This window comes from Balaenoptera musculus, chromosome 6 (genome assembly GCF_009873245.2).
Source record: "Balaenoptera musculus isolate JJ_BM4_2016_0621 chromosome 6, mBalMus1.pri.v3, whole genome shotgun sequence".
NCBI classification, from domain to species: Eukaryota; Metazoa; Chordata; class Mammalia; order Artiodactyla; family Balaenopteridae; genus Balaenoptera; species Balaenoptera musculus.
The window spans coordinates 41,987,574-42,275,931 of NC_045790.1; positions in this window are offsets into that span (position 1 = coordinate 41,987,574).

Genomic DNA, 288,358 nt, shown 5'->3' on the forward strand with positions numbered 1-288,358 from the left:
GCCAGTAGTGGAATTGCACTTGGCTCAGTAAAAAATGTTAAAGGGAATTAAAATGTATCACTTTCTTCCTTATGAAGAGAACTGAGAAATCTTAAGGGAAGGTGTGGGTTTAGGAGTGAAATTTTAGATTGCACTTTACATTTCACAGGGGGATTTTGTATATGCTTGTTCTGTTTAGGACTTTAAGTTGGTATTAACCCTAGGATCAAGGATTACCTGATTCTTGATATTGACCCATTTCTACATGGGCCCCGAAGGAAAGATATGCACATAAGAAAGAAATCAAGACAAATGAATATTATTCCTCAAAGCTTTTGACCTCAAACCACAAGCTGAATTCTAAGGAGCTAGACTGAACCATGAGTAGAAGTCTGTGTGTATGACTTACATTATTTGGCATTTATGCGAGACTTTTTGTTGGCATCTTGTCACAATTCCATGATATTTTCTATACTATAGAGGATGGAGCTGTAGATTCTGTATTTCAGACTTCTTGACAGTTTAGCTTTTACCAAGAAGGAATATTGCTGGCTCAGGCAGCCTATCCTGAACATTTATTTTTTGGGTGGCCAAGGGAGGTTCAAGTCCATCTTCCTTTTCTGTACTTGGAAGAATGTATTTGACTTTCAAAATGTCAAGTGGTATGTATGTGATAGGGCTGTAATCTTAGAGGAAAGAGAGAATTCAGTCTTAGCCTTCTTATTTTTCTTAATTTGGGTATGTCTGGGCCTCATTGTCTTTTTCTGTAAAATGGAAGGGTCAAGACAGTTGGCTTAGAATGTACTCAGGTTACTCTGGGAGGCTTGAACTCTCCCAGAAGTTCTTATATAGTGAGAAAAAGATACTTGGTATAGACATCTTCTTATTTTAATAGGGAGACTCCATACTTTGAGTGCTCAGATCCTGATTAGAAGCTGAATTAATCTTATAAATTTATGGGCATTAATCTTATAAATCCTTGGGAAGTGCCACCTGCTGAGATTGAGCCTGAATTGACTTCCTGGTCTTGATCACTTCAGACAAGCATTCCTCATTGCAGGAAGAGTTGGCAAGAAAAGGGGGAACCATGAGTTCCCCATCACTACTCCATCATGTCAGACATACGTATTCTCATTTATTCATTTCCACAATGCTAGAAAGTGATTGCTGTTATTTCCAACTCATAGATAGTGTAGATAATATAAGTAACCTACCCCAAATCTGGTCTTTATGAGTTGGAAAACACTTACCTTTAAGTTTTCTGGTTTTAAATCCAACTTTCTGTCTACCATACTCCAGCCAATTTGTCTATTTATCGGTATCTACATGCAAAGAAGAAGTCACTCTCTACTCATCACCTTCTGCATTTGCTCCTAAGTGTTACTGATTTGATTATACACTTAAACTGCCTCACCTCTCAGACACTGTGTTCTTTTATTCACAAAATGGGGATAATTACTGCTGGCTCCTGGACACTTCACAAGAATAGTTTCAGGTTTAATTAGAAAATGAGCAATAGTTTTAGAAACCTCAGTGCATCCTTGGTTATTAATGGACTGAACTATTTTCAGCCAATTAATAAGACAGTCTTTTTCTATTCCAATTTAAATCTTCAATCATGTCTCTAATTGTAAACTTGCATCACTCCCTTTTCAGGAAACCTATGTAGACTCTTCTCTTTTTCTTATATAAACTTATTCTTTGCAAGAAAACTGAACTCAATGATTTCTACCTTTATTTGAATTTCTCAGTGAGCTAGATCCTCCAGAATAGTCTCTATTTCTTGTAGAAGTATATGACTGTTGAATTTACCCATTAAAAGGAGTTTAGATGTTAGTAAGAAAACACATGGAGAAGTAAAATCGACTTCTTTATGCCCTTGAAATTAGGTTTGTTTCTACAAATAACCATCAATACTTTTTTTCCCATTTACCATATAAAAGAAAAGCATTCAGTAACAAACACAAAGATTCTATATCCATGCTTCCCCCCAATTATAATTTTCCAAGTTATGATAAGGAGATAGCAGAGTATGGTTCCTATAAGTAAATCTGTTATTTGATTCAAGTTAAGCTTATTTTCCCTTCAGTCCACAGCTAGGATTGCAATTAGTCACTTCTAGCATATACAAGAACACCTGACAGTTTTGTTAGTACAGCACATTTTACCCTGCCTGTTATGGCAACAGACTCAACAGTAAAAAAAAAAAAAAAAAAAAAAAAAATCTGAAAAGGAGAATAACTGTTTTGTCCAAGATCACATAGCTAGGAAGTATTGTGACAGAGCAAGGACTAGATTGTAGGTATATATGACAAGCCCAAGTTCTGTCCATTACACCACACAATTTACAGGGAATTAATTGAGGGGGGGGGGATGATCAATAATAGCCCTAAATGAAATTACTCTAAATGTAATCTTGTTCAGAGTTGTGTAATCAGAAGATTACACAAGGAGATTTACAACAATTTAGCCTGGTCCTCTTTTGTCATAATCAAGAAACACAGACTGAGGTTAGTGGACTTACCTCAAGTTCAATAACACTTTATTGGAGTGGGTTCATGCATAGATGGACCCTCAGGGTCCGTGACAATCTCTGGAGAATCTTTGTGGTGTTCTGATTTCAAAGCATGAGAATGCCTTATGTCTTCCCACATACAGCAATGCCAGTGAAACTGCAAGAAGGGATACTTTAAAATGAGCCTTTTAAATTTCATTCTTTAGTATGTGTATGAGCAGAATGCAAATGGTGTCAATTTCATTATCTTTTGCACAAAATGTTCCCCTCTCAGGGCCAAATCAGGGGTAGGAAATATGGAACTGTGCCCCAAGTACCTCAAGGGCAGCTGGCCACTTCTGTTTCTAGATCCCAAACACCTGCATTTCTCAAAAGCTGGGGCTGTTTCAGAAGAGACGTTTGGAAGTCATCAATATACTGCTTACTTACTGTGGATTTGAGAACCTTGAAATGTCAAGTTTTAGCTTGAGGCCAAGTTGGATTTGTGAGCCCTCATACTGATGGGTGATGAGATCATTTACATTGGATTATACCTCTGGTGTGTGAGCAATTCAGTAAATGATGAATACAGTGGGAATTACTGCAGTATATCTGCTGGACACTTTTATAAAATAGCTCTCTCATCTCACCTCCTAGGTGTGCAATCTTCAATCAGGAAACGTATTTGAAGCAGGAAATCAGTTCTCAAGCCTAGGGCTGTATCATCTGCTCCTGTCTCCTTTGCAGGGTGTAATTTTGTCCACTGCCACGTTGCAAAGTAGACAGCTATAGGACAGTGATTCCTAGCTAGAAAATAATGCACTCTGAAAAATGTCTCCAAAGTTGTGGCCGACCATTTGCTGACTATTGTTAGAAAATTACGATTAACATGTTGAGAGAGAGAGGGAGAGAGAAAGTCATTTCTTTATAAATACGTAGAGAAGCCAGGCACTGAGCTAGATTCTGGGAATTTAGTCACTTGTAATATGAACATGTCCTTGATTCTCACTGAGCTTTCAAACTAGCTGTGATATAGGCAGTTTTAATGTGATAAGTTCTGCAACAAATTAAATAAAGGGTGTTAAAGTAATGAATAGTAAAATAACTTAAGTCAAGATACCTTTGCAACTTGTTCCTGAAGAAGCTACATTTAAATGGACCATTGAATCAGTCAGCTGAATACTGGGGTAGTAATATTGAATGTTTCTAAAGAAAATGCATGTGTGTAGGATTAGGGTTGAAATAAAACCAGAACTGCAAGGAAAATCCAAACAGGACAGTCATATTGTGTCCTGTGCTTTTACCATTGCTTGCTGTGTAATATAGATAGCTTGGGTGGCTTCTACTGGTTGTTAATTAATTCATTTATCTCTTCATGCATTCAACAATCCTGTATTCAGTGCTTGATATGTTTCTAGCACTATGATGGTCACTTGCCCTATGAGCTGAAAGCTGGATTTCATCTAAATTCTTGATACTTCAGAGTCAACCGTTGAATCAACTAGGAGTTTGTTTTGATGCTAGTAATAAAAATGTGATTACAGTGGCTTAAACACATAAGGGTTTATTCTTTTTTGTAGAAGTCTAGATGTAGCTTGCTTGGAGAAATAAAAGTTTTCTGTAGTTTCCAGTACTCTTGTAAAAAGCCCTAGCCTCCCTAGTCACAGGTATTGATACAATATGAAGGCAGAAAATGCTTGCTTTCATGTTCCTTAGAAACATTTTACTCTTTACTTACCATGAGAATTAGATTTGTAGCCATTTATCTAGTTAATTGCTCTGATCTGAGAGAACCGAATGGTTCCAGCCTGGACTAGGTCCCTAAGTTAAGAGCCAAGATGTTAGGAAGACTGGAGCAGTACCTCCTTAGGCATTTCCATTTTAAAAAGAGATGAAACTCAGAACTTGGAGACATCTTTCTCTCTTAAAAGTCACAGAAGATACCCAGTGGTTTATCTGGCCCCTGGAAAGATACATTTACCTTCCAAGAAGGTTAGGGTAAGAACTCAGGACCCTTGCCATCCCATTTCAAAGGGATTATCATCCTATCAGCAAAATTTTTCTCCTCTCCTTTCTGGATGAGTAATGGCGGTCTCTTTCCTGAATATAACTGGAGAACATCTATTATCTGTTCCTGCTCTATGGAGTATCTAACTATCAACATTGGACATTTGACCTGACTTTCACCTGGTCACTCCAGGGTTTAAGGCCTGGGCAAGAGGAGGTAGAGTGATAGACTTAGTTACCGCAAGGTAATTAATAAGAAATCAGTCTGATCCACAGCACCTCATGTTCACATTCAAGATAAAATTAATAAACATGAATATTAAAAACTCAACATCAGTTCACAGGTATGATACTATCAGGAAGCCATTAAGAATCCAGGGTTCTTCAATCATTTCTTAGCTTGTGATTCCTATTCTCAAAATCATGATATGGCTTCTGGAGCTCCAACTATAACAGTCATATTTCCAGGCAAGAAATAAGAGAGAGGGCAGAGGGACAAAATGATATTTCTGGAAATCCTTCCCTGAAACTACTCAGATTTAATTCATCATCCCCATCTGCAAAGGAGGCTAAGGAATATAGTACTATTTTCACTTTGACACAATTTAGGGGATCTGTTAATAAAGGAAAAGGTAAACATGGATAGCATTAGTTTCTCTTTCAACCATATACTTCAAGAAAGAAGAAAACTGATGGAAAATTATGATTCTTTTAGTCCAGACACTTCATTTTCTTGGGGATTCTAAGGCCACAGGTAGGTACAGTGACTTGATTAAGGACATAGATAATTCATAACAATGAATGATTGCCATCTCAGCTGATTCCTTCTGCAACAATCTTCTTGCTTTACCTGCAGGCCTCCATATTTTCAAGTATTGGATAGTTTGGCAGAAAAGGTAGTGTTTCCACAGGACTACCTGTGAGCATGTAATTCAATATGCCAAAACACATCACAGGAAATAAAAAATAGGGGAGTTGGTAAGTATTTCTGATTTTTCACTGTTTCCAGAAAAGTTAGTATCCCTAACGTAGTTTTTTTCTGGATCTCTTGTTATTACAGCATTGGTAAAAGTGTTAAGAAGGACATTTTGACATCTTTGAAGCATGTGTTTGGCCAGGTTGCAGCTAAAGTCACAAAGTTCCACTTAATAGGTCTTTCTGCGCTATAGTTATTAATTCTTTTATTCAGTGAGCATTTTGCTGGGGACTACTCAGTGCCAGGCATTGTATTAGACATCTACTTTAACTAGGTAACTTGTAGCTCTTGTTAACAAGGGTGATGACAGATGCTCATGAACACTTTGTTCTTCAGACAAGTAGGGTTATTTATTTACCTGTTTCAACCATCTCCACAAAGTTGTCTTACTAAGTTATGAATGAAATCTCAATTCTTATTTGCAATATGCATCCATGGGCCAGGTACCCCTAATATTATCCTGGCATTGCTATTCCAGCATTTGAATTAGATCTTGGTAAAGTGTTCATGTGATGATCATGCTAGATATTTAAAAGTGTCTTTTGTTCCTCAACAAAAATAGAGAAAAGAAAGACAGAAAAGAGAGAGAAGGACACAGATATAGAGAACAAACTAGAGGTTCCCAGTGGGGAGAGGGAAGGAGAGATAGGGGTATGGGATTAAGAGACACAAACTACTATGTATAAAAGAAATAAGTGACAGGGTTATATTGTACAGTACAGGGAAATATAGCCATTATTTTGTGATAACTTTAAATAGAGTATAATCTATAAAAATTTGGAATCACTATGTTATATACCTGAATAATATTATAAATTGACTATATTTCAATTAAAAAAAAGAAAAGAAGGAGAAGGAGGAAGGAGAGAAGGGGAGAATATCTTTCTCATGAGATATTATTGCGAATTAATATGGGGCTTTTTGAAAATTGGAAATAAGATTTAGAAAATGTTTATTAGAATATGTAGCAAGTAGTAGACCCTCAATAAATGCTAACAATTATTCTAACACTTTCTAACCCTCCCTGTCTTCCCTCCCACCCTTCCTTTCTTCCCTATTTCTGTCCTTTTTTCTTTTTTTCCACTCTTCTTCCTTTAAAGAAATACCGCAAATGTAGTTTTATTTCCTCTTTCATCTCTTAATGGCGTTATAGATGTATAGTGTCAAAATCTTAGCTGAAAGGGCATATGTAAGGACAGGGAAGATTTGTACATTACAGAGTCAAACTTGGTAAAACAATGTCAAAATGTAGAATGAGACTCCTCTTTCTTCAGCTTCCTATAGCTGTTCTCAGTTCTTTCTTCCATTACCCTACTCAACCTCTTTTTTCTTCTCTCTGTCCCTTTTCATTTCTCTTAGTTGCACCAACTATTTCTTTCAAAGGCATGTCGTTTATCATTGCCTTATTGGCAGTAAAGATGTTAACAAAGGAAGCAGTAAAAGTTGTGTAGTTTGTATGTATTACATTGAAAATCTTTGTTCTGTCTGCCAAGGCTGAACAACCCTAACTGATCTTAATCTGGAAATCAAATTGCCTTCCATTCCTACTGCTTGTCAGTTGTCTTTGGCATGGTTTGTAGTCCCACTGAAGTCTTTAGCCAAATAAAAGTCACTTCAGGCAGACAATTGTCTATTATCTTTGTCTCTTTCAGACCCTACCTTGTGTCTTTGCTTACCACTGCATAGTCTGAAGATTAGTCAGATCTTTATGGCAAAGAATAATAGGATTTTGAGCTCTCTTGGAAGGATGACCAGAAAACAAATTAGGGATTTGGCAGTATCCTTAGTTTGCCCTGCCCTTTCCTGTTTTTGCCATTTGACTTTAGCTAAGGCATCTTAACCGTTCTGTCTTCACCTTTCCTCATCAGTAGGGAGTAGATAACAAAGGCTCACAGGGTTGTTAAAAGGAATGTTATCAACTTATTTTTGATAAGTGTTTTAAGTCAAGAGAATTGAGTTCACTGACTTTTACAGTTGCTCTGGGATAAAAATGCATTACTCCCAGTGATACATTTAAGCTACTAGGATGCATATTTCAAATGATTCTCCTTCTGAGGAACCTGATTCTTTTAAAACAGGCTACTTTCATATGTATTCTTTGTGTAAGGGCATTTTTAAATGGTTAATAGCTATACCTTCTCTCTCTGCAAAATTTGAATTTGATAATGAAGATAGGCCTCGTGCTTTGCTGTTTGTGGCAGAGACCTGCTTAGACGGGAATAAATGCCCTCAGGTCTGAATTCTGCTTTCCCTGGCAAAGGTGCCCATGTTCAGGTAGAAATATCTTGGGAAAAAATGGAGGAAATATGTTCCTTTCTTTGTCTGTATGAGCAAAGGGGAGGTGGAGAGTCAAATAGAAACATAGACTATATTGCCAAAGAGTGTTTTTATTAAAAGAAAAATAAGGTGGTAGTTTGCCTCTCTATCTTAGAGTGTTAGATAACTCTTTTACACTGAGTTCAGTTAGTAACTTCAAAATCCTTATCATATATTATGCAACAACGCTTTACACTTAAACAGTCTAAGGTAAAGATCTTTACACTGGTGGGAGAAAAGGAGTTGGGGAGGAAGTATTCAAATTTAAATTCAGTTTATATATATATATATATATGATTAATTTAACTTTCCATCCTCTTCTTTCTACTCATAAGTACTTCTTGGCTCTTTAATCTGAACTAAATGTATTGAAATGTTTGGCGAGATAATAATGATATAATTTGACAAGCCAAGGCCTTCCCTGTGATGCCCCTCAGGCTTACTAAATTAATGGGAAAGTGTCCCCTGAAGCCAATAACTTTGTCTCAATTCCTGGGGCCTTTCGTAGATCTTTTCCAGCAACCCTGGAAAAAAGAAATTCACTTAACCTTTTTTTTAAGGCTCTCAGGGCCAACAGTATATTTAAGGAGATGCCTCTAAGTAATAACTCTCCCATCATAATATTACAATCATGCATTAGAGGGTGATTTCTCTAATGATGTATTACTCAAAATGTGGTGCCAGCCAGGATATCAGCAAGGGAGATCATAAAATTTTATTTAACCTTTTGTTCATTTAAAGGCTCCAATACTCTCTAATTTATTTATTATACATGGGAAGTGGGGAATGACAATAACCTCAAAAGCTATGAGAGCTGCATGCTATTTTATTCACTGTGTTCAGAAAATATACCTCACCAATGGTTCAAGGAAAAGATTTAAAACCCCCAATTAAAAATGCTTGTCTTGTAAGACTCACAAGAGCAAAAGTAATGAATAGAGACCATGTAGAATGTATCTGAGATGCAAACAAAGCCTACTGGTCTGCAGATAAGAGAAGAAAAACTCAATAATACTATTTTTAGTCTTTTTTTTTAAATTTTTTTAATTTTTGGCTGTGTTGGGTCTTCGTTTCTGTGCGAGGACTTTCTCTAGCTGTGGCGAGCAGGGGCCACTCTTCATCGCGGTGCGCGGGCCTCTCACCGTCGCGGCCTCTCTTGTTGCGGAGCACAGGCTCCAGACGCGCAGGCTCAGTAGTTGTGGCACACGGGCCCAGTTGCTCCGCGGCACGTGGGATCTTCCCAGACCAGGGCTCGAACCCGTGTCCCCTGCATTGGCAGGCAGATTCTCAACCACTGCGCCACCAGGGAAGCCCTATTTTTAGTCTTTTTAATGAAAGCATTTTCAAATAATATTATGGCTTTTTCATCTATATACCAAGGGAAATAATCATTTCTTAATTCCAGAATGATTCCAAGGCACCATTTTACCAGTCATCCATGGGATCCCTTATGGGCCCATCATGGAATTATGAGCACCAAGCTCAGGGCTGCATTCCATGCAGACTTTTCTGAGACATGAAGGGATCTCACTGTAACTTTTCCATTATGGTGATGATTTATGCATACACAAAAATCCATGTAAAGCTATTAGCACACTGCTTGGCACGTAGTAGTCATTTCTCACTAAATGTTAGCTATTATTTTTTGTTAGTTGCCACTTAGTGTTAAGTTAAATCATGAATGACATTTTATAATAATCATACATTTATTAGACTAAACACTGCCTTTAAACTTCAGTTCAGCTTTAATTCAAAGAGTGTTAGTCAATTCATGTTAGTAAAGGTTCTTTTACAATACTATTCTGAAAACTTTAAATGGAAACTCATGACACTCAATTATTCCAAAAATTCAATACTAAAATGTTATCCATGCCTAAATTATCTGTCTTCATCTAACAGGCATGTATTTTATCTGAATTATCAGTTCAGTTATCTTGGTTTCTGCACGCACATACGTTCTCTGTGTCCTCTGTAAGGTGCAGTTGGATTTCTTCAGCTTGAAGTGTGACCCAGTTAGCTTCCCACCAGGCGTGTAAGGCCTGTTGAGAGATGATGCCTTTGAAGCCCATTGTGCATTTCTAAAATGGTTCTAGCCTTTTCAGCGATGTGACAATTAGTGATTGCAGAGACGGAACTCAATTATTTAAACCTACTTAGAAAAACTTCCTCTAAACCACAGAAATATATATTCACAGTGCTAACATTGTGAGTTAATCTGCAAACTCTGTTTCATAACTTTCATAGTTTGAATTTTTATTTATTAAAAAAAACTTTCTTTTCACCCAAGCAGCAATATTTATTTACATGTTTTCTGGGTGATACCTCAAGTAGAAATTGAATTGGCCATTCAAACTCTTGTGAGCAGTGAGCCAGGGCTTGAAAGTACAGCATATTTTAGGGTAGACTCAAGGAGGAAGGAACTTAACAAGCAAATCTTCTCAATAGGAGTTTAAATATTCATGATTTGCTTATTAAAACATTTAAAAAATTGTGTCTCTGAGCATCAGGTTCTTAATATGCAGAGCAGAAAGAACAAAGTACTGAAGAACAACAAGCATATTGTCATGGAATTCGCTTAAAATACCTCAGAGCTAAAGCTTAGTGTTTTTTAAAGCTTAATGTTTTTGATACATTAAAGCTTTCTTCAGAAACTAGGATATTAAAAAAAAAAATTACCCTTCGAGACTAAAAATCAGCGCATAATGGGACAGAGAAATGGCGTGCAATTTGCAATAGCGGTGGATAAAAGGGCTCAGGTTGTGGTGGTAAATTTTGTGTGTCAACTTGACTGGCCATGGGGTGCCCAGATTAGATATTGCTTGTGGGTGTGTCTGTGAGGGTGTTTCTGGTAGAGATTAGCCTCTGAATTGCTGGACTCAGTAAAGCAGATTGCCCTTCTCAAAGTGGTCATCATCTAACACATTGAGGGCCTGAATAGAACAAAAGGCTGAAGAAGGAGGAATTTGCCCCTCTTTTCCTGCCTCACTGCTTGAACTGAGCCATCTCATCTCACCTCCTCTGGCACTTCGACTCAGATTACTCCACTGGCTCCCCTGGTTCTCAGACCTTTGAACTCCGACTGAATTACACCTACCCCCCAGCTTTCCTGGATCTCCAGTTTGCCGATGGCAGACCATGGGACTTCTCAGCCTCCATAATGGAGTGAACCAATTTCTATATATGTATCTTTGCTGGTTCTCTTCTCTGGAGAACCCTGACTAATGCACAGATTTACTATATTAACATGTATAATTATGGAGTCAGTTAGAAGAGGTTAGTCAACCATGGGAAAAGAAGGTAGTTAAGGGAGTAAAGGCAAACCTTGGTAATGCCCACTAAACCTTCAGTCAAGAGATTTGCAATATTCTAGTTCCATTAGTAAAGTCATTTACAGTATGGGGCAGATAGATTTAGTTAACTCAGGTTAATACCAGTGATCACGGTGTGTTAAACAGACCTCAGCAGAAAGTAGCTAGAAGTAAATAACAGGATGTCAGAGGGCTGGCTAAGGATTTAAATGCAACCAACTATATTTACCCATGTCAAGGGAACGCATCAACTAAGGGAAGACCCTCAACTCTGGATGGTGGGGGACAGATAACAGGGCTGAAGAACCCACAAAGGTGGTAAGAGAGGAAGAGTCAATTTTAAATACTTGAATCCCAGAGATGTCTTTTTTTTTTTTTTTTTTTTGGCTGCCCTGTGGCTTGACTTGTGGGAAGGATCTTAGTTCCCAACCAGGGATTGAACCTGGGCCCCCTGCAGTGGAAGTGCAGAGTCCTAACCACTTGACCGCCCAGGGAATTATCATCACAGACATCCAGTAAAAATTTCCTGCCCTTCTTCCCATCTCTCTCTCTACTTTGCTTCTACCCTAGAGGTATAGAGCAAAACAAAACTGTGGTTAGGAAGATGGGGAATAAGTGTTTGAAATGGTTGGGATTGGTAGACAATAAAACCCATTTTCTTCACTGCAGGCTTCCTACTTATAGCAGGAAGAAGAGCTTTTGGAGTTTTGATCATTACCTGAGACTGAGTGTTTCAATAGCAGAAGTGTGGGTAAATTTGAAACCTAAAGGATCATAGAATGACTAAGGAAGTCAGGGAGCTGGTTGAATTTTTTTTTTTCAGGGCCAGGGAAAGAATATTCTATAGATAAATGTAAAGGCATAGTAGAAGGCAAAATAAAGTTGCTTTCTATTTGACATAATGCACACAGAAGGTGATGGAAGTTTATTGAAAGGAAACACGGTGATGAAGGGAGATAGGACACTTTTTCATGAGCTACATTGCCTGGCCTAATGGATAACTGAACTGATACTTCAGACCATATTGCGTCTTTACTGGCCAATTGACATTTTGCGTAGTCTGTTGTTAACCATGATTCAACTTCTTTGTTTAGATTTGGTGCTACTGTTGTTACTAGTCACTGACAGCTTCTCTATTTGTTCGTCTACTTGATGGCTTCTGCTTATTCGTAATTTTGACTCCCTACCTTCCTCCTGTGTGTCTCCTGACTTCTATTAACCTTTCTGCCTATGTCCCACTCTTTTTCTTTTCTTTTGTGCAAACTCCGTAAGAGATACCTTAATGGCCTTATTTATGAGCACAGAGCATTCTTTTTTTTTTTCCTCTGATTTGATTTGATTTGATTTTTTTTAAATAGATCTTTATTGGAGTATAATTGCTTCACAATACCATGTTAGTTTCTGTTGCACAGCAAAGCAAATCAGCCATATGCATACACATACCCCCATATCCCCTCCCTCTTGAGCCTCCCTCCCATCCTCCCTATCCCACCCCTCTAGGGTGGGATAGGTCATCGCAAAGCACCTGTGCTATGCTGCTGCTTCCCACCAGCCAACTATTTTACATTCAGTAGTGTATATATGTAGAGTAGAGCATTCTTTTTGAGTGTAGTTCTTGGGATAGAGTACTTCATAGACCATTGTCAGTATTGTAGAGCTGCACTGTTCAATATGGCAGCTACTAGTTACATGCGATCACTGAGCAGTTGAAATGTGGCTAGTGTGAGCTGAGCTGTGCTAGAAATGTAAAATATACATATAATTTTTAAGACTTAGAATGGAAAAAAATACTGTAAATATCTCATTAATAAAATGTTATATTGAATACATAAATGCATAATTTGATTACATAAAATGATATTTTGAAATTAGATTTTGAAACAAAATATATTAAAATTAATTTCACTTATTTCTTTTTACTTTTTTTAATGTAGCTACTAGAAATTCTAAAATGACATATATGGCTTGCGTGTGTGACTTACATTACATTTCTGTGGTATTGTGATGTCCTCCTTCTTAATCCTAGACTGGTTACCAGATTGTAATCTCATATGGTACAGAACAAGTCACACTTTGATTAAGGAATTACTTGTGGACACATTTTTTGAAAAATAATATTTCATGGATTACTACCAAGGGACAGAATGAAGTGTTTTTTGTTTTTTTTTACTATTACTGTATATAATGCAACATTTTTTCTGTATTAGATGCTATTTTATAGCACTTCATAAAGTTTTTTCATAGATATTATCATTCTAACTTTATAAATGATCTGTTGGGTATGAACTCTGGGTGTCCTTTTACAGATGAGAGCTGGAATTCAGAGAGGAAAAAAGCATTACCCCATGTACAGATATATATAGTGGAACCAAAAATACGCCCCCAATTCACTAGCATTATGAAGTTTGTCTTTGGAGTCAGACCAGCCTTGGTTTGTGTATTGTATCTGTTACTTACTGACCCATGACCTTTGGGGAAGTTACTTATTATTATTATTTTTTTTAATCACATAGAAATAGTAGAAGGAGTGAAAAATACTGGCACATTGTTGGTGCCTAACATGATAATTTACATCCAATTCCAAATCTGTGCCTCTCAGCAGGGATGGCTAAACCAAAATTGCTAGTTAACAGAAATAAAAACTGACTGGAGATAAAAGTATTAGTTTTTTTAATGTATACATTTTCTATATAGCGACATAACATGTTCATCCATCTGTTAAGGAATATACTCTGAAACTCTCTCCTATTCAGTTTTTAAAAAATCTTAGTTTGTATTATAAAAACATATAAAAAAGTAAACCAACAGTTTTGAAAATGTGTAATAATTTGGAAGTAGAAATTGAAAAAGTCATCTTTCATATTTTTGGTCTGGATTAGTGATATGACCATTATTGCCTGGGGAAAAGGGAAACATTTTCATGAATATTTAAACCACCCTGAAAAGATGTAAAATTCTCTATTACCTAACCTGAACCAGTTTGTCCAACCTATATGTCCATCTGCCTATCATCACCACTGTTTCCTCTCTGTTAAAAATTTCTTGGGACTTGCCGTATTTCAGTGAATGGTACCATAATTGTGCTAGTCACTCACGATCAAAATGTTAGTCATCTGATTTTCCTCCCATTGGATTTAATTAATTGTCAGGTTCTGCAGTCTGTCTCAGGAATGTCTACCAAATTTGTCTTACTGAATTAACTCTCAGACAGCTCTTGAGCTGCCTTAATTCAAGATTCCATCATTCCTCATCTGGATTATGGCAATCATTTCCTAAATCTACTTTCAGCTTCCATTCATACCCACCTCCAAATATCCTTTGCACAGAGGCCACAGCAATATTACTAAAACCCAATGCTAGTTTTATAAAATACAATTCTCTCCTTCATATATGCTTTCTCAAACATTCATCATTATCTATAGGATTAAGTCCAAGTTCCTTAACATGTCAGAGATGCAGCATGATATGCCCCTCCCCCGCTGTTCCTAACCTCATCTTCCATAATATTCTAACATATGCCTTCTGCTTTTACGCCAGTTGTTCTATTTAGTTGGAGTCTTTTCCTGAATCTCACATCTCCCACTCCTGCCTTGTACAACTCTAACATTGTTTGTTCTCTATAATTGATTTTCTTGTCTTTTGAGTTCCTTGAGTTTTTAACCCAGCAAACCAAATTTTGTACTCACTGAATTATGGATTATTCAAGTATATCTACAGTACTAGCCCAGTGCATGCCATAGAAGTTCAATAAATTTTTTAAATTAATAAATGAAAGAATGAATAAATGAATGAATACCAGAGAGCTAGTGCTTAAAACTGATTTCACTAAAAGTGAGTCCAAAATAGTATGTTCTGCTTAGATACCTATGGGAAATCAGTCAAAACAATTACCTTGGTCCCTTAATTAATTTACTCAAGGTTTGCAAAACGTATCTAAGTCATAGGAATTTGGAATGTCTTATCTCTTAAAAAATATATCTAAGTTCTGTTTTATTTAATCATTGCAGGGACTGGTTTTAGAGATTTATACCGTGACACTAATGAGAAGGTTATATTTGTTGTTCTCCTCTCATGTGATAGGAAAATACTAGAAAAGAAAAATGCGTGTGTTTGGTGTATTCCAGATCAGAAAAATTCTTTGTAATCCTTGCATAATGAATTTATTGCTGTCTAGATGGCTCCCATAGGATTAGAGGAATAATATAAGAGATCCCTGTGTAATAGGAAATACAATTTAGTGAAGGTCTGGAAGATTTTCCTAGATTGTGAGAAGCCACTTGAGCAACTAAGGAGTCTGGTTGCTGCCTTTGCCATGATCTAGTTCAAGTTGGGGAACTAAGTCTTACACACTAATCCTGACATCCTAGGGGCTACAGGAAATCACAATGATTGATTGCTCTCTGTTGAGCTAAAGACAATGTGCCTTGGCCTCTTCAAGATACCACCCCACAGCTCAAGTGATTAGCTCATATTTGTTCCTCTAGCTTTAAAAAGACCTTATTCTACCTTTCTTCCTATCCCACTAAACTAAATTTAGTATTCATTAAACAAAAGTTCTTAAAGCAGCTTCTATTTTTAAAAAATTATCACAGGGCCTGTGGACAAAAAGGAAGAACTGGCACTTGTTCTACATCCCTTTTAAGTTACTCTTCATGATCAGAAGCCAGCATGGAACTGTGGGGCGTGCATTTTCCATAAGGATGGACGTGGCTAGGGATGGAAATATACTAGGGAAGCCTTGGACCATAGCATCACTTGAATCATAGTGTTTCTTCTGTTGAGTATCTTTATGCAAGACACGATTCAAGAAAAAAAAGAAAAAAAGCCAGTGAGGTTTATCAGGTCTCAGGGTACCTTCTGAAAGAGTAGCAAGAATATTTTAATGTTTCTAGTCCAGTAACAGTCTTAGCCTGCTTCGTTTACATTGGTTCTTCTGGGTAGAAGTGGAGTTAAACATACTCAATCCTAAAAATGACTTGTTAGTAGTAGGGGTCTTTTTTTTATTAGTTCAATTGCTTCATCTATTAAGGTAATCAAAGATGAGCAAAGTAAAAAAAGATATGGAGCAGTACCTATTGATGAGTATGAGAGTTTAGGTAGCTCTTTTATTCAGAAGAGTACATTGCAAACATAGAATGTTCTTTACTTTCTCCTCATCTTCACTTTCCCTATGCCTCATGTGAGATCATCTAAACAATTTTGTTAAGAAACTTCTTTTCAGTCAAAGTCAAATATTAGCCTAGATTCTAGTTTTAGCTATGCCCTTTCACTGACTAGATGAGCCTGGGGCATTCATTTGATCTCTTGTTGCCTCTGTTTAAACATGCATAAAATAAGGGATTCCCCAAATCATTGAGATCCCCAGTACTGAGAGAAAGCTCCTATCTCACATCTACCTTAATCTGACAGTTCATTTTGCTGGGGGTGTAGAGTCTGGATTGTCGATGAGAAACCTGAGAGGCAGCATGTTGTAGGAGAATGAGTTCCCCACTAGCACCAAGTAAATCCCAGTGACTGGATCAGAGTCATTGTCTTTAAAATGCCCAGAGCATTGTATTTGGTCCTTGAGCAAGGCTTTTCACATTTATAAAGAACCTAATTTGAGGAACTTTCTCAGGCAACTGACCTTTGGGGCCACTAAAGTCCCAGCTTTCCCAATGCAGAGAACTAATTTTGTTTTATATAAACCAAGGCGCTGTGGCTCAAACAACACATGTAATGGTAGGCCCAGCAGTGCTCTAGTCACTGATGCTCCTTTTACAGCCATATTAACAGAAGCTTTTTCTGAAGAAGATCTGGGCCTTGGAGATTGGTATAGCCAGCTGATCCTTCCAATATCACAACTCAGATTCCCATTCCTACACAGTTTTTATTTAACCAAAAGTATTTCCTCTCTGATGGACACTGAGGTAAGACTTCATTTGAAATCAATCTAATATTGTATAATCAACTGCTTTGATTAATCATGGCTATTATTTTGACTGTTTATTATAATGCAGGAATAAGGCCCATTTTAAAAGGGATAATAAAAATAAAGCTTTCACATATCTGATATTTAAATGGAAAGCTCCTGATTTGTAGTTGTGAGAACTATCTCAACCTAACTTAATATAACAGAAACAGTGCCTCCCATTTCAGGGAAATTCAAGAGTTAACCCTTAAAAGTTTGAATAATTAGGCTCCTGATTTTCTGAAACATTTCTCCATTCTTTTTGCTGTTTTTGAAACTTTTCAACACTGCAAAAGCCTAATCTTTGCGCAACACCCCCACATTCTTTTTCCCTCCGAACTAAAATAAGATCTTTATCTCTATATTAGAAATAGTGAGATACCCATCTCTCTTGGCTTGGCTGTTTCATCTTTCTGGAGGAAAAGCTACCACCCAATTATACACAGCCATACATTAACTTGACAAGCTGCATGCTGGAACCGCCACCCTCGCCCGAGCTGTTTAAATTGTTCCGGAGTTCCGAGTCTCTTCTTTGCTTCCCAAGGAGCATTACATGCCCCAGCGGATTTTGTTTTCTCTCTGTTTTCAGACTTACAAACAATACACTCTCTGCAGCAAATTCAGCAGTTACGTACTTCCCTTTCTCAGTGGACTCATCATGCAAAAGACATCTCCTCTACTTCTTCCCATAATTGTATCCCCAGCAAGGAGACTGAGGTCACCAGTGATGCATTCATCATCCACTGCAGAGGGCTTGGGTACCCAAGTCTGAGAGCTAACAGACTTCACAGGCTTATAATTTGGAAATGTCCCACTCCTTTTCCCAAGTCTCTACACTGCCCTTTCGTTGTGAATATTATTCTGAACTCTTGTGATATCCAGAGAGGTTACTCAGTGTAACATATAAATTAAGTGATAAACCAGTTCATCTGGGGAAAAGTGAAAATGTGATTGCCTTTGAGTATGCCTCTGTGCTATGTTTATTGTTTGTTTGCTCTTCTAATTAAAGGAGAATGCAGCGTGTAATGCATTTACACTTATCTTACAGTAAGAATTTGAATTCACATCATACATAATGATGTAGATTTTAAAATAAATGAAAGTGAATTTTCATGTGTATCCTGTGGTCAATAATGCCAGTTCTTTTACCCACCATCAACTACTCTCACTTCACCATCTTGCTTGATGTTCATGCTAGTGGTTACAAAGCCCTAAAACGGGAAAAGTCAGAAGACAAGCCATCTTGTGATGCCTTAAAGGACTATTTCCGTTTCTCTCATTCTCCACCCAGACTCTGTAATTATAGATAGCACTTCAGTTCTTCTCCTATTTAGATGGACTTTAAGGAGGATGGAGGGAAAATTCTCCTTCTCAGCTCCCATCGGGCTGTGTTAGTGGTGACAATTGCCCTCGCAAACCATTTGCTCTGCTATGAGAGCCCAACAACCATTCCCAATATGCCTTTCTCTTTATGTCCTCTTCCTTACCCTTTTCAGTTACAAATACTTTCTTCTTGCCTGATACACCAACTCATCAGCAATGCCTCTTGCTTTTCATTCTTCTCTTTGCCATCTAATTCTCAATTCTCCAACCTTTGGGGGAAATTTATTATACTTCCCTGTCATCAGGGTGCAAATAAAAATGTCAAGGCTGTTAGCAAATTGTTCTGAGTGGTGAAGCCCCTTATAATAAAGAAGCATGTTCTATGGCAAACATCCCAGCCCACATCGCATGAATATGAAATAGCTTAGAAATGACTATTAGAGAGACTAGTTGGAAATCCTATATCAGTAGGAATGTGTTTTACCTGAAGGGAGATTTGATAAGCTCTCTGGGAACATTTGGTTCTTCCCTTTCTGATACTGAGAAAAAATTTGAGTAACTCTTAGCTTTCTTCCCTTCCTAAATTAAGATCTGTTGTGTCAAAGTATCCCAAATGGTCCCCTCTGACTCATCTCCCCTCCTGGACCTTTTTTTTTTTTTTTTTTTTCCCCCCCTTAAATGTCTGTTGTGAGGAGGAAAAAGTTTGTTTCTTGGTAGGTTATAACTTCCTGGATTACTAAAGCATAGTTGATATTAAACTCTTAGTTATTCTGAAACTCTGAGTCCAAAAATAAATTGATATTTACCTGTCCAAGTGCAAACTGCAACTATAATTCAATTAATATTTCTTTGGAGAAGGTAATTATACCTTAAAATAAAATGATGAAAGAACCACCAAGTAGCTTTCTTAAGGCTGCTCTGTTGGTTTTTCCAGACATATTTCAAGGTAGCCCAGTGTATGGCCTCTGCAGGTACTAGCCTAGTTAGTACACACACAGATCCAACTCATGTGAACATGGTCCTTCCTTTAAAGAGCTTCTCCTCACCTTTGTTGGCCTAGGACAGCTGCTACTCTAAGATCTTCCTGCTCTCCTCTCTCCCCACTCCTCCCTCAAAACTGGCAAACGAATAATACCATTCATTTATACTTGATTGAGTACATTTTATCTGAAACTTACTCTCGCTGAAACGTTTACCCACCCCAGACACAGGCATTTTCTTTTTTTAGCCTCTTCTCTCTAGTTTTGGACTACAGGCTGCCCCATCCTCACCTTGTCAAAGGAGTTTCAGGCATCAGCAAACAGATTTTTTTTTCCTCACTCAGGGACAGTACAGAGGTATCTTTGAAATCACTCAGCAGCTGGCTCTGCAGAGACATCTGATATTGTCTTTGTAGGATTATTTAGGTGGTGATGAATGAGTTAGAGGAGCTGGTCTGTGGTCTCTTGATCTGATCTTCCTTGGGGGCAAGGGTGACGACTCAACAGGAATGGTTGTGCTGGGGCAGGTGGAAAAACTGACTTAGAACGTCACCCAGAAAGTCTCCATCTCTGATCCCTTTCTAAATATTTGTCATTATAAAGCAGTAGTTGTGCCAGTTACAAACCTGACTCTTCATTTCTCCTGTCAGCAGGCTGAGGCCCTACCCTTCCCCTCTCTTTCTTAATCCTATCCCTTATCATCTTGGGCTTTCCCTCTGAGCGAAAACAATATATATTAACTGCAGTTCTAAGATACATCTGTATCCATTGTCTATAATTTCTGCCTGTGGTAAAAATGCTTCCAACAAGATAAGCTTTATTATAACATTGACTAACTGTAACACAACATTTAAGGTAATAATTATTGTTTTAGTTATTCTCTACTGAAACCTCATTATAGGTCAGGTATTCTGATAAGTAGTTAACATGTACTATTCCTACCTCAAGGGTAATTATATAAATTAAAAATGAAATATCATATATAAAGTACTTTAGCTCTATATTATGCATATAGCAATGCTACAAAAGTTGGTTTATAAATTATCATTATACTCATCATTATAAAGTTATTAATTACAATCATTAATACACTTGACCCTTGAACAAGATGGGGTGGAACTGTGCAGATCCACTTATATGTAGATTTTTAAAAATAAATACAGATTACACAGGAGGTGGTTGGTTGAATCCATGCACGTGGAACCACAGATACATAGAGGAACTGCAGATATGGAAGGCTGACTATAAAATTATATGCAGATTTTTGACAGAGCAGGGGGTCGATGCTTCTAACCCCTGTGTAGTTCAAGGTCAACTGTATTGTTTCCACATTTGACATCATCCCTATGCAGTAAGAATTATTATTGTTACACCATTTTAGAGATGAGGATATAGCAATGCCCATTAGTGAGGTGAGCTAAAAATAACCCTGCACACTCAGACCTCAGAGCCTGTGTTTTCACAAATGTGGTGGTTAAAATTACATGTGTGAAATTTTCTGATGTCCTTGTTTTTACATAATCTTTATTTTTTTTAAATATCATTAACTCATTTTTTTTCCATTTTATTGATGCATAATCGATATAGCACAAACTGCACATATTTAATGTATACAATTTGATGAGTTTGACATATGCATACACTGGTGATACCAAAACAGCAATCCAGGTAATAAACATATCCACCACCTCCAAAAGTTTTCTTATGTCAATTGTTTTTTGTTTTGTTTTTGTGGAAGTTCACTTAACATGAGATTTACCCTCTTAAATTATCAAGTGCACATACCATGCATCGTTACCTATGAGCACTATGGTGTATAGCGTATCTTCAGGACTTACTCATCTTGTATAGCTGTAACTTTATTTTTTTTTTTTTTCAAATTTTTATTTATTATTTATTTATTATGTTTTTTATTTTTGGCTGTGTTGGGTCTTCGTTTCTGTGTGAGGGCTTTCTCCAGTTGTGGCGAGCGGGGGCCACTCTTCATCGCGGTGCGCGGGCCTCTCACTGTCGCGGCCTCTCTTGTTGCGGAGCACAGGCTCCAGATGCGCAGGCTCAGTAGTTGTGGCTCACGGGCCCAGTTGCTCCGCGGCATGTGGGATCCTCCCAGACCAGGGCTCGAACCCGTGTCCCCTGCATTGGCAGGCAGATTCTCAACCACTGCGCCACCAGGGAAGCCCTAGCTGTAACTTTATACCCATTGAACAACTCCCGTCTCCAGGCCCCTGGGAACCACCATTCTATTTTCTGCTTCTGTTAAGTTTGACTATATTAGATACCTCATATAAATGGAATCATGCAGTATTTGTCATTCTGTGACCAACTTATTTCATAATTAGCATAATACCTTCCAGGTTCATCTGTGTTGTTAAATATCATCCTTACCCATGCTCTTTTATTTTTACCTCCAAAAAGTAAGCATTCTAAAAAGGACAAAATGCTCTTGAGGCAGCTATTAAAAAATAATAAAAATGTTCCACTTGTAATTGTGCTCAGTTCAAGAAAGAGGTCACTTGATATGGGCATTGCCAGAAATGTTCCTACTGAACATACTCTAGTATAGGGTTTATTGTCATGTGTTCCCCTTTTCCTCTGCCCAGTTCTCTTTACCTTATTTTCTGTCCAACAAAGGACAACCATAAAAGCAATGAAGGCAAATAGTCTCTAGAAAGCAATCAAAGCAGAAAAAGAACTTCAAGCCAGGGGTGTTTTCATGGCAAAGAGAGTTGACATGTGGGGAGCAGGTTATAAAAAACTAAACAAGCTGGCCCAGAAAAGAGAGAAGGCCACAGGACCGAGGCGGGGAGGGTAAGAGAGCAGAGCAGAGGAAAGCTCTTGGGAGTTTTTTTGTTTTTGGGGGGCGGGGGGAGGTCAGCAAGTGAGTTGTTTTTGTGTTAGCTTTGTTTTTGTTTCACTTTAAATGTTTGAGGAAGTTTTAGGAAGAACGTATAATCCTGTTTGGGCCAGATTCCTTTAAAAGTGGCGTAGTCTGAAACAGGAATGAGTTTGTAATGAGTATGTAGAGGGTGACTTTTAGGTGGTGTCATAGATTTATAAGCATTATAGACAGAAAAACAAAATACAGTATTTACAGGTAATGTAGATGTAAAATAATTTAGGAGTATTCCAAATCCAGTGTCTGGTTTTGAAAAACTATAGGTAGATCGGTTACATCATCTTGATGCTTATAATGATTGAGAGGGGAACAGTTGGTTTGGTGAGATGCTTAAAGAATTACTATCTATAAAGTGCCTAACAGAGTACCTGACATGTAGTATGTGCTAAATAGATGTTAACTTCTATTGTTTATTGTTATATGAATGCATACTAGGCATGCAGTATGTATTTGTGGAAATTGAAACTTAAAGACTCTTACAAAAGTATATTTATTTGTGATACTAACTAATACTTAACTTTATTTCCCCTTGGTCATGCAAGGTCCTCTGAATTTCTGTCCTCTACACGCTCAATTCTTGCAGCCCAGGATAATAACACTGTTTACATGTATTTAATATTTTAGAGTTTACAGAACACTTCCCATAGAAATACTTTTCGTTTAAAGTAGAGTGCCTGAGGTTTCACCCTAGGAATATTTTTTGAGCTTGAGACAGGCTCTGTGGCAAAAGAGTAAGACATAGGTTCAGAAATGCTTATCTAATATCTTGTCTCATTGATCACTTCAAGAAACACCTATGGAAAGTTATTATCTGAGAAACCGAGACGGGCATGTGGCTCTTCCCCAGCCCCTTGACTTTGTCTTACCCATGGACGAAACATGGGTGGGAGCACTGAGTTCTGTTCAGGGTTCATCTTGTGGGAGAATATAATTAGGCACAGGCCTGAGCCCCCTGGTGACTCAGCATACGCCACATGAAATGGTTTCCATAATGCATGGTCAAGAGCGGAATTCTAACCAATTAAATGTTCTTAGACTGACTTCACCATTTGACTACACGATATACTTTGGACTCTCTAGTTATTCTTTTCTAAGTTGTCATGGGAGGAGATCTTCATGGATCCTTTTGTTTACTTCTGGGGATCTATGGAGAAGCAGCGTTACTTGCATGTCCCTTGTGCCTGCCATTGCCATTGGATGGCAGGTGGAAATTATCCTTTCATGGAACTTAGGTCAAAATCCTCTACCTGTTTCTGTTTCAGGGACGTAGGGCAGAGGAGATTCCAAAGTGTGGTCTGCTTATTGCAACTTAGGCATCCACAAGTTTAAACAAAAGATGTTAATAATCCTTCAAAAAAGTGATGTTACCTGTAGCGGGAACTATCTAGAACATATTCACATTCATTTAAATAAACTTCTGTCATATAATAGCTTATTGTAGTATAATCATTTTGGTCATTGTTAAAAAGATCATTACATTTGTTAACCTCTTTGATAAATCAGTATTGACCTATTGTGGATAATTAAATTCATATATATATATATATATATATATATATATTTGATTCTCTTGAGAAAGGACACTGGCAATGAATTTAATCTAACAAAATAAGGAAATTTCTTCATTAGTAATATATTAAATGCACAGTATCTAGCCAAGTTTATTTAAACTGCAAGTAGTGAAACCACTTCAAAGCAGCTTAAGAAAGAGAGTCCTGGGACAGTAACACAGGGATGCATCTAGGTCCCACAAGAAGTAAAGGCCATCAGGATGTCAGGTAGTATATTCACTCACTCTCTCTCTACACTTAAAAAAAACAAAACAAAACAAAACCTTTCACTCTCCTCTCTCATTTTGCTGCCTCTTGACTAGCTTATGTACACCCTCAGTAGCTTTCCAGTTGATATTTCTCAGCTTATGAGCAGAGCATACAGTGATCTCATCTTATCCTCACTTCTAAATTTTCAAGCAAGAATGCTGGTTGTTCCAGCCTGGTCCAGTGTCCACTGTGATCCAGTCGGCTCTGCAGGACTCCTGCATCAAGCACTGTTCCCCGGGGGGTCCCTTTAACTGTCACATATGTAAAGGGCAGCCCTTACAGCTAAGGAAGACTGAAATGGTGATGTCTCCTGGGTTGTGGAAAGTGAAAGTCTCGCCGCTGTGGCCAAGGGCACAAGGTCACATGGAAGAAATGTGGAAATGGGACCCATTTCTGACATAGAAAAAAGGGATAGCAGGAGACCCCAATTTGTATCCTATCACAAACAGTGAAAAAAAAAGATCCCAAAGATTCTGTTCTAACTTTAGAAAGCATAGGTAGATATAAATAGGTTTGAACAATTTTAAAAGACAATCTAGCTCATGTCCTAATAACTAAATTGGACATTTTGCATTTATAACATAGAGATCATAAATAACAGCCCATTAGAGGTAGAAGGGGACTTAAAAATATTCTAGTCTATTTCCCTCATTTGACAAAAGAGGGAAGTAAGGCTCAATTAGACAGAGGACATGCCCAAGTTTACACAGCTCATTAGTTGCAAAGCTAGAATTAGAAGCTGGTTCTCCTGAATCCTGAAGAAATGAGTGGACGGCTGCCTTTGGAACATTGGCCCAGAAGCCTGGTATCACATTTACTTGCTTGGTTTGCTTGTTGGAGATGATCCAGACCTGGTTATAAACAAGAATTGCTCTTTAATTGGAGTGTTTTTGTTTAAGCCTGTTGCCTTTAAAAACGGTCTGCCTTTCAGGGTTCCTTGGCAATCTCTTGGTCAGAAACACTGTTCTCTTCACATCCTCTGTGTTAGATACCTCCTAGTGTTCCCCAAAAGTTCACGTCTGCTCAGAACCTGTGCATATGACCTTACTTGGAAACAGAGTCTTTGTAGATGTAAACAAGTTAAGATGAAGTCATACAGGATAAGCTCGGGCCCTAAATCCAATATGACTGGTGTCTTTAGAGGAAGAGAGAAATTTGCACAAAGACACAGACACACAGGGAAAGCACCACGTGACTGTACGGGTAGAGATCGAAGTGATGTGTCTGTGAGACAAGGAAGGAATGCCAAGGAGTACAGGCAATCCTCAGAAACTAGGAGAGAGAGACCTCAGAGCCCCCAGGAGGAATCAACCCTGCTGACACCTTGATGTCAGATTTCTAGTCTCCAGAACTGTGAGAAAATAAATTTTCGTTGTTTTGGCAATTTGTTGCAGCCACCCTAGGAAATTAATCTACCATGTTATACGTGTGTGTGTAACTTTCTTACAGATTGACATTTGGAATTTGTATACAATAAACAGCAGAATAATATGAAATGTAGATGTGTGCAAGGCAGGTTCTGGGTTTTCTTAAGCAGCAGTTCTAAGTAAGAGGTGGGTAGGTCTTCTTTACCACTTTTCAGCATTTTGTTTTGAATGAGAAGAAAAATGATGAAAAATAGCAGGACCAAAAAGACACTCTCTTTAGTAGAAAACTAGGCATTATCTAGGGCACCGTTACAAGTTATCTTTGCCTTTCATTTTCCAACTCTAAGTTGTAGAAAATTAATACTGATGTAGATGACTCTTGTCCATAGCAGTGCATATGAATTGTATTCAGGGAAGTGCAATTTTCTAGTTTATCATCATCTCTTTGCAAATTCATTTAGCATTCCTGATTGCCTATACGGGTGTGGGTCTTTGAATCCTCTTTTGAACTGCTTACAACATCTTACTGGTTCCTCATTAACTGAGTTAAATAAACGCTTTGACATATGCTTATTTTCTACTTTCGTAAAGGTCATAGCTTTACTCTTTGTAAAAATCTATCCTTTAATAAGAATCTAGTCCGAATTCAGCATATAATTCTTAATTTTGATAATCTCCTTCAGAACCTAAGGGGAAAAAAATTGCAAGGACAAAATTTCCATTTCTTTCTACCCTATGTTGAAAGCCTTTCTGAATTTCCAAAAGCATTTTTACAAGATTCCAAATTCCTGAGTACTTTAACAACTAATATCTATTATAGATGACAAAAAGAATAGAAGAAATCTTGAGAGACACATTCCAGAAAATTAGTCCAAACAATGCCCTTGGTCTTTTGAACAGTGCCAATCCAAAGAACAAAGTTCAACGTTATTCTGCTTCTCATCATACCTTGGCTAAAAACCAGCTTCCGTGACCTAACATAACCCCAAGATAAGTTGACAACAGGAACTTAAATCTGATTTTCAAAGCTTCTCCAGTGATGTGAAGCAGCTTTGAAAGTATAATTGATATTGCCCTTTAAATTCTTAGAAACTGGGATGAGGATAACACTAGCATGAAAAGTGATGTAGTGATGAAGTTGTATCTGCATGACAATTTCATGTCCAACTGGGACAAGAGAAATAAGAGTATTCAGAGGGCTTAGGGGGGAAAGGCAGCATGCCAGATGTGTCCTGGGCAGAATGAAGTCTATTTTGCAGAACATAAGGAGAAGTAATGACCCATAAAAACTCGTGGTTGCTGCTCTAACACGAGAGGGGACTGGGAAAAAGACATAGCACATTTCCTTGCAGTCTGGGCTACCCCAGAGTTTTGAGGGTTTTTTTTATAGGTTTTTCACATGCTGAGCTGCAGAATCAAGAGTCTGGCTTGGAAGCTGACTCAATTATTAGGCCCTGGATATGTTTGATGCTTAAGTTTCTTTTTATTCTCCTTATATAATTTTTTGAGGGATGCAAGAGACCCATAGCATAATGGCTTAGGATGGCGAATATCCTACGCTTGTATAGTCATTTTATGTACATGATTGAGTTTATTTTCATGTCTTAAGTTTTTCGGTCCCTGCTGACTTTGTTACTCAGTTCAAAAACGCCTGGTTTTTTTTGGCTGAGATAAGGGCCTAGGATATTTGCATCTCCTCTGGAGACTCCTGCCTGCTCCCATCTCCTCAGCTAGCACCATCTTTGTCTTTCACAGCTCCTCAGGTGGCTGAAATTTTCACAGCTTGTTAGGTGGCTCTGGCTTTCACAGTTTGTAGCCCTGAATGACTGCTAGGGGAACAGCATTTGCACTCCCTCCCAAAGCCAAGCCTCTCAGTGGAAACGTGTGAGTTGTGCCAATAGCCTCCCAGAAATCCTCTGGTTGTGGCAGATGCAACCTAACTCAGCATGCAGATGAGATTTCTTCCAGATTGGGAATTGATGTCCCAAACAGAAAGTGAATTGTACTGACTTCATTCTCAAATAAGTTGTCACCAGTGGAAATAAGAGCAACACCCCATGAAATGCCCGGCAAAATAAACAGCACGCAGCATTATATGTGGAATATTTGTCCCTGTATATCTTTTTTCTGTGAATAGTTGTTAATATGGCCGAGATGGTAAAATGTATTTAACAGAGGTTTCCCTTGATATAGCACTATTTTCAGGAGCCAGGGAAAAGTAGTGTTTTATCAGGAAGAAGGTAATAAGCAGGAATTGAAATGTTTTCATTTGGATCCTAAGTGGTGCCTGAGGTAAAATTGCATAGTGTTAAAGCAACAATAATTGGTTCCTCCTGGCTTTCTCCATTGAAGGAAATTGAAATTCAATTGACTTTCAATGGAATAGTCATGGAGTTCCAATTGTCATTGCTCTGACTTCGTGCTTGTCTATCCCAAGAATGGTATGGGAGCCAAAAAAGAAAAGGTCTGAAACAGCTGGGAAAATAGTGCAATTACTTTAGGACAGATTGGAGGGGAATGGGGTATTCCAAATATATGAATAAATTTCAGTGTACCTCAGAGCCCATAATTGATTTGTTGCCAATGTTGATATTAATTTGGAAATGGTTGGAAGTGGGGTACAATTCTTGTCATGTAATTATCATTGATGGTAAAGCAAAGTTTAATAAGAAGAGGTTAAGGTATGACAGAAGAGGCTTGGAGGCAAAATGAGAGAGCTACACTGAGTCTACTTGTTTTATGGATTTAGATAATTTTAAATAGTGCTGTAAGGTGCCACCATAAAAGGATTGCAATAGCTAATACCTATTCTTAGATACAATGCCAGGTTGTCTCATTTATTCCTTATAAAAACTTGGTGGGGCTAGTACTGGTCATTTTAAAGACGAGGGATCTCAAACTCAGAAAAGTCAGGTGCCTTTCTCAAGGTTTGTATAGCTAAAAAATTGTTGAGCCAGAATTTAGTCTAAGGTATGACTGACCCATCACTTCTATAAGACCCTGACTCTAAGAAAGATGATTCAGAAGGAAAAAAAAAAAACTATTGAGACTACAGATAAACTATTAATAGACGTAGAGATAAGGCACAAGAGTTGTTAACGTGATGGTTGAACAAGCTGGTTGGAGAAATACAGTGAAAAAGAACCATTTATTATTTGATAAATTTTACTAAAATGCCTCATTTTGTTTAATATACCAGAATGAGCATGCATTAAAGAGACATATTTTTAAACATTTTATTGTGGAACACTTCAAACATATTCAAAGTTAAAGAGAATAATGTTAGGGTACCTTATATACCCATCACTTAGCTTAAACAATATCAACTCATGGCAAATCATTTCATCTATACCTCAAATCCTTCCCCACTACTAACAATCATATGAAACAAATCCTAGAGGTTCCATTGTTTCATCCACAAATATATCAATATGTGTTTCTAACAGATAAGGACTCTTTATTTTAAAATTAACCACAATATTATCTTACATAAAATCATAAGAACTCCTTAATATTCAAATATTCAGTCGTTGTTCAATTTCCTAAAATATCCAAGAATTTTAAAAAAATCAACTTTATTAAGGTATAGCTTACATAAAATAAAAATAACCTGTTTTATGTATACAGTTAAATGATTTTTAACAAATATGTATACTCATGTAACCACAACCAAAATCAAGATATGGAATATTTTCTTCATCCCCAGAGTTCTCTCGTTCTTTCTCAATTTCTCCTCCACTAAACCCCAGTTCCTGGAAAACACCAATCTGCTTGCTGTATTATAAGTTATTGTTTTCTATGTCTTTTTTTACCTTTTAATATTTCCTTTTTAAATTTTATTTTAGCTTAATTTTCTCTTCTCTTTCTAGCTTCCTATGGTAAAACTTTGATAACTGATTTGAATATTTTTTACCAAATGTAAGTTTCTAAAACTATATATTTCCCTCGAAGCACAACTTTTGTTGCATCCTATAAACTTTGATACATTGCATTTTCATTTTGTTCAAAATATTTTCTAATTTCCTTTGATTTTTTTCTTTAACCTGTATGTTATTTAGAAGTTTGTAGTTTAATTTCCAAACATTTGGAGATTTTTCCATAAATTTTTCCATAACATTTCTAATTTAATTCTATTTTGAACAGGTAATATGCTTTCTGTGATTTCAGTTATTTTAACTTAGTTAAGACTCATTGTATTGGCCAGCCTATAGTGTGTCTTGGTGAATGTTCCATGGGCACTTAGAAAGGTTATTGATTCTGCTGTGGTGTGTGCTGGTAAATGTTAATTGGGTTTAGTATGCTGCAATGTTACTCTACCTTGTTACAAATTTTCTTTCTACTTGTTCTATCAGTTAATGAGAGAGTAAAGTATTTAAAATAACCAGTTATGTTTGTGGATTTGTCTCTCTTTCTTTCAGTCATTGTTTCAGGTATTATGAAGCTCTTTTAGTCTATGTACATCTATTTTAAATTGCTAAGTCCTCTTGAGGAATTTATACATTTATCTTTTATTCTTTTTCTTTTCTTTTTTTTTAAACATCTTTATTGGAGTATAATTGCTTTACAATGGTGTGTTAGTTTCTGCTTTATAACAGAGTGAATCAGTTATACATATACATGTGTTCCCATATCTCTTCCCTCTTGATTCTCCCTCCCTCCCACCCTCCCTATCCCACCCCTCTAGGTGGTCACAAAGCACCGAGCTGATCTCCCTGTGCTATGCGGCTGCTTCCCACTAGCTATCTATTTTACGTTTGGTAGTGTATATATGTCCATGCCACTCTCGCACTTTGTCACAGCTTACCCTTCCCCCTCCCCATATCCTCAAGTCCATTCTCTAGTAGGTCTGTGTCTTTATTCCCGTCTTGCCACTAGATTCTTCATGACTTTTTTTTTTTTTCCTTTCCTTAGATTCCATATATATGTGTTAGCATACGGTATTTGTTTTTCTCTTTCTGACTTACTTCACTCTATATGACAGACTCTAGGTCCATCCACCTCACTACAAATAACTCAATTTTGTTTCTTTTTATGGCTGAGTAATATTCCATTGTATATATGTGCCACATCTTCTTTATCCATTCATCTGTCAATGGACACTTAGGTTGCTTCCATGTCCTGGCTATTGTAAATAGAGCTGCAATGAACATTGTGGTACATGACTCTTTTTGAATTATGGTTTTCTCAGGGTATATATTCTTTTTCTGATATACATTTTACCTCATATTTATATAGCTATTCCAATTATTTTACATTTATTTTTGTGTGATACGTCTTTTCCCATTCTTTAATTTTCAGCAAACTGTCTTCAGATTATAGGGGTTGTCTTGTAGAGAATTTACAATTGGGTCTTGTTTATGTTCAATTTGACATTTTCTGCTTCTTAATTGAAATGTTTAAAACATTTACATTTAATGTAATTATTGATATGGTTGAATTTTAATTTATTACCCTCTTTTGTGTGTTCTGTTTTTCCCATCTATTCTTTATGTCTGTTTTCTCTTTTTTAGCTTTGTGCATTATTTTTAAAATAATTCCACATATTTCCTTTATTCTTTTCAACTGCTGCTTTAGGATTTAATATATTGCAGTCCACTTTCAAATAATAGTATACCACTTGACGTATAAGACCTTTAAAACACTCCACTTTCTCCATTTTTCCCTTTTGTGCTTTCACTATACATTTTACTACTACATATAACCCACAAAATGATACAGTGCTAATATTTTTCATTTAAACTGTCAATTATCTTTAAAGCAAGTTTATAATAAGTAAAAGAGTTATAGTCATACATATATAAGTTTGTCTGTCCCGAAGTTTTAATCAGTAACTTTTCTAAGGAACATTATTTTGTTTTAGTGAGAAATTAAGAGTCTGAAGTCTGGGTGCTAGGGTGCTCATTGCTACCGTGTTGGTTATTATAACATTTTTTTTCAAAGAGTGAGATGTTTTAGTTTTCTGTTCTTTCATAATGATTATCACAATCCTAGCAGATTTAAACAATACATATTTTATATATACAGTTTCCATTACTTTAATTACTTTGCATGGATACAATTGTCAATCTTTTTTTTTTTTTTCTGTATTTCTCTGTCTACTTTTAAGAGCTTCTCTTTTTCACTGGTTTTCAGTTATTTGATTGTTAGTATTCTATGTCTTGATGTTGTTTTCTTTGTGTTTATCCTTTTTAATGTTTGATGGCCTTCTCACATTTGTGGTTTATTATTTTCATTAAATGTGGAAAAATCTTGTCAGTTATTTCTCAAAAACTTGTTTCTGTCTCTATTTTGGGGATTCCAGTTACATGTATATTAGACCATTTGACATTAGCTCACCTGTAAAAAAGGCTCTGTTCACTTTTTTCAATCTTATTTCTCTCTGCTTCATTTGGATGGGTTCTGCTGTATGTCTTAAAGTTCATCAGTCTTTTCTCCTGAAATGTCTAATCTGCCATTAAGCCCATATATTGAATTTTTCATTTTAGATATAATATTTTTCATCTCTCTTAATTCTTTTTGGTTCTTTTGATACCATTTCTCTCCTCATCACATCTACATTTTCTTTTACGTAGACCTAGACTAAGGTGCGAATCTTCTGAGGTCTCTACTGAATGCTAGGCTATAGTCATACATTGCCTATTCTGAGTATAATCAGTTATTTCTCTAAGAAGCATTAGCTTATTTAGGAAAAAATTAAGAGTCTGCACTAGATGTTAGAGTGCTTGTTACTCCTGAGTTAGGCATTGTTTGTAAGTTTTTAAAAAAAGGGAGGCGTATTCATTTTTTATTCTAGATAATAAATTATCACAAATTTAACTTAAAACAATATATATTTCTTATTTCATAGTTTCTGCAGGTCAGATTTCTGAGCCTGGCTTGGCTTGGCACTTTGCTTGTGTTCTCACAAGGTGCTTGTGTTCTCACAAGGTTGCAATGAAAGTAATAGCCCAGCTGTATTGTCATCTGGAGGCTCAAGTGGAGAAGAATATACTTCCGAGCCCAGAGTACATTCGTGTTTTGGAATCCATTTTTTGCAATTGTATGACTGTATGCCCCAACTTTTTGCTGGCTATTTACTGGAAGCTGCTTTCATGTTCTAGAGAGTGTCACAGGTTCTTGCCGTGAGAACTTCTCCATCATGGCCAACCATTTCATCAAACCGGCAAGAAGAATCTCTCAGTCTGTTAAGATGGAGTCTGATATAATCATGGGAGTAACCCTATCACATTTTCCATATAACATACTCTAATCAAGGCAGTATATCCAATAACCTTTGCCATATTCTTTTAATGAGAAACAACACAGATCCCTCTCATTCTTGGAGACAGGATTACACAAAGGTATAAACATCAGAAGTGAGAAATCATTGTGCATCTGTCCAATACTGAAAACTAGAATTTTTGTTGAAATAATATAGACTGCAAGTTAATACTAATCTATCTTATTCAAATTCAGGAGTACGAGAGTTTTACTTCATTCATACATCTTAGATTTGTACCTCCTCTTTCCTATGTCCAAAATCCAAGTTCTCAACAACATAATTTTCAGTTGTCTTTATATCAAAATCCATGTACAGCAAGCTGAGAATAACAGTACCATCAATATGATGTTCAAAAGTAGCTTAAGGATTTTTTTTCCTGCATTATTTTATTCTTAAAATATGCCACTAGGTGTATTTGTCAAATCATTGTCTTTTTAATTGAGATGTCATTGACATATAACATTATGTTAGTTGTAGGTTTCCCATATAACGATTTAATATATGAATGTAGTGTGAAATGATCATCACAGTATGTTTAGTTAACATCCATCACCACACACAGTTACAAGCTTTTTTTTCTTCTGATGAGAACTTTTCCCTTAGCAACTTTCAAAAATAGAATACAGTGTTATTAATTCTAATCACAAATCATTGTCTTTTAACTACATTGGTGTAGTTTCTGCAAATAAGTATAAAGCCTTTTTGTTTCACTTTAATTTTTAGGATATACTTTATTTTTTATTTTGTTTTTTATTTTTATTTTGTATTGAGGTATAGTTGACATAAAATATTATATTGGGTTCGGGAGTGCAACATGGTGGTTTGATGTTTATATGTACATTATGAAATGAAGATAAGTAACTATCTGTTACCATACAAATTATTGCAATATTGTTGGTCTATGCTATACGTTACATCCCCATGACTTATTTATTTTATGACTGGAATTTTGTAACTCTTAATCCCCTTTGCCTATTTCATCCATTCCCCAACCCACTCTCCCCTCTGACAATTACCAGTTTGTTCTTTGTGTCTATGAGTGTCCTTCTTCTGTCTCTCTCTTTCTCTTTTTTTTTTTTTTTTAGATTCCACATGCATGTAAAAATATGCAGTATTTGTCTTTCTCTGTCTGACTTACTTCACTTAGCATAAAACCCTCTGGATCCATTCATATTGTCACAAATGGCAAGATTTCATTCTTTTTTTATGGCTGAGTAACATTCTATTATGTATATATACCACATCTTCTTTATCCATTCATTTATAGATGAACACTTAGGTTGCTTCCATATCTTGGCTATTGTGAATAATGCTGCAGTGAACATAGGAGTTTATGTATTTTTTAGAATTAGTATTTTTGTTTTCTTTGGAAAAATACACAGAAGTTGAATTGCTAGATCATATAGTAGTTCTATTTTTAATTTTTTAAGGAACCTCCATACTGTTTCCCATAGTGGCTGCACCAATTTACATTCCCACCAACAGTGCACAAGGGTTCCTTTCTCTTTCCATCCTCATCAACACTTGTTATTCTTTTTTTTTTTAATAAACTTATTTATTTATCTATTTTTGGCTGCGTTGGGTCTTCGTTGCTGCGTGCAGGCTTTCTCTAGTTGCGGTGAGCAAGGGCTACTCTTCTTTGCGGTGCGAGGGCTTCTCATTGTGGTGGCTTGTCTTGTGGAACACAGGCTCTAGGTGCACGGGCTTCAGTAGTTGTGGCACACGGGCTCAGTAGTTATGGCTCACGGGCTCTAGAGTGCAGGCTCAATAGTTGTGGTGCACGGGCTTAGTTGCTCCACGGCATGTGGGATCTTCCCGGACGGGCTCGAGCCCATGTCCCCTGCATTGGCAGGAGGATTCTTAACCACTGTGCCACCAGGGAAGCCCTTTCTTTTTGATGATAGCCATTCTGATACGTGTGAGATGATATCTCATTGTGGTTTTGATTTGCATTTTCTTTTAATTAGTGATGTTGAGCATCTTTCCATGTGTCTGTTGGCCATCTGTGTACTGTCTTTGGAAAAATTTCTATTCAGGCCCTCTGCCCACTTTTTAATTGGATTGCTTATTTTTTTGTTTTTTAATATTGAGTTATTTGTATGTTTTGGATATTAACCCATTATCAGATGCATCATTTGCAAATATCTTTTCCTTTTCAGCAGGTTGTCTTTTTGTTTTATTGGTGTTTTTTTTTTTTCACTGTATGAAAGCTTTTTAGTTTGATAGAGTCCCACTTGTTTATTTTTGCTTTTGTTGCCCTTAATTGAGGTGACTGATCCTAAAAGATATTGCTAAAACTGATGTCCAAGTGTGTACTGTCAATGTTTTCTCCTGGGAGTATTATGGTTTCACATCTTACACTTAAGTCTTTATTTCATTTTGAGTTTATTTTTGTATATGGTATGAGAAAGTAGTCAAATTTCTTTCTTTTGTATGTATCTATTCAGTAGCAATACAGGCCTACCACAAGAAACAAGAAAAATCTCAATCTAACATCATACCTAAAGGAACTTGAAAAATAAAAACAAAGCCCAAAGTTAGTAGAAGGAAGGCAATGATAAAGATCAGAGTGGAAATAAATGACATAGAGACTTAAAAAATAGAAAAGATCAATGAAACTAAGAGCTGGTTCTTTGAAAAAATTAAACAAAATTGATACATTTTTGGCCAGATTCATCAAGGAAAAAAGAGAGGGCCCAAATAAAACCAGAAATTAAAAAGAAGTCATGAACCAACAACCAGAAATACAAAGGATTATAAGAGATTACTACAAACAATTATACACTAACAAATTGGACAACCTAAAACAAATAGATAAAATTTTAGAGACATACAATCTTCCAAGACCGAATCAGGAAGAAATAGAAAATCTGAGCAAACCAGTTACTAGTAATGACATTGAATCAGTAATCAAAAAACTTCCAACAAACAAAGTCCAGGACCAGAACTTTCACAAGTGAATTCTACCAAACATTTAAAGAGTTAATACTTATCCTTATCAAACTATTCCAAAAAATTGAAGAGGAAGGGTCACTTCCAAATTTGTTCTATGAAGCCAGTATTACCCTCATACCCAAACTAGACAAAAATACTACGAAAAAAGAAAACTCCAGGCCAATATCCCTGATGAATATAGATGCAAAAATTCTCAACAAAATACTAGCAAACCAAATTCAACAATACACTGAAAGGATCATACACCAGGATCAAGTGGGATTTGTCCCAAGGATGCAAGGATGATTCAGTATCCTCAAATCAGTCAATGGGATACATCACATTAACAAAACAAAAGAAGAAAAATCATAAGATCATCTCAATAGATGCACAAAGAACATTTGACAGAATCCAACATCCAGTTATGATATAAACTCTCAACAAAGTGAGTATAGAGGGAACATACCTCAACATAAAAAGACCATATATGACAAACCCATAGCTAACATCATACTTGGTGAAAAGCTGAAAGCTTTTCCTCTAAGATCAGGAATAAGACAAGGTTGCCCACTCTCACCACTTTTACTCAACATTGTATTGGAAGTCCTAGCCACAACACTCGGACAAGAAAAAGAAATAAAAGGAATCCAAATTGGAAAAGAAGAATTAAAACTGTCACTATTTGCAGATGACTTAATACTGTATATGGAGAACCCCAAAGACCCCACCAAAAAATGTTAAAGCTAACAGATGAATTCAGTAAAGTTTTGGGGTGTACTTTAAAATATTTATCTTGTTTTATAAATACATAAAATTTGCATGACTCCAATGTCAAACCTATAAAACATGATACATTGAAAGAATTAGTCTGTATTCTATCCCTTGCATCTCCACTATTAGCAGTCACCCCCATTTCCCTCCAACCCTCCATCTACTTAACCACTAGTATACTTTCTGTTTTTATAGATTTGTTTATTCTGGACATTTTATGTAAATGGAATCATACAATATGTGGCCTTCTGTGTCTGCTTCTTTCTCTTAACATAATGTTTTCAAGGTGCATCCATGTTAGAGGATAGTTTAGTACTTTGTTCCTTTACACATTTTTATTTTTCCATTTTGCTGTTTATGGACATTTAGGTTATTTCCAGTTCTTTCACAATTATTTTGAATAATTCTATGAAATTTGTGTATAAAATGTTTGCACAGACATACGATTTCATTTCTCTTGAATATACATACCTCATAGTGGAATTGCTGGGTCATGTGGTAACTCTAGTTTTAACTTTTTGAGGACCTAACAGACTCTTTTCTAAAATGACTGCAGCATTTTACATTCCCAGCAGCAGTGTATGAGTGTTCTGATTTCTCCCCATCCTTTTAAACACTTTTTACTCTCTGTATTTTTGACTATAGCCAACTTAAAGGTTATAAAGCGGTATCTTACTGTGGTTTTGGTTCGCATTTCCTTGATGGCTAAGGATGATGAGCATTTTTTTCATGTGCTTATTGGCTATTTGTATATCTTCTTTATAGAAATGTCTAATCAGATTCTTTGCCCACTCTTTACCTACTTCTTTTACTCACTTCATATCACCATTTTTTAAAAACTTATCTGCTATTATTTTTAACGTAAGAAAATACATATACATAAATATGGCCTTTTCCCTTCACACATAAACAGTAGTTTGTGATATACAGTGCACTCCACCTTGCTTTGTTTAGTTAATAGTTATGTTGATTGTTCTATAATTGCATATAGAGGTAGTCTCATTTTTTGTTGTTGTTGTTTTTTCTTTTTTTTTTCATTTCTTTTTAAAGCTATGTACTGCTGCATTAGGAGGGCATGCCATATTTTATTTCATGGTATACTCATACTATATTTAGTCAGTCCTCTATGTTTTGAACTTTTTATTTGGGTTATTTCCAATTTGTGTGCCATTTCAAATAATGATGCATAGAAGAACTTTGTGTACACATCTTTGTATTTGTTTTCAATATGTCTCTGTGATAGATTTCTAAAAGTAGTACTTGTAAATCAGAATGTAAATAAATACATACTTTTTATAGATGTTTCCAAATCTCTTTACATAAGTGTTATGCCATTTTTTATTATCTCTAGTGAGGCATGAGAATTCTTGTGTTTAAAGAACTTTATCCAAAATTATGTTGTCAAGTTTTGGATTTTTTCACTCTAACAGGAGAGAAATGGCATGTCAGTACAGTTTTAATTTGCACTTTGTTATGGTTAAAAGCCATATGCAATTAATTTTCTATGAAAAGGCTTTTTGTATTTCTATCCTATTTTTTCTTCTGGTCTGAGACAAAAAAACAGATTTTTTTTTTTAACAAGGTCATTTGTAGAGATGTGGATGGACCTAGAGTCTGTCATACAGAGTGAAGTAAGTCAAAAAGAAAAAAACAAATATTGTATATTAACTCATATATGTGGAATCTAGAAAAATGGTACAGATGAACATATTTGCAGGGCAGGAATAGAGACTCATATAGAGAACGGCCGTGTGGACCCAGTGGAGGAAGGAGGGGTGGGATGAATTGGGAGATTAGGATTGACATATATACACAGCCATGTGTAAAATAGATACCTAGTGGGAACCTGCTGTACAGCACAGGGAGCTCAGCTCGGTGCTCTGTGGTGAACTAGATGGGTGGGATGGGTAGGGGGGTAGGAGGGAGGTCCAAGAGGGAGGGGATATATGTATACATGTAGCTGATTCACTTTGTTGTACAGCAGAAACTAACACAACATTGTAAAGCAATTATACTCCAATAAAAAAAGTAAAACAAAATGCATTATACACAAAACATTTTTGTTTACTGTTATGTGTAAACCCTTACACATAGGAATCTTCCATGTCTTGTTACTATCCTAAGGTGACAGTTTCATGAGAAAGTTACTTATAGTTTTTCCCATTACAAATGGTTGCATCATTGCTTGTAAGAAATAATGTTTCGCCTTCGTCCCTGGAAATAATTAGGGACATTTATGGATTAAAATTAGTTTTCCTCTTTGAGTCCTACTTAAATTCATAAAGTCTTTTTAAATTCATCTTTTCTTTATCTGAGTCTGTCTTCATGGGTCTTTTTTTGGATAAGAATTTAACATAGCAAAGGACAAAATAGTATCATTTGGGAAGTATGTCTTTCTGGAAAATTGCTAAACTATTCCAAACATACAGAAATTCCTGAAAACACAATCTAGAGTTTTGTCACTACCTGTAGCACAAAAGTATTGGTGGCTCATTCTTAGATATTGGTATTAGAATGTCTAGATAACATATTCAGAAGGGTGGAAAATAACTATAAATTTTACTAGTGCCCAATGCAAGTTCTTTCTGAAACAATTAAATGATGAGAATGATCTTCATTAACAAATCCTTTATTAATGATCATAAAGTTATTTTAAAAGATGGTTTCAGTTTGAGTAGTTAGTAGTTGCTACTGTAGGGTAATTTCTCTTATATAGCTTTTTTTTTCCCCATGAGATCAAGTACATGGATGTTCTTGTGTATGAATACTGGGGTATTTTCCAAAGGGCTAATCTCAATAGAGGATATGTTAGTGAGAAAAAAATTTAACTAAAAACTTCAAATCTCGGTTTAATACAGTTTAATACAGTGTTTATTTCTTACTTCCACAAGGTCTAATATATATTTAGTTGCCCTTTATATTTTGTAATCTACATCTTGAATACATATGTTCAAGGTCAGCTTGGTAGGGGAAGATAAAAATAAAGGAAACACACTGGCTCTGAAATCTTTTGGCCCTAAAGTGAAACTCATCATTTCAGCTCACAACTAGTTGACCAGAAGTGGTTATGTGGCCTCAATCTAACTGCAAAAGAGGCTGGAAAATATAGAGGAGTACATAGATATTTGATGTGTCCATAGGGCTGAATCATAAGAAAAACCTTTTTTGCACTGAAGGTCAGGAATCTGAGGATTGTCTTATGGCAATTGAGAAGAAATAGGCTTGGAAGATGTGGAAAGGAGAAGAAAAAGGAAGTGTCTGGAGAAAGAGAGAGAGCCCCACCAACATGACAGCAGGCCAACTCATATTGAAGTCATAAAACAAATAAGAAATCCCCTATTTTGGTGATTAAGTGATAATTTTCTGGCAACAGTTATATCTGGCATTAATTTTAAAGTCATATTTTGCTTTATGCTATAATTATTTTTAATTACCCACAAATATTCAGTGAAGATACTACAGAGAAACAGCCTTGTGTTGTTGGTAGATAATCATTTAGGGAAAACACATGGAGAAAGATTCCTTCAAGTATGGCATAAAATGGGGTGGAAAGAAAAATTCTCAGAAATTGAGAAAAGCCATGAAAGATAATTAAAATCTAGCTTTCAGGGGAGCAGAGTAAGAAATTTCAGGAGATCATAAATTAGCCCTTCCCTGACTCTATAATCATGGCAGAAAAGTATGGCACTGAGACTTCTACCCCATGGCAAACATAATGTTCTAACCATTTAAAGGTGAGAGTGACGCTGTAAGGTTGGAAGATTCAGGATCTTTGTGGTTAAACTGATAATACTCCATTTATTGACTTCTTAGTATTCAGTAAAAATTATGTTATGTAATTTACAGGTTATCTAATTTAGATCGAACATAGTAGATATTAACTTTTCTATTTTATAGATGAGATCCCTGAGGCTTTGAGAGTTGAAATAACTTGCCCAGAATATATATGTAGTAAGGGGAAGAGGGAGGATTCAAATCAAGACGAATGCCTTAGGCTCTGTTCTTTTCTTATTTCACAGTATATGCAGATTTGAAGAGTTTTTGCCATCAGTAGAGTCTGCACTTACTGGAACTTGGTATTTGTAAATAACAGATATTAAAGGCACTCACTTACATTGGTTAAGAAACTCAAAGGACTACTATTGTACTTTCCAAAGCGTTGATCAGATCAGTTCTAGATTTACTGTGAACATTTGTAGATGTTTGAAGCAGTATTTTCCTTGATAAATAAGATATAACTGCAACTAAACACATCCTAGGTTCATGATGCGTCTAATTAGGCAAACACACATGTAGCTGTTGAAGGGGAAGAATTAAATGTCACATTAAAAATATTTAATGGCTGAAGTTAGGATAACATAGAATGCTTGTTCCAAGGCTTTAGCAGCCATACTGTCCTAATTCTTCACCTAAAGAATTCACGTTTGAAAAAAGCTAATCTATGGAGAAATCCTTTTACAAATTGCTTGATTCCAACCAGCTACCAGAGGAATAAGCAATCTGTTCCTGCATTAATGGGCTGTTACCTAGAGGAAACACTTAGGCAAGATTGCAAGCTGTCTTTTAAAAATTCTGGTAAGCAAAAATGTCAAAGAGGCCTGATTTTACCAAGTTGGCCTTTGAATCCTAAACTGCTTATTAACACTTATGTGTTTGGAACACACGTAGAGCAAGCAGCCTATTTCTTTCATGTGGGACAATTAGCTAAAACCAAAACCACTAACTATGTGGTCCTTTGGTTGGGAAACAGAAGTTCATATGTTGCTTTAGCATTTAGTGGGCTATGATAAAGATCTGTTATGCTTGAATGAGCAATTTTTTGTTTGCTGTTGACTGCTTTATATTGAATACTAGTCTCTTCTTTAAGAATGCTTCTAAAAAGATAGATAAGTTTACATATCAAGGAACACTTGCTGAAATCCTAGTCAGCTCCATTCTGTTTTATAGCGCATCACCTGTGCTGACCAAAACTTGCACTTCTAAACTCCATTATATGTTTTAGTAACTATATATTCATTTAAGAAATATGCTGGAATAATTCAATTCCAAAAACATATATGGTTATCTTCCATTTCCGGTGAGGCATGCTCTCTAACACATAAGAAAAAGTGATTACTTTATAGAAACCACAAAATGCTCTCTTAAGTTACGAAATCTTCTTGAGGTAACATTATCCTTTTTCTTCCCTGAGCAGAAATAAAAGCTATATGTAAGCAATATTAAATGTGTTGCTAAGTTTTAGTAAAAAAAAATTCAATTAAAAAAAAAAGGTAAGGCTGAGCAATCAATTTATATCTGGTTCAGAGCATGTTACAAATACCAAGAGATTTCAAAGTGTTGAAATGAATCACAGAGGCATTCATGACTGAGTAGCAACAGGGAATGATATAAAATAAGTTCCCAGCTTGGGGTTTTCTGTAGGTTTCTCCCTTTGCCGTGCAATCAATCATGTGCAGTATTGCATTCTTTCCATTTCCGCATTCATCACTGTACTGGCAATTGCGCTGGGAAATTGAACAGAGCAGAGGAGGAAAGGAGTCTGGCTGGACTGTTTAGTGACATAGGTGGCAGGCCTTTTCCTTTGAACTTGAGGTTGGGGGTTCCATTTGGTTTAGAGATGAGTTTACAGCCATAGACACTTTAACATGTGCTTGGGAAAATTCAAACATTCTTGCTAAAAAAGAGTGCTAAACCCTTAATAAGGGAATTCTGGTATGATAAAGCAAATTGTGTCCAAACGTGGGGTTTTAAGAACATTTGTGTTTAGGATCTAAGCAAATCCTAGGATCATCAAAGTACAGACGTAGTAGATTCAATTTATTTAGCATCCACCAAGGGCAAAGCTCTGTGCTGGATGTTTGGGAGGCTACAAGTTGTCTCTTTTCAGGAGTGGGAATTCTTCAAGACATACATGAAAAGTTATTTTGTGACTCAACTGAGTCTGTAGCAAGGGTTAGATGAAGGCTCCAGAAAAATTAGTGTCATAGGTTTTTCCAAGAAGAATTTGGAATAGGGAAGACTGGGAATGTTTGATGCAAAGCATGAGAAAAGTGGCTAGAAAATGAGCAGAGGGAAAAGGAACAGAGGGAGGAGTGACAACGTTCATGCCCAGGACAGGGTAGGAACCAACCTATCTGGAATGGGGGTCTTATCGTAGCCAGGCTTTGTGAGTATCTTATAGGTCACGAGGACCGGAGGAAGACAACTGCATGTAACACAGAAGATTTACATCTTCCGAAAAGAAAATGGTAAAAGTTCGTTGCCAGAGAACTTTGAAAATACATGGCCTTCCACCTATGAGCTAGTCGGTGTACTTCATGTATCCAGACTAGTAATGCTGAGCATATGATGTGAGGCTGGAGAGAGCCTAGGCTTAGTTAGGTCTATTATTTTCTCCTACACGACGTGTTTGCTTATGTTTATTTTACATGTGAGAAATTGATCCGTCAATTAATTTTGATGTATTCTAGCCATTCAGTTTTGTAGCAATTTAATGTTCACTCTTGGGTGACAGATTGTATTTTATGAAAATCATTTGGTACAAGAAACTATTTTCCTTTGAAAGTATATTGGAGGAATCAGTGGCTCAAGGACATGTCTCTAAAATCTGCTAATTCGAAACGGGATTATAAACTGCAACTAGGGGGCCAGTAGCCTCTTATATTACTAACTCTGATATAAAGTTTGGAGTTTCCACTATGAATTCTGTTCCCAAGTTTCAAACTTGGTCTCTTTTGGAAGTACCTGGACATGGTGTTTGTTGATACAAAGGAGCCCACTTAGATTCTGGTTTCTGAGAGAAGAAACTTATACTTACCCAAACAACTCATAATCAAAATGTTCCAGAATGATTTTCTGTCATCTTCTTGTTTTTATGATTGGGGCAACTTGAACAGAAATAGGAACAATGATGTCATGTCTGGGATTCTGAGTTCCTGAGTTTCTCAAATAGGTACATTATAATAAGGAACTTACTTTCTTTAGACAGACCTCCTAGATCAACCTGGTATTAAGGAACTTTCATTTCCCGTTCATCAAGAAAAGAAGGGATAGGCTGTTGGCCAGAGAAAGAGTTAACTTGGCTTTATGCATGCTACTGGCTGCTGGACATGATATCCCTTAATTGTTATGCAGTGTTGCTAATGAAAGTTATACAAGCAAATTTTTCTTTACATTAAAAAAAAATCTAATTTATTTGGTTTCTCTGTGTCTAAAAGACCCATTGTATATTTTAAAAATAAACTAACTCAGTACTAAATGCATTACTTTCATAATCTCAGAAAAGTAGGAAGAAGGCTCTGGTAAATTCTGTGTTATTTTTGAATGTATCTAAAATGACATTAGAATTTCATTAATATGACATGACTCATATAGACATGTGTCTTAGGGAAAAGTGAGAAGAATGCCACCCACGTTGGGATTTTTGGCAGCACAGGGATATTTGAACTTCTATATGAAATTACCAGTTTGTGATATTCATATGTTATTCCTCTTGGTTAGTTTCAATTCAGATAATTCCTATAGAAAGAGAGCTTATTCTTACTTTCAGAGAAACTCAGGAGTAATGAGAGAGATAAAGAGTATTATGAAAATAATACTCCAAAAATAAATTTCCTTGGTAATTTGTGTGAGGGTTCTATACATGAACTGATGTCAAGGCATTTAGGTTATTAATTTTCTATTGATTTTTTCTGTAGTTTAAGATTAGATATTTAAGAATAAATAAAAGATATATAGGTAATTTTTAAAGTCTTAATTTTGATTTCCTTGAGATCTAATTATTCTTGGGGAAGATTCCTATACAAAGTTGAGATGTGAGGTATGTTATTAAGGAAATCAATTATTTGAGTAATATTTTGGTTGAGTGATATTTTTGTTTCCAGTATTATTGATTTAAGGGAAATCTACACATGTAGAGTGAGATGGAAACTTGGGGAGTTTTACAGACAGTTTGGGTCAAATTGATACTTTTCTTAAACTACATAAACAATGGTTTATATCCTCAATGTCATAGAGCAGATGTTCCCAAATAATGCCTCTGGGATATGTGAGATATTCATAACAATATAGGAGATACCTTTTAAAAATCTCACGTTTAAATGACTTTCAGAACACAACTTACATAGGTGAAGACTTATTTTCTTTAAAACTTCTCAGGTATTTTAATATACACAAGTACTTTGGGACTCTCTGAACAGGAGACAGTGTCTATTAGAAATAATAGTGGGTTTTGATAGCATTATAAAGGTTTATGGCCAGGAGACACAAGAGTGTCCTAAGTTGGCCTTGTACTAATCACATTTTCTCTCTGCAAGAGCCCCAGAGGAAACTGTACACAGAATAAGCAATGACAATAATAAATAGGAACTCAAAGTACCATCTTAATAATGTGAATGCCTGATACTCCAATGAAGTCTCTTAAGTATACTGGTGAAATACATAGGAATAAATGATTTCTGTTCATTTACCCAAGCTTACCAATGTGATTCTATTCATTCTAAGACCAATATGGCCAGCTGAGCCAGGCTGCAAGTGAGGTTACCATCCATTTAAATGAAAATAGGAAGTAGATGACAGAATATGGTGGACTTGCTCTGAGTGAATACTGACATATTTCCTAACTCATTCCCTGAAGGGAATGTATGCAAGAAAGAAAAGGAGAAAGGCCAGAGAGTGAGGTCGCCAGTCTGAGATAACCTAACTCACCAAACTGTATGGCAGGAAGTGCTCTAACAAAGAAACACACAGAAAGAGAAAGAAAAGCAAGAGTGTTAGGTCCAAAGAAAGGACCCAGGCTGGTGAACCTGCTCACCTGCGCCAAAACAGGTGCTAAAGCACACGGTTCCACGGGTGCACCCTTTAAAGCATCATTTACCCAACCCAGTAATCAGAGAGGTTCAAATAAGTATTATGAAATCTGTCCAAGCAGAATAATAAATCATCATCTTTGGAGGAACAGGGAGCGATAAGGGAAATTAAGAAAAGGAGCATCCCTCAGCCCTACAGATTCATCATTGGCCAAATTTATTGACCAGTCTGTGTGGGTTTTTTTGGTTTTTTTTTTTAAAGAGAATCTCATAAGGATCAACTTTCAGAGAAAATACTTGAGAAAATGATGCATTACTCTGTACATGTATCCTTAAAGCCATTGCTAAAATGAATGAGTCTACGTAAGTGGTAAAATACAGAAGAACTTGCCCTCCTTTCCTTTAGTAGTATAACAATGATACTTTTCAACTAACTGGGGATTTTGCGACCTGAAATTTGAAATGGTGTAGATCAGGAAAAGTCCCCATCTTTCTAGGAATGGGTAGTAGTAGAACCTCTCCTGAATCAGTTACTTTGATGCTGGGTATATGGAGGATTTATGAAGCTGAACATAGGGAGGAATGCGTAAATGCAGAAGAGCATCTAACCACTTCTACTACTGCAAAGCCTATTGAAGTTTACTGGAATAGGAGAGGACACACACGTTGCATGGTTTAGGCTAGATGACTGTGTACATTACCTTCAGTCTAGGACAGCTGTTTTATCAGAGGACAGTTGTTTATAATGTTAAAGGCTACAACTGCTTTTGTGATTGATTTAGGGTCCTGTTTTGAGTGTTCCTGCTAGGGTAAAGAAAAATTGGCCTCCTAAAACCATCATCACTTCCTTTGTTATTTATTTACTGTTTTTACTATTCATAGTAAAGAATATATTAGTACAATTTTTCAGTTAATTCTTAACTTTCTTGAAGAATTGAAAACTAGCTACAGTGGACACACTATTTGTTTTTCATGTACCAAAAGCAAGTTCACCTTGTGAGTATTTTGTTTGTATGGTTTTCCATTTCCTTGCAGTTCTGGATAACCTTCCATCAGCATATTCTTTGAAATGAGCTTGAATTATTTGTTCTATATTTTATATTGAACTTGGGCTCCTGTCTTCTGCAAACAAATGACTTGTTCACATATTGTTTTTGAAGCACAATTTGCATTTCTGTGAACCAGGGATTAGGCATTGTGTGTAGATTAGGAATAATTTATGTCTAATTAATAATTAATGTTTTTCCCTATTCTGACTGAGATTTTGCTCTGCATAATATGAGAAGAGCAGAGTACTCCCTAGTGATGACAAGAGAAAGCATTTTTCAAGTACAAAGAACACTAAAACATTGAAATCTGCTGCAATGGGATTTTTAACTACTTCACTGCTAAATAATGGAGACTATTGGATCCCAGATTTTTTGTCACTATTCTTGTCTTTTGAAATTAGAAAATGTGTGCATGTAATAATGCCGAAATTCAAAATTCAAAAACTTGGTGACCTCACATATCTAGAGGGTACCAATAAACTTGAAAAGGACATTGAGAAGACCTCAGGGCAATCAGAAAAAGAGGCAACAAAGCTCAAACACTAACACTCACTAATTTTTGTCAGGGGAAAGTCCCTCAGGTGCTCATTTAAAGCAATTAATCTGTATATAATGTTTTTAAATGGGCTTTTTAAATTTAAAAGAAATTATAGACTTACTGTAGTAATTCCAGTAATACAGAAGTATTTACAGTAAAAAGTAACTCTGCTGCCTCTCCTACTCCCATTCAACTTCCCAGCAACAATAAGTATTAATTATTTCTAGTCTCTAAAATTCAACATGCCTATTTTATTTCTTAGATTAAAACATCCAATTAGAGTTGCTGAGAAAGGCACCTGGAAGGAATTAGAAGCCCTAATAGTCTGTCTATGAGAGTAGAAACAAAAATACAAAGCAAAAAACAAACAACCAAAAAACATATGAACACAGTCACAAATACTCCAGAATCATGACAATCTGGAACATTTAGTTTACACCAGGTTTCAAGCAGTACTTTTAAATGAAGCATTGCAAGAATGTGTTCAAATGAGAGAAAAGTCATCTGACAGCGTTTTCCACAGTGTGGGGATTAGAGCTCATTACATGCAATATGTTTAGCACAAAGAATACACCAAAAGTCTCATTACTGTTACAGTAGATCTACCTAGCCTCTGCTTTTCTTCCTTTGTTTTAATGCTTTCATCCACCCAACATATCAGAAACCCACATTCATAGCCATGTCAAAATGCATCCCAAAATGTTAAACTGCAATATAGAAACATATTAATATTTACTGCCATCTCCTGTACATTCACCTCTCTGTCTTTCACTCCCTATTCTTTGTTCTTAAACCTCATGAAAACACCCAATTTCTTGACGTTTTTATTACCTTCCAATCCACCACCTGTCTGATGGCTTCTGTGGTTTCCACCACTTAGGTTTGACTCTGTGGTTTGTCACTCTCTTCCGATTGACCAAGAGGACGTTAATATTCCTCCCAATCTGACTAAAGCTGGCTTCCCGAGTCTAGGTCCCTGACCTTCCTTTTTCTAGAGCATTTACATAAGAAAACTTAAAATTATAAATTCTTTCAGTGCCCCTTTGAGATTTAGATCTTTTATAATGCTTTTTGCCTGTTGTGCTACCCAGGAATGTCTTTCTCTAGGACTTGGGAGCCATTCCTTTGATAATTAATCCTCATCAAAGATACTGTCCTTATCACCCGGTCTGTGGGAGAGTAAATCTTGATCAGCGGGTACCTTGCTTCACGATGTAAAACTCTCCTGTCATGAAAATATGAGAAAGTATCCTTTTTCTTTGGCTACAGCCAATTAGCAAACAAAGGTGGTCTAGGATCCCCCTTCCCTCAGAGGAGTTGAGTGAGTTCAGACTGAGCTCTGGTCTCTCTCCCTTATTGCAGTAGTCTTGAATAAAGTCTTTCTTGCCTATTTATCTTTGTTTAGTGCAGTTTTTGTTTGATACCATCAATGTATTGATCCACTTTACCTTCTGCTTTTCCAATTCCAACCCTCATATCAAGTCAGTACTTCACCTTCTCTACTGTTACATCAAGGTTGTTTTGTATGACTATAGAGAATTAAACAATCTTTTTCCCATTTACATGGGAGTTTTCCCAATTTTACCACTGTCCTCAATCTAGATAGTTGTCAGCTGTGCCAATACTAGATATTTACACTTATAAAAAACTTTGTCAATTTGATAGCATGAATGGCATTTCAAATCAATTTCATTTCTTTCTTCCTTACATATTGCTGCTATTGTGATCTCAAATATATATATATATATATATATGACAGTGATACTCTTCTGTTAAGACCTAAATTATTCCCACTGCCTTTAATGTTAACAAGTTAATTCTAATTTAGAAGAGGTGTTCTATCATTTAACCTGCCCATATCACAATCTTTACCTTTCACCACCTCCTATAGTGTAATCTGTGCTCTAGTCATACTGATTGATTGACAACTTATTAATGTTTCAGAGTGTTTTCTATGTCTTTGACTTCACTGACACTATTCTGTTCCATCATGGGTACACTCATTCATTCACCCATTCATTCAAAGTTTTCTTAGAAATATTTATTAAGCACATATTAAAGGTCTATCCGAAATTTTCCATCTATTTGTGCCTGATGACACTATCTCCTTTTTCAAGATTCAGCTTAGTGCATATTCCATAAAGCATTGTTAACCCTCCCTATAATGTTGAATTAACCTCCTTCCCTTTTTCCTGACTCTATTACATTCTTCTGTCACAGAACATGTAACATTTTTGGCACCTGTTTACATGCTTAAGGACTAAAGAACCAGAAACTACTTTGATTCTAAAAAAAGTAGAATCAACTACTTTGATTCTATGTTTTAATGGGTGGAGGAACAACATTGTCTATTCTGACTAAATTTGAGTTATTTTTGTCCCTTTTTTGATTTAAACTAATTAGTTTGAATGTCTCTACCTATTGGTTTAGTGCTGCATATACAACATCTCTGACATGTAATGCTCTCATATGCTTGGCTTTGACCCTTGGTTAATGACCTTATTGAATGGTCTATTCCTTATATAAAGACATGATTCAAGTACTTCATAAGATGGTCTGTTGAGAAAAATGTCCTTGAACCTGTTTAACCTTTGAAATAATTATATTTCACAAAAATAATTACAGAAACATCTTGTCTAACAAGAGCCCTCCATGCATGAATCATTCTGGATATATAAAATTTTCCAATAGCTTAGCACTTTAAATACCCAAACTTTAAAAATGTTCTAGTGAAAGAAAATATTTTATGTATTTGTTATATATGCCATTTATTTTAATTAGAATTTATGGGATAGAGCTAATATCTTCTAATATTTTGTTTACCATATAGGATCATCATTTTGAACAGCCTGTGGCATAAAGTTCTGGTACTTTCAGGAGCAGCTCAGTGTTTTAGAACTGTGAGCCCTCTGGCTTCTGCGTGCACATCCTGCCTTTCATACACTTTCTCTATTTTGATAATACACTGCTTTTTGGAAGCTTGAAAACCATATACTATAGTTTGTAAAAGTTTTATGTAAAACAATAGCAAGGACACACTAACACTTTGGCCAGTAAAATTTCTGATAATGATACTACCTGCTCAGAAGTCAAAAAGAAAATAACTATTATCTTACGATTAGTATTTGGGACTACGATGGTTTCATTTCTTGGACAGATGAGCTCTTGGTAGGTAAACTAATTTTTATGGGTTCTGATATTGAGATATTAGCAACAAAAATGATTCCTTACTATACAGTAATGTTTTACGATAGCTAATTCAGATTAGAAACACCTATTTAGGTCATTTTGAATCAAACTTGGTACACTATGTATTTAGGTTAGGGGTTATTTATTATACATGCAATTAGGATGATCAGAAAGAGAACTTAAAAAGAGCCTGTCAATGGACATCATCAGAATGGGCATCACCAGAAAATCTACAAACAACAAATGCTGGAGAGGGTGTGGAGAAAAGGGAACCCTCTTGCACTGTTGGTGGGAATGTAAATTGATACAGCCACTATGCAGAACAGTATGAAGGTTCCTTAACAAACTAAAAAGAGAGTTACCATATGACCCAGCCATCCCACTACTGGGCATATACCCCTAGAAAGCCATAATTCAAAAAGACACACGCACCCCAATGTTCATTGCAGCACTATTTACAATAGCCAGGTCATGGAAGCCACCTAAATGCCCATCGACAGACGAATGGATAAAGAAGATGTGGTACATACATGCAGTGGAATATTACTCAGGCATAAAAAGGAACGAAATTGGGTCATTTGTAGAGACGTGGATGGACCTAGAGACTGTCATACAGAGTGAAATAAGTCAGAAAGAGAAAAACAAATATCATATATTAACACATGTATGTGGAATCTAGAAAAATGGTGCAGATGAACCAGTTTGCAAGGCAGAAATAGAGACACAGATGTAACACGCGTATGGACACCAAGGGGGGAAAGCGGGGGTGGTGGTATGAATTGGGAGATTGGGATTGACATATACACACTAATATGTATAAAATAGATAACTAATAAGAAAAATAAGAAAAATATATTAAAAATGTATAAAAATAAAATAAAATAAAATAAAATTCAAAAAAAAGAGTCTATGTACTTAACCTCCCCTAAACTTGCTAATAATCTGAAATTAAAGGCTAAACATCAGTTTTTGTATTGCACATGGTTCTTGTCAAACTTGGCAATATCCCTAATTTGATATCTTAAACAATATTTGCACTTTTGTCTGAGTAAAAGTTAATTGATTTGGAGAGCTGGAAATTTTACACTATCATAATCTCTTATTGACTGTCACATATTCAACAGTTCTGGGTTGGTGAGGAAAATAGTTCAGTGGGTAGTATGGTCAATTTTATCAATTCCAAAATGAGCATAAAAAGGAATTGTCTGTTTCCTGACTTTTCGTAAGTGAATTGTGTATAATGCTAAGAAGGACATCCAACAAACCAGCATTTCTTTAGGAGGTCTCTTGAGCAAATGTATCTGGGTAAGGGGAGAGTGTTAGGGGTGATGGGGCTTCAGAACATTCTGTAGAAGCACTCATAGATTCAGTGCATGTCATGAACTCCTTCTAAAACTGCAGGACTGTACTTGAAGGGAGGCATCCTGCTATGTGAAATATTTTAACTGACAGGGGTCAGGAGGCACAAATAACATTTTGACTTGCTATTATTACAGAGAAAATATTTGAATTTAAAAGCCAAATGTGAATTAGTGGAGGGATAGGATCAACGTGGCAGTTAAGACCTCTCATCTCCATCCCCTTCCCAACCTAAACACTAAAAATGACAGATGATATTGACATAATTATAGACATAAAAATAAAGCTGATCATGAACAGTGCCTGGAGGTTAGGGGCACCAACCCTTCCATGCAGTCAGAAATCCACAGTATAACTTTATAATGAGCCCTGGTATCTGCAATTCCACATTCTCAGATTGTGTGGTACTGTAGTATGTATTTATTGAAAAAACATCCACGTATAAGTAGACCTGCGCAGCTCAAACACATGTTATTCAAGGGTCAACTGGGTAGATATATAAACATAAGCATAGGAAAACAAGTGTACTAGCAATGGAGACACCGTAAAAGAAAGCCCATACTCATCTGTTACTCTATTTTTTTTTTTATTAACATCTTTATTGGGGTATAATTGCTTTACAGTGTTGTGTTAGTTTCTGCTTTATAACAAAGTGAATCAGCTATATGTATACATATATCCCCATATCCCCTCCCTCTTGCGTCTTCCTCCCACCCTCCCTATCCCACCCCTCTAGGTGGTCACAAAGCACCTAGCTGATCTCCCTGTGCGATACAGCTGCTTCCCACTAGATATCTCTTTTACATTTGGTAGTGTATATATGTCCATGCCACACTGTCACTTCATACCAGCTTACACTTGCCTGCCCCCGTGTCCTCAAGTCCACTCTCTACAACTGCGTCTTTATTCCTGTCCTGCCCCTAGGATCATCAGAACCATTTTTTTTTTTTTTTTTTAGATTCCATATATATGTGTTAGCATACAGTATTTGTTTTTCTCTTTCTGACTTACTTCACTCTGTATGACAGACTCTAGGTCCATCCACCTCACTACAAATAAATCAATTTTGTTTCTTTTTATGGCTCAGTAATATTCCATTATATATATGTGCCACATCTTCTTTATCCATTTATCTGTCGATGGACACTTAGATTGCTTCCATGTCCTGGCTACTGTAAATAGTGCTGCAGTGGACCCTGTGGTACATGACTCTTTTTGAATTATGGCTCTCTCAGGGTATATACCCACTAGTGGGATTGCTGGGTCATATGGTAGTTCTATTTTTAGTTTTTTAAGAACCTCCATACTGTTCTCCATAGTGGCTGTATCAATTTACATTCCCACCAACAGTGCAAGAGGGTTCCCTTTTCTCCACACCCTCTCCAGCATTTGTTGTTTGTAGATTTTTGATGATAGCCATTCTGACCAGTGTGAGGTGATACCTCATTGTAGTTTTGATTTGAATTTCTCTAATGGTTAATGATGTTGAGGATCCTTTCATGTGTTTGTTGGTAATCTGTATATCTTCTTTGGAGAAATGTCTATTTAGGTCTTCTGCCCATTTTTGGATTGGGTTGTTTGTTTTTCTGATATTGAGCTGCATGAGCTGCTTGTGTATTTTGGAGATTAATCCTTTGTCATTTGCTTCATTTGCAAATATTTTCTCCCATTCTGAAGGTTGTTTATGGTTTCCTTCTGCTGTGCAAAAGCTTTTAAGTTTCATTAGATACCATTTGTTTATTTTTGTTTTTATTTCCATTTTTCTAGGAGGTGGGTCAAAAAGGATCTTGCTGTGATGTATATCACAGTCTATGTTTTCCTCCAAGAGTTTTATAGTGTCTGCCTATGTTTTCCTCTAAGAGTTTTATAGTGTCTGGCCTTACATTTAGGACTTTTAATTCATTTTGAGTTTAATTTTGTTTATGGTGTTAGGGACTGTTCTGATTTCATTCTTTTACATGTAGCTGTCCAGTTTTCCCAATGCCACTTATTGAAGAGGCTGTCTTTTCTCCATTGTATATTCTTGCCTTCTTTATCAAAGATAAGGTGACCATACGTGCATGGGTTTATCTCTGGGCTTTTTATCCTGTCCCATTGATCTATATTTCTGTTTTTGTGGCAGTACCATACTGTCTTGATTATTGTAGCTTTGTAGTATAATCTGAAGTCAGGGAGCCTGATTTCTCCAGGTTTTTCTTTCTCAGGATTGCTTTGGCTATTCAGGGTCTTCTGTGTTTCCATACAGATTGTGAAATTTTTTGTTCTAATTCTTTGAAGAATGCCATTGGTATTTTTTTTTTTTTTCATGGCAAAACAAAATTTTTTTTTCCACACACACACACTGTATTTTATTTTTACAAGAGATAAATAGACTGACACCAAGCATTGTACATGGATGACCACAACAAAAGCAACAATGATTGCAATTACCAAACATGAAACACACTCATACTATGTCATAATATTGACATTCAGTCCAGTAATCCTCCACTGTAACAGCTCCTTTACTTTGCAGTGAAAATTGATTTGTATATTCTTTGCCTCTGAGTCCTTGTGGGATTTTTTTTTTTTAAATTCAGACAGAAAGTCACAAAAATTATACTCATCCTCATCAGTTCACTCAGTCCCATGTAATTAATTTTTTTTTCATCTTGATCTTTTGTTAGCACTTTTATGAGTTCATCAGTTTTTCATTAGAGTTCTGAAAATGCTTATTCATTCAGTTCAGCAGTACAGTCAGTTACCAGAAACCTGTACTTGTCAGAGTCTTTTCCATGAATTTCTTGAAGATGAAACCCTTTTATGGGAACATATTTGCAAAATCATCAGAGTACACCCAGAACTGTCTGTAAATGACAAAAGACTTAAAAATGACCACGGTTAAAGATTTGATGAAAGTTCATAATAATGCAGTTGACAAGAAAATTAGTTATTTCTGAGATATACATTTTAAAGTAATAACTAGGATTATTACTTATAACATTATACCAGAACATATAAGATTTTTAGAAATTTCATGTAATGTCTGAAACATGTATATTAACATATTTCCATACATATTTCCATACAAATACAAATATAAGATTTTTAGAAATTTCATGTAATGTCAGAAACATTTATATTAACATATTTCCATACATATTTCCATACAAATACAAATATAAGATTTTTAGAAATTTCATGTAATGTCTGAAACATTTATATTAACATATTTCCATACATATTTCCATACAAATACAAATATAGGATTTTTAGAAATTTCATGTAATGTCTGAAACATTTATATTAACATATTTCCATACAAATAACCCAATGAAAGCTTAGTATTAGTTGTTTTGTTTGTTTTTTTATACTGCAGGTTCTTATTAGGCATCAATTTTATACACATCAGTGTATACATGTCTCAACTTCTGCCCTGCAAACTGGCTCATCTGTACCATTTTTCTAGGTTCCACACACATGCATTAATATACGATATTTGTTTTCTCTTTCTGACTTACTTCACTCTGTATGACAGTCTCTAGATCCATCCACGTCTCAACAAATGACTCAATTTCGTTCCTTTTTATGGCTGAGTAATATTCCATTGTATATATGTACCACATCTTCTTTATCCATTCGTCTGTTGATGGGCATTTAGGTTGCTTCCATGACCTGGCTATTGTAAATAGTGCTGCAATGAACATTCGGGTGCATGTGTCTTTTTGAATTACGGTTTTCTCTGGGTATATGCCCAGTAGTGGGATTGCTGGGTCATATGGTAATTCTATTTTTAGTTTTTTAAGGAACCTCCATATTGTTCTCCATAGTGGCTGTATCAATTTACATTCCCACCAACAGTGCAAGAGGATTCCCTTTTCTCCACACCCTCTCCAGCATTTGTTGTTTGTAGATTTTCTGATGATGCCCATTCTAACAGGAGTGAGGTGATACCTCATTGTAGTTTTGATTTGCATTTCTCTAATAATTAGTGATGTTGAGCATCTTTTCATGTGCTTCGTGGCCGTCTGTATGTCTTCTTTGGAGAAATGTCTATTTAGGTCTTCTGCCCATTTTTGGATTGGGGTGTTTGTTTCTTTGATATTGAGCTGCATGAGCTGTTTATATATTTTGGAGATTAATCCTTTGTCCGTTGATTCATTTGCAAATATTTTCTCCCATTCTGAGGGTTGTCTTTTCGTCTTGTTTATGGTTTCCTTTGCTGTGCAAAAGCTTTGAAGTTTCATTAGGTCCCACTTGTTTATTTTTGTTTTTATTTCCATTACTCTAGGAGGTGGATCAAAAAAGATCTTGCTGTGATTTATGTCAAAGAGTGTTCTTCCTATGTTTTCCTCTAAGAGTTTTATAATGTCCAGTCTTATATTAAGGTCTCTAATCCATTTTGAGTTTATTTTTGTGTATGGTGTTAGGGAGTATTCTAATTTCATTCTTTTACATGTAGCTGTCCAGTTTTCCCAGCACCACTTATTGAAGAGACTGTCTTTTCTCCATTGTATATCTTTGCCTCCTTTGTCATAGATTAGTTGACCATAGGTGCGTGGGTTAATCTCTGGGCTTTCTATCTTGTTCCATTGATCTATGTTTCTGTTTTTGTGCCAGTACCATATTGTCTTGATTACTATAGCTTTGTAGTATAGTCTGAAGTCAGGGAGTCTGATTCCTCCAGCTCCATTTTTTTCCCTCAAGACTGCTTTGGCTATTTGGGGTCTTTTGTGTCTCCATACAAATTTTAAGATGATTTGTTCTAGCTCCGTAAAAAAATGCCATTGGTAATTTGATAGGGATTGCATTGAATCTGTAGATTGCTTTGGGTAGTATACTCATTTTCACAATGTTGATTCTTCCAATCCAAGAACATGGTATATCTCTCCATCTGTTGGTATCATCTTTAATTTCTTTCATCAGTGTCTTATAGTTTTCTGCATACAGGTCTTTTGTCTCCCTAGGTAGGTTTATTCCTAGGTATTTTATTCTTTTTGTTGCAATGGTAAATGGGAGTGTTTCCTTGATTTCTCTTTCAGATTTTTCATCATTAGTGTATAGGAATGCAAGAGATTTCTGTGCATTAATTTTGTATCCTGCAACTTTACCATATTCATTAATTAGCTCTAGCAGTTTTCTGGTGGCAGTTTTAGGATTCTCTGTGTATAGTATCATGTCATCCGCAAACAGTGACAGTTTTACTTCTTCTTTTCCAATTTGTATTCCTTTTATTTCTTTTTCTTCTCTGATTGCCGTGGCTAGGACTTCCAGAACTATGTTGAATAATAGGGGTGAGAGTGGACATCCTTGTCTCGTTCCTGATCTTAGAGGAAATGCTTTCAGTTTTTCACCATTGAGAATGATGTTTGCTGTGGGTTTGTCATATATGGCCTTTATTATGTTGAGGTAGGTTCCCTCTATGCCCACTTTCTGGAGAGTTTTTATCAGAAATGGGTGTTGAATTTTGTCAAAAGCTTTTTCTGCATCTATTGAGATGATCATATGGTTTTTATTCTTCAATTTGTTAATATGGTGTATCACATTGATTGATTTGCGTACATTGAAGAATCCTTGCATCCCTGGGATAAATCCCACTTGATCATGGTGTATGATCCTTTTAATGTGTTGTTGGATTCTGTTTGCTAGTATTTTGTTGAGGATTTTTGCATCTATATTCATCAGTGATATTGGTCTGTAATTTTCTTTTTTTGTAGTGTCTTTGTCTGGTTTTGGTATCAGGGTGATAGTGGCCTCATAGAATGAGTTTGGGAGTGTTCCTTCCTCTGCAATTTTTTGGAAGAGTTTGAGAAGGATGGGTGTTAGCTCTTCTCTAAATGTTTGATAGAATTCACCTGTGAAGCCATCTGGTCCTGGACTTTTGTTTGTTGGAAGATTTTTAATCACAGTTTCAATTTCAGTACTTGTGATTGGTCTGTTCATATTTTCTGTTTCTTCCTGGTTCAGTCTTGGAAGGTTATACCTTTCTAAGAATTTGTCCATTTCTTCCAGGTTGTCCATTTTATTGGCATAAAGTTGCTTGTAGTAGTCTCTTAGGATGCTTTGTATTTCTGCGGTGTCTGTTGTAACTTCTCCTTTTTCATTTCTGATTTTATTGATTTGAGTCCTCTCCCTCTTTTTCTTGATGAGTCTGGCTAATGGCTTATCAATTTTGTTTATCTTCTCAAAGAACCAACTTTTAGTTTTATTGATCTTTGCTATTGTTTTCTTTGTTTCTATTTCATTTATTTCTGCTCTGATCTTTATGATTTCTTTCCTTCTGCTAACTTTGGGTTTTGTTTGTTCTTCTTTCTCTAGTTTCTTTAGGTGTAAGGTTAGATTGTTTACTTAAGATTTTTCTTGTTTCTTTAGGTAGGCTTGTATAGCTATAAACTTCCCTCTTAGAACCGCTTTTGCTGCATCCCATAGGTTTTGGGTCGTCGTGTTTTCATTGTCATTTGTCTCTAGGTATTTTTTTATTTCCTCTTTGATTTCTTCAGTGATCTCTTGGTTATTTAGTAATGTATTGTTTAGCCTCCATGTGTTTGTCTTTTTTACGTTTTTTTTCCCTGTAATTCATTTCTAATCTCATAGCGTTGTGGTCAGAAAAGATGCTTGATATGATTTCAATTTTCTTAAATTTACTGAGGCTTGATTTGTGACCCAAGATGTGATCTATCCTGGAGAATGTTCCGTGCGCACTTGAGAAGAACGTGTAATCTGCTGGTTTTGGATGTAATGTCCTATATATATCAATTAAATCTATCTGGTCTATTGTGTCATTTAAAGCTTCTGTTTCCTTATTTATTTTCATTTTGGATGATCTGTCCATTGGTGTAAGTGAGGTGTTAAAGTCCCCCACTATTATTGTGTTACTGTCGATTTCCTGTTTTATAGCTGTTTACAGTTGCCTTATGTATTGAGGTGCTCCTATGTTGGGTGCATATATATTTATAATTGTTATATCTTCTTCTTGGATTGATCCCTGGATCATTATGTAGTGTCCTTCCTTGTCTCTTGTAACATTCTTTATTTTAAAGTCTATTTTATCTGATATGAGTATAGCTACTCCAGCTTTCTTTTGATTTCCATTTGCATGGAATATCTTTTTCCATCCCCTCACTTTCAGTCTGTATGTGTCCCTAGGTCTAAAGTGGGTCTCTTGTAGACAGCATATATATGGGTCTTGTTTTTGTATCCATTCAGCCAGTCTATGTCTTTTGGTTGGGGCATTTAATCCATTCACGTTTAAGGTAATTATCGATATGTATGTTCCTATGACCATTTTCTTAATTGTTTTGGGTTTGTTTTTGTAGGTCCTTTTCTTCTCTTGTGTTTCCCACTTAGAGAAGTTCCTTTAGCATTTGTTGTAGAGCTGGTTTGGTGGTGCTGAATTCTCTTAGCTTTTGCTTGTCTGTAAAGCTTTTGATTTCTCCATCAAATCTAAATGAGATCCTTGCTGGGTAGAGTAATCTTGGTTGTAGGTTCTTCCCTTTCATCACTTTAAGTATATCATGCCACTCCCTTCTGGCTTGCAGAGTTTCTGCTGAGAAATCAGCTGTTGACCTTATGGGAGTTCCCTTGTATGTTATTTGTCGTTTTTCCCTTGCTGCTTTCAATAATTTTTCTTTGTCTTTAATTTTTGCCACTTTGATTACTATGTGTCTCGGCGTGTTTCTCCTTGGGTTTATTCTGTATGGGACTCTCTGCGCTTCCTGGACTTGGGTGGCTATTTCCTTTCCCATGTTAGGGAAGTTTTCGACTATAATCTCTTCAAATATTTTCTCTGGTCCTTTCTCTCTCTCTTCTCCTTCTGGGACCCCTATAATGCGAATGTTGTTGCGTTTAATGTTGTCCCAGACGTCTCTTAGGCTGTCTTCATTTCTTTTCATTCTTTTTTCTTTAGTCTGTTCCGCAGCAGTGAATTCCACCATTCTGTCTTCCAGGTCACTTATCCGTTCTTCTGCCTCAGTTATTCTGCTATTAATTCCTTCTAGTGTAGTTTTCATTTCAGTTATTGTATTGGTCATCTCTGTTTGTTTGTTCTTTAATTCTTCTAGGTCTTTGTTAATCATTTCTTGCATCTTCTCAATCTTTGCCTCCATTCTTATTCCGAGGTCCTCGATCATCTTCACTATCATTATTCTGAATTCTTTTTCTGGAAGGTTGCCTATCTCCACTTCATTTAGTTGTTTTTCTGGGGTTTTTTCTTGTTCCTTCATCTGGTACATAGCCCTCTGCCTTTTCATCTTCTCTATCTTTCTGTAACTGTGGTTTTTGGTCCACAGGCTGCAGGATTGTAGTTTTTCTTGCTTCTGTTGTCTGCCCTCTGGTGGTTGAGGCTATCTAAGAGGCTTGATGGGAGGCTCTGGTGGTGGGTAGAGCTGACTGTTGCTGTGGCGGTCAGAGCTCCGTAAAACCTTAATCCACTTGACTGTTGATGGGTGGGGCTGTGTTCCCTCCCTGTTGGTTGTTTTGCCTGAGGCAACCCAACACTGGAGCCTACCCGTGCTCTTAGGTGGGGTTAATGGCAGACTCTGGGAGGGCTCACGCCAAGGAGAACTTCCCAGAACCTCTGCTGCCAGTGTCCTTATCCCCACGGTGAAACAGAGCCACCACTCGCCTCTGCAGGAGACCCCCCAACACCAGCAGGTAGGTCTGGTTCAGTCTCCCCCAGGGTCACTGCTCCTTCCCCTGGGTCCCGATGCACACATTACTTTGTGTGTGCCCTCCAAGAGTGGGGTCTCTGTTTCCTCCAGTCCTGTCAAAGTCCTGCAATCAATTCCCACTAGGCTTCAAAGTCTGATTCTCTAGGAATTCCTCCTCCCGTTGCCGGACCCCCAGGTTGGGAAACCTGACGTGGGGCTCAGAACCTTCACTCCAGTGGGTGGACTTCTGTGGTATAAGTGTTCGCCAGTCTGTGAGTCACCCACCCAGCAGTTATGGGATTTGATTTTACTCTGATTGCGCCCCTCCTACCGTCTCACTGTGGCTTCTCCTCTGTTCTTGGACGTGGGGTATCCTCCTTGGTGAAGTCCAGGGTCTTCCTGTCAATGATTGTCCAGCAGCCAGTTGTGATTCTGGTGCTCTCGCAAGAGGGAGTGAGAGCACGTCCTTCTACTCCGCCATCTTGGTTAATCCCCTGCCATTGGTATTTTGATAGGGATTGCACTGAATCTGTAGATTGCTTTGGGTAGTATAGTCATTTTCACAATGTTGATTCTTCCAATCCAAGAGCATGGTATATCTCTCCATCTGTTTGTATCATCTTTAATTACTTTCATCAGCGTCTTATAGTTTTCTGCATACAGGTCTTTTATCTTCTTAGGTAGGTTTGTTCCTAGGCATTTTATTCTTTTTGTTGCAGTGGTAAATGGGTGTTTCCTTAATTTCTCCTTCAGATTTTTCATCATTAGTGTGTAGGAATGCAGGAGATTTCTGTGCATTAATTTTGTATCCTACTACTTTACCAGATCCATTGATTAGCTCTAGTAGTTTTCTGGTAGCATCTTTAGGATTCTCTATGTATAGTATCATGTCATCTGCAAACAGTGACAGCTTTACTTCTTCCTTTCCGATTTGGATTCCTTTTATTTCTTTTTCTCCTCTGATTGCTGTGGCTAAAACTTCCAAAACTGTGTTGAATAATAGTGGTAAGAGGGGACATCCTTGTCTTGTTCCTGATTTTAGAGGAAATGGTTTCAGTTTTTCACCATTGAGAACGATGTTAGCTATAGGTGTGTCATATATGGTCTTTATTATGTTGAGGTAAGTTCCCTCTACGCCTACTTTCTGGAGCGTTTTTTTAAAAAATGGGTGTTGAATTTGTCAAAAGCTTTTTCTGCATCTACTGAGATGATCATATGGTTTTTATCCTTCAATTTGTTAATACAGTGTATCACATTGATTGATTTGCATATATTGAAGAATCCTTGCATTCCTGGGATAAACTCCACTTGATCATGGTGTATGATCCTTTTAATGTGTTGTTGGATCCTGTTTGCTAGTATTTTGTTGAGGATTTTTGCATCTGTGTTCATCAGTGATATTGGTCTGTAGTTTTCTTTCTTTGTGACATCTTTGTCTGGTTTTGGTATCAGGGTGATGGTGGTCTCATAGAATGAGTTTGGGAGTGTTCCTCCCTCTGCTATATCTTGGAAGAGTTTGAGAAGGATAGGTGTTAGCTCTTCTCTAAATGTTTGATAGAATTCGCCTGTGAAGCCATCTGGTCCTGGGCTTTTGTTTGTTGGATGATTTTAAATCACAGTTTCAATTTCAGTGCTTGTGATTGGTCTGTTCATATTTTCTATTTCTTCCTGGTTCAGTCTCAGAAGGTTGTGCTTTTCTAAGAATTTGTCCATTTCTTCCAGGTTGTGTATTTTATTGGCATAGAGTTGCTTGTAGTAATCTCTCATGATCTTTTGTATTTCTGCAGTGTCAGTTGTTACTTCTCCTTTTTCATTTCTATTTCTGTTGATTTTAATCTTCTCCCTTTTTTTCTTGATGAGTCTGGCTATTGGTTTATCAATTTAGTTTATCTTTTCAAAGAACCAGCTTTTAGTTTTATTGATCTTTGCTATTGTTTCCTTCATTTCTTTTTCATTTATTCCTGATCTGATCCTTATGATTTCTTTCCTTCTGCTAACTTTGGGGTTTTTTAGTTCTTCTTCCTCTAATTGCTTTAGGTGTAAGGTTAGGTTGTTTATTTGAGTTGTTTCTTGTTTCTTGAGGTAGGATTGTATTGCTACAAACTTACTTCGTAGAACTTCTTTTGCTGCATTCCATAGGTTTTGGGTTGTCGTGTTTTCATTGTCATTTGTTTCTAGGTATTTTTTGATTTCCCCTTTGATTTTTTCAGTGATCTCTTGGTTATTTAGTAGCGTATTGTTTAGCCTCCATGTGTCTCTATTTTTTTACAGTTTTTTTCCTGTAATTGCTATCTAGTCTCATAGCACTGTGGTCAGAAAAGATACTTGATATGGTTTCAATTTTCTTAAATTTACCAAGGCTTGATTTGTGACCCAAGATATGATCTATCCTGGAGAATGTTCCATGAGCACTTGAGAAGAAAGTATATTCTGTTGTTTTTGGATGGAATGTCCTATAAATATCAATTAAGTATGTACTGTTTAATGTGTCATTTAAAGCTGTGTTTCCTTATTTATTTTCAGTTTGGATGATCTGTGCATTGGTGAAAGTGGGTTATTAAAGTCTCCTACTATTATTGTGTTACTGTTGATTTCCCGTTTTATGGCTGTTAGCATTTGCCTTATGTATTGAGGTGCTCCTATCTTGGGTACATAAATATTTACAATTGTTATATCTTCATCTTGGAATGATCCCTTGACCATTATGTCCTGTCCTTCTTTGTCTCTTGTAATGGTCTTTATTTTAAAGTCTGTTTTGTCTGATATGAGAACTGCTACTCCAGCTTTCTTTTGATTTCCATTTGCATGGAACATCTTTTTCCATCCCCTCACTTTCAATCTGTATGTGTCCCCAGGTCTGAAGTGGGTCTCTGGTAGACAGTATATATATGGGTCATGTTTTTATATCCATTCAGCCAGTCTGCGTCTTTTGGTTGAGCATTTAATCCATTTCCATTTAAGGTAGTTATCAATATGTATATTCCTATTACCATTTTCTTAATTGTTTTGGGTTTGTTTTTGTAGGTCTTTTACTTCTCTTGTGTTTTCTGCCTTGAGAAGTTCCTTTAGCATTTGTTGTAAAGCTGGTTTGGTGATGCTGAATTCTTTTAACTTTTGCTTGTCTGTAAAGGTTTTAATTTCTCCATCGAATCTGAATGAGCTCCTTGCCAGGTAGAGTAATCTTGATTGTAGGTTTTTCCCTTTCATCACTTTAAATATGTCCTGCCACTCCCTTCTGGCTTGCAGAGTTTCTGCTGAAAGTTCAGCTGTTAACCTTTTGGGGATTCCCTTGTGTATTATTTGTTGCATTTCCCTTGATGCTTTTAATGCTTTTTCTTTTTATTTAATTTTTGATAGTTTGATTAATATGTGTCTTGGCGTTTTTCTCCTTGGATTTAACCTGTATGGGACTCTCTGTGCTTCCTGGACTTGATTGACTATATCCTTTCCCACGTTAGGGAAGTTTTCAACTATAATCTATTCAAGTATTTTCTCAGTCCCTTTCTTTTTCTCTTCTTCTTCTGCAGCCCCTATAATTTGAATGTTGGTGTGTTTAATGTTGTCCCAGAGGTCTCTGAGACCGTCCTCAATCCTTTTCATTCTTTTTTCTTTATTCTGCTCTGCAGTAGTTATTTCCACTATTTTATCTTCCAGGTCACTTATCCGTCCTTCTGCCTCAGCTGTGCTGCTGTTGTTTCCTTCTAGAGAACTTTAAATTTCATTTATTGTGTTGTTCATCACTGTTTGTTTGCTGTTTAGTTCTTCTAGCTCCTTGTTAAACTTTTCTTGTATTTTCTCCATTCTATTTCCAAGATTTTGTATCATCTTTACTGTCATTACTCTGAATTCTTTTTCAGGTAGACTGCCTATTTCCTCTTCATTTGTTTGGTCTGGTGGGTTTTTACGTTGCTGCTTCATCTGCTGCATATTTCTCTATCTTCTCATTTTGCTTAACTTACTGTGTTGGGGTCTCCTTTTTGCAGGCTGCAGGTTCATAGTTCCCATTTTTTTTGGTGTCTGCCCCCAGTGGGTAAGGTTGGTTCAGTGGGTTGTGTAGACTTCCTGGTAGAGGGGATTGGTGCCTGTGTTCTGGAGGGTGGGGCAGGATCTTGTCTTTCTGGTGGGCAGGGCTGGGTGCGGTGGTGTGTTTTGGGGTGTCTGTGAACTTAGTATGATTTCAGGCAGCCTCTCTGCTAATGAGTGGGGTTGTTTTCCTGTCTTGCTAGTTGCTTGGCTGGGGGCGTTCAGCACTGGAGCTTGCTGGCCGTTGAGTGGATCTGGGTCTTAGTGTTGAGAAAGAGATCTCTAGGAGCACTCTCGCCGATTAATATTACATGGGGCCCGGAGGTCTCTGGTGGTCCAGTGTCCTGAACTCGGCTCTCCCACCTCAGAGGCTCAGGCCTGACACCAGGCCAGAGCACCAAGACCCTGTCAGCCACACGGCTAGGTACGTGGGTATTTTCTTGCATTTTGGGAAGTCTGAGGTCTTCTGCCTGTGTTCAGTAGGTGTTCTGTAGGAGTTGTTCCACATGTAGATGTATTTGTTGGGAGGAAGGTGATCTCCACGTCTTACTCCTCTGCCATCTTGAAGGTTCCCTTGGGAACTCAGAGTTTTAACCAGTGGACCACCATGGAAGTCCTGGCAGTCAATTTTTTTATTTACTCCTATTCAATGGCTTGAGCAGTGGGATGAGACCCAGTCTTCCACAGGGAACTGCTGGATGGACACAGAGCGCACCTGCGCCTTCAAACTGGTCTGTGACCTTGGGTTGAGTAGCAGTACTTTAGGGAATTGGAACAGTCCATTTACCCTAAAATTCCTCCTTGCTCACAGACTTTTCAGCAGCACCTGCTCTTCCTTTTCAGGCTCTCTGCTGTAGAGTGTTACTCTCTTTTCTCCCCCATATCCTGCCCCGCCTCTGGACCTAAGCAACTACTAATCTACTTTCTGTCTCTTTTGAATTTACCTCTTCTGGACATTTCATATAATCTTTGAACTATTTTTGCAATTCTTTTGGAAGTTTAAAGTTACCTCAAAATAGAAAAACATTATTCACTTTTCTATTATCTTTTTGGATGTATATTTTTGTGACTAATTTGTCCTTAAATAGAACATTAGATATGTTCTGTAACTAATATGAAAATAGAAGATGCAGAGATGTAGGCCAATGTCTAATCTGACTCTGGATATAAAAAAAAAAACCCAAATTCTGACTCAAGAGCCAGCATTTTAAGCACTATACTGCATTGCCACATACTGCACAAACCCTGTTTTATTCATCTCTATGTCTGCTCCTGTGTGTAGCACTTCTGGCATACATTAGGTAATTAATAAATCCTTGTTGAATAAAGACCAGCATATTGGCATACATAAATAAATGAATAAGTGAATTAATCATTTCATATTATATAAGCAAAAAATACTGGTTTAATTGAATGGGCTTTCAAAATGAGTTCATTTTACGGTCTTTAAAAATCATTTAAATATCATCCATCTTTTGTATTGTTTATAATCAGAACATTTAAAATTTTAATCCTGGTTCTGCCCTTTACTGTCTTGATCAAATGATCTAATCTTGTATATATGCCTTAGTTAATTTACCTAAAAATTACCAAGTTAATATATCCCCATACCACCTCACATCATTGTTTTGCAAAATTTGTATAATGCTGTATTTTTTTAAAGCATCACACTAGGAATTATTACATGAAGAGCTGTAAATTGGGGACTTCCCTGGTGGTCCAGTGGTTAAGACTTCACTTTCCAATGCAGGGGGTCTGGATTCAATCCCTGGTTGGGGAGCTAGGATCCCACAGGCCTCACAGCCAAAAAACCAAAACATAAAACAGAAGCAATATCGTAACAAATTCAGTAAAGACTTGAAAAATTGTCCACATCAAAAAAAATCTTTTTTTAAAAAAAAGCTGTAAATTGGGAGATACATTTTCATATGACGGTATGAAATGTTTTTCAACACAGCTAATGCATTCCTATATGAATCTACTCAGAGTACCTTGCGGTAATAAATAGTTGTATTTTCTTGAGCAATATAGAGAACCATTCTCAGACTTATCTGGCTGACCCAGATGGGTCCTAAAGAAGGTTCTTTCCATATAAGAGTTTTCATTTACATATGTGAACTCCCACTGATGTCAAAGCAAATATCAACCAAGAATAGAAGCTCTTAAGCTGTCTAACTGCTGAGATGTCTGACACAGGGATTCACAAGGCAGAAGGATAAAATAAAATATAAAAATAGGTCTCATGGTGTTTGAGAAACAAGTGGACATAAGTGAAAAAGAACATCTGCAGGAAAATGGCCTTTGCCATGAATCAGAATTAAAGGTGTAAGAAAGGTAAACACACAACAACAAATACAGCTCGGTTTAATTATAATTGGTATCTAAAATGTACATGAGGGACAGAATAGAGAGTTCTTGAAATAGTTTTAATCACACAGCAAAGCACCTTAGCCAGTATTAGTGTGCTTATGCGTTCCCAGAAAGGCAAGGCAAGGCAAGTCAAAGAAGATGGCCTAGGACACCCAGCAGTTCTCCATATTAAAAGAGCATAACAGTAAAAAGACCGAAAATTATTATGGGCCTAACATAGTCTCAGTGCGTCCTGAATGAAAACCTGGATAAGGCAACAAGAGGGAAGAAAAAAGGAAGTATTTTTAGTACTGTACCAGGTTATTACATAATGTTGTCAAACCAATGTACTCAAGCTTGAAAACCTGTTAGGTACTTCAGACTTGTTGTTCTCATTGAAACAGTCAACACTGGTCACAAATCATGTGTTTACAAATATACATTGCTTTGCCTGAAAAGGGGGAAAGGGGACTAGAGGTTTTTACTTAATTGAAGATTTCAGGTAATTCTGAACACTGAGCCTATCAAGCATCATGAGATGCAGAGAAAGAGAAATCACTTTCCACTAGTGGTGACTTCAAAATATCTACATAGAAGTGGCTTGGAGGAGGCAGCTTTCTGTTTGGAAATACTTGTTTAGGGAGGAGGTTAGGGATTTTGTCTTGAAACCATATTTGCATAGTAATCACAAAGTTTTAATTAATTAATTTTTTAAACATCTTTATTGGAGTATAATTGCTTTACAATGGTGTGTTAGTTTCTGCTGTATAACAAAGTGAATCAGCTATGCATATACATATATCCCCCTATCTCCTCCCTCTTGTGACAACCTTTTAATTTAAATTGAATGTTTATTTTGAGTGATTTTGAGCACCTGATTTTGACATAGAGGCCACAGACTCTCACCACCACCGAGACAGTCATTGCTGTTTGCAGTACAAAAATTTGGGAAGAAACAATAACAGAAAATAGTAGGTAATTGTATAAGACAGTGTATGAAGGAGTGATGGATAATTACATATGACTGTTCTGTACTAAAAAGGAATTGAGAGATAAGAGTTACCTGTGTGGGTCAGAGCAGTCTAGGGGGCCTAATAAGGGAGGTAAGAAGGGCTCCAATTAGGAGTTGAAACTTAGGTTGGATTGGAAGAAGATGATAGAAGAGGGAGGACTTCTTAGTGATCAGCATTTGGAAAGATAATTATTATGAGAGATGAAGCCCCCTCCCCCCCAGGACTGCCAAGTAATAGAAAATGTACCACCTATTTAGATGTGGGGCTCTGCTCAAGTCTTTGAATTTCAGAATATGCATCCATAGTGCTTGAACACTGTTCTAATTCTCTGTAGGATAGAGGATCCTATAGACTTCTTTTAAAGTTTAAAAACGTTTGTGTGTGTGAGTGTATTATCTAGCATGTATAGTTTAGTGCAGAAATGACAGTTTTTATCTAATTTATCAGATCCAGTCCAATAGACTGTTAGTGACTTATTGAAGTATTCTCTGGGCTGTGGTCCAGTTCAGCAAGAGAAACATGCCGGGATAGTATTAATTTCTGCCCTGAGGACAGATGGAAACAGTGGACAATAATATTATATATACCAAAACCCAGATGTAATACAATGAGCTTGACACTTTAAAAATGAGATATTTGATTGAAAATTCTAACTCCTTCACTATTACCTATGTGACCCTTGATACGATATTCAGTAATTTGGGACCAAAGATTCTGCATCAGTGAAATGAGGTTACTAGTTACATTATAGAAGTTTTATAGAAATTAAATGAGATCACAAGTACTGAGCCTCAAGAAGCACCTGAAATACAGAAGCAGTCAATATATTTTAGTTTTTTTTGTAATTTTTACCAGAAACAGTACAGAAGCTGTTAAAGAGAACATGAAACTGTATTTCAAGATTTGACATATATAAACAGTATAAAAAAGGTGAATTTTAATCTTTTCATATAAGCGTCATGGGGAATGTCTACCATTTTCTCCCACAAATTTTCGTTTGTATGTATCAGAAATAAATCACTAGGCTGATATATCATTCATCTGACCGAGTATATTATTTTTTTATGACATATAGAAGACATATGGATCAATTTTAGTGCTGGTCAGTTTACCATAAGTCTAATGTAATATTGCCAAAACATCACAGTATGTTTTTATTTGGACCTATTCAGTATTTCCTGCTTTTTCTTCTCCTTGCTGAAGTTCTAAGATTCATCAAATATCATGAGTTGTCTCAGTCTCCTGAAGAACTGTTTAGTTTTTATTTAAGTTAAGGTGTCAATCTTACATTGAAGCTCTGCTCTTCTCATGATTTAATGTTTGGTCTGGGGCAACACGCTTAATACTCATGGGCTTGATTTTCCTGTCTGTATCATAGTGTCCATATTTGCCCACCATAACATCAGGCTTATGAAAGATTAATAGCCTAAAATATCTTCAGAATATCATGAGCTGCTTCTTTGTCATTGACATTATCCTCTTTGGGGGCGTTTACATTTACATCTTAGTAGCTGGATCTCAGTGACTATTAGTATCAAAGATCCAGTAAGTTTAAAATTAAAAAAACAAATCTGCAAACATATAAAATAAAATCCTGAAATGTCTGGAATATGTTGTATTTATATAGTGATTAAAACTGAGCAAACCAGTTTGTTTTAGTTTCTGATCTTCTCTATTTTTTAAATATGAGCTACAAGTCTATGATTGCTTTTGTTGCTTTGAAACTTGGAATTGTAACAACACTACTATAAGCTTTCTAATCTTGGGAAGGGGTGATTTTGAATGTTTCTTAGTTTTGCCCATTTCCTCTGAAGGAACTAAGTGAATGCTCGGCACTTATGACTTTAAATAGTTAAGAGTCTGAAGTCAGTGGAAGAGCCAGGAAATTGTGAGGAGAGCCAGAGGAAGGGAGAGAGCTGTGGATTGGTTTGACTATAAAAATTCCTAATTTCAGTGTAAATGGGAGATAGATACACTCTGCTAGCTTGCATTACCTCTTACATATAAAAAGAGGGAGAAAGTTTCCTCTAGTAACTGAAGTGACAGTGTCTGGAAGAAAAACAATGGTTAGGAGGTATTTTGGTAGAGAGGAAAGGTTGTTTCTAGCAGAAATTGGAAAGGAAGCTCCTCTTCAGTGAAATGAAAGCGCTATTGTTTATCATCTGGGAATCAGAGTAAAGTATGAAGGTGTTTGAGAAGTCAGCCTTTTGTGAGAGACCTGAGATACCAGAAGAGCTGATAGGCTTCAACCCTTGAAGATTTGTGTGCTCTAAGCATCTAGAAGTCTTATGACTTGTGGATAAACTCAAATGGAAAGCACCTAAACATCAGCTATTGTGAGAAGAAGGTACAGGATATTCAGTGAGGAAATTACCAATTTAATACACCAACCATTGAATTTACATGTTATTAATTATACTTCCTACTATAATTTGGTGCCAAACACTGCTGGCAAGATATGGTGATGGTTGGGGGTGGGGAATGTGGGGAGATTGTGGAGGTTGGGGGGAAACTACCTTATTTAACTTAATGACTATCTCTCAGGTTTAACTCAAACCAAACCAAGTGAGGTGTTCGTAAGATACACATATGTATCTGTGACTTCAAGAATCTTCAAAGATGTTGTATTCAAATAGGGCTCTCTGGTGTTTTTAGAGATAATACTGTTTTAGAGGTGCTGTAGTGTTGATTTCTAAAGGTATGAATCATGATTCACATGCTTCAACATTTTCTGTAATGCCTTACTGCTGGGTATGTCATGGTTGATGGTCAATAAGTACTAGTAATTAATGGATTCGTTCTTTAAACCTCCAGTTTCCTCCTCATTTTGATTCAGATACTCAATTCCCAGCATCTCCTTGGGATGTTCCATTTGACTTTACCTGGGAATAGAGGAATGTTTGTGAAGAGGAAAAGCTCTGCACTTTTGTCTTGCTGTGTTGACTTTGTGGGAGCTGGAGGGGTTAACAAAAACATGGGGCACGTAATAATTAAATATTTGAATGAAGGTATCCACAAAATCATAAGGTATTGTTTACTGGTTTTAAAGATAAGGAAAGTGAGGCTAGAGAGAGTAGAGGATTTGTAGCAGCCGGCATAAATGCTTCAAATGCTTCAGTGTTTTATTTTAGCACTGATTTTTTTCCTGTGGGAATTCTGTTTTCAATTCTGGAACAATTTTAGACTCTTAAGATGAGAGTCAAAATTTAAATTGTAGTGTAATAAGTACATATATCATTTAAGGTACTTAAGCTTTGTCAGCACTCTTGTGCCTTATCTGTAAAATGGGAGAGATCATCTTAATCCTTTTACCATTTGGAATCACTGTTTGAAGATGTGAAATGTCCTCATTATTCCGAAAGGAAAACACAGAGTGCTTTCTACTAAGTCTTAAAAGCAGGCTTTGGAGGGGGTGGTCATTCTTCAAACCAATAGTATGTCTTTGTAAATGGGCCTCCTACTGAATCAAAGATTGTGCGGGTGCAATATGATGAGAGCCTCTTTCGATTTCCTCCTGTGCTGCTAACTATTTAATCTGAGGCTGTTTACACTTCCTTGGATGTAAATGATTTTATCTCCATTGCTGACAATGTTGAATTCAATGTCCTTCTTTTTGATACAGTATTTGCTGAAGAAATTGTATTGATTTACAGAGTCTCTCTTCTGTAATTCCCCTAACATCTCAAGGCCTTTTAGGCTAACCAGTTTCAAACACCCTTCAAGGCAAAAACATATTGGTTTTCAAAATCTCAGCAGGATCTGGCACTATGGGAATCAGTGTTGGCCCTAGCAATTAATATTTTAAGTTTATATAGCTATCTTTACAAATTCAGTTCTAGCAGCATTTAACTTTTTATATCTCAGTTTTCAAGCCACCAACAGTTCTTTTTTTCATGGTGTGTTTTCTTCAGATGTATAGGTTGAAAACAATGATTTATTTGTGTGAAGTAAGGAAGAAGCAAGGGAAATTAACTCCCTCCACCCGTTCCCCCTTTAGGCAATCAATAATTTCTGTTCTCATCCAGGGTTTAATCATTGCCTTTGTGGATTACTGCAGATTACTCCTTGGTCTTCCCATGTATGACCTCCCTTCTCACTAGAGAGTTCAAAAACTTTGGCTAAATTCATCTTCCTCTCCCTGAAACCATATTACTAGTCTTCTAGTGTCTCTCTTACTTTTGGAGTTAAGTTTGAATTTCTTGATTGTGGTCAACCTAGTGGAAACCAATTTAATTTTCTTATACCCTGAAGTCAGAGTGCTTTTTAGTTCATCCATTTTCTTTAAGTCATCAAAAGTTCTTTAGGAGAGTTTTCTAAATGGTTCATTGAATATGAGAAGTGAGTTTTTAATCATATTCTCTTGGTAAAATCTGAATCTTAAGTGTGAGATTAGCCCAGAATCTATATAATATCTTATATACTGTTGCCAATAATGCATGTGACTCTGAGTAAGCATCTTAGTAGTGTTGTAAGATGCTTTTTCACATCTATCATTCAAATAGGCATAACTCACATGGTTATGGTGACAGCTTGCTGGCTATAATAAATTCACCAAAGCTGCCTTGTTTTGAATTTAAACATCTTACACCCTGTTTTGTGATCCTTTGGGAATGCTTTTGAATAAAAACTCTTTGTTCAAAACCAAGGGGCAGAGGCATAGGTGACTAGAAAGATAAATTAGGAAGGGTAAAAATGAAAGAAAGGGCGGAGGTGATGAGTCATACACCAAATTCATAGAAGCTGTCCTTTGATGAATGACCAACTAAAATCTTATAGACTGTATTAGGATTGTTCTGGGCTATTTGACCTATACCCACTGATATTTCCTCTAAGTTTTCTTGGTGGAGCTACCTTTTGTTTACTCCTTATTCACTTCATTTATTTGACAACTATGCAGTGAGGGAATACCATATTCCTTGCATTATTCTCAGAACCTGGCCATGAACAAGGCAGACAAGCCCTCCGATGGTGTTTATTTTCTAGGGAAAATTGGGGATGGGATATAAACATGTGAAATTATAAATATATGTGATGATTCAGATTGTGTTAAATGCAAGGAAGAAAATTTAAAATAAAAAAGGAGGGTGAGGCATCATAGAGTGACAGGAGAGATCTCTCTTAGATGATGTAGACAGAGGAGGCCTCTACAAGTGGGAGAAATTTCAACTGAATCCTGATGACGAAGGGTCTGCTATATGAAGAGCTAGAGGCAAAGCATCTCAGGCCGAGGGAGAGCAGAGCGAACAGGCTGAATCAAGCGTTGTGTTCAAAGAAGAGAAAGAAAGCCATCATGGCTGGGTCAGGTTAAGTAGGAGGGAGGGTGGGAAGAGAATGAAGGTGGAGAGGCAGGCAGGGGAGTTGAGACTTGGGAGCTACAGAAAGGAGTCTGGATCTTATTTAGATGCAGCTGCAAGGATTTCAACCGAAGACTTTGGTTATCTGATTTACTTTGTAAAGAAATGACTCTGGCAGATATATGGAGGATGAATTATAGAAGAGTAAAATCAGTGTGTGCATTTCCTAATCCATTTAAAAAACCTGAAACCATTCCTAGACTAATAGGCTGAATTTCCCTGTAATCAGCAAGAATGAAATGATTTTCTTTTGATTCCAAATATTTGTGGAATATTGTACAGTTTCACATGTGAACAACAGTGGTTCTCAGAACTCTTCCACGAATGTTGACTAAGAGTTGTGAGGTAGCTGGGGAGGCCTTGCAGTCTTCTCGCTTTTATCTGTTTTATTTATTTATGCTTTGCTCTGCTTACACTTTGGATACGAAGAAGTATGTGACTAAAATCTGTTTGGAAACCACTGGTCTGTAGACTATTGTCTATGGCGTCATACCTTGGTATCTTTTAAAGCTCATCTCTTGGCACTTACTCGCTGGCACCTCATGCTCAACCCCTCCTCTATATACAATTATGCAGAGTTCTCAAAATGTAACTTCCTACTTTACACTTTGCTGCTTTGTACATTCTGTTCTGGCTGCTTAGAATGTCTTCTCATGGGCAAATGCCTTTTCAGTCATTAAGACTCAGTGAAAACCTTTCTTTAATTCTATTAGTTTATTCTAACCGAACACTTTGTAAGAACCATTATGCTGGAACTTATCTCTTTATAATCCAATATTTTATTGTTTATACTTGTTTTCCGATTTTATTCAGTTCTTTGAGGACAGGAACAATGTCTTTTTCACTTTTCCATCGCCAGTGCCTATAATGGTGTCCAACACTTAGGAGGTCAAAAATGTCATTGGATAAAATAATCATTTATTTAGAGTGTAAGTGAATGAAAGATCTGATCATTTAAGTATGTTCAAACCACTTACTGACATTATGCCGTCAAACTAACAATACTTGGTACCATTGGAATGTTTCTTTTTAAAGCCTGGGATCACACATAGAAGGAAAGCAATAATAGAGACTGTAGTCAGGCTGAATTTTGAAGCAGCGGTGGAGGTTACTGGTAGATGTACAAGCAGTAAAATTTAAAGATTTGGGTATGTAATGGCAGTCCTAAATGAAAGCCTCTGTCCCAGTCTAAAAGGACCTATTAAGACAAGTAAATAAAAGGGAGCTAGGATTTGGCTTTTAATTGTATCTTTATCACTCACTGTACCTACTGCATCTGTTAAGCTTGATAAATATTAATTGAATAATAAATTTAAGCAAAAAAGTATAAGACTTGTACACTGAAGAGTACAAATCATTGCTGAAAGAAATTAGAGACCTAAATAAATAGAAAGACATCCATTGATCATGGATTGGAAAAATTAATACTATTAAAATGGCAGTACTCCCTAAATTGATATATAGATTTAATGTAAACTCTATCAAAATTCCAAAAGGCTTTTCTTTCAGAAATGGAAAAGCTGATCTTAAAATTCATAGAGAACTGCAAAAGACCCAGAGTAGTCAAAATAATCTTAAAAACAAGAACAAAGTTAGCGGAGTTAGACTTTCCAATTTCAAAACTTACTGCCAAACTACCGTAATCAAAACAGTTGGTAGTGGTACAGGATAGGCATATCAATCAATACAGTACCATTGAGAGTCCAAAAATAAACCTATGCATCTCTGGTCAACCAAATAACATTGTAATTCATTACTTTATTCATGTATTCAGTAAGAAATTATTTGAGGAGCAACTTGTTCTAGCCACTGCATTTAAATCATGGATAAATGTATAGACAGATGAGTGGATGATGCATAAATGGAGAGAAAGATAGATGGATTGATGAATGACTGAATTAATCAGTTACCTCCTCAAAATCACAGGGTTAATAACGTTGTAGAGCTTTACTCACACTTAGTTATGTATCATTCTTTTCCCTACTCCATTTGGCCTCCCCAAATGCTTGATCTGACCAATGCAGAAAGACTCCTATCTTTAAATGCTTGTGTGTATTTTTACAAGGCATTTTCTAAAGATACTATCTCACTCTGTTTGACATCTTGATATTCCACACTTGACCACTCACTCGATAACTTTTTTTTTTCTTTCCCAACTGAAGTCAGTGTAGTTTAATAACAGGGACAATTTCTTAAATTCTCTGTTTCCTTATTATTACTATATACGATATACGTTTATTATTTTCAAATGTGGGGAGGCATTTCAACATTTAAGAAAATTTTGTAGTAAAACCTTTAAAGTTATTAGTATCTCACTACAATTTGGATTTTGGTGTGCTGGATGTTCCTAGTTGGAGATATCCTGAAATAAGAGAATCTGTGGATAGAGCAGAGGAAAAAAAAATATTTGGGGACTGTTTAAATATTGCTTTAAAACGATTGTAAAAGTGTTTAAATTGATTTAGCTGACCCAGTGTTTTCACTGAAGAGAGAAAAGGGAGAAGGAACCAAAACTTTCAAATAAAACATAAGGGGACTGGTCCTAACAATCAGATGGGAGTGAGTTGTTCTCTTTTTGGAGGACCATTAACTCTTTCCAGTCACTAGAGTGTCATTTAGTGCATTGAAGCTGACAGGTAATAAACACAATTTGAGCACAAGGAGTGGTGGTTCCCTAGTGATTGGCAGGCCCTGGCTGGTTTCCAGGACTGTGGAAGCTCAGAGAAGAGGGGCAGGCAAGCCTGATCCCAGCTCTGTCAGAGAAGTTCTCTCCACGTGACTGGTGGGCAGATCTTCTCCGCCCATGTGAAAGCCAGCTCTGCATACTTATAAGGTTCGCGTATGATGACTTGAGGCTGGTCAGTATTACAAAAGGAAGATAAAAATATGAAAGATTTCCATTATAATTAGTTTTTGTTTAAAAACAAAAGTTTTGGGGCTTCCCTGGTGGCGCAGTGGTTGAGAATCTGCCTGCCAATGCAGGGGACACGGGCTCGAGCCCTGGTCTGGGAAGATCCCACATGCCGCGGAGCAACTAGGCCCGTGAGCCACAACTACTGAGCTTGCGCGTCTGGAGCCTGTGCTCCGCAACAAGAGAGGCCGCGACAGTGAGAGGCCCGCACACCGCGATGAAGAGCGGCCCCCGCTTGCCACAACTAGAGAAAGCCCTAGCACAGAAACGAGGACCCAACATAGCAATCAATCAATCAATAAAATAAATAAATCTTAAAAAAAAAAAAAAGTTTTGGCACCATTCAGTTCCCATTGTCTTTTGTTATTCATTTCATTCATTCATTCATTTATTTTTTTATTCAACAAATATACTTTGAGTATTTACTATGTGAAGGTGCTGTGCTAGAACTCTTTTGGGAATGTGAAGATGAATATTTCAAGGTCCCTTTATTCAAAGGGTTTTAACTTTCGTTGTAGCAATAAGCCAATATACCAAAAGCTAAAATAGAAAGAAATATATATAGATAGCTTACATGGCAGGATTCCAGGCATTGTTCCCAAGTAGAGACGGGAATCACGGAACTGCTAGAAAGAGACACATTGATAAGAAGCAGAAGTAACTGTCTAAGCAAGGCAAAAAGATGGGACTTGCTGAGAAATATCAAGTTGGCATTATAGAGAAAAGGAGAAAGCTGTTCCCTTCTTACCTTTAGAAAGCTATGACATCTCAGGGGCTGCCATCAAAATAACCTAGAAAACCAAACATTTTAGTCATATGTGACATTTTGTCTGCAAGAACAAGAGATGATGGCCTCAGCTTAGACCCTAGAAAAGAGTGACAGGGGAAGGAATGCAGCTCCAGACATGTGATAGGAGTGGAAACAAATCTACAAAAAGAAGATTTAATAGCATAGGTTATTTTCAAACCTTTGTGAAAATTCTGGATCATAATTTTTTGCATGTTATTTTGAAACAACAATTCATTTTTCATTCCAAAAACATCCCATATCCCCAGGAGGCAGTAAAGGAGGTAATTAAGCCAACATGGCAAAACTCCATTAAATAATTATCTGAGGGGATTAATGGAATAACATACTGAGATGGCTGCTACATTTGTAGGAGACACACAAAAACAATGTGGTAAGGACTAAGGGTCTTGCATCTCAAAAGTCTGGGGCCAGGGTGCAGAAAATCTCACCTCTGTTACCATGTCTTTCTTCTGTTTAGCATGTCTTTCACTGTCTCCAGCCCTAATGTTACTTATTCTCTCCTTTATTTTTAGAAAATGTTTGGAAAAGTGGCTGCAATATCTACCAACATTGGAACATAACATTTATAGGAGTCACCACAGAGAGCTAGGTTGGACACCAGTTTTACAAATGCTTTTTCCCCATTATGGGGCTTTGGAGGATCTGAGATTCTTTTTTTTCCTTCTCCCTGGTAGTGGCGTTCCTGTGTAGCATTAGATGAATCACAAAAGCTCCGTTTTCTTTTTCTCAGGATTCGTAGTTGCACAGTACTGTCAATGCCTTACAGTCATGTAGGAAAACTTAATGTACCAAGAGAACTTTGATGGTCTTATATTAAAGGCCTATATATAGGAGGGAAATAAAAGGATTATCAACAATAATCCATCTAACCTAAATTAAGTATTTGAAAAAAATTGGCATATTAAAATACCACTTGGAGAAGTTGTATTTGTGTATTTGTGTTTCCAAAGTATCGTTTATACTATTTATTTTCCCTCTTGCTGAATATGTCATTATAAAAATCATTCTTCGTTATGAGCCATTCCTAGGGGAAAATTAATTCAGTGTATCATCAGAGGGGTTTATTTTGTTGTTACAGCTAAGAGTGTCAATAAAGACTTCACAGAGGAGTTGACATTGAGCTGGGTCTGGAAGGATGAGTGACAGAGGAAAAGGCATGTGTGAAGAGCCAGAGATATGACAAGGTCTGGAATGTTTGAGGAATGACAGGTTCAAAATTGCTGAGATCTGTGGGTAAATGGCAAGAGATTGGAGCTTGGAAATACAAAGTAGATTGATAACAAATATTGCAAGTCTTGCGTGCATCGCTAATACACCGAGGCATGCAAGACTTGTAAAATAAAATAAGTTACCTTTATTTTACAGGTAACTGACATACTGAAGAAGTTTATTTAGGTGCATGATCAGGTTTTAATTTGAAAATCTTAAGTATAGTGCCAGGAAAATGGGTGGATTGAAATGCCCACTCAAGAAAGAAGTTAGGAGGCTTGTGCTGTAATCAGGGAGGATTTCATGATGTTCCTGGGAACTAGAAAAGAGGAAGTCTAGAGATATTTACAAATACCCCAAACTGACCAGATTGGGTGACCTTTTGAATATGGAAGTGGAAAGATGCCAACTTTGAGATGTAATGCAAAGTTCACTCGGTTCATTGCTACAATTTCCACGAAATTCTCTTGTTGAGATATGAAAATGTTAATAAAAGCAAAAGAGACATACGGCTCATGTCTGTTGCCAACAGAATATCAACAAACAACACAGTTGGACCAGATGTAAAATCAACTGGAAATAAATCTAGGGAGCCAGTTGTGACTGTTATCATATTTTCCTAGTTCTCTTTCTTTTTTTCACACATCTGTCATTCTGTGCTGTTGTTAAACAAAACAAAACAACAGAACAACAACAAAAAGAAAAAAATAGGAGACAGACACAGATTTTAATAGGGTAGAAGCCAGTTCAATTTTTGCCTTTTCAAACAATTTCCATAATTGAAAACACTTTCATCCTAACAAAGTGAAGCATTTCAAAGTTATTCCCATAATCTTCCAAAAAACCAATTCACTCAATTTCTCCCATTACTATAAAGAAGAAATGGCGTTTTAGGGGAAACAGGTACAGAGAACATTACACTCACTTCTCTTATAGCCTCACTTTTATTTGACTTTATATATCTAGGAAAAATATTTTTTCTTCTAGCCTAAATATTTGTTCATTGCTCTCTGCTTTTAAATTTGCTTTCATATTTTTCAAAATTCTTGTTAAAACCCCATGAGAGGGCAGGTAGATGCCCCTTTCCCAAGGCTAAGAGGAGAACAGTGAAGAGAAGTGACTGACATCACGTAACAACTTAGGCTTGGGAGGAGAATTTAGCTCTGCAGACTTCTAGACCCTGTGGCTTTTAAACAACAACACCCGAGTTGAAAAAATTAGTGTACACTTTTCAGTAAATGAGCCCATTTAAATCTACTAACATTTGGTTTATTTGAATCGCAAGAGAACCAGAGGATGAATTTTGCTTTTCCTTCTTTCTCTAAGTGTTGATTGGATCATAGAAACATTTCAATGCCGTCTCCATCAGGAAGGTGTCTGGGGCTTATAACAACGCTTCCTAAACTTTCCTGCCAAAAATTACTAATGGCATTGCAGAATCATGTTATTTCCTTGATCTAATAAGGAGGTGGATGAATTGATCATTTATAAGACAAACACTTTTTTCTGGTTTTTATTTTAATTTTCAAAATCTATGAGAATTTGAATTCTACCCTATAATCTACTTACACTTATTTAAATATTCAAATAGTAGGTTTCACTAGACTTTGGATAAAATTTAAGCTCCAGGGACATATATTATTCTGTAGCTTCACCTGTTCCTTGAGAAACTCAAGATTTCTCATCTTGTGGTACATAAACTCCAGTTTGGAAATAATGATAATGTTCTGCTGCGCTGCAGTGTTTGGTAAACTACTCAAAAGCAGTGGGGATCTGGTAAACACTGCCCAGCCAATGCTGTGTTAACCTGCCCAGGTTAACCTGCTTATACAATTATATTTCTGGCATTCAGGCTCTGATTTAACCCGCTTACAAAGAGATAAATTGATTATAACACTCTTTACTGGCACTCCATGAAACAAAGTAAACAAACAGAAATTTTTTAAAAAAGAATCCCTCCATAAAAAGCAGAAAATGAAAACAAAGTAAGAAAAACGTAACAGCCCTTCAGTGGTTGCCTAATACCTGAAGAAAATTGTATAGACCTGCTAGTTCCTACCTCAACACGTCCTCCTGACCATCATCCCCTTCAGGAACTCGATGAGGAGTCAAGTCCTGTGTAGTGAGCACTGTTGAACAGTTGATAAACTATCTTAGAACACAATGTTATTGGTACATGTTTATAAGTGGCTCCTACCTTAAAGTACTCCAGACCCAATTCCCTTATTAAGTAGCAATGGCAGTCTTGAGAATAGAACTCAGTATGGTGCCAGATTTTATCACATGTAACTCTGGCTGATGTGACTGGGGCTTAGCATTCAACCACACTAAAATTTTTAAAATGTACTAAATTTTCCACTTTTGTTTTTAGTAGCACAAAAATAGAGATTCCTCAAAGTACAGAAATTATATAAGTATGGTGATTGCTGGTGATTCATTGGTCTTTTTAACCTAAGATATGTAGATAAGCTAGATTATGATTGAATTTGGCTTCAAAAGGGGTAGCTGGGTACTTTTATTTTGGAATCTGATGACTCTTTTTCTGGCCTTTGAAAAATATATACAGTGGTGACTCTCTTTTAGAGCTCTAGTTTGCCGATAAAGAAAATGGATAAGTCTTAAGCTCAGATATCTCAGTATTTGAAGGTGATAGTCTGCTTCACAAGGGACATCTAGTTTTCATTTTAAAGTGAGATAGAGAAGGAGTACTTGTGTAGACCTGGAGCTCTCAAACTACGGCCTGTGCACCAAACCTGCCCACTGCCTTCTTTTAATATGGTCTGTGAGTTTAAGATGTTTTTTACATTTTTTTTTTTGTATTTGTTTATTTATTTATTTATGGCTGTGTTGGGTCTTCGTTTCTGTGCGAGGGTTTTCTCTAGTGGCGGCGAGTGGGGGCCACTCTTCATCGCGGTGCGCGGGCCTCTCACTATCGCGGCCTCTCTTGTTGCGGAGCACAGGCTCCAGATGCGCAGGCTCAGTAATTGTGGCTCACGGGCCCAGCTGCTCCGTGGCATGTGGGATCCTCCCAGACCAGGGCTCGAACCCGTGTCCCCTGCATTGGCAGGCAGATTCTCAACCACTGCGCCACCAGGGAAGCCCCTACATTTTTAAATGATTGGAACAGACCAAAAGAAGCATAATACTTTGTGACATGTAAAAATTATATAAAATTCAAAATTCTGTGTTACTAACCATGTTTTATTGGAACAGTCGCTCCCAGTCGTTCTCGTGTTGTCTACACCTGCTTTGGCTACCTTGATAGAGTTAACAATTGTGACAGAAGCCATATGGTTGACAAAGCCTAGAGTATTTACTCCTTAGCCCTTTTCAGAAAAAGTTGACCCCTGATGTATAGTGACCAGAGAGGAATGGAAAGGGTGTGCGAGGCCTTCAAATTGTGAAGACTTCGGAGTAGAATTCACAAGATCCTTTTATTTATAGAAATAGCTTTTAAATGGAACATAACAGTGGTCTCCTGAGCAGATCCAGTCCTTTAACAGCTTTCCAAAGGCCCTTGTCAGTAAGAGCAGAGAACCTTCTCTTCTGATGTAGCTGAAAGTTCTATATTTGACAGGTGTTTTTCCTTCCCCTCTCTCCACACCATGGATTTAGTGCATTATTTGTCTTCTCAGCATCTAAATATAGATGCAAAACACAAAAATATAAAGCCTATCAATAGGCAGCTTTCTCGAAAGAGGTGGGAGTATGGAGTACATAGGAAACCTCAGTTTAGCATCCACAGCTGTCTCTATCAAAAATGATGCCCCAGGCATCAAATCTGACAGTTGTTGTGTCTGACATTGCTATTTTTATCTGTGCACATGCAACAAGAATATGCCACTGATATGGCACATGAGGAGTTGTGCCATTATGGGTCATGCTGGAAAATAAGTTTGGTTTAATGAACCTTTGAAACATTGTCAGAAGTGGATACACCAAAGGCAAGATATTACTATGGCCATAGGACATTCCATTAATTAATTGGGAGGAAAATCACCAAACTAAAGGAAGCGATCAGTCACAATGACTGTTTGATTCCATGTAGATCAAAATTTTTAAATAGCTTTTCTACTTTTAACTAATCATGTTATCCATTCAACTTTTACTTCTCAGTCTATGGAGCAGTTACAGTGGGGGAAATGGTCTAGGTGGATATAGTTTCATGAAGTAAGTAGAACTCTTGCTATACCTTGTAGAATGTTTAAAGATATTGATCTAGAATAGAGGATTCCAGGGAAAAAAACATGCATACCGTCAGCACCAAAAGGAGCTAGATGTAGTTAGAGGGTAATAAGGCAACTTAACTTTGGTGCAAAGCTAGTTTGTCAATAGAACTAGAAGCAAATATTAGATAAAAAGTATGAAGTGAGGTAATAGAAGGCCTGGAAACTCATCAGAGGAACTCAAACATGTTTGAAATTATAATAGGAAATCGTGGTATATATCTGAGCAAAAGTGACATCTGATAAAAGCATTGTTTTAAGTCAGCAGGGTAAGAAGGGACAGAGCATAGAACATTAAAGATGAGAGGGAAGCCTAACATTTGGGAGGACTAACATTTGGCAATCACATATGGTCATGTTTTCTGTATTACATATATTATCTAAGCATAGGAGTTACCAGAAACAGCATAAAACCCACAACTGAGTGACTTAAGAAACTCATATTCACCCCATGACAGCACTGGGTCAAGTTTGAGTCTGAATGTCACTGATTCCCCATGTAAGTCTGTATGCTCAAGTCCTTACCTACCCACCCTCATCTCTTTCTCCTTTCTTCTGGCTCCACATCAGTAAACATCGTTCTGACTAAGCTCTTCTTTCTTACCTTCTTCTCTTTTCCCATTTCTGCAATCAGCAGTAGTGTTTTAAATAACGTATTAGTCTGCACTCTGTTTTGAGTTATGATCTGGTTGGCTTTTGAAGTAACCCAGGAAGCCTTGGAATCGTGGGCTAGTTTGATTGTAATTAGGGTTAAGTAAAGGCTCAGTTCTATGGACATTTCAGAGGCACATCCAGGAAAATTTGCAGACAGATGAGACTTAAAACATGGAGGAAAAATGAAAGTGTGAGATGAAGTAAAAAAAGTTTGGAAAGGCTCACTGTAAATTTGAGGTTCCATGGGCAGAAAAGCTAGGATATATGGGATACAAAGTTTATCTGTCAGGAAGAGAAAAAGAGTAGTTTATTTGGGGGCACTCTTTTTTGAAGCGACAGGAGGAGACTATCCAAATGGAGATGCCCCATCTAAAATAACTAGGTCTGGAGTCAGAGGGAAGGGTGGGATTTATCCACTTGGTGGATACCCATTTTGGGGTTTATCAACTTGGTGACAATGGTTGAAACCACAATTAGATGACAACTTTAAGATGATGAGGATTTTAAAGCAGAAAACACTGAAGGGGAGCAATATCTAGAAAATGGAGGTAGGAAAAAGTAAAAGCAATCAGAGAAGGAAAAAGAGAGTGATCAAAAATGTAGTGAGCAGTTTCAAAGTCAGTGTTTATTGATTTACTTTATATAGATTGATAGATGAATAGCAAGATACAGATATATTTTGTTTGATTGTTTTCAAACTACAGAACTAAATATATTGTAGCTCAAAGATGCCATTTGTGGCTTCCCTCTTGATGTTTGTATTTTTTTCAAACACTGGCAGGTTACTCTGATGACGAGAGTTTCTAATTTTTTAAACGCTTACCAAGGAGAAAGTAGTAATAGCTTATATTAATATGTTCCTACCCAATTTAAATTCTTTTAAATTTATTTTATAGCTTTTAGTATACATAATAATTCCATCGGATAGATGTTATAGTCAACATTTTACAAATGAGGGAAATGAGATTAAGAAATGTGAATATGGGGATAAATATTTTCCAAATGCTCAGATTCAATCTTAAAATCAAAGGTGAGAACACTTATACACACACACACACACACGCACCAGCCAGGGATATTTTCAAGACTTACTAATGGAACTTCTACAAGTTACTTGCTATTAAATAATCCTCCTAATAATTCTATTTGCAAAGTAACTCATATATGTACAGATATCTGATGTTTTTCTCTGAAATGGACTAAGTCCATTTTCAAAAATTTACATAAAGATATGCCTGTGTCCTTGTGTAGTTATTGTAGCTAAGTCACTCTTCGGCCAGTTCCATGATTTTATTGCCTAGCCTTTTCATTTTTTGTGTTCAGCATCTTAATGGCCCCAAGATATCTGTATGCAGTATACACCTGAAAGTTAAATTGCCATCTTTCTTATCTTTTATTTTTTTGCCCTTCTTTGAACAAAAGGCTTATTTTATGGTCAAATCAATTAGAAATCTTTGAGTATGGAACTGTTATCTCACTGACTGGAACATAAAAGATATTATGGAAATATTCACCGATTCTGTTATAGCTGCTTAGAGAACAGAAATTAGATTTGAACTGTAATGAATATTTTTTGTAAGCATGTGCTAACAGTGGTTTTCATTAGTTTAAGAATGTGGATTGAATTTGACCTATTTTAGAAGTACTTTTTTATCTAATGGAGTTCTCTTTCTGCCTTTGTTCATTTTGTAAGAGGTATTTTTTGTGAATGAACACATTTATTTTTTTCTTTGTTCACATATGTGTATGTGTACTTGTAATGTTCACCCAAGGAATTGCCAAAAATGTAAAAGAAGTGTAACTTTGAAATATACATTATAAAAGCTTAGAGTTGAAATTGGTTTTGGAGAGTATGTTGTTCAAATGGCTTACTTTACAAATGAGACTACTGAGACATGGAATAAGAGGTAGAATGCGTTCATAAAAGCAGGAGCCAAGCTGGGACACAATAACTTCTAATTTCCATCCAAGCACTATTTTTCATAAAAACATAATTTTTGACCATTTTAATGGTCATTCCCACCCTACAGAGATACTTAGAAAGGTAGATTTTTTTCCAGCCTTTTTTTTTTTTTTCTTTTTCTCATTATGTTGGTATACAAAGAATTTTCTCTTTCTAGATGGAGTTCATAATCAACTCTTTAGTCTGTCTCCTCTTTCACTTTGATTTGTGGTATTTTGGATATAGGTCAAATAAGATAGATTGAATGAGAACACTGAACTTGTTTTACAAAGTGAGTTGTTGAATCAACAAAGCAACTTAATTCCCTCCAGTATGGGTCTGTTCCCTTATCTGATTGCTGTCAAGTTAATTAGAATGTATCCTTTTATTTGATTTTTGGTTATCTTACCGGGTCTTTATTTTCTACTACATGATTGAAGACAAAAGAAAAAAAAAATTCTAGTATTATTCATTTACAGAATATGGCCAATGAGAGCTGAATGTATTTGGGTTAGAATAAACCATTCTTTCACAATGTAATGAGATAGATTGTGCCTTCTGTAGATAAACTACTTTTGAAAAATTAACTTTCAATGGTTAAGGATTTGATATTGCCTCTGATAATACCAAATTAAATAATTTGGACAGAACTTACAGCTAAAGTAAATTTTAAAGTAAAGTAAACATACTAATTAAAAATGTCAAATAAATAATATAGGCAATACTAGATAAAATGAATAATAATAGTAAATAAAATATAGTAATAATTGCCAGATTTAGACCCAAAAGAGGATATCAGTCCAGCATTTTAAGGATTATTTTTTTCTGTTGGTATTGGGGATTTCAAGTCAGCTGGTCTTTTGAGTTTAAGGGACCCCAGGACAGAGGGGAGGGCCTTAAGTTTGGTGGCATGGTAAATTACCTCAGTTTTAGGACTGAGGACTCTAGTCCTCTAGGACTCTAGTATCAAGAGTGAAGCAGAAGTAAACTAAGCCTTGAACAAACTTTAGACCAGCTTTGCAGTGGTCAGAAAATTTTCAGTTATGAATTTGGATTAAGATGATCTAGAAATTATTGTGACCAATGTACCTTATAAAACCATAGGACATCATTTCTGGAGGATTACAATATCATCTTTGTTCTCAAATTATTTATATAAATAATTTTTCAAACACAATATCCAAATATAATAATAAAGATAACCAGAATGTGAGTAGACAAGACCTCATGATTAAGAACCAGCTGGAATAACAGAAAATATGAAGAAATCTACTGATTCCAGATACTAGAATTATCAGACACAAACTGTAAGATAACTATAATTCTCACATTCTAGGAGATAAATGATAAGATTGAAACTTATGTCAGGGACTAAAATATTAAAAGTGATCTAGCAAATTTAAAAAAACCAAATTCAAAAACTGAAAAATACAACAAATAAAATGTAGAATTCAATGGCTTAACATCTGAAGAGAGAATTAATTAACTAGAAAATAAGTCAGAAAAAAAAAATGAATGAAGCATAGAGAGATGAAAAACACAGAATGTAGGAGCATAGAACATAAAGGGGGAATATCTAAGATAGTTAGTTGGAGTCTCAAAAGGAGAGGGAAGAAAAAAAATGGTAAAGAAGAAAGATTATGAATAAGAATTTCCCTGAACTAATGAATGACTTCTACCCAGTAAACCCCTGGGAGTATAAAAATAAATAATTCATATCTGAGGTATCACAATAAAAATATAGAATATCAAATATCTTGCAAGCAGCTAATGAAAAAACTCACATGACTTTTGAAAGAAGCAAAACTTAGATTAACAGCTGATTTCTCAAAAGAAACAGTGAACACTAGTGAGAGTGGAGCTTCAATATGTTGAAAGAAAATAAATCCTAAGCATGAATTTTATATTCATTAAAATATACTTTAGGAATAAAGTTGAAATAAGTACATTTTTACATAAATCCATACTGAAATACTTTGTCACCAGCATATTTATACTAAAGAATATTTTTCAGGCAGAGAAAAAAATTTTCTAAACGGAACACTGGAGAACCAGGAAGAAATAAAGAATAATATTTTACCTTTTTACTTGGTTCATTATTCTCATATTCTAATTCATAGTCTAAATATTAACTACTTTATTTGGATACATAGAGTATGTGTTGTTTATTGATCTCATAGACTATGCTCTATTATCTAAAAACAATTAGCAAATTTCAACAAATGTGTAAAGTGTTTATCATTCAACAAATCAATTTATATTTCTTATAAAAATATAGATAACATATCAAATTCATATGGGTAGCTGTATAACAGCACTTGCTTCAGCAATCAATTTTTACTTTGCCAGAATATCACATGTTCTTACTTTAAAAATTTCTTGAAAAGAATTTGAATGACCAAAATATAAAGTTTAAAAATTTTATGAAATTTACGTTCTATAGTTTGGGTCTTCAAAGGGTGACATAAATTGCATCTGTATATTTAAAGTGATAATAGACATAAATATTATTTGAGGGGATGGAAATCATTTTTCATTTTTGAGTAGCCAAGGCAGGGGTCCCCAACCCCTGGGCTGCGGACCGGTAGTGGTCCATGGCCTGTTAGGAACTGGGCCTCATAGCAGGAGGTGAGTGGCAGGTGAGTGAACAAAGCTTCATCTGTATTTATTTACAGCCACTCCTCATCGCTCACACTACCGCCTGAGCTCCGCCTCCTGTCCAATTAGCGGTGGCATTAGATTCTCATAAGAGTGAGAACCCTACTGTGAACTGCGCATGCAAGGGATCTAGTTTACGAGCTCCATATGAGAATCTAATGCCTGATGATCTGAGGTGGAGCTGAGGTGGTGATTCTAGCACTGGGGAGTGGCTACAAATACAGATCATCATTAGCAGAGAGGTTTGACTGCACAGAGACTATAATAAACCAATTGCTCGCAGACTCATATCAAAAACCTACCAGTGAGTGGCAAGTGACAATTAAGCTGCATCTTACGGTGCAGACTGGACATAAGCAACACACTTGGGGTGTCACTGTCTCCCATCAGCCCCAGATGGGACCATCTAGTTGTAGGAAAACAAGCTCAGGGCTCCCACTGATTCTACATTATGGTGAGTTGTATAATTATTTCATTATATATTACAATGTAATAATAATAGAATAAAGTACCCAATAAATGTAATGTGCTTGAATCATCCTAAAACCATTTCCCCCTACCCCCGGTCCATGGAAAAATTGTCTTCCACAAAACCAGTCCCTGGTGCCAAAAATGCTGGGGACCGCTGGCCTAAGGAATGGAAGTTTCTAAGCTAGAATAAATTTATATCAATTTGAACAACTAAAAATCAAATAATTTAGGAGATTCAAATTTTATGTGAATTAAAAACATCAAAAAATATTTAACCTGATTGTTATCCATTGAGTAAACACAACAAAGTATAGGCATGCCATGTTTTAAATATTTTAATCACGTCTCTTTTTCTCTGTGGATATAGCCTTTATATGACTACTTTGGAATAAATTGATTGAAAATATGAATACCCCAAATGAAAATCAAACAGTTTGGCTTTTAGGTCAAACAGTATGTTAAGGATAAAAAATAATATCTAGAAGCTGTTATTGGTTATTTTGTTGATAGAAATAAACAGACACATGCAATTTACGTATATATATTTGAGACATGCCAAAAATTATTTGTTGTTTATCTAAAATTCAGTCCTAACTAGGAAACCTGTATTTTATCTGGTAACCCTATTCTTCAGTCTTCTGAAATCCCTGGAACTGATTTGATGAAGCTTACCCTTAACGATTAGCAGCCTCTAGACAACTGCACCAAATTTGACTGAAGTACAATTGCATTTGCCCAGAACTCTTTGTATTTCTGCAGAGACATCAGAACATTTCAGATAGATGTACTGACTCTGATTTCATTTGTCTAAGTAGATAAATCCTTGGTATTGAACTTGTCTCCATCAGCGTGACAGTACTTCTCTCTAATTTAATTTACAGTCCCCCTCCCACTCCTAAGGAAAACAAATATTTAAACAGAATAAATGTGAAGGTAATTCAGGTCATTTTATTTTAATAAGAACTTCCAGGTCAAATTTTTGTAAAAATATTTCCCTCAACTGACCATTTTCTCTCTTCCCTAATTCATTAATTTGGCTTGACTTCTGGAGACATAGAAGAATTGGAGAAAGAAATGACCTTTTATGTGAGAACACAGTGGCAGCATTATTTTATTAGCTGCATCTGTCCCTTACTAATACTACAGTTTTGTTATTCTGTTTTTCATTCTCATAAAATAGCTTAATAGAGTCTTATAAAGAGACATTACTAAAAAGGATCAAGAAGTATAGGCCACATCTAAGTGACCACCCAATTACTTTGTCATTACCATTTGCCTCAAGTCAGTACTATTAACACCTGAAAAAAATCTGTACTAATTGGAATTTTTGGTTTAATTAAACTCAACACTCTATTATGAACCAAAGCTTACACATTTAAGTTATAGATTTCCACAGTCCCACTAGCTGGGACTAGTGTCAAGATAGTTGTTAATATTTAGGCAGATTTTCTTAGGGATCCATTATAACGGCTGAAGAAGAAGAGTGATGATGATGATGATGCTTTAGTTTGATATTGGATACTAACACCACGAAGTTGCATATTAACACCACTAGGGGTTTAGTACTGTCTAAGCTCTTGAAATATATTTTCTTTATCCTCATTAAAGTGGTACAAAGTTAGGGATTATTACCTATGATTTTACAAATGAGGAGGTGAGACTTTGCAAAGCTAAGCATCTCAGCCAAATTCATAACTGTGATTATATGCCCTAAGTCACCTTCTGACTGAAAATACTAAAGAATTATTCATGTTAATATAAGTTAACTGGATAAAGTCACTATTTGTACTAGTGCTCCTGGCTTCTATTTATGTCTTTGTTGTACATTTTTCAATGTTAGATTTATAATCCTCTACATAGTTATGCAGCATTTAGGAAAATATGCGTTCAAGTAAATAAAGTAACACGACTAATGGCTAATAAATGTTCCCAAACAAAGGGCCTGAATAAAGATTATTCCTAATTTGCATATGAATTGGTTGCATGCAAATAAATGTTCCTAAGACACTTGAAGATCATTTGTCCTTTAGAGTAGGTTAACCATCCCTTCTTGTTTCTCTTACATTACCTAGTTCACATTGTCTTCTTTGATGATACAAAGGTAACATCTAGAGAACACTGGAGCAGCATCCCAATGCTCTAGAGCTGCTTGTTCCTCACAGTGTGACCTTGGGCTTCCTGGTGAATCTTATCCCTTCTTGGGACTTCTATTATCTCACCTGAAAAATGAAATAATTTTCTTAAAGTAAGTGTTCCTACATGTTTCTAAAACTGTGTTGACTTTAATGCAGTTTTAGGAAAAAATCAACATACAAAACAGATTAAAGCAGACTGCTTTGAGGGAGGTGTAGATGGGGAAGGCTTGACCTTAAGGTTCCCTGGGAGGCCCTCTACACACACACAGACACACACACACACACACACACACACACTGTCGGAAAAATTATGTCAAATGGAATTCAATAGACAAGGAAGACTTTATTCATAACTGTTTCAATAGGGGTCAAGACTTTTGCAATAGGGAAGAGAGACTGAACTCTACTCTCCTGAATAAAAAAAGGTGGGAGAATTTTTAATCACTGGGGTAAGCTAGTGGCAAAGTACTGGGGCACATTAGCCATTAGTGAGGAGCTTGGTCCATGTGATTAGGCCATCAGTGTTTGCTAATTGGTGCTCATTGCGGTTTACTGATACTAGGCTCCTCCCCTCCCACAGAGACTATGAGAGGGGCCTTGTCTTCATGATTCTATTTCAAAGGGATGGCTTGCAGTTTCTTGAGTAAAACATTCCCACGTTGTAGAAGATATACATCTCTAAGGGACAAAGAAAGAATTTACAATTGCAAGTTTTCTAAAGAAAAAGCTCTAAGATATAGGAAATTAGGGGCCTTTAGTCAGGGAGAAAGCTGTCTAAAAAGCTGAGTCAAGCTGAGGGAAATCTTAAGGCTGTCTTTGTCAACACACACATCTACACACCACACACACACCACAGTACAGTGGACAAACATTCAGCCTTGATGTTCTCTAAGAATTCTTCCACTGCCAGCAACCTAAGAGCCTGCGAGTCCTCATCTACTTAACATAAATTCCAAGTTAATGAGTCAAAATTAATGAGTTTATATGCTGTGTGTACTTAGGCTCCCTATAATTCCATGTATAGTTATAGTGATTGATTTTTTATGCATTATGTAAAACCTACAGGCACCCTTATTTGAATAAGTTTGTAATTGATTATTCTTTTAATTAAATTGTCTAGATGATATAAATAAATATCATTAACTGTTTGTTGCTGATATGACCTCCTCATATTTTTTATCATACCCACCCTGTGTTACCTGGATGCCTTGGTATTACTTCAGTGTTTCAGAAAAATTTAAATTCTAAGCAGTAAGAAATTCCAAATCTATGGTTCCCACGTCAGTTATAATTTAGTCTCTTGGCACATCTGGTTGTAGTATTTTCTATTATTATATAGACTCTTATATTTATGCCTTAATATATATTTGCCTTACAGCCAAGTTATGATTCCTTTGAGGACCATAACTTTACATTCCATGATGCTTGTTTTAAAATTCTCAGCGATAAAATTACATTATATTCTCTATTGCTGTTTCTTCCCTTTGTTTTAAAGAATATGTAATGGTTATGTGTTCATCTTTTCTTCCTGCATACCAAAATGTATTCCAGAATGTGATTCAGAGTTATATTTGAAATTCTCACCTTCATAAGTAAATACATGTGATTAATCCTCAGCAACATGAGGGCCAACTTACAAGAATAATTTTACATAGGTCAAACATAGAGCAACACTTTCATTCACTCAGAAAATCTGTTGTCAAAGCAAATACTTAAAGCATTAGCAAAAAAAAAAAAAAAAAAATCCCTCCCCTTGAAGAGCTGCTATATAGGTGAAGTATTGTAAATGATCAAAACCAATGCTGGTTTTGGAACTGGTCAGAAAAGCAGAGTTATCTGGGGAGGTGTGACTTAAGCGGTGCTTCTCAAACTTTAATGTGTCCATATATCCTTTTGAGATCTTGTTAAAAGGCAGCTCTTGATTCAATTGCTCTGGGTGGGGCCTGAGACTCTGCATTTGTAACAAGTCTGGGCAAATACTCTGAAATTTACCACAGCCCCCAAAAGTCCCTAGTGTATCACAGCTGGCTAGCTACACTCATTTATGTCTTATCTGGCTCCGGTTATTGGAGTTTATCATCACTGATAAGATTTTTAGGTAATCTACAGTCTACTTTCATGTCAGTTGCCAACCTAATCTGCCTCCCCTTTCTCTGACCAGTGTGGCTCTCTCTTGCTGTTTCTCATAGCTCTTCCTTTTCTCTCATTCATGAACAGTCACTTTAGACACTCCTGACTCTAAAGATACATCTGACTCTCATTTTTCTACCCCATCTGCAAGGGAATATGTCTGTTTTACAATGAACTTAGCCCTTTGAGTACTGACCAAGGTGGCCTTGGCATTCCCCTCAGCTTGACTAAAATTTAGACAGACTTCTTCCTGATCATAGCCCCTGATCTCCCATTTCTTAGAGCTTTTCTTTAGAAATCTTGAAATTGTGAATTCTTTCTCTGCCCATTTAAGATGTAAATATTCTACAACCTAGGAATGTCTTTTTCAAGAGACTGGGAACCATCCCTTTGAAATGTAATGGTCAAGATCACCTAGGACTCCTGTCTCCCTTTATCTCTGGGAAGGTAGGAACCTAACTTCCACAAGCACCAATTAGCAAATGCTGATGACCTCTCACGTTAAAAGGACCCATCACAGCACTCCTGTGAATATTTTTGCATTCGTGCATATTCCCCTCTGAGTTCATCTTGGCCCCCTCCTCATGATGTAGATGGTGAAAGGAGGGGAATCCAGGGACAATGTTGGCTGAGTGAGCCCAGAGGCAGAAGTGGGGGTGGGATCTAAAAGTATAGTTTTAATAAATCGAATGTTAAGTTTTACCAGGAAACAAAATCTGTGAATTCTGGTGTCAACTGAAAAAAAACACACAACCTAAAAATTGAGAGTTATGTTTTATTCGGCGGACTTACTGAGGACTTATGTCCAGGAGGCAGCCTCTCAGACAGCTCTGAGGGACTGTTCTGAAGAGGTGAGGGAGGAGCCAGGATATATAGGAGTTTTTTTCAAAAAAAAAGCCAAAAAACAAAAAAAGCACCTAGGTAGTCAGAACATCAAAACATTACTGTTAAAGAAAACCGGACATCTCAAGTTAATGAATTTAGTGCTTTTCTATGTATGGGAAGATGCAAGAGTCTGATCCTATTGAAATTATTCCTTTGATATGCACCTTAACTATCTAGGGCCAGTATCCTGTTTTATTCCTTCCTGAATCCCCTCAGGGTGCACCTTTGGGGTCAGCTGCTGAGGCTGATGGCCTCAATATCTTTTGTTTACTAAAATGGCAGGCAGCATTTTTTTGTCCACACTGGTAAATATTTTTTTGGTGGAACCAAAAATCTCAGGGTTGACATAATTTCTATCCTGATTTGTTCTGCATTTAATATCATTAGAAAATATGATAGACAATTTTACCTACACAATCTCATGTGACAACTAAAAAAAATGTCACTCGTCATCTGGTTCTACAAGAATTAAGTCACTGGCCACTGCAGTCACTGACATTGAACATACCTTGAAAGGAGTTCAAGATGGAGATAAGGAATGGGAAAACTGGCAGAACAGGCCTTCAGATAGTTAGATATTTTCAGGAGAAAAATTTTTATAAACCCAAATTCTTGCATCTTTCTATAGTTAGAAAAGCACTAAAACCATTAACTAAGATATCTGTTCCTTGTGGGGAGCAGCAACCTGCTACCAAGATAAGGGCTATGTTGCATGTACCTCCTTTGCCAAAATAACATATTTACTGACCCACCTGCCCCCCTCCCCCCCTTACCTCTTCAGAGCAGTTCCTCAGATCTACTGAGAGGCTTTCTCCAGGCTATAGTTCTCAATAAATCCCCAAATAAAACTGAAACTCAGTTTTCACACTGTGTGTGTGTGTTTTTTTTTTTTCCAGTGGACACGTGGAACTCTTGACACTTCCCTGGATTACTTTCATTTATAGGTGAAAAGAGAATACTCTGAGGAACAGTAACCTAACATTTTAATCTAAGCCTCTGTGTCTAACTCTATGATATGGATTAAAGATTCCAATTTCACCTTAAATACTAATGTCTGCCAATAATGATAACGACGATACTATTAGCTATAATTTTGGAGCGTCTACTGTGTTGTGTGCTAGACTTGCACTGTCCATCCAGTACAGTAGCCGCAAAGTGCATGTGAATTTTTGAGAACTTGGAATATGGCTAGTTCAAATTAAAATGTGTTGTAAGTGTAAAATACATGCTAGATTTTAAAGTTTTAATAGCAAAAAAGAATGTAAAGTATTTATTAATGATTTTAATATTAATTGCATATTGAATTTATAATGTTTCACATGGAATAGATAAAATAAAATACAAAAACTAATTTGCCAGTTTCTTTTTACTTTTCATATGGCTAGTAGAAAAATTATATATATGGCTCATGTATTTTAACTGCAGAGTGCAATGCTAGGCAATTTAGTCTTTCAGATCATAACATTCTGTATCTGTTGACTTGAATTATAATGCTAGATAGTTAATATATAATTTTAAAAATTCATTTTGTTTGCATCAGAATGTTATACTTTATTATTATTTTTAAAAAATCAATTATGCATTTCTAATCTATACTAGTAGATTAAATGTGTTATACAAGTGGATTGTAATAGTGGATTAAAACAATTTTGCTTTTCTCTCACCCTAAAACTATACACACACACACACACACACATACACACACACAAGAGAAAAAGATTTGATAGGGATAAATAAATGACCATAACCCAAATCAAAATCTATAAAACAAACACCAATAAATATAAACAGAAATGAGGGAGGACTCTGAATGTTGGTCAGGATATTAAAAAAAAAAAAAAGGGATAAGTTTAGAATATTGAATAACATAACAAGTGATGTTTTCATTAGGTAGATCATGAACAAAATGGAAACCCCAGGATGCAGAGGATGTGAAACTGAAGGAAAAATCATGCTGAAATGCTCTCTCTCATTTTCTAGGAAGTCAAAGAAAGTTGAGTGAAGAAGGGTAGCAAACAGGAACTGCTGTCAGTTCTCAATTCACTGTGACCTGAGCCATAGTGTCACCCCAAATCTTGAAAATGATGGGGAGAGTAACACCTAGGGCAACACACACATACACCCCACACAAGGAATATGTGTGAGTGTTCAAAGAACAGATTATAGGGCTCCAGAAAGAAATAAGAAATGATAGAGTAAACTTAATCCAATGTATAGGTGAAAGCCACATCAGAACAGTGACAGAACCAGATAAATATGAGAAGCACAGTCTGGGATATGGTAGGCAGCTAGAGGAGATCATATGAAATAATATGAGAAAGACTGAAGATACCCTCAAAATCTCTTTAGAGAGACGATATGAAATAAAGGCATAAAATAGATACGTATAATACCTGCAGTTCCTAAAGAAGAGTACAGAATATGTTAAAAATTTGATCAAACATAGATAGTATTAATACTTATAATGATATAATAAAGATTAACTTATTGAGATAAATCTTTGATGACACAAATTAAATGGGTTTTCTGTCTAAGAAATACTCTGATGAAGTTAATGAACTTAAAATGTCAAAAAGAATCTATGAAAATTACAGTTGAAAATTATGTATGTTAATGTGTATAGCAGATAAAGATTTTCAAGCATGCAAAACTAGGGAATAGAGTACCCTAGATCTCATTTTTGTGTGAGGACAGTAGGGGACAAGATTATGAAATCCAGCCAATTAAAGGAAAGAAAGAATTGAGGGATAGAATAATCATACTACTAGGACTGGAAATAAGCATGGATTCATTTAAATAGAAGACAAAGAACAAAATAACTGAAGATTACAGTTATAGAATGGGGTATAATTGTAATAAATCTTGACAGTATATAAATAATAATATAGAGGAAGACAGTTTGGGAAGAATTTTCTCAACTCTCAGAGCAGAGAATCAATAGCTATGGTCTAAAGTTGAACTTGTCATTAAAATAATGATCTTAGCACTTAATATAACCTTTCTTAATGTTAGAAGTATATTTTGGATGGTAATATCTGATGTAGTAAAGCTATATTTCCCTGATTCTCAGCTCTTTCTTCAATTCTATGTGAATTTTTTTTTCTAAGTTAAGAATAAAGTAAAATAAGTTAATTTTATTATAAAATTCCATTTTATGAATATGTTTATCAGCTAGCTAGGTATTCCATTGGTGTTCCAAGGTGGAGTGTCATTGGGAGGGATCTACTCTGATGAGAGGAGTATTTTAATCACAGTTATTGTGTAGAATTGCTGGCATAGGGTGATAATAAAAAGCAGACTTTAGCTGATTTTATTAATGTTCCCAAATTCTCTACAATCAGTGTACTTCCTTATTGACTGCATACAGAGTGGAGGACTCCCATTGCCCTCCCATTCATGCCACAGATGATCTATGGCATCATCCATCTTTCTATCTCCATTAATGCTCAGAAACATGTTGTCAGACATTAATAATTTTTTTTCTGGGTAGTGTAATTTGGAGATTAATTTTTAATTTCTTTGTTGTACTCCCATATATAGCTTAGTCTTTTATAATGATCTATATCATATTCAAATAAAATTATAATTCTTTAATAAAGGAAATTAAATACCATATTTTCAAGTGCCACAAATGGGAGTTGATGGAATATTTTCTTTGACGGTGTTCGAATCAAATAAGCAGCTTTACTTTGGTCTATTACAGTAAGCTGCTATGTGGCCTCAGTTTACTAAATCAAGAAGACACATGTTGGAAACAAATTTATTCTTCCCCATATATTTGGATTGCTCATACCTCACTCAGTATTTTAAAAAGTATGCTCATAAATTACATTTATTTCTGACCTCCGAAGTGGAATGTATATACCACACAGTATGTAAAAAGCTACTGTATAGCACAGAGGGGGAAAAAAAAGAAGATACAATCTGTTTGCAGCAGCAGTCCCCAACATTTTCAGCACCAGGGCCAGGGACCTGTTTGTGGAAGACAGTTTTTCCACAGGGCGGGGCTGGGGTGGGGTGGGGTATGGTGCAGGCAGTAACGCAAGTGATGGGGAGAGGCAGATGAAGCTTCCCTCCCTCACCCTCCACTCACCTCCTGCTGTGCGGCCCAGTTCCTAACAGGCCACGGACTGGTACCGGTGTACGGCCCAGGGGTTGGGGACCCCTGGTTTGCAGGACATATATTAAGTTAACCTTAAAAATGCATTCCAATATATATTAGGTGCAGACAAATACTGTTTGATTCCACTTATACGAGGTACCTAGAATAGTCAAATACATAGAGTCAGAAAGTACATTGGTAGATGCCAGGGGCCCGGGGGTGGGGAGGGGCTGGGGGGGGGAAGGGTGGGCAGGGGGAATGGGGAGTTAGTGTTTAAAGGGGACAGAGTTTCAGTTTAGGAAGGTGAGAAATTCGGGAGATGGATGGTGACAGTTGCACAACGATGTGAATGTACTTAGTGCCACTGAACTGTACAGTTAAATACGGTTAAATAGTATGCTTTATATTATGTGACTTTTACCACAATAAAAAACGTTAAAAACAAAAAGCTACTCACTAAGATCTGAGTGGAAAATATTTCTATTTATATTCTGTCATTTCTGAATTTCTACTTTGGGATATGTCTTGAAATGAACTCCATATCAATGCAGAAATAGATGTGTGTGTATATATACATGTATGCGTGTATATGCATAATCATAATCAGTTGTGTGTATATGCATGTATGCATGCATCTGTATATCTAACCATAGACTTTGCAGTGCTAATAGCTTTTTAGTAATAGAGTACATCATCAGAAACATTTTGAAAACTAGCATTTGTATTATAAATTACATCATCATTATATTAAGAAAATCATAATCTTTGCCTTCAGTAAATTTCTGTATTTTAAACTTTATTGTTGTCCACATTTCCTCTTTACCTTTAAGTCCTAAATTTGTGATATTTCAAAGCCATGTCTGCTATTATCTCAGTAAATTACTCATCCAGAAAACAAAGATTCATTCACAGTCAAGTTAAAAACTAGTATACCTAAAGTTGCTACTCTCAAGCCTAGGCATCTGACCTTTCTGGACAATTTCTTTGATACATGAAAATTACCTGAAAATTTCAGTCCTACATCCTATTATGTAAATGCAGATTATATTTTTAACATTTGTCCTCATGCTCTCCAAGATACAAAGAAAATGGGATTTCTCAGATCCTAGATCTAGAAGATCATATGAAATTTAGTTTGTCTTGTTTTAGATTTAATCTCTGTATTCTCAGTTTGGGTCTTACCTGGGTCTCTTGTTGAATTTTATTACTACAGTCCTCTCTGGTGTCCTGGCTGGATCCTCATGAATTCTCTTGTCTCTATTTTAGTCATGTTTTGCCAAGTTTTCTCCTTTTAAGTCATACTGAATTAGGTCCTACTATATTGTAATGCCTTCGAATATGAGATACTTTATTTTCTCTCAAATTTAAATCTCAATGATTTGAAAGCATAGCATTACTGGGATGAAATTATAATTGTACTACTACTAATTATAATAGTACATGTAGTAATACTTTGTTACCCTAAGTAATGATTCTCTCAAAAAGGCTCCAACATATTCCTTTATAGCAGCAGTCCCCAACCTTTTTGGCCTCAGGGACCCGTTTCTTGGAAGACAGCTTTTCCATAGTTGGAGGCGGGAGAGGGCTGGGATGGTTCAGGGGGTAATGCGAGCGATGGGGAGCAGCCGATAAAGCTTCGCTCACTACCCCCACCGCTCACCTCCTGCTGTGCGGCCTGGTTCCTAACAGACAGTGGACTGTTACGGGGGTTGGGGACCCCTGCTTAATAGATCTCCTCATATAATTCTACTATTGAATATTTGAACTTGAATAGAAACTTATCAAATAGAGCTACTTTCTAAAAAATAAGTGAAAACCCAGTAAGAACCTCTTTCCTTTGAAGAAGTTCAAAGTCCTGATAAAGGTGATATGTGATGATTCTAACTGCTGGATGTGATCCTACTGCTTCACGTGCTGGCTACTAAAGTTCTTTGAAGTCTTCTCCAAACTAAAAAACAAAAATATCTACAAAATTTTCATAAATTGAATTAGGACACAGACATTTACATTTATTTTTATTAAAAAAAATCTTATCTCAAAGAAAGTAAGATGACTTTATCTCCTACAGAGGACAGTTCAACCTATATGTGAGCGAATGTATGCTTTTGTAACTTTCTCTTAATTCTTTTCCAAAACTGTTTTATCTGAAAACAAAGCCCCCTAAAGTGGATAAATCAAGAACCTTTAGGATTTTTTTGCAAATTAAAATTAAGTTCTAAATTTTCATAATCCATGAAAAGTCTACAGAATCTATAGAATTTTATAAAAGTAAATACGTTTTTTAAAATGCCTACAGCCAAGTTTTTGGTCAAATTAAATTCTTTAAACTACCATTTTGTTCATGGAGACACAAAGGGTTCAGTTCATTTGAAATGAAGGATTTTAGAGAGTTATAACATCAAGCCAGATATTTGATAGACTTCTGCTTTTTGGCATACCTGACTGGTCAAATAAACTAATTCTTAGACTAATTATTTTATTTACATATGTATATAAAATATATATTATGTGTAAATAAATATGTATATAAAAAATATATATATATAATAAATGGTATAGCATGATAGTATTTTGTGGCCTGTGACCTGAAGTTGAATATGAACTGATATAAATCCTTGAGTCAAGAATGCTATCAACTTGACAGTATAGTAGTTTAGAGCTTAGGCTGGAGTTACATCAACCTGAGTTTAAAACATGACTCTGCTACTTCCTAACTCTGTGACCTTAAAAAAGTTACTTATTTTTACCAAGGATCTTCCTAAAAGGGTTGTTATCAGGATTTCAGGATTACTTTATCTGGTAGGCTGAATTATTTTTGCAGTTTCACAGAGCCCTCCCTGTGCCCTGCACGTTGGAATGTGGTCTCTTCTGGGCAAAGACCTTAACAGACATGATGCTTTGCCACTTACTCTCTTGCATTCCTGCTGTTCACCTTAAGGAAAACATGGTCCAGGTAGCTTTCGGTCCAAGTAAAATGAGAGTTATATAGAGCAGACCTAAACCCAATCTTCAGCCTTGAGCCTAGAACATAAAATACAGCTTATCCCTGCTGAGTGACTGCCAACTTACCAGTCTGTAAGTCAGAGTTAAATGCTTGTTGTAAGTCAGTGAGCTTTAGTGATGCTTATTATACAACAACATTGCGGTAACAGCTGACCAATGTACTTTTAAAATGCATATATGTTATTTGACATAGTCCCTGGTACATGCTAAGAGCTCAGTAAAGACCAACAATAAGTATTTTAATGAATATTATCTATCGCCTGGTTTATAATAATAAATGCAACTTAAAATCGGGAAATAACCAGTTCTTTAATTGGCTTACTCATGAATATGACTTCCAGACTATTTTTTTCCAACCTCATTTCTATTCCATGTAGTTGATAAATTAAAATTTAAATATAATTGTTGCTTTGAGACAAGCTTGAGTTCACTTCTGTGAATTGTGACTTTGTACATCAGGTCATTCAGCTAATTATAGACAATTTATTGTGTTTCTTTGACTTTTGGACTTTTAGCTTCCTTTTATATGAAAGCGGAGGATAAAGATAAACACTTTTCCATGTCATAAGGAGATTGGTCATAAAGAAAATAAAGAACAACACAGGATATAGCGCATAAAAAGTGCCGAGATTATTGTAGTTGCTATTATTTTTAGGCAACCCATTATCATTTCTATGTGTGTGAGCCGTTTGATGCATTTGCTAAAAGATAAGTCACTTTTTCGTTCACCATCAAGGTGAAATCATCCCTCATTTTTCTTGTGTCAGATTTAATTTGCAACAGGTTGCCAAAGAGATACTTAGTTAAACTTTCATTTTCTCTGTATTTTTTTGAAAACAGAATGACAAAAATTTAAGGCAATTTATTTTCATAAACAAAAATAAATATTTGAAATTCAGTCGATACCCTAGGAGCATGAATTTTGGCATCAGAAGACCAGGGCTTCAGTTTCTGACATTTGTAGCATCTTGGTTTTGTACATTGCTGAATGGCCACAGGCAGGGTTTCTCAATTGAATCTCCACATAACAAGTCTTGTATTCATCTCTGCATAGTTTGAAACTAGACTTTATTGGTTCATTCACAGCAAGTGAATCTCCAGGGACAGAATCATCCTTGTTTAATTCACACAAGACAGGTTGTGGCAGAGGTTACATATGTGCTTAACAGTCTTCTCTCCCTGGGCACACAGGAAGACTATTTACCAAGACTCCCTTGTAATTAGTTTGGTCCCATGTGGTTGGTTTCCGATCAGTGTTATCTGGGGGTAAGTGCTAGATGTTATCCCCAGTACTGGCTCATAAAACGTCACATGCAACCTTCCATACTGTATCTTAACATTATTGGCTAGGCCAATAGAGGGCATCCAGAGGATGACTCTAGAGAGAGCCTTGGATCTTGCAGAGAGCCACAAGGTAACTGGAAAAGGAATCCTTCAGTCATTGCTTAGAGAAAAGTCACCCAGGAGAGCTGCCCAATTCTGAAATGAGCAAGAAATAAACCTTCCTTGTTTTAGGCCACTGATATTTGCATTGTTATATAAAGTTCGTTGTATTAGTAACCCTACCTAATTCTCTGATACATTGGGCAGGATGTATAATTTGTCTCTAATGGGGATATCCTTCCGTCTAGGGGGTAGAATACTTTTATTTCCTGTTCAGAAAACACCCATCCCATGTATAAGATAGCTGGGAGGTTAAAACATGAATAGGGGTATTTGGTGAGGAAGAACTCAGAACCAGAGGGGCAGAAATATTGGGGGAAGGCATCTTACCTAAGTACCTGGATAAAATAATGACATATCTCTATTGCATAGAAAGAGCTGCTTCACAGTTGACTCTGTCTGGTAAATTAGGTATTTTGAACACAGTCAATGCATGCTAATGACATTTGTCTTTTGAGCCATGGGGTTGTTAGTTTGTTGTGTTTTTGTTTGTTTTGTCTTGTTTTTTGTTTGTTTGTTTTGCTGATGACCTTTCTTTAGTGTAAAATTAATAAAGTATTCTGCATCAAGGCCAGAAAATCCAAGTGCGTTTTATTACATACAACAAATCTGAAGGTATATGGTTCCTCACATTCTTTAGAAACTCACAAATGTCAAAGACTGTACCTTCACAGTAATCTTGTCCTTTCCCCCATATTCACTGACTAATGGTCTCAACATGACTACTATTGCTCTATCACAGTAAATACAAATAGGGGAAAAAAAAAAAAAGCATAAAAATAAGATGGAGCCAGAAGATTTTTGCTTTAAACTCATTGGCCAGAAATGAGCCACTTAGCTACCTTTACAGAAAACCTGGAAAAATAGGTTTTGTTTTTGTTACTTAATTGTTTTTAGATATTCTAGCTTCCATAATATAGAGAGATGAGGGATAAAGAAGATAGAATAGTTACTCCGTGACTAAGCCTATAATGTCTACCGAAGTATGCTAGAATGACTCTTTCTATAGGCCTAAAGGACATTCTGCCTGTTCCATTATACATTGATTTAGGTAGTCCAACGCCTACGTAAGACAGTGCTTTTACCCAAGAAAAACAAACTACTGTTATCTGGGCAAAGACATTTAAACTTTGACAGTTAAAAAAGAGGTTGCATTGTGCAGAGTAAGATATGGCCAGAACTGTAAAATATGAGGAGAGGAAAGGCTACTTCAGGAAATTTCCATGGGCAGAGGCCAGGAAGAAGAGTTAATTTGGAATTCAGATGGCTTTAAAAATATCAAGCTGGAGGTCTAAATTAAATAGGTAATATCCAGAGAGCTGGAAGACATATTTCAAAGTTTGCGGGCCTATTTCTAGCACTTCCATATACATTAGTTTCATTGAAGCAGTATGATGTAAAAGATCCAGGGTAAGTACGATACCAGCTAGTACATATTGATCACATAAAAAAATGCTCAGTAAATATTTGTTCCTTTCCTCTCTCCCTTGCTCTTCCCAGAAGAGTAAAAGATCATTGCTATCTCTACCACCTTGTGTGGTAAAAGCCATGGGCTTTGAGATAGACATGGGTTCAAATATCATATCCTCAACAATAAATTAAATGCCTTGGGATGTTGCCTAATCTCTCCAAACCATAAAATGTCACCAATAATGGGGTTTTTTTGGTATCATTGCTATGAACATTATATGCAAGAATTATTTTAAAGAAGTTAATTCACTGTGGTTCATATTAGAGATTCAATAAATAGTAGCTGTCATAGGAGTGCTGGTTTTGAGCAGAATAAAAATTATAACACATTGCAGTTGGAGCTTTCTTTTTAAATTCCCCTAAAGGATGTCTCTATGAGTCTAGGTCTAGCTTGTTTATTTGTACAGCATTCAAAGTCCTGAGACAATTACTCAAGATTCACTATCTTCAAAGTCTGTAGCAAAATAGCCTCACCCCCTCCCCATGTCAAAGATTCAGGAAAGCACTGGGAGAACCACTTGCTTCCAAATTTCAAGCATGTGAAATGCTTGTACATTTCTACACAGAAATGTCTACACAGAAGTGTCAAGGTCTATTTTTAAAAGTTTACCTGTCCTTAAATAAATGTACTTCATGTTTTTTTTTTAACTTTAGGTTCATCTTTTTATTATCAGTATTTTTCTGGTGTCCATAATAATATTTTATAAAATAGATCATTTAAAATCTCTGTGAAATTTGCCTGGAGGCAATCTTGCAATTCAAGAATAATTAAAGTGACAGTTTAAGAGCAAATTATGCAAGCTAGAGATGTACAGTGGGTTTATTGTCACTCTCATCTCTGTACTTTGAAAAAAGAAAGTGATTCAGCTTAATTTTTCATCAAGTAGTATCTTCCCAGGAGACATTATGGAAAAGTGGGGTATGAAAGCATATATCAGCTTTCACAAAGTGATGGCATGAAGAGCATATGGTATTCATATTTGTGTGTGTGTGTGTGCATGTGCAAAAAAGAATGGACAAAGCTCATTTTTACTTCTCCTTTGACATAATTTGAAAAAAATCACATTGCTTGTGTTAACTGCAAAAGAGTGTGTTTGTTAAATAAAATAAATTTTCTTCACCTTTTATTAAGAACATCCTTAAATCTCTTGAAGATGATAATCTTTAACCCTGCTTACAATTTGATGATTAGACTGATAAAAACCTTCTTTAAAAACTAGCCCTGTAGTCACACCCTCAGATATTTCAGCTTTTCTGAAAGGTTATTCTTTGTTAGTTACATATTCAGGGAAATGATATACTTTAAAATTTTTTCACTATGGAAATTTTTAAAAAGAAACAAATCATCTTCTCCTGAAAACATTGGAAAAATGTTTTATTTCAATCAAAAGGTCATGTCCATATTTATTGTTAAACACTCCGATGTGATAGTCTTCATGTTGGTCAGTCCTGATCATGGACAGATTTGTTTTGTAATGATTTCTTTTTTCCTTCTCTACTTTTTTTGTATTCAGGGACTGGGCTGTAATTGTACAATCACTCAAAGGCCGTGACTCTCTGCAGGCACTGAGGAGCCCTCCTGGGGTCATGTTCTGCATATATTATTAAATCAGCTGGGTGGGCTTCATAATTGTAATCAAAGCTAACCTTATGATTATTATTAACCTTATTTATTAACTTATAGAATGCCTACTCTGTATCAGACTCTATATACTAAGTATTTTATTCACAATTACACATTGACTCTCAACTATAAAAAGTTGATAAAATTATTGTGCGTATTTTACAGATGGGGAAACTAAGTCAAAAAGAGATTAATTGTCCCATGGTTCTACAGCTGGCAACTTGGAAATTCAAACTTGGGTTTTTTTGTTTTTTTTTTTTTTTTAACAGTAGAATTGTAGTCATTAAGATACATATACAGAAAGTATAAATTTTTCTAGGGAAGCAAGACCTAATTCTTAATATCTCCTGAAATAAAAAATTTAGATTTTTTTTAAAACATTGCCTCTTAAGAAATTTGGGGGGAAAATATTCTCCATGTTAATGTTATTGCCTTATTTTGGCATCCTTTTGAATCTGGGTCTAAATTCACCACTTTAGACAGTTTTGAGTGTCTTGATCTATAAAGCAATATATTTCATATATGTAAATAAGTAATAGGTACTGGGGACGTGAATAAGTTCTCCATCTCCAGTTGCCTGTCTGCATTATTAGTCATCAGTATCCAGGCGAATTCATCTGGAGGGAGAGAACAGACCTACACAATTACTTAAGAACAAGAAAACTGCCATTAAAATAAGAATAAGTTAGAAGAATGTGTGGAGACTACATATAATTAGTCAGTTTTAATAGTAAATTCAGCTGTATGTGCTTTAAACCTATAATTTTCTTGTCCTCAAAGCATCTTTATGATTGCTCTTTTTAGACAGCTCAAAGAACAGGAAGAACAAAATTAAAACTACAGACTTTTGTGGATTCCTTGAAAATTAAAAAAAGTGTGCCCTCAGTAAGAGAGATTGAAGTTTAGCCCTTATTCTAGAAAATAATTTTCTTATTATCATTGAGTGTGGGGTTAGATTTAGGGGGAATATGCCACAGGATGGGTTAGATTCGGAAGTAATCTCCTCCAAAAATTAGAATACAGTAAAACCGTCTTCTCTAGATAAAATCTATAGGAAAAATGCTCAAGTCCAATAAATACTTTTCTCAGAAGAATCTTAGCAGAGAATGTTGTCCATTTTACAGATAGTCATGGGCCAGAAATGCTATATTCTAACCTATTTTTTCAATTTTATAACTTGAAACAGTGTGAAAACTTGGGCTTTGGTGAATTTACTTCTTTCCTGTCTCTGAGGAAGAAGGGGGCATCTCTATAACATACAGAGAAGAATTAACTTTTTTTTCCTCCCTCATAGGAGACTTAAGCTTGACCAGTTGTGATGATGGTGGGTATAGACCTGATCTTATTTTTCCTATATTACACATGAGCTAGACTAGATAGAGACTAAGTAACTTGCCATATTTCACACAGTAATAAGTGGGGGATTTTTATTCAGGTCAGACTCCAGATTCTAGGCTTCTTTTCCACTGAATCGAGCTGACTTTTCATCATCCTGCTTAGGAAAGTATTTGGCAGGAAGCTACAGCTAAATAAAACACTAGCAGATTATCCAATTTAACATCTTATGTGTTATCAGGAAGTAATTTAGGCAAGGCCTCAAAATGGATTCTGTGCCTCACTTTCAGTTGAGACTTAGAACAAGAAATGGTAATTGCTCAAAGCCCAACCCAACACCTGGAAACGTCATCAGTGTCATTGTAGTACAATGCAAGACAGCTAGTTAATTTGATCATGACAGGAACATTTATATTCAAGCCGAATAAGTATGTGCGATTTACTTAGTCACATGTTCCAGCTCCTATGGCTGCACATACATGGCCGTCTTACAAAAACAACTTTGCTTATTGAGTCCATCCATATCAGTGTGCTCATAAGCCTTTTTAATTCAGAGGTCCAATTGACTCTCTTAAGTCAGATATTTCTGGGAAAGTGTTTACCTTCCTGAAAATAGCATTGAGTCCCTTGCACTGCTAATTTTCAACACATTTGCATGTTCCTGCCTTTGCAATCCAAAATGATACCACTGCCATTGCTTACCATTTAAGCATGTGAGAAGAATCAGAAAGGCAAATTGTACATTGGATTAAGAGTCTTTTATGTCTAGGACTACTGGATCTTCATAACTGGTCTGAAACAATTTAGTTTGGTCCTGTCATATGATCTTGGGCAATTTACTTTCCTTCTGGGGATTTAGGTCTCTCTTTTATGAATTAAAGACATTCTCCTTATGATATCTTAGCTCTTTCCAGTTATACCTCAGTGATTAATAGAATTTGTACCTGTGTGTACATGACAAAGTTTATTTTGAAGAAGCCCACTAGTACTCTGAAGTTGAGGAAACATTTTTCCTAAAACACAAAGGATACCTGTTACTTTTTAACAAGGGAGTTCTGTGAGTAATAATTCAAAGATTTCTAAAAAGCAGTCTTAGTTACGAGAATCCTATGGGAAGAGAGGATGGGCCTTTAGAAATGCTTTTAAAGCAATGCATGCCTTAACAGAATGTTGTTCTTCTTAAAGAGAGTTTTCAAAATTTATATAGATTTCAGGTCCTACAAGACCTGGACCTAACATGTACTAGTATAAATTAAAAACAATACCAACACAAAATTACAAATACGAAAGGAAATACAGAGCTGGGAAGGAACACATACAAGTGAAATATAAGCTTCATTAGTTTCATGAAAAATGTGCTTCTGCTTGTAATACATATTTATTTGGGATGGATTGGGAAGTTGTGATAGAGGTTATGTGACAGGAGGGTGGGTGGAATTGCCTACAGCCTTCCCATTCTAACTCTTTCACTAGATTCTGCAACTGAAATACACTATTAGCACAAAAAGACAACAACAACGTAAACTTAATGTAAAATAATGCAGGAAAGGCATACAGTCCTTGGGAGGATCACAACTTAAGTCTGTAGTGTCATTACTAAGGCTTATGCAGCACTCTGTGTAACTCTAAATATAATCCTGTGAAACATGTGATCCCACTTATTGTTGTTTATCTCAAGAAGGTATGAAGTAGCCCTCTGTCTTCAAGAAACCCCACCCACCTGAAAAGGTTATCTTCTTTTTGGTAAAGAACAGGGAAAAGGTGGGATTTGCAGGAAGATATGATACTAACCTGAGAGCTGAAGGGTGATACTCTTACTTAAAACTTTATTGACCCAACTAACAATGCCATGTTCACTAAGTTGTACTACTTTTGTCCTGTAAGCATGTGTGACCACATTCAATGCATGTAGTAATGAAAGGAGGATTGGGAGAACTGGCATCTTCCTTGTGTAATAATACGTTTTCCAGCAAAGTCTGTTTCCCATGGATTTTTCTCTTACCTTGTGTGCCTCTTAATGACAACTGTGTGTGACCTTTGGACAGATCATCTGATAAAGACCTTACCCACTCTAGGTGGGCTCATGTGTACCTTTGTTTTATCATGTTGTTTTATAATGTTACAATTCATGCACAATTATAACATTTCACTCAGCAGGTAATCAAAGACTAAAAACGTAATACTTTGCATCAGTCAGAGTGTGAATAATGAGAGCTATTGATACAAATCCTTGGCCTCCTAATGGAGTAAAATTTGGTCCATTTTTGGGGGGAATTTGGCAGTATATATCAAGAACTTTAAAGAGTTTATAACCTTCAGCTTTGTAAATTCTTCTAGAAGTAAGTTTGCCCTAAATAGTCAGAGATATTGATAAATATTCTATACTTAAACATGTTCCATAATCATTTCTATGATTATGAAAAACATAAATATCCCCGGCGTCTAGCAATTTGGGATTGGTTAAATAAAATTTACTGATGTATTAAAAAGACTATAGGGAATTTAAAAAATATTAATGAACTTTCTCTTGATGGTGAGATTACAGTTGTTTCAATGTTTTTTCTTTGTTCCTTTCTGTACTTTTATCTAAGATGAAAAGTTATTACTTTAATTTATTAGAAAGCAAATCATTTTTAAGATAGAGAATTGAGCAAGGTTATTTCTGATTCTACTAGTTTTCTGTATTTTGGAAATTACTTCAGCCAGCTGCAAATGTGTTTGTTAAATCTTGTTTTCAAACACTTACACTAACACACACACATACATGCATGCACATACTATGAACACACCAACACTCCAGTCCCATTATTTACCCTTGCCTTCCACAACCAAGAGCCAATTTATTTTTATAATTTTATGTAATTGTATCCAGAACTTGACTGATGCTCCCACAAGAAGAAAGTAAACTAGAACATCTGGTCTGTCTTCATACGCCTAAAAGTTAACATACTAATAAGAGTTGGTAGAAATTTTATTTCCAAAGATTAAGTTAATATGCTTGGGAGAATATCCTAGGGTCTGTGTTTTTGTGTGTACTGGTGTATGAATGGAGAATGTTAGTGTTAATTAAGTTTATAATTGAAATAGCTGTCTTACCTTGAAATATTTCAGCTATATTTTTTATTCATGAACCATAAGTATATATTTGGCTGTGTTTTTTGGGGGTGATATCTCTGGTTTTTGTATCAGGGTAATATTGCCCTCATAAAATGGGTTGAAAAGTGTTTTCTCTTTTTTCTCTATTTTCTGAAAGAGTTTTTGTAAGACTGACATTATTTCTTCTTTAAATGTTTGATAGAGTCAACAGGGAAGTAAACTGTATCTGCATTGTCTTCATGGAAAGGTTTATAATTACCAATTGAATGTCTTTACCAAATATTAAGATATTCATACTGTCTATTATACCTTGTGTCAATTCTGGTATTTTGTGATTTTTTGAGGGGAGGGAGGTCTGGTATTAATATAGGCACATCAACTTTCTGTACCTAACCTGGTTTTGTGGTTTATCTCTTCTCATATTTTTACTTTTAATTTATTGGTGTATTTACATTTAGGATATTTCTTCTAGATACCATACAGTCTTGCATTTTTATCCAGTATGACAATCTATGCCTTTTAATGGGACTGTTAAATCCATTTAATTTCAATATAATACTTGATATGGTTAGTATTAACTTTACAATTTTCCTATTTGTTTTCTTTTTATTTTCCCCTTATTTGTCCCTTTCCACCTGATCTTCATTAAGTATTTTTATTCAGTTGTGTCTCTTCCATTGCCATTTTGGTGTAGCAGTTTGATTTTTTTTAAATGATGGTTTGGGTTTTTTTTTTTTGAAGTATAGTCAACTTACAATATTATATTAGTTTCATCTGTACAACCTTGTGATTTGATATTTTTACAGATTATACTCCATATAACATACTGGCTATAATCCCTGTGCTGTACATTACATCCTTGTATCTTATTTGTTTTATACCTAGTAGTTTGTACCTCTTAATCCCCTTCCCTTATCTTGCCCCTCCCCTAATCCCTCTCCCTGCTGGTAACTACTAGTTTCTTCTCATCATCTTTGAGTCTGATTCTGTTTTATTATATTTGTTCATTCTATGTTTTAGATTCCACATATAAGTGAAGATATACAATACTTGTATTTCTTTGTCTGACTTATTTCACTAAGCATAATATCCTCCAGGTCCATCCATGTTGTTTCAAATGGCAAAATTTTCGGGTTATTTTTAATGACTGAGCAATACTCCATTGTGTGTGTGTTTGTGTGTGTGTGTGTGTGTGTGTGTGTGTGTGTGTGTGAGATGTCTTTTTCCATTAAACTGTGGTGGAGACTCAGGTTGCTTCCATATCTTGGGTATTGTAAATAATGCTGCAGTAGACATTGAGGTCCATATATCTTTTTGAATAGTGTTTTTGTTTTCTACAGGTATATACACAGAAGTGGAATTGCTGGATTTTATGATAGTTCTATTTTTAATTTTTTGAGGAAACGCCATAGTGTTTTTCATAGTAACTGTACCAATTTACATTCCCACCAGCGGTGTACTAGCATTCCCTTTTCTCCAGTTCCTTGCCAACACTTATTACTTCTTGTCTTTTTGATGATGGCCATTCTGATGGGTATAGATGGTATCTCATTGTGGTTTTGATTTGCATTTCCTTGACGATTAGTAATATTGAACATCTTTTCATATGTCTATTGCCCACATATGTTTCTTCTTTGGAAAAATGCCTATTCAGATCCTCTGTCCCTCTTGTAATTGTGTTGTTTGTTTTTTTTCACATTTAGTTATATTAGTTCTTTGTATATTTTGGATATTAACCCCTTATCAGACATGTCATTTGAAAATATCTTCTCCCACTGGTAGGTTTCCTTTTCATTTTGTTGATAGTTCCCTTTGCTATGCAAAAGCTTTTTAGTTTGATGTAGTTCCATTTGTTTATTTTTGCATTTGTTTCCCTTTCCTGAGGAGGGAGATCCAAAAAATATTGCCAAGTATTATGTCAGAGAGCGTACTCCCTATGTTTTCTTCTAGAAGTTTTATGGTTTCAGGTCTTATATTTATATCTTTAATACATTTTGAGTTTATTTTTGCATATGGTGTGAGAAAATATTTTAATTTCATTCTTTTACATGTAGCTGTCCAGTTTTCCCAACACCATTTATTGAAGATACTGTCTTTTCTCCATTGTATATTCTTGCCTACTTTGCTGTAGATTAATTGGCCATATGTGTGTGGATTTATTTCTGGCTCTCAATTCTGTACTATTGATTTATATGTCTGTTTTTGTGCCAGTACCATACTGTTTGATTACTCCAGCTTAGTTGTATAGTCTAGTAGGGGAGTGTGATACCTCCTGTTTTGTTCTTTTTTTTGAGATTGCTATTTGGGGTATTTTGTGATTCCATACAAGGATTATTCGTTCTAATTCTGTGAAAAATGTTGTGGGTTTTTGGATAAGGATTGCATTAAATGTGTAGATTGCTTTGGGTAGTATGGACATTTTAACAATATAATTCTTCCAATCCATGAACACAGGATATCTTATTTATTTGTATTGTCTTAAGTTTCCTTTATCAATGTTACATAGTTTTCATTGTATAGGTCTTTCACCTCCTTGGTAAATGGGACTGTTTTCTTTTTTTCTCTTTCTGAAAGTTTATCATTAGTGTATAGAAAGGCAACAGATTTCTATATATTAATCTTGTATCCTGCAACTTTAATGAATTCATTTATTAGTTCTAGTGGTTTTATGGTGGAGTCTTTAGGGTTTTCTATATATAGTATAATGTTATCTGCAAATAGTGACAGTTTTACTTCTTCCCTTCCAGTTTGGATGTTTTTATTTCTTTTTCTTGTCTGATTGCTGTGACTAGGACTTCCTATACTGTGTTAAACGGAAATGGTGAGAGTGGGCATCCTTGTCATGTTCCTGATCTTAGAGGAGAAGCTTTCCGCTTTTCACCATTGAGTATGGTATTACCTGTGGGTTTGACATAAATCGGCTTTGTTATGTTTTAATTTTCTTTTTTTTTTTTTCAGTGTCATTATCTGGTTTTGGTATCAGGGTAATGCTTGCCTCATAGAATGAGTTTGGGATTGTTCCCTCCTCTTCAATATTTTGGAATAGTTTGAGAAAATAAGTATTAACTCTCTTTAAATATTTGGTGGAATTCCTCTGTGAAGCCAGTCCTGGACTTTTATTTGTTAACAGTTTTTTGATTACTGATTCAATTTAATACTAGTAATATTTTGTTCAGATTATCTATTTCTATGTGATTCAGCATTGGAAGAATTATGTTTCTAGGAATTTATCCCTTTCTTCTAGGTTATCTGATTGGTTGGCATATAACTGTTCATAGTCTTCTGTTATGATTGCTTGTATTTCTGTGATATCACTTGTAACCTCTTCTCTCTTTTTTTGTTGATTTGGGTCTTCTCTCTTCTTTCCTTAATGAGCCTGGCTAAAGGCTTACCAATTTTGTTTATCTTCTCAGAAAAACAGTTCTTAGTTTCATTGATCTTTCCTACAGTAAGTCCCCTACATACAAATGAGTTCTATTCTGAGAGTGCGTTCGTAAGTCCAAGTTGTTCATAAGTCCAAAAAAGTTAGCATAGGTACCCAACTAACACAATTGGCTATATAGTACTGTTCTGTAATAGGTTTGTAATATTTTTCACACAAATAAAACATAAAAAAGCAAACAAACACAAAATATAAAGAAAAGGTTTTTAATCCTACAGTACAGTACCTTGAAAAGTACAGTAGTACAGTACAGCAGCTGGCATACAGGGGCATGTTCGCATCTTTGAAAGTTAACAACTTGAAGGTTCATATCCAGGGGACTTACTGTATTGTTTTTTGGTCTGTATTTTATTTCTGCTCTGATCTTTATTATTTCTTCCTTCCGCTGACTTTGGGCTTTGTTTGTTCTTCGTTCCCTAATTCCTTTAGATTTTAAATTAGGTTGTTTATTTGCGGGGTTTTTTTTTTTATTTCTTGAGGTAGGCATGTATTGCTATAAACTTCCCTCTTAAAACTGCTTTTGCTCCATCTCATAGATTTTGGAAAGTTGTGTTTTTATTTTCCTTTGTCTCAATGTATTTTCTCATTTCTTCTTTGATATCTTTGTTGACCCATTGGTTTTTTGGTAGCAGGTTGTTTAGTCTCCATGTGCTTGTGTTTTTTCCATTTTTCTTCCTATAATTGATTTCTAGGTTTGAACTGTTGTGGTTGGAAAAAATGCTTGATATAATTTCAGCCTTCTTATATTTATTGAGATGTGTTTTTTGGCCTATCATGTTGTCTATCTTGGAGAACATTCCATGTGCACTTGAAAAGAATGTGTATTGTACTGTTTTTGGATGGAATGTCTTGTAGATATCTGTTATGTCCATCTGGTCTAATGTGTCATTTAAGGCCACTGTTGTCTTATTGATTTTCTGTCTGCGTGATCTGTCCATTGATGTAAGGGGGGGGTGGTTTAAAGTCCCCTGATATTATTATATTACTCTGAATTTCTTCCTTTATGCCTATTAATATTTGCTTTATATATTTAAGGGCTCCTATATGAGGTGCATATATGTTTACAAATGTTGCACCCAATTCTTATATTGATGACCTTATCATTATATAATGTCCTTTTTTGTCTTTTATTATAGACTTTGTTTTGAAGTCTACTTTGTGCGATGAGTATTGCTACCCCAGCTTTCTTTTTGTTTCCATTTGCATAGAATATCTTTTTCCATCCCTTCATTTTCTGTCTTTAGCTCTGAAGTTAATCTCTTGTAGGAAACATATAGATGGGTCTTTTTTAATCCAGTCAGCCACCCTGTGTCTTTTGATGGCACATTTAGTCCACTGACATTTAAAGTAATTGTTGATAGATATGTTCTTATTGCTATTTTGTTACTTGTTTTCTGGTTGTTTTTGTAGTTCTTCTCTGTTCGTTTCTTCTTCTTTTAGTCTCGTCCCTGTTTGATGATTTTCTTTAGTGTTATATTTGGGTTCCTTTCTCTTTAACTATCTATTGTAGGTTTTTGATTTATAATTACCACAGACCATATATGTTGACCAATAACTATATCTACTTGTTTTAAACTGGTAGTCATTTAAATTCAGACATATTCTAAAAAAATCTACATTTTTTTACTTTCCCTCCACATTTTGTTTTTGATGTCACATTTTCATGCCTATCCCTTAACTGTTTATTATAGTTATACATGATTTTACAATTTTTGTCTTTTAGCTGTCATACTTTTTTAGGTTGTTGATCCACTGCCTTTGCTATGTATTTCCTTTGCCAGTGAGATTTTTTTCCTTCCCATATTTTCTTATTTCATGTTACATCCTTTTCTTTTTTGCTTAAAGAAGACCCTTTAACTTTTCTTATAAGGTTGGTTTCATGGTGATGAACTCTTTTAGTTTTGGCTTGTCTGGGGAACTCTTTATCTCTCCTTCAGTTTTGAATGATAACCTTGCTGGGTAGAGTATCCTAGGTTGTAGGTTCTTTTTCTTTTAGCACTTTAAATATATCATGCCACTCTCTTCTGGCCTGCAAAGCTTCTGCTGAAAAATCAGCTGATATCCTTATGGGAGTTCCATTGTATGTGACCATTTCTTTTTCTCTTGCTACTTTTAAAATTCTCTCTTTATCTTTAACTTTTTCCATTTTAATTATGGTATGTCTTTGTGTTGTCCTGTTTGGGTTCATCTTGTTTGAAACTCTCTGTGCTTACTGGACCTGGATGTCTATTTCCTTCTTCAGGTTAGGGAAGTTTTAGTCATAATTTTAGCAAATATATTTTCATCCGGTATCTCTCTCTCTTCTCCTTCTGGAACCCCTATAATGTGAATATTAGTATACTTGATATTGTCCCAGAGGTCCCTTAAGCTGTCTTCGTTTAGTTTGTTTATCTTTTGTTCTGAGTTGATAATTTCCACTATTGAATCTTCCAGACTGCTTATGTGTTCTTCTGTATCACCTAACCTGCTGTTAATTCCTTCTAGTGTGGTTTTCATTTTGGTTACTGTATTCTTCAGTTCTGTTTCTTTTCATATTTTTAATTCTTTGTTGATAGTCCTCACTGTGTTCATCTATTCTTTACTGAGTCTAGGTAGTATTTTTATTATTATTTTTGAACTCTTTATCATGTTAATTATTTGCCTCTGTTTTATTTATTTTTTTCTGGTATTTTATCATGTTCTTTCATTTGAAACATATACCTCTATCTTCTCATTTTGTTTAACTTTCTCTCTTTGTCTCTATGATATTAAGTGAAACAGTTTCCTATCGCAGTCTTGTGGGCATGTTCTTGTGTGGGAGTGTCCCTGTGCAGTCTGTTGGTGTCCAGTAGCTTTAGAGAGAGAGAGCTGGATTTCAAATGAACATGGGCCATGTCTTCTCCCAGTGTGAGCTGGCAGCTGCTGCCTTGGTGGGAGATAGGGCTGGGGTTGGTGGGACTAGAGCCAGAGCCAGGTGCAAGCTGGGACTTCTCCTTGGCTCAAGGGTGGGGCTGCGGTCTGAGTGGCTGGGAGCAGGAACCCTGAGGGAACTGGGATTCTCCCAGGCATTATGGCGGTCTCTACCTCGGTTGGAGGTATGACTGGGGTCCAAAGGCTTGGGACTAGTGGTTATACCTCTAAGCTGGTTTTGCTTTTTCCCCAGTGCACATGCACCTCAGTTAGAGGTGGGGTCAGGGCCTAGGAGGTTGGAGCCACACTACTAAGCTGGCTCTGCTTTTATCCAAGTGTGTGCATGTGTGTACTGGCTGTGGTGGTCTCTGCTCCCACTCCTTCCCTGGAGAATGCATGTGCACACGTGCATTTCTAGTGGCAGCCTTCACCTTAGTGGGGAGCAGTGCTAGAGCAGGAGAGGCTGCAGCAGGAGCCTGGTTCAGGCTGGGGGCACACTGGGCAAGTCCTGGCAGGCCAGCCAGAGCAGCAAGCAGTTTTCAGTCTATTGCCTCTGCACTGGGACTAGGAGTAAGTAAGTCTTTACTTATGCTCTTCAATAGCAGGGTCTCGGTTTCTCATAGCCCTCTGGTAACCTCTATTGCTTTTTAAGCCAGCTAAGGAGGCTTGTCTTCCCAGTGTCAGACCTATGGGCTGGGGTGCCTATATATGGCTTGAATTCCTCGCCCCCCCGGGGAGGATCCCTGTGCCTGTGATATCCCCTCCTCTTCTGGATGACCTACTAGGGGTGTGGATCTCAACTAGATGGCTTCACTTCCCCTCCTACCAGCTTCCATGTGGTTCTTTTTTTACAGCCTTCGTTGAAGATCTATTTTGTTCATCTTCAGGTCATTTACTGTGAGAGTTGCTCTATATGTAGTTGTAGTTTTGATGTGATTGAGGGAGGGGGATGTGGGGAGAGGTGAGCTCAGATTCTTCCTACTCTGCCATATTAATCCTGCCTCTTGGGGGTTTGTATTATGATTTATTAACTTATTTTAGTCTACTTTGAATTAGCATGATACTACTTCAAGTGTGATGTACAAGCCACACAATGATATACATTTTTTTACCCATCACATCATCTGTGCTATTGTTATATATTTTACTTCCACAAATGTATTAAACCCTACAAAACATTTTTATTATTTTTGCTTTAAATAGTCATTTTTGCCACTTAGAAACTTGATTTTGCATTGATTAAAATAGGTATTTCAAGCAGATTTTTGACATATATCACTCTTAAGAAAACAGGAGAGGAAAACATAAGTAAAAGAAATTGGCTGAAGAATTTCTAAGGCAATGACAGCTATATCCCAGCTGCCATCTGGCTGGCTAAAATGTTAAGACCATGCTGATTTCAGAGATGTTAAAATGTGAAATAATACAAACATAAACTTCTGTGTACCTGTCACCTTGCTTAAAAAAAGAGCAAGTCCCAATACTGTTGAAGCCCTGTATATATCTGCCTTATTGCATCTCCTTCTTCTCACTCAAGAAATAACCACTAACTGAATTTTGTATTTATTTATCCTTGTATTTTTCTACAGTTTTAATAAATATGTACTCAAAAATACATTGATCTTATTCTTGAACTGTTTTATAAATGTAACTGTATCTCACATATTCTGTGATTTCCTTTTTTAAACTCAACATTGTGTCATATCCATCCATGATTATGTCCATATCTGCTCTTTGTTTTCATTGTTCTATAGTTTCCCACTGTATATATACACCCAAATTTATTCATGTTCCTGTTGGTGGAAGTTGGGGTTGTTTATAGTGCTTAGTTATTACAGATCATTTTGTTGTGAACATTTTTTTTGTCACCTAGAACATATATAAGACTTTAATCAGATTATATATCTAAGGGTGAGATCGTTAGGTCTAAATGATAGATTTGCCTGATTGCCAACAAAAACTGCTGAACAGCTGCCATTCTCCATCTTTCCCCTGAATATCCTCTTAGGGGGCATGAGTCTTTCCCTTGCTTGGTCTATGGATAGGACTAAATATCTGTGTTCAGGAACCTTCAGGAAGAAGAATAGGAAGAGGTGATTTTTTTTCCTACCCTGAAATCTATGACTTTTTAAAAGCCATATCTTTGGAGAACAAAAGCCAGAAAGAAAATAAGGCAAGGTAATAATATTTCTGCTGGGCATGAGTGTGAGGTGAGGGCTGCACTTGAAGAAGGGTGTCTCAGGCTATAGCAGAGATAAAAATCAAAGAATCTACTGTGAAGTTACTAATAGACTCCAGGACATAAAAATTCAAACAGAAGAGAATATTTCATTTTTATGAAATTTAAACTGTGTAAGGAAAGCTGGAATTAGCTCTCTTGGGATATGTCTCTGAATCTTAGTCTTTATTAACAGCTTCCTGCTTTGTTTCCTATTTAACCTTCAAAGGTTACTGACTCCTTGGTCTAAGATGTCTTATTACCAGGGACTTCAGCCTTTCACATCTCTTGTCTTCATGATGTTTCCATATTGCTCCCCCAACAGTCTGAGACACAATGTACACCCCTCTCCCATGTGTTGGAATCATTGATTTTCTGGTAGGGTTGACTTAAAATTTCCTCAAGAACAATCTTATCCCACCAGATCACTCACTTGAAGAACCTGACTAGTTGTAGATTAGCTTTTCCCCAATTTGTGAGACAATTGGTAGGTCTTCGGCTGGTGCTTTTGTTAGGAGAAGAGCTGTGCCTGTTGGCCCTGAGCTACACTGCCTTTTTTCTTCTTGTCATCTCCAGTAGTTCCATGGCTAGCTAAGGACCAGTTGGAGGATGTTTTTTGGATTGACTTGTCCTCCAGTGTCCTGCAGTGACTTTCAGCCGTCCTGCGGTGAAGAGAATTCCTTCTATTGTGAATGCTGTCTTTCAATTCTTTTCTCCCTTCTTTACAGTCTTCAGCATTGGGCCAGGAGTCTTTCTGACGCCCATCCCATTAAATCATGTAGTCTTCACTCTGCAAGTTTGAGACAAGGGGTCCTTCTATAGAACCTTTGGCTATTTCTGCAACATGCTTTACAGTGGTCTCTCCTTTTGCAGTCACACTTATGCTGTCCTTTGGGAAAAGACTGACAGCTTCACCAACATGCTGGAAGTACCTGCCAAGTATATGCTTTCAGTACCCACCATGAGCGTGTTAACACCCATCTGCTGTCCTTCCTGGATCCCAGAGGGGGGTATGAGAAGAGGGTGACACAGTGACAGCACACACCAGGGCTATGCTAACTATGTTTCCTCCTGCACTTTCACTATCTGCTCCTGCCATTGCTCCTGAATGTGTCTGTCCTCGGTCTGCAGACTTGGTTGCCGTCATGCTCACAGTACCTGATTCTAGGATTGTGGATTTCCCTGCTGCTGCTACCTTTACTGCTGCTCCCCATTCTTTCTATAGATGAGCAAATTAAGAGTTTATAATTGGAAGAAACTTTGAGATTATCAAGTGTAATCTCCCATTTGATGCAGGAATCTCTCTGTAGTACCCTTGTCAAATGATCATTTCTGTTTTGTGTAAACAGTTTCAGTGCCAGAGGAAGTATTATTATAGCAAGTACTCGTATACACTTATATCCTGCATACTTACACTAATATTTCTATAGAAAGATTCCTAGAAGAAGGGGTTCAAGAGATACGCACACTGTACATTTTGATGGCTACTAACAAATTATAGGTGTGTGCTCACACACTCTGCTACTGGCTTGTTATCATAATTCATATATTTCCAAGTTATTACAGAGGCTTACCACTGCCACACGCTTGGGTATGTCTATTGGATACACAGCTGGGATGGCCTCCATACACCTGTCACCCTCCACTCGTGGTCCCAGAGATAAATGAGTTTTTCCAGAATTCTCAGTCTTTCCCATGCTTCTGAAGTGGGACACAAATGTGAATAAAATGTTTGACCAATGGCACCCTACAAGCATAGCTGCTGTTTCTTATGATCATGAACAGAGGTGTTTACAAAATTCAAGCAAAGTTGTTTGATCAGCCCTAAGGTCTTTGTAGGGTTGTGCTTCTTCTCTTGGTGACCCAGCCACATCCAGCATGCTTTTCACAGCCTATTGTTGTTTAAGCCAGAAGCATGACATTAGATAATAGAAGGAGAGGCTGGTGAATACGATGCCCCCAGTAAACATTTGGACACGGTTATGTACATCAGTTACTTCTTTTTGCTGACCTGAGTGAAGATGGTTTCAAACATCTGTGTTTCTTGATTATATCCTCCCTTCCCTTTCATAGTTGTTACTGCGGGTCCACTCTTGAGGTATTGAAATTATCCACTGAACCTTTGCTATGGACAGTGCAGGGAAGTCACATAAATGTTCATGGCTATCTTTTATCAAGTCAGTTCTGCCTCTGGTCTTTCATCATATAAACCACAGCACCCAGTGGGGGAGAGTGACCTCAGCTTCCTACTTTCCACCCCCATGGGTCTGTGTTTATGTTCTACTGCTTTCTGTTATCTGTTGCCATAATAAATCTTCTTTGTCTTTTCTTCTTTAGCCAGCTGCTCAGGGTAGGGCCAACACAGCCTCCACAGGGCACAGGTAGATCCTGCCATAAACATGGGCAGGCAGGAGTGAGACCTGCATGTATCTAGTTAGTTGCTTTATAAAGACATTAGGAAAGGAGAAATAAAGTAGCCTTTTAAATTATTCATATGTTTACTTTTTTGCTGTTCTTTGTTTTGTGTAGTTGTAAGTTTTCATCTGGTATCATTTGCCTTTGGGCTGAAGCATTTCTTTGACATTTCCTATGATTCAGGTCTGCTGGTGACAAATTCTCCCAGCTGTTTATCTGAAAATAAACAGATCCTGTTTCCTAGAAATATTTTGGTTTTGCCTTTATCCTTGAAGGACACTTTTGTAGGATACAGAATTCCAGCTGATATAGTAGTCTGCTGTAATATCTTGATTCTATTGTCTTTTAATTTACATTATTTCTGATAAGAAGTCAGTGATAATATTTATGTTTGTTCTCCTAAATGTAAAGTGTCTCCTTTTGTTTGGCTACTTTTAAGAATTTTTTTCCTTCGCTTTGGCTTTGATTTTCAGCAATTTGACTAGAATAATCCTAGATGTGGTTTTATTTGTGTTTATCCTGCTTCACATTTGTTAACTTTCTTGCATCTCTGGCTTGATGTCTTTTCATTAAATTTGAAACATTTTAAACAATTCTCAAATTTTTTTTTTTACTGGCCCAGTCTTTCTTCTACTTCTTGGTGTTCCACCTGCATGTATGTTAGACCACTTGATATCTTCACAAATGGTCTAACATGGACTTTTTGTTGTTGTTGCTTGTCTGTTTAATTTTTCCTTCCTCTGTGTGTTTTAATTTCCATTAACCTGTCTTCAAGTTCATTGCTTTCCTTTAGTCTGCTGTTAAACCCATTCAGTGAATAATAGGATATTGTATTTTTCATATTTAGAATTCCGTTTAGTTCTTCTTAATAATTTTTCTGTGTTGAAATCCTCTGTTTACTGCCAATATTTGTAAATTCATTTAGTGTCTTTAATATATTTATAACTACCTTTATAGCCCTTTTATCCTAAGTCCAGCATCTGTGTCCTCTCTTGATCTGTTTCTCTTGACTGTTTATTTCTCCTGTTTTTTAGTCACATTTTCCTGCTTCTTTGTAACATTTTTTTACTGTATATTATACATTATGGATGCTACATTGTTACAAGTTTAGGTTTTCTTTTGTCTTCCTTTAAAGGATATTGAGCCTTGTTCTAAAGAGCAGTTAATTTTTTCATGGTTAGACTCATGCTTTGTGGAGATTTTTAGAATTTGTTGGGGCACATCTAAAGAAGTTTCTCAAGGACTACTGAAGACCTATGCTTATACTGTGGCCTTTCTGGAACCTTAACTAAATGCCTCGGTTTTTCAGCATTCCTGGCTGGTTCTAATTCTAATACCTCCCAGCACAATATATGCTTCAAAAGTTTATTTCAGTTCATAGTCTCCAGCAGCTGTTCTCTTCTAAGCCTCACAGAGTCTTGTTTTCAGCATGCATAGCTTAGTATTTGGCCAAAGACTCAAGTAACTCCTATGCAGGTTTCTTTACTTCTTAGCTTTTTCCTCCTTGGGACCCTGACATGTAATTTTAAGCTACCTCAGCACCTCCATATTCAGATCTTGGTTTCCATTTCCTAGTGAGATTGCTGTTCTGTTTGTCCTCTACTTCCCTGTAATGCTATTTAGAAAGTGCCCCAAAGCCAATGTGAATATAGAGCTCACTATGTATTTCGCATCTCTCAAGGATAATAGCACTGTGCTGCTTATGGTCCAATGACTGAAGACTGTTGTTTTACATGTTTTATACAGTTGGTGGTTGCTTACAGTCAGATGGTAAATTAAGTGTCTATTACTTTATCTTGCTGTATCTTTAAATGTGATTTTGAGCCCAAACTCTACAAATTTTTAATGTTGTGACCTTAGACTAGTTTCCCGAATTTTCTGCATTTTGGTTTCCCCATCTCTCAGAATAAGGTGGTAGTTCCCAATTAACTGTAAAGCATGTAACATAGATCTGCCACCATGGTTCATTAATAAATGTTATGTTCATAACATCTTTCTCCACCTCTTTACTACTTTCATCTTGGCTTAAGAACACTATGCTTAATTGGAATAACTAACCCTTTCAATTTGTTCTGAATCTTTAGGGACAGAGATATAAAGAAAAGAAGGGGGCTGCTTGGGGAAAAGCACTCCTAAGAACTGTGTGTTCTGAGTCCTGATGTACTTAAAATCCCATGTTTTACATGTCACTGTAAGCACTAATACTGAGATAGTATTGCCATTCATAATCTTTTTCTATGTATATAGAGGGTTATTATCTTCTTGTGGCTTTCAGAATAACCAGTAGCATGCACTAGGCTTAAGGGGAAATTTTGCCTAAATATGTTTATATGTGCAAGTCTTTAGAGGCACTCAGGGACTTTTCAGTGGGGCAAGATAGGATAGGTTTTAAAAACTTTTATCTAGACTCCACAAGCTTTGACAGCAATCTTATTTTAAGGTATTTTTTAATTTTAAGAACTGTTCTGAAGAATGAACATATTTAGAAACACAGTGTATTGAGACAACATTAATGTGATGGAGAAATGCTTTACAAATGATTTATGATGTATTTTAAAGTGATGTTCAGTTTTATAACACAGCAACAGCCATTGCAAATACATTTACTTTAAGTTACCCCATTGATTATAAATAGCTCCCTTGAAAATAGTAAACAACTATATTGAAATGTGACATCCTTTTTAAACAACAAAAGAGGATATAGTTCTTTTTGATGTTAAAATTGTTCTATCCTGTAAATACATTATTCTTTGTATTCACAGATTGCCATATGCTATACACAGTAGGAAAATATAAAGGAAAAATTATCATCCACTTTTTTAGAGTTATCCTAGGATTTGAGAAAAATCCAGTTTATTTTTAACACAATAACAAGAGGAGTTTGCTTTTCTGACAACTCTGATGACTCCAAAAAAGTCTGCATTTTTTATCCATGCATCCACTCTCCCTCCCACCTACTCATCTGTCTAGCCATCCCATTATTAGTATTAATTAAATAATAAATGTTTATTAAGAACTTACTATGTGCCAGGCCCTGTGGTAAGCTTGGAAGATGAAATTGTTGGCAACATAGATAAAGTTTCTGCTCACTTGCAGTTTCCAGTTCAGCCAGTAATACAGAAAAACAGGGTAACAGTACACTGTGCAAAGACTACAAGCAGGAGTACAGAATGTTCTAAGAACACATAGCGATGAAACATCCTAGTCTGTGGAGATTAAGGGTAAATATATTATTTAAACTGAATTATCCAAGGGAAGAGAAATGCTAAGGGTCCTCCAGACTGAGGGAATAGACTGTATGCAAGCCTGGAGGCAGGAAAATATGGCCAGATTAAGAAAGACATTTGGAAGGTTGTCAGTGTAGAACGTGCTGTAAAAAGTGATAAAGGCTACGGCTAGAGAAACAGATATGAACGAGGCTTGGGAAGTCTTTTAAGGAGTGTGGACTTACTTCTGAAAGTAATATGGAGATGTGGAAGCATTTTACATATTAAAGGAATTGGTGTGATCTGATTTTAAGTGGACTATTCTGATTTTTTAGCACCTGCAAGATCCTATATTAAAGCAGAGATTTATCCCCATCCAGTTGCTGAACCCAGATAAACCTAGAAAGATCCACTCCCACTGGGAGAGGGGACAGTAATCTGTTTTTTGGCTTTAGGTTGCTTTCCTTTCTACCGGTCAGAGCCTCCACCCCATTATTGCCATTTTCTTATCTTAATGAGCTACCCAATCAACATGACAGGGCTTCTACCTTGATTTCTCATTAATCTTCCCATTTCCCTGCCCCAAACCATCTCACCAGCCTCCTTGAATAGAATGCCTGTTCCTCATGTCCTTCTAACTCTTTCCGGTACTGTATGAGATGATTTTTCTTTATTTCCTATCACTAGCTAGGGCTTTGAGTAAAACCAGGTACTACTCTCTTAAAAGGTGCAGTACATACCAACACTATTCAGATATGGATTTCTCAAATGTTTGGACCTAAGCCTCAGAATACTTTCTTGTTTTCGTCTGTGGATTCATACCAGTCAAAATAATGTTTCTGATCTTTATTGTCTGGAGCTTGGGTTTTTTAAACAGTAAAGTTATACTGGACATACTTTTCACATGACTCTTCCTTTTCCCATCTGGCTGATTGTGATATTTTCTAAAATGATGACCCTTTTTTCTCTTCAAATGCATATACTACAGACTCATGGTATACGAACTAACATGAAATCTGACCCTGTTGAATATCGACTTCAGCCAGGTAAAGCCCCAATTCATTACAACTTCTTGGATACTATAATCTGGACAGCTTAGTGATACGCTAAAACTACAAAAGCCTTAGCCCTTGAACAGTATAGCCCTGTTTTCTTTTTTTTTTCTATTTTTTAATCTTGTGATACAAGTTGCTTCAAATTTAAACTCACTTGAAGCGTTGAACTGTGATCTCAGACACAGTGAAAAGGTCCTCTGAGCAGCAATGATGTGCAACAAAGTCCAAATGGCTTATTTCATGGGAGATTGAAATCATCCTAAAACACTCATCAAGTTCTCATAATTTTGAGTCAGAATGAAGCAGCAGATTAGAAACAATGGAACATGCTAGTATGAGAGAGAAAAAATGACAGCTATCAACAGAAGAAGAAGTCCAATTTACTTAATGCAAGCCCAGAAAATATAAAGCATTATCAAAGGTATATAAAGCAAAACACTTATGCAATTTAATAATACACATTAACAATAATGAGACTGAATCACCAAGAAATAATCATATTTTGAATTATGTGTTCTCTTGAAGAAACTGTAGAAGTGTTGGTGCATTTAAAAATGATTTCTATCACAAGTAGCTAAAATATAAAGAGATGGTACTTAAAGTATTTGTAATAACTGAGTAGAAAACGTGTTGGTTTTTGGAGTCATTTCAAATGGCAACAACATGTCGTGTTCAACTCTCTGTTTCTCATATAATATTTGAATGTTTTAAATAAGACATAATTCAGTGAAAAAATGATAGGCATAGGCTACATTCAATAGACATGGGTATTCTGATTCTGTTTCTTATCAGTCGAATGGTCTCTGGCAAGATATTTAACCTGAGCCTCCATTTCCTTACTGGTAAAATGAGAGTAATTAGTAATCACTTTGCGTAATGTTCTAAGGATTAAACACTGTAAGTAAAGTGCCAAATGTAATACCTGATAAATGACTGCTGAATAAATAAGTGCCATCATAAAAGGTGGTAAAAATTGTAAAAGGCTATAATTATTCTTAAGGTAGTATTACCCATCAAGGGACTCATTGCATGGATATTAAAGCAAGTTTTATATAAACACCACAAGGTCCTAAATTTCAGTTGCTCTGCATGTGAAGCGTTGCTAGACTTCCCATATTAGAGGCTCTCTAGTACAGCAGGAGTTTGGACATTCTACAGATAAGGATACCAAGGTCTAGGAAGGATAAAGAATCTTGGCTGAGATCATACAGAAGATAGCAAGTTTGCATCCTCAGCCAAGAATATTTACTCAACCTCCAGCCCATCAAGGTTCATACTGGCATCTTAAATATATCGCTGAGCATTTCTACTTTGTGTTCTTACATTATTTGAAATTAGCACGGAGGTGGCCCTCTCATTTCTGTGTGTGTGGCTTGGAGGGAAGCAGTTGATAGGGGGTATATAAGAAAAATATCTTAACACTGCCTTTAAACACCAAACAGATGATGTACTTAGATTACATTTGAAGTTGTATTTTCAAGGAATGGAATGTGAATCAGTGCTAAAATCTCTCCCAGCTACCCTTAGCAATGATACTTACTGAATTTAGCCATTACTTTTTGTCAAAATAAATCAGAACTTAGTCATCCACATTTCTTTCAGTGAATGTGCAATGCTTTCACCTTGGATTGACATTTCGGAATCATCCTTTTCTTTACCTGTTTTCTCATTCTCTGCATCCTTTTAGCCGTTGTTTGTTGATGTCCCTTTGAAAATATCTCAATGTTTATTTCTCTCTATGTTCTTACCAGCGTGGCTCTAGTACAGGTGCTGCATGTTTGCCAATTAGGCTTGTGCAAAATATTTTAATTGGTGCCCTGTCCCACATTTCTCTCATTTTCTATTATTTTATGTATTGTTTTCAGGCTACTCATATGAAAGCACCTCTTTCCTTTTGTCACTGCCTTGTTTAGAGCCCTTTGCTGGATCTTCCAGGACTATAAAACAAAACACAGACTGCCTGGACCAACATCCATTCTGACTTCTGATTTCTTGGTTTCATGTTTTTGTTCTTTTCCAGTTTCTTATGATAAGTACTTAGTTCTTTCACTCTTTTAACTTTCTTCTAACATGAATGAAGGGTGTTTCTAAGACTGCCACCTGTGATTATATATCGGGACAGTATTATTTTAATGACTGTGTTGAGCATATTGTGCTGCGTTATTACATTATTTAAATTCACATGTATAAAAGGTGTTTCTAAGAGTGCTAGTTATTCATTGCATCAGGGTAGACTTATTTTTTTATTGTGATTTTAAAAAATCAGGTAACATGGGATCTAAACTCTAAACAAATTTAAGTGTATACTATATTCTTGTTAACTGTAAGCAAAATGTCGCACAGCACATCTCTAGAACTTCTCCATCTTATGACTGAAACTCTATACCCTTTGAGCAGTAACTTTCCATTCCCCTCCTCTCAGCACCTGGCAGCAACTTCTATTCTACTTTTTAGTCTTTTGAGATACCTCATATAAGTAGAATAATGCAGTAATTGTCCTTCTGTGACTGGCTTATTTTACTTTGCATAATGTCCTCCGGGTTCATCCATATTAACACATATGACAGAATTTCTTCTTTTTATGGCTGAATAATATCCCATTGTACACGCATACCACATTTTCTTTATCCATTCTAAAGTTGATAGACTTTTAGTTTGTTTTCACCTCTTGCTATTGTAAGTAATGCTGCAGTGAACATGGGAGTGCAAATATCTCTTCAACATCCTGATTTCAATTCTACAAAATTAAACATATTCTTACCATGTGATCCAGCAATCCTGCATCTTGGTATTTACCCAAAGGAGTTGAAAACTTATGTCTACACAAAAACCTGAACGTGGATGTTTATAGCAGCTTTGTTCTTAATTTCCAGAACTTGGAAGCAGTCAAGCTGTCCTTCAGTTAGTGAATGGAAAAATAAACTTTGGCGTATCCATACAATGCAATATTATTCAACACCCAAAAGAAACAAGCTCTCAAGCCATGTAAAGACACAGGGGAATGTTAAGTGCGTATTAGAAAGTGAAAGAAGCCAATCTGAAAAGGCTACATATTGCGTGATCCCAACTATATGACATTATGGAAAAGGCAAAACTATGAAGACTGTAAAAAGATCACTGGTTTTCAGGGGTTGGGGAAAGGAGGGATGAATAGGTAGGCACATAGGGTTTTAGAGTAGTGAAATTACTCTATATGATCCTATAATGGTGGACACATGTCATTAGATTTATCTAAATCCATAGACTTACAGCAGTAAGAGTGATGTATCTGTGATATCAAATGTACTGAAGTTATTAAATTTCCATTTCTTTTTTTTCTACTAGTCTGTCCAGTTATTAGAGAGATATATTAAAAATATCACACTTTAACTTAAATTTTCACCAAATTCCTTGTAAATGTAATAATTTTTATTTGTGTATTTAGATATATTGCGTGATACATGTGAATTTGTGACTTGACATACCTTCCTTATCACTTATGCTTTTTCTTTCTTATAGTCTTTTTTATTCCACTTAGTATTTTTAACCAAAAATTCTACTTTTTTGATAAAAAATATTGTCACTTCTGATTTTTTTCTCTTAATTTTTTCTTTTTTTGGTTTGCCTTTGCCTGTCTCCTTTCTTTTAACCTTTCTATTTCACATTTCTTTTAAATGTGTCATTCTAAATAAGTTATAACTGAGTTTTCTTTTATATTTCCCCTGTTTACCTGATGATCTCTACCTTTTAATGGGAAAAGTCAGTTCTTTCATCTGTTGTATAGATTGATACAATTTATTTTACTTACATGTTTTACTTGATATCTATTACTTTAAAAATTATTGTTTGTTTTTCTCCCTTTGGCGTTTTTTCTCTTTTTTTGTGATCAAGTTACTTCTCATTTTCTCTTTATAGCTCTAAAACTTAAAGTTACTAATATTCAAATTAAGAAACTATCATGTTCAAATGAATATTAATAGCAATCCCAACAGAGAAAAGGAGATAGGAAAACCAATATGAGGAGGTTATGTATGGAGAGGAAATAGTAGCCTAAGCCACTTAGTTTAAGTAACTGAGAATGTGCTGTATATTATGCATAAGAATTCAGGTTTGCCTGAAATCTAATGACAGTTTTTTCTTTGCTCCATTATGAGCTCCGTCTCAGAATCTCTGTCGAGTCACTCAGCATCTGGGGTGCTCACAGTGGAGAGCCTTGCTTCAAGGGGCCATTCACTGGGTGCGAGGCTGCTGAATTTTACAGCTATTGAACTAAATTCCCCCTAAATTCCTTTCAGCTCAAGAAAGTTTGATTCTACAAAGAGGCTCATCTTCTCTGGAGCAATTAAAGTTATATATCTGCTACCCTTTTCTGAAATCTTAATGAGAAAAATCAGGAGAAAAGATAGAGCAAAGTGCATTTACTCAATGATTACTCAAGATCTTTCACCTTTATTACTTTTCTTCCAACCTATACCTTTTCCTCTTATTGTCTGGCAACTCTCCCAGATCCATGGAGCATACCCCACTAGAATCAGAACATAGATTTTTACTATGAGCCTTGGGCAGCAAAATGAAGTGGAGAGCAGGAAATTTCCAAATGAATGAACTCTGCCATGGTAGGGAAACAAAACAAGTATGAAAAAAAATTTTAGATATAAATTTTAATGCAACAGATACTAGTTTAGCACATTTTGATTTCTTTAATATCTTTATTTGGATATTTAAGGAGTATATTTGTAATAGTAAGAGAGATAAGGGCTTGCCTTGTGATTCCCAAACCCAGCTATACATCACAGTCTCCTGGGCAGGTTATTTTTAAATGTGAATTTTTAGACTGTACTCAAGAGAGTCTGACTTAGTAGATTTCATGTGAGGCCCGTGAACCTGTAGTTTGGAATTTCTTCTTGAATGACTCCGTTCATAGAAAGTTTGAAGAACTACTGAGGAAAATACAACACCCAGTTTGCTGTTTCTTTCTCTAAGATTTTAGTGCATAACAACTTTATGCTCAAAAATGTTGACATTTTTGAATGAACTGTGCAGCCAGTACGAATAGGTCAAGTCCAATCAAAACAAACATTTATGCAGTCCAAGTGTCAAATTTAAAGCAGTTGTGAAAATCTACTGAAAACTTTCACAATCAGCTGTCCATATAGTGACAGCCTAAAACCCGAAAAAGTTTCTATCTTTGTTTAATTAATGTTAGCAGATTTAATATGGTCCTTTTCTCAGTCAGGTCACATATTTAGAGTACATAAGTATGTATTATAACACCAAGAATGTAAAAAATTAAAAGCTACGTTAAAGTAGAACACCAAGTCACCTTTTACTATACAGCACAATCTGTCAAGAACAGAAGCATGTAACTGCGACTCTGACTCAGAGATGTTATTGCCCATGGAGCGATACACTTATTCCAGTGTTTTACATGCCAAAATGCAGTGACTTAAAGGAGCTGGTGATAATAAATATTGCAAATTTGCATGGCCACCAAGAACATGGAAATACAGGCTAAGGTGGATTATTGATTACTGTGGATGCACCAGCCATTCATTCCATTTTGGTCTCATATTTGGAGATTTAAAATATATATATTTTTTGAAAACCCAATGTAGCATCAGAGATTAATGTTTGCAACTGGATTTGAGTCTGCACTTTTACTTCCAACGTGTATCATCTATGTGCAGATTTAGTTGCAATTAGCAGTCTACTAGCAAATAAATAGAATAATCCAAAATTGAAATTACATGCAATAAAAACCATCTTTTCACCCAAAATATATCTTTGTTTTGGTTTAAGACGTGAGCTTGCTCTCCTCCCTCACCCCTGACCTGCGTCAAGGGCACTTGGAATATTTAAGAAGGTGAAGAGCAGCTATTAAGCCAGAAGAATAATTATTATCAAGGAAGGACAACTAATCAAGTTGTTTGGAGGACTTGGACTTAAAAGATTTCATTGTTGTTCAGCATATCCCCACTCCTCTTAACAAGTAAAGTATTGCAACACATAAATGAGCTGTCTTGAATGATATTTTTAGTGTTTAATACACAGGGCAGCAACTTTATAGCTTACCTTCCTAATCATTCACATCTCTAAAGTGAGTTACTTATAATTTCTCTTGGTACTTGACAAGTAAATTGATTTAAAAATACTAGGTATAAATATACTATATGTTGCTCTTTAGCTTTTTAATATTGTAGTTGCTCCTTTGGAGAAAGTAAAGTACCTTGGATGATATATTAGTATTTTAATCCACATGAGTTCCATGGAAAGTATCACATGTTAATAAGAGGACCCCATAGTTGTCTGAAAGTACCAATGGTCCACTTCAGCGTCAAGCACCCTCGTGTTGCCTATTCAGTGTGGCTCTCTTGAGTAGCAGATATCTGAGAAGTATTTGATCAACTTGGTGTTCCTGTGCGAATAACAATGATTCTCATGCTGAAGACACTACAGGCAGCAACACAACACACTAAGCAAATGATTCACCAGGTCCCAGGGACCCTACATTGGCTCAATCTCTTAGATTGTATATCTTTAATCTATACTTTGACGTTTCATTTCTCCAACCAAGCAGAGCAGAATTATCATATAAAGAAGGACATTCACTTTGCAAGTTGTTTACTGGGAAAAACAGGAAATCCCCAGTTCTCCAAGGGAATCAGGATATTTGTGAAATGATAAAGAGCAAGTGAGGGTTGTATAGACTAAGCACCAAAAGAATGATACAGAAAATTTGTTGAAAGAAAGGCTTGTGGGCATGGGAATGTTTAAGAGAGGATGTGAGCCTTTCGTTGGGCCTTTAACAGTGAAAGGGACTTAGATAAATGTGGAAGAGAGAGAAGAAAAGGAAAGTCTCTGGAAGATTAACAGCATAAACACAAGCACAGAAATGTTATAGCCCTTGACATATTTAGAGACAATTAAGAAATCTGGGTAACTACAAGTTTTATGACAGGAGAGCGAGAAATAAAGCTGGAAAGGGAGGTTAGTGCCAGAAAATGAGCAAAAGATATGAATAGACAATTCATAGAAGAACAAATTGAAAATGCCAGTTAGCATATGAAAAAAATGTTCAAAGTCATAGTGGTTAAGGAAATGTAAATTAAGTTATCAAGGTTACCATTTAAACCGCTCAGATAGGCAAAGATTAAAAGATTAAAGTACCTATTATAGAGAGGATATGGAGCAAAAGGTACTGTAACAGAGATAACTAGTGTACACTCATATCTGGTCTTCTCTCTTGCTGGGCACACAAGATTGCAACCCCTCATCCCTTCAGAGTTATATGTGGCAACGTCACTAGTTCTGGCTAATCACTGGGCAGTATGGATATGTGTGAATTGGCATTGTAATTAGCTTCTCTGCTCTTCTTACCTGCCATCATAGTTGTGGATGAGATTTCACATGATTGAGGCTTCAAGGTGATTATTGAGAAGACAGCCCAACATTCAAAGAAGTCTGTGTTACTTCATAAAGGACAGTTGGCTTGGAGAATTACCTGGGCTCATAGGTGATTTTGTGTGCATGGAAAATAAACATTTTTGTGTTACCCCCCAGAAGTTTCAGAATCGTCAGTTGCCACAGCGTAACCGAGTCTACTCATACAGTTGTTTTCCTACATTGATGAAAGAAATGTCAAGTGTTAAGCCTCTTCAGAAGGCAATCTAGCAGCACCTACTAAAATAAAAAATACATACACCCTTTGATCAAGTTCCCTGTTGGGAATTTATCCCATAGAAATAAAATACCAATTAATAAAGCCATTACAAGGATAGTTATTGTAGCATTGTTTCTTAATGGCCAATGATAGAAAATGCCCCCAAATCAGGGAATGTTTCCATAATTGTGCTTCCCAAACCCAGCTACACATCACAGTCTCGTAGGCAGATTATTTTTAAATTTTAACATACAGAGCCCTTAGAAAGAGTGAATTTGAGTCCTGGGAGATTACTGGAAGAGGTTTATGCAAGGCTTAACTATATATATACACTATGATCCCATTTTTTGAAACAAATAATGACAAAAACTGTGATTAAAAATATTTATGCATATATCTCTATAGGATTATGTAAGCATGGATAAAAATAGGAAAAGAGGCATATTAGGTTGTTGATATTGCTTACCTAGGTAGGGATGGAGAATGGAGTATTGATACAAGGGAAGAAGAATACAAGTTTAGCCTATCCTGATTTCTCTGTCTCTCTCTGTCTCTGTCTCTCTCTCTCACACACACACACACACACATACACACATACACACATACTCTCACACACACATATATATTCATACAATTCTTACATATATGAAATATTCATCTATGAAAACTATTTTAAAATTCAGAAAAGGTAACTCCTCTGTTGGACTGAGTTAGTAACTATAAAGAAAACAGTCAACTGATCACGAAGGATGCATTGATCACAACAGGGCATGCTCCAGAGGGTTGACCATGAGTCCCGCCATGAATTGTGTATATTGGAGGAAATCTGGAGGAAAAGATCTTTTGATTTCAGGGGCTTCTCCCACATGCTGTCTCTCTAGAGCTCCTATTTAATATCAATTTAATATCAATATCCTATTTTAATATCAATATCCCATTTTAATATCAATATATGCTTAATACAATTTTTAATATCAATTTTGAATTTCACTTCTTAGGATAGTTGTTGCTTCTTCTATACTTTGAATCTTAAAAAAAATGTTCGGTCTCAAATTCTATACTATCACCTTGTAACATTTTTAGTCATTTTTTTTTTTATTCTTTGAATTCTTTCCTTTTGCATTTCAAAAACATAAATTTTTACCTGTAGACTACTTTTATTAAGGGACAAACAATTGATCCCCTTACCTCTATTTTAGAGGAATGCTAAGAGGACTTTCTAAGCCAGAATTCTGCGTGTGGTCTCTCACAATATTCTTAGAACATACTTTGTCCTGGAACATCTGAAGAATGCAAATGCCATATTCCCAGGGCACACTCACTCATGGATTATTTTCTACATCTCTTTGATTTTCAAAAGTCCTCTTAATTATTTATTTTGATATGTCCCTTTCTTAAGTTCACATAATAAAGGAAGACAATCAATTTTAATTTTCAAAGATGTACATAGCTTTAGTGTTTTTGGTCAATGGCAACGATTTGTGTTTGATAAGACTTATGTTTGATCCATTATTTTAGGCTTTCCAGAATAAATAATTGTATTAAGAAACAACTGACAAAATGATTCATTATGTTTAGTACATCAAGGTTTAAGAAGCGCCCAGTCTGAAAATATTTGACACACATGAGCTAATTTCAATATCTTTCTTAAGAAAATGACCACATAGGACCAAGAATTTTGGTTAGTTAAGTAAATTCAAAAAAAACTATAAGAACAGGTTACTTAGTAGCATGTGCCCCGCTGATCCACTGTTACTTGACTGAGATTTTGTTTTATAACACTAATGTGCACAGTATTTGAATAAATATTAACATGTTTCTTGTGATGGAGAATGTTAGCTCCATAAGGACAGTAATTTTTTTTTAACTGTTTGGTTTACTATTGCATACAGAAGCTAAAGCAATGCCCAGCACATAGTAGGAACTCAATAAATTTTTTTCAAGAATATAGATACAAATTTAGAAAACACTGAAAAACAAATGTGATGACTCCAGAGTGGGGTTTAAGCAAGACAGGCTCTACTGGGGTCACTGTGTTCTGGTTTTGGTGATTGGGTAGGATAGAGAATTTAGAAAGTGACCTTCAGATGGCTTGAGAACGTATCCTATCTTCCAAATTAGGGATCCAGTTAAAGTTTTTTTTTTTAATTGTGGTAGAATACATATAAAATTTATAATTTTACTGAATTTTATGTGCACAGTTTAGTAGTATGAAGTACATAAACAATGTTGTGCAGCCATCACCACTTATCCATCTCCAAAACTCTTTCATCTTCCCAAACTGAAACTCTTTACCCATCAAACAACTCCCACTCTACCCTCCCACAGCCTCTGGTAACCAGTAACCAGTATTCTACTTTCTGTCCCTATGAATTTGAGTATTCCAGGTAGCTCATATAAGTGAAATCATACAGCATTTGTCCTTTTGTGTCTGGTTTATTTCACTTGGTAAAACATTTGTTCTTCAACCTAGACATGATATACTTATTAGGTAATTTGTACCAACTGAAGAGTAGATCATTTTTTATAACTAGAACCCCTTAGTCCCTTCTTAGAGTTTTCCATCAGGTGTGAGTTAAGTGGGGACTATAATTGGAATTTCTATTGGAGTTTATGATAAATGCCTTGTTCCTGTCTTACTTGAGGCATTAGTAATGTCTCATCCCCTGAGCGTGATGTTGGATGTTGGTATTACTGGAACAAGGTATTTTGGATATATTTGTTGTGTCAAGAAATTGTTTACTATGTTTAAGAATGGAAAGTTTATCAGACCTACTGACCTTTTGGAGTATTTCCCAATAAGAAAAAGTTGCTCACATTCCTTGGTAGCATTAATGTAAATATAATTACTTTGTATGCCTGTGGTATAATTTTTCTTCCCTGTAAAGGTAGGTCAGCACATTAGAAAGGTTAAGAATCTCATTCTAATTGGAGCCACAAAATATCGTTAATTAAATCCCCACAGGAGTCCCTCTGGATTGAACTATATATATTGAACTCATAGAAGATTAAACAGTGTAATCCTTTTATTTCTCTAAAGGAGTATAGCATATTTTCTTTTTCAATTATGATCTTTAAAATGCACTTACATCCTTTTTCTAGCTGACTGTAAGATTTGTAAATCTCTTTCACAAGAAAAATGTCTTTTCAAGTACATATTCCATTAACAATACTAATACTATTAAGAGATCATGCAATGCCTTTCACCCAAACCAAGATGCCCTATGGTAGACTCTCATTTTCTGTTTCTTGATGGGACAAAATCATAACCAGGTTATCTTTGTATCTTTCGAGTCCTTTTACAATAAATCCTTGTGTAGAATATAATAAAAGGATTTCAGAGCCCCATCAGAGAAATTAGCTGGTCTAATCCTGTTCCTCTACCAAAATTGTGCTTATTATGCAGTATACGCAACTTCCCAAGTGTACTTCGGAATATTTTTACTGTAGGTAAATTGAAAGTATAATTTTACCTTTCTTTATAGCTTTAATTTGCCCTCCGGTGATCAATATGAAGTTCAGGCAATGCTATATAGTTCTTTTAAAGTTTATGTGGTTTTCCCTGGAAGGAGTTAGATGTGTCAATAACTGTTGCCTATTGAATTTTTTAAACTGTAAATTGTAGACAGTGTCTTCTGTAGAACTCCCCTACAATTGCTGCCCACCTGTGAAAGGTAAATGTCCACACTTGCTTGATAATACCAATAAAGATGTTGAAGACCTTTTCAGAATGACTCAGACTATTCCCTGTGGGTTCTGAACTAACTGAGACACAGACATAAAATTCAGGTTCTAAATATAAGGTTTCCCCCTCCCCCCCACCCCCCAAAAATCTGTATTGAAGGAAATGTTTCTATTAATATTTATGATCAGAATTGCCACCTCATCCCTGAATCATCCAGTTACTGAGCTGAGAAACCCTGCTCTCACGCAACCTCTGGGCCCCCACCTATCACCACAAGATAGGAAAGCAGAAAACAGTTATTCAGTGTGCTAACGCTTGAGAAAGAGGTAGGTTGGATCACTCAACACATTAACCCTGCCCCAAAAAGAAATATGGGCCAGTGGATCCCAGAATCTTCCCCTCTCATCAGTCAGATAAAGTATTAGGCAAGGCTTAGTTACAAAGAGAGTTAGCTTAAAAGAGATATTCTCCAATACTTCCAAGAGAGTAGCACTTGTTATTTTATGTGCCAGCCACAATTCAGGAAGAAGGAAGTGATGGTGCCCCCTAAAAAGAGGCCATCAATAAACTTGACTTTGTTTGCTTCTATTTTTAATTTTTTATTGCTTCTCCTGCCCCAATACTACCTACCTTATGATATGAAATATCTTGTGCATTTTCCTCTGCCTCTCATTCCATGCTCTTATTCTTCACCTGCTGAACTGGTTATTACTTGTCTTTTACGACCTACTTCAAGCACCAGTTTCTCCATGAAGCCTTTCTTGACTCCATCAGATAGACAGGACTCTTTCATATGTCCTCGTGGTACCTTATACTTACCTCACTATACTTAACTAAACCATGCTGCAATTATTTTTTAATGTGTCTCCCTAAATGGATTGTGAAAACAGAAAATATCTAGCATATAATGCACTTATAATAAATGAATGAATGAATAAGGAATGAAGAACCCTAAGTCCAGGGCTCTAATACTAGTTTTGCCACTGTTATATCTATTCTTTATATATCTGTTATATCTGTGTTATATCACAGAATGAATGTTCGAAGAACCCTTTATATAACTTTCATAGTTATCTGCCATGGATAAAATTGTTTAATCAATCTAATCCACACATAGTTAATGGGCACTTTTGTGTGTGTGTGCCATTGTGCTTTATGTTACGCAAAGAGTAGTTCAAGGGGCAAGCATGGTCTTATCCACTTGAGCAATCAAGGATGCCAAGAAAACAAGAATATCTCTATCAGGATATAAGTGTGATAGTTGCAAGCACTAAATTGAAGATGGAAGAACATTGCATATTAACACATGCTGGATTTCAGCACTGGGGACACTGAGTCTGTGTGAAATTCACCCTGGCAGAAGTGTAGCTCTTCTAGGAGGTAAATTATAATAGCTAGCAATTAATGAGGGCCCTTCATGTACCTGCCAGCGGCCCGTGTGACACTAACTGCAATCCCATTTCACAGATGAGAACACCAACGTGAGATAAGGCTAGATGTAAAAGGAGGGAACAGGCCACATATAACCTTGTGTCTTAAGTTAATTGGCTTGAATTTTGGTCTGTGATAGTGGGAAGCCATTGTTGGATTTTTAAAGCATTATCAGATTTGTTTTTCAGAAAGACTAGTGGCTACCATGAGGGAAATGCATTAGGCAGCAGAGGGCAAGTCCTTAGCAGCTCAGGGGAGATGATGTCAGTCTTAGTAGCAGTCATTAATGAGGTAGAGAGTGCTGATTGGAGAGAAGTAAAAGATCAAAGAGACAGTGAGGGAGAAGTGCCAGACTAGATGATTCACTGGATGTCTGGTTTGAAGAGTAAGGGTTAGTAAAGTACCTAGTATGATAGGTTTGGGAGCAAATGTTGCCATTCACTAGGGAATACATTCAGTAGGAAATATGGACAATGAGGAGGTATGAGTTGGGAGATACATATTTTAGACATGTATCTAAACTTGAGGTCTTGAGGTCATGAACTTGAGGTCTCCATCCAATTTGTATTTGTCTGTACAGACCTGGAGAGGCAGGTGAGGAAAGAGACAGTGTGATCAATGCTAGGGAACTAGTGCTATGAGAGCACATAGAAGGAACCCCGAGTCTGTCATGGCTGGTGGTCAAACAAGGCTTTCCTGAGAACAGGATCTTAAGTGATATACAGAACATCTCTTAACAAAAGTTTTTCAAATTAAATCGAAACACTTGAACTTTAAACTTTTCACAAGTTTTGTGATACTAAAATAGGTATTCTTCAAAAAATGTAATAAGAACTGACATCTGGTTGTCAGTGAAAATGACTTTGAAATGCCATAATACCCTAGATGCCTTCTAAAATATACAAGAAAAATCAATACATGCTTGCTGTACTTTAACATTAAATATACTCCTATATCCTCAAGACTAAAATCTACTTTCTGGCAGATATGGGAACTGTTAATCAAAATGTTTGCTTAATAAGAATTATAATAGCTAATATTTACTTAGTGCTCAGGATGTGCCAGGCAGTTGTGTACGTTTCTTACCTGGATTCACTTGTGTAAGGCTCACATTAACCTCCTTTTACAGGTAAGAAGGTTGAGGCACATAAAGGTTAAGAGTTAGTGGAAGAAAACCCATCAGCACCTAGGCAAGCTGGCTGCAGAAACTGCACAGCTATTGATGATCTTGTGGCATGCCCCTACCCAGTCCCTCCAAATAAACAGCCCATAGTATTCTTAGCTACATTAGGCACTGCTAAAACTGCATTAATAGTGAAATTTGAAGGCATTAATTTTTAAACATTAGATTATTCAATCAAAAACAAAATGGAAGGTTTTGTAGTGCTTTACTCAGCACATCTAAAATAACTGCACAGTCCTAATGGCTTCAGGTTCTGCTGTGGTTAGAGTCTGGGAATCACACAAAGGGCTGAGTTTTTGGCACCTTTAATCATAGCAAGAATAACGTATACTAGAAGAGTTAAAGAATATGTAAGGATAATTAAAATCCCACATTAATTTTTCTGCTAAGTTCAAGTGCTTTATTAGCAAATAACATTATTGTATTATACAATCACGGAGCAGCTAAGCCCGTGCACCACAACTACTGAGCCTGAGCTCTAGAGCGCACGCACCACAACTACTGAGCACATGTGCCACAACTACTGAAGCCCACGTACCTAGAGCCCGTGCTCCGCAACAAGAGAAGCCCCCGCTCACCACAACCAGAGAAAGCCCGCGTGCAGCAACGAAGACCCAACGCAGCCAAAAATAAAAAAATAAATTTATAAAAAAAAAAAAAAAAACGGCTTACTGGTAAACACCAGGTTCCCAACAAACATGTCCCTGCATATATAATGTTTGATCAAACACATTTTCTCTTCCCTGTCTTATTCCAGACAGCCACAAGGCTGTCCAGAGTTACCTCTTCATGGAATTTTGTGACCCAAGATCACTTCTCCACTGTTCTCTTTTATTCCCCTCCAAGTACAGAGTACACACAAAATATGACCTTTTCTTCTCAGCTTAACTCTACTTGACCACTGTTTCCTCGTGCATACACACATCTATACTTCCATCTCTTTTTCACTTTTCTTAACTTTCTTCAGGTTGCCTTATGAGCATATTCTTATTTCCTGTTACCTTTGTCTCCCATTCTCTGTTTTAAGAATTAAAAAAAAAAATTGATGCACATCCTGGCTTATAAACACAAAAGCAGTTCTACAAGTAGATATAGCTATATCAAGGAGAACCAATGCCTTATGCTTCAAAGTGAAATAAGACAATAACCAAAGCCACTCTCAAGAGTTTTCAGCAGTCCACTTTAGACCCTACATCAACACTTCCATCCCCTCCCTCATCCTCTTTTAATTAAAACTATGCCTCTGTAAGCAGTAGCACTCGAGAGAAATAAGCCACTATTCTATTTATTCAAGTTTATAGGTTTTTCTGTTTTGTTTCATTACCAGTTGCAAGAGAATTATTTTTCTGCAGCAAATGTGCTGAGTTTCAACTTCATTATGGGCTAAATAAGCTTTTATGTGTTTGGCCATGGGACCCACCCTACCACCATTTATAACACTTTTTATGGGAGAAAATGCTGTGAGTTCCACACAATCAATTTTAAAATGAACTACTGGAGCATCACCTGTTTGTCAGTTGGGAACTGCCTTTAGGAGTCTGACTGTCCCTGCTGGTTCTGGGTCTGTAATGAAAAGTCTGTGTGTTTGGCTGAGAACTCTCAACCTCAGTTCACAGAATGTAGTTTCTTTCTTCTCCCTCAGCATATCATGCCTAAGCCTCTGACCTGAGCAAGAGTTTACAGACCCTTTGCACATGACTTACACCAGCAGCATGGAATTGGATACATCAACTTAATTTCTCATCTTTTAGTAGATAAAGGTTTTACAGCTTCCTCTTAATTTGCCAAGATCCTTAGGAACTGATGGGTATTGTCTGTTACTTTTTACATATATACACGTATATGTGTATATAAATGTGTATGTATATATGTGTGTGTGTATGTATATATGTATGTATACATATTCAGTTGACCCTTGAGCAAACGGGTTTGAACAGCATGGGTCCATTTACATGCAAATTTTTTTCAGTAAATAGGTACTACATTACCACATGATCTGCAGTTGGTTGCATCAACAGATGTGGAGGGTCAACTGTAAAGTTATTTTTGGATATTCCACTGTGCTGGGATCGGCATCCCTAACCCCTGAGTTGTTCAAGGTTCAGCTGTATATATGCGTGTATGTATGTGTGTGTATATATATATATATATATGTACATTATTTTTTCTTTTGTATTTTGTTCACTTTAATTCCAGAACATAATCAGATATTTCTATACTATTCAATGAGCCTTCATAGAAAGAGTCACAAATAGGCTTTAACTCAGTTCTTCAGTTTATTAGCCCATATGTAGAGGTGTTAATAGAATAAGCTGTACTAAATTGATTCACTTGCATTAACACAGGCATTTAAAATATATATATATATTTTTTTTTCTGGCATGAGGAGCACACTGTAGGCAAGCAGGGGGTGGAAACAAGAGGAACCATATGAAGGATATTCAGCTGTAATCCATGTGGAAGATGTTGATAGCTTGGATGAAGACGGAAGTGGCAAAAATAAGTGGTTGAATTCTAGATAGATTCTGAAGGCACAGCTGCCAGGATATAGACTGTGAGAGAAGAGAGGAGCAAAAATTTATTTAAAAGTTTTTACTTGACCAACTGGGAAAATCAAATTGCTGAAATTCTTCATGAAGAATAAGTGGGGTGAGACTGGGTACCAAGAAGTCACTATTGGATATGTTTAGAGAGTCCTACAATTCTTCCAGGTGCAGACATTGAGTCAGAAATTGGATACATGGTTGTTAAGAATTCAGCATTCCAAAGCCAAAGTAGCAGAGATTCAGGACAAAGGCTCACCCTGGCAATGAAGAATGTATACTTTTATGGAGTATCTGTAAGACCTAAGAACAGCTGTAGGTTGCTGGGCAGGGAAACCTAGCAGCAAAAGAGAGGAATCTCGTATTTAGGAAAGTTAAATGACTTGCTCACACAGAGTGGTAACGTCAAGATCAAGACTTAGATCTGATGAGTTTGGCAGCCTGTTCTTACCCACTGGAGTGGAGTACCTCATAAAATGTAGCTTGTTTTTCTAACATTTCTCCAGTGAAGAGTTCTGCCCTCTTTTTCAAACCATTTAATAATTACTTTGAACACATATGCACACCTGATCCATCATACTTTTTTTACTTTGTGACATCATGGATTCACCAAACATTCAGTACCGTTTTTGAAAGGTTTTCCTTTCTCCATATGTTCAACCAGTATTCCAGATTCCCTATCCAACATAAACACACAAATATATGTTTTGGTTTTTTACCCAGTGCTATTTACTGAATTATGTCCCCCCAAAGTCATATGTTGAAGCCCTGATCCCTGTGATGGTGCTTGGAGATGAGGCCTTTGGGAGATGAGGTTTAGATGAGGTCATGAGGGTGGGACCCTCATGATGGGATCAGTGCCCTTATAAAAAGAGCCACCAGAGGGCTTATTCCCCCTCTGTCTCTCTCTGTCATGTTTGAACACAGTGGAGAAAGCAGCTGCCTTCAAGCCGGGAAGAGAGGTCTCACCAGGTCCTGACTATGCTGGTACCCTGGTCTCAGACTTCTAGCATCCAGAACTGTGAGAAAATAAATTTCTGTTGTTTAAGCCCCCCAGTCTATAATATTTTGTAAAAGCAAATGAGCTGACTAATACTCCCAGGAAATTGCATGGAGTGCTTTGAATGCTCATCTAGGTACTATGCTATGCCCTGGATTTAATTTTCCATATGTATATAAAGCAGTTAGAAGTTTGCAAAGCACTTTCTACATCTTTTCTTTGCTTATTTGATGATGACAACAATCCTGGGCAATGGATCGTGGATCATGGATGTCTTAGTAGAAAAAGAACACACCTGTCCCTGGTCTCAAACTTGGTAAGTGGTGGAGGTGGATGGGAATGAAATGCTGCTTTTAGGTTTCAAGCCTCATGCTCTTGCCATGATTACAGGACCAAGGCATCATTGCCACCTGCTCATTAAGCAGTGATTTGAGAGAGAGGTAGCAAGCACAGTGGTTAATAGCACAGCCTGTGGAGCCAGACCCTGGGTTTAAATCCTGCTTCTACTTCTTTCTATATTTATGATTTGCAGCAAGTTGTTAAAGCTTCTGTGTCTCAGTTTTCTTCTTTTGAAAAATGGGATAATAATAATGATACCATGTGGATTTTGAGGATTAATTGAGTTAATTCACATAGAACATCTCAAACAGTGCTTAGTACATGGAAAGTACCCTATAAACATTAGCAATAATTAATATTATTTTTTCTTTCGATGCATTTCTGAAAGCTGTGTGTAGTGCCCTTACCATGTCCTTAGTACAAAAAAGCAAGAAATGACTGTTAAACTTCTTCTTTCTCATCTATTGTTTTATTCCACGCTGATAGTTACATGTGGTATTTATCATCCTCTATTTTATTATAACTCCAAAGATTAATTCTGTATAATTCCTGTTATGTCCAGGCTGAGAGATAATAGTAATCAATTATGGTCTCCTCTAATCATCCTCATTATGGACTCCTTGGTAAAACCAACTAATATCTCCCTCTCAACCTTTGCCCTCTTTCTCTCTCTGGATACATTTTTCTATTGCTTACCATTTAATCATCATAAAATAAATCCTTCTCTCATTAAAAAACAAATTTATCTCCCTTAGAGATCATTATTTACTATTAGTAACTTTCTACTAATGAAGCCAGTCCTTCCTCTGGTTTGCTTTTACCTGCCTATTTTATTCTGTGGAATATTTTCATAAAAATTGAAATCTTTTTCTTTTATTCTCATCTTTCAGTTGAGCAACATGTTGTTTGTGTTATCTGTGACATGCTAAAGTTAGAATCTAATTATGAAACCAACCTTTTTTTTTTTTTATTTTATTATTTATTTATTTATTTATTTTTGGCTGTGTTGGGTCTTCGTTTCTGTGCAAGGGCTTTCTCTAGTTGCGGCAAGCGGGGGCCACTCTTCATCGCGGTGCGCGGGCCTCTCACCATCGCGGCCCCTCTTGTTGCGGAGCACAGGCTCCAGACGCGCAGGCTCAGTAGTTGTGGCTCACGGGCCCAGTTGCTCCACGGCATGTGGGATCTTCCCAGACCAGGGCTCAAACCCGTGTCCCCTGCATTGGCAGGCGGATTCTCAACCACTGCACCACCAGGGAAGCCCGAAACCAACCTTTTTATACTATTTTTACCCCAATCATTTTCCAAGTGTGCCACGTTAGAAACTGTTGACGGAAAATGGAACAAGGCAGAGTCTTGTTTATAACTTTAATATGCATGGCTCAGTGGAATTGCGTTTTAGCAATGGTTTGTCACATTGTAATGCAAAAGCAATGTAAGACTCAAAATGGACAGCGAATAACTTTAATACTGCACCTCAGTGTGCACCTCCTTTGTGACTGTAAACATCAGTGGGAGTGTGGTGAGTAAGAACACAACCTCCAGAGTGAGCCTGCCTGAATTTGCACCTGGCATTCCCATGCCCTAGCTTTGTGACCTTCAGCTTCTCTGGGCCTTCCTTTCCTCATCTGGCAGTCCTAAGACTGTTAGGAGGATTAAGTGAGTTACCTATGTGTTACCAGTCAGGAGATGGTACTGTACCCTGAAAAACAACCTGAAATCTCTGTGGTTTAGTGCAGCAAAGGTTTATTCCTCATTTATACAAAGTCATTTATGGTATGGGGTAGGCCTCCAGGGCAGCTGACGTCCACGCAGCTGCTCAGCCATCCAGCCTGCTTGAATCCTGTCGCTCGGCCATCTGGACAAGAGAAAGGGAAAGAGAAAGGCGGGAGGACTGGCGTGGGCTTTTTCCTACCACAGCCAAGAAGTGATACGTGCCACTTCAGGCATCTCTGGCTAACTGAACGAAGCTCCAAAATGAGGAGAGAAGAGGAACGTTTGATAAAACATCCTTGGTTCTGCCCCAGGATGTAAAACACTTAGAACAATGCTGGCCACAAAATAAAAGCCTAATCCACGCTCACTATTATTATTATGCGCAGAAGAACAGAATATAGTGCTGAGGAGTCAAGAAGCAGGCTGTGACCATTTAGATTTCAATGAAATGGGACTAGGAAATGAATTTGCATGTTTAAAGCAAGCGTTGCAGGACAATTCTGTAAGTCCATCTCAGGGTTCTCATCCTTGTCTGCTGTAAATTAAATTTACCTTTCCCGTTTCCGCTACCTAAAAGTCTTGTGTCATTAGAACAGCCTTTCAACCTTTCCATACTTCAGTTATCTCATCTGCAAATTGGAGATAATTATAGCTCCTTCCTCAGGAGATGGGTATAAATGGATAATGGTTCTAATGTTTTAGGTCACACATATTCACACTCATTTCAGTTGTTATTACTCTATGATGTACAACTTTGGATATGCTCTTGATAGCTTTGTTCTCAGTTTCAGCATCTGTATCTTGAAGGCATGATTGATATTATCTCTAAGAATGCTTGCATACTCTATGAATTAGTGAGTAAGTACTTTTCTAAATTTGAGAGTCTTTAGGCAGCAGAATCTGTTTCTTACTGTTAGGATTAAACCCACTGGATTCCCAGTCTCAGGCCTTTTCCTTCACACTGAGTCATTCCCCAATACCCAGGATCAAATCTGACTTAAGAAGTGTATTACTACCTCTATTCCAGGTTTCCATTCCATCCCTATTCATGATATTAATTCTGCTTACTGGCACCTACCTTTTTCTAAAATTACATCCCTGTATGTCCCACTGTTTCATCATTCAGGTGAAGCCTGTTAGGTCTTGAGCACCTTTTACGAGTGTAGAAGCTGAAACGCAATCCAGCGGCCAGGGCCTAGTCCTCACTGGTAGCCATCATTATCAGAAATGGTTGCCTGTATGTCTAGACATCTGAAGATTACTACTTTGAATTCTTGAGAGATATGCTCAGCCAATTAGTTGACAGACACTGACACTTTAGTAACCAACTGATGACCTGCTGTATGGCAGCAGTTGCATGTATACTAGAGTTTGCCGTGCAAATCCACCAGAGTTAACTGAGGGTATGATCCAGGGCGGCTGTCCAGGCCTCATCTGTCCTGGTCTTCGCTTCATGATAAGACATGCTGTGCTGAACACCAAGGAGTCACGTGCATGGTATCTGTCAGAGTATTAGTGACAAAATAATAACATGTCCACTCTCTGCCCTATAATGGGAAATGTTGGTGCCCAGTAAGCAGGGGAAGTCACCTAAGGGGTAACACATAAAAGCGACATCCAGACATGACCTGTAGAAGTATTTTCTTTTAAGGAGAACTTCCATATGTAGTACATTTAAAAAACATTCAGATTCTAAATCAGACAGTTTGGTTCTAACCCTGGCTTTACCACCAACCTTTTAAGCCACCTTAGAGTAGCATTTTGATTCCTTTGGTCCTCTATTTCCCTCTCCATAAAGCGGAAATAATAATATCAATGAGTTATCATAGTTGTGAAAATCAAATGAAATAAATAATATACATGTATAGCTGAGTGCCTTGGGGGAAAACACACAAACTTTCTGTGTCCCAGTTGCCGCATTTGTCAATGGGGGATAATAACAGTGCTTACTGCATAGGATTATTGTGAGGATTAAATGACGTGTATATGCTTAGAAATGTGCCTGATATAAAGGAGGCATTCAGAATGTATTACTTGTTATTAGGTATTACTACGTAAATCACCCAAGTTTCTTTCGTAGAACCATGAAAGGTGATATGAGTGTTAGGACTCAGGAACCAGGCTTGGCTCAGGGCAGCTGTTAGGTTGCAGTGAAAAGGAGCCAGGAAAATAGTCACTTCAGGAAACTTTTTATTTGAGTTTAATGATGATAGTTTGAGTTGTACTAGCCAAATCCCTGTGGTTTACTGCTAACAAAGTGAAACCACTGGCAAAATTCTAATAAAACAGAATAAGGATCTGTGAGCTTCTGCCCTCTGCCTGGGTGGTCTTGAATAAGTGCCCACTCTAACCTCAGTGTGCTCACATTTAATAGAGGGGGTTGGATGAGTTGATTTCAGAATTCTATGTAGCTCTAAAATTGAATATCTAACACATACAAGCTCATGTCTCATTATTCGTCATACCTTTTAAGAAAATTTTTAAAACCATGGTTTTGAAAATGTTTTAAGTGTGGAAGATTAGCCTAGATCCTTGCAAATTAAATACTTATATGCATAAAAACATGGTAGGTAGAAAAATATATAGATCTATTTGTTACTTATTATTGTCTCAATTTCTATCATGCAGAGGTATTCATGAATTTCACATTTTGGCTTTTCCTATTCTGTTATATTTTAAATGATTTTCTTTTTTTAAAATACTCTCTTTTCTCTTTGTGAACTTCCTTTCATCTTTTTCCTTCTCTCTACATAAAACAGATGCTCTAATATTCAGACGTAAAGCTATATTGCTTGATGAAGGTGGAGAAGAAGAGAAAACAGCAGGAATCCTGATTTACTTCACTGGGCTATTAGGATGTTTTGAAGTATTATTTGGGTTACTTCCTGAAAAAGATGATCTTGGTCAAGTAGTATTAACTTTCTGTTTTTCTTTGTGATAATACAGTTCAATCAGACTCTTAGAAAAGGGCTCTGTGCTTATTATTTTGGTTTTTGTCATTGAAAGTTTTTCAAATGCTACACAAAGTCCCAGAAAATCTAAATGGGACAGAGTTAAACATTACATATTTTAAAGCCCAGTAACACAATTATGCTAATGTAATTAAGCTTCATGAATATGGTATGCAAATCAAATTGTCAAGAACTATACCAAATAGAATTGTTCTTAAAGACAGAACAGATTGGTTCTGAAATTCTTATAAGGATCCCTGTTTCATAAATTCCTAAGCAGAATATCATTTTGTACAATGGAAAAACTGCTTTGAGCACATCATCATCAATATTTAATTTACACATTTTTCTCCTTGAAAGTGGCATGTTTTGATGTAAAGAGGAGAAAAATTATATCTGTGTGCAGTGGAAAGGTTTAAAGTATCAATGTCTATCAACAGAAAGACTTTAGATGTTAAACCTTTTTCCAGCTTTATTTAGATATAATTTACAAGTAGTACTGTATAACTTTAAGGTGTACAACGTGATGATTTGATATATGTATGTATTATGAAATGATTACCACACATCCACGCAACCGTCACCTCACATAGGTGCCATTTGTGTGTGTGTGTATGTGTATGTGTGTGTATGTGTGTATATGTGTGTGTGTGCGTGCATGTGTGTATCTGTGTGTGCACGTGTGCCTGCATGCGTGCGTGTGTGTGTGTGTGGTGAGAAGTTTTAAGATTTACTCTCTTAGCAACTTACAAGTATACTAGGTAATGTTCTTAACTCTAGTCACCGTGCTGTGCATTACATACCCAGAATTTATTCACCTTGTAACAGGAAGTTTGTGCCTTCTGACCACTCTCACCCATTCGCCCCCACCCCACCCCTGCCTCTGGCAATGACTAATCTGTTCTCTGTTTCTATGACTTTGTTGTTGGTTTTTTTTTAGATTTCACATATAAGTGGGATCATACAGGATTTGTCTTTCTCTGTCGGACTTATTTCACTTAGCAAAACACCCTCAAGTTTCATCCATGTTGTTACAAATGGCAGGATTTCCTTATTTATTTTATGTCTGAATCATATCCCATTACATATACACCACATTTTCTCTATCCATCCATCTGTTGATGGACACTTAGTTTGTTCCTATGTTTTGACTATTGTAAACAAAGCTGCTATGATCATGGGGGTGCAGACATCTCTTGGAGATTTCATTTCCTTTGGATATATATGCAGAAGTAGGATTGCTGGATCATATGGTAGTTCTATTTTAAATTGAGGAATTTCCACACTGTTTTCCATAGTGGCTGCACCAATTTACATTCCCACCAACAGTACAGAAGGGTTCCCTTTTCTCCATATCCTCCACAGCACTTGTTAGCTCCTGTCTTTTTGATAATAGCCATTCTGACAGGTGTTTTATATCTTAAATGTAAACAGTCTTTTCATCAATTGGAACATGACCTGGTACACCGCGCTTCATGAAAAAAACAGCTTCAACAGAGATGTTTTATGTGGAGTTGATTTCTACCCTATAAATATAATAACAGAAAAGCAGCCTTGAGCCATCAGAGTGACCTGAAATCCTTCAGCAGTTATTATATGATGGTTATGAGGAGCCATTTGGAAGACTCAGTGAGGAGGAGGGTGACAACCACCCGGATTGTTTTCTCTACCCTGGGCCTTCTTGCCTCTCATGTTGACCCAGCCCTGATGTCTGGCTGTTTGCTGTGACCCCTTCTTTGTTCATCACCCCTTGGGCCTTCCATTGTCTAAGCCTCCAGAGATTTAGCTCAGAACAGAATCACAGAGGAAATAAAAAAAAAAAAAAAAAGAAAGAAAGAAAGAAAAGAGTTGTTTTGTTTGTGATCTTCTCAATTTTGTGGTTATAAAATTAACTTGAGCTCATTTCAGAAAAATGAGGAATAGAAAACTGGAACAAGAAAAAACCCTCCAAAATCCTATAACCCTATTACCAAGAAATTATCTTTGATATCATTTTAGTATTCTGTCCAAAACTTGTTACTTTTTTAGTGTAATGCATACATTTCTGGTTTTTGCAGTTTTGCATTTTGCTTTTCTTTTAAACTGAAAATCATATCCTATGTATTTTCCTATGTTATTCGACATTGTTTTTTACATCAGCATACTATTCCACCATGTGGGTATAACTTGGTTTGTGTAATGCTCCCCCATTATTGGAAGAGGGTCTGAGGGCAGTGGCGAACTGCTCCTAGACTTCAACTTTGTATGTGGAAAAGACTAAAGAAGGCAAATGAAAAATCAATCTCCTCTTGTCTTTTTAAATTTTTTTTTCGATCAAAGTGGAATATTCCATGAGATGACCACATCTAAAAAGTTTAAAAGTAAAAGTAGTTCTTTAGGCCCCCAAAATTAGATTATACTGTGTACAACCTATGCTTTCTACTAATGTTTAACAAAATTATGGATTTTATTTTGAGAAGAATGAAACTCATTATTGATAATATTATCTGCTCAACCAAAAACAGTGATTGATTGATGGCAGTGGGTGGTGTTTGAATTAGTTACTCTACATCAGCTTAATTAAATAAATGGGTGTACTGGCACAGAGCTTATGTCAATTCATTTCCACCAGAGGATCATTGGGTTGACATCTCTCCCCCAGCCTTCAGTTTTGCAATAAGATTATTTTTAAGATGAGTCACACACTGGCTAGGGGGTCTGAATCCATTCACAACTGCCTGGCCTTTGCATGAGAAGACAGTATCTTCTTTGCAATGTAGCATCTCTTTTGTCCACAAAGTCCCAGAGGTCTTCCTTCAGTGATTTCTATTAAAACTTTTATTTTCATTTCCTCTAGACTATTTGTGGCTGATAATCAAAGGATAGTTTCCTTTCCGAAGGGTCTAGTATAATACTAAGAGCCTTAAATTCTACCAGTGTTATTGTAGGCATTTTTCCCACATTGTGAAGGATGCGAGAGGCAGGTGGCGTGAGGGATTTTGTCCTTCTTCCTAGGCATGAGATCTCCAGCCCTGATTTCTCTCCTGACCTTCTGTCTTACATAGCCAACACTCTGCAGCTGCCCGTTTTCTCTGGGTTGGCCCCCTGAAGCCTAAAAGCCAGCTGCCCCAAACTGAAACGTATCATCATTGCCGCTTAAATCAATTCTTGATCATTTTTTTTTCTCTATTTCACTGGTTGGCTTCACCATCTTATCAGTCACCCAGGCCAGCAAGCTGGGAGTCACATAGGTTCCTCTGAACTCCTCACTCCTTACACTTGATCAGTTGGAAAGTCCTGACATTTCAATCCCTATGTGTGTCTCAAGCCTGTCCTCTCCTCTGAATGCTCTATTTCAGGCTTGTCTCATCACTTGATTGCATTATCTTAACAGGCTCCTAACTACTTTCCATGTTTCCAGACTTTTCCACTTTAAACCAGTAGTTCCACAATGACTTTACAAAAAGAAAATCTCATTTCTCAGGGTAAAACTCTTCACTCCTGGGCACCATCTGTGTCATTTTTTTTCAGAGAGTGGTCTGCTAATCGCCTGCTTAGTAATTGCTTGAGGAGGGCATTGTTAAAAATGTAGATTACTGTAGCAAAGGCTTTAGAATCAGAATCTAGCAGAGTCCAGGGATTGGATCATAAGCAAGCTCTCAAGGAGACTTTATGTACTCAAAGCTTATGAATCACTCACCCACCTCTAGAATAAAACTCAAGTTCTTGCTCAGGACTGGTTCCTACCTAACCCTTTAGACCCCTTCAGCCTCATGCCTTCTGTCCTATAAGAGGGAACAGCTTTCTGCATCCCCACAGATCACTGGCTGGCTCACATATGCTTGCCTTTGCTCAGCTTTTCCTCAGGAAAATACCCTTTCACAGCACCTTGGTCTAACTAATCATGACACAGGCAGGCACGGCGTTCTCCTCCAACGTGGACATTCAGGATGTGGTGCTCAGACCCACAGCTTCTACTTACCTGGGAGCTTGTTAGAAATGTGGTCCCACCCCAGACATACAGAATAAGAATATGTAAATTGACAATTCTCAGGTGATCTGTATCTACAACTTCCTTTAAGAAGCCCTGCTTTGGAAAAACTTACTAGAACTCTCCAGTTGGACAAAGCTGTAATTTTTACAGAGCACTCTGAGTACACTATGTATACACATCTGTCCCTCCCATTAGACTGTGGGCTCCTGGAGGGCAAGAAACCTTCCTTATTATCTCTATACTTTCAGTCCCTGTTATTGTCCCTGGCACATGGAGCAGCTCAACAAATGTCTGTTTATTTAAACTGAACTGACCTGCGGATCAGCCTGGAACTAAAAAGTTGGATCCCTGATGCAAAGTCCTTTCACACAGATTGGTTGCACTTTCATTTTTGGATGCTCTCGCTTTTGGCTGAGCTGGTGCTATTTTTGCCTCCTCTTTCTAGAGTCACAGATGGTCCAGAGCATTTGCTCACACAGAGTGGATTGCTGCCCGATGTGGATTGCCGTGGGCCAGGCAGCTGGACTTCCCTGTTCGTTACCAGCCAGGCCCTGCTGACTGAAGCTTCCTTTAGGGACTGCATATTTGTTTCTCCTTCCAGGAGGAGCCTCATTTGAGTTCAGGGGTGTGTGTGTGTGTGTGTGGTCGGTGGGGGAGCTTCTTGGTTATCAGGATATTGCTTATCTTCACACACATGTAGGTTACTAAAGTTGCTTATACCGTTTTCGATTCAAAACGCTTTAGCATGAAACCTCCATGACTTGACTCCAAAACAGCTTTGTAGTCGATTTCCATCTTCTCTTTTCTGTACCATTAGACTGCAAACTGCATAAAAGCAGAGTGGGTCTGTTTTTGTGATCATTTAGCATGGTGCCTGGCAAATGTGTGGAATGAATGAATAAATGAATAACATGTCTCAAGGTGCCAATATAGTGTACACTCCCAGGTACTCCTATATGGCCTTATATTCCTCTGTATACATGTATTTATTTATTTAAGATAAGAATAATCTTTTGGAGATATACTTTAGAAGAATATGATTATCATTCTTTAATACCAGTCAGTATATATAATGCTTTTTAATCCAAGAAACGCTTTCCTTGATTTAAATTATATCCCCCTCATCCAACCCCTGGCAGCCACTGATCTGTTTACTGTCTCTATAAATTTGCCTTTTCCAGAAAGTCCTATAGTTGGGATTATGCAGTATGTAGCCTTTTCACGTTGGCGTCTTTCACTTAGTGCTAGGCGTTTTAAGTTTCCTTCATGTCTTTTCATGGCTTGATAGCTCATTAATAAACAACCTTAAATATTAATTAATTCAGTCATTGATTAACATGGTTAGAAGCCCTCAAGAAAAATCACAGAATGCAGATGCTATAATATCAAGTTTAAGGGACTGGATTTGGTTCACACATACTTTATTTTTTTTGGTCTTACATAATTTTGAAACTGAACATTTAAATGTGTTGGATGGGCATGTACTCTGTAGTTTGCCACAAGACCCAGCATTCCTGATTGTCTCAAATGCAGCCTGCTTATTCCACTATGTTTTGGACTCTGAAAATATTTAGGTTTGCATCCCATGATGTAGAAGAAACTACATTGGTTTTGGAATCAGACCACCTATTTTTAATACTGGCTCTGCAATTTACTAGTTTTAAGGTCTCAGGTAAATCACTAATATCTATTTTATGTATAAAATAGATATAAGTACCTACCTTCTTAACAGTTATAAGAAATTAATAAATCTATCTTATATAAGCCACAGATGACACTTTGACATTCCCCAAATTGTTCCTGAGCTCCCATGATTCCTTTGCCTTTATAAAATATCTAATGTATCTGCATGAAATGTTCTTGCTATCTTTTTCATGAAGGTTTCCTAGATCTCCAGAGTCAGAATTCATGAATTCTGTCTCTGTACTCCCAATTTATATAAAATGCCTTGCACAAAAAAATATGTAGTACTTGTATATAGAGTTGAAAACAGTATAGTCAAAAGCATGGAACTCAAGAGTCTGAGGTTTTCTATGGGCTCCATCACTTATTGGCTGTGTGATGTTGGCCATCTTAACTAATTTTCATTAGCCTGGGTCCCTTGTCTGTGAAATTCTGAAATGGGGATAGTAATAAAACCTATCTCCTAAAGATGTTGTGAGCATTAAATGAATTAATCCATGTAAAAAGCTAACACTTAGGTTCAATTTTTTTTTTTTATAATTTTATTTATTTATTTTATTTTTATTTTTTTTATTTTCGGCTGTGTTGGGTCTTCGTTTCTGTGCGAGGGCTTTCTCTAGTTGTGGCAAGTGGGGGCCACTCTTCATCGCGGTGCGCGGGCCTCTCACTGTCGCGGCCTCTCTTGTTGCGGAGCACAGGCTCCAGAGGCACAGGCTCAGTAGTTGTGGCTCATGGGCCTAGTTGCTCCGCGGCATGTGGGATCTTCTCAGACCAGGGCTCGAACCCGTGTCCCCTGCATTAGCAGGCAGATTCTCAATCACTGCGCCACCAGGGAAGCCCCAGGTTCAATATTTTATATGTTCATTTTTATCTTTATATTTTCGTTGTATATGGTTACAAGCTGCCAGATAAACCACCATTCTTGGCATTGCTAATCCTCCCTAATGATTCAGTTTCAGTAGGACTCGTAACTGGTGCTAGAGAAGAATAGTTGTTGAAGGCAAAGCTTTAACTCAAAAACCATAAAAACATTTTTGATAGGGAGTTTAAGATGCAGAAGGTAACTTAACCATCGGGGTATTTTGTCTGCAGTTCATGACAAATAAACCTGTTACGGATAATTTATGTTTAAGCTGTTCATGTCGCATGGAAGAGGGTTCAATTTGTGCAGCACATACTTCTTTATTACCAGATGATTCATTGAAAATCACAATTTGCGATGATCTGCCTAGTGGAAGGGTTGTTGGTCATAAAAACATCATAGAAGAAAATTCAATGATGAATATTATTTATGCCAAAGACAAAGACATACATCCCAATGTGCGTGCATTAAAATTATGACAGCATTGACAATTCAAATGAGACTTGGGGAAGGGTGAGCGTCAGCATTTCTGATAAGCTGTACAAGATAATAGTTTTTGATACAAAAATGAGTTCAGCAATGCATATACCAAAGGATACTTTTCTTAATAACAAAGTGACATTTTCTTAGATACTACTAGTAGCAATAAATACATACATACATAAATAAATAAAAGGGAGAGGTAAAGATGAAGAAGTAAGGGATGATCTTCTATACCAGATATGTCAGCTTCCTGAAGGAGTTCCCTGTACTTCCATATACACAGGAAAGTCTATTAACTTGTTCAGGCCCTGTAGGTACCATTGAGTCCCCTCTAGAAGCAGTGGGATGAAAAGAGGTGATAACACTTGCTAAGTAATAGTGTTTACTTTGCAGTTAGATGGCTGGTATAAAATATTCTCTATAGATAAAAATCTTTCTTTCTTAAACTTTAGCAAAGGCATTTTATTTTGATATGCAGCATTTTCTCCTTGTTAATTTTATTTTTTATTGTGGTTTAAGAGTTCTTCACACATGTGAAAGAAATTAGACCCATCATAACCTGTTCTAATACGCTTAGGTGGGTCCAGATATGGCAGGGGGAGATGGTTTTGTGAGACACAAATATATCCTGATTCACCTGATTCACTCCATATCATATATTCTTTAGTAACCTGTCACTTTGTTTCCTGTTGATACAATCTGAAGTTCTGACAACTTCAGATTATAGGAAGCATTACAGCTTTCTACTAGGTTAATTGTATATGTTGTGGTTACATAACAATTTTTATTAATTCATGATGTGATTATAAAAATACAGAATAACAACAAAACAAAAATATGAATCAACAAAAAAATATTTATAATATTTAATAATTGCTTCTAGCTGATGTACTAATTTAAAGCTTGTTAACATTATCTCATTTAAGCCTCAGAAAAATCCTATAAAACAAATCTTTTCTTTTCTTTTTTTACAAAGTACACCTTTGTAATAAAACATAAAAAAAATAAGATTTGTTTTACAGGATTTTTTGCAAAAAATGGTGCACTTTGTTAAAAAAATAAAAAAGTACAAAAAATATAAAGTGATCATTTGTGGCTTGTGGTAAAGAACACAAGTGAGACCATCAGCCTGGTCCTATTGTTCTCCAACCCTGTCCAGCTGTTCAGAGGTAGAAAAGGAGTAGGTAGAGAGTTGGATTTAACCAGGATTGAGGTTTTTCTAGGCTAGTACTTTGAAGGGAGATGGGTAAGACACTGAGAAAGAGTGCAAGGGAGTGATTATAATGGTAGACAAAGGAATCCAAGCTTTGTAAAGAGGGAAGTGAGGTGATGGGCAGGATCAGATCAAAGGATTATCAGTCCTAGTGGAGTCAGAGAATTGTTGCCAGGGAAGTGCTGGTGGGAATAAGATGGAAGGTGGCAGGTGGCAGAGAGTAGGATGATTGAAACTGAGATTTCAGAGGTGATACAATTATTGGTTATGACAAAGTGTAGGGTATGACATGGGAGTCTGTGGTGAATGTAAGTTGTAGACCAGGATCCTTGGACATGAGGAGATCAATAGATTTAGAGGCCAGAGAGTTGGTGAGAAAGTCTACCTGAATATTGAAATCATCATAAGGGTGATAAAAGTTGTAGCAGAGAGAAGGACCATGAGCCAGGTGCTGAAGTCTTCAGTGAATGGGCGGAGTTTACATGGTTGTGACAGAGAAACTGTGGTCTGATGTCACACCTTTTAAAGTCCTGGGGGCTGCAGGGAGGATGGAGAAACCATTGTCCAGAGGAGGCGATGAGGGACAAGGAGGCTCCTGCCTGACCTCTGCTTTCCTGTCGTGTTCCTTATCTGTTTTCATTTCTCTCCTTGAGTGCCTGCTTTCATATATTGCAGTTATGATTTGAAATATGTTCATTCTTTGAAACTCAACTTCTACCCTTTGGAGAAGTGACTAAATACCTGAACTGAGAGAGCAGAGGTGTGCAAGGAAGGATGGAAGGGACAAAAGCAAGAGATATTTTGAAGAAAGAATCAACCCAGTCTATCTGATCATTGCATATAGGAGGCAAAGGAAAAGAGGAATGAAAGATGACTGCAGGAGATGAGAGAATATCGAATATCATCACCACTGAAAGAAACAGAGAAATGAGCAGGAGGGCTTGATTTGGAAGCAAGATAATTTTTTCATTTTTGAAAATATATTTTTATTTACAAAAGCAACACATAGTCATTGTGTCCTTGTATTATAACATATAAGGAAATAAAAAGAAAAAATAATTAGAGGTAAAATTTTGGTATACATTTTTCCAACTGTGTATGGATATATGTGTGTGTGTTTTAAAGTATAAATTGGATCAGACGTTACCTAAAATTGCATAACCTGCTCTTTTAACACTTAATATGTTGAAAACCGTACAGTTCATTGCATGGTCTATTACAGTGCCATTTTGAAAAACCGCATAGTAGTCCATTGTGCATATAATTTAATGTACCAACCCTCTCTTTTTGGATATTAAGGTTGTTTCAGTTCTGCTACATTCAATTCTTTTGCGATAGCTATTCTTGTAGCTAAATGTTTGTTCACACTTACGATTCTTTCTTTTATTCATTTGTTTTCCAAATACAGATTGAGTGCTGAGTCCATGGAATCAAAAAATGCATAAGAAACTGTCCTGATCCTCAAGGTTCACACAGTTTAGGGCAGGGAACAGACAAGTAAATAGGCCTAAACTTACAAGGCGAGTGGTAGACTCTAATTCTCTGATTCCCTACAATATTGTATTGTTTAGATTTTAATTTAAAATTTATATTCTCAACACTTGGTAAAATATCATGATGATTTCTTTAGGTTAATTTTTAGAAGCAAAGTTATAATTCAACATTTTAAAGTTTTCAATCCATATTGCCCAGTTGCTCTTGAGAAAGGCTGCACCATTTGTACTCCCTGTGATGGTACAGCAGAGGCTGCCAACTCTCCTCTGATGCCCATTCTTCCCTTTCTCTCAGGGTGATAGATATCCCCAAGTTGTAGCTGGGCACCCAGCTTTGCAGCTGCAGATTAATTTCCTAGCTTCCCTTGCAGCTAGATATGGCCACATGACTTGTTCTGGCAAGTGGGATGTGTAGGAAAGGATGTGTTTGCAACTCTGGGTCCTTCCCTTATGGACGTGTACTCTGGACATCCTCCTGTTGATTCCCTTGTTGATGGCTGAGAAATGGTGATAACAGGAGCAACTTGGGAGACACATGCTTGGGATGGCAGAACCAGCACAAATGCTGGGTTGTCTTCTAGACTGTCATGTGAGTGAGAAATAAACTTCTATATTGTTTTGAAAAACTATATATATATAAAGTGAAATTATCTCTATTTCTGCTCTTCGATTTCCCAGAGATAATTAGAATTAACACTTTGGCGTATATACTTCCAGGCTTTTTTTTTTTTTTTTAGCATAGGTATCATTTTGCAAAAGAATATTATATATTCTGTGATATGTTTTTTTTTTTCATTCAGCAGTGGATCATGAACATTTTTTATACTGAAAATGTATATATCTTATATATCTTTAGTATTATACCAATTTTATAGGCAGAAAAATGATGCTTTGAAAGAATTAATTTTCCAGTGAATGGTGCAGATTAGATTGCAGCTTGCATCATCCTGATTCTAGAACCCATGCTTATAACCACTACATAACTGCCTCTTCGAATATATTGTTAATATCTAATTATGGATATTTTGAAAACTAGAAAATTATTTTTCAAAAGTGTTTATAAATTATTTAAATTTTTCTGCTCTCTTAAATTCAAGGTTATTGATGGCTCAAAATATATAATTTCAGTCTAAATTATTTATAATGCTATAATAAGTCTGTTAGGGAATGGCACTGAGCTACTTAGGACAAAATGAAATTGCTTTATCCATCTTAAGAACTGCTTCTTTTTTGGAAAAATATATTTTTAACAGCCTATTCTATAACCAAAAGTGGTGGTGTGAAGGGCAATGAGAACATTTTATTTCATGAAATAATTCTACTCCTTCCTTTATGCTTTGTCTGAATGGAATGGAAAAGGGATTGACAAGGAAGCCTTTATAGAAGACTTTCATAAGGGCTATTAAAATATTCATTCATCCAACAGTATTCTTTGGGCACTTTCTATTTTCTAGGCACCAAGCTAGGCTCATACATTTAAACCGAGGACAAGCCTGGTTCCCACATTCTTTGGACAATTACATTTTAATGGCAGTAGTAGGAGATTTGCTAAAAGCTACTTCCAGCTCATTTTGAAGAGTTTGGTGTAAATCGCAAGTAAATTAATTGAATACAAACTTTGACTGATGTTAAGCACTTTTTCTTCAATTTTGTGTTTTGTCAGGTAGTAAAAGTCTTCAAGGATATCTTACATTAGTAAATAAAGTATGTCTTTAAATAACCTAAACATCTTCTCTTCATTTGTACCAGTGAGTTGACTAAGGCCCACCATTAACCTAATACTTGGTATCACTAAGTGATAAACCTAATTTGGTATCAGTAGCCCTTTAAGAGAGACTAGTCTTTTCTGGCTTAATTCTGGATCAGAAGGCCAGGAGAGCTTCGTATTATTTTTTGTTTCTCTAAAGTCCTGCTTTGGAAGCAAAGTGATTGAGAGGCACATTCTAAGAGGAACTCGTCAGGATGAGCTCAGCCTCTCCTGATGATGATTTGGAAGTTGATGTTATTTTTTTGGGTCAGATTAAGATCTGGTATTTTACCGAGCCAAATCCTCTGTTTAATTACAGAGGTGAGATAATTACCAGGGGAGTAGTTCAGTTAATAATTATAGAAATCCCAATTTAGCAAGAAAAACAGGGTAGAATAAAAGCTGATTTCAGCCAAACTGATTGTCAAAAACGTGAGGTTTTGAAAATTACTTATCCATCGGAATCAAATTGAGTTGCATAATGTCAATGGCAGTGCTATTGTGGAAAATCTTCATTTAAGATGGTGATAGTGATGGAATTAGTGACAGTGGAGGTTTTCAGCTATTGGCATTAACTATCATTTAGCTGTGGTAGATCATTAATTCTTAAAAAGATACATGTTTATTTTACATTTTCTGAATGTGGAATAAGCCTACTATCTAATGATAATTATAAAATCAATAAAAGATGCTGCATTCTTACAAACAGGTTAAAGAAATGACAAATTCAGCTAGAGGTGTGGTATCATAAGAAGAATGAATGAAAATTTATACGATTATGTTTGCCTCTTCATTACACAAAAGGCCTTAAGGATTCACTGGACAGTTAAGACACTCTAAATTTTTCTCACCACAAAAATAGCCAACCAATCCAAATGGTTTGAAAAAGGACCAGATTTAGAGAGGGGCAAAAACTCATGCTAAAAAAGAGAAATTTTATGTGCACACTTGGTAGATCATCTTAACTGCCACATCAACTGAACCTTTGATTTTATACACATACTTTTTAGAGGGATGTCTATGGTAGGCAAGGGATTCTTCCTTTCTTTTGTAGATATGATCCGCGATTGGTGAGTATTAGGGAGAGATCCTCTTTAGCTTTAAAAAGTATTCTCAATTTAAGTCATATGCAAAAGATTTTAAATTAACTTGCTTGACATTTAGACTTAAAGGTGAAAACATAACATCGATTACAGGTCTGCTTTTCCCCACATTCCCTACCTCAGTAAATGGAATCTCTGTCCACCTAGTACCTGAAGCTAAAAATCTACACAATGTTTTGATTCCCCTTGTCTCTCATCCCCCAAATCTAATCTGTCAGCAAGTCTTATTCATTTTTCTTCCTATTAGGAGAGACTATGTTCCATGGCCCTGAGCATCCTTACATGTTCTTTTTTGTGCCTAGAATGAAAGGCCCTGACTTCACTTGGGCAGTGTCTCAGGGTTGTGTTTGCAGGAAGTAACCTTGAGGGATGGTGCAATGTCTCCCTTGGAGATAAAGAGCATCCTTACTCACTGCTTGCTGTAAAAATAGTAGATTCCCTAAGCTCAGTGTTCCTTGGCTACAACACAATCCACCATATGTGCAGACATCCATAGGATTTTTTATCTGAAGTTTAAATTTAACTGGAAATCCTGTATTTTTTCATTGAAATTTTTATTTAGATAATTGTACATTCACATTTGTAAAAATGATTCAGAGAAATCCCATGTGTACTTTGCAAAGTTTCCCCAAAGGTAATGTTTTGCAAAACAGTAGTACAATATCATAACAAGGATATTGACATTGATACAACCCATTAATGTTATCTGAATTTCCTGAGTTTGCTGTGCATTCATTTGTGTAAGTATGTGTATGTGTGCGTGTTTTTAGTCTTATACAATTTTACCATATGTATATCCATCATCACAATCAAAGTTCTGAACAGTTCCCTCATTAGAAAGATCCCTTGTGTTGCCCTTTAATAACCATCTAATTGCTATTTCTGTTTAATCTTACATGTTTTGCCATTGGTGAACTCAATTATTGTTTCTGGGTGTTGCTTTGTTTTAGTTTTTGGTTTTTTGATTCATTGACATTTTCTGTATAGAATATCATCTACAAATTGATAGTTTCATTTCTTCCTCTCCATTTCATTCCTGATGTTGGTAATGTACGTCTTCTCTCCTTTTATTTTTGTCAGGCTTGCCAGAGAGTTTTCAATTTTATTGGCTTTTTTTTAAAGCTAACCTCATTTTCTGTGTTGTGTTCCATTTAAATTCCCTTTGTTTTTGCTTTAATCTTTATTTACTTCCGTCTGATTGATTCAGGTTTATTTTGCTCTTCTTTTTCTGGTTTCTTGATTATTGGTTTGAGACATTTTTTCTTTTCTGATGTAAGTTTTGAGACTATGTATTTCTTCCTTAGCACTACTTGACCTGGATCCCACATAGTGTGATAAATTGTATTTTTGTTTTCATTCAGTTCAATGTATTTTTTATTTCTTTTGAGACTTGCTTTTTGACAAAGAATTATTCAGAATTTAGAAGTGTACTCTTTAGTTTCCAACTGTTTGGAGATTTTCCTGTTATCTCTCTGTTACTGATTTCTAGTTTGATTCCATTGTGGTCAGAAAACACGTTCTTTGATTTTAATCCTTTTAAATTTGTTGAGGTTTGTCTTATAACTCAGAAAATTGTAGAACTTAGTGAATGTTCTATCAACACTTGAAAGAAGAATGTGTATACTGCGTATACTATTATTGGGTAGTGTGTTTTATATTATCAATTAGATCTTGTTGGTTGCTGGCATTGTTTAGATATTCTATATATCTCTGCTTAATTTTTGTCTAGTAGTTCTAACAGTTATTAAGAGGGGTATTGAAGTCTCCAAAATATTTGTAGATTGTGTATTTCTCCTTTGAGCTCTATTAGTTTTTCCTTCATATACTCAGAGGCTTTTTTTTTTTTTTGGTGCAATACATCTAGAATTCTATCTACTGGATTGATCTTTTTTCACAATGTAATGTTCCTCATCTTTTGTGATTTTCATTGCTCTGAAGTCTACTTAATCAAATATTAATATAGTCACTCCTACTTTTTTTGCATAGTATATATTTTTCTATTCTTTTTCTTTCAGTCTGTGTTATTGAAGTGAGTTTCTCATAAACAGCATATAGTTGAGTCATTTTTATCCACTCTGCCCCTGTCTGTATTTTGAGTGATGTATTTAACTATTTGTTTAAGATAATTACTGATATGATAGCACTTATATCTGTCATGTTATCATTTGTTACTTCTTATTGTTTCCTCTGGTTCTCATTCCTTTTCCTTTTTTCTTGCCTTCTGTGGGTTACTTGACATTTTTTTTAGATTCCATCTTGATTTATATATAGTGTTTTTGAGTGTATCTCTTTGGATAATTTTTATTATGGTGACTAATATATAGTGTATCCTGTATTACATTTTACCACTTCGAGTGAAGTATGGAAAACTAATTTCCATTTAGAATCCTTTACCTTCCCTGCTTTGAAATATCATTGTCTTGAGTGTCATATGGTGTAATAATTTGTATTTTAATCATCAAATATAACTGACGGAACTCATGAAGAAAATGATAGTCTATTTTATGTATCCACATTTATGCTCTTTCTGTTGTTTCTTTTTTCTTTCTTGTTGTTTCTTTTATCATTTCCTTTCTGTTAAAAGATGTTCTTTAGCCAATGTTAAAGGATATATCTTCCAACAACCAGTTCTCTTAGTTTTCTTTTGTCTGAGGATGTCTTTATTTTCCCTTAATTTCTAAAGGTTAGTTTTGTCAGATATAGAATACACTTTTGACAGTTCCTTTTCTTTTAGCACTTGAAAAATATCAATAATATAAAACTTTCTTATGGCCGCCATAGTTTCAAGTGAGAAAAATGATGTTATTTGATTAGTGTTTCTTATAGATAAATGAACTGTTTCTCTCTTGCTGCTTTCAGTATATTTTCTTGTCTTTAGTTTTCAAAAGTTTAATTATAATGTGTCTTGGTATAGATTTCTTTGGGCTTATCTTGTTTGGAGTTTGATCATCTTCTTGGATCTGTAGTTTGTGCCTTTCATCACATTTAGGAAGTTTTCAGTCATTTAATTCTTTGAATACTCTTTTAGTCCCCTCTCTCCTCTTCTTCTGGGATTCTGATGATATGAATGTTGGATCCTTTGTTACTCTCATACAGATTTCTGAGGCTCTGTTTATTTTTTTAGTCTTTTTTTTTTTTTTTTACTCTGTTTAGATTGTTTGATTCTCTTTATCTGTTCTCCAGTTCACCAATCTATCCTCTTTCATTTCCACTCTACTACTGAGTGCATCCAGCAAATGTTTATTTCTGTTACTGTGTACTTTAGTTCTGTAATATCCATTTGGTTCTATTTTTATGACTACTACTTTTTTTAACTGAGGATTTTCTATTTTTTTCCACTTGTATCAGAATTTGTAATTCATTGTTGAACCATTTCTGGGACAGCTGCTTTAAAATTCTTGTCAAATAATTGAAACATCTGCTCCATCTCAGTGTTGGTGTCAGTTGATTGTCTTTTTTCATGCAAGGTGTGTTTTTCTTGTTTCTTTTGTATAAAAGGTGATTTAGGTGATTTTCTATTGTACCTTGGACATTTGTTTATTATGTTAGGAGACTCTGAGATATATTTAAATCTTTTATTTAAGCTGTTTATTTACTTTGTTTAGTTATAGCAAGCAGGTCCCAGGCTACTTTTATGTGATTCCAGTGAGAGTTTAATTTTAGAGAACTTGCATTATTATTTTGGTCTGCTTTGGTGTCACTGCTGGTCCTTATTGTTGCTGCTTGGAGTGATGGAAGATGTTTCCCCAGGAAGGGCCCATGGGGGTCTCACTGTGGTAGAGGGGACTCCCAGCCCTGTAGGGACGTGTGGCTTCTTAGGCCACATGCTTGTTGTGGCTGGGTGCCTCTTGATGATTCTGTCTGCCAGCCTCAGTATCTCTTGAAGGGAGTGGTGTACCCCAGGCTCCCATAGTTTATTGTTGGCTGGGCTGCCAAATCATCCCCCTTACCAGTGGTGTCAGAAAGCCTGATGTCAGAGGAATTCCTTTTCTATCTATAGAACTGAGGTGCTTTCTGTTGTTTGGAATCCAGGAAATACTGGTCTTGGGTCACCTTCTTCTATTGGGTTGGGGGACTTAAGACACTCTGCTACTGTGTTGTTGTTCTAATCTTGCGGTCAAAACCAGTTTGGCTTCTCTTTACCACCTTTCATAGTTATTTTCTGGTTGTCTCTTGCTCTATTTACAGGGTTTATGGTTGTTCTTAGAGTGGAGGAGGAAAAATAAATGGGTCTACACCATCTTGTCTAGACTGGAATTCTTATCTGTGTTTTTATTTACTGAATATAGCAACCCTAACTAGGCCACAAGTATTCTGGTAGATAAGTAGTCAATTGCAGTATATGGCTTTCTTTCTTTTTTTGGTTTACTTATGCTTCACGATGAAAGCTGTTTCAGTGGACTTAAAAACAATCAAAAGTATAGGGCAAGGATCCCCAAACTATATGCCCCTGCTTGAGGGTCACATTTGCCCCATAGCCTGTTTTGGTATGGCCCTCAAGCTAACAATGCTTTACGTTTTTTAAGGATTAAAAAAGAAAAAACAAAGAATATGTGACATACTCCATATGGGGCCAGAAAGACCTAAACCATTTACTCTCAAACCCTATACAGAAAAAGTTTGCTGACCCCATAGTCTAAGGAAATGAAAAAATTTTTTTAAAAACCACTAAACTGGGATTCAGAAAAAGAAGATTTGATTCTTAGCTTTGACAGATAAGCTTTGTAACATTGGACAAATCACAAAAATTCCCTGTGCTACATTTTTCTCTTTATAAAGTAAAGCTTTGGATAAAGTAATTCCTGAAATTCCTCCAGTATGAAGTTTTAAACCAGCCTGTCATAAAACTATTACAGTTGGGTAACTTTCTAAATGAGGCTTATTTTTATCCCCAAGTTTTTATTTTGAAAAAAATTCAAATCAATGAAAAAGATGAACAGATAGCACAGTGAATATCCATACATGCTTCACAAATACTCACCAATGGTTAATATTTTGCCACATGTGTTTTTTCTAATAATTTGTGCATGTATGTGTCTATCTATTTATGTATAAATTTTATTTTTTGTGAAACATTGAAAGTTTACTGCAATCATCATAACACTTTGCTCCTAAGTACTTACTTTAGTATGTATTACCTAAGAACAACTTGAAAGGAGGAGGCATCTCTTGAAATCTTGGTGGTATGGAAAGAGGAGAAAGCAAGAGTGTAAATTTATGTTTCTATAGAAATGAAGGAGAGTAAGACTGGAATGAATATAGAACAAAATCCAAGGGAAATTGCTAGAACTAACAGTGGAATCTATATATATTGAAAGTGACAAGATATCATACACAAGGGAAAATTGACATAGAAGCAACATCTCCAAGACATATCCTGGTTGAGCAATTAGACTTTAAAGATTAAGAAAAAAGCCTCAGGACTCTTGGTCAAAAATACTAAGTTCATTACAAAGTAAAGAAAACCTTGTCATTATCAAATTTCTCAATAGCAATATACAGACCAAAACAGTAGTACAGCAACATTTTTTAAAAATCAAGCAATAGAAGTATGAGACAATTTTATATTCAGTCAGGCTATCTATCAGGTATCGAAACTATAAAGAAGAAAACAGTTTTAAATATGCATGGAATTGGAGTTGGTATATTAGTTATTTACTTTTTTATTTTACATTTTTTTTTGGTGAAAGAGGTTTTAAAAGCCTTGGAGAGGAGGGAAAAGACACTAATTATTTTGAGTATTTATTATAAGATGGATGTACATAACTTTGAATTAGGTCTAATTACCTTTATTTTACAATGAAGAAACTGATACTCAAAGAAATTGACTACTGTGACTCAGTGAGTATCTGTCAAAGCCAGGTTCAAACCGTATTTTCCTTCACTCTAAAACTTTGATCTTTCTTCTATGTCATGCTCACTGTGGATTCTTTATACTTGTTGCTGCTCTATAAATGCAAATATAGTTTTGTTTTGTTGTTGTTTTAATTAAAAGAGAGAAATAATACCCCGCACTACTCTATTTAACACTTTAGCTTGTAAAGCTATTCATACTCTTGCTCAGCTGACAAGTAGTTTGAGCTCCAAACACTATAAAGAACATAGTGATTTAATTAAAGGCTTGAAAACAGTCAATTTGAAAATGTGATGGTTTTACATGCTCAAATTTCCTCCACCAGAACCAATTACATCTAATAATAAAGACAAGAACTGAAAATCCTAAAATTTAGCTTTTCAAATAGTCACTGAGTCTGTTTTTTTAATACATGTAAAATAAGTAACACTTTTGATACAAGTACTATCCCCAAGAGGAAATTAGCAGAGCATATTAGATTACAAATTTTAATAAACTGGTATTAGTATTATCACTTTCAAGCAGAGGAAAAAGATCATTTTGTGCTATTTCTGAGACTCTATAATGTCTTAGCTTCTGTGACAAACCATTCAAGTATTTACTGCCCATGCTAATTAGTTTATAGCCTACCAGCCATGTGTCTACACAGAAGACAACAGAGCCTATTCAAAAATGCTCCCTCCTTCTCATAAAAGGCAAAAAAAAAAACCTCAATTCTTATTCAACGTAGATACTAATGCAGAGAAACTGATAGTATCTGGCTTCTAGAAGACGAGAAAAATATATTACCTAATTAAATCCCACACTGTCCGAAAGTCGGTATTAAGATTTGTATCTAATAACTTCAGAGTTTCTAAAATACAGCCTTACCTTACTAATCAAATAAATGGGGGAAAAAAATCTCTGAGAAAGAGAATTAGAATGCTTCAAAATGTCCCGGTCAGCTGCAGCCTTTGTACCAGTGATACGATAGCAGGACCTAGCCTGGTCAATATATATTTTTAGCTGTACTGCCATTTCCATTACTGGAACAATTTTTTTTATCAGTTTATAACTAGGACATTTTCATTCTCACCATCCTGAAACTTGATAGAAATTGTCAGACCAAATGTACTTTGAAGAATACAACAGATCTACTTTGGCTCTTAGGCAATTTTAAAATATAACAGTTGCTAGGTCATTTACCAGACCTCTACTCCTAAGACAAAGGACACGTTTAAAGATGATTTGGGTAATTCTTCTTCTCTTTTAATATTAATTATACTATGTATTACACCACTTTCTCCTCTGATTTTGGCAAAACATCAAACTCACCTTATAAGGATGAGAGAATTTGTAGGCGTTTGCGATGCCAGCTTCATAGGTTTGTTGTAAGACTGTCAGGAGATGACATAGGTCAGGTGCCCAGAACAGGGTCTGGCAGATTGCATCCACACCATTCATATGAGTTTATCTTTGCCTCTGAGAAATGGAATGCCATTGCTTTGGGTTATTAAAACAAAGTAAAAGGCAATACAGCAAACCAGTATTTCAAAGGAATTCATACTTAATGTGAAGTATAGTGCTTGGTAAAGTTACTGTCACATTTTAGTTAAACTAGAAAAAATACAGGAGCAATCTGAGGAGGAGAAGCAAATGCTAATGGACTGGACACTAACTTTTAGCCATTCCTTTAGTAAAATTACTAATTTTTTTATTAATAAGTAATAAAATTACTAAAGTTACTCAGTATGGTTTGCTTCCTGTGAAATAACTGCCAAAAGTTAGTGAATAGCTAACTAAAGCAATCATGTGTAAAAACAAGTGCAATAAAAAGGAACCATAATCTCCTAAAATGTAAATTTCTGGACTGCTTTGGGAAATTTGGATTAACTCTTTCCTCACAGTATGATATAGCTCTACTTGATACAGTATCAAAGTAATAGATAGCATTCTGCCCAATCATGGTGTATGCAGCTTTGTAGAGGTGCCAGTCTAGAAGCAATAAATAGCACAGGCTCAGGTGGAGCTGGTCCAGTGTTCTTAGATTAATTCACAGGATAATTGAGACCAGTTTTAATTTTTTTTTACTAGATATAGAAGGGATGTTACATGATTTTTCTGGGGTCTCTGACCATGAAGAAAAGTAAGGACAATATGACCTTTTTAGAATTGATTGCTACTGCTTAAATTCTGTCTTATGACGGCAAAAGGCAAATTTATTGATTTTTTCCTTTAGTGGAAAATCAGGAAGTTTAATAAGCTTCAATGAATTACCCCATTACTAATGCAGAATTAACCAGAGTTGACTCTATCCTTGGATACCAAAGAGAACCCAGCATGAGCTCATTTTCTATGACGGTGCCCATCATTTCACAAATTAAAGTGGAAAATTGAGGCAACAAGTCATGTAATATAAACTGATGGATACCTGTTCTTGCCTCAGTTTATTTGGCTATTTTAAACGAAAAGATTAAAGTGTAAACATGTTATGGTTATTAGTGATTCTTTCCTTCTAATTAGAGTTTTGTAGTGGGCAAGGGAATAAATGAGACTGTAACATGAGCTGTCATAATTCTGTGTAAATAAGAAGATATTAAGATATCTCCTAAAGTAAGAGTAAATAGATCGATGAATTCAGTGTTTTTCCTATATACTACCAAGCAAGTGATAATGATTGATGCCTGAACCGAAAGTCAAGTAGTAATGTTGGTAGCCTGTAGCCATAGCCATAGATGAATGGTATAAATTTTGTCGAGATCAGAAGACTGAACTAGAAAACCTTTGAAGAATCAGATCATTTCTACCCCAACCATGGAAGGATCAGCTAATGGTGAGAATATACCAAAATTAGGTAGGTAATGGTTGAGTGGGGAAACAGAAAAAGGAGTCTTATAAATATACTTAATTCTAAAAATGCATAAATATCCTCTTAAAACCACTGTTATGTCTTTGTATTTTTAAAAACATAGTAGACTATGTTACATTGCCAGCTTTCTGTAAAGATTACTTCTATGCAACGTCATGAAATTTTTTTTAAAGTTTCATATTTAAATAAAACCTACAAATTCAGTTCATGAATTTATGTGATGGTAAAATTTTCTCAGTTTCTCTTCAGAAATTTAGATCAGCCCTAAGAAGTTCTTAAAAGAGCATTGAAGAGACATTTAGATATCAAATAACTCACTTTGAATCTGGTATCCTTTTTAGCACACAGACCAACTCTGGCAGCTCAGAATGTGATTTTTTAAAATTTTCCTGGCCTCCTGTTTGTTTATTTTCCTTTGTTGGGTCTGTGAATATTTTAGTGAGGATTCACTTTAAAAGTAATCTCGGTCCTTGTTGTTGCTTTGCAATGTTTGAGAAAATGACTAGAGGAGCTTTAATGCTGTCTTGTTCATCATTGTGAATCAGATAAAAGATTAAAAACAATACCTAGAGCGCAGCTCTCAACTTGGGCTTCTGTCTGTTGAATTTTAATTCCATGGTAAGATTCTTGTTCAGACAGAAGGTAAATAAATAAGTCCATAAATTCCACTGATTTCAGCAGGCTCTGTCACGGGGGATGCATTATTTTTAAGCCAAAGTATCATCAGTGTTTTACATGATTCCATTAGAGAGATTCCTTTCCAAGGCTAGCACCACCTGCTTACCATACAAAGGCTTAGAACATTAACAGGGGAAGGAAACAGAGGAGCTGGTGAGCAGGCTTCACAGACCACTGGTTGGTAAGGATATGACACATGACAAAGCACAATTTATCTTCTCGGGCCTTTCAGACATTTTAGTAGGTACCACTGGTTTCCACTTGCCCCTCTTCTATTTTGTCTTCTACTTTGGGAGACAAAATAGTGGTTGTTAGGATTGAAACGCAGGCCATGGAATGTGGAAACTTCGACAGCCTTTTGTCTGCAAGTGCCAGTGGTTTTGCCTCTAGAAGTGTGTCAGAATTCCTGAAGTGACTGTATTTACGCCTCACCTGGCTGGGGAGGAAAAGAGTGTGGCACTAACACCTGTCAAGGAAATTACAGGTGCAAGCAATTATTGGGCTTGGAGGTATTAAGGAGAAACAATTATACACATTTTCAGTCTAATTTGATGAGAGCCTCAGGTTCCTGGAGCCTTGCCCGGCCAATTGCCTAAGTTGTAAAAACTGAGTCACCTGGCTTTTCAAAGTTAAGACACTCTGGTTTTAAGCCTGTTGATTGGCTCACTGCAAAAGGAATGCAAAGAATGTGGCCTTTTTAAAAGTATGTTTCATAGAATTTGCTACAAAAACTTAAATTTTAAAATAGTACTGTAGCAGGTCTATAGCCTTTATTCTGGTTTGCACTCTCAAAATTTGTTTGTGTTCAAGATTTATGTATTTGAACAGCATACAAATATTTGCTGAGTATGTCCTCTCAGATGTCACAGACACAACTACGAGTAAAAGAAACATGACCCCTTTTCTCTTAGACCTTACAGCCTAGAAAGGACCACATGTGTATACCAATGACATGTGTGATAAAAGTCATGAAGGATGTCGTGGAATTATGCAACTGGGGATGCAGTTTGATTTTGGGGAGAAGTATCAGAGAAATTTTCCCAGAAGTAGTGACTTTTAAGGTGAAGATTAAGAAATGAGTTGGCCAGATGAAGAGTGATAAAGAGTATTTCATGCATAAGCAAGACCATGTACAAAGGCCCCTAGATAAGGAATAACTTGTGGAGCAAGTCAAAATGAAAGAGGGGCTCAACAAGAAGCTCGAGATGAGGGCAGAGGCCAGCTTGCCTAGGACTTTGTAGGCCAGAATAAGGAGCTGGGCTTGAGTCTAAGATAATGAGTAACTGCTGGGAGATTTGAGCATGGGCCTTTTAAGAGCTGGTTGATGCATTAACAGAGCATCTGAGCACCTATTGGATACCAGTCATTATGCTGGTAATTGGGGTAAGGTGAATGTGAGATGGCCCCTGTCTTCAAGGAACTCACCACTTTAAATGGGAAACAGATAAGAAAATCTCATTACAATGAGAGGATTTAGGTTTGCATAAAGGCATGAACCAAGTGCTATGGGAGATCAGAGAAGAAATCCAGAAAAGAGTCTTTAACTCAGCCTTTGAGTGGGTATCAGAATGTGTCCAAGGGAGATGGTATTTGATTCTGGGAGAACTTGTAGAAGTTAGTTACATGGACCAAGGGTAAGAAGGGCCTTCCAGGCAAAGAGAAAAGCATGCCCAGTGACCTGTTTGGCACACTTGGAGAATTGCCTGTAGATTAGAATAGCTGGAGAAAGGGTATGAGTAGGAGTGAGGCAGGAAATGTGGCTGGAGAAGTTTATGTAACATTAAGGGATTTGTGTGTTGTATCACCTTTCAATTTTAGAAAATTTCAAATTTTGCCTCTGCAGAGAAAAAGAGCCATTAAGTAGGCCAGCTTTCAGTAACAGAAGTTACTGTCTAAGACCATATCTGTCACTTTTCAGAAGTCTACAAAAATTTATACCTATTCAACAAAATGTTAATTTATGCTTCAGGAAAAAGAACAGTGGAATATACTGATATATCTTAAGGTGATCTCTTTTTCATTTCATCAACCAGAAAAATGGAATAAATTTTCAAAAGGACATCAAATACTCAACACAGAGGAAGAAAAAGATCACTATTTATCATGTTCCTGCAATCACCACTGAGTGATGTATTGCGATTACAACTTTTTTTTAATTGGCAGGCTTCTGGGATGCTATAGGAATTGGTGACAAGATGATGGATCAGTTTCTCCATATTGGCTGGTTGATCCAACAAACCTAAAGCAGATATTGACATTTGTCATTCAACATTGGAGTCCTACAGACTGCTGATTAGTCAAATACTTCACCTCCCTTTAATTAACGTTTTAAGAGCAGAGCCTCACAGAGATGCTCAGGGGAGCAAAGTTTTACAATATAATGGAAAAGAAAGGTTACATAGTACCAGTTGAATGAGAAGAAGTAAGCATGGGGGAAAGGAAGAAATCAATGACAATGTTTGAACAGCTTAACCCTGTTGGCCCTTGCATGTTAATAGATTATTTATGCATCAGTTTGCCAGTGAGAAGAAATTAGTATGATTAGCATTTTCTGTTTATTGACTGCTCATCACAAATTGGAAAAATGTTTACATGTATTTTTGTTTATTACCTTGAAAAATCATTGACAAGAAAGGTCAGGAGAAGAACTCATCCTCTCATATAAACTCAAAGAATTTTATCCTAAAGAAAAAAAAAAAGGGCAAATGAACAGAAATATATTTCGCATTGTGCTGTGAAAAAAAAGGGAACTATTTTATTTCCAGAGAAAGGCCTTTTGAAATAGGTGGTTAAAGAAGGAGCTTTGAAATTTGACATGAGTCTAATCTCATTCTTTAGTTAATAGTCAAGGATTTTCAAAGAGTCTTTATGATGTTTGCAGAAAATTTTCACCCCTTCTGTGGCTCCCCCAGCCCTGATCATTTCGAAGTTTCTTTTACCATACAACTTCAATCATGCCCTGTTTTGGAAGAGAGCTGCAAGCTAATCCCATAATAAAGACAGTGAAACAGAGAAGAATCCAGAAAGGGTTTAGATTTCTACCTTAAGTACCTTAAAAATTCACAGATATAGGTTAGGTATTATTTAGGGAAAATGAATGTTGGTGTCTAAGTCTTACGAATAACAAATCCACAAAGAAATCTGCTCTGTTTAGCAACCATAGGAGCAGGGACCAAATGTAGGATCCCAGACCTGGGATAGATTTCCAGTTGTCCTGTCTTGGTTTTTGGCAAACTAAAAATGTAGACTCTGGAGAAAGACAGATTTGGATTTGAATCTCAAGTACCTTAATTTCCTGTAAGTAACCTTGGGCAAGACATATAAAGTCTCTAGGGTGCTTTGATTTTCTAAGTTTTAAAAAATCTCTCTCTCTCTCTCTCACTCACTCTTCTCCTTCCTCCCTCCCCCTCCCTCCATCTATCTACCTATCTACCTATCTATCTAAACACACATTAATTGTCCTTCTTTTCACCTTTACATCCACCTGGCCCGCCTATTGATTGTTTTAATGAGACTGGTAGAGAAAAGAAGGATCGTAACACTTCCTGTTGTTGATAATTAAGCCTCCAACTTGCAAGGAATATGGTGATGTTCTTTACTCTTACTGAAACAGTCACTGAATTCAGGACAGGATTATACATTTGGAAGTCACATTGTTGAACAATCAATGTTGAGTATTCACGTGATTGAATAAAGACAGTTTTACCTTTTAGGAAAATATTTAGGGAGAGTTTCTTGTGATATAAAATCACATTTTCTTCTTAGGAAGGAATCAAAGAACGATCTCCTCTATTTTTAGGATATGCTCTTCTGAAATCTAGCCCTGATCATCAGATTGAATGCAAATGTTTGAAATCTAGTTCTCTGAAGTTAAAGAAGATACTGCCAAAACAAAAATTATGCTGAAAGACCAAAGAAAAATCAATATGAAAAAGGTGTATACATAGATTTCATTCTTTCAAACATCCTGAAAAAAGCCCTAAAATCAGTTGTATCTAGTTACATTTAAATGTAATTTTCATTTTATCAAAGAAATATATAATACACATATATTATAAAAATGCAAGTAATAGTACAAACCTTATAAAAATCATGACAAATCCCATTTTCAAGAAAGTTTCCTTTCAATTTTTTAATTTCTCCCTCCCTGTTATTTATACTCATATTACTAAATAACATCATAGCAAAAAATTTCTTGGTTTTTAATTTTAGCCATTATTTTTTGGTTTTCTATTATAAAGATTAGCATTTAGATCTTTTATTGTGCCAGTACACATTTAAACACTTCCCCTTGTCCTATCCTATCAAAACCATCTTTGGCTAAATCAATATTCAGTGTTTATCTTATTTTAACTAAGAAAATCTTATACACAGAGGAGCTACATGGTATATTATGATTATATATTTTAAACATTTTGTTTTCCCCTGAGGTTAACTATCACACACACACACACACACACACACACACACACACACACACACACACACACACACACACACACACACACACACACACACACACACACACACACTTAGTTTTCTATTTACTGGCTGCTGATTCTGGCAACTCTACCTCTTACCTGTCTTTCAAGACCCATATTAAATACGTTAGCTAGCTCTTTACCGGTACAAAACTTTGCAGATGCAAGTTAAAAAAAATGAAGAAAGCTAGCTTAAAGACTATCTGGAAATATATTCTTATATTTAATCTCATATTTCACAGTGGTGGCATCAAATTCAATCTTGAGATAAGGTGAGAGCTTTTCCTGATCCTGACCAATTCCCTCCTTGTTCTTTAATATGGAAAATCAGTTTTTCTTTTTTTTTTCCAATGTTAATGTAGATGGAAATTAATCTTCAACACTGTCCTCCAGTGATCCACCTCCTCAAACCAGATGACTACTCTATAGAAATTCTAGAACTCTTAGTGATACTTTAGAGTTTAAATGTAGCCTATTTCCTTTTGTGATTCATTTTGCAATCTAGACTTGAGAATGAGACAATAATTTTCTGTAACAATTTAAAGACAGTCATAAATGGAGAGGGATTCAGTATATGACTTAGTGGGAGCCCAGGACCTCAGCAGCAGTTGATGCAGAAGGGATCAAAGGTCATAGCAGGGATAGTCAATTTTTATTATGCAAAAATCTGAATCTTTTATCTATATCCTCACTATTTACATGCAACCCATCAGCTAGAAGAATCTGCTGCTAGGTAACACAGACATACTGAGTCAGACCTACTGAAGTTTGAGAAGTACGGTCTGGGTCAGTAACTGATGTTGAACTTAGTAAAGAGCTAAAGCTATTCACGTATTTCTCTTTATGCAGATTAGTCAGAGAAAGGTTGGGACTTGGCATTAAGAGAGAGAAAAGAAAGTTACTAAAACAAAATGGGAAATCTACATGTAAAGGGAAAAATGGAAGTATATAGCATAGTTTTGGAATGGAAAGAAGCTCATTATGACTTAAGAGTAGAGTGCAGGTTTAGGCTGAGGCTGAAGGTATAGAAAGGGAGAAATGATGGAGGTCCTCAAATGTTTTACCAAGGACTTTAAACTTTAGCCTGTAGGAAACTTGGAATCCTTGGGAATGTGTTAAGAAGCAGAGCTATGACATTCATGTTATGTTTTAGACAGATTAATCTGTCTACACTGGGGAGGATACATTAGACTTGGGAAAGAGACTATTTGAGAGATATTGCCATTGTCCCAAAAATATTGATGAAGATTTGAATTAAAATAACAGCTAAAAAAAAAAAACTAACAACTGTGGGAGTTGAGAAGATACACTGAGGACAAATTAAGGATGTAGAATGTTAGACTTTTGTTGACTTGATGATAGAAGTAATTGGGCAATACAACTGATCACAGGGAAAAGTAAGTCATGATTCTAGTTTAGTTCCCTGGTTAGCAGAGTAAGCTAAATTATTTCATAGTATAGTAGACTTAATTGTATCCTCCCAAAATATATGTTCTGCCAAGATACTACAAAAATTACTGGAACCACCAGCGACATCATAGGGATAGAGAAATGGCATAAAATAAAATGGTTTTGTAGGGGACTCTGTCAGCTGGCTACACAGCATTCAGTCCATTCTTCCTCCTTCCTAAAGAAAATCCAATTCTGTTCACCTATTAATCTTCTCCTATGTAGCCCTTGTGACTCAAGGGATGCTTAACTCCCTACCAACTCTGGCTATAAATTTTGATCAATCAAATGAGTGCATGGCACTCACCTGGTGACTCTTGATCACAGTGTGGACAGGTGGCCTAAATTGGCCCAAATTAAATGGAAGAATTTATATTTCATGTTTGAGAGAGCCAGCTCTCTTGCGTTGCTCCTCTATTCATTCATCAACCTGTCCCTCTCCCTCTCTCCTAATATGAAAGCAAGGCAGAGTTTTCCATTCTCTGTTGGCAGCCAACTATGACCAGGAGGAGAACTAGTGTGAAGATGAAACAATATATGAATGATAGATCATAGATATGAACACAGCCTAGCTCCTTGCTGATATTACTGAGCTAGTGAGTCAAGCAACTCTGAAGTTGGCCCTACTTAGGGACTTACTGTTATATGAGATAATAAATGTCCTGTTTGTTTAAGCCAAAAAAAAGAGTTATGTTCAAGTCCTCAACACTGGTACCTGTGACCCTTTTGGAAACGGGTTCTGTGTAGATGCAATTAGTTGAAATGAGGTCATACTAGTTGAGGGTGGGTGCTGATCCAATGGCTGATGTCCTTAAGAAGAGAGGACAAAAAGAGACACAAAAACATGTGAAGACAGAGGCAGAGATTGGGGTTATGCTGCTATAGGCCAAAGAGCACCAGGGAAGACCAGATGTTGGGAGAGGCAAAATCAGAATCCTTCTTCAGAGCCTTGGGAGGGAGCATGGCTCTGTCAACATTTGGACTTCTGATTTCTGACCACCAGACCTGTGAGAGAATAAATTTCTGTTGTCTTAAACCACCCAGTTTGTGGTAATTTGTTATGGCAGCAATAGGAGCTCCTACTCATAGTTCTGGAAGGATCTTTTTATAAATTTGTCTCATTAATGTAATAATAAATTTTCTAGAGCTTGTAATTAATACTCCTTTTCCCCCCTCTTGGCTAAAAAGGAGCAAGATGAGGTTTTTCTATTTTAAACTAATCTCTCATTGTGACTGAGGAGGGATGTGGATAGTCTTAGTTTTCTATTCTCAGGATAGAAGGTCGCAGTGGTTGGAGCACAAAACAAAACAACATGTTGTTTCATGTACAGGCCTAAAAGGATAGGAAATGTTTTCTTTTTTACCAGGTGTAAGTTCTCCTCTAAGGTTAATGAAGAGACAATAAATTAATTAAAAATAATCAACCTTCTGCAATGTGATAAGATAATCAAGAGCTTCATCTATAAGCCAAATCGAATAACTTCAGGAATTTTAAAAATTTAAAGATTAGCATTTTATAGTTGGTTTGCTTGATTGATCTGTAAAACTTATTAAAGAAATGGATTTTATTATTACCTCTTACTCATATACTCCATACACAGTGTGCATTGTTTGATTCTTTAAGTTAAATTTACCTTGTCAATGAAGAGTGGCCTCTAGAATATCTTTAAATTGCTGGAATTTGCATAGGCTTGCACTTTTACTTTCTAATTTAAAGCCCCTGTGGGTTCCTTCTTTATCCCATCCTGCTTTGACTCATTACAATCTCCCTTCATTTGCTTGCAATATGCAAATAGCCACTTTCTTGTCATTTTTATAGGGATGGAGAGTTGTGCCTCTTGAACACGTTATTGACTTCTGTGTGAATCTGTACAATTCTATTTAGATGTAATTGTTTATTATTATATTAGGGTTTAATTTTCTTGCTTTTGGGAAGAAAAACCTAGAAGTACTCCCTGGTTAGTGAAAATATTTATATTGAAAGAATGGGGTACTAGCACATATACACTGAATTTAGCATGCCGTTTATGTAATACATGTATGCATAAGCATATACACATTTTAATCTTGAGGTATGTTTATGCTAAGTATGAACAAATGCATATTTTAGGTTTATGTAATTATTTTAAATGTGGAGTTAGAATACACAAATTTTGATTTCTGCTAAGAGAGTAAACTAGCTAGGGTTGCTGACTATCACCACTTCCCCATGGAAATCAACCTAGAAAAATCATAGGAGTGTGAGAGTAAAACATGGATTTCAGGAACCAACTTCAAAACAGAAAACTGTAGGGGTGACTGAAGACCATCTTGAGTTAGTATGCCTTGGGAAGGGGTAGGTGGGTGTGTCCTGAGAGATAGGCCACTGGGGCAATAGTGGGAACAGGTTAGAAGAAAATGTTTAAAATTCTGTTCTTGCCTTCCCCCCTTATGGAATTGGGAAAATTGTTGCCTGCCCCATCAGAGCAGAATGCAGCAGGAAGATCTGTAGCTGCCCTAGTGTAGCATCAGTGCACATGTCCTGCTGAACTGAAACTCTGATGAAAATAGGTGCTACTGATCAGTTGTTCTCAGGCATTCACTCCTCTACCCTTCCCCTCTCCTTAACCCCCAAGGGCTTGTGGATTATAACCTAGAGTTTTAAAGTAAATGCTGACTGGGAGAGTTGCCAGGAGCTGTGGCAACAGAGCGTGTGGTCAGTAGTTACCCTGTGGTATGGTGGGTACTCTGCCTTGAGACTTTTCCCTTCTCCTCTGCTTAGACTCAACAGGACTGAAAAAGGCAAGGGACATGGCCCTTCCCCAACATATGCTACTGGACAGGGTAGCTAAGCTTCACAGAGAACGTGAGCTTATAAGCTGCAGTAATTGGACATCTGGAAAGGAACAACATCCTTAAAAGAGAGAAAATAAGCTGGACAATATTTACCAATTATGATGGAGTTAACAATAATTTACACGAAGGAAGATAAGTATTTGTACAGAAATGGGGAAGATAATAGGATTGTGAAAGAATGAGAAGCTATAAAAAGCACGTAGAAATAGTAGATAAGAAAATATAATAGTTGAAATAAAGGACACAACAGAGGAAAAATAAAAGAATGGATTTAGCTAAAGAGTGAATTAGTGAGCTAGAAGATAAGCTTGAAGAATTTGTCCAGATTTAGCAAGAAAAGATAAACTGGAGAGTATGTTAAGGACCTATTAAGTATGAAAGATATATGTAGAAGTGCCAAGAATATTTGAAGCAATAGAGATAAATTTTGCAGAACTGAAGAAAGATAGAAGACTTCATGTTGAAAAAACAAATTACGTAACAGGATAAGCCTTAACTAGGCACATTATAGAAAATTTGAGAATATCAAAAATAAACAAAAAATTCCAAATGTTTTCACAGAGGTAAAGTCAGTCCTGCCACAGAGATTAAAAAACAACCAAAAAAGAAGAAGACAAAAATTATCTGCAAAGAGAAAAAAAAAAGATTGGTATCAGATTTCTCAAAACAACACTAGATACTAGGAGACAACAGAATAATTTTTTGTGGTGAAATATACATAACATAAAATTTACTATTTTAAAACCATTTTTAAATGTGCCGTTCAGTGACATTAATGACATTCACATTGTTGTACAACAATATTTTTGAAATAATAAAGGAAAATGATTTTAACCTAGAATTTTATAGCCTACTAAAATTTTTTTAGAAACCCTGATACAAAAGGGATGGTAAATAAAGGTAGTCAAGTACAAATACATTGGTAAAGGTTACTGTGGTCTTTAAATTATAAAAGACTACAATTTGTGAAGTAAAAACAATGCCAGCATGATATTAAATCAGCTTTTTATTTTCCATGAATCATTCAGTGTCTAAGCCTTGGGTTTCTCTTGCTTAGTTATTACGTTTTTCTTAAAAGGCTAAAATACCTAACGCTATTTGCTCTTTTCTGCCTCTACCAGCCCATAATGCCATTTTTCTTTTTGTTCCTTTCTCTTCATTAGATGGTAAGAACATGAAAAGAGGGACTGTATTTTGGCAAAGAATGTAGGTATGGGAAGGCTAGAAATCAACTGGCACATGTGTCTTTGTTTTAGTTTGCTAAGGCTGTCATAACACAATACCATACTGGTTGGCTTAAATAACAAATATTTATTTTCTCACAGTTCTGGAGGCTTGAAGCTCAAGATCATAGTGTCAACAGGTTTATTTCCTCCTGAGGCCTCTCTCCTTGTCTTGCAAGCAGCCAGCTTCTCGCTGTGTCCTCACATAGCCTTCTCTCTGTCTCTTTCTCTTCTTATGAGGACACCAGTCATATTGGATTAGGGCCCTACCCTTAAGACCTCCTTTAACCTTAATAACCTCTATAAAGACCTTATCTATCAGTATCTATCTGAGGTACTGGGGGTTGGGACTGCCAACATATGAAATTTGAGGGAGCACAGTTCAGCCCATAACAGTCCTGTTTTACAAATCTTTGCATGAAGGACTTAAATGCTGATACCAAGATACCAATCCTGAGAGCCAATGGTCATTGAGTATCAGGCACGCACGCTTCTGAAAGCTTCACATAGATCATCTCATTTAAGCCTCACAACACAGCTGTGCAGTAGGTGCTCTCTTTTAATCCTCATTTTACAGTTGAGAAAACAGAGTGTTTAGGTACCTCCCTAAAATCAAACAGGTAGAAAAGGAGGGAACCAGGATTCAAACCCGGGCAGCCTGCCTCTAGCACCTCTCCTCTCACTCCCTTCTCTAAGGTGAGGACACCGACATATGTTGATTTGACTTCACAAGCAGTTTTGTTATGGATGTTCACTGTCAGAGTCAAGATGCTAGTTCGAAGAGCAGCACTGGCTCCAGAGTCTTTGCTCACCTGAACCGAGGGGTTGTTTTGAGAGACCTCAAAGATAAGCTTAATTGAGGAGCCCAGCTCTCTGTGTAAGATATTTTATACCAAGCAAAATAAACTGACTTCGGAGTGTCAATGGAAGAAGAGTTGAGAGCAAGTTTTTTCCTGTTTTTATCTTTAAGAAAATAAAATATGTGCATCAGAACACAAGCTCAGAAGCAGATCAAGGATGAGTGCTTTGAGAACAGATTTAAATAGTTACTTCCTCACTCCTGAGCTCCATCTGGTCTAGGAGTTCAGTGATTTTTTGTAAAACCACAAAGAGTTCAGCGAGGCGCAATGTTAAGATATATGTCTTGGGAGAAAAGATCTGAGAGAATTAATTTGTTGTTTAGAGGTAAAGATCAGTTCCTGTAGGTTAGGTATTCTATTTTGGGCTTGGAGGGAAAAGCGATTAACATTTCTTTCTGTTCTGGCAGACTGTGGAATAAGGCTCAGGGTATAAACAGAAGGAATTATCACACTTCTTGCAGGCAGAAATCAAAAGCAAATGGAAGCTAATCAAAGTCCAGTAAAGACAATTCAGGCATTATTCTGACCAGTTCAGGAAAAAAAGATGTTGGGATTTAATTCAGTTTAAATAGGAAAAACACATTTTGGGAAAAGCTAATTCAATCTTCAAGTACTTTGCAAGAATTACCTAAATTGTTTAATGTGTTATATGAGGTATCTGAATTAGAATGGCAATGAGTGTTTTCTCCCTGAACTTAATCTCAAACTCCAAAATTAGGCCTTTGTGAATGTATGTAGCTTTATATTTAATTTTTTCAACTAGCCTGTGTAAGCAAGAGATAACTCCACTGAATTATCTGGCTTATTTCTAAAGAAAGAGCCCCATGAAATGATAAGTAGCATGAATGTCTTTAAATATACTTTTTAAGTATCATAGTTTATTTATGAAAACATTTTATTTGTAATAGAATTAATACAAAAGAAGCAGATAATGAAAAATGTGAAAGTTTCTTTCCACTCTCCATATGATACCTCCAGAGGTACTTACAATCATTAATTTCATGTTTAATTTCCTAATTGTTTTTCCTATGCTTTGTATATGTATACATACCTACTTTTTTTCAGCTGTATTGAGGTATAATTGGTATACAAAAACTGCATATAATTAATGCATACAATTTGATTGAGTTTGGACATATGCATACATCAGTGTTGCCATCACCCCAATCAAGGTAATAAACATATCTGTCATCTCCAAAAGTTTGCCCATGTTCTTTGGTTTTTTCTTTATTTGTTTTATGGTAAGAACACTTAACATGAGATCTAACCACTTGACAAATTTTTAATGCACAGTACCTTACTTTAGCTATTGATACTTTAGATCTTACTCATCTTGTATAGCTGTAACTTTATAGCCAGTGGACAAAAACTCTCTATATCCTCCTCCCCTCACCCCCTGGCAACCACCATTCTATTGTTTGCTTCTATATGTTTGACTTTTAGATGCCTCGTACCAGAGGAATCAAGCAGTATCTATCCTTCTAAGACTTATTTATTTCACTTAGCATAATGTCTTCCAGATCCATCCATGTTGTTGCAAATGATGTGACTTCCTTCTCTTTTAAGACTGATGGATATTCAATTGTATGTGTATACTTACCCAAAGTGATTTACAGATTCAATGCTATTCCCATCAAAATGATATATTTTGCAGAATCTCAATGGCATATTTTACAGAAATAGAAAAGTCATAAAATTCATATTGAACCACAAAGCACTCAGAATAGCCAAAGTGATCTTGAGAAAAAAAAGATAAAGCTGGGGGCATTATACTTCCTTATTTCAAAATATATTACAAAGCTACAGTAATCAAAATAAGTATGGAACTGGCATAAACACAGACAAATAGACCAGTGGAACAGAATACAGCCCAGAAATATGCTTATATGGTCAGCTTGTCTTCAATAAGGGTGCCAAGAATACACAATGGGAAAAGGATAGTCTCTTCAACAAATAGTGCTGGTAAATTACATATCCACAGGCAAAAGAATGAAATTGGATCCCTATCTTACACCATACACAAAAATCAACTCAAAATCGATTAAATACTTAAGCATAAGATCTGAAATTGTAAAAACCCTAGAAGAAAACACAGGGGGAAATCATTATGATATTGGTTTTGGCAATGATCTCATTGATAGGAAACCAAAAACAAAATAAAAAAAAATAGGCAAGAGGGACTATATCAAATTCAAAAGCTTTTGCTCAGCAAAGGAAATAATAAGCAGAATAAAGAGTCACCTATGGGATGGGAGGAAATATTTGCAAACTATATATCTGATAAGTGGTAAATATCCAAAATGCATAAGGAATTCCTACAGCTCAATAGCAAAAAACAAAACAAAACACACACAAAACAAAAAAAACAAAATCAATCCAATTTTAAAAAGGTCTAAGGAATCAATTAGCCGTTTCTCCAAAGACACACAAGTGGCCAACAATTATATGACTAGGTGGTCAAAATCACTAATCATCAGGGAAATGCAAATCAAAACCACAATGAGATATGACCTCATAACTTTGCTGAATTCATTTATTCTAATAGTTTTTTTGGTGGAGACCTTAGGGTTTTCTGTATGTAGTATCATATCATCTGCAAATAGTGACAGTTTTACTTTTTCCCTTCCAATTTGGAGGGCTTTTATATTTCTTTCATGTCTGATTTTTGTGTCTAGGACTTCAAATACTACATTAAATAGGAGAGGTGAGAGTGAGCATCCATGTCTTGTTCCTAATTTTAGGGAAAAAGATTTCAGCTTTTCAATTTTGAGTATGATGTTAACTGTGGGTTTGTCATAAATGACTTTAATAATGTTGAGTTATCTTCCTTCTATGCCAGCTTTAATGAGAGTTTTTGTCACAAATGGATGTTGAATTTTGTCAAATACTTTTTTCTAAGTGTATTGCGATGATCATGTGATTTTTATCCTTCCTTTTGTTAATGTGGTGTATCACTTTGATTAATTTGTGGATTGAACCATCCTTGTATGCCTAGAAAAAATCTCACTTGATTATGGTGCATGATCTTTTTTATACAGTGTTAGATTCAGTTTGCTAATATTTGTTGAGGATTGTTGCCTGTACATTCATCAGAAATATTGGTCTGTAATTTTCTTTTTTGCAGTGTCTTTGTCTGGTTTTGGTATCAAGGTAATGGTAGCCTTGTGGAATGAATTTAGGAGTGTTTCTTCCTCTTTAGTTTTTTGGATTAGTTTAGGAAGGATAGGTATTAGCTCTTCTTTATATGTTTGGTGGAATTCACCTGTGAAACCATCTTGTCTGAACATTGGTTTGCTGGGATTTTTTTTAATTACAAATTTTATTTCACTGCTAGTGATTGGTCTTTTCAGATTGTCTATGTCTTCCTGATTCAGTCTTGGCAGGTTGTATGTTTCTCGAAATTTATCCATTTCTTCTAGGTTGTCCTATTTGTTGACTTATAACTGTTCATGGTATTGTCTTATGATTTTTGGTATCTCTGTGATATCAGTTGTTATTTCTCCTCTTTCATTTCTTATTTTGTTTATTTGAGGCCTCTCTGTTTTCTTCTTGATGAGCCTGGTTTAAGGTTTATCAATTTTGTTTATCTTTTCAAAGAACAAGCTCTTGGTTTCATTAATCGTTTCTATTGCTTTCTTTGGTCTCTATTTTATGTATTTCCTCTCTGATCTTTATTATTTTCTTCTTTCTGCTGACTTTGGGCTTTGTTCTTCTTTTTCTAATTCTTTAGTTCGAAAGTTAGCTTGTTTATTTGAGATTTTTCTTGTTTCTTGACATAGACCTGTAAAGCTATAAACTTCCCTTGTAGAACTGCTTTGTAGATTTTGGAAAGTTGTGTTTTACATTTTCATTTGTCTTGAGGTATTTTCTGATTTCCTCTTTGATTTCTTCATTGACCCATTCTTTTTTTTTTAGTAGTATGTTGTTATGTCTCCATGTGTTTGTGCTTTTCCCATTTTTCTTTCTGTAATTGATTTCTAATTTTATACCATTGTGGTCAGAAAGAATGCTTGATAAAATTTCTATCCTCCTAAATTTGTTGAGACTTGTTTTTTGGCCAAGTATATGATCTATCCTGGAGAATATTCCATGTGCACTTGAAAATAATGTGAAATCTGCTCTTTTGGAATGGGATGTCCTGTAGATGTCTATTAAGTCCAACTGTTTTATTGTGTCATTTAAGTTCACCATTGCTGTATTGATGTTCTATTTGGATGATCTGTCCACTGATATAACTGGGGTATTAACATCCCCTATTATTATTGTATTGTTGCAAATTGTCTGCTATATATATTTAGGTGTGCCTGTTTTGGATGCATATAAGTTAATGAGTGTAATATCCTCTTCTTGTTTTGGTTCCTTTTTCATTATATAATGCCTTCCTTTTTTTTTTTTTTATAGCCTTCATTTTTAAGTTTATTTTGTCTGATATGAATATTGATAACCCCCCCCACTTTCTTATCATTTCCATTTGCATGAAATACCTTTTTCCATCCTCACCCTTTCAGTCTGTCTGTGTCTTTAGTTCTTAAGAGAGTCTCTTGTAATCAGCATATGATGAGTCTTGTTTTATTATCCAATCAGCCACCCTCTGTCTTTTGATTGGAGCATTTAATCTATTGACATTCAAAGTAATTATTGATTGTTATGTTTCTTCCCTTGTGATTTGATGACTTTCTTTAGTGGTATGCTTGTGTTCTTTCTTGTTCTTGTGTATCTATTATAGGTTTTTGATTTGTCATTACCATTTTGTTCATATATGTTGACCTATAACTATATCTGTTTGTTTTGTACAGATAGTCTATTAGATTCAAACACATTCTAAAAGATCTACATTTTTTTTACTCCCTTCACCCACACTTTGTGTTTTTGATGTCATATTTTATATCTTCATGTTTATCCCTTTATTGATTATTGTAGTTTTACTTGATTTTACAATTTTTTGTCTTTTAATGTTTGTAGTAGCCCATTTAAGTGGTTGATCCTCAGCCTTTACTATATATTTGCCTTTACTAGTATTTTTCCTTTCCTGTAGATACTTACTTGTTGTTAGTCTTTTCTTTTCCACTTAAAGAAGACCCTTTAACATTTATTTTAGGGTTGGCTTAGTATCAATAATCTCTTTTAGTTCTTGCTTGTCTGAGAAATTCTTTATCTCTCCTCTACTTCTAAATGATAATTTTGCTGGGTAGTGTATCCTACAGAGCAGGTTTTTTGTTTTTGTTTTGTTTTTGTGTTTGTTTGCAGCACTTTAAATATATCATGCCTCTCCCATCTGGCCTGTAAAGTTTCTGCAGAAAAATCAGCTGGTAGAATAATAGGGATTCCCTTGAATATAATCCTTTGTTTTTCTCATGCTGCTATTGGAATTTTCTGTTTATCTTTAACTTTTATCATTTTAATTGTGATATGTCTTGGTGTGTGTCTATTTGAGTTCATCTTTTTTGGGACCCTCTGTGGTTATTGTTCCTGGATATCTGTTTCCTTCTTGAGGATTGTGAACTTTTAATTTCATTACATAAATTTTTAACCCCCTTCTCTCTCTCTTCTGCTTCTGTAACATATAATGCGAATGTTGCTAAGCTTGATGTTATCCCAAAGTCCCTTAAACTGTGTTCTTATTTTAAAATTTCTTTTTCTTTTTGCTGTTCTGATTGGGTGATTTCCATTATTTCACCCTCTAGATCACTTATGTGTTCTGTATCACCTAGTCTGCTGTTCATTCCTTCTAGTGTGTTTTCCATTTTAGTCATTGTATTTTTCAGTTCTGAGTGATTCTTTTTTATATTTTCTAGTTCCTTGTTAAAATTCTCACTGTGTTCATCTATTCTTCTACCTAATTTCAGTTAGCATTCTTATTACCAATTATTTGAATTCCTTTTCTGGTAAATTGTTTATTTCTGTTTTGTTTTATTTTATTTTATTTTATTTTATGGCTTTTCCCTTGTGTCTTTGAGTCAGATTTCTCTTCTTATTTTGTTTAGCTTTCTGTCTCTATGGAATTAGGCTAAACAGTTACCTATTGCAGTCTTGAATGGGTGTCCTAATATGGGAGCATCCCTGTACAGTCTGTATGTTCCCAGTGGCTTTGGTGGGAGAGCTAAACTTGACATGAACACAAGGCACATCTTTATTCAGGATGTTCTTGCAGCTATCACTTTGGTAGAAGGAGGGGCTAGAAATGGAGGGGCTAGGACCAGAGCTGGGCCTTCCACTCTCCTCAGTGACCATCACTGCCCTATCAGGGGTGGGGTTAAATCTCAAGGTGCTGGAGGAGAAGCCCTGAGAGTTGGGTCTTAGCAGGCTCAATTCCCTTTAAGTGTTGTTCTTCCCTCTCCCAGCACCAGGACCCTTGCCCCAGAGGAGAACAGTGCTAGAGCAAGAGGGGCTGGTGTGGGTATTTGGCAAAAGTTGGGGCATAGGCTGTGGTGGTCTGGCAACCCTTCAAGGTCTGGACTGCCTCTGATATGCCACCTGTACAACTGCCAGTAATGGATGCCCCCTCCTTACTCAGATGCTGCTTAGGGTTTCAGTTGCCTTAGCATTTCATGACCAACGTCTTTTCCATTTGTGGCAGCACACACTCCAGTGTGAAGCTGCAAAGCAAGGCAAGCAGTGCTGGAAAATTCACTTGGCTTAGGCTGGGGCATGTGCCTGGATGGTTGTGCAAAGCCAGTCAGCCACCCACGTAGTTTAAATCCACCCTCTCCACTCTGCTTTAGGAGCAAGCAAGCATTTGTATGCTATTAATGAGTGGAGTCCAGGCTTCCCACAGTCCTCCTGTTAGTCCCACTGGCCCTCCAACCAGCCAAGGGGGCTCATCTTCCCTTTGTCAGAACCCAGAGCTGGGGCACCGAATATGTGTCTCACATTGCTCACTCCTCAGGGAGGGTCTCCACCCATGTAATGTCCCTTTTCCTCTGAGTCCCATCCCAGGGGCACAGATTCAAACCTGATTGCGTCCCCTCCCTTCCTACCCAATTCTGCGTGGATCTTTCTTACAACCTTGGTTGTACAGGAGTTTTTCTGCTAGTCTTCAGTTAGTTTTCAGTGAGAATTGTTTCACCTGAAGATATATTTTTGATGTCTAAATGGGGGGAGGTGAGTTCCATGTCCTTTTACTCCACCGTCTTAATTTGAGTCTCATCTTTTTCAGTATATTCTTTACCTTAAGCCTTTGTGTGTCATACATATTCTGACAAATTTCTTCTGTTATATAACTTATCCTTTAATTTTACTTGGAATTTTTGTAGTTGTATACAAGTCTTCAGTTTTTATTCAAACAGATATGTCATCTTTTTCTTTTATTGCTCTGGAGGGTTTTACTTGCTTTGGAAAGTCCTCCACATACTCATATAAAGATACATTGTATTTTATTCTAATGCTTTTTGTTACTTTTATTATTAAAATAATAACTCTTTAATCCATATGGAATTCAGTTTTATGTATGTAATGAGTTTGGGATATAACTTTATTTTTTCTCCAAGTGGTTAGTCAATTGTCAGCAGTCCCTTTATTGTATGCCCAATTTTCCTTATTGATCTGAACACACACACACACACACACACACACACACACACTTGAGGCCTGCTTCTCTTCCATTAAACCATTTGCCTATTCTTATTGCAATACTAACCATTTTAATTTCAGTGACTTTTCTTATGTTTTTACAGAGAAAGCCTACCATTCAGTTCTTCTTTTGATATTTGACATTTTGACATTGGAACCAGGCTAATTTCCTAACTTCAAACCCAAGGACCTTGGTAACAAACCACCTGGACTCCAGTTTGATAGACTTATGAGGTTGTTATTGTTGTTATTGAGGATTGCAGAAGGATAGGAGCCAGTATGGAAACATTCATCTTTACTTTTAGATGGAGACTTTGAAACAACTAGTCAGTTCTTACTTCCTTAGTACCACTGGGGAGAGCCCAGAAAGTGAAGTTTAATTAACTAGCAGGTCTTACGAAACAATTAAGCATATTTACTGAACACATTACCAACCAGGCACTCCAAATATGTTATTTCATTTAATCCTCCTGACAATGCTATGAAATGAACATTTTCATCCCTGTTTTCTGAAAAAGAAAACGGATTCTTAGAATGTAAGTGACTTGCCCCAGATCTCACTGCTCACAAATCCTGGAGCCCAGGATTCATACTCATAACTGTATGAATCCAGAATTTTTATTTTTTCCATTCATATCTGGCCCCAACACCCCACTGATATTTTTTAAGGACACATAAGTTTTATAATATAAAGTTTATAATATAAACCGAGCTGAAACTGATGATGCTGGGAAGATTTATAGTTGGAAGATCATGGCTATTCTCTTCATTTCACAGTAAACCTATAGGGCAGGAGTTGGCCTTATAAAGGACCAAATAGTAAGTATTTTCTCGTACAGGACCAGAGAGTAAAGGACCAGAAGTAAATATTGTAGACTGGGCCACAGGGTAGTGTGAAAGTAGGCATAGTTCATACATACATGTGCATGACTATGTTCCAATAAAACTTTATTTACAAAAAGAAGTGGTAGGCATGATTTGGCCCATGCTCTCTAATTTGTGGAGCACTCATATAAAGGACTAACAGTGCCTTTCAGGGGTGGCCTACCTTCTTTTCCTTCTGTGATTTCTAGTTCTGTTCAATAAGCAATTCAGTCCAGTCAACATATATTGAACATATACTATATGCTTTGCTGAACTTAGAATAGATATTATGAAGAAAATGCATTCCCTGCTCTCAAAGAGCTCAAATTCATTTTCTTTTCCTATTCTTTCCACCTTAAACTTGTTGCTCACATTCTTTTCATTTGTAATTTATATGCAAGACTTGTTTTAGTTGCTCTGTGTTGGTCTTTGATGAATAGTCATGTCTGTTAAGTAATAGTAATAGCTTTTTTTGCATACAGCACCTACTATACAACCTTTTAAAATATTGCATTATCATGAGACATAAATGTGTATTAAATGAAGAAAATAACATATTTTAGTGAAGGTGAAGTAATTAATTGCTAAGATTACTTACCTTTGCTCTAGTTTTAATCTTGCCTGTGAGTGATGATAAAAAAAAAGATTGAATTCTTTATACTCATGAATTCATCTACAATTCAACCTGGTGGTTTGCTATTATCAAAGTCTTTTTTAAAGTCTTTTTAAATTCTTGGTTAATACATATGTATGATCTCTCCAAGGACAATTTTATTTGATTCATCCTGCAACCAGCTCCTGTTGCATATGTAACTTCAATAAGCTTCAGAGGATAATGAGGTGGTGTGGTCCACTGTATAGAGCAATTACTGGGCTTCAAGAGCTTCCTAATCCTTTCTGAGGTTCCAGGAAATCTCCTCCTGGGTCTTTGGGCATGGGTGACAGTGTGTGCCATCCTCAAAGTAATCAGTGATTGTAATTCCATGGTGATTTTTCTACCATGCAGCAAGGGTTTGGCTCAAAGCCTTTATAGAATTCCACAGGCAGTCTACCTACAAAGCCTTTTATAGATCTTTGCATTTAATGTGTCCCTCAAACTACTTCCAAGAGTAAAAACAAATAAAAAGGCATCATTTCCATTTAGTCTTTCAGCTCCTTTGCTTTTTTGTAAGTCTTTTGATTAAAATAAATAAATCAAAAAGTACAAATTTTTTCTTTTTCCTAACAGTTTACCTCTTACAGGATTCACAGCAAAACATACCATCCCAATTCCCTTTAGCCATACAACGTAAATGGCAGGGCTTCAGCCAGACAAGGAGTTTGCACCTCTGACCAATGTCGGGTTGACTAATCTGTTATAACTTTTGTTCATCCACATAAAAGAGGCTTTTTTGGTGGGAATTGATAGAATTGCTTTGCCCTTGATTATTCAAATATGGGATCTTTGGACTGCCTGAGAGAAGGGAGTTTACAAAAGTGGTGAAGAAGAAAGGCAACTGAAAGGGAGCCAGTATTTATTGGATACAATGTAGGCATTGTAAAAACTTGGATTTTGTGGACAGATAGACCTGAGTTCGAATCTTGGCTTCACCACTAACTCACATGTATCTTATGTAATGTCTTTACTTCTCTGTGCCTCAGTGCTATATCATCCATAAAATGGGAATGACAGTAATGCTAACTACCTGATGGAAAGGACGCATGGGATGTCTTTAAAACATACCTGGTTCAGAGTAATTGTTAATTTAATATAATCTATTATCATTAGCTATCGATTTTCAGTTATATTCATCATTAATAAAAGTCATCACCAACATACTTAATTTTACTCAACAGATGTTAATAAATTGTTGCTATTTGCTAAAATCTGTGCTGTAGTTATTTTGCTACAACAGTCATATAACTATAATTCCTGCCGTGTAGAATTTTGAAGTCTAATGAGAGATATAGACATACAAACACAATAAGGCAAACCTGCAAAAATGTTAATTATATGAGTTTGCACAGGGTTTTAAAGATAGTACACAGGAAAGATGTTTAATCTAAAGATGGATAGGGGTTAGGAGAGGCTTACAGGAAGTGGTGACGCATAAATTGAAAACAGGAATATGGATAGGAAGTAGGTATGCGATGGATTAAGGAAAGAAATATATTTTAGGCAAAAGGAGCTGTATATGCTGAGAGAACTTTGCTTACTTTGGAAAAGCAAATATTTTAGCTTGACCAAATGAAGAATGGGAGTATTGGGCTGACACTAGATGCATACAGAGAGGAAAGCAGAGAGAAAAAAAAATCAAGGTTCTTGATTCAGGGCTAAGGAGTTTGATGCTTACCTTGAGAGCAGTGGAAATTTCAACCAAGGGAGCCATCCCCTGTAAGGCAGGTATTATACCCATTTTACAAGTGGCAAAATTGAGGTTCAGAGATGATACGTAATATTACAAAATTATAGAAGGTTCCAATCTCCCACTTACATCATGGAAGGAGATAAATGAGTGCCAACAGTGTTTCTGGGTCTGTACTAGGTGTTTTATGTTAAATTATCTAATTTAAACCTACCATTCCCTTTGAGAAGTGTTCACCAAAAAGTAAATAAGCACATTGTTGTAGGAGTACCTCCTGATGTGCCTTAGTGTTGGGGGAGGAATGGTGTCTCAGTCTTCTGATGGAGAAATAGAGAAATCAAAAATGACAGAAATTTACTGGTATACGGATAACTATCCATGAGGAAGAGTGTAGCTGTCCTTTAAACTTACATCATAGCGTTTAGATGGCTCCAAATGATCTGGCTTCACTGGCACCTACATCAAGGACAGTTCAAGAGAGAATGGCTCTGTGGTTCATAGGCAGGCAGCTAGGCGTGAGTTTTCATCCGTAAACAGGGTGTATTATCACTTTACCATATAGATGATCAAACGAAGAGTGCTAGGACATAGGACCCTCAGGTACATAGTCATGAGGATCCCAAGGGAGTATATAAAACATAGAAAAATTTAATCTGTGGTAACTTGAGGAATTTTGTTATTCATGTATCAAGAGACTTCTCCTGGGAGGAAAACAACTGTGATTTTTCTCAAGCTCACCTCAGAAAAGCATACTTTGATCTACATTTATATAGATTACAGAAACCCCTTTTTTGTGTGTGTTGAGGTATCATTTTACAAGTAGTCTTCTCTTTCTGATGACTTTTTAAATCTCTTTGTTTTTGATGATCTATAGTTTTAATCTGATATGTCTACATGTATTTGCTCCATTTGGAATTTGCTGTGCTAGCTGAGTCTGGAGATTCATATGTTTCATCAGTTATGGAAAGTTATCAGCTCGTATCTTTTCTCTCCCTATGCTTTCCATTCTTCTTTAACTCAGATATATCTACCTTCATGTGTCTTTCATATTTTACATCTCTTTGTCCCTCTGAGATAGTTTGTGAATTTCTTCTATCTATATTACAATTCAGTATTTATCTCTTTAATTCTATCTAATATGTGCATTCTATTTTAATTGACTTTTTAATATTTTTATGCCTAGAACATCTGGTTAATTTTTCTCACGTGACCCTGGTTGTCACTTTTAATATTTTATTCCTCTTGCAAGTTTTGATAACTTACACTTACCCAAACATTTTAAAATATACATAGTTTTTATGCTTTCTCTGGTGATTATTTTATCTGGATTTCTGTGAGATCTAATCGTGCTCTTTATTTTTCTGCTGATCCTACTTGTGGTGGCTTCTTTCCTCGTGTGAGTTCATATATGCTGCAGATTTAATGGGAAGCCCCACAAAGCCTGAAATGAGGATGGGCATTACAGAAATAATTTTATTTGTTTCTGCCAGTTGCCCCCAAGAAACTCCCAACCAAAAACTAACCTGTGTTACTTTTTAATGTTGGGTTTTCCAGAAATAAAACCAAATCTGCATCAAGGAAGTTCTGGAATACTGAATTCTTGGGGTAGACTTTAACTTTTCCCAGCAGATTGGAGGCTAAGATAGACAAGTTTTCTTGTCAACCATTCCCTTTTCTCATGGGTGTTTTCTAGTCTACCTTTGAATGAGGGCATAGTGCCACTAGATTCCTGCCCTTTTGATGTAAGCTCTGTTCTCACACATCACCTTGCCTGGGCTCAAGGTCATTTCTCTTGTTCTGGGCACAGCCATTAAAACCTAAACTTCTTGGTTACTGAGATTGACAAGCTCCCCTAGGGCATCCATGGCGTTAGCCTCAGCCTGCCATTCTGATTCCTATCTCTCTTTTGAATTCTGGCCTCTGGAGACTATCCTTACTTTCTAGTTAGTTCAGTTATGCATTTGGAAGGATATCTGCTATATTTTATCTAACATTCCTAGGTGTTTTGCATTGGGAAGTTTTTGAGAGTTTAGCTCGAAAACATTGCCAGAAACAAACTCGGAAAGTAGGAATTAGAAGTCTTTGATGATCTTCTGTTTTGGAGTCTTCGTGGCATCCATAATAAACACTACTTCTAGATATTTTCCAGCCAGTTCAGATTGTGGCAGCTAGAGCTAGCAATTCTCTTTTTAATGTCTCAGTTTTTATGAATTTCACAGATCAGAGGGGCCATAGCAAGAATATTGGGCACTAGCAAGGTTTTTGTTTTTTGTTTTTTGTTTTTTACAATTAGGGCCTAGCTCACCAAAGGTAGTAAAGTCAAGTCGAGAGGCAGAAGGCTGAGCATTTAACTTTTTTAGCTTTAAGGTAATTATATCCTTAGAATGGGGAAGAATGTTAACGTCTCTTTGCTTGTCTGCATATCTTATCATACTGTTTTAATATTAATTTGTATAGATTAATATTTCTTAATAGTAGGAATATTGATGAGGGATTTTTGCATATCTAGAGAGAAGGGGAAGAGGAAGATGTGAAAAAATACCATGAGATTCATGCAGCCAGAAGTGCTCACTCATCCTCTCCCCTTCCAGTCAGCAATCACAAGCTGGAGTTAGGAGTGTTGAGAATATAGCAGAATCAGGATGCTTTCTCCTTCATCAATCAGTATAGTCAATATTTTATTAATAATACAGTAAATATAATATAAAAATGAAATATTTTAAAATGCATATGGAAAGAGTGATAGCACTGTGAATATGGTTATAAATGTGGCTTATTTTGTAAAATTACAGTATATCCAGACTGATAAGCACCAGGTGCAACGCAAGTACAAGAAAATCTGAGTAGACCAAATAGTTCTTTGGAACTTTCTTTTAACGAGAGCTGAACAAGTACAGTTATGGAATACAATTCACTGAATATCTCCTCTATTTCAATATGATAAGTCATCTGGCTGGAAGTCAGGACTCCCTCTTTTCTTAGTTAACTTATGCTAAGGCAGAGGTTCAGATAGGCAAATAGTAAATTTCGGCTGAATCAAAGTATATGAATCCCTATTTATGTAATTAATGAAAACTCAGTGCTTTCTCTTTCTGAAACTAGATTATATTATATGCTTAGTTTCACCAGTCCGGAATTAGTCTGATACGTTGCACAGTTGAGGGGCACCATTCACATTTGCAAAACCTGTACAACAGTATGTGATGGGTCCTATCTAGATAAGAAGATAAAATTATATTTCTTATTTGCATTTTTGCCAGTATTGGGAAATCTTTATATCTGTTCCAGAATTCCTCCTCCCATCATTATTCCAAAGTGGCTGCCTCATTTTATCTTTCTGTCTCTCTTTCTTCCTTCTTTTCTTTTCTTTTTCTTTTTTGTTTTTTTGTTTTTTGTTTGCCAGAATCAACCTGGACTTAATGCTTGTCCAACTGTTGTCAGACTCAAGCCTGTACACTGAAGATTCAACCACCACCATCTGATAGCTGATTACAGGCTACCAAATGAGGCTCTGCTGCTGAAGCTTAAGGCAGCCACAAGCCTGGACCATCAGCGGGCATGTCTGACCCACTGATGGTGTTGCAGCTACTGCCCTTTCAGCCATGACTGCTGGTTTTCCACAGCCTGGTCATGCTCAAAGGCAAATCTTTGTTGCTTCATTTGGCTTGTTCTGGGACTCAGGTGCATCTTCTGAATGCAGGGATCCTCCTGTCACTCTGATTAGGAGCTCTTCATAGCCTAACATGTGCAAAGGACGGTCCTTTGCTAATAGCTCAAAGAGAGAAACTCTGCAGCTGCTGCCACTGCTGCTCATTTAATATTTGCACAATCTGATCCTGTTGCCTTTTTCCTGCAGACAGTATGAGGGTACAATAGCCTTGCAATATCTAGAGGAGCAGCAAGAGGAGACCTCTCTCAGCGTTAGTATAGCTACTGTTGTCTCTTACATCTGTTAGAGTGGGATCCTATAAATGCGTATTTTCTTTTACTTTCATGGGCACAGTCATTATTCCCAGAGCACTCCTGTGGTGCTAATGTACTTCAGTCAGAATAAAAGTCTCATTTTTGCTACATATTGAAATAAAAATGTATGTCCTTACTGTTCTCATGATGAGTAGCTTCTTGAAGATATCAGCTTTCATTAGACATTATCTCATTTCACTGGAGGTATTCTTTCTATGAGAGAACAGATGGACATTTTTCCCTTTTTCTTCAAGATAATTAGTGCACCTTGACTAACTTATCCCCATGCCCTTAAAAGAGGAGTAAAAAAACAACCAAAAAAGTTTCCTTATATCTTTTACTCAGAACATTGTTATCTACTTGCATTTTAGTTTCACAATTAGAATAAACAAAGGAAATCAGGAAGTTGGCTCCAAAGTGACTTGTAAATAGAATTGCTTGGCATAAATATGGCTGGCAACTTTTGAATAACATTTCTCTGGAAAAGAGAGAAAGATAGGAAAAACAGAAAAAAAAAAAGACTTGTACCTTACTAAATACCCTGTGGGAAAAAGGTATTATAGTAGGTACCCTGATATCAACTCATTCTGTTTACCAGAGAGACACTGTTAGCAGAAAGAAAAGAAGGATATGAGTGGGTCTAATCTCATTGACTGGACCTCTGGGTAAATAAATGCTTTGAAGAAGGGCTCTTATCTGCAGAGTGCCCTTAGCTGGATGTTCATGATTAAAGAATTACTTACAGTAAAAAAAAAAACCCATAATCTATGAGACATGGCTCCCTTGAGAATGTCACTTAAGCTATATAACTCTATGGGTATGAGATGGAGTGTTTTTTCATATTTTAAATGCTCCCTATTGTAGGAGAAATCTCACAAAACCTCACTAGGAGAGCTCAGATATTATTCTGTACCAGAGAGTGTGTCTCCAATGTAAAAAGGAAGGGCCTGGGGAACTACCCTTGATGTCCTCACATGTTGAAAATGTTTAAAAGAAAACTTATCAGGATTCCAAAGTCTCTGAAGACAAAGTTGGTTGGAATAAATATACTTGGACTCCCCTCTTCCACATCAATTCTTCTAATAGCTTGTGAGTTATAAGTGTAATGGGATAAGAATTTTTTTCTGATGCAATAAATTAATTATAAAAGTATATGATTGATATGAACGGAAACCATCCTAATGAGATGATGATGAGAATTGCATGAAGGATAATGCATGACAAGTGTACCATTATAAGGTTGTATTTATGTTGAGGGATTTAAGTATTTCATACTTGTTATTTATAAGGTATTAAAAAGCCCCAAGGTAAAAATACAGCTGTAAATTCATGCATTTCCCTTGAATTATCTTGTAGAGTGTATTGTGTGGAATTTTAAAGCTGGTTAATATGTATTATGTTGAAGTTAATAGTGATTTGAACACTACTTGATGAATTTCTCCAGATGCTTTGTCATACTCAACAGAGGTAACTCTTTCATGTCATATTTAAAGGCTAAAATGCAAATATAACAAGGACATCTTAGTAAGATTTCAAAGCCATTTTTACTATGCAATGTTTCCCTGAAATAGATAATTACATTAACTATTTAGTTGTCATAAGTGCTTTTTTCAAAATGAGGTATAGATTATATAGATAGATAATAGATAAATGATCATGTGATCTGTGTTCTTTGAGAACGTATTGATCTCAATCAAATCATAATGTTATAAATATAACATTAAAGTATAGGAAAATAACATTTTGGGGATAATAATAATCTAGGGAATCTAAATTTAAAACTGTGTTATGTTTTATAGGGTTTTAGCTTGCAGAGTATCTTAAAATTACTGAAATCTTTATTATAATGTTTATTGTGAAATGCCTGTGAAAGAGTAATGCTTCGTAAGTAAGATCAGATTCTTTTTTACTTCAGGAAAGAAAGCAGTTTTTCTAGTGAGGGATAGCAGCTCACACCACAGGCTCCACATACTATTTCAGCAGAGAAGTGAGTTGCAGCAAGATTTCAGGATTAGCCCAAAGATGATGTGTGAATAGTACCCTGGACCTGGGATCAGAGGATCTGTACACTAAATCCTCCCTATGCTGTTGCTGAAGAAGGAGAGTTCTCTGCTGTGAAGGAGGGGATCACCCCTCCTTAGCAGCCTGATTCACCAACCAAACACTAGATGGTCAGATGAGAGCAAACCTACGGAGGGAAACTTCCTCAAGGGTTGACCCTGGGACCGAATAATCAGATTCTCCCGCATTCTGTCTTTTCAACCTTAAAGGAGCAAAGGGAGGATTTTTCTCTTTGGTGAATCAAAACCACCAAATTCACCAAATTACATTACCAATCACTGATGAGATAGGGCAAGTAAAAATTGTTTACTCGAGGATAGACTGGGGCGTTGCAGTAATAATACAGGGACCAAGACAGATTGCAGGAGTGGCTACTGTAGAATATTTCACTACCTAAAAGACATGCTAGGATGTTGTAACCTCTCAAGGTCCTTCACAGGTCTATCATTCTAAGAATTTTATCTTCCTTTCCATTTTAATACTGTCCTAGGTCTGCTTTTCTTTCCAGTTTATTTTCTCTTGCTTTCTTCATTTTCTTAGATGCATTTTGATCTCTGTCTCCACTCTCTTGGGGGAGATCGATAGCTTGTTAAAAAAAGATAGTGACACCTGAAAGGGCAGGGCTAATGGTTCTACTCAAGAAATAATTGTGCTAACTGGATTTATATACCATATCTAGTCTCCTCCTTTCAAAAGGGCCAAGGATCCTAATGAATGATAGAAAGAAAAATTATTTTGGCTGGTGGGGAAGGAACAGGAGAGGAAAGGGGAAAATACAGTAGTTTAAAAAAAATACTGGAAGAGACTTTTTAGGCAGTTAACAAAAACTCGTTATCATTGTTTTTGAGATAAAGAATTAAAACATCTTCAAATAGTGTTATTTAATAAAGGCGCGTAGTCCTCTAAAATAAGGAACATTGTATGCGAAGAAGTTATTGAAAATGCCTCCTTTTGAACCAACTATATTTCTCAGATGTTGCTTTCAGAAATAGGGATATAAAATTAGATGATTTGAAAATAACAGTATATTTTTGCTTTATTACAAAACAGTAGAAAACTAAGGAAAATAATCAGATAAGCAGAAACATTTTTCTCCTCAGAGATGACTACTAGAATGCCATTCCAGACATTTTCCAGATAGATAGATGACAGATGTTTGATCAACTACTCTTACTTTATTGTAAATTTTTATTTTTCACTTAATAGCGTGAGAATATCCTTCCATATCTTAAGTGTGATTCTACAAAACGTAACTAATTGCTACATAGTCTTCTCTGTGCTGCACCAACCTTTCTGTACATATTGCTTCATGACTGAAGAAAGAGGAAGACAGAGGTAGGGAGGAGTGAGGGAAGGAGGGTAGATGAAATAGAGGATGACGTGGAGATAGGGGTATAGGCCAGTAGATAGTAGAGAACAGCAGCAGAGAAAACTAATGAGAAAGCGAATCCTGTGGACTTGGGGTTTGGGTCTCCATTTACTAGCTCTCCTGATACAAGCCTTCTTCTATTTGTGATCTAATTTCAGAGTGTTTATTGTCTGCTTAATTGCTCAATGTGCAGATTAAGACCCTGGCAAAATTCTCCAGCTTTGCAACTAGAGAGATTGTAATTTATTAGTAATTTTCTGTCTTGGGGTATGTCACCCAGGCACTTGGATCTCTGGTTTCCTCTCTGTAGATTGGAGATTTAGCTTGTAGGGTGCTTGCAAGTTTTAAATTAAATTAGGTAGTATCTTTAGAGTCTTCAGGAGACTGATAGATCCTGGATGAGCACTCAGCAAATATTAGACTAAACCATGTGAAATTGCCATTTTTCAGGTCAAAAGGTCAAATATTGGCAATTTTATGTAGTTCAACTTAACATTGATTGTATCTTTTTAAGCAGCTAGGAAGGCATAGACCAACACTAAAGACACCTAACAGTACAGTCCTGTCCCATAGTCTGATCAGACCCTGCTCCTGCTCTGTTGCCCATGAGCAAGACCAGCTTTGCCCTACCTGAACATGATATGAAGTATTGCCTGCTAATCACTCGGGGGCCCCATGACTCTCCCTATGTGTATTTCCTCCTGTTGCCAGATGATTGGGCCTCTCACTGAGCTCTGCATCCAGGGCAACTTACCTTGGACCCATTATACCACTAATGGGGCTATGGCTATTTTTTCCCACTTGATGGCTGTCTGGATTTCATTTCACTTGAACTCGATTTAAGCTGTCATGGCTTAGGAGCACGATGCTTTCAGGGAACAAACAGTCTACCCTCCAAGTGGTAATAATCAGAAACTGGCCATTGTTTCAGTGGAGCCTGTGCTCACATTGTAGCAAACATCTTGCAGTTTCTTTAATTTAGCATGCTGTTTCTGTGCTTTTGCCTTTGCCTGTCCCTCTGCTGGCAACACTTGTTTTTCTCCCTATTGACTTATCAAACGCCTACTCCTCCTGCAAAAGACAGCTCATACGTCCTGTGCTCCATAAAGCCTTCTCTGATTTCCATAGGCCAACACGCTTGCACTGCCCCCCATTTGCCACTGTACCCCCATATACAGCAATCTTGGCAATTACCACACTATATTTGGGTCTGTCTCCCCATTTAACTGTGAGCTCCTGGAGAGCAGGAACAGCATCTTTACACTCAACTATTCCCAGTGTTCGGCACTTTAAATGAAACACAGTAGGCACCCGCTAAAATATTTCCTGAAAAAATTAATAAATGAATGAGCCAACCTCTTTTCAGGGCCCAAGAAAAGATCAATCTCTTTTTTTTTTTTTTTTTTGCATTAGCTATCTATTCTTTCCTCCTCCCCACGTCCCTCCCTCCTTGGCTCCCATTTTTCCTTTCTTTTCAATTCAGGGTTAAAAATTCCCAAATTACCTCCCTGTTCAGAAGCTTATGGGAATTTTGAAGATTCTGATGTGCACAGGTATACAGAATGAAAAAATAATCACACACAAAAATGAGGAGATTCCTTGGCATCTTTCAACTGACTGCTGTATTATCTCCTTTAATAAGATGACTTAGAGTCTGCAGGTTTCCCTGATGAGAATAACTGCTATCATATTTTTTGTTTCAATTTGAACATTTTTAAGGCATTTGCTATTAGCACTAATTAGATGTATAAGGGCCTTCCTGAGCAAAGTAGGTAGTCATAGCTAATTCGGAAAAAAATAATGATAGCAGCTAAATTGCCACATAGATTTGTACTTTGAGTAGGGTTAAATTACCAAATAATGTGAATACTGTTTAAAATAAATTTAATATTTAATGCAAGTCATAGTTTTATTAAATTCATAGTAATTTTGAAACTTTCTCAATATTGTTCCAAATGAGCATCTGTATAAAATCTCTTTAAAGTAAATAAGCTGCTAATATGAAAATACTAGTAATGGGGATAATAACATTAGCCATTTGTAGAATACATTATTATTATTATTATTATTACTCATATTTTTGATTTTCTGTTTGTCTAGGTGTAATGCATACAGTTCAAACCAAGTTCTTCAGTGTAGATGTTAGACATTCGAGACAATTCTTTAACTTTTTTGAGTCATTAGAGTATTGATAGCTGAAGCAATCATTTGTTAAATGATTTCTTAGTAGCCTGAAAGCAGTTGGTGTACGTGTATGTGTTTCTCAAAAGTTATGCATCTTTCTCCTAAAGTAGTTTATATACTGAAATAATATGTTTAATTATTTACTTATCTTTTATTGAAAATAAATCAAGTTGCAGTCCAATTTATTTAAAAGGAAAATTTGAGAGATAACTAAAGCAAGAGTGACACCCAAAGTTAAGCTGCCCACTGAAACAGCACTCAAAGAGATAGAGTCCTTATGAACAGGATTTGAGGACTCATCTACAGTTATATTCTGCCCTACAGATGATTTCCTGATTTAAAGAATGCAAACATTTCATAAAAAGACCCACAGCCCATTTTTTGCATATGGATCCTACTTTTCTGCTGATATATAAAACTGGGGAATAGGATAGAATGGAACTGAATTTGTACATTTTGTCTACCAAATTTGTAAGCCACATTTTGTTCCAGTGCTTTATGATGTTATTGTGCTCATCTCAAAGTTGGATGCCTACTGGGGGAAAAGAGGGATCTCTAAGAGTATTTACATTTCCATCTTTTATTCTAACAATTTTTGTAATGATATCGCCAACATTCTACCAGGCTGAAATTTTTCTTAACACATGGCTTTGGGTGCAGAGTATCCCACAGACAGAAGGAAATAGGAAAATTGCTAGAGGGCAATCCACCTGGCCTGAGGATCAGGTTATCTCTATATTCACTTTGCTAGGGCACTGCGCAGCACTTGGAACACAGTAAATTATGCTTAATAATTGTTTGTTGAGTGAGAGAATAAATGAATAAATCACCTTACAGAACTTTGCTTTCCATCATTGAACTCTAAAGTCTAGTTTGCTTTTTTGTTTGCTATGTTAAGTACTCGGTACCTTCCCCTCCCTCAGTACCTCTTCTCATAAATTTAGCCTTTTCCTAACAAGAAGCAACATGATTTTCTAACCTTGTTTCCTGAACATTTGGTTTTGCTTTAGAAAACTTATTCCTCGACCCATCTAGCTGCTGTCTTGGCCTCCTGACTTTTATGTCACTAGTTTGCCTCCTTTGAGATCAGAAATATTTAAATCCCAGCCGTATCAACACAAAATATTGTCCTCTACCTATCCTCTCCCCATCTTCCAAGAGACTGCCAAGATGTTGCCAGTCATGACCAATAGTTTGTATTTCAGTAGTTGGAGGTTTGTTTTGTTTCATTTTTCAGCATTCCCAGAGTATATTCCCTTAATTTAATGCATTTAGGCTTCTTCTTCAACTTAAGCATATGGTAGTGGTAGGGGGGAGGGAAAAAGATGAGGGCAGATATTTATGTCTGTGCCCAAGAAAAAATGCCCAAGCAAAGACTCTTCTCCTTGTTGCTCATCTGCAACCTCGAGCCACACTTCCTTACATCTTGTCACTATCTGTACATATTGCTCTCAGCATAATACCATTCCTTCTTCTCTTCCCTTCAAAAACTCAGTAAATACTAACTCTCACTATAATTATGGGCACTCCTTTAGTAGAAAATATGAATTTCTAAGACATGACAGTTAACAGTTGTTACTTATAATATTAGAGCAAAATAATATATTTCATAAACTCATGTGTCTTTCAAAAGGGAATAAGTTGAGTTAGCTATCTATTCAGTATCCCTGGCACTACTTTCTCTGGTATCCTCTGCTTCTGTGCTACAGGCTTTGATGGTTTGTAGTGACTTCTATGGTTTTGCTCCTCTCAAACGCCCAACAGTTGTGTGAAACTTTAATTCTCTATATTTTAAAAAAAGGCCATCATAATTAGGATCCATACAATATTGTCTAACTGTATTCTAATGTATATTTATACTTGGAGCGGTTCCAGGGAACTAGAACATCACATATAAGAATTTGAGATTGGTTTGGTGATTTGAAGGTAGTAATTGACGTCATTGCTTTGCTATTAGAAAAATTAAACTCTGTAGTCAATGGCATGCAGTAACAAAACCAATTACTTATCATCTGTAGCTGCTGGAATGAAGTGCTTATGAAAGGAAAGACTGTGGAAGACCAATTTTTTTTTTTTGCAATAGAATATTAGGGTGGAATTATGAAGTGGAATACCTTCTTCTGACTGTACTGTAAAGCTTATATACAGCCCTCAGATAATGACACAGTCAGAGAATTAGAGCTAATTTGACTGTCCTAAAAACACCTTTTATTTTATCTAACTAGGAGGGTTGAGGCTTTTGAAAATTAAATCCTAATTTTGATCACATAAGTAACTGAGTTACAATGTAAATTGGATTCAAAGCCTTATCTGGTCTCTTATTTAAAAAATCAGGGCATTTATCAGAATAGAGTAGAATTCTGAGAATTAAATAATATGTTCAATAAGTTTATATGAATATATAACATTTTTGCCCCAACAAGTTTATATGAATATTTTTTGTGCTTGGTTTACTTGGGTTGGTATGATGCATTATATTTAAGTTCTTTGAACACTATGGATCCCCGAAAAGTGTCTGAATGACTGAGGCTTTGTAAATTAAGGGACATTTGTGTGAATAAAGTGATTTGATGGTTTTAACAAGGCCAGATTTAAGTAGAACAAGAACAAGACTCAGAACAGAACACGACTTTGCAACCAGTCCAGGTTGCTGTTAAAACCTCCCATTTGGGCAGAATCACATAATAGATCCGATAGTGTCTGAACTGGTTTATGGATACTGTATGGAGCATTTAATAAGTATTAGTAAAATTACAGCTCAAGGCAGCACCCTAGAGTTATGGAGCAAAGTCCTGCTCTCTTATACAGAAAGATATTCTCCTTGTGAGAATCAGTTCCTGACCCACTACCAAACCCTTGTATGGACTGAACTCCTGACAATAGGATACATGCAACCCGAGCTGCTCATAATGTAGTGGATGGATGTAAGTCATAAAATTGGGCATGCAAGGCAGCTTTCAGTCACCAAGTGGAAGTGACATACATGAGATTTGACTCAAGTCGGACATGAAGACATAAGTAAGCCTCATGTACATGTGGCTCAGGTTTCTATGAAATATATTCCTGCTCCATTAACATCTATCTCTCCTTCAACTCACACTTTATGGCCTCATGAGTAATTCCCTATCACTATCTGAATGTGAAAGGGAAAAAAAAATGGCCTGGTTTATAGATGATTGTGCATGATATGCTGATGTAACCCTAAAGTGGACAATTGCACTATTAAAGCTTCGCTTAGGGGTGGCATTGAAGAGCATAGGGGGAGGGAATTCCATCAAATGGGCAGTCTTGTACTATGCATCTGTTGCTCACTTTACATGAAAGAAGATATGGCTAGAGATATAGATCTAAATCAATTTGTGGGTAGTGATAAACATTTGGAAGAAACACTATTGGAAAACTGGTGAAGATGTATGTCAGTGGACCTCTCAAAATGGCAATGCATGGAGATATCTGTATCCTCTAAGAATATTCACCAAAAGGCATCCTGTCCCAATGTGATTTTCAATAGATGAAAAAAATGACAAGCTCTATATACTTTCAATGGATTTATGAACAATGTGACCAACCGTAGTGACAGGGATGGAGGTTTAGTCACAGGATCAACAGATATAGGTTACCCCTAGATAGGGTTTTCTAGCTATCACCACAGTTGCATTTCCAATCTCAGAAACCAGTGCTGAACCCCTGATACAGCATTATTCTCCAGGGCAGGATAGAACCAGCCACTTGAGGACAAGATAATTAATTGGATCTCTGCAATCATAGAGATGGCAGCAATTTGTCCTCACTGGAATAGATTCTTATTCTGGGTATTCTTATTCTGGCTTTCTCTGTTCTGGTCACTTCTGTTTGCACTTACTTGAATTGTTTACAATCAAAGTGTCCAAACAACACAGCTTTTGACCAGTGTACTCATTTAACAGCAAAATAAGGGAGGCAGGGTGCTTACATCCCTAGAATTCACTCACTGACTCTATCAGACCTTAACCAGTAGCCCAGTGGAAACAGTGAAATGGTGTCATGAAGGCTCATTTGTGGTAATTTTTGAGTAACAACATGAAGAGCTGAAGTATTGTGCTACAAGTGAGGTGTGTTCTCTGATTCTCTAATATGTGATACCAAAAGCTTGGCCTCTGTGCGCTGTTGCTGAATCGAATCTCAGAGATGGAGTTTTGGGTGAAGGAAAAAAAAATAGCTTTATTGCTTTGCCAGGCAAAGAGGGACACAGTGGACTCATGCCCTCAAAACCTGTGTGTCCCAACCTGTGAGGATTTGGTGAGGAGTTTTATAGCAGTGGTTCAAGGATTGGGTTGCTGATAAGATTAGGGTGTGTACAGGGCCTGCACTCCTTTAATCTGGTCTCAGGTAATCTGTTGATGAGATGGTCTGGAATCTGGCCTCAGGTGGTCTTCTCTGGATGAAGAATGCTAACATCTTTCATTTGTTGGGGGTTTTAGTTCTGTAAAGAGCTCAAAGATATTGTTATGTGTATCCGTTGAGGGGGAACCAGGACCCTGCCCCAAGGCTGCACTGTTGTTTCTTGGCTACTCCTCCCTTGTCTCTGCATCCCCTCCCTTCCCTGATTAGCAGCTCTTTGAATCTGCCCTTTAGAACTCAGGGGAAGTCATGGAGGCTGGAGTCTGTTCCCTACAAACAAGGAATGGGGGACACAGAAAGGCTTCTGTGCCCAGGAGCCCCACAGGGTCCTGCTCAGTTGCATATGTGGTTCCATTTGTCCTGTAGTAAAAAACAAACAAAACAAAAAACAAACAAACAAAAAAACATGATCTGGGAACAAAGGATGGAAGTGAAGGTAGCTTCTCTCTTTATTGCCCCTAAAAACTCAAACAAAATTTTTGCTTTCTGTCCCCACAATTTTGAGTTTGCTTGTTTAGAGGATCTAGTAACAATGCTGTTTCCATCAGGATACACAACAACTGTTCCACTGAATTGGAGCCTGAGATTGCCAACTGGTCACTGAGTTCTTTCTGACACTGAATGCACAAGCAAAGTAGTGGCTTACTCTACTGAGTTAAATGATTGACCCAACAGGGCATGGAGGGAATGGTCTGGAACTCAGGAGGTTGCTTAGAACACTTTATAATACTTTGTGTCCAATAGCAGCATTTAATGAAAGGTTACAACCAATTATAGGCAGAACCACTAATGCCTCAGTTGTTTCCTGAATGACAGTTTGGGTCACCCTAAGTAGTAGTCAACTGAGATGCAAGTTCAGGGCAAAGGAAACATGGAGTGGGCAGATGAGGCAGGGATTCTGGCCATATGACTGCTTGCAGAAACGGACATGGTAGTAATTATTAATATTTTCCTTGCTTGTTTCATTATATATGCATTTTTCATATATCAACAATTTTCCCTCCCCATATTATTTATTATAAGCTGTGTTATCAATGTTAACAGTAATCAATGCTATAAATTTAATGATAAGTTACAGGATAACAAAGGGAGATCTTGACTGTGCTAGAAAATGAATTTTACCCAAAGGTGAATACAGGAACATAATGGAATTTACATCTCGACCTTTTGGGAAGAGGTGGGGCAGGTCATCAGTTGATCAAAGAATAGTTCCATCATGATAGATAAAAGAAGGGTGTTCTTTTTGTTGTTATTCGAAAGTTTAATTATGTCTGAAAGGGTCAATATGGATGTTGAGTACGCCAAAGTGCACTGCAGAAGAGATGCTGGAAACTACACTTCCAGAATCTGCTTCCTTATAAACTCACAGATTCTCATCTGTTAATAAGAGGCACCAGTGAGATTTAGAAGCTAGAAGAGGAAAGGCACCAGAGGGAGTAGGAGAGAGGTGACCGGGGAAGACCATATGTGTCAGGTTCAAAGCAACTGTATTATACTCAGAACATATAGAATGGCTTCTGTTTTCCTTACTGAAGCCTGACTGATTCAGTGAGAAAACAAAGCAAAAAAATTCCCTCCTCTGGGTTAAGAATAAAATGATTATTCTTCATCAGCTTTCCTCCAGTCCAAACCCTGGAGGCATTGAAATTTGTGACCCTGGAATGCACAATAATTTATCATGGGTGATAAAAATGGCTTAAACTAGTTCTCTGCCCTCAAGCAGCTTTGGAAACAGAACATATACATTAAGAGAAAATAAAAATATTAAGTACCATGACCTAAGAATGAGATGAAGGTATAGAGGAAATCTCTCCAAAATTTCAAGGAGGTAGCCCCAACTTCTCCTTCTCACTTCAGAGCCTTTGCAGGAACTTTCTCCGCTGCCTGGGGACGGCTTCTTTCAAAGCCCAGCCCTTTTCCAGTCTTAGGATCTCAGCTTCAATGTCACTTCTTCCTAGACTGACCACTCGATCTGAATTAAGTTTTCTTATTCTTTTTTGGAGCACCCAGTTTCTTTGCCTTCACTGCGTTAATTACCCTTTGAAATGATTTCTTTATCTCCATATCTATGTGCTCAGCCTGTATCTCCTCTACTAGGCTGTAAACTCCGAAAGGGCTAAGGTCATCCATGTTTTTTTGTAAACTGCTTCATATCCAGTGCCTAGAGAACAGTAGATGTTCAATAAACATTTGTTGAATGAATAAGTTTTTAGTGAAGCAGAGACAGTAAGGGATGGGTGAAAACAAAAAAATCTTCTCAAAACAGAAAGACATTGATATTTGATTCAGTGATATCAGTGAATAATGTGAAATAATGATAAGGGTTTGTTCGTTCACTCCCTGTGTTCTGAGAAAGCAGAATGGTGGCATTCCAATATTTACTAAGAGATAGACTGTCCAGGGAATAGTCCATATAGTCTTCAATTTCTCTTAGGTTGTAATTCCAACTGATTGTATTCATAAGCCTTCATTTTTACATAGTATCTATAAAATGAAAGTATTTTATATGATATTTATAAAAGAAAAGTTCTCAGGTGCAATTAAAATAAGTATATCTGATGGGACTACACATGGAATTATTTAGCAACAATTAATGTTTTTCAGAAGGCTTTTTAAATAGAAATCTTTGCCTAATAAACAAAAAAACCGAAGTAAAATGATGTTTTGATAATTTCAAGACATTCTGTAAACACTGTGAAAAGACCTGCCTCCTTGTTTTTTTTGTTTGTTTGGTTTTTTTGGTTTGTTTTTTTAATAAATTTATTTTTTATTTTTGGCTGCATTGGCTCTTCGTTGCTGCACATGGGCTTTCTCTAGTTGTGGCGAGCGGGGGCCACTCTTCATTGCGGTGCACAGGCCTCTCATTGCAGCGGCCTCCCCTGTTGCGGAACATGGGCTCTAGGTGCACGGGCTTCAGTAGTTGTGGCACTCAGGCTCAGTAGTTGTGGCTCGCAGGCTCTAGAGCACAGGCCCAGTAGTTGTGGTGCACGGGCCCAGTTGCTCCGCGGCATGTGGGATCCTCCCGGACCAGGGCTCGAACCCGTGTCCCCTGCTTCGGCAGGCAGATTCTCAACCACTGCGCCACCAGGGAAGCTCCCTGCCTCCTTGTTTGAAGCTACACTGATCAGTGCATTGACCTTTGTCTGGAACTGCATTAACCTCTTTCTACAGTGGAGAAAGTTGTTGAGAGCTCTGCTATTTTTCTTCTTTAGAAACTTTCATTACGATACAAAGCATTTTTTGGCAGGTTGCGTTATTTCCATTCATACTCAGAGAAGAGAGAGCCATGTCTCCTTCTGCATGTAGTACATAAAGCTACAGTTTGTGTAATCCAAAATATAATGTGAAAGGACTCTCTGACGTATTTAGACCCAAAGCAAATTTGCATAGTTCTCACAAGCAGGGCTTGTGCTTACATTATGTGCATCATTACATTATTTATAATAAACTGCATGCATTTAATATTTGGAGAGAAACATCTACTTGTTCCCTACTAATGGATTGTCCCATGAAGATGAAATTTTGTTTTGATTAGATCAAACTCAAGAATATTTAAGATAGGAAGTCCTCTGTATTACTGGATTCTAGTGGCCCTCTCTTTAAATCTGGACATTTCTTTTTAAAATAACGTGATAGTATTTCTCTTACCTTAGTTAAATGAGGTATTACATATTCAGTTAACTTAAAGTCTAGATTAAAACTAATTAAAGAATTCAAAAATTGCCATTTTAATTCTTTTTTAGTATACTGAACCACAGGTTGCCTTACTGATGCTGTTCTAGCCCCTAAGTTTTACATCTTCATCATTTGAGCAGAGAGCAAGACTGGCACGATCGTATCAGGAAGAAAGTGAGGTTATTTGGAGCAGCATCGCACCACTTCTAATTAACTCCCTACCTTAAGGCCACTTCCAGCGCATCAGTCAACTGCTGACAAATTTTGTCATGTAACAAACAACTGCAAACCCTTCCAAGCCATTTACCAATAAGCATTCATTTCTCTCACATCTAAGTGTGCTGGGGCAGCTCCTCCAGGCTGCATTTAGCTGCACGGCTCTGCAGGGGCTCTGCTCCTAGCCTGTTTAGTCTGGGGCCCAAGAAGAGGGCGAGCAACCATCCAGCGGAAGCTGCTTTCACAGCAATGACGGGAGACCAAGAGGCACACTGCAAACAGACAAGGCCTCTCAATGCCTAGGTTTGGAACCAGCACGCTATCACTTATGCCCAAGTTCCTTTGACCAAAGCAAGTCTTTGGCTGAGCTCAAAGGTCACTGAGATACGGTTTGTACTTTTGTGGGAGGAAATGCAAAGTTGCCCGGAAAAGAGGATGTGAAAAAAGCAATAATAGTTCAGTCTATCACTGCCAGCAACCACTGACCTTCAGTATCTTCAGCCACCTGTTAGGCCTTAGGTATGTAGTGTCCAAGATGATTTTCTCTGTTAAAATCATGGCAACCCAAAATGCTTTGCATATGATGGCAGGAACAGCAGCAGTGACAACGTAAACTTCACGCTACAGAAAAACAAAAATAGTTCAGAGGTTAAAATTAATAATGACTTAACCCGAAATTTAAAAATTAGTTAACAAAATGCCTAACATAGAATTAACTCACATCTCAGTGGGTGTTAAATTGGAGATAGGAGAGCCCAGAAGAAATAATCCTCAATTTTATTCCCTTAGTCAGCCTGAAACATCCATTTGCCAGCAAGGTCCTATAAGAGACATATTTAGAGATATTTCATGGTTAATTTTACCTGTTTTTCGTTTTATTTGTTTATAGTTTCAGAGCTAAATAATCAGGTGTGTTTTTGAGGATAGTTCTAATGGCATATCCGACATAATAAAATTTTTTAGGATATTACTAATGATACAGAAATTTTAAATTGTGTTATTTAAGGTAACACACCTACTCAGTTTCTCATATGGCTTGTGAGCGGTACTCATTTGTCTGCGAGTGTGGGTTAGCTTCAGAAACTTTGCTCAGTGCATTTCTCTGCAGTCCTCTGGAATATTCTCATCCTCTTTTCCCTTTTCTCCTATGGTTGCCAGCTATGTAAAATGAAACATCATGCTACTCTTTGCCCATCAGAGGGTATCACGACAAAGATGACCAGACATTTGTTGAACCACTAAAGCGGTACACTAACAATAACCAAAGTATAAACTCATTTTAAAGACTAAATTCTGTTCATTTTCTAAATTTTCTTCTGTGAACATTTTACATGTTATCTTTCAAACTGCAGTATAAGAAACCAACAAAGAACATTAGCTTATTTATAAATTTCTAGTATTCAGTATTCAATGCAGATTTTTTTCAGCTCTGAGAAAAACTGGGGTTATAGAGCTAAAACCACTAACCATCTTTTCAGCTACATCATGTTCTTAGTACTGCTGTCACTGGTCTCTGTGTGAGAGACTAAATATGTATTTTTACACAATGCATAAACTCTTCTACACTTGTTTCTTCTGGTGGAAATTCTAGAGCAAAACTGTTGTTCATAAGGTCAAAGTTTTGTCTTGCTGCTATTATTAATTTGTTCAGCCAGTCAACGCTGATACTCAGCTGGTCTACACCAGTATAACCATGCTGCCTATGAAAATTTTAAAGGATTTATGTAACAGCTGGTAACTAGGAGCTGTCATGAGCCCCTGTGAGCCCTACTTCCCTCAAGGAACCCCTCAGTTCTGAGAACATGGCAACTAAATGGCCCGCCTCTGGCATTCCAGCGACCTCCGGGACCCTTTCCTGCACTAACCGTATCAGGCACCTATGCTCACTGGTCAACTCCCAAGCCATACCAGTTTTTCAGTACTTTTAATATCATCGTTATAGCCATGGGGAGAAAATGTTTCATTATAATGTGATCTTAAAAAGGAAATAGGAAAAGAGAGACTCAATTGTAGGAAGTGGTAAGGTGGTAGTGAAAAAAATCACAGTGGATAGGCACACTACTGTTGAAGTCAGACAGTGTTCAGTTCCAACCCAGGTTCTGTCACATAATAGTTGTATGTTCTTGGTAAGAATTCAACCACACACTGAGCCTCAAGCTTCTCATCTTTAAAATGAGCATGATAAAACCCATTTCGCCTGGGATAATATTTGAAACATGAGGTAATTTTTTAAAAATTAATTTATTTATTTATTTATTTTGGGCTGCATTGGGTCTTCGTTGCAGCGGCTTTGCATTGCAGTGGTTTCTCTTGTTGCGGAGCACGGGCTCTAGGTGCGCGGTCTTCAGTAGTTGTGGCACGTGGGCTCAGTAGTTGTGGCACACGGGCTTAGTTGCTCCTTGGCATGTGGGATCTTCCCGGACCAGGGTTCAAACCCGTGTCCCCTGCATTGGCAGGTGGATTCTTAACCACTGTGCCAGCAGGGAAGTCCGAAACATGAGGTAATGTTTCAAAGGGCCTGACTCCATTGTAAACAATTAAGAAATGCCATCTATAATCATCACTGTGTCCAACAAAAAGGAGCAAGTAGAATTTGCATCCTCATACTTCTGATGCCTCTCCTTCAGTCAGCGCCCTGACACAGCTGCCGTAACAAGCACCGACAGCAGAGGGGGCTTCTATTCGGCTCTGTAGAACTTGGCATCTAAGGTTGATGGAAGACAAAGAAAACCCTATTTACTTCTCCTAACTTGCTACAGGGTATTGGCAGTCTGGTTGTCTGTGGGTAGACTTAGTATCTTGATTAGCTCTCCTGAGAATGCCTCTGGAAACTGTTAAATGAAGTGGGAGGTGGAAGACTGGCTAATACCTATGGTGGCTTCAAAATAGTCTGCAGAGGTCTGGTTGCTCAGAATTGTGAAATGTTCGTTATTGACAATCACAGGCAGTACAAGGCTGAGTTTTGAGTGACTTTAGATTCCTTTGCTGTTCCTTATGGGGATGAATGATTTGTATGTCTAATCAATGAATGGCAAAGACATGTTCTTTAACAAGATTAATGAAGCTTGCCTAAAGCATTTTGTATGCTAGGCCCAATGGCATGGCTTCCTTAGAGACTTGCAGTTAATGTTTCTGGAATGCTGGCCCCAGGGAGCACTAAAACCTTCTTTAATACCAGGAGAAATTCCAGATTAGGGGCATAAGTATGTCTTCAGTTCCCTCTGATATATAATCTCAGAATTTGGATTAATCCTGAACACTATGAGAAAAAAATTTTTTTTCCTTTGTTTCCCTTTTTATCTTTTAATTGTTGATGATTTGGATAAGACTTGGATGACTTCTAGACCTAGTACCTCCCCTTAATAAATCAATTCTGACCCTATGCTTTTACATTAGGCTAACAAACAATAAAGACAAGGTTTTTTCTTTTTGTTTTTTTTTTTAAAAATTATTTATTTATTTATTTATTGGCTGTGTTGGGTCTTCGTTTCTGTGCAAGGGCTTTCTCTAGTTGCGGCAAGTGGGGGCCACTCTTCATCGCGGTGCGCGGGCCTCTCACTATCGCGGCCTCTCTTGTTGCGGAGCACAGGCTCCAGACGCGCAGGCTCAGTAGTTGTGGCTCACGGGCTTAGTTGCTCCGCGGCATGTGGGATCTTCCCAGACCAGGGCTCGAACCCGTGTCTCCTGCATTGACAGGCAGATTCTCAACCACTGCGCCACCAGGGAAGCCCCCAAGACAAGGTTTTTTATATCTTTGCTCTGAGGAAATTCTGGACTATCATTTTCCTTACCCTGATGTTCCTGACTTTCTGCTCTTTTTCTAATCATGGTCTGGTTTTATCTCCCTTTCTCAGTCTCACACTTATTCTTTTCAATCTGACTGTGATGAACACAAATCTCAGTCTGTAAACACAGAAATGTACTCTCTTCGTTTATCTATAATTGAAATTATTTTCTCGGATGTTGTATTAGTTATTTATTGCTGTGCAACAAATTACCCAAAATCTTAACAGTCAACAGCTGACATTGACTATCTCACATAGTGTCTGAGGCTCAGGAACCTGGGAGTGCCTGAGCTGGGTGCTTCTGCCTCAGGGTCTCCCATGAGGCTGCAGTCAAGCTGTCAGCTGCACATGCAGTCTCCAACACTTGACCAGGACTGGAAGATCTTCTTCTGTGGTTACTCATGAGGCTGTTGACAGGAGTCAGTTCCTCATCACATAGGTCTCTCCACAGGGCCATCCTTCACCATGGCAGCTGGCTTCCCTCTAGAGTGAGCAGTGAGAGAGACAGCAAGATCTCTTTTATAGCTTTATCTCAGAAGTGACGTACCATCACTTATGCTTTATTCTGTCAGTCACGCAGACCAACCCTGATACAGTGTGGAAGAAGACTATACAAATGATGGAGGTGGATCATGGGGAGGCCACAGATATTTTCCCTCCCCATTTTGCTAGATATAGAAACTTAATTATAGTCAATGGAAGCTTTCCCCCCAAGCCCCATTCCTGGAGCTGCATGTAAATCTTTACATAGCAACACATCTAGGGTTTTTTTGTTTGTTTGTTTTTTGAGAGGGTGGAGTTAAGGGGCCGGTATATCTGGTCTTTGGTATTGTTATATATCCACCCTGAAAATTGATGACAAACTATTATAGACATTGCTAGCACATCTCCCACTTAACATCCATCAGAAGTGTGATCTGTTTGTGCCCCCAAAGATTTACTCATCTCCCTTTAAATGTATTAGGACACTGCTAAGCACTCCTCATTCCAGATGGAGGGTGGAGAGGCTCTAGACCTGCACTGTCCAATATGGTAGCTACTAGCCACGCATGACTGTTGAGTGCTGGTGTATGAAATACACATATATTTTGAAGACTTAACTGAAAAAAGTAAAATATCTCATTAATAGTTCTATGTTGATTACATGTTGAAATAATATTTTAGTTACATTGAGTAAAATAAAATATTAACATTAATTTCATGTTTTTAATTTATTGTTTTAAAATTGGCTACTGGAAAACATAAAATTACATATGTGGCTAGCATTTGTGGCTCACCTTACATTTCTAATGGACAGTGCTACTCTAGACACTTGCATGTAAGATGGCAGTATGAAGGAAATGCCTTCCTATCCAATACAAGAGCCTCAGTTGTCCCTTCAAGGCAGTGTCTGGTGAAAGAGAGTAAGAAGGATCAGAGTCGAGTGAGAAAAATCAGAAGTAAACATCATAGAGTCTGAGGACAATGGTGTGTGTAGCAGATACTGTCAACACCTTGCCCATGGGCCTCAGCATTCATCATCCCATAAACACTGACTGCTTCTTCCTGAAAACACTCAAACACTGCCTGAAGAGTGTTCTCATAGCAGGGATATCCTCAACTTACAAGTATGGAGGATGGAGGGGCTGTGCATTAAATGTCCTTGAGAACAGCCTTCAACCAAGATGCATGGAAATTGATGGATACATGTCCCAGTTTCTTTGCACCTCTTGTGGGATTATTCTGCGGTGGGTTCTGCATCTTCTCCCAGGGTCGTCCCAGATATGGATTCCAAGTTGCCTGTAACAGTAACCAGCCCACTAACATACCTTGTTAAGATTTTCTTCTCTTCCTACTCCTCTACTGGTAATTCCTGGGGTCACTTCCCAGACAAACTTCTTTTGCTTAATCCTATTTGTAAGGTCTGCTTCTGGAGAAATCCAACCTAAGACAGAATGTGTATGATATGTATGTGTCTTCACGTAAGAGCATACAGGCGCGAAAACAGCCTAAACTATTTCCGTTTAGTGCCAGTGTTCATGGATAAACTTGACATCATAATTCTCCATGAATGTTTTCTTAGTATACTTGCTACCTTGTCCTCTGGTTCTGCATTCGTGTCTCACTATTCTGTCCCTGCTAATGCCCTAGCTCCTCCCCTCAAAACCACATCCTCTGAGTGGCTCTGTTCACAAAGCCCTTAGAGTTGCCAAGTTGGGCCATGTTCTAGAAATATAGGCCATATGTGACAGCCTAAAAGTTTTCCTTCTGACATTTGTAGGAAGGAAAATCAGCTTCCTTCCTCTGAAGGTTGCTTGAAAATGGCACTTTACCTTCCAGCATCCCCATATTGTGACAAGTTGATAAGCACTCTGTTTTCACCCTCCAATTTTCTCCATCATAAATAGGTTTCCATTTGTAACCCATGCGCGCAGTTTCACCTAGAAGCGGGGAAGAAGGCACACTGCCCTATTTTAGCTCAGCAGGGCCGGAGCATTGGGGAAGATGAAAGGTCAGAGTTACCTACCACAAGTGTGTCTGAATGATGGTGCTGACAAAATCAGAATGTGCTTTCCTGGGGAACGCGGCCCTTGCAATATACAGGCCAGGCTCTCTCAGCATCTAGGTTGCATTAAAGCAAGCACAGTAATAATAACAATAGAGAATAATAACAAGAGAGAATTTACCATTTCTGGTAGGTCTAGTGCTTTCTAGGCTATGAAACACTTTCCCAAATATCTTCTCCTTCGATTCTTTCAACAGCATTTTGAGAGAAGCAAGAGTTATCATGAATATTCTGGTGATTTCTTTGGCACTGAAATCATACCCATCCATATTCTTGTAATAGCTAATTTGTAATACCCAGCTTTATGGCTTTAAGGACACATCCAGGGCTGGTGGAGCGGGTAAAACTGTGTGCAAGTATCATCTGATATGAGAACACTCAGTATTTGCAACATTAATTTCCAACAGTGATTTGACCAGTTTAGCTCATTGTACTCCAATCCCTAACCATTTTCTTTATCTTGCTTCTGTCCATAAACTATACAGATATGACCCACTTGCTTAATTTCTTAATCAATACACTAATCCTTGCCATTAGCATAGAACTTGATTTGGAAAGTACTCTGGGTAATAGGCTCCTTGGTTTGGTCCCAAGACTGCTTCCCAAGTATTGCCAAGAGTTGACATTTCTTTGCCAGTATGGCACAGATTTTCAGGGGAAGCTCAAAACTGATAGACAAATGTTTTGTTACCATGTTGTTGTTTCACCCACTTCTTTGGAAACACTACAGGAAAATACAAACAGATGTGTTGGGAAAGCGGCACTGTCAGAAGGCTAAGTTCTATGGTAGGAAAATGCTAAATAAATGATTGAATAAATGGACAAAAGTGAAAAAGACCTTGATATGTCACATAAGGTGGGAATTAGTGTACCATAAAATGATGCTGTGTTACCAAGCGAGGTGAGTTCAGGACAGTTACCAGAGAATCCAGGTGTCAGTCAGCATTCCTGGTGGATGTATGTGGCTTCCATTTATACAGAGGACATAGTGCTATACTAGAATGTAAGCTGCAGAAGGACCAGACTTTGTGTATCCTGTTTCCCACTGTATCACCAGCTCCCACACAGTGTCTGGCACATAGAGAGCATGCACACGTTTTTTAAAAATAAATGAGTACCTAAATGATTAAACGAACTTGGCATCTAGTCTATAGTAATTGCATTTCCATTCTGAAGCTATTGGTGTCCTGTGGTGTCCTAGAAAGAAAAATATAGGCTTGTTTTCAGGAAGAAAGTTGAACAGCCCCTTTAAATTTTCTCACGCCTCCACTAATGAAGCAAAGGAAAATTCAGTTACGTTTTGTATTTCCCAGTCAAGAGTGGTCTGGCCACAGGGCCGAATGATATTTTTAAAATGCAGGGGAAATAATCCACCAGTTTAATCTGTACAATGCTTAGCCCAAATATCCTCTACATTAACAATATGGTGCAAGAGAGAGTCTGGGGGTCATTAGAGGACCTGAAAACGCCCTGCAATATGTTTGTACAAGATTAGCCCTTCATCGAAAAGATGTATTCATTCCCGATATGGCCTGTGTCAGGGTTGCTGGCCTTAATGCATGGAACTTTTCCAGTTCATCAAGGCAAGCATGCCCAGAGCTATTTTCTACGTTTGAAATGAAAGAGCAAGATGTGGTAAGCCTGAAACCTTTGTTACTATTTCCATTCCCCTCTTCTCTCTCTATTTCCTGCTTGCTTTTTCACCCACCTGTTTTTCTCTCCTTGCTCAGTAAACAGAGCTGCCCATATGGCAAGCTGTGATAATCTTCCTCACCCCACTCTCCATCCGTGCATTTGGCTTTGGTTTTAATACCAGCGAGTTTCACATATTGAAACAAAGGCAGCCATTCTTCTCCATTCGCTACGGGCTCCACTCAGGGCTATTTCCTTAAAGATCTGAATGAATCCAAAATCTAGCTAGTGCTCCCCTAGTGTGGCTTGTATACTTTCCTTCTCCTGTCCTATCTCTGGCTAGCCAACTTTATTTTCTTGTCAGTGCAGATCTTTGATTCTGGTACTAAAAAACTCTGTGTTTTAACTGAAAATACTCACAGGTATTTTGATTTTAATTTGATACTGTATATTTTATAACTGTGTTCAAAGAGATGGCAGAAGAAATACATCCAAAAGCTATCCACTCAGTAAGGGACATGTTATGCTGCAGAGTCCAGGCACACAGACATCTTAACACACAGAAGTTTGGCTCATGCTACATTCCTGTCCCCAACTGGCAGGGAGTTCCGCCCATCAGAGTCATTCAGAATTCCAGGCTGGCAAGTGGGCCACCATTTCAAATGTGGGTACTCCAGCCAGCATCTCCAACGTCCCTGGCCTCAGTCCAGGGAAAGCTTGAACTCTAGAGCGGTGCTTTTCAAACTTTAATTTGAGTGAGCTCACCTGAGGATCTTGTGAAAATGCCGATTTTGCTTCAGGATATCTGGGCAGGGTCTGAGAGTCTATATTTCTAAGAAGAGCTTCTGCCATTTTTTCCGTAGCAGAAATCTAACCGGGCGATGAAATGTTCTGGCCCAGAAGTACAGTTTCATTAGGCACATGCATCCTCCCAGCCACAAGGGAGCTGAGAAGTACAAGCCCAACACACCCTCAGACGAGAGAACTGAGAATATTTGGTGAACATCCAGAAACATTAACATGGTTATTTATATAGCACAGAAGTAAAGTGAATACTTTTTTTTTTTTTTTTTTGCACACTTTGTAAGCTAAACTGGTCAATGTGTTAAAATGTTAATTAAAAAATTGGCGGGGATTCTTAATACCAGGATGTATATCAGACTTAGTCATGGGGACTTTTTAAAAACACAAATATCTGATAATTCTAGGGTAGGTATGGTTAAGGCTTGGTTATTTGTAATTTTTCTTTTCATAAACTGCTTAGGTAATTCTCAAGGCAGGATTGAAAAACATTGAAACACTAAGCATTTCTGAAGGTATAAAAGCACAATTTGAAGAATGCTTTTGATCATTGATATCCCCCATCACACATCAATGAAGCATACCATAAAAGCTGTGGTATTTTAATTATAATAGAATGTAAATATATGCCTGTGACAACAAACATTTCTTTCATTTTTCCTCAATTAAAAAAAAATCTTTTTTTTTCTTTTTTAATTACTGTTAATACCTAAGGCAAAGCTTTCCATTTAGGGAATCACCTATAGCACATTATTCAAATTGCTCAAATGTGAAAATGTGTTACCCAAAATGCTGATTCTTTCAAGTTTGTGAGATAGTTGAAAGAAAGAAAGGCTGTCAAGGAAGGCTGGAAAGCAGGGAAGGAAGGAAGGAGAGGAAGGAGAGGGAAGAAGGAAGGGAGGAGAGGAAGGAGCTGACGTATGGCCCAGAACCACAGCAGTCGAGGGAAGACATTGAGCGCAGACCCTGGGATCACCTAATAGGAAACTCAATCTCAGATTCAAGTTTTAATGATTTATGAGTATCATTACAGTGAATCTCCTTGTGCAAGTTATTTAGCCTCTCTAAAACTCAGTTTTCTAATATTTAAAACGAAGAATATAACTACCTCTCAAACTGTTGTTAATTAAGCTAAGTGCGAAAAAATGCAAATCTCTTAGCACAGAGGCTAACACATTGTTATCCATCAGAATGGGTGGTTACTGTTTTTGTTGGCGTGATAGAAAGGATCTGGCTACAATATTGCTCTGACGGCACTGGTAATAGAAAAAATACCAACCTCTTTAATTTCCTTTGGAACTGTACCGTATATACAAAGGATTTACCAGCATCCCTCGGTATCCCCGAAGGATTGGTTCCAAAATCTACAGATGCTCAAGTCCCTTATATAAAATGACGTAGTACCATGAATGCAGTCGGCATCTATATCCACGGGGTTCCCATCCTTGGATTCAACCAATTGCAGATTGAAATTTCACAGTTGAAAATCTGCAATCGGTTGAATCTGCATATAGGAAACAGGATACAGAGGGCCAACTGCATATTTTCTTTCAATAGTCTATGTCATCGAACTGTGGTAATGTTTGGAGTTGTGTTGCTATTAACATGTACAAAATTAATTAAATGTAGGTTAGATTTGCTGAGCTTCCCAACACAGTGATTTGGGTGAAGGCTATACAAGATAAACAAAAAGGGTGTAAAGGGAGAAATTATGTCATGATGAGATCTGCTTCATCTCTGTAACACTGTGGTTAGGAAAACAGGCTCTTAAATCTCAAAGACAGACATCTGTCACTTCCTAGTTACGTGGCCAGAGTCAAGGAACTTACCTTATCTAAGTAAGGGTTTCTTCTTCCATAAAGTGGGTGTGAAAATATGACTACCATAGAGATGTTGTTATGCTGTTGTTATTTCCAGTATTGGCTGAGGGAAAAAAAAAAAGAGAGGCTTAAAGAGCTTCTGTATAATATCACATAGGTTTTGAGCTAGCTTGTGACCAAGGGAGCCTTAAAGTTCTCCTCAGCTTCATTAAACTTTAGATGGGCTTCTTTTTGACTCTAGACCCCTGAGTTCCCTTTACTTAGAGCATTTATGTTAGAAAACTTAGCATTGTAAATAATTTTGATGGAGCATCTCATGGCAGATCAGTTCTTCTGTCAAACCAATTAGAAAAGCTGGAAACAGTTTTTAAAAATCTGATTGGAAAGGTCAGATTGCCACTGAGTCAAATGGGAAAGAAGAGATCCTCAAAAGTGGAGAAGACACTTTCCGCTCAGGGTACCTGCCAGTTGTGGTCCTGGGATGGTGAGAGTCTGAGAAACAGGCAAAGGACAAGAACCAAGGCAGGTAAGCAGATGGGGTCTTGTCAATCACATGGGGCTGGTGAATAATTTTCATCTGGGATGGCCAAATAAGACTGGGGGATAAGGATCTCAGACAGTTCAGAGATGGGGGAAAGTGAACACGACCCTGTAGACATTTTCCCTTTGAGGCATATACGGAATTCTTTTTTTTTTTTTTTTAATTAATTAATTAATTTATTTATTTATTTTTGGCTGTGTTGGGTCTTCGTTTCTGTGCGAGGGCTTTCTCTAGTTGCGGCAAGTGGGGGCCACTCTTCATCGCGGTGCGCGGGCCTCTCACTATCGCGGCCTCCCCTGTTGCGGAGCACAGGCTCCAGACACGCAGGCTCAGCAGTTGTGGCTCATGGGTCCAGTTGCTCCGCGGCATGTGGGATCCTCCCAGACCAGGGCCCGAACCCGTGTCCCCTGCATTGGCAGGCAGATTCTCAACCACTGCGCCACCAGGGAAGCCCCGGAATTCTTAAGATGGTCATGATAAGAGGCTAAGAAGTGAAAACAAAAAGCTGCTACAAAGGAGAGTCGAGGTTTCAACATGCTCCGGTGGCTGAGAGAGCAGTCATTGGCGTTCACATTCTCCCAAGGAGGGGGCCCTAATAAACACTCCAGGCTCTCAGTTGGAACCCCTGCAGAGCTATATCCTGAGAATGGGGGGAAATTAAAGGCATCTCAGCCTAACCAACACTATAAACCAACTCAGAATCAGATTGTACCTGACAGGATTGAGGTGATCTGCCTTCCACTCAAGCTGCCTCCCAGAAGACAGGTGAATTATTTATGGAGAAAGAGAATGTGGCCCAGAGATTACAATTTTTTTTATTGGAGTATAATTGCTTTACAATGTTGTTAGTTTCTGCTGTACAGTGAAGTTAATCAGCTACATATATAAGTATATAAGGATCTCCCTCTTGGATCTCCCTCTGGATCTCCCTCCCCACCCCATCCCACCCATGTAGGTCATCACAGAGCACCGAGCTGAGCTCCTTGTGCTATACAGCAGGTTCCCACTAGCCATCTATTTTACACATGGTAGTGTATTTATGTCAAACCTAATCTCCCAGTTCATCCCACCCTCCCCTTCCCTGCCGTGTCCACCTGTCCATTCTCTACGTCTGCGTCTCTATTCCTGCCCTGCAAATAGGTTCATCTGTACCATTTTTCTAGATTTCACATATATGCGTTAATATACGATATTTGTTTTTGTCTTTCTGACTTATTCTGTATGACAGACTCTGGGTCCATCCACATCTCTACAAATGACCCAATTTCATTTCTTTTTATGGCTGAGCAATATTCCATTATATATATGTACCACATCTTCTTTATCCATTCATCTTTCGATGGACATTTAGGTTGCTTCCATATCCTGGCTATTGTAAATAGTGCTGCAGTGAACACTGGGGTACATGTGTCTTTTTGAATTATGGTTTTCTCAGGGTATATGTCCAGTAGTGGGATTGCTGGGTCATATAGTAGTTCTATTTTTAGTTTTTTAAGGAACCTCCATACTGTTCTCCATAGTGACTGTATCAATTTACATTCCCACCAACAGTGCAAGAGGGTTCCCTTTTCTCTGCACCCTCTCCAGCATTTAATTGTTTGTAGATTTTTTGATGATGGCCATTCTGACTGGCATGAGGTGATACCTCATTGTACTTTTGATTTGCATTTCTCTAATAATTAGTGATGTTGAGCATCTTTTTATGTGCCTCTTGGCCATCTGTATGTCTTCTTTGGTGAAAAGTCTATTTAGGTCTTCCACCCATTTTTGATTGGGTTGTTTGTTTTTTTGATATTGAGCTGCATGAGCTGTTTGCATATTTTGGAGATTAATCCTTTGTCAGTTGCTTCATTTGCAAATATTTTCTCCCATTCTGTGGGTTGTCTTTTCATCTTGTTTATGGTTTCCTTTGCTGTGCAAAACCTTGTAAGATTAATTAGCTCCCATTTGCTTATTTTTGTTTTTATTTCCATTACTCTAGGAGGTGGGTCATAAAAGATCTTGCTGTGATTTGTGTCAAAGAGTGTTTTTCCTGTGTTTTCCTCTAAGAGTTTTATAGTGTCCGGTCTTACATTTAGGTCTTTAATCCATTTTGAGTTTATTTTTGTGTATGGTATTAGGGAGTGTTCTAATTTCATTCTTTTACATGTAGTTGTCCAGTTTTCCCAGAACCATTTATTGAAGAGGCTACCTTTTCTCCATTGTATTCTTGCCTCCTTTGTCAAAGATAAGGTAACCGTAGGTGCATGGGGTTATCTCTGGGCTTTCTATCCTGTACCATTGATCTATATTTCTGTTTTTGTGCCAGTACCATACTGTCTTGATTACTGTAGCTTTGTAGCATAGTCTGAAGCCCAGGAGCCTGATTCCTCCAGCTCTGTTTTTCTTTCCCAAATATTGCTTTGGCTATTTGGGGTCTTTTGTGTTTCCATACAAATTGTAAAATTTTTTGTTCTAATTCTGTGAAAAATACAATTGGTAATCTGATAGGGATTGCATTGAACCTGTAGATTGCTTTGGGTAAGTATAGTCATTTTCACAATTGATTCTTCAAATCCAGGAGCATGGTGTATCTCTCCATCTGTTTGTGTCATCTTTGACTTCTTTCATCAGTGTTTTATAGTTTTCTGAGTACAGGTCTTTTGCCTCCTTAGGTAGGTTTATTCCTAGGTATTTTATTATTTTTGTTGCAATGATAACTGGGATTGTTTCCTTAATTTCTCTTTCTGATTTTTCATTGTTAGTGTTTAGGAATGCAAGAGATTTTTGTGCATTAATTTTGTATCCTGCAGACTTCCCTTGTGGTGCAGTGGTTACGAATCTGCCTGCCAATGCAGGTAACATGGGTTCGATCCCTGGTCCGGGAAGATCCCACATGCCGTGGAACAACTAAGGCCGTGTGCCACAACTACTGAGCCTGTGTGCCACAACTACTGAAGCCTGTGTGCCTAGAGCCTGTGCTCCACGACAAGAGAGCCACTGCCATGAGAAGCATGCACACCACAATGAAAAGTAGCTCCTGCTCACCACAACTAGAGACAGCCTGTGCACAGCAACAAAGACCCAATGCAGCCAAAAGTAAATAAATAAAATAAATAAATTGATAAAAAAAAATTTTGTATCCTGCAACCTTACCAAGTTAATTGATTAGTTCTAGTAGTTTTCTGGCTGTGTCTTTAGGATTTTCTATGTATAGTATCATGTCATCTGCAGACAGTGACAGCTTTACTTCTTCTTTTCCAAATTGTATTCCTTTTACTTTTTCTCCTCTGATTGCTGTGGCTAGGACTTCCAATACTATGTTGAATAACACTGGCGAGAGTGGACATCCTTGTCTTGTTACTGATCTTAGAGGAAATGCTTTCAGTTTTTCACCATTGAGAATGATGTTGGCTGTGGGTTTGTCTATGTGACCTTTATTATGTTGAGATAGGTTCCCTCTATGCCCACTTTCTGGAGAGTTTTTATCATAAATGGGTGTTGAATTTTGTCAAAAGCTTTTTCTGCATCTATTGAGATGATCATATGGTTTTTATTCTTTAATTTGTTAATATGGTATATCACATTGATTGATTTGCGTATATTGAAGAATCCTTGCATCCCTGGGATAAATCCCACTTGATCATGCTGTATGATTTTTTAATGTGTTGTTGGATTCTGTTTGCTAGTAATTTGTTCAGGATTTTTGTGTCTATGTTCATCGGTGATATTAGCCTTTAATTTTCTTTTTTTCATGATATCTTTGTCTGGTTTTGGTATCAGGGTGATGGTGGCCTTGTAGAACGAGTTTGGGAGCTTTCCTCCCTCTGCAATTTTTTGGAAGAGTTTCAGAAGGATAGGTGTTAACTCTTCTCTAAATGTTTAACAGAATTCGTCTGTGAAGCCATCTGGTCCTGGACTTTTGTTTGTTGGAAGATTTTTTATTACAGGTTCAATTTCATTACTTGTGATAGGTGTGTTTATATTTTCTAATTCTTCCTGGTTCAGTCTTGGAAAGTTGCACCTTTCCAAATATTTGTCTATTTCTTCCAGGTTGTCCATTTTATTGGCATAGAGTTGCTTGTAGTAGTCTCTTATGATCCTTTGTATTTCTGTGGTATCAGTTGTAATTTCTCCTTTTTCATTTCTAATTTTATTGATTTGAGTCCTCTCCCTTTTTTCTCGATGCATCTGGCTAAAGGTTTATCAATTTTGTTTATCTTCTCAAAGAACCAGCTTTTAGTTTTATTGATCTTTGCAATTGTTTTCTTAGTTTCTATTTTATTTATTTCTGCTCTGATCTTTATGATTTCTTTCCTTCTACTAACTGAGTTTTCTTTGTTCTTCGTTTTCTAGTTGCTTTAGGTGTAAGGTTAGATTGTTTATTTGTGAGTTTTCTTGTTTCTTGAGGTGAGCTTGAATTGCTATAAACATCCCTCTTTAGAATTGCTTTTGCTGTGACCCATAGGTTTTGGATGGTCATGTTTTCATTGTCATTTGTTTTTAGGTATTTTTTTTATCTCTTCTTTGATTTCTTCACAGACACATCACATGAAAGAGGAGGGAAACAGACAATAGAAACTGTTAAGGACTGAACTGTGTTCCCCCAAATTCGTATGTTGAAGCCCTGACCCCCTAATGTGACTGTATTTGGAGACTGGGCCAAGGGAGCTAATTAAGGTTAATTGAGGTCATGAGGGTGGAACCCTGATCCCATAGGGTTGGTGTTCTTATAGAAAGAGGTACTAAAGAGCTCACTCTCTCTTAGCCATGTGCAGACACTGAGAGAAGGAGCCATCTATAAGCTGGGAAGAAAAGTCTCACCAGGAATCCAATCAGTGGACACCTTGATCTTAGACTGCCCACCCTCCATAACCATGAGAAATACATTTGTTGTTTAAACTACCCAGTCTGGTATTTTGTTATAGCACCATGAGCAGGCTAATACAGAAGAATACCCACAAATAAGCCTGTTATACTTTTGATTTACTGTTTAGTATCAGTGACAGACTATAGGGTACCTCTGTTCAGATTCCCAGAGTTCTTTGTATGGCATCCTTCTCTCTGGTGTTACATCTCACAAATTCTAGCTGCATCAGCCTAGCCAAACTCTGATATCAGGCTCTTCAGTGAGACGGTGGTGTTCTCCTTGAGTTTCCCCTTTCTGCACTGCAGTCTGGAAATGCCTTCAAGAAGAAAGCTGGAAACTCATAGGGACAACTTAATTTGTTTCCCTTTCCTCAGTAATCGCAGCACCAGACTACTTATCTCAATGTCTAAAAACAGTCATTTCATTTATTTGACCAGTTTTTAAGTTGTTTACTATGGGAATGCAACTTCTCTACTCCTTCATGGTCAGAAGATGAATTCTCCCTATTCATGTTAAAGACTTTTATCAAACCAGAAATAGTAATTTTTTTTTTTTTTAAAGTTTTTTTTTTTAAAGTCTTATTTATTTATTTATTTATTTTTTTTTTAATTTATTTTTATATTTATTTATGGCTGTGTTGGGTCTTCGTTTCTGTGCGAGGGCTTTCTCTAGTTGTGGCAAGTGGGGGCCACTCTTCATCGCGGTGCGCGGGCCTCTCACTATCGTGGCCTCTCTTGTTGCGGAGCACAGGCTCCAGACGCGCAGGCTCAGTAGTTGTGGCTCACGGGCCCAGTTGCTCCACGGCATGTGGGATCTTCCCAGACCAGGGCTCGAACCCGTGTCCCCCGCATTGGCAGGCAGACCCTCAACCACTGCGCCACCAGGGAAGCCCAGAAATAGTAATTTTAAAAAATATGATAAAACACATCTACAAAATGCCTCCAGCAAAAATCATTAGACTTACTATGGTTATCATTTCACAATATATTCAAATATGAATCATTATGTTGTATATTGAAATCAATATAATATGTCAATTGCATGTTAATTTTTAAAAATCACCTTGATGGTAAAATATTACATGACAGAGATTGAGAGAGAAGGACAAAGATTCCTTCTATAATTGCTTTAAATCAGTATCATTTGGAGGTTCTTGCTGGTCCAATAAGGCAAGAAAAATAAGTAAATTCAAACACCTAGGAATAATACTAAGGAAAGAGATGCAAGACCTCCACATAGAAAAATGACAAAACAATTCTGACAAAGAAAAATTTTGAGACCTTCATAAATGGATGGGATATACTATATTCATAGATTAGAAAATTCAGAATTTAAAAAATACCAATTTTCCTAAATTAATGTGTAACATGTTCAATGTATTTCTAACTATAACATTGTCAATTAGTTGACAAGAATGGCAGAGAAAATCTAGATGAAGGAAAAATTTGGAAGATTTACCTCACCAGACATTCAGATTTATTATAAAGCTATAGTTATTGTGACAGTGTGGTACTTGGCAAAGAAACCACATAACAGAATGGAAATTTCAGAAACAGACCCACATATATACAGTCTCCTCCAATGTAGGTGGAGAAAAAATGGTTGTTTCCCCTTCATAAGTCTGAGTGTCTGGACATACCTATATATTATTACTCAGAAATTCCCTAGTTAGGTATATACTTGACAACAATGTATCCAAAGTGCCCCCAAACACATGTACAAGAATGTTTATTCTAATGTTATTCATAGTAGCAAAAAACTGGAAGCAGACCAAATGGTTATCATTAGTAGAATGTATAAAAATTGCAGTATATTCACACAAAAGAAATACTAAATTCATGAAGGGGAATAAACTGTTGATATATGAACAATATGAATGTAGCTCATAGGTGTATGCTAAGCAAAAGAAGCCAGTCACAAAATAATACATAATGAATGATAACATTTATATGTAGTTCAGAAACAGGCAAAACTAATATATGGTGATGGAAATCAAAGGAACAGTTACTTTTGGCATGGGGTGGCCAGTGAGGAGAGGTATGAGAAAGGCTTCTGGATGCTGGTTATGTTTTATACCTTCATTTAAGTGACAATTATATAAAAGTATTCATGGTCCTAAAAATTCATCAACATCTATACTCATAATTCTTATACTTTTCTGTATGTATATTGTTTCTGTTTGTATATTAGACTTCAATAAATTTTATCCAAGCACAAATATTACTCCAAAGATATTATGGTAGAGTAAATAGGACCTATATATAGAACCCTATACTATTCAGCAGCATATGTAAGCTATTAGAAAATTACAACTACATCACTGTGTTATAGTTGAGAATAGAAGAAGATTGGTTCTACCTTGGTGGAGGAGGATGGAATTGGGGATTGAATAAAGACTTTCGAGAGGAGATGAAACGTGAGATGAAACTGAAAAGAACAGGTGATTGACAGTCAGAAATGAGGAGCAGTAGGTCATTCTAGCAGAAGAAATAACATCTCCTCCTCAAAATTGGTTAGATATGTAAGAAAAGTTGACAGCAGTTTTATTTATTTGGATTATAATCAATATTGTGAAATTAGGTTGGAAGGAATATTAGGGCTAGATTTTTGAATGACTTCAAATAACAGAGTAAGGAATTTGGATTTCTGTAGACACTGGGGAGTCATTTAGCATTTATGAGCAGAAGAAAGTCATGATCAAAATTATGCTCCAGAAAAATAAATCCATTGACCTCAAGATTATTGGAAGGAGAAGAGAATTGATGTAGCAAGAAAACATAAATGGATATTACAAAAATCTAATTCATTTTCATTTAGCAAACAGTTATTAAAGGTCTACTGACTGACTCAGGCAAAAATTAGTGAACACCTAAATTAGATCGCTCAAGTGGGAGGGTGATAAGTGTCATACATGATACCTTTATTGAAGAACAATTTGAAAAATTGTTGAGTACGACTAATAAAAACTTATGGCAGTATATGAATTAAGAATATATTCAGCTGCCGTAAACTGAAATCCCAGTTAATAGCAACCTAAACATATAGGAGTTTTCCTCACATAATAATATTATAGGTAGATATTGCTAGTGTTGTTTCAGCTTCTGAGCAATACCATCACACCCAGGATTTTTACATTTCCTCCAACTTTCTGAGGTTTTTGGATTCCATCCTTTTGTGCAATACCTTTTGCATGGTCACAAATATCTGTCCTGTCTTCAACCCAGCTCCTTGATCTAGGAAGGTAAGAGGGAGGGAATTCTGTGAGATTTTTATAAGAAATAAAAGGCTTTCTCAGAAACGCTAATTGGATTTCCTCTAAGTTTTTGTTGCTGTGACTGATCACATGTCTAACCCCAGTTAAAATGGAGAGTATGAAAGTAGAGAATGAAAACAGGATCACATGATACACTGCCCCTCACAAAATGATGATCCTCTTATGCAACAAAAGCAAAAATTAATAAATGGGACTATACAAAGCTAATGAACTCCTGCAAAGAAACAACAAAATGAAACCACAGAAGTAAAATCAACAAAATGAAAAGGAAACCTATAGAATGGGAGAAACTATTTGCAAACCATATACCCTATGAGAGGTTAATATCTAAAATATGTAAATAATTCATACAACTCAAAACAAAATATTGAATTTAGAAGTGGGCAGAGGATCTGAAAAGACACTTTTCCAAAGAAGACACACAAATGGCCAACAGATACATGAAAAGGTGCTCTACATCACTAATCATTAGGGAAATACAGATCAAAACCACAGTGAGGTATCACCTCACACCTGTTAGAATGGCTGTCATCAAAAAGACAAGAGATAACAAATGCTGGCAGGCAAGGATGTGGAGAAAAGGGAGCCCTTGTATACTGTTGGTGGGAATATAAACTGGTACAGCTACTATGGAAAACAGTATGGGGGTTCCTCAAAAATTTTAAAATAGAACAACTATATGACCCCACAATCCCACTTCTGGGTCTATATCCAAAGGAAAGGATAAAAGAATCTCCAAGAGATATCTACACTCTGATGTTCATTGTAATATTATTCACAGTAGCCAAGGTATGGAAACAACCTAAGTATCTGTCAACAGATGAAAAGATGAAGAAAATGTGGTATATAAACAAAATGGGATGTTATTCAGCCATGAGAAAGAAGGAAATCCTGCCATTTGCTACCACATGGATGAATCTGGAGAGCATTATACTAAGTGAAGTATGTCAGAGAGAGACAAATACTGTATGATGTCACTTATATGAGGAATCTAAAAAAAGCCAAACTCAGAGAAACAGTAAAGTGGTAGTTACCAGGGGCTGGAGAATGGAGGAAATGGAGAGATGTTAGTCAAATGGTACAAACTTCCAGTTTTAAGATGAAAAAGTTCTGAGGGTTGAGTGTATAGCATCTTGATTATAGTTAATAATACTGTTTTATATACTTCAAAGTTGCTAAGAGAGTAGATCATCAGTGTTCTCATCACAAAACAGAAATGGTAATTATGTGATGTGACAGAGGTGTTAGCTAACTCTATGATGGTAATCATTTTGAAGTATATGTGTATCAAATCAACATGTACACCTTAAACGTACAGAATGTTTTATGTCATATATCAATAAAGCTAGAAAAAAAATTATGATCCTGTTATCAAAGAAAAAGTGGAAAACTGATAATGGTGCTAACAATTTTTCACAGTTGCAACACAACAAAGTATATATAAGAGATGGTACTTGCTCTAAAAGAGTTTATGTGATAGCTTTGGGAACTTCGTATGCGTCCATAAGAAATAACTACATTTAATATGAAATTGAGGATTTCCACCTAATGTGTGGGACATATTTTCCATTTGTTTACTTAATTTTAATTAAGTTGGTCCTTCCTTGCTTGTTCCAAAAAATTTCTTTGATCACACACAACGCAATATTTAATATAAAATTGGACAATAAAATAATTACAAAAAAATAGAAAAGAAGAGAAATAGATGTTACCTGATGAGATCATTCTGTGGCCTGTGTTCTGCATTTTATGGCAAGTTAGCCAAAAATAGGGTTAGTAAAAAATTTTAGTTTTTTTTTTTTTAGGAATAAACTTCCCATCACTGAAAACATGAAGGACTGACATGAACTTTTTGGGCTTTTATGAGAAATATTAGTAGCAGGAAGCTGAGAAAGTTATGACCTAAATAAGAGTAGCTTCCTGTAGACTAAGGAAACGTTTCAGACTAAGTTTTCAGGTGTAATTAATTTTACGTTCTTTACCTCAGGCTTCATTTCCTAAACCTGATCATTTTACTTTTGTTTTAATGGTCTTAAGGTTTTAATATGGCTATGTCCTTAATTGCCGTGTTTCTGAGACTTCTTAAGTGCATTTTTCCTTAAAGTAGGGACCAAACCTGCCTGGTTCCCTACCATATTTCTGTTGCACATGGAAGGCAATCAATAAATATTTATTGAACAAATAATTATGTAGGATAAAAATAAGAATAAGTTGTAGTGTTTTTTCCCCAATAGTGTTTCTAAAAGATACATTAATATTCCACTTATGGAAATTTTAAATATTAACCCTCTCTAAGAGTTTTGGGTCACATTTAATCTTAAATTGTTTGCGTCTCTTTTTCATCTAATATTCCAAATCACGTAGCACAGTATCTGCTATATCTTGGGTCATTCAGTGGATAATTGATGTTCTCATGAACAGAGGCATTTCTGAGGACAGTTAAAATATTATTACACTGGTACATTATTTCAGATTCCCTCAATGTCAGAATAGAGTTTATGGAACTAGAGAAATAAAAGATTAACATATCCATGAGGCTACTTTTCCTGAGTATGGGATGCTCCAGGCAGCCTTTGGAAAATGCTGGGTCATAGCTAATTCATAGTTGTGTTCTGAAATTAGTACCTAATTAGTGTTGTATTGTTGATTATAAAGGGATCCATGTGCTTCAGAAATTAGCTGAACAAGAAGTTTCATTCGGTATTCTGGTGCCATTGTTGAGGAGGCTGACTTTCATTCTTCCCCAGACATAGCATTCACCCTTCTTCACAGAGACAGCCCACAAGGATATTTGTAATCAGGCCAAGAGTTTCTCCACAACTGAGCTTTGAATCTGCTAAAATATTTGGAAAATAAACAAATTGAAACCCCAGATTTCTGTACAGCACTTCATGGAAAAGACCATTTGGGTATAAACAACTGTAATGGTGGGTGGTCACCTCTCAATTACCTTGACCATGGGAGAGCTCAACTACAGTGCCTGGATAACATAACTGTGCATGCCTAAATTTCATACACTCTTCAGTGCGCTATATTATACACTTGACTGTAATATATTTCACCAATCTTTTTAATGGAGTGGGAAAGGGAGATGTAGTTAATGGAAAGAGAATTGCTAACTATAATTCTGAAATTTTAAGCCCAGATGTAAGTAGAATAAGTATGCTTTTGACAGGCACAGGAAAGTACGGAAAAAAAAGTTTAGTCCATTTCAGGATTGCTAATCCACAATGCAATATGGAATTCTTTTTTTTTTTTTTTTTTGAATTTTTGTATTTTATTTTATTTATTTTTTTATACAACAGGTTCTTATTAGTTATCCATTTTACACATATTAGTGTATATATGTCAAGGAATTCTTGTTCAAGAATTATTTTAAACCTGAATTAAACAGAAGTAGAAGAATGCATGCACCAGATCCTAAGCAAAGCATTTAGTGAAAAGCAATCATTAAGACAGAGTTGTGGGAAGACAGGGGAGAGACCCAGGTCAGTTCACCTAATCCCGACTGAACCAGTTTGGTCCTGCTTTCCTCTTTATCTCCCACTCATTTCCTGTCTTCATTTGTCTTCAGATCTCTGGCTTCATATTCCATTTCCAATCTGAACTTGTATCCCTTTACCTGAGAGCCAATTTAACATTTCTGGCCTTCCAGACCTTGTCTCAACATTATACTCTCCTTATGAGTGTCTGATCCAGACCATCTAAGGGGAACATGGACAGGTAATATCTATCTTTTGCCTTTTAGGAGGAAGAAAGTACAGTGTTTTATAATACCTTTACAGCAGGCCATATTTACTTAAAAATAACACTTAATTGCATCTATAAACAATGCAATTAATCATGCTCTACTTTTTATGGTATGCAAATGCACATACCTAAAAGAAGAGATTACTTAGAGCACTAGCTATGAATCACAGTGCCTCTGTAATACACTTTAGAATGTACCAAGAAAGAGAGTGGGAAGTGCTTTTGAAATAATATGTTATATTTGCTAATATGTATTGAATACTTACTATGTATCAGGCATTGCCCTATAATCTTGTAGGAAATATTAAAACTGTAATAATATCTAGAATACTGAATTTCTGATAGGTCCCTAGTGTCAAATATAGGATTAATAATGAATAACTATTACTTGAATTTACACATTTCAACATTATAAAATATTTCTAAAATTTGGGGTTTCATGACATGGTATTTTGGCTTTTCCTATCTACCTCAGATAGAATTTATAGGAGGAAAAGGATTTTCACTTGAGTTTCCTGGTTAGAAAGTGGCATTCAGTAGTGCTCAGAGTGGCTCTTTCAAGTAGTGAAGATAATATAAATCTCCCAAACACATTAAATAGTAAAAAACTCGTTTGAATGCCATTTAGATCCAATTCCTTTTCACGTTTCTCTCCTATGAAATGTCCTTTATTCTCCATCTAGAAACTTCTGTTCATTCTTTGAGACCTAGCAGCTAAGGTGACAGTAGCATAATCCTTGAAGTACTCTCCAGCACTTATAGACTAGACCACCTGTTCTTAAACTTGAACTTATCAGATTCACCTACAGGGCTTGTTAAAAAAGATGGCTGGCCTCACCCCTGGAGCTGCTGATTCAGTAGACCTGAGGTGGGGCCACAAACCTACGTTGTTAACAAATTCCTAGGTCATGTTAAGCTAATTTGGATATCACAGTTTGAGAATCCTTGAACCATGACAACATAAAGAAAGGAAAAAGGCAAAGAATATCCTCCTTCAGTTAGGTCTATTGACTGGACTCCTTCAGTTGAATAACACACAGTTGTGTATGTGTGTTAAATTGCTTGGTTGTTGGGACTTCTCTGGTGGCGCAGTGGTTAAGAATCTGCCTGCCAATGCAGGGGACACAGGTTTGATCCCTGGTTCGAGAAGATCCCACATGCTGCCGAGCAACTAAGCCCGTGCGCCACAACTACTCAGCCTGCGCTCTAGAGCCTGCGAGCCACAACTACTGAAGCCCGCATGCCCTAGAGCCTGCGTGCTGCAACTACTGAGCCCACACGCCACAACTACTGAAGCCCACGCACCTAGAGCCTGTGCTCTGCAACAAGAGAAGCCACCGCAATGAGAAGCCCCTGCTCTCCCCAACTAGAGAAAGCCCACGCACACAGCAACAAAGACCCAATGCAGCCAAAAAAAAAAAAAAAAATTGCTTAGTTGCATTATCAAGATAAATAATTTATATTTCCATCACTAATCTCTTCCCTGAACTCTAGACTTACATATTAAATGACCTATTTTATGTCTCCACTTGACTGTCTAATAAGCACCTTAAACTTAACATATCCAAAATTAAACTCATGCTTTCTACCATCCCTCTGGTTCTAGACTGAATATTGCTCTGATCTTACCTAACGGATCTCAAAAGCAAGGCCCAAAGGATCATATATTTTAAAAGTAACTTAAATGTGTCCCAGAAAAAAAGCTCAAGAATATTTATAGAGACATAAAAATATGCAGGCCCAAAGAAGAAAAATCTGTTTGGTATCCAGTTAAAAATCACCAAGCTTAGAAAGGAGCAGGAAAACACAGAATATACTCATGAAAATAATCAGTCAAAACCGACTCTGAACTATCACATATGTTAGAATTGGTAGACAATGCTTTAAAATGACATTTATAATTGTATTCCATATATTAACAAAGGTAAATAGAGATATGGAAGAAATTTTAAAACTCAGTCAAACTTCTACAATTGAAACTACAGTGTGTGAGAAATACACTTGGGTGGGATTAACAGATTACCCATGGTAGAAGAAAAGAGTAGTTAACTTGAAGACATAGCAGTAAAAATAATTGAAAAAATAGACTAAAGAAATGAGCAGAACATGAGTGAGCTATAGGACAGTTTCAGAGGCCTAATATACATGTATTGGGATTCTACAAATGAATTAAGGAGAACAGAAAATATATTTGAATAATGTAGTAGAGAGAATTCTAACAAAACCTCCAAGATTCCCAAGCCCTGGTGTACTCACCCTGAAAAAGCCCCAGGGAAATGATGTGGTAGATTTTACTCTCTTGATTAGGTTGTATTATATGGCACAATTAACCTTAAAATGGTGTGATTATTCAGGTGGGTCTGACCTAATCACATGAGGACTATGAAAGGAACTTTCTCCAGCTGCAGAAGAAAAAGATTTGAACCACAAGAAAGATTCAACAACAAAAAAAACTATGTTGCTAAAAAAAGAAAGAAAGATTCAACATATCACTGCTGGCTTGAAGATAGAAGAGGCCATGTGGCATGGAATACAGGTAGCTTCTAGGAGCTGAAAGCATTCTCTGACTGACGGCCAGCAAACAAATGAGAACTCAGTCCTAAAACCACCAGGAGCTAAATTCTGCCAGCAAAAAGAATAAATTGGGAAGAAAACTTTGTTCCCAGAGCCTCTAGAAGAGAACTCAGGCTAATAATTTAATTTCAAGGATGTAGAGGAAATGAAACCCTTGTACAGTGCTGCTGGGAATATTAAATGATCCCAGCACTTTGAAAACAGTATTTTAACCCCTTAAAAAGTTAAACATATACCTATCACTTGATCCAGCCATCCCATACCTAAGTATCACCACAAGATAATTGGAAGCAGATGTTATAACAAGATTTGGTACGTTCTGGAAGCTTTATTTGCAATAGTCATAAGCTATGAACAACACAAATTCCCATCAGTTGGTGAACAGATAACAAACAACAAAATCTATTATATCCATAGAATGGAACAATACTCAGAATAAGAGGTAAAGAACTATTGATATGTGCTACAGCCTGGGTCAATCTTGAAACAATTATGCTGTGTGAAAGAAGTCAGACACAAAGAAGTGCATATTGTATGATTTCATTTGAATAAAACTCAAGAAAATGCAATTCTAATCCATAATGACAGAAAACAGATCAATGGTTGCTTGGGAATGGAAGTAGAACAGGTACTAGCAGGAGAAATCAGTTACAAATGTGCATATGAAGACTTGGGAGTGATGAATTTATTTATTGTATTGATTGTGATGATAGTTTAACAGGTGTAAACATACATTAAAATATATCAAATTGTGCACTTTGAATATATGCAGCTCATTATCTTCAGTTATACCTTAATAAAGCTGTTTTTTTTTAAACTCATGTATATTTGTTAAAGTAAATGCATATATTCCATAGATGGAAAGATGATTTTGCATGATATGGGGACAAACCCTACCTTGCAAATTTATAGCAGCAGACATTATTCTTCAGAACCTAGACTCTTAAACTAGGGGTGAGCAAAGGTGCGCTTGGGTACTTAAAATAATGGGATGAACGTGAATTTTTCCTGGAACATAAAATTTATTCAAAATTTGAAGTAAGTTTTTATATTTATGGTAATAAACACCTATATTATCCCCATGAATTTATCAAACAGAATATGAGGTGTCAGAGAAATAATAAGATTGTTTTAGTGTCTCTTCCATTCACAGAACTTCATCAATTCTCTTGGTCTTTAGAGGACAGTTTAATAGAAGAGTTTAGTAATCCCCTCATTTGGACATCCTATAGCTGTATTGAAGGGAAGTATAAATGTACTTTTGCCAAAAATGTAGGCACTAAGTTCTGTTTGAACACATCCACTCGGTTCAGCTATTTTTTTTACAATGGTACTGAAAGAGGCAATTATACAATATTACATTTAAAACAAAAAGCACTTTCTCCTCCTCTTCCTCCTCTTCTTCTTTTTCCTCCTCCTGTCCTTCCTCCTACTTTCTTTTGTAAATATGGAATCATGTTTCCCTTAAACTCAAAAGAAAATTTAAATTAGTTTCAATTTGTTTGGACAAATGGAGCAAGAGACAAAGAAGATGTAATTTTTTTTAATTGAAGTATAGTTGATTTACAATATTGTGTTAGTTTCAGGTATACAGCAAAGTGATTCAGTTATATATATATATAATATACATATATATATTTCAGATTATTTCCCATTATAGGTTATTATAAGATATTGAATATAGTTCCCTGTGTTATACAGTAAATCCTCTTTCCTTACCTATTTTATGTATAGTAGTTTGTTAATCCTATACTCCTGATTTATCCCCCCCCGCCCTCCCTTTCCCCTTTGGTAACCCTAAGTTTGTTTTCTATGTCTGTGAGTCTGTTTCTGTTTCATATTTAGATTCATTTGTATTTTTTTTTTAGATTCCACATATAAGTGATATCATATAATATTTGTTTTTGACTTACTTCACTTAGTATGATATTCTCTAGGTCCATCCATGTTGCTGCAAATGGCAATATTTCATTCTTTCTATGGCTGAGTAATATTCCATTGTGTGCGTATGTGTGTGTGTGTATATATATATGTGTGTGTGGTATATATATATATATATATATATATACTACACACCATATCTTCTGAAACCACTCATCTGTTGATGGGCCCTTGGGTTATTTCCATGTCTTGGTTATTGTATATAGCGCTACTATGAACATTGGGGTACATGTATCTTTTTGAGGTAGAGTTTTCATCTTTTCTGCATATGTGCCCAGGAGTGGAATTGCTTGATCATACAGTAACTTTATTTTTAGTTTTTTAAGGAAACTCCATATAGTTTTCCATACTGGCTGTACCACCAACAGTGTAGAAGTGTTCCCTTTTCTCCACACTGAGAGGATGTAATTTTAATATATGTATATAAAAATTGCAAATTACCAATATACTTTAAGCAGACTTCAAACTTGCTGGGACTCAAATGACATAGATCAGTGGGTAAAGGGAGGACACCAGGGCTGGGTGAAGCCAGGGAGAGAAGAGACTGACTACCAAGGGGAGGTTATCAGTTTCACGTATATATTGGTTGAAGATATGAAAGACAACTTCCAGCCTTTTGGGGTTGGACATTGCCAAGAGCACTAGCTAATCATGTTGGAGTTGAGAACACAGCCGCAGCGGGCAGTAAAACCTGAAGCTGATGTCCAGTATGAAAGCTAAGACAATATAGGCAAATATTATGGCTCCAGCGGCCTCTGAATTCTTGTAATCTCATCCATGCATTAGGTCTGTTTGCAACAAAAACTGATTCTGAACTCTACTCACTTTGGGGCTGAAATTTTCTGCCTTGATCTGCATTTGTTAAATAACTTACAAAGCCTAAGTTTGGCCTCTCAATAAAGTCATCATGGCGAGAAATGTAATGACTACAATCAGTTGGCAGTTTGGAGAATAGTAATGCAGGAGAGATGGAGAGATTCTTTATTTTCCCAATCAGTTGTTCTTTAGTCTCCAAATATCCTTTTCTTGGAGGAAAGGGGGAAATTATAATAAAGGGAAACACTGAGGAAAGCAATTAAGTAAATGTTTCAAGAATACACATTTGTTTCTTATTATCACAAGTCAAAAGAATGATGTACCACTTTGTCACTTTTTCTTGAGAGTGAGAGACCATTAATAAAATTAATAAAAATGAGAGTTAACACTGAAGACTTAGCCATAAATTAGCCACTAGATAGAGACATGTTTAAATTGCAAATTACTTTTAAAGTCATTAACCACCCCAAACTTAATAAAGTGAAATCTTCACACTGTTAAAGAGAGAAACAGATGTTGTTTTTAATGTTTAATGAAAAATATTTATCTGCTGCTATAATGAAATACTGTTTCCCTGACCCTCTTTTTTCCTCTAGTTAGGTTTGTTATGTCACACTAAAAAGGTCTTTTGCAAGATGATCAGTACATTGTTTTTCACAGTACTAAGGCTCAATCTTAAATAAATGTGATTTTTCATGGAGCTCTCCATAATGCATATCTGTGAGGGTAAAATGGAGAAACGGCATTTTTTTCTTTAGCCAACATGGCAGATGAAGATCTGTAACCATAGAAAAGCATGTCTAATTAGTGCAGCTTCAAGCTGTGAGAGAGACTGAGCTGGCAACGTGCTTCTCTTGGATGATCTTTTCTTTTTCTTGGATTATTTAAAGGAGACTAATTTCTTGAAGCCCTAGGCAACAGGGTCACAAGCAGTAAGCAAAGCCTGTATCAAGAGAATAATGATATTCAGCGTTGGGGAAAAACACCCTCATAGCCAGGAGGAAGCAATCAGAACTTAAACTGCTGCATCTGGAAGATTCTCCTCAGGACCTGTTTATGGCTGGTTCACTGTTCTCTCAAGCAGCATAATGTGCCAAACAAGTGGTGGGTGGGAAGGTTATGTAAAAAAACTGTCTATGTGACTTAAGTGACTGCAGAGGTACAAAAGGCAAATGCAGAGAAAACGAACCCCCCTGAAATAAAGATGAAAATGTTGATAATCCCCTCAACCAAGAGACAGAGCTGGTCTCTATCCATGTAGAGCTGAAATGAATAGTGTATGTTACTTGTGAGTCAGTGCAGATAGAGCTCCTCTGACTTCAAATGTGTTAAAACTTCCTCAGTTTTGTGTATAACACAGAAAATATACCTTGATTTCACCTTCTAGCTCCTAATCCTTTTATTTCCAGCTCTAAGAAAGAAAAATAGCAATCAGGGGGGAAAAAATGAGAGAAAAGCATAAAATGTCAATTTAGTCTCCCTGGAACATCTGTTCCCATAAGAAAGGAATGCTTTTTCCTTCTTTTAGATATACCCTTGCAGACTGAGGTATTAAACAATCGAAGTTTGCTCTTATCAGTTACTTTGTGATGAAGTACCAAAAGTAATCTTATCCTTCACCATAGATGAAAAGATCATTGTCTTTTAAGAAACTGCAAAGATGACCTAGAAAGTGGTGTGGAATATGAAGATATTATAGTTAAAATGGCTATGACTAACAATTTAATTCTACAAATATTTACAGAATATAGTACTTATTATAGACCAGGCATTATGCCAGGTACTTCAGGGAGGAAACAGAGATGGCTAAAGCACAGCCTCTGACTTAAGAAAGCTTAAAGTTTAAAAGGAAGGTTAGAAACAAGCACACAAACTGTAATAGGCAGCAACATTAAAAAAAAAAAAAAAAAAAGTTCTTTTAGAACTGTTCCAAGTTGTTCAGATATGAAGCTCTGTGGTTTAGGGAGACCAACTGGTCACTCACAATGGGCTTTGTGGATTGAATAGGATTTCTTCTGGGGAGAAGGAAACCCCAGGGGAGGGCAAAGGGAAGGTGATCCACACTGGGAGAGCAGATGAGCCATAGCATCAAGTATGAAGCAGGAGGATACTTAGAGATGGCAGATTGTTGGCTGAAGTGTGGAGTAAGCTGGTTCGAATGTCAAATGTGAGAGTTGTTGACAAGAAAATTACTGTCATGTATTTCTTCTACATACGACATTCATGGCCAGTATGCTTGTTTGTTTTAAACTCTTTCCAAAAAAAAGCGACATAGATAACTAAAAAAAAAATGAACAAGTCGTATAGTTGCATGAAATTTCCCAGTGATTACATTCTTATAACTAGCATCTAGTTCAATAAATGACATTACCAGCATCTAGAGGTTCGCCCATCCATAGCGTCTTTTAATCACCCACCTCCAACGATAATCATTATCCTTATTTCTGCTATTTTATCACCATAGATTAGTTTTGCTTGGTGTAGTACTTAGCATAAATGAAAAAATACAGCACATACATGTGTTTGGCTTCTTTTACTCAATCTTTTTGTTCAATGTAACTATAGTTCTTTTTTATTATTGAATAGTATTCAATTGCATGGAATTACAGGGGTGTCTATTGTTGACATACATTTGGGCATTTGAGTTTTTTGTTTGTTTTTAATCTTAACTTTCCAATCAAGTAAATGGATTGAAAACAACTCAGTTTCAAATGGGTAAACAAATACAGTCACTGATTACCTTAAATATGTACGCAATCATCTACTTACTATATTCAAGTATGAATATTGATTAGTAATTTTCCTTATTAGAGATGAGTATCAACTCCAGTAAGAAGAGTGGGGAGTGAACTGGGTCACTTCTGTGTTCTCCTTGATTCTTTCGAGTTGGTTTCATACACCAGCCTGTGTTAAATTTCTTTTGAGTTCTGTGCTATTATCCCTGATTGGTGGGGTCCTCAGACATAACATACGTATTGTATTGTGTGGCAAAAGTTTTTTGTCCCGCTGCAGAGCATTGGGCCCGTCTACCAATTATATTATGTAAAAACAAAGAAAAAAGAAAAGAAAGAAATTCCTTGCACTCGTTTTGTTTTGTTTTCCAATTCCACAGTAACTCTGTTGAAAACTCTCAGTCTCTCTGATGAAAGGAAGTGTTATCTTCCTCCTAAGGAAGCTCTGTGTTTGAGCAGGAATAACTAACTTTCAGGGATGCCATCTGCAAGGTTTTCTCATGCAGGAAACGTATACAAATTCTCTCTCTATTGTCCTCAGAAGGATCGTCCATCCCTGGATCTGTGACTCTCACTGTGTCTTGCACTGTTAAAGTTTATCTAGGGGAAAATAGAATTTCTTAGCATCATAGGCAGAGCTTCCCGTCTCAGTTACCAATCCTGATCATTACATCCTTCAATCCCTGATAGGTGCTTCTGTGCTTTTGAGGGGAATAAAAGAACGGACCAAGAAAATGGGGAAGGTAGAAGGCAGTGCTTTCATAGTGCATCGCGTATACATTCAGAAATTCAGTAAGAGAGTGAGGACTGCTGGGCAAGGTACTCCAAATGCCACTTGTATCTGTACAGTGAGATCATTTAATTTTTTTTCTTTTTTTCAGTTTTGGAGAACAAAAAAAGTAAAGGTTGGCAGAGTGAGAAACTTTCCCCTTTTAATCTTTCTTGCTATTGTACAGCTATGAATTTCTGGGAAGCATTAAAGTTTATTTCATACCATCCATTCAAGCTGCAGTTCCATTGTGTGTAAACACACTCGGTGGATTATATGACTACTGTGTAAAGAGATGTATTAACCACTTGAGTGGGACTACAGGTGGTTTGGAACTGAAATAGCACGAACAATATCTCCATAACACACAGATACAGGACAAATATCTTAAGGAGAATAGTTTGTAATTTTCAAGACACAGCAGGATTTTTTTAAGGAATTTTATTGTAATATTCAGTTTATTACAGAAAAACACTTCTCCTGAATAAAGTATATCTCATTATAACCCTCAATATAATAATACCAATGTTAGAGAGGGTATATATTATTATTTCTAAACAATAAAGTGGTTGACTTTTTAATATAATAAATGATATCTAGAATAGAATTTTTTTATACATTTAGCACACTTGGATGCCCCATTATTGAGCTACCTTCTTAATTCCACAAATGTTTATTGAGTGCTATCTGACAATTGTCACATGTTGAGAATAAAAAGCTAATTAAATCAGAGAGAGGTACCCAAGATGACGAGTAGGAAGACCCTGAACTCACCTCCTCCCATGGACACACAAAATTATAAAACTAGTTACAGAGCAACTATCTGTGCAAATTACCTGAAAACTAGCAGAAAAAGATTTTCCACAACTAAAGATATAAGAAAGAACCACAATGAGATGTGCAGGAGAGGTAGAGACAAGGTATAATCAGGACCCACTCCTTGGTCAGTTTCATGATACAACAATCATGCTCCTAAGGCAAATAAGAGATGTTTTATGTTGTCTGTCTGTTTTGTCAGCATTTATGTGTAAAACTTCTAAAAGCTTGAATTGGATGGATGTGGAAGACAGGATGAGTTTTAGGAAGTGGAGGTTGGGAGGGAAAGGCAGTCCAGAGATAAACATTATCTCATTAATTCTCACAGCATTCCTAATTGTTAGGTATTATTCACCATGTTTCACAGAAGACACATGTAAATTTTGGTACTGATTTTTGGTATAGATCTGTTGTATATAAAAGCCCGTTCACTCTTCCACTCTGTAAAACTGAGATCTAAAATTGGTCTGGAGGCTACTTATTTTAAAACCACAGTTTTTCTTATTGATACTTCACAGTTTCAAAGCAACTTCACATTAGTTACTTTATTTTAAAGTCATAGTAATGTCGTAAAGCAGAGGGCAGGCATCTTTATTCTTTTTTTCATTTGAAGGAATAGAGGCTGAGAGTGATAAAGAAACTGGCCCAAGATCACTTCAGATTGACAAGAGTAAAATCTAAGTCATACTGACTCCCTCGTTATAGTATTTTTGTACTCTCTATTTCTCAGTCTCATAGTTACTGGGATAAAGTGGAGAATCACTGTGGTATGTTTATTCTTACCTGGAGTTTATGATCTCTTCTTTTAAAATAAGAGTCCAATTAATAAAATTTGAAAAACCAGAGTTTTAACTGGATCAATTCAGAGAATAGAGGACATGTTGCCACACATACTGAAACATGTTAGAATGCGTGAAAAGGTACATATGTCTTGGGGGGCGGATATCAAAATGATTGTCACATAAAGTTTTACTCTTGTAAGCAGGGAAGCAACTTTTTCAAGTAGCTTTGTGAACCATCTCCTATAAAACAAGCTGGACAGAATATACTCACATGTCTCATAAATGCATGAATGCTGAAACATAATGCTGTTTGGGTCCCTCTCATAGCACTGCTGTTAGTTGGTGCTTCTACCAGGTTAGGCAGGATTTGGCCAGTTAATCATTTGAAAAAAAATCAAAGAGTCCATGGGAGCTCATATTTAAAGGAGGGATGCTTTTAGAGAACATGCAGTCAACTAGCCAAATTTAATACAGAGGAGCACATTATATGCATGGGAAACAACTCCATACATTCTGCAGTCCTGTCAAATATATCTGAGGAGTTATGCAGAATACTGTAATGCCGGGTCAATCACCTATGTTCTGAGACTGACAGTTATCAGGGAGGGCTAACGAGTTGACCCAAAAAATGTTTAAAAACCATAGTTAAATTAGTTTAAATGAGGTTGTAATTCTCATTTTCATCATGAATTTTATTTTCCTCTGTCAAAGGTGTAGTAACACTGAATAGACTTTAAATGATAAGGCTTCATAATAGTTTCACTCTTCATATCTCATTAATTACATTATAGTAATGGCTAACTTGGTAATGGAAATACAACGGTAGGCTACAATGATGGACTATAAACGTTGCTTTTTGCTGAGATAAATTTGAATAGAGCACAGTATTTAAGATGCTTCAATAATTACGATCCAAGAAAGAGAAAATTTTTCAAAAAATTAAATTCAGTGCTTTTTGCATGGATGAGGTAATGAGAAGTCTTTAAAGCATCACAGAATCTTTTTCTCTCCAATCAACAGTTTTTCTGGCATTATCTTCCACTTGTGGTAAGAGGAATACAATGCTTCCTATATTTTATCATGTGGGGTGTCATACTATCTCTTTCTTAGAGACATGTACATGAATATATCAGAAGAAAGAAGTAGAAAATGGGACGTGTTTTTACCACAAAGTTATATTAAGTTTAAATATGGGAACTGCTATAGAACTCTAATTCCTAAACCTGATTGTGTATCAGAACAGTCTTAGTAATTTTCAAAATGCAGGTTTGGGGGTCCCACCTTTTCCTACTGAATCAGCACACCAGGGTTGGGTTGCCCATGAACCTATATTTTTAATACTCTCCATGGTGATACTTACGTACAGCTAGAACTGAGAACCACTGTGATAAGATATTCATATCAAATATTAAGTATGGGTACATATTTAACCCTGAAAGTATAAATAAAGTTTATTTTAAGTTGCAAAGTATATAAAATAATGATTCTTATAATAACTCTCAACCCAGCATCACCATGTTAAATGCTGCAAAGTGTTATACACCTAGCATAATTCTTCCCAATAACAACTTGAGTTGATTTAGTTCATGGGTGGTAGTCAGCAAGAGAGTTTCCAAACACAAACTTGATGAACTCCCCTACACTGCACTGAAATGAAGAACGATGACTTCTGGGGATTAAGAGCTTATGTCATCAGCTCAGCAGTAGCCCAAGGAACTCCTTTCAGAGTTTTTCACATATCTGCATTTGTAGCAATCACCATTGATTACACTCTTAAAGTTTTTCTAGGTACTCTTAAATATTTGCATAAATTATTTAGTATAAGCCTCACAAAAGAACAATGAGGTATGTGTTATTAAACCCACTTTACAGTCCAGGAAACTGAGGATTCCTCAGGGACATCTGAGTCTACTAACTATATTTTTAAACCAGCAAGATAAAAACAAACAAACAAAACCACACACAATATAGTCACTTCATAGGTAACAATGATAGCAAAATGTTGTCTTCATAAATATAGATAGAACCAAGAGGAAAATATGGCAGACCTACCTTCGTCACTGCCAGAGCACAAGGGATCCTACCCCTACACTCCCTCCTGTGGCTCTGATGTGCTTGGTTCCATGAAGGTACCCTGCTTAGTTTGGAACTACATCAATCAGCTACTGGAGAGCCAGTGGGCATTAAGGACCTTCTATTAAGTTTTCTTATGAGTCACTAGTGAAGCATAGTAGTTTTCTGCCTCTGGCACTCTAAAGAAAAAAAAAAAAAAAAAACAGAAACAAAGGAAAACAGGCAATTTGCCCCTGTCACATAGATTAATCAAGAAAGGCATAACCTTTGTATCTTTGGCTGGTCTCTGATAAGGGGAAAAGGGCATTATGATAGATACAGGGAGGAATCACTTCAATCATCTTTAACAGTCCTGGGACATAAGGCAAGGGCTTAAAGCTTTCATTTAAAACATGTATTTTTTTTTTCCATTGAAGTTTCTGTAATTATTACCTGTGCTCCTTCTATCATGCCCTATTGTGAACAACTTCAAAGACAAGAACCAAGTTCTTTAGATCAAAGAAAAAAAAATTGACTGGGGGAAAAATGGATTGTCCTTCTACTAAACACACACACATATTCTGTTGTTATGGCGACATAAGATCTAAGAATGACACACCAAATAATATAGTACCAAGGCACATTACTATCATCAAATGTCACAATAAGTGTGCTTCAGCTTCTGAATATGACACACCAGGTTGTTTCCTATTCTTCTCAGTTCTTTCACTTGAGGCCAAAGCAACTTACTCTAATGGGGACCAAATATCATCCATCACCTGTCTTTTTTTTTTTTTTTTTTCATCACCTGTCTTTAGTGGATCTTTCTTGCATGAAGAGATCCCAGTAGTTCCACTAAAGAGATATGCAGTGGGATAAAAACTGAGCTAGCGCCTAAGGAAACAGCTGCTTTGAAATTACATCATATCTATATGGCAGTATGTCCAACTCAGGGATTCATTTGCGTGCACATTATTTGTGTGTGTATGTATATATAATAACTTTGAATTGGCTAAATATGTATAGACAAGCCAAATCATATTGATTGAGGTGAAACAGACAGGAATAACATATCCTCCCGCACACTTAAAATATAAATATAAATATATATATATATATATATATATATATATATATATATGTATATAATATGTAAAAGCAGTAGAGGAAATTTTACCATTTTTGGATGGTGCTACTTTTCATATAGTAGTTTTATTCTTTATATTTTCTCTAATAGTCTGATATGCATATATATACATATATTAATGTTTCATTATTGGTATTGACTTGCATCCATATTGTGTGACTCTGCTAATGGAAAGACAGGAAAAAAAAAGAAAAAGAAAGGGTAGGTTATAAGTCAACAGCAATTTTCTGTAAAATAATATCAAGAGATCACAACAGTGAAAAGGTCAGACATCTAGGAAATCTTAGAGATGATAGAAAAAGAACACACATTTTAAAGAAGTGTGTGAAGTACTGAGCACTAAACTACGAGGCTGAAATTGGCTCCAGGGACTGTTCTTCTTTCATGTGGGACCAGAAGCAGACTAAAAAGGGCTATCATGAAGTGGAACCTGTCCTTGGGTATATGTCATCCTCATGCCCTACTGCCCTTCTGCCTCTGATATTTCACCTTGATTCTGTACCTGGGGATGGGGGTGCATTGTTAGACCAAGAATTTGTCTCTAAGATGTGTTAATATAGATTTCTGAATCATCCCAGTCCATCTCCCAAGAGTTTTCTACATTTATTCTTAGGAATTCACTTAAAAAGAAAAAAAAAAATCCATCAAATAGTTATTCAGTTGTTGTCAGCTAATTCCCTGCTCTGGTCCCTATTTATTTGAAAAATGCACCATCACACAGTATATTTGTGATAGGACTGAATTAAGGGTGATGATACTGAACATACTAATTTAAAATATATGCCAGAGCTCTTAGCTTAGTCAAACACATTTAAATGTTTCTCTTCTCAATATTATTCTCACCAACTAACCATTTTAAGAAATAATTTAACACTGAGTGATGAGTTGTACGCTGATAAAGGAGGTCTATCATCCCCAAAGCATTTACTATCAGTTTACTTAGACTATCTTAAAATGCCAAAGAAAATGAAATTCCAACCCAGTAATTTAGCTATTGTGCTAAATGTATTTTCTGATGAGATCGCTTCATATTACTAAACACCAAATTTTAAAAATAGGTGAAAATGGATTGGAAAATAGAAGGATTGAATAAGAAAGACAAAGGCAATAAGCACAGTAAACATGGACTTCTGTGCATGTTGAAACAATACTCAGAATTTTATTTTTATTTAGAAGTCCAGAGCAGTACAGGGCATGTGTGACCTGCCCATAACAAACAGGCAGGGGGTGCATAAAACCATCTTGAAAACACTTACAAGCATCCCTCCAAACGGAGTTTACCTATCATGGATAAAAATGAAATGTTGATTCAGGAAAGCTCCCAGGCTCCAGCTAGAGAGAATGTTGATTTTTGAATCACATATATGGAACTTGGGCTTAGCACCAGACACTGAGATCCCCACTAACTTTTTTTTTTTTTTTAAGAGTAGTGTTTTAGAAATGGCATTCATTTATTTATTTATTTATTTATTCATTCATTCATTCATTCATTTATTTATGGCTGTGTTGGGTCTTCGTTTCCGTGCGAGGGCTTTCTCTAGTTGTGGCAAGCGGGGGCCACTCTTCATCGTGGTGCGCGGGCCTCTCACTATCGCGGCCTCTCTTGTTGCGGAGCACAGGCTCCAGACGCGCAGGCTCAGTAATTGTGGCTCACGGGCCCAGTTGCTCTGTGGCATGTGGGATCTTCCCAGACCAGGGCTCGAACCCATGTCCCCTGCATTGGCAGGCAGATTCTCAACCACTGCGCCACCAGGGAAGTCCCCCAACTTTTGAAAGGTTTTCCTCTTCTATAGAAAGACAAAGGAGGAAAAGGCAACATTCTTCTCATTTTTCATTTGCAGGTAGGACTGGAGCAGGTGTGCTGTTGTTCCCTGTGGTTGTTACTGTTTAGCAATCATGAAGAACCTTAGATTTCAGAACACTCTCCCTTATTCATCATCATTTCCTCACACTGTGTGGTGGGCTCTCCAGTGAATTCCCCTAACAGAGCTAGAAAGGGAGGTGTGTGGAGAGACAGCACTACACAACGCGATTGATTTCTCCATTCCTTACATTCATTTATTGGTCTACTCTATATAAATGACTGGAGTCAATGACCAAATATAGTGAGAATTAACACTAATGTGTAACTGATATGTAAAAGGAGTTATGAAAGGATGAGGATCATTTTGAGAGGTTATATCCTTGAGTTGTTTGACCACATAAACATCTATTACCTCCAGTAGGGAAAGAGTCATGAAAATGTTGATTTGCTTCCATAATAATTGCTTGGAAATATCAACCCCATTTATATTCATATATTCCCCTACTGTGTTTTGTATTCATCCACTTTCATTTTTCTTCTCCCTTTGTTTCTCTCCCTTAATGACTAGTTCTCCTCTGGGCCTTCTCACTCTCAGTCTTTCTCCCTCTCTCATTCACTGTCTCCCATGTATATTTCCCTCTTATTCCTACACACTTATTTTCTTCTAACTATCCATTCTACTTTCTAAGTCATTTAATTCCTTTCCCTCTTGATTATCGCTTCTCTAGTATCATCATATTTATACTTATCTTCTCGTTCATCTTTTTTTCTCTGATCTTTTTCCCCCATCTATGACAAATTTATGTTCCTCATATAATGGATATTTTTCCCTCTCCTCATATTTTGAGATTTCCTTTCTCCTCCTCCCCATGATTAATCTATTCATGTCCTATATTTTCCTCATATTTTCTCCCTGTTATTTTTGTTTTCACGTCCTTTGTTCTCTCCTTCATTTTGCCCTAACAGTCTTTGTTCTCTCTTCTTATGAGGAAATAGCCTACTTATACAGTACATTATTTCTTGTCTTTTCCCATGTTTTTAAGAAATTTTCCTGTTCATTAGCTCTACCCTCTATATCGTCCCCTCCATAGATGTTGGAAGTGGTGCTACTAATCTCTTCATCCTTACAAAGGACATTTTCCTTAGTAAAGTGTCCTGGGCATGATTTTTTTCTATGTGTGTCATTAAAAGCATTATTACCCTACATTTGATATTCTAGCTTAGATTTGAATGACTTAATTCTATATTTTCTTACCTCTATTTAGAGGTTAATCAAATTCTATCACAGTTTCTTTTTCACCACCCTGCCTTTACGTAGTCATCAATTAAATAATGTGAGATTATTTGGAAATTAACTTGGTAATAAGATAAACACAGAAATACACACATTTGTGTACACATACACTTGAATAATCTCTCTTTACCTTCATCTTCTGTTGATTGTTTTTTATTTTTTACTGTATAATGAAGTGTCTCTGTTGAAGGTCACCTGTACTAATCAATGACTGATACTTTTTTGAACTTATAAACTAATATAGGGATAATTACATCTATCCTACCATTTATAAACATTCATCAACATAATTTTTGCAGGCTAAACTCACAGACATCCTGGAGAAAAACATTGAGCAAAAAGAAAGATTCTTATGTCCTCTGTAAGAGGAAATAGGTAATAATGAAAGAACAAACCATATAAAGATATAATTTTTAGCATCATAACTAATAAGAGGGTGGTATTGGGTACATGGAGCACTTAGAGCATGTAAAGATTGAGTTCATTTTAATGAACTATAGGGAGACTTTCCTGATCAAATGAAGATGAAGGGATTATAGAAAGCATAGATGGTGCTGAATTAGGAAATTTCTCACACATTCTTTAAAATCTGGACCGAGTATATTTTTAATTTAGCTTATTTTAGTTTTTAAAAATTATTGCTCAAGAATTGGGTCCTTTTTCTAACCTTATTATTTTTCATATATATAAATAAACTCATATTAGTTCAAATAATTTTTACTTATCACAGAATTTCTCTTAATTATGCTATTTTTATTATATCACAATGGTGATATTATGCAATCTAGTTTAGTTTTCTACTTCTGCATAACACATTGCCAGAAAATAGTGGCTTAAAATAGCAGACATTCGTTATCTCAAAGTTTCAGTAGGTCAGAAATTTTACTGACCAGGCACATCAGGATAATCTCCCTTTATCATCTAAGGTCAGTTGATTAGTAATCCAGTCATTAGAGTGATACCCCATTGTATTCATAGTTTCTGCCTACACTCAATGGGAGGAGATTATACACGTTGTGTACACTAGGGGGCAGGAAACTTGAGGGCCATTTTAGAATTCTATCAGAGATTCTCAACTCATTCTGGGCTTAATTGGAAAGCCACAAGTTATAATGTGAGATTTTGGCTGAAACTCAATATCCTTCATTCTGTTGGAGAAATCCATATTTATATTCATCTCTTTTGTAAAGGATTTGTTAAACAAAAATATATTTGCATTTTATTAAATGCATTTTGGCATCTTTGGAGATGACATAGTTTTTCCTTATTCAACCTTTTAATTTTATGTGTTATATTAATAGATTTTTTAAAGTTTTTAATAAATTATTTTTACTCCATTTGATAAGAATTTTGTTAGTTATTTTTAGGACTTTGAATCAACAGGTATACATATTATTCTGTAGTTTTCTGGGGTTTTTTATATTCTGTGATTTTGGTTATTCTTGTTGATAAAATTGAGAAATATTCCATTTTTCCCTTTTTACAGACAGCTTATACACTATTCCTATATATCTGTACATGGTCCTCCTTTTCCAATTTTTTTTATTTTATTTTATTTTTATTTTTATTTGGCTGTGATAGGTCTTCGTGCCCACGCACGGACTTCCTCTAGCTGTGACGAGCGGAGGCTGCTCTTCATTGCAGTGCACGGGCTTCTCATTGCGGTGGCTTCTCTTGTTGTGGAGCACGGGCTCTAGGCGCACGGGCTTCAGTAGTTGTGGCACAGGGGCTTAGTTGCTCTTGGCATGTGGGATCTCCTGGACCAGGGATCAAACCTGCGTCCCGTGCATTGGCAGGCGGATTCTTAACTACTTTGCCATCAGGGAAGCCCTTCTTTTTGAATTTTAAATATCTTTTTTAATCTTTTGTTATACCCTCTATTATTTTAATTTTGGTTATGTGCATTTTCCTTCTTTAATTAAGTTCTTAACATATGCATCAGTTATCTATTCTTACCATATAATGCTCTACAAACAAACAACACAAATCTCAGGGGCATTTGTTTAGTCCATGAGTCTGTAACCTTCAGCTGATCTGGGTTTGGCCCAGGTGGACTGGCTCATGCGTCTGTGTTTGTCTGTGGTCACCTACGCAGGTTTTCTGACTTTGGCTGGGTTTGCACACATATCTGGAGATTAGTTAACTGTTGATTGATCTAGGATGGCTTCTTCTGGGGAAACGGGCAATTAAGCTCTGTTCCACATGTCATTTATTCTCTTATAGGCTACACGAGGTGTGTTTTCATGGCCGTGGCATAGGGCAAGAGCAAGAAACTGCAATCATGCAAGCATATTAAGGCTCTGCATACATTACACTCTAACTCCCAGTAGTCAGAAGGAACCCCAGGGATAGAGTGGGAAGCCCTGATAGTTTACATGGTAAAGGTCTCAGATGTGAGCAGGGTTGAAGAGTTGACACCATTAATGCAATTAATCTTTCACAGTATACAAATTTAATGATAATAATAGGTGCTCAACTTTAAACATGCCTAGTAACAGCCACGGCTGGGTACTTATATTAATTTATTCAGTTAAGATTTACAAGCCTATCTAATTCCTATTAGAAGTTGAAGTGAACTCAGGTAAAAGGAGTTCTTCCTGAGGTTTTTCTTTGCTACTCAAAATCTTCATTGGTTTCTATCTCACTCAGAGTAGAAGCCAGAGTTCTTTTAATGGCCTCTAAGTTCCTTACATTATCTATTCCTCTGTCATCCATCTTACTTACCTTCTACTTCTCATCCCCACCCATGCTCTACTTTTGTCAAACTAGTTTTCTTTTAATTCCTTAAAAATAAAAAACATGTAGCACCTCATGGCTTGTGTACTTCCGGTTGGTTCTGTTGGGAACACCCTTCCCCCATCTTCAACAAGTTCAGGTTTTACTCAAAATGCCTTTTCAGGAACACTTTCACCACTACTTTTCCTGTTTTATTTTTCTCCATAACTTCTACAACAATCCAATATGCTATGTATGTTACTGATTGTGTGTGTGTGTGTGTTTCTACCACCACTACTGTATAAGTTTTACTAGGGAAGGGATTTCTTCCTATTTTGTTCACGCTGTATACCAAAATACATAGGTACTGGAACATAGGTACTCAATATATATTCTTTTTGAATGGATGCATTTTTCATATAACATAAATCAGTCTGAGTTCCTTCAGTTTTGTTCATGGTTTATAAAACCTTCATACTTCCTTTATGCAAGATAAGTGATGCTACCTCAAATCCTGGCTATAATTATCAAACAAAGCATAGTTTTGAGCAATTTCAGAAGCCATATAAAATGTTTTAGAAATGAAAGGCTCATGTAAACACCATCATATTTCCCTGGGCATGGGGTCCTTTCCCAAATATAGTCTGTGTTATGTTTTAATAAACTGCCTAAATAACTCTGCAGATGCCAGATTCCTATTTCACAAATTTTCTGAATTAAAATTACTAAATTGGTATTATGACTCTCAGTTATATTAAATCAAAAAGACATTAAGGCCTTCAAGCAACAGCAGTTGAATTATGTACCAGGCACTCTGCTAGGCAGTGGAAGTAAAAAATGAAGAAAACATGTTTTCCACCCTCAGGTCTACATCACATTACAGAATTTGTTTTAAGTAGCTTTATCTTGTATAAAAAAACAAACTTATAAGAGCTTATTAAGATTATATTAAGATATTATTTTACTTATTTAATCACATTTCTCATCTTCCATATTAATTATAGCTTGTTTGTTATTCTCATCCATTATGTCCATTTTATTATCTTAAGGAATTTTGCTCTTTTTTTCCCAATTTATATCCGCTCTTTTCCTTCTTGTTCTTTGTTCACTGTCATCATTCTCATTTCATTTAAGTGTGAGGGTTGATTTGAACACTATTCAGTGTCTCAAATACTTCAACATTATTCATGCCCTTGTACACTCTTTAAGCCTTTACACTTTGATTTCCAGTCACATGTGCTTATCTCTGCTTCCTCCCAAATGGCTACTAAAATGATACTAAAAAATATAAAATGATGTAAAGGACAAAGATTATGGGACAGTGGCAAATAAATGGAAAAGCAAATGGAGGAGCAATAGTGAATTCAGCTGGATGGAGGGCCTGAAACCGAAGGTGCATGGATAGGAAAAAACTGTAGATGAAGCGAGTCATTCCTTGGCAAGGGGCTCTTAGAAGTTTTGGGGCTTGGAGATATCAATTTCTAAATTAGTGAGAGGAATGAGTATATGGGTAAAAACAGGGTAATTATTTGCAAGTCTATGTATGATTATGCCATAATCCCGTTTGCCAAATGAGTACCCCGAGGCAGGGGACCAAAGGTTTACACTCTGGAGAAACTTAATAGGACAGAAGTGGCAATTATATACTCAAGTGTACTAGGAAACAGAGACAAGATATGTGACTGAAAGTGGAGATTTCACTGAAGGCCTGCACTCCTAGTCCTCTTTGCTCATAGAATGGCTATAGCCAGGCTGAATTCTTCCAAGCAGAGGTCTATTGATTCTTCTCTGAAGAAACTGGACAACCACAGGTGAAAATACCACTACATACTAAACTGCAGGTGTCCCCCTGTTAAATAGGTGGCCCTTCCCCACCCCAGTCCATCACTAGACAGTGAAGCTCACTTATCAGCAACCTGACAGTCACTCTTAAGTATGAACAGACACCAAGTGAAGTAGAATGTGTTATTGCCAAAGTATTCATCGTCTCTCCCTATGAGACCCATTCCTTGGGAGGATAATTCATTTCCTCCATTGACAAAAACCTTGTTCATGTGATTTGCTTTGGCTAATGGAATGCAAACAAAAGGAATGTATACTTCCTCTGAGCTAAATAAAGCTTTAAGAGCTATCATGTGGTTTTATTATTTGTATTTACCTTCTGCAGTCACACCAACAATGTCTTACATAGGGGACTGAAAAACTAGAGAAAAGTAGTATGAGAAAAATTTGATAATCAAAGTGCATGAAATACTATATTGAAAATGCCTCTCCGATGCCCAGGACAGTGGATAAAAGTAGACTCACATAAAGACTCACATTTCAGAACACTGTAAATTAAGAGATAATCCTATAAGATTCTAGATTAAAACAAACCATGGCCACCATCACCACGTCACTTGATAACATTGGGAAGCAGGATGGAGTTAGACTTCTAAACAGCAGTACTGAAAGCTAGGAGACTGTGGTGAAATGCCCTTAAATCCTTAGGGAAAATCTACTCTAGTATCCTATACACAGCTAAAATATCAGTCAGTTGTGGGGCAAAATATACATTTCTCTGACCTGCAGGCACTCAGAAAATAGACCATTTACATACTTTTCCTTAGAAAATTAATGACGAATATTCTGCAAAATCGGCTTTACACCAAAAGATTAGATTCAATAAAAAACGGATCTGAAGTGGGAGCAAGGTGAATGAAAATCCAGATGTCAGATGAACAGCAGACTTAGAGAACCATCAGGTTGAGTTGGAGCAGTTGGAAAGAGGGCTCTAGGAAGGTTTCCATAAAAAATAGGAGTCTCTATTATTAGAGGATATTTGGAAGGTATTACTGATAAAGCAATTGGGAAAAATTTAACAATAGGGAGCCATTTATTAAAACCTAGCAGGTAAAAAACAAACATGAATACACACACACACACACAATTACTAAAAATTACCAAAAAAACAAAAAAATACAGTAAAGGAATCTATATACTACGTGACTATTTGGCTTTATAGTATAAACAATATATATTTAGCTAATGATAATGAACACTGATAAATCCTGCCTATAATTAATTAAAATCAATTTGTAATATATAAAATTTGTAAGTCAATTAGAGTGTACATATTTTACTTAGAATTAGAGCCAAATACCTAAAGAAATAGACAAAGCAGTTACAAATGATTACCTTTAGAGAGCAGAATTGAGTAGTTGCAGTAGAGACGGCTTTATTTTATTATAAGCCTTTCAGTATTGTTTGATTTTTAAACCATGTACATTTATCATTTAATAAAAAAATCCAATAAATGACAAAATACCTTTTAAAACTGATAGTATGAAAGATTAATGCTTCTAATAAACTTACATGCATATATTAAGTGCAAAATACTTGACATATGTTTAACATTATGTGTTGTAGAAAGTCCAAATTTACTTTTCTTAATAATAAACAATAAATGCTTCAAAATGCATATAATTCTTATGAATAAGCACTACTACTTGTCAATTATCAGTGAATTAATTTATAAATTGACTAGAAGGGTGTTCACTAGAGCACTGTTTTGATCACAGAAAAACCATACTTACCTGAAACATACGGAAATATACACAAGCTTTTCTAAACATATAATTGAAGATATTAATAAAGCAAGATGTACTATACAAGATAAATACCAGCAAAATGTATAACACAATGGAAAAGCCAACATTTCAAATATATTTTGATTTAATCCAATGAGGCAGTATGAATTTTACCAGAAATAATAATGAAAACATACATGCTATATGACTAGCAACCATTGTATTCCCAGTGAAAGCAATTCTGAAAGAAGTCCCAACTGACTATTTGTAAGAGCACAAAGGAATTTACAATTGAGAATAGACTAGTCGTAGACTATGTTACTGTACCAGTAATGATGCATACTGAGGAGTAAAATCAGAAGGGAGCATACGGAAAGTAACACCCAGTCTATTCAGCTGGTATGAGCCTTAGGCATGTGTTAAGAGCTATTCAGGGATCTGGGGGGGCTGGGGGGGTGGGGAACCATACAGAGATTGTTGTTTCTCCTCACTGATGACATTTAGCTCCCACTACAATGTTACTCTTCTCACAACATAATAAGCCTGCAAAATGCATAGTACTTAACAGTTAATTCCTTGTTCCTTAGCATCTAAAGAAAACCACTAACCAGTATCAAATTTGAGTGGCCAAGGGAACATTTCACTGTTAGGACAGTTTGCAGAACTTAGGCTGGCAAAAATGGAACTTCTGAAAACTGGGAAAAAAACAAAAAACAAAAAACAACAACAAAAAACGTTATCTTTGTTAGAAATCTTAAGCAAATTCAGTCCAATCCAGTGATTTCTTTGTCATATCTGGATTTGATTAACTGAGTCTCAGGTCACACGTCTAGCTCTGCATTCCATTCCATTTTCCTGTGGGTTTTCTTGAAAGCATGAAGAAAGGGGATCGAAGGTGTAGCTACTTCCTAGGTTCCATCGGCTTCTGAGTCCTCTTCTCTGCAGCTCCCATTATCCCCCATGTCTGTTCTTCCAACACATGGAGTGCCCAGTGTTGACTTTGACAGACGTCACATTCAGCTCCATGACATGAGTGCCTTGTTATTGTGCAGCTGGTCCCTGCTTCCGCAGGAGGGCATCCACACACAGTCATCTGCAGCCACGCTGTTTTTCTACCAGTTAGTCTTTTCAGGCTGGTGTGTGAGCTCAAGCTCCTTGTAACCTTTGTATACCAGTCGGGGCTCATAAGCATGCCAAGGTGAGCTCTATCCTCCACCCACTATTTCCCGTCAAAACATTACAACTAAAGTTACTAGGCAAAAATGCTATTTGCTGAGTACCTGCTATAAACCAAATCTTCAAAAAAGTGACTTAATTAATTTTGATTGCTGAGTAGTCTTCCTTGGTATGCATAGGCTATGATTTGTTTCACCATTCATCTGTAGAAGGTTATCTGGCTTGTTTACAGTTTTGGGTTATTAGAAGTAGAGCTGCTAGTTTCATGTACAGGTTTTTGTGGGAACAAAAGTTTTCAATTTTCTGGGATAAATTTTCAGAGGTGCAATTTCTGGGTAATAGGGTAGTTGCAAGGACTGTTAAAACTATTCTTAATAAGTATTTCAAAAATTAGTACACTGGTTCCCACACTCTCCCTGAATGAGAGGTCTAGTTTCTCTGCATCCTCTGCAGCATTTGCTGTTGGGACTGTATTTTATTTTGGTTGTTCTGATAGGTGTATAGTGATATTTCATTGTGGGTCTAATTTGCATTTTCCTAATGGCTAATGATGTTGGAAACATTTTCATGTGCTTATTTAATATCTGTATATCTGCTTTGGTGATCTTTCTGTTGCTCATAGTATTTCCTTATCCTTTTGACATCTGCAAAGTCTATAGAAATAATCCCTGTTTTATTCTTGATATTGGTAATTTGTGCCTACTCTTTTTTTTCTGTGTCAGTCTTATGTTTGTTAATATTATTGCTCTTTCAAAAAATCAGCTTTTTGTTTCATTGATTTTTATTATCTTTTAAATTTTATTTTTTTATCATTTTCATGAATGTTTGTATGAGACCTCTTTTTCCATCCTTTTACTTTTAACCTACCTGTAGCATTATATGTGAAGTGAGATTCTTGAGTTCAGGTCATGTTTATTAATCCACTCTGCTAATATCTGACTATTAAGTGATGCATTTAGACCATTTATATTTAATGTAATTACTGATATGTTAGAGTTTATCTTCCATTTTATTTTTTGTTCCCTAGTTCTTCTCTTTCCTTTTTATTTATCTTTTATCTCTTTCCTATCCTCCTGTGGGTTACATGAACAGTTTTTTAGAATTCTATTGTGATTTATGTATAGTGTTTTTGAGTATATCTCTTTGTATACAGAAGTAAAATGTCTTGTATTTACTCATATTTTTACTCTTTTCTTGTTCTTTATTGAAAATGCTCTAAGAATCCTTCTTTATAATTTCCTTTCTGCTTAGAGAACTTCCTTTGCCCATTCTATTATACTAGGTTGTTTGGTGACATACTCTTTTAATTTAGTTTTTTTTTGGGGGGAGGATAATATCTTAATTTCCCCTTTTTTTCTGAAAAATATTTTGACTGCATATGGAAATCTGGATTGGCAATTCTTTTCCTTTAGCGCTTAAAAAATATTATGCCACTTCCTTCTGACCTCCATGGTTTCTTTTCAGAAATTGCATTCTGTTGTTCAAATTATTTTCCTCTGCAACAAAGTAGCATTTCTCTCTGCTGCTTTCAAGAATTTTTTTTTTTTTTTTTTTGGTCTTTAGTTTTCAGAAATGTGACTATGATACCACCTTCCTATGAATTTCTCTTGGTTTTTCTTGTCTGGAGTTCATTCAGCTTCTTGAATCTGTAAACTTATGCCTCTTGCCAAATTTGGAAATTTTCAGCCAAGTAATTTTTCAGACTAGCTCTTTCTCTTATCCTTCCAAGTCTCCAACAATATGAATGTTTGCTCTTTTGCTATAGTTCTGCAAGTCTTTAAAGGTCTTTTAATTTTCTTTCCAGTCTATTTTAACTCTGTTGTTCAGATTGGGTAATTTCTATTGTTCTCTCTTCAGCTTCACCAAGTATTTTGTCTAGGTCCTTTATTTCGCTCTTGGGCCCTTCCATTGAGTTTGTTTATTTCAGTTGTATTTTTACTACCAAAATTTTCATTTGGTTTTTCTTTGCTGAGACATTTTATTTCTTTCATTTTTTTCAACTACTTTTGTAATTGATCTTTGAAGTACTTTTATGACAACTGCTTTAAAATATCTGTCAGATAGTTCTAACATCTCTATACTCTTAGTGTTGGCATCCATTTGTTGTCTTTTTTATTTTGACATTTTCAGTGATGAATAGTTTTTTATTATTGAAATCATTATGAAGTTTATGAAATAATTCTTATGAAATTATGAGTGATATTTTATAATAATTTTTTAGGTATTATGTTATGACACTTTGGATATTATTTAAACCTTCAGTTTTTTCTGTGACACTGATATGGTAGAGGGAAGGGGAACACTGCCTACTGTGAGGTAGGGGTAGAGATTTATGCTGATAGCTAATGGGGGGAGGGGCTCCTCTTTACTGCTGGGCAGGAGTAAGAGTTCTGACTCCCTACTAGACCTCTGCTGAGACCTCCTTGGCTGGAAACAATAGTAGGTCCTTATTACTATTTTCCACATGGCATCCACTGGTTCCATCAGTGTATGGCCTTTCTACCTCTGGGTGGTATTGAGTGTCCTAACTGTCCACTTGGGTTCCTTGGACGTCACATCAACAGCAGAGGGACGTGAGTAGAGATACCTCGTTAGTGCTGGGAATGAATATCTTGTCTCCCCACTCAGCCTTGTTATAATTTAGTGAAGGTGGAAGTCTGTTTTCCCATTCAACCATTGATTGAGGGGCAGGTGGGTAGAGCCACAGTATTTTCTGTGTCATTGGCTGGAAAAGAGCAGTTATTATCTAAAAGTTTTCTATCTTTAGAACGTGGCCAAACTTCTTTCTGTTCCCTTCGGCTAGAGAGAATAGGCTTTTGTTGAGGCTTGTTTTATCCTCATCCACTGGCATTTCTAGGTTGTCAATTTCACCATATTATTCCTTGGGTCCCAAGGTTTCTATCTAGTGTACCTTCTTTTCTCCACCTTTCAGGATTTATTAGTCTTCTAGGGATGCCATAACAAAACACCACAGACTGACTGGCTTAAACAACAGAAATTTATTTCCTCAGAGTTCTGGAGGCTGGAAATCTAAGATCAAGGTGTTGGCAGGTTTGGTTTCTCCTGAGGCCTCTCTCCTTGGCTTGCAGATGGCTGCCTTCTCACCATGTCCTCACATGGCCTTTTCTCCGTGTGTGCAGCACATCCCTGGTGTCTCTTTCTCTTCTGATAAGGACATCAGTCATATTGGTTTAGGGCTTCACCCTTACAATCTCATTTACTCTTCATTACCTCTTTAAAAGCTGTATCTCCAATTATAGTCACATTGGGTAGTTAGGGCTTGAACACATGAATTGGAGGGGATGCAGTTCAGTCTGAGACACTCTGCCTTCTGAACCTGTAAAATTCATGTTCTTCTTACCTGTAAAATGCATTTGTTTCCATCCTAACAGCCCCAAAAGTCTTAACCCATTTCAGCATCAATTTTAAGTCCAGAGTCTCATCTAAATATCATCTAAATCCAGATATGGGTGAGACTTGGCGTGTGATTCATCATGAGACAAAATTCCTCTCTACCCATGAACCTACGGAACCAGACAAATTATGTGCTTCCAAAATACAGTGGTGGAACAAGCATAGGATAGACATTCCCATTTTAAAAGGAGCAGTCAGAGAGAAGAAAATGGTCACAGGTTCCAAGCAAGTCCAAAACCTAGGAAGACAAATTCTATCAGATTTCAAGGCAAGAGAATAAATTGCTTTGGCTCCATGTTCTGTCCCCTGGGCCCATCAGGGTGGTGGCCCTGCCTTCTGTAGGTCCTGTAATCAAATACAAATGGGTGCACAATAAAAATATATTGGACAGATTTTATGCATGTTCCTTGGAACATCTCACATTCTACCAAAGAAATGCTACAGAGAAACTTGAGGGTATACTTTGGAATGGGTTGCGTGTTGCTTTTCTTCCAGATGTTTGTCGAAGAGGAAAACAAATGATTGTTTTTACTTCCTTTCTGAAGTTTGTTACTATTGAAATATATGTGTGTGTGTGTGTGTGTGTGTGTGTGTGTGTATATATATATATCTATATATATATATATATCTGACAGACTTAGGAGAGGAGAAACATGCACCATCTTTGTGAATAATGATATTTCAATTTCAAAAATCTCTTAATCACTTTTTGCAAAATGTTGTATTTAGAATGAGAAAGGAAGAAAGAAAGGAATGGAGGGAGGGGAAGAAAAGGAGAAAAGAACAGAAAAAAAGAAGGTGAGAGAGAAGTGACTGTAAACTTTGATGTTTGTTTTATGACATGAAGGAAAACCAGTATGAGACAAACCATAATCCTGGCTCATGCTACAGACAGCCTCAACAAAGTTTTATTATCCTGCATATCAACATTAGGATCTGTCCTGAATATGTGGCTGAAAATCTGTTAGTACTTAAAGAGTCAGGAAAGAAACTTGTGATTTAAATCATAGTCATTTTTCATCAGCACAGCTAGTCAAAGACCATGCTTAGAAATGTGTTGTTTTCTTTCTTAGGAGACAATTTAGAAAGTTCAATTTTCAATATGTTGGACCATTTCTAACTATTATCTTTTTAAGTGTAAGAAATTAAATATTGCTGGATTATAGATTTTACAGTGTATCTGAGTGAAAGATTTTCCAAGTGAGCTCTAGCTACAGAACTCCATTCAGCCTCCTGAAATCTATGTCAGTATAATATCGCCCGAGACTGGTCCCTCTTCCATACAACAACTTGTTTCCATGGCCCTGCTGGCATACCTCTTCCTCACTTCCAATAGTAAGTTTTCTTCCACAACTCAAAATCTGATATGTCTTATAAAAGGATATAGGTGGAGGCTTCTGCTGTGACATCAGGAACTCAGTTATTCAAAATATGACATCTGTGTCAGGCATGACTATCTTCTCTTTTGTTACACAATTGATTTTGACTCAAAGGCACTGTGGCCTCAGACCCTGATGCCACTTCACCTGCTGAACATGTAGTCATACCTCTTCTCTTAGACCCACATCACTTCTGGCTGCAGTTGTAGGGATATCTGACTGTTAAATAGACTTAGAGTGATTGGTGCTAATGGAGCTCTCTGATTAGCAGCAATGCTATACTTGGGTCAGTCTTTCCTATTATATCCCAAATAGGCATGTGCAGTTTCAACCTTCATCTTCCATTTGAAGAGTCAGAGGGGGGAAAAAGGCTAAAATTCTGCTTATTTTTTCACTTGCTTAGTAACAGCCGCCTGTACAGGTTTTCTAGGAGTTTATTTCTTGAGCTGTTATTTTAGTAAAATCATCCCACTTTCATTTCAATATTATAATCCCAACAAGTCCAGAAACCCACTTTCATCAATGTCATTGTTTTGTTTAGCTTTTATGGAGAATTGTAATTCCTGGGGCTACCCCAATCCCTAGTATCTCTCTTTTATTCATTTTTATAAGCTCTTGAAAAGCACAAATGTGATTGTACTGTGAAAATGTTAAACATGATTTATACATGCATACCTACTATAATTATACCCCAGTCAAGCCATTAGAGATTTGAGCTCTCCCTCACTTCTCTGATTCCCCTATTCCTACCCCAATCTAGCTTTCAGCAAGGCAGGCAGAGCCAGCGCTACTCATGTTAATAGCTGGGGTTCATCAGCATCAATTGCTTTTGGGGTGCTCCTCAGTGTGCGTGATGTGTATTTAATGTTATGATTTGTAGCAAACAACAGAGGCACTCAACGATTTAGCAGCCTGTGCTTGGTTGTTGCCACAAGGGAGCTGAGGGGCTTTTAAATAAACTATGTGTGATTTCCTCACATGAGATGCTATTTAAGTGCTACACATGACAGGCAAGCACATTTAAAGGAAGCCCAAATGCATCAGTTGAGATTTCCAGAGCCAATCTAAGAATCAGCTCCAGAGTGTGGCCTGCTGAAGCAATGATGAACTCAGGGAAGCCATTGAATAAATTAGGAGGTGGAGGAGGGCAGGGAAACAAAGAAAAAATGCGTGACACATACAAAGATTTGCAGGGATTTTGGTGTTAGGCACAGGATGAGACAAGGGGAAAATACGGAGTTTGTCGGGGAGAATGTGAATGTTCTACGATACAAGTGAGATACAGATGACCAAAGCATGCTGAAATATAGCCTTCACTGTGTGTAGTCCATATCAAAATTAAAACATAATTACAACTGACCAATGGGAAAAATCCCCATAAATGGTCGTGAAGGATATTGATGCTATCAAGAAAAAAAGCACACGGCACTCACTTAACAAGCCCGAGCATTTTATTCGCACATGCATCTGTGTTTTATACATGGTAGCTGCTCAATAAATGCTAGTAAATATATATCCCACTAAGGGTTCATAAAATTAGAATACCCACCTAAAACTGGAAATATCAATTATTTCTGCTATTTCTTGTTACTTAAATTAAAATTCTGAATTTCCATTATCAAACTGCCACACCAACTTTTACAAGCTTAGGTATGTTTAAGTTTTTTTGCTGGTCAGATTGTCCTTGTACCTGTGATTTTTCTTTGTTTTTCATGATTTAATATTTTCACTTAAGAGCTAACAGTAGGTAGAGATTCAGGTGTACTTATTTAATCAATTTTTTTTTTTTAGTTTTGATAAAATACCCCTCCAACCACACATACAAAATGGCTTCTTTTATCTTGTTTCTTAGTTACTTATGTCTTTTTAGAAACATGTTCTGTTTTGCTCTAAGAAGTATAATACATTCTGTTGTATATGCATTGAAAGAGTATGGTTTCAAATTCTAAAGCCACTCAATTTATGTGTCTATACTTAAGCCATTGTCATTATACTCTATAGAAAGATACAGGTATATCGTTATATAGCTTGCCATTAGAAAGTGATTCCTTTGAGTCACAGACCTTATTATCGTTGCATCCTAGAGCCTAGCACAGTGCCTGCTATTATAATAGCTGCTCAGTAAAAGAACAGACTGCATTTTAAAATGTAGCTTTGTAAATATCTTCACATTTAAAATCAACACTCTAGTTCAATTCCTATGTGATGTAAGGTGCTGTGCGTCTGTGAACTTGGTTTCCAGGTACACGTGGCAAGTTTACATTAGGATACCCTCCAGAGCTTCAGTGTTGGGTGATGGAGGAGTAAGGGAGAAGCGTGGTAGTGGTATTTCATGGCATGTATTTCTGTCCAATGTGGGAGATTTATCTTCTGCCTGGACCCCAATGAAGAATACTTTCCTTCTATCAGGACATATTTTCAATTCTCCTGACTACCCACAGTCCATTAGATGACATTGAAGGCATTCAGAGACCAGAAAACAGTACTCAGAAAGATAAAAGGTAGCAAGGCATAAAATTTTTTTAAAAAGAGAAGCAAAGAAAAAAAAAAAAGGAAAGTCATCTTTTAGGTAATATGCAAAGCAGGCATCCAGCATTCTTCTAGAAAATTGGAAGGAAAATATTTTTATATAAATTTATTGAGAACATTTTAATGTGAACTTTGAGCAATCATGTATAGACTATACCTGCAAGAGAATATCCACAAAATAATGAATTATATAAACAGCACAGGGCATCCACAACAGGATGAAAAAGGTTAGAAAGTGCTAGAAAATACAGCCCATGTTTAACCAGAGATGGATTTTACCAATTTCTAAGGGAGAGTTATCCCACTGAATATAATTTTTATAAATATATATTTTCTTAAAAATATATCTGCTTGCTATGGGAAATCCTTGGTAGAACAGTTGTAATCTTATTTCAGAATAGCAGTTGAACCATCATCATCATGTATTTTTTTTTGTTATCTTTGGAAGATTCTTCTTTCAGGAATCCTCCTAAGAACTATTAGAGATAACTATCTAAACTATTTTGGCCAGAGGTCCAGAGCACAGAGTAGACAGAACGGGGTAAGCAACTTCACCCATGAAGAGAGTTGCTTCAATGAAATTTATTAATAGATTGGTGTTCAACATGCTTTATATGCATGGCATCTCCCAGGGGCTCCATGAAGCCCTACAATTCCACCTCTTTTCTTTCGTACCTACTGGGAGGTATTGTGCCCTGCACACACTTTATTGGCCAGTGAACTGCAGGATTAAAAAAAAAATACAACTTCTGCCAAGCTGCTGCAAACACAAGGCACTGTAGTTTAAGGGATCTCTTGGGGAAATACAAATCATTGCACTTAATAGCCTGACTATACAAACAGTCACCGAATGGTGTTTATTTCTGGATTCAAGGCCATAAAATTTGTCAGTGGCCTTCGGTGCAGGAACAGCTTGCTAGGATATTTCATTATGTGACCTAACTCCCTCAATTTCCAAGGCTTCATATGAAAATGAGCCCAGTATTTTGTAAATGGCGGAAAGCAGCCTGAGTCTAACATCCAACAAAGACTATTTTCTACATTTACATTTTTAAGAAATAGCAAAGCTCTGTGGTATGTTCATTTTATGATAATCAGACACAAAAGAGAGAAGGACAAAGTGGCAGAGGGAAAGAGAAGCAGAAGAGGAAAAAATATATGGACTCAAGTTAGCAAATATATTAAGATTTAGCAACTTGGCAAAGCAAATGGTATCACTCAACTGAGCATAAAACCAGACCGCTTATCTGATTTGGCTCCCAATGAATATTTTTCTTTCTGAGACTTTAAAGGCAGTTTTATAGTGCAATATGTTTTTAAATTCTAGAAATCAAGCATCTCGGGATTTTTTTTTTATCCTTCCCAAACATTATGATTAGAGTTGGCTACACATGGATCAATTTATGCTTGGCTCCTAGAGAGTATTATGAAGCTTCATGAAAAACCTGCTGTGGTGAATTGCTCAGATATTTAAACTTTTGTGATCAATCTTATCCATTCACTCTTATGACTCTGGCTAAGCTTACAATTAGTGGCCACATGATTACATAACTAGACTGCCAAGAATCCTAAACTGCTGTCCCTATATGGACAACCGGTACCTTTTAAAACCAATCAATAATAACATCATGACACTTTCATCACTAACATCTGATTACTACTCTCATCCCCTTGGTTTGTTTGATTCTAAGTATATTGCTGCTGTGTGACTAAGGTCACCTGTGTGGCCTTAGTTTCTTATCTTTAAAAGAGGCATAATAATAACTACTTCACAGGGATATTATGAAGATTAAATGAACTAATACAGAGTTCTATATATAATAGAGACTCCATAAGTGTTAATTTCCTTTCCCTCTATCCTCATATAAATATCCCCTTCTTGATTGTATTTTTATTGCTCTTGTTGGGGAGAAAACCTTTCTCCTCTACCCTTCTAGGTTATCTGGCTGGTCTAATAATCAAATTGACCTAAGACAGATTAACAAGAGAACCATAAATTTAATTACCTACTTACTGGGGCTCTACAAGGACAATGAGACCCAAGGACCAGTTGGGCAGTTGAGACTTTAATGCGATTTTGAACTAAAGAATGGAATAGGGGCCTGGGGCTTTAAAGGGGAGGAAGGTGATTCACAGGATGATAAGAAGAGCAAATGTTTGGTAATTCGATGTTTGTCCTGCCACACAGATAGGTCATTCCAATACAAAGTTATCTCTTGGTAATAGTGCTCTTTCTGGGCCAGGCCCCCTATCTAAATTCTTTCAGATAGTGACAGGAAAGGTAAAAGTTTTTCTTGGGTCTGCTGAGTCTTGATTGCCTTCAGCTTAAAATAGTCAGCATGCCAAAGTGGCACATTTTGGGGAGGCTCATTCTGAACCCCTTCACTCTTATGAGTCCTTTCGTTTGAATAGAGAGAGATGTGTGTGTGATCTGGAATGGACTGCACTGATAGTGAAATCCTATCAGTATCAGCAAACTCAAATCTAGTTGTGACTTGTTAATGGATTTCCACATCTTGAGGAATGTATAAACTCAGATCTTTGTTTCAGGACACCGTTTTGGATCTTAATTACAAAGCCAATTGTGTTTACTCCTTATGTAATTTGTTACATGAGATTCATTAATAATCTAATCATTACATTTTATGTTTACATGCACACTCTAATCTATTGAAGAATGGTTTCACAATCATATTTGGAAGAAACTTTGGTTTTATAAAACAGTGAAAGAACAACAACATGGTTCTTGAGAAAAATATTGATGAGATTAATACAGAATTGTTTTTGCAAAGCTGGGGGTGTCTTTACAAGGGTTATGTGCCTGGAAACCAAACTATTATAATTTTTCTAATATGTTTGAGAACACTCCAGTAAACAATCTACAAACCCACCCTTAATTTTGCTTCTAGCATAAATTCATTTCTCTTACAACAATCAAATGCTACCTAGTTATTTTATTTATTTATTTATTTATTTATTTATTTATTTATTTATTTTTACAGATAGGACTCTGTTTTTAGGCTTTTTTTCATTTATTTCATGACATGCTTTGCTATTTTAAATCCATAGGCACTAAGAACCCCTGTTTTCTACATCAACTGTCATCCTGAGGTCTACTTCAGTGGCCTCTAAGTGACTTAAGATCCTAAAATCATCTGAAAAAAATCTGTTTGTATACACAAACATTTTATTCTCCGTAGGTTGAGTGTTCATGCTTTCAGTAGATTCTCAAAGGGGTTCTGTAACTTTTTTCTACACCTATCGCATAATAAGAAACCTCAATCCAATTAAGTACCTAATAGATGCCAGGCAGACTGCTAGAAGCTTTCACGTTATTTTATTGTTTGATCCTTATAGCAGTCATGTGACATGGCTGTTACTAATACTTTCATTTGTATAACTTGTGAATGGTCTCTCTGGATTCATAGTTTCTTTCCGCCATATTTGACACGTCAGACCTCCTTATCCAGATTATTAATTATAGGCACGTTGGACATCTTTATGTCCCCCGCAATGATCAACACATAGCTACTAAGCCAATGGCAATGCTGTTGCAGCTGCTGCTAAGATTGCAGCTGCAACAGTTTCAAGGTTGGAATTATCAATGATCTAGGGTCCCACACTCAAATCTCCATGATTCCAGCTCATACTATAAATCAGCAGAAGACTAGGCCAAGTATAAAAACAGAAGGACATTGCAGGGCCTAAGGTGAATTGTTGAGTGGGCACCTCCTATTCAGTTCTAGCCAACTGTTGCCTGAAGGAATACAGAAAGACTGTTTCTAGACCTTCAGACCTTAACTTCTTAAAAGCACCACATGGGTCAGATAAAACCAGCGTGTGCAGAGGATCTTGCCCTTGTACTTCTATTTCTTGGTTCTGTACAGGATGATTCCATCTTATATTATCTTATAGGAATGATTGTCATCCTATTTTTTTAAAGCATATAATTAAAAGGTTAATTACCAAAGGGATCAGTTGTTAGAGGTCTGGCCTGGTATTTGTCAGGCAGGCTGGTCTAACATAGAATTTGTTTCATTTACAAAGTCCGAGTGGCTTGTTAATTATAATCATTGAAGGCTTTAAGAAAGGGAAAGAGGGCTTCCCTGGTGGCGCAGTGGTTGAGAATCTGCCTGCCAATGCAGGGGACACGGGTTCAAGCCCTGGTCTGGGAAGATCCCACATGCCGCGGAGCAACTAGGCCCGTGAGCCACAATTACTGAGCCTGCGCGTCTGGAGCCTGTGCTCCGCAACAAGAGAGGCCGCGATAGCGAGAGGCCCGCGCACCGTGATGAAGAGTGGCCCCCACTTGCCACAACTAGAGAAAGCCCTCGCACAGAAACGAAGACCCAACACAGCCATAAATAAATAAATAAATAAATAAATAAAAAAGAAAGGGAAAGATAGGATTTGATTTGTGTTTTTGGAAAATAATCTTTGTGGTGTGAAGGCAGTACGGAAGGAGTGGTGTGTTAGGGTCCCCTTCAGTCGAGGTTGGAGAGGACACAGCGGTGCAGACAGGAAGGGAGAAAAGCAGGCTCGCTGGACAGGTACTGAGATGGTGCAATCAGGATTTGCTAACCTACTGGATGGGGGGAGTGAGTGAGAGACAAGTGAGAATTCATGGTGGGTAGATTTTCTTATCAGATTATCTGTGTTCACATCCCAGCTGTGCTACTAAACAGCTATTGAAACAGAGAGAGATATTTAACATCTCCATGCCTCCTCATCAGATTGTTAAAAGGATTAAATGAGCTATTGTTAAAAACAAAAAAAATGTGCTGAGCACAAGCCTAGCACATTGTGAGCTTCCAAATCAATGTGCTCTATGAGCAGGGGCTTGCAGGATTCCCAGCTTCCTGACTTCAGTCAGTGATGCAGTGGATGGCAGGTTCTCTTTAGCCAGGGTCAATGTCTGCAAGTTTTTTGACCTTTCCCTCAGGGCAACAAGATAGCTGCTGTAGTTTCTTCCATTACATCAGTATTCCAGATAGAAAAAGAAAAAAAAGAGAGAGAGACATTTTGCCCCTCTTGTCAGGAAAGAAAATGCTTTCCCAAGAGCCTCTAGGAGACTTCTGCTTACTTACTTTTTACTAGAGCTATCAGTATCAGATGGCCAGTCGGAACTACAAAGGTGGCCGAGATGGTGAAAATTTAATTAGACATCTTTGCAGTCTTGATCAAATTGAAGATTCTGATAGTGAGGAAGAAGGGATTTGGATCTTGGATAGAGGGTTTGCCACAGACAGAAAGAACAGGCATCTTTATGCAATGATTTAAAAAGGATTTTGCTACTGGGAGACTTGGGAGTGACTAGTTGATCTCTGAAGTAATTCTTCAGCTATTGGATTCTATCTTTTAATCCAGCTAATCTTCAAAAGCAGCATTATGTAGTTAATTCAACATTGTCATTGGGCAATAACATTGTATTAGCCAGCAAATCAGCAAAATAATAAATACAAAGTAATTGCATTAGACTTCTGCTGGTTAAATGTTATGTCTCAGCACACGTGTAAGCACTTACTAATGCAAGGCTTTATTCCAATTCCTCTCCCTTTTAGCACCACCTCTCCCACCCCCCAATAACATAAATACCTATGGCTGGTCATTTATGTAAATTTTTTAGTTCATTTACTTGCAAATTATTCAGAGGCATTAATGCATTATGATTCATTTTCTAAGCAAATTGTAAGTGTAGCTACTTCACAATACTGTTTTCCTCCAGTCTAATAGCCGTGTGTTAGAATGTTTTTTTGTTAAGATGTCAGCCCATTTCATAATATGTACTATTATCACTTATTATACTGTACCCTATAATTTATGTATTACAGAAGTAATTATTACAAATTAAGTTTGTATTAACTCAGATTGCTGTGCACAATAATTAGGAACTAAGAGTCTTAACTTTTTATTGTATTTTTAAATAATAATTAATATTTATCATTCAACAGAAGTTACAAACACTGCACAAAATTCAATATAATCTATTCCTTACCTCAGCATATTTCTGAGACAAAATTTAAAAAAAAAAAAGAGAGAGAGAAAGAAACCTTTCCACACAAATCCTTTTAGAAATAGAGAGAAAATAAATATTTGAAGTCCAGCTGAGAACTTTCAGTAGGAGAATAATTTCTCCAAACTTGTTTGACAAAGGATCAACATGTAGAATAACTTGATATTAATGTGACTTTAAGCAGTGTATTTGGGCCACACTTTACTATTACATATTGTCTGGAAACATGTTGTGTAGGAAGCAAGTATATTCTTGGCAATTGCTATAAATTTATATGAAACAAACTTAATCATATAATAAAGGAACTAGTTATCTAATATAAGTAGTCCATTGTATTGTACTATAAAATGGTACAGTATAATGACTTTATCAGTTTCTCCATTTTTAGTTGAGCAAGTGACCATCCTCACATACATGGGAAGAAGATAATAACTTCCTTCTCCTGCATACTTTATTCCAATGGAGACTTAAAAAACAACAGAAGAGAGGAAAGCCTAAGTGGGAGATCAAAGGGAGCCTTGAAAGAGAGAAACTGGAAGATAGGCTTCTGTTTTCCTTAGTCAGAGAACTAGAGAAAAAAATTGATGGCCTTTGGAGTGGAACTTGAAAATTTTACTTACCTAACTCCTTGGGGATCACCTGATAGAAATGTAACTTGGTGAAAAATGTAGATACATAATCAATGAAAAATGAAGGTCAAAATATTGTCAGACTGATTTAAGTGATGGGAATGCAGGATATTTCAGTTTTACCATAAATTTTCATAATAAAATGTTGGGAAGAGTATTATTTGACTAGACTTAGGATGTACAAGGGCATTTGAGCAAGAGTGTGGACAAGTCCTACACAAAACCATAAAGTAAATGATTGCTAAGAAACAAAATTCAACCAAGTACACTTGAAGATCTAATTGGCTTTATTCAGCATGTCATGAATTGAGTAGCATGCTATCTAGCAACTAGAAGGGTGCTCCAAGGAGTTATACAAAATGAAAGGCTTTTATAGAAAGGAGGATGGGGCAAGAAAGTCATTAGCTAAAGAAAAGAAGGGGTCATTGGGGCCCAGGACATCTTCTTTTTGAGGGGAAAGGGAGTGGCATGGGTTTTATCATGCAGGTTGGGTCTTCTTCCTCTGGGGGGTCGGGGTGGGGGCTGGATAGAGAGGGCCCATGTTACAGATAACCTCATTGGTGCTGACAAAGTTTTAGACTATTTGATTAAGATTACATTTCTGGTACAGGTTGAAACTGCAGTTAGGTTAGGTATTAAATCTAGGTTAGGTATCATGGTCTTTAGCATAAGTGATGCCTTTTTGGGCCTGTGGTTTTTCTCTTTAACAAGAGAAAAATATAAATAGAAGTTTAAATATGTGTTTCCTATACTATTTTGGAATATTTCCTGAGATGCTCACTGTGGAGACATTGGTTCTCAAGAATACTTTCTTGATTTGATTAAAGTTTATTTACCAAGAATTTGTAGCAAACATTATACTTCTAAAGAAATCATAGAGACATTCCTTTTGAAATTGGAAACAAGACAAGAATATACACTTCATATAATTAAATATTGTACCAGAGGTTGTAGACAGTATAATAAGAAAATAAAATATATCAAATCTATGAGGTGTGGAAATTTTAAAGGAATGACAAAATTGTCATTATTTACCTATTTAGTGGATTGTCTTCCTATGAAACCAAGAGAATTTAGAAGCAAATTATTGACCTTCATATTATAATTCAATAAGATAATTGTATTTAAAGTTGATGTATAAAAACCAGTTGTGTTCCTCTACCAGTTAGAAAAAAATTAAAGGAAATAAAAAGTCCTTAGAGCTCTAACCAAAGTAAATAAATAAATAAATAACAAATGTATGGATAAACCAATCAAAAATATACTAGACTTCTATGGGGAAAGTTTTTAAAAAGTTTTTTAAAAACATTAAAGGATACCTAAATAATCTGAGAGATATACAATATCATGAATAGGAAAACTTGATATTGTAAAGATGTATGCACCTCTATGTTCATTGCAGTGTTATTTAGAATAACCAGTATATGGAAGTGCCCATCAACAGACGAATGGATAAAGAAGGTGTGGAATATATGTATGTATGTAGATATATATATCTATATATATATGTAATATAGATAGCTACATATAGATATATATATAGAGATATATATATCTACATATAGATATATATAGATACACACACACACACACACACACGTATACACAGTGAAATATTACTCAGCCATGAAAAAGAATGAAATCTTGCCATTTGAGACAACATGGATGGACCTAGAGGATATTATGCTAAGTGAAATAAGTCAGACAGAAAGACAAATACTGCATGATGTGGAATCTGAAAAACAAAACAAATGAACAAACATAACAAAATAGAAACAGAGCTACAGATACAGAGAACAAACAGGTGGTTGTCAGAGGGGAGGGAAGTGGTGGATGAGAGAAATAGGTAAGGGAGGTTAAGAGGTACAAACTTCCAGTTGCAAAATAAATGAGTCAGAGGTATGAAATGTACAGTGTGGGAAATACAGTTAATGAAAATTTTAAAAAGAAAGAAAAAAACTGCAGATAAAGGAGAACTCTGAAAACCAAGTAAAAGTTACTCTTTTATAAAAGACATTTACATTTATAAGGGAAATCTCTGTTTGTAAGGTGACCTCCGTCTCTGTACCAGGAAGGGAAGTTTGACTCTAAATCCCTAGAAACTCTTATCAAGGGAGAAGGCTACAACTTAGATCTGCATAGCAACAACACCCTTGTTTACTGTGCTTTTCCTGGTAACCTCCCATAACTGGCCTCCCTACCCCCCATTTTTTTCATTAGCTGAAGATGGTATTTAAGGTAATGGTTTGGTACGTTTTGGGGAGTTACCCAGTTTTTCTGGGTATCTCCCGTGTATACAGGAGGTATATATGTTATATTACCTTCCGCTTTTCTCCTGTTAATCTGTATTCTTACGGGGGTTTTCAGCCAAGAACCTAGAAGGACAGAAGGAAAATTATTTCTCCTCCCCTACAATACATAGAGTAAGAGTTCATTTATATAAATGTTAAAATCATACCAAACAATATAATCTACTGTTCATGGATGGATTGTTTGGGAAAGATGAACATCAAATTCAGTACAGTCGTTTGCTCTGGAGGGTAAGGAGAATAAACAATTGAGGTAAGATGGTTCAACTTCATTTTAATGTTTTTATTTACTGTTGCTCGTAGACAAATGGGTCTTTTTACATTATATTGTGCATTGTTTGATATGTCTGAAGTATTTTATATTGAAGAAAGACACATCCATATTGAAAAACTAAACAAAACATAAATAAAATGGAAAATTAATCAACTTGTTAAAAATAGGCACAGTATGAAATGGAAGAAGAACAATCCGAATAAAACTAGGCAAAGATAAGTGAGGGTAGACAATAAAATATATGGGAACCTATTTCAAAGTCTGTTCACAGACACAACTCAGTATTATTAGAATGTGGACAACAACAAAAAACAGTGACAGAATCAAAGAGCCCTTTACAGGAAAAAAAAAGGGGTAGGACCAGGTGTGCAAGGAATATCTGAAATAGTGGGAACTTACTGGGCTGTAAATCAAAGCTATCAGTCGAACTGATCATTTAAGTTATTGCTCTGTTTAGAGGATATGAATATACTTACACTTGTTAGTGGCATTTGGCAATATGCTTCTCCCTTTTCCTAGAGTTCAGGCAGTTAATAAGGTGCCCACTTCATCTTGGATTGCCCAAGAGTTCTCTAGTTTTTGCAGTGAATGTCCCACTTCCCCAAAATCTCTTACTTCCCCAAAATCTCTTAGCCTCAGACAAACTGGGATGGTTGGTCACTGCTTTAGGTGGATTTGGACAGCATAACATTTTTTATAGAAATCAAATGGCTGTTCCTAGAATGATTTCATACTATTGCCAGATGTACAAATTCTAGCATCTTTCAGCAATTTCCAGTACTAATGACTTTATTTACTAATGGCATTCAAATAACTTGTATGATAAGTCTAGACAGACTCTTAGTCTAATAATCACATTCCTAAGTGGTAAGCATGCTTCTTAACATCGTTTCAGCATTACTTTCCTGTGGGCATTTTACCTTTAAATTGGCTTGCACCTTGTATCTTTCAAATATGGACTTTGATGATGCTTTCTCCTAACTACAGAAATAACTGCCTACCCCAAAAGGAATCGGTTTCAGGTATTGGTATTGTATAAAAGTAGCCCTGGTAATTCTAACGGGTGTAGGATGAGAACTGCATGGTTAGAGGAAGAAGGAATAATTTTAATGAATGATGATATCTTGAATGTTTCTTTTGGTGCTTTATTCATGTTTATTAGGTGAAAATAAATTTTACATTCCAGAAATGTCTTTACATGTTGGTTTGGGTATATCAATTATTATGTATATGTGGGACCCCATCAGAATTAGAATATTCCATAAATCATTAAAGTATTTAATCTAAGAATTTTATACTTGATTTCTAGAATTAGAATTTTGCAGTGTTGGATTATATCAGTGATTAACTGGTAATGTTATTTGACTATAAACCTCTTGGGCCATTCTAAAGCAAAAGAAAGTTTTGATTAATGTCTATTTAATATCTCTTTTACCAGACTTATATCAAAAAGAGAAAATATATAAGAATTTATTATTTTCATTGACAAAAGCAATGATGTATAGAAAACTCATCCCTTCTTTCTTGCATATCCTGTGGTACCCAATAAAGCTAGCTATGCTAAATGATTAATTCCTAAATTTAAAATGGAATGTCTGCTACAAAACTAAATCACGGCCAGTAGACTGCACGGCATAAATCCTTCACAGGGTGCTATAACCTTTATCGTTTTTGAAATGTGCCCCCATCAAGGAGCCCTCGGACAAATGTACAAGGGATGCAGATGACATTTACATAGCCATTGTGTCAGATTAGACTTCGTGATCCTCCCACATCATCAGGCAAAGCCTGAACAGAGCAGATGCATAACAGATTGCCCAAGTCTGATGCATAGCAAATTAGTAGAGAAACAACAGGGCTTTATTCACACTTGGACCCCATGTCCAAGGGGGCCCCTGACAGGAGGCGATCTTCAAGTTGCAGCCCCTCAAACAAAAAGGTGCAGGACATACATTCAGCACCAGTTCTTTTCTTTTCCATAGCACATAATTACCCAGTAACAAGCATGATCTTCTGCTTCCTAGGGCTAAAGAGCAGGCAGCAAATATTTTGCAGCTGGCGTATTCCTGAGTCACTGGAAGAGCCCAGTGAAGTTTGTTTGTTTGATAACTGATGGATTTCCTTATGGTGAAACAAATTATGTTGTCCTTGGTCCCCAGCAGCTGAACTTTACTCACCTATATTTAAAAAAAAAAAAAAAAACAGTTCTTGATGTTGTCAGCATATTATCCTAAAAATCTCCTGTATCATAATAATACACACTAGTGTAGAAGAAGGTAAATTGAAAACATTTTCATTTCTTTTAGGTAGAAACTGCTTGAAGGTGTTGTGGGAGAATTTGTCTCCTTTTTATGATAAGATTTAGCCTTTCCATCTGTGTTTAAAAATCATTCATGAATTGCAATGCCTAAGAGACAAAGTGACAAGAACCCTGGGTACAACGAGTAGAAGGCCAGGAAGAGAGTCAGCAGGTCTGAGTTCTAGCCCTAAAGGCAGAGCTAAATAATTATTCAGATTTGAGCAAGCTCCTTGACTTTCTATGTTTGATTTTTCCATGCCTGCAGGATGACTGTAATTTATCATCCAAACCAGGACAGGTTTGAGAGTGAACAAGGGTGCTAACAATAATTACACCACAATAACAGGTCTAAACGTGGATTGTGTTAAGCAAACCAGGGTTTGTGGTCACCTTGCTTATCTGTAAAATGAAATTTGTCATTAAATGATCTCTACTAAATAGTTTAAAAGGCTGTGATTTTAGGGAAATTTCTCTTTAATAATAAACTGTCATGAAGGACAGAACCTATAGGTCCAAATGGGATAAATGAGGCAATGAGTTATGTAACCAAAAGTCAGTTAAAAAAAAAAAATTGAGCCCTCCTTTTACATTCTTATGTCATCCATTTATCATTAGAGAGAGGAGAGGATAGGTTTGTATAAGCCTTTAAAAAATATTGCGTGTCTATGTCATAAGTAGTCATATCTTATTCATAAAATCTTGACAACTTATTGAAAGTCTGCTGAATTTTTTGACAGTCAACTTAGTGACTGCAGTTATCTTTTAATTCTCCATTTCCCCTTCAAATATCACACTTTCAATATACTATCTTCATAATAATTGTTCCCCACCACTCCCCCAATCCCACCACATCTGCACGCGTACACGCGCATGTGCACACACACTCACACTCACAAGCACTCAGGAGATCTGGGAGTGGAAAAAGTTATGTCGGAAAGTATTTGTAATCTCAATAGAGCAGTTCCCAAGAGGGGGAAATGTTTCAGGAAATAGCAGAAAGACTTTCAAATATTTAACATAAAGCAAGTAAATGAGAGCTAAGTAAATTCCAGAGCCTAGAATATTTATCTCCCAGTTCTAGGTATTTCCGTTTTCCAGTAGAGAAGCTGGCATTGGAATAGCCTCCAAAAAGTGTCCTTCAGGGCTTGAAAGTAATGTAGTTGAGGTAGAGAAATCTCATCCTGCATCAGGGTTTAGTGGTAAAATATGTAACCTTGAAGAAAACAACTTTATAATAAGTTAATAAGTTGCAAAAATAATTTTTATACTGGAATTGTGTTTTACAACTTAAAAGGTAGTTTCACACAGGTTATCTTACAGCCACCGCAACTTTGTGAATACTTATGATTTTTGTCCTTTTTACATCTAAGAAAACTGAAGCTTGGGGAGGCTAAGCGACTTGCCCAAGCATATATAATAAATATATGGAAATTCCAAATTTGATCCCAAATCTTCTTACTCAGCCAAAAGTGGATTTCTGGAAACCTTGAAAAAAAAATATTGCTCAAGAGGATAAGGACAACCCTGGGTGAATTTAGGGTAGCAGACAAGATGACCCCAGGAAGTTTCTAAAGAAAGTTAAAGCATTCTATTTTAAGATCACAGATTTTCCCCTAGGTCAAATAGTTTAATTCTGGATAGGAAAAATTGCAATTTCACTAACAGAGGTTCAAAATGCCTAAAGCTTAATTCAAGAATGGAGAATTCAGTCCTTCCAAAATAGCAGTTACAATAGCAAAAGATTGCAAAATACTTCACCATGTGCAAGAACATAGTTCCCTCACTTCTCTGTTCTGGTGCAACCAAGCCTTCCTGACCTTCTTAATTTGTATGATTATCTTAGCAGAATCTCTAATGAGGGTCTGGTTTGTTGACAGTCCTCACTGAACTCCAACCATAATAAAATAGACCTCCTAGAGGAAGTGCAAACGTGTAAAGAGGTGCAGGTATAGTAAAATAGAACCTAGAAGTCATTCAAACATCATTTCCTACGTTTGACAGGTACTCACCACAGTTATGATTTTTCTTTTAGAACAATATGGTGAAATCCTAATTAAGAAAAATGTTTGGATTAAATTTTAGTTTAATTTCTTGTAACTAATTTTTTGCCTCAATTCTTGGAAAGAAATTATTCTAAAATGTGATTCATACCATTTTCTGCAATAGTAGTAGAGTGTCTAGAAAATAACTACATTTTTCCCTCAATGACTACAGACCTCATTGTGCCACAGGGTCATATTTCAGAACTTTGTGTTCATCGTTTAAGATCCTTGATGTAGACATTTTAAACAATTGGCCTCAGGGCATAGTCTGGGCCTTTCTTTTAGCAAAGAAAGCCCAAATATTAGCTTGTCAACTGCTAACATTTCCCTTGCTCGCCAAAAAATAAAATGAGTAATTCCAGATTCCTATTACTGGGATCTTTTTGGGTCTTATGATGTGAATAATCACATTCCTGAGATCACTTCTCTCGAAGAGATCATGAATACGCTTTTGGATTTAAACACTCATTGACACTATATTTAAGTTTTTTATCATTTCCTACACTGGAATCTTAGAGAATTGTTACCAGCTGAGCAAGATGACCTGAATGTTTCCCTCAGGTTGACTAAACAAGCTTCTTCCAGACTCAAGACCCTGGTCTCCCTTTTCTTAGCGGATTTACTTTAGGAAACTTGAAATTGTGAATTCTTTCTCTGCCCCACGAAGTGCATTTTTTTGTAAAAGCCTCTTGCCATTTTTACAATCCAGGGATGCCTTTCTCAAGGACCTGGGAAACGTCTCTTTGAAATATAATCATCAAGGAGGATAGAGCCCCTATTTCCCAGTCTCTGGTGGGAGGGAAGGACCTTAACTTCAGTGGGCTCCTTGCTTCAAGTTGTATGTGGATCACGGTGTGTATATAAACTCCAGGCAGTACGTCTGCTCACTGTGTCAGCTGCTTTTAATTCTACCTGCTAATAGTCTTGTTTGATAGAAGTAGGTTCAGGCTTTCCCAAAAAAGGGCTTATAACCTGTGCTGAACAGAGTAACTAAAGAATACTTGGAGCTCTCGGAACAAAGATCCTAGGGGAATCAGGGCTCTTTAGAACTGATCCAGGAGGTTGAAATATGCCCTAGGCACACATGTCATCATTTTACCTTTCAAACTACATCTCAATAGCTTGAGCTTCATTTTTCCCCTCTAGTTGTTAAAGTAAATTAATAGCCAAGTGGGTCATTCTCTTTTATCTAATTGCTAAATGGTATCATGTAATAATCAAAAGTGGTAGATAGGTAGAGGAGAATGAAAAATTGAAAATAATTGTTTTTAACAGTATAGACGATCACTACTGTCCCTTGTTCCCTTAAGTTAAAGAGAACTAGAAAAATATAAACAGGTGGCAGAGCAGTACAGAGGGAATATACAGAAACTAAGTTGTCTCTTCTTCTAAAGAAGAGTCAGTGTCATTCATTCCTTGACCATGCATCTGGCTCTATACATCCTCTGAGAGTATAAAAACAAGCAAACAAACAAAATACCTCCAAGTAGGCAAAAACAAGTGCTGAAGATTACTAGGAATAAATGTAACTTGTACAATATTGAACCAAACGTAGGTAATGACCATTACCTGCTTTTTTCACTGATGTTTAATAAATTATTATAGGAAGTTACATGGTGTTTCTAGGAAGGAAGTGACTTCCTCTGCTGAAGACTTTTTAAACAGTCCTGCTGTCACTCTAATTCACAAAAGAACATTAATCCAACAGGGAGCAGATATCCACTGGAGAAAATATAAACACAGAAAGCTCAGGTTTATGTAGAGAGAGATACAGAGACATGTATCATCCTGCAGCATTTTTTCTTAATGAATAATGCAGTGACCCTTACCTTTGTCAGCTCAAACAATAAACATATTTAATGAGTGTATTTTGTAAAAAGTTACAAAACGTAAAATTACCTGTGATTAAAAATATGAGCACAGTTAAAAAAAAAAAGAAAAAAGCAAACGTCTTTGTACCAACAGTAGGGCAAAAGAATAGAACGGGACAAACAAAAAGAATCCTGACTTGATCTAAACCTTTCCCCCTGACAAATTGATAGGAAGGAAGGGCTTCTCAAAGCCAAGTTCTCAAACTGCTTGCAGCAGAATCAGAGGAGCTACTTTTATATAAACTCCTGCCCTCCACTCCCCTGTCCCCAACTAACTGGAATGTAATCTTGTGGGGTAGGACTAATATCCTCAGATGAACTTTAGATACGTCAAAATGTGGGTGGGCTAAGAGTTTTATCTACCATGCTTATTTTTCACATATCCTTCTGTATTGATTTTCTTCCAAGTTTCTGAGTGAAAGGATAGAAAATGTAGTTTTCTTTCCTTTTTCCCTTTTTACCCATCCTTCCTTCTTTTCTTTGTTCATTCTTTCCTCTCCTTCTTCCTTTTCACTTGTTCTGACAATATTTATGAAAGCTTTTTATTAACATTAATGAACGAATTAAAATTCCCACTCTATAGCTGTTATGGTTTTTCAACAAATGTAGTTTCCAAAGTTATTTAATAAATGCTCCAAAGATAGACTACAGGTTTTACTTTTTACCACCAAGAAAAAGTTCCCTCTTCAGATAAAGAAGCCACTTATGAGAAAACCGAGTTCTGTTGTCTTACTGCCACATGGCAGAACACTATACAGGTAATTCTGAAATGGTATTTTATGAGAAGAAGTGAGTGCACATTTCTTACTTTGCTTTACACTACTATACTACTTATAGATTGGTCTCAGAAATTTGTAGGAATAAGACATCAATAGCAGTATGATGCTTTGAACTGATTGCTTTCTTGAGGTGAGTGTCAAGGCAAGTGAGGCCAAAGGTTAGCAAAGAATGAAGAGATGTGAGTCACATGACATTATGCAGTTGTATGCATAGATCAACCCTTTGGATTTTCACTTGTTTGCTCGTTGCTAATAGTACCAGATAAGGTCCTTTTCAATAAAAGTTTTTTTTTTTTCTCACATCTCTTCAAGTAGACCAAGTTTCTAGATTTTAGGTCATACAAAAATTGTTTGGAAGGAGGTTGGAGAAAGGCCTCCTGTAACTTCTGATGATAATGCTGTCTGTATTCCATGGGTCCTCTACATTATTTGTCCATATTTGCTTGCCAAAGTACAAAGAATCTAGGATTAGAGATGATATTCCTAGATACATGAGTCTACTAATGACTTACTTATAAAAGCAGAATTGATGAACCTCCAAAAGAGATTTTCTTATTATTGTAAAGTTAGAAGAAAGAAACCGGGGAAGTTTCTGTTTTTCTCAAAGTTTTGGCTAACTAATTTGAGAGTATGATTTGTTCTTTCTTCTTTGCCTAAAGATCAGATTGTATGCACAGCAGAGTTTTTGAGCAAGCTGTAATGCCTTGCAGAGCTCTTTAATGACATTTCTAGTAAAATGAGCAATTCTGTTAACAGAAAGATAGATTGGGACTTCCTAAGTAGAATACATGAAATTGAGTACATTTGTAGCCACTTCAGAGCTATAGCTCTACAAAAGGGTGAGGATTTGTTCCACACTTAACACGAATATGTACGTCAACCATAACATGTTCATATTCTACTATAGAAGATAATTACATAAAGTCCATTTAGAGTTATTCAGGTAGGCCTGATGATTTGGCCATATCCATGTCCTTCCTTTAAAGTTTGTCAGGATTATGTTTTTTGGCAGGTAAGAAGTATGCTAGAGACAATGTGTCCTTGTGATTTGAGGAGGTCTCATCTGGATTTTAGCATGTTTCTACTTGAGATCTTTTGGCATTACTAGGTGCCCTCCTGGGAAGCCTGAGATTATCTTCATGTAATTTATAGCCAGATTCCTCCTAACATTTTTTTCTTTAATGCTAGGATAAAATTTGGCTTAAATAGTGGTTCCTGTAAACACACTGTATAGGGATAACAGAATTGCAGGGGCAAGAAATTTTGTAAGAACTGTCTTGGCATCATGATCACCTAGGGCATTCCCATTTCTCTTAGGTCTGGATGAGTTGTTAGTTTTAGTGAGTTTCTGCCTTAAAAATAGCTACTTCATTTTGCTGCATTAAGGAATCTAGAATTTTCTCGACCTGTTGTTCAAGAGTTAGTTTTTGCTGAGGTTAAGAAGCCTTGCTTTTTCTAAAGTATCCCACATTAGTGGGGGACTTAATGTCTTGTAAGTAATAACTCTCTTATCTCTGGGCAGTTAGCAAGTTCTCAAAAAGGTAATCAGTTTTGCCAATTTGCCTCCCCAGCCCTCAAAATAAGGGATTATATTCCAAGGGTGAACTGAGATTCTTTTATGGCATAGCCAGTCTGATAATTTCTCATTTATGATGACCCGTCAACAAACAGATTCAAGTCTGAATTACCCAAAAAAGTTTCTAATAACTCCTCCTCATCGAACACTGGCAAGCCTTAGAGGCTAAATATTCATGTGTTTCCTCTTTTTTTTTTTTTTTTTGGTCAGGAAAGAAATGTGACAAGGTTCAAAGTGTCATAGTGATGGATAAAATCATGAGGAGAAAGAAAGAATACCTCATATTATATAAGTCAACTCATTGAGAAATACTGTGTATTTCCAATAAGTAGTGAAGATTTTACAGCTTTGAGACTCTTAGGATCAATGAAGACCTCAAGACCTTCATCAGAATCCTCCACAAGTTTGGCAGTGGCCAGTGGTTGACAATCCTCTCTTTTTTGAGAATCATCAAATTTCTGGTTCATCATGGATTCCTCCTCTTACTTTCTATCATAGCTACATTTCTTTTTTCATTTTAAGATGTCTTTTTGATTGTGTCTAAAATGTCCAAAATCAGATATAAGGGAAATTTCAACACTTCTACTAGAAATCCCCTCTATTCAGGTTTATGCTTATTTTTCTTGCTCAATTTTTTGCAGGTGACTATCACTTTCACCTCAGTTAATATATTTGATAATGTATAGGGATCTGTTTTATTGACAATATTAAATAACTAGACTTCAAATACCTTCCAGGAAGTATAATCTTGACATTACTAATTTTCAATAACTTTCATAAAATGGTTGAAGTAAGCAATATTTATGCACCATTTTTGAAGTATATGCAACCTATTTATTCATCTTAATTCTCCAAAGCAGAATTGGTAAACTACTGAACAAAGCTGTTCTTTATCACTAGACTTGTTTTGTTGGGTCTACACAGTTTCTTTCTTTTTAATTGCACTTAAATCCCTTTAGTTTAGATATGCTCTTATAGATCTTCCATCCCTACCTGTCTTACACTAATTTTCCTTATTTGCCTGACTTTGAGTGCATTTTATTTTGTGCTCTTCTCTCTAAAACATCCTTTTGTGAAGCTAGACATGGAAAGATGTTTCATACAGAGACCACATAACTTGAAATCTCTGAGCAAGTGATTTTTAACTTTGGCATAAAAATATCAAACCATATTGAAAAACATATTAAAAGCAGTTCCACAACATTCAGCATTGTACTTAACTCTAAGTATGTTGTTGATCTTTTTTTATCATATAGTATTCTTTCTAGGAAAATCCGTAGATAAATGTATTTCAGTGTTTATAGGAATAATTTTCCTTCTCTAAACAATTGACTTGTTTCCACACTACACATGCTGTGACTTGTGTTACTGATTTTATTTTCTTCTGCTGCTCTAGAGAACTTAGAACTAATTGTTTGTCGTCTTTGAGCAAGTATGCAGGGCCTCATTGCTTAGATTTTGAGTTTTCAACATTTTCCTGCCTCTGTGTTGATTGTCTATACTTATTTGGTCTTGGTTCTATTTTTCTTACTTATTATAAATGCAGTTTACTATGCAGTACTTACACAGCTATGTAATTCCCCGTAAGTTCTGTTTACGTGTAGTAAAATGCCTACATAAATTAACAAGTAAATATTATGTTTTTCCAGTTACATATTATGGCTTCGAACTTTATATGCTTTTGCATTAATATCCTATTGCTATGTATTTATACCTGGAAATAGTGGACATCACTTTTTCGTCAGAATCAAGAATCTGCTACCCAGATTAGACAAAACCTATAAACAGAGTGCCTATCAAATTTGATTTTGAGAAACTTATTTGTCTTTAAATATGCTACACATGACAATAACTAGGGATCTCAAGTCAAACAAATAGTTTTTATTTCTAAACCAAATTTCTTTTCTAGATCCCTGCCTATTTTAAGATCTGGGGGTATCTGAATGTGACAGCCTGTGAGGAAATCTGCATGATTTTTTATCCCTAGATTTGTTCCTTCAAAAATAAATATTTTTGTGTCTTCTAATGCTCTCAACTGCTATATAAAATATATATACATAATCCTATGAGTTTTGAGGACATGGATAATTTTGATTTATTTGGTCAAATAAATAATTTAGTGACGAATGAGTACATTTAGTGAAATTACTAACTTGAAATGCTCTTCAACTTTTTTTTTTCCCACCAAACTGGCCTATAGTTTTATTTAATTGACTAAACCCACTAGCTATTTGAGTGTCAGATTGATAGCCTAATATACATACCATTCAGCTGGAATTCTCTTTTGTATATATTCTACCTCTGTCTGCCTTGTCTGTCAGTGACCATGTTTAAACTCAGTTATGCAAACCCATGCATATACATAACAGCAGTAAAATTATTCAATACCCATGTGTCCTAAAGAAATAAAATGTAACCCAAGTGCACTATATTACAGGCCCTAGAATAGTTGCACATTCCAAGTATGTATACAAAACTTCACACAAATACACAGGAGTAGTAATCACAGTGTCACAGAATGGACCTGAGTGATTTTGTAGGCCCAAGTTCATTTTACAAATAAGAAAAATCAGTGATTTTTCTGTATTTCAGTGTATTAAAAATTAGAACTGAGGCCCTATCAAATTCCAGACACTGCACACAAAACAGAAGACACAGAGACAAGGCACTCACAATGTTGAAAGAGTTACAGTTTAGCATGGGAGACAATAAACTGAGGACCATAGTAAAAAAAAAAAAAAAAACGGGATAAATACCAAAACCAGGGAAACCAGGGGATGTTTAAATGTTACTGAAGTAGGAAGAAGAAGCAGAAGGAACATGTGTTATGTCATCATTGGGACATTAGAAAATGATTCAGAGAAGGGGTGACACTGGAGCTGTTTCCTGAAAGCAGTGAAGGGAATGTGTGGGGACAAATATTCCAGCAAGAGGAAGGCCTTGTTCCAATCAGAGAAATATGTAAGAGCAGCACACCTTTGAAGCCTTGCCAGTAAGTTGGTGTGGCTGGTGCAGAGGATGTGTGTATCTTCACAGGAGGGTGAGAGGAGCATCTCCCAGTTGTGTGACTCTGGGTAAATTACTAATGATTCTGGGCCTTTATTTCCTCGTCTGAAGCTTGAAATAATACTTAATACTTACCTTGCAGCATTATCCCCACAGCAGGAGAAAAAGCTAGAAGGCAGGTGGGGTACAGAAAGAAGCTGGTCCAACTGATGGGGAGATCAAAATTTATCCAGAGTACAGTTGGGAAAACTGGTGAATTTTAAGCACAATAATGGTGTTTTTAAAAATCATTCCAATGACAGAGTAAAGATAGATTTAGGGAAAGAAGTGGATAAAGACTGATGTCATTGCAGTTATCAACTCCCAAAATAATAAGGGCCCCACGTAGACAATGGAAGTGGAAATAGAGCAGATTTGAGAGACAAGTGGTAGAATCGGTAGACATCAATAACTGAGTAGATGTGATATATGAGGGAAAGAGACAACGAGTTAAGAACACTTTGACATTATTAACTTGGGGAACTGGGTAGATAGTGGTACAGTTAACTTAGATAAGGAAACGGAAGAGCAGCCTTGGAAGGAAGAGGGGAATTGAGACTGAAGTGCCTGATGATGTAAAAGAGGCATTTTAAGATTATGATTTGGAGCTTATGAGAGAGGTCTGGATAGGGTGTGCATGGGATTTCTATCATAACCATGTTAGATGAAAGAACAAGTGAGGATAAGATCATTTAGAAGTTTGTATAGAGTGAGAGCAGAGGACAATCAAGGGCACAAACAGATAAAAGTCAAGGTGGAAAAAATATGAAGGAGGTTAAAGGAATGGTAATTTTAGGAAGGAGAAAACCAGGAAGATGCATCTTAGAAACAAAAGAAAGACTTTCAAGGAAAGGGTCATCACCAGGGTCCAATGCTGGAGAAAGGCCCAGAAAGATAGGATTTGAAATATATGCATAGTATTTAGCCTTTTGGAAGTTACTGATGATTTTTCTTGAGTAATTTCAGTGGGGAAATAGAATCAGAATCCAGTTTCAGACCTGAGCTAGTGTATACAGTGAGGACCAAGAGTAAGGAGAGAGAAAGGTTAAAGATGCAGAAGAGTGGAGGGAAAGTTGAGGGAACGAGGGAATGAAAGGATAAGATTCAGGGCACAGGTTGAAAGATTAACTGTAGCTAAGAGGAATGACATCCTGCCAAACAGAAATGGAAGAGGTAGATGGGGATAGTTGCACATGAGCTTATAGGTAGGGTGCAAGAAGTTGAAGAAATGTGTATAATCAGAGAACAAAGCTGTAAGATAATTATAGGAGAAAATAATAATGAATATTTATGTTTTATTTTGCCTTAAAATAGCCTTCATCAAATAGTAAAGCATAGTTCCTGAACTTTAGCTCCAGTATTTTCAAAATACGGTGAGAAAATCCTCACGTATTCTATGCACACTCTTCAAGACTTACCCACATAAAAGCCTCACTCCTCTTAATTGGTTTTGCAGACACTTAGTAAAAATTTCAAATGCAGCTCCTTCCCTCTACATTTACTGTAGTCATTTAAAAGATACAATCTGTTATATTTCAAAATTAGAAGTAAAATTTATATTTCACAGAAAATTGGAAAGCAATGTTATATGGTACAACTCACAATACAATTATGAGTTTTATTCTTTTCAACTTCCCTTTTCAGGATATATTATGTTGCAAGATATATTACAATTTTAACTTAGATTTTTAAAAATAAATCGTTTGGTCAATTACAGAAAGATGAGCAATGGTCTTAAAACAAATGCACAGAGAAAACAAATAAGCTACTGTAAATTGAAAGCCTTTGTATTTATATAAAACCTGGTGAGCTCATTTATGCAGAGTGTTTGGGCTATTAAAAGCTCTCAAAAGATTTTAGTCCCTCAATTATATTCAATAGAATTTGAGGGAGGAGGAGGAAGAGAAAGTAGAGTCACAGTTAGGTCAGATTTATGCTGCAGATCTGGAGGAAGCTGATTGTTTCTAGGCTTCATTGCGCTAAAGGGTAGATATTAGCCATGCTCCCTGATTCAAAAATGAGAGTTTGTTTTAATCCCATCCTTCTTGGGTAGGATCCATCTACTGGTTTATGTCTGTGTTTTCCTTGAAAACTTTATCCAACCTGGGAAGATCTCTTAGAGAGGAGATCCCAGACTTGGAGGCCAAAGATCTGCATGTGTAACTTCGGGCACATTACCTGATGACTCTGGGCCTTTGTTTCCTTATCTGTAAATTCCAGATACTACTTAATGTCTACCTTGCAGCATTATTATTAAGGTTCAAAATTATAAATGTATAATGTCCAACACAGATACGTTACATTAAAAAAAAAGTTCAGTGACTATTTCCTAATGATTAGTGTCTCAAAAAAAGGATGTAGATCCATGGGTTTAGAGGGAATAACATCATAAAGAAGTTAAATCCCAGAGAATTTTCTGGTGGCTAATATCTGCCCCTTAAAGTGATTGCAGAGTTCCAGAGACTGGTGAGAAGGTCATCGGCCTGCTAGAATAACATATCCCTTTACTGAAGATTTAGTGTTGTGGTTGTGTAAGTTATAGATGCTATACATATTTCTATTAGCCATTTTACACACTGATATGCAGCATTTTTTTGAATATCTAAATCCTAAAAATATATTTTTTGTGTGCAAATATATAGACTCTAGCTGTGGTGATCATGGAGAGCAAAATGGTACATACTTTTTAAAACAGTTTTAAACAGTTAATCAAATACAGGTGGTCTTCAGTTTTCACATTTTCAATACTCACACATTTCAGTTACCATAGTTTAATTAAATAACACAATTCCAAAGAATATGGTCCAATTTTCAGTTACCATGGTAACTGAAGTAACTGTGAGTAATTACATAAAGTACATTGCTGCCAACTCTTCCATCCACAAATCACTGGATAACAGATGTGCACCATGATGAGTGACCAGTCACATCACTTCTTTAAAAGTCTGTTGGTGATTGGTCACAATGCATCTGTTACTCAGCTCATGCTCAGACAGAACAGTGTGTAGTTGTGTTGCCTCCTTGTCTCTCAGTGATAAACCCATGTGATATTTTACAAAAGTGGATAATCAAAGCAGGAAATTGGCCGAAAAAGATGAAAGAGCAGCAAAGAAACAAAAAGTTATAAAGATTAACATGAAATCTGAATTGAATAGAACTGGAGTTATGAAAGAAATAGCTAACCATTAGATGGTTAACGGAGCTGCCATTCAGGAAACTGTAGATGTGCAGGCAGATAACTTAGTTAAGGTGACTTTTATTGACTTAAATGAAGAAAGTGGTTGTGAAGGAAAGGATGAAGATGTCCAAGAGAAAGTGATGCCAGCTGAAACGCACATTAAAGAAAATCTTCACATACATACATACAGGGGAATGTTATTCAACCATAAAAAAGAATAAAATCTTGCCATTTTTAACAGCATGCATGCACCTAGAGGGTAGTATGCTAAGTGAAATAAGTCAGACAGAGAAAGACAAATACCATATGATTTCACTTATATGTAAAACCTAAAAAACAAAACAAATGAACAAACAGAACAGAAACAGACTCATAGATACAGAGAACAAACTAGTGGTTGCCAGAGGGGAGGGGGATGGGCAAAATAGGTAAAGGGGATTAAGAGGTAGAAACTTCAGTTATAAAATAAGTCATAGGAATGTAATGTACAGCATAGGATATATGATCAGTAATAATTTTAGTAACTTTGTGTGGTGACAGATGTAAGTAGACTTATTTCATAATGTATAAAAATACTGAATCACTATGTTATACACCTGAAACTAATATAATACTATAAGTCAATTATATTTCAAAAAAAAGAAAGTTCTAAGAATAAATTGTTGGAAATGATTCAAACTGAGAAAGAAATGTGACTATTTTCTAAGGCATAGAAAGGATTTCCATTCCATAATGTAAGATATACATATATATGTAAGTATGTACATTTGGATACACTGATCAGTATAAAAATGTAATTTTTGGAAACAGACATATTTGCTAAATAGGAGGAGGTAGGTAAAAAGTTATTTTCAGAGTTTGGTGAAAGATCTGTAGCTTTTTTCCCAAGTGATTCAAAATTGTAAATAAGACAGTGCTTTGTCACTCTTTTCTTCTAAATATTTTGAAACTGAATGTGTGCCAAAACATTGAGTAATCTGTTCCTCACTTGTACATCTTCTTTATCCTAGTACAGTTTTATGAAACCTCATTCATGACTCCAAATTTTATGTCTTTTTTATTCCTATCTTAAAAGCCATTTTTTTCTTGGAACAATGGGTTTCAACTACATAACTCCAGTACTAAATATCACTCTGGCTAGTGGAGTCTTCAGTTAGGTTTTACTGAAGGAAAAAATGCAATTGCATCCCCTTATTAGAAGACAGTAGAGAAGAAAGAGGAAAATTATAACAATAACAACAACAAAAACTCAGTGAAGACAAATGAAACGTTTGACTCAGTAAGGATGATGTTAAGGATTCAGTTGTATTGAAAATACTTAAAACTTTGTTTAATCTTTTTTCCAAACCAACTGTTAGCTGAAAGAAATTAAAAGTAAGCTGTATTAATTTATTGTGGTTATACAGAGACGCTGTGAAAAATATCCAAACGTACCCGTTACATTTTTAAGGCCAATGATTTTCCAAATGCTTTACCAATCAAAGCTATTCCAAAGGAATAAATAATATAACTAATAGATTCGGATTTCCCTGTCTCTTCCTATGGTTTTTGCTATCTCTTAAATTCATTATTCAATAAGGATCTATGAAGCCGAAATTATTGGTAAGATGTGCATTCGTATACGTAGTGCTCTTCATGTTTCATCTGTAAAAGTGTCAAAGAATAAAAAATCTGGGATTTTCTTTTTGCATAAGAAAAAGCTAATGGGGCAAAATAGAAATGAATCCCAGAAGATTACACAACATCGTGAGGATTCGATCTGTCACCAGTGTAATGTCCTAATTTGTTTTGCTGTAGAAGATGCAGTGTGAGAGCTGGCTCTTTATTGAAGACTGTAGCCAACTTACTTCAAGTGTAAAATTTATATTGTCTTAGGTAACAGCATCAAGCAGCAATATGAACACTGGATGTAATTTATGTCA